Raw genomic sequence first — 288358 nt, 5'->3', positions numbered from 1 at the left:
CATACGACTGCCTCCATGTGCAGGAAAGCCGGTAGCTCACACTTGGAATGAGAGAAATATCCCGTGTGAGAGTCACTCTGAGTGACTCTCCCGTGTGCATTCATATGGAGCCCATTTAAGCTGATGCATCACCGTTCACACAGCTTTTAAAGACAGCATGGGACCAGCAAAGCAAGTACAAACCACTGACAGACATATTTCAACCTTGATGGGTCTCATCAGTGTGAGGTTGGTTTATACTTGCTTTGAAATTATATATATATATATATATATATATATATATATATATATCTGTGAGTGGGTTTATTGGCTTTACATCTCATACCAGGCTATGTTTAAAAGCTGTGTTTAAAGCAGCATGCATTTGGCTTAAGGGTTTTCCATGTAATGTGGACTTGAGACAAAAGGTGGCACTGTGTGCTCATTTGCATGTAATTTCCCAGAATCCCTTGCTGCAGTGGAAACACTATGCTAGGTGATAATTGTGAAAAGCCGTGTTGCAGACCTGTCTAAGACATGTGAATGTGCTCACAAGTAATATTTTTATATGCTATACGGTGGAGGGTTTTTGGTCACCTTTTCACCCACCATAACATATGTCTTTTTAAAATATTAGATTTTTAAGACATCTGAACAGAGGAAATGCAATAACACCACCACTAATAATAGCAATAAGAAGGATATTGCAATTACAGGGAATCTTTTCATTTCAAAGTGCCTTTATGCAGAAACCATGAGCTATTTCTGCTGCTCCGGTCTTACATTTGGAAGAATTTACACTATTACCTAATTAATGGCGGGTAAACACCTGGACAGATGCTGAAGCCGAAATCAAACCCATAAGACCAACATTTTAACTGCTACACCAGTGGTGGGCAACTCCAGTCCTCAAGGACCCCCCCCACAGGTCAGGTTATCCCTGCTTTAGCACAGGTGCTGCAGTCTTCGATTAAGCCAACTATGCTGAAGCAGGCATAGTCTTAAAACCTAACCTGTTGGTGGTCCTTGATGACTGGAGTTGCCCACCCCTGCACTATATATACAGTATATATGTATCAAATATTTTACCAGGAAGTAATACCTCTCGTAACTATATACATACACACACACGTCTGCAGCCCTGCCTTTCCCCATTATATCTTAGCATACAGTGCTTCCACTGCAGCCAGGGATTCTGGGTAATGACATGCAAATGAGCACAGTGTATTCTTTTGCTTCTTGTCCATGTTAACATGGATCCCCTATAAGCAAATGGACATGAAGTAAAAAAAAAAGTGACACACTGTGCTCATTTGCATGTCATTTCCCAGAATCCCTGGCTGCAGTGGAAGCATTATACGCTAAGAGATAATGGGGAAGGGCAGGGTTTCAGACCTGCCTGAGACGTGTAAATGTGCTCACAGGTGATATATTTATTTGCCGTACCGTGGAGGGTTTTTGTCACTTCTTTACTCACCAAAACTTATATAATATGTGGTTAAAACAAATAGAAATACAAGACCTTTTCTGTACATACATTTTACAGAATGCTCTCTGGCTTATTTTCTGGTGCTAATCCCATAGCTTCTCGGCCTTTTGGCTAAGATCAAGTGTAGTGTCTGTCCTGTGAAGGACAGATTCTCCAGACTACACCTGGTCCTCTGGTCATGGCCTGAGAATGCGGATGCAAAGTAGCCCGGGCTTATTTTCTCTGCACCCCAGGAGTGGTCAACCTGGGGCAGTACCACTTGCTGCACCTTCGGGTTGTGGAGGTTGAGGATTTGCAACCTCCACTTCAAGAGCACTTGGCACGAGCACTGATCATTTGCACCCCTATTTTTCCCGCACTTGGCCCCCCTTATTGCCTTCCGCTGAGGGGACAAGCCATTATTTTTGTCACCGCCTGGCCTTGCACGGGGCCGGGCGTGCACTTGTGCACACCTTTTTGTGTTGTACGTCTGAGCACTTCCTGCACTGCATCACACAGAGCACTGGAGCACTTGCACCATGGATTTTGTTTCGGTTACGTGTTGGGTTATCGTCACCCCTCTCTCCGGAGAGCAAAGACTGAGTGCTGGCTAGTAGTCGCCATCCCTTCGGGGGAAGATTGCGGTGGATTAGTAGGCGTCAGCCGAACACCCTAAAGTCTTGGACTCTCCTGCGGCGTCAGCTGCACTAGGAGGGAACGAGAAGGACGTCGGACTCTTCGGGGGAAGACGTCATGTAACAGCAGGACTCCAAGGCCTCGGCTGGAGAGAACTGTCTATGGCACGGACTGGCCTACTCTCCGGAGCGGACTTAGTCACAAGTTTTGAGCACCTGATCTCACTGCGTGGATCACGAGCACGGATACAGAGGTGGATCACTTTTTTTTCACCGCCCGGGCTACAAAAAAAAAAAAAAAAATTATCCCATTTTTTGGCCTTGCACGGGGCCGGGCGTGCACTCGTGCACACCCTTTTTGTGTTGTACGTCTGAGCACCTCCTGCACTGCATCACACAGAGCACCGGAGCACTCGCACCATGGATTTGTTTTGTTTTGGTGTTGGGTTAACGTCACCCCTTTCTTCGGAGAGTAAAGACTGTAGTGCTGGCAAGTGACCGCCAATCCCTCGGGAGAAGATCACGGTGGGTTAGTAGGCGTCAGCCGAACACCCTAAAGACTTGGACCCTCCTGCTGCGCCTGCTGCACGGGGAGGGAACAGGATGGACGTCGGATTCCTCGGATGACGACGTCGATGTAACAGCAGGACTCTTTCTGGCTTCGGCTGAAGAGGACTGTCTCTTGGTACGGACTGGCCTACCCTCCGGAGAAGACTTTGTCACATGTGGAGCGCACCTGGTCTCACTTGACCACGAGCACGGTTTTTGAGGTGGAATCACTTTTTCACCACCCCGGCTACAAAAACAAAAAAAAATCCCATTTTTAAAGCGCCCCTAGAAGCCTATAAAGGTTGAAGTGATACAAACATTTTATCTTGCCTCCGCAGCATGTCCTTCTTGTCTTTGTTTTAACGTTTTCCAGTGCTAACCGTGATTTCCTCCATCTCCAGCTTCTGAGGTTACCTGGGTAATGTTTATCCTGCTCTGGGAATGCTCCATTTTAACCTCCCGGACACAACATGTTTCAAACGCATAATAATAAAAAATAAATGCTTTGAAAATGACAGGAAGATTTCTGAGAGTTAAGTAAAACAAAGAAATACATGGGGATCAGCACGGACTGCTCCTGTGCACAAGGTCTCACTCAAAATTAATTGCACTTTATTTAACCCCTTTCCTACCGAAGTAGCTGGCAGTTCTCAGAAGCTCCGGTACACGAATAAATGTGATCTGCAATGCCTGCCCAGCACGGAAAGGGTTAAAATGTGGAGTAATAGCTCTAGCCCAGAGGTGGCCAACTCCATTTGTCAAGTATCCCTGCTTCATATACAACAAGAAACGAAGAAGTCCAGATCAACATCCAATGTGACAAAAATACACAGTGAAATACATACATATATATATATATATATATATATATATATATATATATATATATATATATATATATATATATATATATAGCCTATAGGGAACCATGTTAAAAATGGTTATTGAGGCAAAAAGTGACACTGTGTGCTCATTTGCATGTCATTTCCCAGAATCCCTTGCTGCAGTGGAAGTGCTGTATAATGGGTGATAATGGGGAAAGGTGGGGTTGCAGACCTGCCTAAGACATGCAGGTGAGCATACAGCTATATTTGCATATATATATATATATTTATATTTATATTGTGGTAAATTTGGGGGGTTTCTAAGAGCTTGCTGGGTATGTGTGTGTTTATCCCTGCTTCATCACAGGTGGGCCAATCAGTGGCTCAATCAATAACTGCATGACCTGTGCTGAAGCAGGGATATCTGGAAAAGCTGACCTGTTGGGGGCCCCTGATGCCTGGAGTTGGCCGCCCCTTATCTAGACTACCTCCCCCCTGAGCACTGGACCATCTGGTTCCATGTTACACATCTGGCTGCCTTCCTCTGTTTAAACCATCTGTGCTGAGCTGCCTGCTCTATAGGGAATTCCAGCTACATGGGAAGATTAACCCTCCTGCTGCCAGGAAGGCTTGCAGGGCAGACCTGGGAGAGTTAACCTTAGAACAACCTTTGTTCTGCCCAGTGTAAAATGTAGTAAGATAAGCAGGTTGCGCACCCCCTAGCAATGATAATGTGATATGGTACTAAAGGTTGCGGAGAGTGTGCGTGTGTATATATATATATGTTCAAACAAAGGGGGGAAAAGGGGAAGGTAGGGAAAAACCTCGCATCTACTTTTACAGTATTAATGCCACCATAAGCCAATAAATAACTTTACATAAGTAAGGATTGGCGGTGCTCACGGGTTGTAAATAGTATGAGTAAAAAGAGAAAAAAGTAACCCGTATGGGAGCACTCAGGTATGCAGAATAACATATAGGATTTTATTAATTGACACAGTGCAAAAAAAGAGATAAACAGTACATGATTAAAAACACTTAATAAAGGCTAGGACCCCTGTCACGGGTACTACCCATAAAAACATGTGGGCAAAGCTAGGGAATGACTCAATAATGTCAACCCTCAACATGAAAATGGATAGTGACTCAAGAGACACATTGATTGACCAAATAAATCACAACAGGTTAATGGGTTCACAGGCACCTATACAATGCTAAAGATAATACGTACTAAGCACCAATAAAGTGACTAGTCAAAATATAGCTGACAATCTCAAACCATCATAAATCTGCTTGAGCATACAAATATGTAAACCAATACCAACAGCACAAATTAATCACTTGAAGGAAAAAGGTGACATGATGGGATAAAGTCACTAGATGTTTAGAACAATGTAGTGTGTAAATAGCATGTATGGAAAATAGCCTGATAATGAACACCTATTGAATAACCTTGTGTGTATTGTCAGTATCTATGATGTAAAAATAGAGTGTCACAGTCCAAAAATTGATTGCACCAGTTACGTTACGTGATGTTCACGTAACTATGCTACCCAGCACTGGTGCAATCAATTTTTGGACTGTGACACTCTATTTTTACATCATAGATACTGACAATACACACAAGGTTATTCAATAGGTGTTCATTATCAGGCTATTTTCCATACATGCTATTTACACACTACATTGTTCTAAACATCCAGTGACTTTATCCCATCATGTCACCTTTTTCCTTCAAGTGATTAATTTGTGCTGTTGGTATTGGTTTACATATTTGTATGCTCAAGCAGATTTGTGATGGTTTGAGATTGTCAGCTATATTTTGACTAGTCACTTTATTGGTGCTTAGTACGTATTATCTTTAGCATTGTATAGGTGCCTGTGAACCCATTAACCTGTTGTGATTTATTTGGTCAATCAATGTGTCTCTTGAGTCACTATCCATTTTCATGTTGAGGGTTGACATTATTGAGTCATTCCCTAGCTTTGCCCACATGTTTTTATGGGTAGTACCCGTGACAGGGGTCCTAGCCTTTATTAAGTGTTTTTAATCATGTACTGTTTATCTCTTTTTTTGCACTGTATCAATTAATAAAATGCTATATGTTATTCTGCATACCTGAGTGCTCCCATACGGGTTACTTTTTTCTCTTTTTACTCATATATATATATATATGGGTAAAAGAGACAAAAACCCTCCATAGTAAAGCGTATAGCAAATATATATATATATATATAGAGTGTGTATATGTGTGTGTATTTATACATATATTATATATATATATATATATATATATATATATATATATATACACACATATAATATATGTATATATACACACACATATACACACTCTATATATATATATTTGCTATACGCTTTACTATGGAGGGTTTTTGTCTCTTACCCACCATAACTTAACTAAGTGTGGTGAAACCTATCCCAAGCTTCATTTTGCAAAGCCAATATAACCAACCCCACACTGATGAGACCCATTAAGGTCGAAACGGCTGTCTGTGAGTGGGTTTACTGGCTATGCATTTTAACCCAGGCTGGGCTGAAAGCTGTGAAATGCAGCAAACATAAGCTTATAGGGGACCATGTTATATGGTTTTGAAGCAAAGGGTGGCACTGTGTGCTCATTTACATGCATTTCCCAGAATCCCTTGCTGCCGTGGAAGCACTGTATGCTGGGTGATAATGGTGAAAGGCGGGGTTGCAGACCTGTCTAAGACATGCAAGTGAGCATACAGTAATATTTCCATTATATATCTATATATAATCACATTTTAAGTTATCGTGGGTGAAAAAGGCAACAAGAAACCTCCACTGTATAGCATGTAAAAAATAAAAAGATCACTTGTGAGCACATTCACATGTCTTAGGCTGCGGCCCCAGTGTGTTCTATAGCGCACGGCTCGGCGTGCGCTGTGCGTTCAAGTACCGCCCCTCAATGGGGCTGGGATTTTCTGAAGCTGGTAAAATTAGATTTTTCAGCGGTTGTCACCACATGTGACAGCCTCTGAACCAATCAAAGACCTGGTCGCCCGCGACGTCACCAGAAAGCGAATTACAACTTTAGCTAGCGGCGACAGGTGACGTCATCCATCGCGCGCACTATAAGCACGAAAAATCTCAGGGTCACGATAAAGGTCAATTAGAGCCTTTTTTTCAGGTGGAGGATAAGATGATGTCATCCATCAAAAAAAAGGCTCTGATCGACCTTTATTGTGACCCTGAGATTTTTCATGCCTAAAACCTGCTTTGGATATTCTGCTACCGACTCTCGGAAAGTCTGAATCTCATTTCTATTTATCCATCTGAACGTTATATGAATGGGAAGAAGCTTGGGTAGAAACCTTTGTGGAATGATGTCCAGAGAGATTTCCCCATACGTTTAGGATATGACCACTACGTTATGTGCACTTTGAGCACTGCAAAAAAAGGTGAAGCCTCGGCTGGTCAAACCAACCATTTACAATGCATTGCAGGCCTATCCAGCAGCAAAGGGGTTAACGTGGAGAAAAAGATGCTACCTGACCCATTCCCAGCTGTAATTGTGTGCCCCAGGCCGCTGCATTTCAGGCGCAGGATTTGTAAGGCTGCGCTTATAGTGCCTGGCGACGGTGCTCCAAAACAAATACATTGACTCCATCGCAAGTGCTTATAGTAAGCGCGACGGCAACAAAGCAACGGAGCGACCAAAAATTTTGAAGCCGGGTAAATGTGATTTTTTAGAGACAGTCGCCACATGTGTTTATTTACCGGCTTCAGTTCACGTATCTCCATGGCAACGTGGCGTCAAATGACGCCCATTACCATGGCAACGCGGCGTCAAATGACCCTGCAGCGTCAAATGACGCTTCATTGAAGGTCAGGGGGGCGAAGCGCAGGAAGTTTGCGTACCCCTGGTTTACATACATGCTAATATTAAACCGCTTCAGCCTTTGTCTGTCACTACTTCCTGGCATTTGTAAGGGTAATGATTACTATTTAAAGTACGCATTGTAAAATATCTCCTTTAATCACGACAAAGCCAAGTTAGAACTGTAAGTGGTTGCTGGGAAGCGTACCAAACCAATACAAACAATTAAAACATATGTACTGTGATAATATTTATTTATAAAATGTGTTACCAGGAAGTAATACAGTGAGAGTTACCACTCGTTTTCATGCATGTCCTGGGCACAGAGTTATAACAATACATGGTTACATTAAAAGAACAGAGTTATACAGTCACACACAGACATTTCATGAACAGATAGAGTTGGAAAATTGGGTGAAGGGGATAAAGGGCTTGTGATTTTCAGATTGAAATAGAGAAGATTTAACATCAGCAAACGGCTCACACCCTTTGGCTGCACCAACAGCTTCCCGCCTTTGAGGTAACGCAGATATACACACTAATATATATATATATATATATATATATATATATATATATATATATATATATATATATATAATATCTTTACTATGATATAATGTAAAGGGGCAGTCCAGGTTAATTCCATTAACCAGCAACTCGTTATCTTCTTGCTTAATTGTGGAGTTATACTGTATATAATCTATTATATATAATATTATTTACAGTTGTAAACGAAGAAGACAAACACTTTCTTAGTAGTCAAAGTTTATACCCTAAATCCAGCAACATTGGTAGTGGGAAATACTGGGCTTACTTAAGTGCAACAAGTACAGTGCTAACACGTGACTAGAACAGCGTAGTGTGGCACTCAGCCAGAACCCACACTGTCTCTGTATTTCACATGAGCTATATGTTTTATCAGATTAACGTAAGTAAACCCATAGTAGTGTTTACTGTATATCACTGTACATGCAATTTAAAGCAATTAATAAAATACAGGTGTACAAAATACAGGAAACATTTGTACAAAATACAGGAAATTGGTCTGGGTGAAAAATATTTGCACCCAGATTGAAAATGGGTTGTAGTACAAGCACATGGTCAGAAATCAAGATACTAATGCCATATAAGTTAAAACAGCAATACTACATTTCACCTTTCTTTTATTATTTGTATATGTAAAGCGTGTGACAATGTATAATTCTACATTCTTATCTAAACCAGCAATCGTTTGGTGCTCCTGTTATGAATCTGTAATAATCCTGCCGAAATGGCCACCTTTAAGTCAAAGTTACTCAGATGCTACAATGTATCCTATTTCTAAGGTAACATTATCTATTTGTTTCAGTTTGCCGCTCAAACTGCTGGGAACAATGGCAACAAATGATCCCAAACAGGAAAGTGTTGCAAAGATCTTGCACTGCTGGGAAAGTGTGCTAAAACCTGCTTCAGAAAGGAAAGGCTGCTTTAAAACTGATTAAAAAAAATATCATTAAGAGTTGAATAATAAAAATGTAAAAATTAAAAAAAAACAAAAAAAAAAAACAGTCACTATGCTCTAATATTACAAAACTGATTAAAAAACAAGATTTCACATGGTTTGCTTCTTTGGGTCCAGGTGCCTTCGCCCGCGCGGAGGCTGTGGAAAGCGGGTGCTTTCCCTGGGCATGGTCGATGGGCCGTTCCGGGGTGTGCTCTGGGGGCGCACCCCCTCCCACATCCACACGCACCCCGCATGGACGCGAACACTGCCCTAAAGCAGTGCATGGTCTGCGGCACTATGGCCCCAGCCTTCATTTCTAGGGAGTTTGCAAATATTTTTGTCAGTACTGCACCCGAGCCACTAGGTGTCAGTCCTGGTCACTGGGTGGATACTGTTGTAAAGTCACAGCTCACCAAAGGGTCTCTTGGTTTTGGGTTACAGTGAGTGAGATGCTTTGTCATTAATTATTTCCACTTGTGTTGACACCAGTGTAAGAGGGAGGATTCCCATGGGGCATGGAGCCCTGTTACTGCATGCCTCGCCCAAGGACATGCTGCAAACAACACATACTGTGTAACAATGACTCTCTCTAACTGCCACTCCTAGAGTTCCCCTAAACCTCACTCACCTGGAGGAGTGTCACTCACTCATCCCATCCTCACAGAGCTCCAAATCTAAACTGACACCTGCTTTGTGCAATGCGGCAACACGACTCGGCCGCTTACAGCTGCACAAATAATTCCTGCTACTTATTTGCACTTACGGTAGTGGCGTCCCGGCTGCCAGCGCTAGAAACAATGAATGGGAATTACAGCTCGGATAAACCTGCTTAACCCTTTCACTGCCAAAGCCGTCTGCCATGTACGTTTCTATTTCAAGATACAAACATCTGGAAGAAGGGACCTCGGTCGTCCTGAGGGCTTGCACTCTTTTTAACCACGCGTTAGCTATTAAATATGTCACTTCTACCTTACTTTTCTTTATCTACAATGAAAGGAGCCGTACGTGAGATAAGGACGGGGCCATGTTTATTGGGTTGTGTGGCCTATTGCCAGTTTTTTTTTTTTTAAACATGCAAATGTAAACATATTTAAATACAAAATAAGAAAAATGTATTATGTTAATACGTGGACACTTTACCACCTCTAATTATGTGATAATTGCAATAAATTCTATATTTGCCTGGTTACATAACACAAATAGGATGAAATTATTTTAATAGATTGCATACAAATGTCACTTTGGGTGCTAGAACCGTAAATGCTGCTTTCAGTAAGCAGTTACAGGACTGACTTAAGAGAAGTTAATTAGGAGAAATAAAATGGATGATTCTTTTATTTCCCATCGCAATTATGCAAGTTGCAAAACAAAGCATAATGCTGCAGAGTGGTAACATTTAAACATTTCACATCTCTGGTCTATTCCAGGCATCTGAATATATCTGTTCAACTCCACATGCAAATACAGCTAAACCCCGTTATAACGCGCCTCGTTATACCGCGATTCGGTTATAACGCGGTTTTCCCGTGGCTCCCGTTTTTTAAAAAAAAAAAAAAAAAAAATTTAAAAAATTTTTTTTTTACATTTTTTTTGCACACTGCACACACTGCACACACTGCACACACTCACTGCACACTGCACACACACTGCACACTGCACACACACTGCTCATTGCTCACACTGCACACACTGACACACTGCACACACACTGCACACACACTGCACACACACTGCACACACACTGCACACTGCACACACACACTGCACACACACTGCACATTGGTCACACTGACACACTGCACACACACTGCACACTGCACACACACTGCACACTGCACACACACTGCTCATTGCTCACACTGCACACACTGACACACTGCACACACACTGCACACACACTGCACACTGCACACACACACTGCACACTGGTCACACTGACACACTGCACACACTGCACTGCACACTGCACACTGCACACTGGACACACACTGCACACTGCACACACACTGCTCATTGCTCACACTGCACACACTGACACACTGCACACACACTGCACACACACTGCACACTGCTCATTGCTCACACTGCACACACTGACACACTGCACACACACTGCTCATTGCTCACACTGCCACACTGCACACACACTGCTCATTGCTCACACTGACACACTGCACACACACTGCACACTGCACACACACTACACACTGCACACTGCACACACACTGCTCATTGCTCACACTGCACACACTGACACACTGCACACACACTGCACACACACTGCACACACACACTGCACACTGCACACACACACTGCACACACACTGCACATTGCTCACACTGACACACTGCACACACTGCACTGCACACTGCACACTGCACACACACTGCACACTGCACACACACTGCTCATTGCTCACACTGCACACACTGACACACACTGCTCATTGCTGACACTGCACACACTGACACACTGCACACTGCACACACACTTACAGACACTCACACACACTTACACACACTTAGACACTCACAGACACTCACAGACACTCACACACACTTACACACACTTACACACACTTACACACACACTTACACACACTCACAGACACTTACACACACTCACACCCACATACACACACCCATATACACACACACACTTTCTCTCCCATATATACATACACACACACACTCTCTCACTCTACACAGATGGGGGGTGGGGTCGGAGCAGAGGAAAGGCCGCGACCAGCACCACCACCCGCTCCCCCCCCTCCTCCCGCGCAGGCAGCGGGAGCACCGGGGACAGCGGTGGGGAGAAGAAACCCCCCGCTACCACCTCCATGCAGGCAGCGGGATCTGAGGTAAGCGGCGACCTGAGGGACATCCCCGCTCCCATCTCCTGCCCCGCGGCCTGTCCCGCGGTGACAGGGGGAAGCGGGGACAGGAGGGACATCCCCGCTCCCATCTCCTGCCCCGCGGGCTGTCCCGCGGTGACAGGGGGAAGCGGGGAGCGGAGGGACATGCCCGCTCCCATCTCCTGTCCCGCGGGATGAATATGCGCTAAAGCGCGGCGGCCATTTTTTTTCTCGCGACCCCGTTAGTAACGCGGTGGTCTCGGGGTGGACCCCGAGACCCGCGTTATAACGGGGTTTAGCTGTATTGTTTCCGTTCTATCATCCTAGATTATTATTACCACTGTCTTGTAAAAATGTAACATTATTACATGGACATATTTTCCTATGGAAGAGTGGGCTGCTGGTTCGGCAGTGAAGGGATTTGTCACGTATGGCACACCCGTGAACACGTGACCAGCATATGGGATAAGGGTTAAAATACAGCTCTCTAGCTGACCCACTTTTCACTTTTGCAAAGGTCCCTCAAATGAACAATATCTCCCCTCAATCCGTCCCAACATAACATATGTTACCAACAGCACACAAGTGAGCATGTGATTTAGATATGCAACCAGGGATAATACACAAGGCTACTCTAGCCAACTCACCTTTCTCCTCTGCAAGGTACTTTCAATTAGTTAATATGAACACCTTACTCAATTGCAATCATATCTATCTGCTGCCACCACCCGAGAAGAATGCAAAATATGTCATTAATATATATCTGGCAGGGTCACAGTTCTCTGTTTATTATAGAAAAAAAAACTATATACACTTAACACACAAAAATCTGTTGTAGCAAAATGTGTCCGAAAATTTAAATACTGTCTACAAAGCGTGCAATAGTTAATTCAGAGCCCCAAAGATTCACTTATTAAATGAGATTATATATATATATATATATATATATATATACATACATGTAGAGGTATCAGTACCGTGTTAACCGAGCTTCAATAATCAAAAAATAAATAGATGATACCGTACTGTGGCTAACGAAATGCTTTTATTTGTGCGAGCTTTCGAGATACACTGATCTCTTCTTCTATACATACACACACAGTGCTTTAGATGACAGAAAAAGATTATTACAAGGACATATAGATACAATAAATGCAGAACAGTTTCTTAAAATAAAAGGATAAAACAAAAAGAAATCCATATACAGTACATTACCATATGATAAAAATGCACGTGTCTGATCCCAAAACACACCTTGTTGAATTCTAACATATAATTAAAAAAGTATGGCTTTTTTATTCTAACCTCCCTTCATTCGTAACACTATAAGCCCATCCCTGTCATAAATCAGCTACCGGGTTGACAAGTTTTACAATTTGGAAATAAAAATAACTCCTCTAAAAGACTTTTAAAATCTGCCTAAATATGTGAAAGACCTCATCTTCATTTCCCTAATACTGAGACACACGAGTCATATCAATAGTCAGGCGAGATTGCTGAATGGAATGAGACTCCTTTTGACAGACTTGCCCCAAAGTTTGAGCGACATGTGGATACCTGTTCCATGTCACCTCCTAGATATGAAAGGTTTTGCCTCGTTTAATTTGTTTAATTGGAACATTTACAAATATCTATCTGCGATACTCCAGAATAGGTGTCATCACATGATATCTGCATTTTTAGTAAAGTCCTCCAACTGCCCTGTTTGTCACCTCTCTCTGGAAGGCACAAGTGATAATTCAAGACGGTCACAGTTTCCTTTGAGGCTGACAGCCTAGGAACTGGCTATCATCCTATTCCACTTTTCGTGGGCCATCAGTGACAACCCCCTCAATTAAACCCTCTTTGTAGATCAGCACACACCCTGGAAGACTCTTGGCCTGTCATAAACCCAATATATTGTATGTAAAGGACAAATGGTAACCACATTAACCCCTGAAGCGCCAGATTGATTAAAATACTTAATATCACATGATATTATCATGATTGAGTTAATCACATTCTGCATTTTTTTAATAATCAGTAATGTATGCAGTCTTTTGGCTGCTTAAAAGGTGTGTGCTTTTCCCTGCAATAGAGGGCTCTGTTTTTCTAATTACCCAACTGCATCTAGACCAGAGGTGGAAACTCCAGTCCTCCACCTACAGGTCTGGCTTCCAAGATATCCCTGCTTCCGTACAAGTGTCTCAATCAGTCTCAGCTTCAGCACAGATAGCTCAATCAGTGACTCAGTCTTCAATTGAGCCACCTGTGCTGAAGCAGGGATATCATGGAAACCTGACCTGTTGGTGGCCCCTGATGACTGGGGTTGCCCATCACTGGTGTGGACAATGCCAAGACAACTCCCAGCTTGAATTTGCAATAAAAGTGTAGAAACATATTGTTATGGAAGTATTTGTTGGAAAAATAAGGAAAATTTCAAAAGATACTAAAAAAAGAAAAGGTAGTAAACATTACAAATACTTCTGAAGCAGAAATATGAGCTGGAAGGTGTGGTTCACACTTCAAATAACAACACTTTCCTAAGGGGAGTGAGAATAATGCTTACGGTAAGTTCTCTTAGAACGCCAGGCTCCTTTGTGCCCTAGTCACTACCTATTTAATCAGATGTATTTGTGTATGTGCTTAAAGCAGCAATACTACTTTTCAACTTTTTTTTTAATTATTATTTTTATATGTAAAGCGTGTGACAATGTATAATTCTACATTCTTACCTAAGCTGGCAATCGTTTGGTGCTCCTGTTATAAATCTGTCAAAATCCTGATTGGATGCATAACATAATTGTCTGTGAGTGTAACTCAGCAGCTACAATGTAACCTTACATTACTAAGGTAACATTCTATATTGTTACAGTTTACAGCTCAAACTGCTGGGAACATTTGCAACAAATGATCTCAAACAGCAAAGTGTTGCAAAGATCTGTCACTGCTGGGGAGGTGGGTTAAACCTGCTATAGAAATCAAAGGACGCTTTAACACTCATTAAAAATGGCATTAAGAGCTGAATAAAAACAATCACTATTATCTAATACTACAGAACTGATTTATTAAAAAAAAAAAAAACAACAAGAAAACCCAATAAGATTTCACGTGGTTTGCTGCTTTAAGGTATTTTGTGAATGGGAGAAGACAATGTAAGGATGCATATAGTATGTGTTACTGCAGAGAGCACATGGTCAGCAGCAACTGCACCACAGCATCCGCTTTAAACAGACATTGGTCAAGTATCAATCTTGTCATTTAAAATTGGGAAACAACCCCAGTGTAATGTGCTGGGAGGTGCACGTCTGGCCAGGAATGATCTCATGCATGTCTATCAGACGGAGCTTCTGTAGCAGGAGGTGCATTAAAGTTGCACCATGGTTGTCACATGGAAACCTTCTCTTGCTCACAATGAGTGTGGCTTCCCTTGCAGGGACTGACACACAACGTGCTTAGTGTGATATTTGTGTCTCTGAGCGATTTCTCTTGAAGATAAGGAGCTGGTAAAATGACATAATTTAACAACTAGTCACTGATAAAGCCGTGCTGATAACAGGCATGCAGAGTACTAGAAATACTTCTTCCAACGTAACAAATCACAGGTAACATGCACAGTGGCTAAGAAACATCTAGCAATGTGCAGCATGCAAATGTAACAATAACCTGTGCTACCGTATCAGAGCAGATCATTCATACACAGCTTATAAAGAAAGCAGCATGGATATAAATGAGCTTATTTTGGTGTGGTCACACAGACTTGTTGCTGACTCAGATGCAGAAGTGAAGAGAAACCAGATCTATTTCAGGGTAACCCCCCCCCCCCTTATTTATAAGAGGTAGTGGGATATGCTTTATTTATCTGGCATTTGCTATTTTCTACTTATAAATCTAGCATGTGCTGCATTATTACTGGGGAACACACACACACACACACACACACACACACACACACACACACACACACACACACACACACACACACACACACACACACACACACACACACACACACACACACACACACACACACACACACACACACACACACACACACACACTTAATGTGGGGGTCACCTAACCACACAAGGTGCCTCAGCTGTAGTAATATTAGGCATTGCAGGCTAGATACTGTAAATAACCTTTATGCAAATAACGGAACATATAGAAGATGGGATATAAATCCGTATTAATGGCAGGCAGTGACAGCACTGCAGGGACCTGGCACCCTGTGTGCAGGACAAGGGTCAGAGACAATAAATAAAGCCCGTGCATGGCAGGCTGACAGACTTTGCACTGTAGCACCCAGTACCCACCCCCCGCAGATAGCCATGCAGAGATAGCCATGCACACTGGCTGATGTGCTGCCACCATCACTACTTGACGCATTGCAGGTACAGCGCGACCAATGGCAACGCTCCACTCTTCCGGTAAACCATTGCAGGGTCCTGACGGCCAATCAGGGAGCTCCTCACAAAAGCTGCCCAAAGACGTCACAGCGCCAACTAAGCAGCGAACCGGTGTGCGGTGTGACACGTATCCGTGCTGTGTAACCCTCCGCCGCGGAAATATAGTCCCGCAGTGATGTGAGGGGGGGAGCAGCCGGTGCGCGCCCCCCGCGGTCATGTGAGGGGTGAGGAGCAGCCGGTCTGTGCCCCCCACAGTGATGTGAGGGGGGGAGCAGCCGGTGCGCGCCCCCCCGCAGTGATGTGAGATGGGAGCAGCCGGTGCGCGCCCCCCCCGCAGTGATGTGAGGGTGGAGCAGCCGGTGCGCGCCCCCCGCAGTGATGTGAGGGTGGGGGATCAGCCGGTGCGCCCCCGCCCCCCCCCCCCGCAGTGATGTGAGGGTGGGGGAGCAGCCGGTACGCCCCCCGCAGTGATGTGAGGGGGGGGAGCAGCCGGTGCGCCCCCCGCAGTGATGTGAGTGTGGGGGAGCAGCCGGTGCTGTGAGGTGGGGTGCAGCCGGTGTGTGCCCCCCGCAGTGATGTGAGGGGGGGGGTGCAGCCGGTGTGTGCCCCCCGCAGTGATGTGAGGGGGGGGGTGCAGCCGGTGTGTGCCCCCTGCAGTGATGTGAGGTGGGGTGCAGCCGGTGTGTGCCCCCTGCAGTGATGTGAGGTGGGGTGCAGCCGGTGTGTGCCCCTGCAGTGATGTGAGGGGGGGAGCAGCCGGTGCGCGCCCCCCCCGCAGTGATGTGAGATGGGAGCAGCCGGTGCGCGCCCCCCCGCAGTGATGTGAGGGGGGAGCAGCCGGTGCGCGCCCCCCGCAGTGATGTGAGGGTGGGGGATCAGCCGGTGTGTGCCCCTGCAGTGATGTGAGGTGGGTGCAGCCGGTGTGAGCCCCCCGCAGTGATGTGAGTGTGGGGTAGCAGCCGGTGCTGTGAGGTGGGGTGCAGCCGGTGCGCCCCCCGCAGTGATGTGAGGGTGGGGGAGCAGCAGGTGCGCCCCCCGCAGTGATGTGAGGGGGGGGAGCAGCCGGTGAGCCCCCCGCAGTGATGTGAGGGTGGGGGAGCAGCCGGTGCGCCCCCCGCAGTGATGTGAGGGGGGGGGTGCAGCCGGTGTGCGCCCCCCGCAGTGATGTGAAGGGGGGGGGGGTGCAGCCGGTGTCCGCCCCCCACAGTGATGTGAGGCGGGGAGCAGCCTGTGTGCGCCCTCCGTAGGAATGTGAGGGTGGGGGTGCAGCCGGTGCACGTCCCCTGCAGTGATGTGAGGGTGGGGGTGCAGCCCGTGCGCGCCCCCCCACAGTGATGTAAGGGGGGGAGCAGCCGGGGTGCTTCCCCCGCAGTGATGTGTTTGTGAGGGTGGGGGTGACACGCACACGCGGCTACTAATGCAATACTTACCGGGCTGGGAACAGATACACTCCCCGCATCCCTGTGTGCAATGCAGGCAGGCACCGCAGTATGCACAGCATTTACCCCCCCTCCCCATGGGAGAGCCTGTATAGGGATTACCCCACCATGGGAGGCCCCTTATGGGAATTATCCCACCATAGGAGGGCCCTTATAGGAATTACCCCACCATGGGAGGCCCCTTATAGGAATTACCCCACCATGGGAGGCCCCTTATAGGAATTATCCAACCATGGGAGGGCCCTTATAGGAATTACCCCACCATGGGAGGCCCCTTATAGGAATTATCCCACCATGGGAGGACCCTTATAGGAATTACCCCACCATGGGAGGCCCCTTATAGGAATTATCCCACCATGGGAGGACCCTTATAGGAATTACCCCACCATGGGAGGCCCCTTATAGGAATTATCCCACCATGGGAGGACCCTTATAGGAATTACCCCACCATGGGAGGCCCCTTATAGGAATTATCCCACCATGGGAGGACCCTTATAGGAATTACCCCACCATGGGAGGGCCCTTATAGGGATTACTGCCACTGGCACAGAAACCGGCCTTGTATTGTAATTAAGCACTGTTACAAGGACAGGTTAGCGCTTGTGTGAGCACCGACATATCTGACACAAATACTAAATAACTACTACATTCATGCAATATGATGATCAGTCTTTGGCTGTGGTTACATGTGGACACTGCTGGAGTAACAATTACTAAACTATATAAAGAGTATACAGCAATAATCATTATCTTAGGGCAGGGGTGCCCAACTCCAATCCTCTACCCCCCCTCCCCAACATGTAAGGTTATCAGGATATCCCTGCTTCAGCACAGGTGGTGCAGTTAAAAACTGAGCCTCTGAGCCACCTGTGCTGAAGCAGGGATATCCTGAAAACCTGACCTGTTTGGGGTCGGGGGGAAGGACTGGAGTTGAGCACCCCTGGATTAGTCTGATATATACAGATGATATACTGTATAAGATACTTACCCATAACACGTTCCTGTTGATATAGAATATAGGTTAGGATAGGACGTACTAATGATAGAATATAACAGTTAGACTAGCATAAGATAACAAATGAACTATTATGAGCAAAGCCTAAATTATACTTATGTGATTATTTATTGCATTACAACCACATGTTTTTTTACTTCATGATCATAATACAAGTTAAAAACAACAATGAAACAGCAATGTATATGCAGCTATGTAAAACCTGTGACTAGATCAATGTTGCTGGACAATACATTGGTCCAGAAGTTCCTATTTTTTTAGATGATAAAAAAGAGTGATACGAGTTGGTTTTATTCCTCTTTGTCACTGTTTGGGACTGGGATCAACTGTATATGACACAGTATATAGTATGTTGTCACTCTTACACACGTCCTTCGGGGACCCTGCTGGACACGAGAGGTTCACCTTCCGACTTTACATACGGATAACTTACTGGCTTTAAAAGACCGGCAGTTTGAAAATGATTATTTTTAGGTTTGCTAATCTGTTATATTCAGGTTTTTCTGATAAGGTTAATAAAATGTCGTTTCCCAAATGTCTCAAACCTTTTATTTGCATTTTCCATAGGCCTAAGCCTACCCATGCACCACATTTAGGGAATGTTAATGAGCCAGGAAGACAAATGACTTTGAATCCACAGCTGCATTCAATCTGAACCCCTTCAGTGTACATCTGCGTCCCCCCAAAGGCGGGGACAGCCTTTGGCGCAATCGAAGGGCAGTTTGCTTGTGTTAAAGGTTTTTCAATCTGAAACTCACCAGCCCTTTTTTTGTCCCCTGTACCTAATTTTTCAACTCTATCTGTCCATGAAATGTCTGTGAATTTACCGTATAACCTCTGTTCATTTAATGTAACCATGTATTGTTATAACAGCGTGAAAACGAGAGGTAACTCAATGTATTACTTCCTGGTAAAACATTTTTATAAATAAAATAATTAATTTCAACCACTTTTTCACCTACGGGGTTAACTGGCAACTATCCTTAGGCCTCGGCCAAGCTCCCCACTGGCGCGCTGAGGCTCAGGGAAAGCGGGTGCTTTCCCTGGCCTTAGACAGCGAACCGTCAAGGGGCGTGTCAGGGGCGGGCCAGTGACGTCACGGAGCTTGTTCGCCCTCATTGGCCGAACCGCTCACGTGACCGGCCCTGCCCTCTGGCGAGCGCTGAAATGTAAAAATCTGCTAAGACCTACGCTTCCGCGCGCTTGCGGAAGCGTAGGCGAGCCCCTACTAAAGCCGCTCTAATTGTGGCTGTAGGGGCTCAGTGCCGAGCAACCCTGGACGAGGCCTTAGGCCTCGGGCATGGTCAGTGCTTAGGCGCTGACCCGTGCTGAGGCGCGCTCTCGCTTACCAGTGAGCCCCTGCAGCCGCAATGAGAGCGGCTTTAGCAGGGGCTCGCGCACGCTTCCGCAAGCATGCGGAAGCGTAGGTCTTAGCAAATTTTTAGTTTCAAGCGCTCACGGGAGCGCAGGGCCGGTCACGTGAGCGGTTCTCCCAATGAGGGCGAACCAGCTCCATGACGTCACTGGCCCGCCCCCGGACGGCACGCTAACCAAGGCCAGGGAAAGCACCCGCTTTCCCTCAGCCTCAGCGCGCCTTCACACGGCTGCTGCAACCCTGGACTCAGCCTTATGTTGAGTTTCACACAGGTGTGTGGGGTCTATTTGTTTTCTGTCAATGTTTAGCAGTCTGAGGATTCCAGTTGGCTCTCCATGTATCCTTTAGCTATACAGGTTAGCAATAGCAACCAGGGACCTTAGGCCTGGTCCTATTCTGATTGGTCAGTAATTGAGGCTAGAGAACCATTAATCAGATAAACACACCCATACAGAAACATTGTTTCCCTAGCTGGGCCATACACATGTACAGTAATTGGATAATTTCTCCATGTTATAGGCAGGGAAAACTTCTGATCAAATAAAATAAAGCCATAGGCAAAAGAAAATACATATTTTATAAAAATTGTATGTTAACTGTGGCTTTCATTTCAAAGAGCTGAACTGTAGAGACTGACCCGCCATATGAGAAGATCTAAGACGGGTCACCAACAGGTTAGGTTTTCAGGATATTCCTGCTTCAGCAAAGGTGGTGCAGTCTTTGACCGAGTCACTGATTGAGCCACCTGTGCTGAAGCAAGGATATGCTGAACATCTGGCCTGTTGGTGGCCCTTGAGGACTGGAGTTGGCTTCCCCTGACCTAAGAACAATTAGATATTATAATGTACAACTAGGTTGTTTATTGCAGCGCTCGATCATTCCTCATACGTCAGCGACGCTGTCCTGTCAAGTCTCACACTTTCAAGCCATCAATGGCCTCATAGACTTTAATGGAGCCTCATTTACGAGTCAGTCATATTATTAGAATGCCATGTTTTGGTCCATATAATGCCGCTCTCACTCATTTGTCTCTTCAGGCCAAGACAGCTTTAATATATCCATATACTATGAGAGATAAAGGAAAAAAACTAATGCTTGTTGGTGCATTTTGTTCTGTGAAATCAGTGTGCCCACTTAACCACTTCACTGCCAGAGGGGCCCACAAAACATTGCTTTGAACCTTTTTGGCAGCAAATAGGTTAAAACTCTGCAAAAATCTTGACATATATTATGACTCAGGTAATGCTTTCTATGCACGTGTGGCCAAGTAATGCCCCATCCTTTTAACTCATACCTTTAAGTAGAGTATTCTGTTCCGACTAGTTACCTTGGAGCTATACCTATGTGAAGGCTCACACCAAGATGTGAAGAATATCTTATGGTTTCCTTCTGGCATCCCATTGAGTGGACTTACCTTCTTAAATAAAATATGTGTTTATACAATATACAATGAACCTGTCTGCAAAGGTTCATAGTATCATTATTTAAGATCATGTCATTTGGCAGTAGTTATTTTGTAGCTATGTTGTCACAAATGTTTAATGTAGATGGGCCATTTTTTAAATGGAGTAATTAGAGGAAATCCGCCCTTCTCCTCTAATATGGGTGTTTTTGAGTTCTTGATTTCCTGAAATTGCAGGGAGTATAGCCAATGAATTCAACAATAACGTGGCTCATGTAAGAGAAACTTAGAACAAAGTCTAATGATCATAATTAGGGTCTAAGTACAGGTGTAATGTGTACTGTGAAACACAAGCTCAAATTTTGACTATATTTAGTATCGGATCTTAACCAGCTATATTTTATACGTAGGTATCCTCACCGTGAGCTCTCCAACGCTTTTCAAATGTAAAGTATTTTATTTCAACAATTATTCCCACTATTATAGCAGAGATAATATATCTAACCAACCCTTGTATGCATAGTCTAACCCAGGAGTGGCCAACTCCAGTCCTCAAGGGCCACCAACAGGTCAGATTTTAAGTCTATCCCTGCATCAGCACAGGTGGCTCAGTCAAGACTGAGCCACCTGTGCTGACGCAGACTGAGCCACCTGTGCTGAAGCAGGGATATCCTTAAAACCTGACCTGTTGGTGGCCGTTGAGGACTGGATTTGGTCACTCCTGGTCTCACCCCTTTAGTGCCTCAGAGATAAGTGCAGTTAGATGGGCAAACATATCCTGTTTTTTAATCAATTCAGTGACAGCGCAAGTGAAACTTCCAAGACTATTCTGCATAAAGCAATATGCATGAAATAAATTAAATATAGCACAGTGCCCTGTCTGTTTATTTGGAATGTGCATCAATATGCCATTTACATCTAACCTTTCAGCCTTATCTTTATTAATAAAACATGTTACATTACTGTAACCCAACACCAATTTATAAACTGCATCTACTGTACCATAGGATCAAACATAATGAGACAGATATAGTGTGTAACATTGCACCCATGCAGATGAAATTCTAGAAGTCTTCAACTAAAGACATGCCCCCACTCCTTCCAAAACCTGACACCTGAGAGTGTGCATTTATAAGCACTACAAATCCTAGTATGTTTCAGGGAAAGAGTATTACGGAAAAGCAAATAGAAGCACATTGAACATGCTTAATGATTTACCCCTAGTATACAAAATCAGATGGCTGCACCATATGGGGGGAGGGTGGGTCAGAAAAAGGATTATATACAGAACCCTGCAACTTGTCATAACTGATGCACCACCCCACACCCCAAAGTTTCTGCAGCCTTTCTCTGCACCAAATTGGACAGAAAACGTCATCCTCCCGCAGCAGCGGTGGAGGAAGAGACATCCCACAGGGGTGTAGTCAGACATGTGTGCAATTAGATTGGGCGAGTTTTTGCCTTGTCCTAGCCTCATAAGGTCAAGTCATTGTTCTATGTGCCTGCCTCAGATTGCAAAGCATAGGTCATTTTTTTAGCTGTTGCAGGAAATACAACTGGGAATAAATGCATAAAAACCCCACTCTGCCCCCCAGGCAGCAGATACACTACACACATGGCTCAGTCCCCCGCCCTGCTGCAAACACAGACATGCAGCATCCCCCCCAGCTGCAAACACAGACATGCAGCATCCCCCCCTGCTGCAAACACAGACATGCAGCATCCCCCCCCTGCTGCAAACACAGACATGCAGCATCCCCCCTGCTGCAAACACAGACATGCAGCATCCCCCTGCTGCAACCACAGACATGCAGCATCCCCCCTGCTGCAATCAAAGACATGCAGCATCCCCCTTGCTGCAACCACAGACATGCAGCATCCCCCCCTGCTGCAACCACAGACATGCAGCATCCCCCCTCTGCTGCAAACACAGGCATGCAGTATCCTCCCCCAGCCTGCTAGCACCCAGGGAGGAGCAAAGCAAGGGACAGGGCGACGGGGCGTGGCTTAGCTGTGGGCGGTGTTTAGGTGCAGCCTGGTGGGCGTGGTTAAGAGCCGCAGTCCCCGCCACTCGGGCCCTGTGTGGCCGTTGGCGGAGGGATACGCGCTTATAAAGCGGTGGCGCGCGGGCTCGCACCTCCAGCACTCTGTGGCGCTGCGCGAGCTGTGCAGGTGTGAGGGAACCGCGCCGGCATCGCTACCGTCCAAACGCTGCTCTATAGCCTGACCAACCCGCCGCTCCGCCATGGTAGGTAGCTACCGCGTGCTGCCCGGTGTGTGTGTGAGAGGGGAGGGGGGATTCCGGACAGGATTTGCCTCCGGTGCGGGGACCCGATGGGCTCGTTGAGTGGGGGACCCGGTCCTGCGCGCCCTTTCTGTGGAGAGTCTGAGGGTCGGCGGCTCCCGGGACAGGTCGCCCCGTCTCCAGGTTCACTGTCTGCTCTCAAAATATGGTACGGTTGGCATAAGGTTATTGCGACGGTTACCCGCCGCCGGGCGTGAGGTGACCCGCCACCTCGCTATACCGCGTGTATTGTATGTAACTACCGGTGGGAGTGTTCGCGGCTTGAGATATATATATTTATTTATCGGCTCCCCACCTTTGCCGGTATTTGTATGTTATTATTTTCCTATTAAGTTTGTTTGCGGGACACGGATTTATTTCTGCGTGCATCCTGTGGGTCACGCCGGGAAGGGCGGCGGTACAGGCGGGTCCCCGCGCCTCTAACGTTAAACGGTTCTAGAGATTTGCACTGTCGCGTTTTAAATCCCAACGGACGCCGCGGGGCCGCGCGGGTGGGAGGGGCCGCGGGGTCGCGCGCCACCTCGCACAAGGTGTTCCCAGCGCGCGCTCCTATCCTCGCGCCAGGTGTCTTCCCTTTCACAACCCCCCCGCGCTCCCTGGTGTGTGCCGAGTGCTGCACCCTGCACAGAGGAAATCGCACAGCTAGCTCCCGGCGGAGATCACTTCCTCGGGGAGGGAGGGATTGTCTGGCCTAGCCGGGGATGCGGTTTCTATATTTAGCCTGTACGCTTTTTAGGGCAGGGACCGCACCAATGTTTGATTCGCAAGTCCCGATTGATCATGGCGCTGCAGTGACAAGTTGCTGAGCGAAGCATTGCGGGCGTTTCATGCCATCACAACACTCCTGCGGGACCTGGAGTCTGTTCTCAGGCGGGAACGCATTGTAGGGGGGTCCAGGTTGCTTATAAGGTAAAGGCAGGCGACTCGCTGTCAGGGTAAATCAAGTGTGACACTTGACCATTCTTGCCCCCTCTTGAAGCAAATCTTTCTCCCCCAATTGTGCCCTGGTTAGTTTGTGTAGCTGTTTCTGTGGTGTAATCCTGCTAATTTATTTGGCATTTGTGTCATGGCAAGAGGTGTGAATGTACTAATCTACACGTGGGTATCAAAGCCATATGGCATTAAGGTGGTTCGTTTAAAACTTTCATAGTGATTAGTCCTTATGGTTTGAGAGCCAGTTAGCATACGTTTAAAGGCAAACAAACCGTTTACCATCCTCGAGTCGGCTGCAAATATCTTACTGCTCTGCAGCAAATAAACTTATCTTGAAACTTTGCACATTTGTGTTAAATCTTGGGAAATATGTTTTTTTTGCATTTGGAGTTATTTGTAATTTGCCTGGGGTTATGTAAATTACAAGACCCTCAAGATTTTTGTGGTCTAAGAAGTGGGATAATGGTGGTAAACGCAGGCGGGTGACAAAGCGTTATACTTGTGCATTGAAACCATGATTGGTAAAATGTCCTGTGTTAAGTGCATGGTGATTGATTACGTGAGTATGTTGGTGCCAAAAATATTGAGCTATGGGATTGAATCTAGTTCAGCCCTTTAGTTCACATGTAATAGACAGAAAGCTTTGAGTTGCATAAGTAGTTGGACATTTTATCATGGACCATAAATCACTTGTGTGACTTTGTAGTTTTGCACTGCTTCCTTTTTAGGACCGCATGCTTCTGGGGGTTTGGGGTATGACTATTTTCAATCTAATAATAATTTTCAATGTCCTATTTGTGTTAACTTAAATTGCAAGGTCTGCTGAAATGAGTCCTATGGCCTTCACTGCAATGTGGAAAGTTGCCCTAATGTAGACAATATTTTTAAGTAAGAAATGGTGTGGTCAGTGACAGTGGAAGTGGGTGTGCTCTGCAGCAGATCTTTCTATAATCTTGTGATGAAAGCTGCATATCTCCATTAATTCTGACAACTGTTAAATTGGGGAAGCTGTTTTGTCAATTTACAGTAGGGGATTTAGGGAAGCTCTCTCATTGGTTCTTTTACACTGCTTTTTTTTTTATTCCAACACCTCAGTATTGTAGGGATTATTGAAGGTAGATTTAATGAAGTTACCTTTAACCTGAAGACCATTTTAGCAACTATTTCCAGGTACATATTTTAAAGAATTCACAACCAGAAGCCCTATTTATGCCTAAAGTATTTGAAAGTCAATCAGTGTTGCTAGGCTGAACCCCTGCCAATGTAGATAGAATGATGCCAATTATGACAAGTTAAATCTGGTTAACAAAATCATTTCCTCGACATTGCTGTACTGCTTCAGCATTTACTTGTTTTCAAAACATTATCTCTGTAGTACAATTGACTAAAAACAGTGTTTTTTTTTTTTTTTTTTTAGGCTGACCAACTGACTGAAGAACAGATTGCTGGTGAGTGTCTTCCGCTTTCTGTAATCATCGGGAAGTTTTTGCTCAATGTGATTTATGAGCTAAATTATTTCCAGCTAACAGGGTATTTGGTTTGTGGTACATACCATTTTTCTCTTCCAGGGTACTTGGCCTTCTTACACTCATTACAAGCTATGAGCTTGCTTTTTTTTTTAATACCAGTGCCTGCCTGCTTAATGTGATTTGAGTATAGTCTTTATCACCGTGTGCAAAAACATTTAGGCCTCGTTCAGGGTGCTGGCTTCGGAGGGAGGGCGTGCTGCCGTGAGAAACAAAGTATTCAATTTGAATACTGGTTTTCAGGGTAGCAACCGCCCTGTCTCCGAAGCCAGGAGTTGAAGCTGACTACAGTGTCAATAAACGAAAATTTCGTTTTTTGGAGCTGCAGCAGCGTCACAGGGACCAAGGCAGAATGATTTCATGACTGCAACTTGGATACTTACCCTGCCGTGTGTAACCCCGCCCCCTCCCCAATGCTGAAAAGTCTGCTGGGGGATAAACACATGTCGCCCAGCAAATTGCAGCACTGCCTCCCTCACGCCCTCCCTCCGAGTCCTGCAGCTGACACCCTGAACGAGGCCTTAGTGGTACAATATTGCATAAGTCGGCACCCGTGGAGCCCTTCAGAAGTTCCTTGAAAGGCATGCAAATGTGCCATTAATAAAACTGATCAGCTTTAATAAGTCCATCTTTAATGCCATTCACATAACTGATCAGTTATGTGACTTCTTCCACTCATAAGTTGGGGAAAGAATCCAGGGATATGAGTAGTCACATATGGCACTAGAATGTCTAGTAACATAGCGTTGCTGCCATTTGAGCAGTGTGTTTGTCAGCAGTTGAGTGCTGGAGTATCTGCGACAAAGGTTTCTGATTTCAGTTTTTCTTTTGAGTACTCTAGGTAATCACTTTTTTTTTTCCTTCTCCCCAAAGCTTAAATGTTTTAACGTTGCTTGATATTCAAGTTCAACTTAGGCCGCGCTTATAGTGCCGGCGACGCAACGTCGCCCGAAAACAAATGCATTGTCGCCGCGTGTGCTTATAGTAAGCGCGATGGTGCGACGGCGCTGTTGTGATGGTGCGACGGCGCTGTTGTGAAAACTGGCAGCCGGCAAAATGTGATTTTTCAAGGGCTGTCGCCTCGTGTGAACCAATCAAATGGCTGGAAACCCGCTGTCCGGCGAAATAGAACTTTCACCGGTGGCGACTGGTGACGTCACCCGTCGTGTTGCCATCGATGGCACTATAGGTAGAGCCTAAGGCCTCGACCATGCTCCCTGCTGGCGCGCTGAGGCGCAGGGAAAGCAGGTGCTTTCCCTGGCCTTGCGGTTGCTTACTGCACGTGCTGTCAGGGGGCGGGCGCATCACTGGCCGGGGGCGGGCCAGTGACGTCACGGAGCTGGTTCGCCCTCATTGGGCGAACTGCTCACGTGACCGGCCTGTCGCGCCGGCAAGCGGGGGAATTTTAAATTCCCCTAAGACCTGCGCTTCCGGAAGCGCAGGTGAGCCCCTACTAAAGCCGCTCTAATTGCGACTGTAGGGGCTCAGTGCTGAGCGGGAGCGCGCGTCAGCACGCTTCAGTCAGCAAGCGCTAAACATGGCCAACGCCTTAGACAATTTCATTGCCTTGGTTTTTAAACCTTCCAAATGTTATTTGGCACTAAATGTAGCATTGAATAGCGAGTGCAAAGATCTTCAAACACAGGGAAGAGAATACAGCAGGCATTTCTATAGAAATGCATCTAGAGAATACTTGCTAATAAGATCTTGCATATTTTAGGAGATATTCAGACAAGGAGTACATAAATACATTTTGTTCTGTGCATAGCAATGTGCCTGATTCAGTATGGGTGCGAAGTTGAATTGTAGGTCAATCAATTTCACCAAGCAAATAGTACTGCTTTTTAGAATGTTTTTTGTTTCCTAAACAGAATTCAAGGAGGCGTTCTCCTTATTTGATAAAGATGGTGACGGTACCATCACAACAAAAGAACTTGGAACAGTTATGCGGTCACTTGGTCAGAACCCAACAGAGGCTGAATTACAGGATATGATCAATGAAGTAGATGCTGATGGTAAGTAGTTTGGAGAGAAGTCCAGATAGGAAGATTCAATCTGTAGTAAATTCTGTTCAAATAGATCTTTAGTTGGAATAATTATACACGTATTAAGTGACACGTTATTTCTGGTTCACAGAAATGTGGTCTGCATTATTATTATTAAATGTGTCTTGGTTACCAAACAAATCTGGTTTACCGATGCCTGCTTGTAGGTTTAAAGGCAATTCATTTTTAAATCCTTTTGTAATTTCAAAGGTACTAGCAATGAATGATTTTTGCACTTATACTACAGCAAGAGATTACCTACATTTTGGGTTATTTATGTATATGTAAAATAAATTAGTGTGGGCAGTCTGTACATTGTCTTGGCAATGGCAATCTGTGCTTTAGCCTTTAATGTAAATTGGAATACATTGAGAATTCTTGTTAAAATGAGTATTCCAAGCACAATGGAGACACTTACACAATTGAGTTTATAACACAAATGGATGCAAAAGTATAAACCTATATGCAGACCCGTTAGTCCAATTGTATGTATATTTCTTAAACCTGTTAGTACATGTTTAGTTTTTCAACAGTCTTTCATTAAAATTCTGTTTGACATTTTTCAGGTAACGGTACCATTGACTTTCCTGAATTCCTTACCATGATGGCAAGAAAAATGAAAGACACAGACAGTGAGGAAGAAATCCGTGAAGCATTCAGAGTTTTTGACAAGGTAAATTGACCAGAGCGTTTACTTTGTGTGCTTTCCAGAATATCTGCAAATGTTGTCCCTGGAGACTTGGAGATCTGCTTGTGCGATTTGAATACAAATCACTCCAGTGCAGTCTCCCAACATCAAATACTGTTGCTGTTTGTAGTCCACAAATATAGAGTATTGCTCTTTTCTCTCATTTAGAGATTACTAATACAAGTTCTAATGCAAGTGAATAGTTCCCAGAGTACAAGGTTTTAACTAAAACAATCATTGCACTCTTCTTGACTCGCAGCAGCTGATAAAATTGTATATGTTGCAACAGGTAGCTGATGTCACTTGTGAATATGCATGAAGGTTTTTTTTTCCCCCTTCTATAGGATGGTAATGGTTACATAAGTGCAGCAGAACTTCGCCATGTAATGACAAATCTAGGAGAAAAACTAACAGATGAAGAAGTAGATGAAATGATCAGGGAAGCAGATATAGATGGAGATGGGCAGGTCAACTATGAAGGTAAAATAGTTTGGTCTTTGCTGCAAACGTCCTATAAAAACTGGTCTAACCTCTTCAATTGTCTTTAAAAAAAAAAGAAAAAAATGTGCGATCTTGTTACTCCGAGAATGTGTAAACAAGTGTTACCCAAACAAGCGCTTAAATCAAATGCTTTCTTCTAAGAAAAATATCCTGCGATAGTTTTAAAGAGAATATAAATCCAAAAATGGACAGTGAAAAATGAAAATACAGTGATATATAATCAAAAAGATACTTCGCAGCTCAAACCCTTGATGGATTGTTTTTCCTCAATCCCACATGAATAGTTGACCAGATAGTTGGGGAGCACAGGTGTATGCAAAATAATAAACATACAAAATATAGTGCAATATGTTAAGATACACTCACATGGTATCAGTGATAAAATCACATTAACAGTAAATTTAGCTGCGACTGGTCAGGATGTCTCTGCGTTCCCTCTGCTCGGCTCGCGGTTGCTTGTTCTCGTCCTGCCCTTCTGAATGTAGTCTCCCTGCTGAATCTCGGGCACGTGCAGGTAACGCGGCGTGCTACACCAACGGATAAGGTGCCACTATACGCGTTTCACCAGAACTACTGGTTCCTGGGGAAGCCAGTAGTTCCGGTGAAACGCATAGTGGCACCTTATCCGTCGGTGTAACATGCTGCCACACCTGCTCGAGATTCCGCAGGGTGACTACATCCGGAAGTGCGGGACAAGAACGAGCAACCGCGAACCGAGCTGAGGGAACGCAGAGACGTCCTGACCAGTCGCAGCTCCATTTACTGTTCTTAATGCGATTTTATCACTGATACCATGTGAGTATTTCTACATTGCTCTATAGATTTGATACAAGTACACACTGTTGGGTTTTTTATTTCATCAAGGAACATGGTAAGATCCCTAGGGCAAAAGATTTCTCCAAGACAGATGAAAAACCAAAAGATACCATATTACCAAATATTATTTGGACACGCTTTTAAAGAATAAAGAATTTGTGAGCACATCACAGGATTTGTGATTTCACATATCACAATATTGTTCTTAACATTGCACTATATTTTGTATGTTTCTTATTTTGCATACACCTGCGGTCTCCAACTATCTGGACAACTTCTCAGAATGACTAAACGCCTTAAGCCTGCAGACAAGCAATATCCTACATGTGTTTTTTTAATATAAATCAGTTCTGTACTATGAAAAAATAATTGTACTTGTTAAAAAATTCTGAATTACCTTTTTGCTGTATTATAATGGAACACTTGTTTCTGTACCAATCATTTACAAAGTTACATCCCCTTCTATATTTATTTTAAATATATATTTAAAAAAAAAAAACAAACCACTGCAGCGTGCATGGTCTGCTTTAAGTGATCCTACACAGAAATTCAGGAAACAAATAGCTCTTTGTAATGCCATGTGTCACCTGACCACAATAGCTCAGCAGAATAGATTGTTCAAATGTGCTACATACTTGGTCATTTCTTTCCTGGGCAACACTATCCAGGCCATGAAGGAGCACTTCTTGATACTAAATGTCATCTTTCAAAGCTGCAGAGCAAGCAATATCATGTGTGGGTCTTTTTAATCTGTTCTGTATTATGAGAAAATGCTAAAGGAATTTTTTTTTTAACTGACATTTTTAGTGTGATAATGTAACAAGCATTTTCTGTTTCTATAGCAAACATTTACAATGTCTCATTCCCTTACTCTTCTGAAACAGGCTCTGGCACTACCCTTTTTTCAGCCCTGCCCTCTAGCAGTGCTCCAGTTGTATCTAGTGACTGCATGGTCACATGATCAGCCCTACGAGCTTTGTCATATTAATATGCAAATGCGTTCCACTAACTGCAGAATACTCCTCCTGCCATTTGGTGAATCTTCGCCGATCGATTGGCAACTTGGCTAATTATTGTATTGGTGCACATATTAAAGGGGGATAAACACAGCAAGCTTTTTTGACTTGTATGTAGAAGTATTAACAAAAAAGTAATATCTAACCTTCAGGGATCGGTACACATTTAAACAGAAAATGTGACTACTGCATAATACCACCGTGGCCAGTGATATCCTGATACATTGCAATCAGTTGCAAGCCCATGTAATAAGTGGTTAAAGTATTTAGAATTACATTTCAAAAGCTGCAGGATGCATACCAGGACAACCTTTTTTCTTTTTGCTTGACGGCTTTAATATTGTAAATGTTTTCTTTACAGAATTCGTACAGATGATGACTGCAAAATGAAGACTTCTTCCACCTTTCCCCCCTAGAAGAATCAAATTGAATCTTTTACTTACCTCTTGCAAAAATGTTCATTTACTCATTCTGTTTCTGTATAGCAAAACTGAATGTCGAGAGATACCTTCTGGCCACAAAAAAATATCTGCATGTAATGGTTGGTGGTCCTGTCCCCAAAAGATCAGTTTAAACATCAGTTCTACAGTATATAAATGTGTACTACCTTAAACAACAAGGAAGCACTTAGTGGACTCCTTAGGTTCCATTTGCTAATGATTACTACACTGTTTGGGCTGGCCAGTTTTTCATGCATGCAGCTTGACAATTGAGCACAGTCAGACCTTTGTATTTAAAAAAAATAAAATTAAAAAAAAAAGTTAAACATTTAAAAAAAAAAAAATCCACTATCTTCTACAGTGGATTCTGTTTCGATTTGTAGTATAAATTGTCATAGCTGGTTTACTTTAAAATTGGTTTATACCTCAGGATGGTATGCAGCAAAATGGTTGAAGGGTGCAAATTGAGGAAACTCCCTGAAGGTTGAATGGTTCTTTTGTACTTGGTGTGCTCCAAAATTTGATCTTAACTGGATGGCATGTCTGTTATAATATTGGGTTTAACATTTTTTGCACTGCACTAAAGTGAAACGGGTGTCAGGCTGTTACCGTTCACACAATTTTTAAGAGAAACCATCACCTTAGGGAGCATCTTTGGACTCTCGTTTTTAAATCTTGTGTACCAGACTTGGAGCTGGAAGAGTAGCCTATATCTACATAGGACTTCAGCACAATGATCAACATGGCTGTTCAAGAAATTACAATATATGTCCATTCCAAGTTGTAAATGCTAGTCTTTTTTTCCAATAAAAGACCATTAACGTAATTTTTTTGTTGTAAAACTTTAATTTATTCATCCATGTACAGATTTATTTTCATTGTTTGGCTAGTTCCATATACTCCTAGTTGCATTTGTAATGTTGGCCTTCCCTTCATATTATACCCGACTTATCTACTAATACATTGCTTTGATCTGCCCTGGCTTAGACATGTAAAAACCAGTTGCTGCTGGGTAGGTTAAAGATGCAGTGCCTCAGTGACCCTTCCAGCAGCAGAGGTTATGCTGGAAATAGCCATATTTTTCACAGAATGCTTTATCGTTTCTTACCAGTGGTGTCTGCTGAATATCGCCTAATGTTTGCATCAATCTTGTTGAGTCCTGTAAATCAAAAATATTTTAGCCAAGGCACATAATGGAAATATTTTTGCATGCTCAAAACAATACAGAAATGTAAAGGTACATTCTAGCTGTAAACTGAACTTTTTGTTTGAGGAATAAAGGTGAATACTAGGTATTACCATGTTAAGCTTAGTCAGTGATGTACCTATAAACTTAATGACTGGAACACTTCAACATTGGTATAACTTAAATGTTCATATTGGTGAATTTGAACTTCAGCCATAAATCAATTGCTACAAGACTAGCCCCTGCATAGATATTATACATCCCAATTACCATGTTTAAGTTTCAGGTTGCTTCTTAGGGTTATGGGTGTTAAAGCAGCACTCCACTTTTTTTTTTTTTTTTTTTTTTAAGCTCAACTGCCCTTCCACCCTCCCATCTCTTCCCCCCACCCTCGCCCCCCCCTCCAGCAATGCTCAGATCAGTGCTGAATCAGCATCTAGTCAATCAAAATGTCTCAACTCCTGCAGGCTAATAGGGAGCTTCCAAATGGCTCTCCCTGGAACTAATGGTGTGGTTCAGCTCTGAAGGGACACATGTTCAAATTCTCTAATTACGTTTGAATATTAATTGACCAAAATGGGTGGGATTGGAGTTTTTAACCTTTTCAGTGCCCGCAATCCAGATTCTCTACTGATGGGCTACATAATAAACCATTAATTTTTCTAGGGGCTGACCTACAAGATTGATGAGCAGTCAGCCTTCTGATTCAGTCAGGTGGTGGTAGTAATGTCCTAGCTAATGACAAGAGGCCCAGTGCTACATTGCCACCAATACACTGCCGACACGAAGAAGGCTAAATAAGTTGATATAGAAGTAAAAGAATGATTGGACTGCTAAAATACATATGCAGCTGGGTGGCAATGAGGCATTTGATGTAAGGGAAGAATCCAGGAGCCCAAAGTTGATTTATTGGTGAGAGTAACATTGACCGTGCATAATGCTGATCCCAGTATATTCTGTGTCAAATTAAGGATAGGAACGAATTCTGTTTAGTGCAGATTAAAATAAATAAATTGCATGCTGTTTCCAGTTGTATTAACAAGTTGTGGTGAATACAATGGTTTTATTGCCACTGGTGTGCAGCTGCTTTAGCTAGTTTTTAACTTGCTTCCCTCTGAAATCAGTTCAGTAAAAGTTTTTTTTGGATTGTATTAACTGAAACAAAATGGCAAAACATCCCAACCATAATAAATGTCCATTTTATTTTGGGTTAATTATTTGTATGCCATGTATGTTTATGACCGCTTTTATGGTACATTTAAGGACTTTAAGAAACGAGTTGCAACAGTTAAAAAAATAAACAGCTGAAAAACTGTCTTCACATTGTGTATGCTGTACAGTCACATGAGTGATGTGCTTTAATAATGGTTAGGATGCATCATTTAGCTGGGCTTGAAAGTTTGAGTCTCGAATGGGGGTTGCTATGTAATTGTCCTAAAATACAAATGCTTTGAAATTGGTATTGTACACTTCTTTAAACATCTTGATTAACCTGAGATTTAGTATACCAGATTTTATGAAGGCCATGCTGGACCCAGCTGTTAAATTGTGAATGCAATGCAGGAACTAATTTAGTGATGTTTTTAGGATGGGAAAATAGTAACTAGGAGCTTTTTGAACCCAAAATATATTTGAAATAGCGGAAGTCCTCCCATGGCGGAGGACACGGTGCACAGCAACAAAAAGGATGGTAGTCTGGATTGCAATAGAAAGTTTAATGCTCCGTGAATAGCATAAAGGCACCATGTCTTCATACCATCAGTATTGTGCCCCTGCACCTACAAAAATGATATTGTTGCAGATAAGGGGCCATATTTATCAAACCGTGATATACTCCAAGCTGTTCCTGGTGCCCAAAACCAACAGGGTTTAGAGCTGACATCAAGCAGTTTCACAAACTGGAATCAACAAAAAGATTAATAAATGCAGTAAACAAGATTTTCTGGGCACTGGATTTGAGGAACGTCAGCGGTTGCGATGTTTTGCAGCAGGTAATTGGCATTTTTGGTACAGAGCGTTAGTGAGATGTTGAAGGAGATAGGCATGTGTACGGTCTTAATTATACCGAGAGCTGCAAAGTGACCTGGTGATGTCATCACTGCTACAAGTGAACATGCCACTGCAGGGAGACATGGCCAGATTGGTTGGTTGATGATGCACTGTGATTGTTATTCACAGGATGGCATCACGTGATTTGCATGGCCAATCTCAAATCGCTTGAGACAAACGCTTTCCAGTATGTCACGCTTGGTATGTGCACTCGTATTGGTTTGTTTTATTTTGTTTTTCAGGCAGCGCTTGATTTTTTGTATAATCAAAGCCTAAGGCTATGCTTATAGTGCCGGTGACACGACGGTCGCTGGAAAATCAAATAGAGATGACTTCCAGCGCTAGGAACCAGTCTGTTGTGTCGCGCTTACTATAAGCACACGCGGCGGCAATGCATTTGCTTTGCTGCAATGTTGCGTCGCCGGCACTATACGCGCAGCCTAAGAGTGTTTGGGAGACTGCCATATATAATTAATTATATTGCCTGAAATCACCACTCTATTATATAAAATATCATACTTTACATTCTACATTACCAAGGCATTAAATACAATTACTCCTAAGGCATATAAAAAGATAAAACCCTTCTCAAGAAGTTTCCAGATTCTTCAGCGGAGGCATAATGCTTACCCCGGAGCCTGAAAATTGTGACGTTTCGGCCGAGGACGCTCATGTGGCATTGGGCACAGCTAGGAACTGAGAAGGATTTAGAGAGATTGTCTAATCTCTAATGACACCAAGAAATCCTTCCAAACAGCAATAAACGGGTTGGCAGAATTCAAATCTGACATTGCGGTGCTGTATAAACGGACTTCAGGCCTGGAACAGAAGGTGGAGGAAGGCCTTCAAATACAGAGTAGAACAGAGGACGAGGTCTATAAACTGAAAGGAAATAAACTCCCTAAAAGATAACTTTGGCGAGTACCCTGCTGCGGGAGAGGGTCCAGAGATACAGATGGGGCTTTCCCTTTTGTTTAATTGCTAAAAAGAAAACTGGCATGCAGCACCTCTTAGGCTTACTGGAGGGAACAGATCATTTCCTCAAAGAACAGGATCAGCACGAGACCGAGGGGACATGGTCTGGGTTCACACGGATTGCCCCCAGCCGGCACAGACCAGACAAAGTTAAGGGGGTTGTCGTTGTCCCCACACAACCTCGCCACCAGGCACGACAAGACTGGAGTTGCCACCACCATCTATGGCTACACCCTGTGGTATCTGAGGACTATATCCCTGAGACTAGAGGGGAATTCTCAGCCTGGTAGAAGCTCAGTTGATGAGGAACTTACTAGAAAATCTGGGGGGGAAGCACGCCTTTGTTGCAGGGAGAGTTGCGGATGGGATCCAGCCTCCGTTTCCTCCCGTATTCCTTAGAAATACTTTTTCCCATGGCCCGGGTCTGGAACAGAAGGTGGAGGAAGCCCTTCAACTACATGCGAGTACAGACTACAAGGTCTATAAACTGAAAGAGTAAATAAACTCCCTAAAAGATAACTTCGAGGAGCTTGAAAACAGGGAGAGGAGACGGAATAGACAGCCCACAAACAAAGATCTTGATAGGACCTAAGCAAGAAAATTAGAGATATGTACCCCCTCCAAACTCATGCTATATGACCAATTAAACTTCTCTCCATGAACGTCAAAGGCCTCATCACTAATTTTAAATGTAGACTGGCTCTATCTGAAGTCAAAAGACTGCAAGGTGACATCTTAATATATTTAAGAGAACATACCCCATGGCGATTTATGCCTCTTGCCAAAGTAAGAAATGAGTGGTTGTTATATTTGTGAAACACGATGTCCCTTTCCAAAGTCGGGAGAGTGAAGAGGTATCCCAGAGGGAGATATGTCATAGTTTATGGCCTGCATTCTGGGATCCCAGTTACCCGTGCAAATATATACACCCCCAATGGTGTTAACCAAGGAGAGTTCTTGAGATGAACCCTTGAATCCATAGATGGCCCCTCCATCAACCTCTATGATAGTCGACGGTTAATATATGGTTAATCACCCAGAAAAAGATAAAACCAATTCACAAGTTAAAGACCACTCGGCCCAATCATAAGGACAGTTTATGGAAGGGAATACTCTTTCATTGACGTCTGGAGATCAGAAAACCGGTGCCAGAGAGATTACACATTTTTCTCCACATAATTCAAATTCAAGAATCAACCATGTTCTGGATGTGGTTATCCACTCAGAAAAAGGTCCAGTAACTTTTTCGGATCATGCCCCGGTGGAGGTAGTGCTAAGAACCTCCTTTACCCGATTGAGAGTTGGCCAGTGGAGACTTAATGAGTCCCTTCTGAATTTTCCAGAAATTGAGGAAAGAATAAAAAAAAACTTGTTTGAGGATTTTTTCAGTTTAAACGAGGGATCAGTTATATCAGGCTCCACTCTGGGAGAACCATAAGGCTGCAATTAGAGGGACCTTCATCTCAATAGCTTCCCACATAAAAGGAAGGAAAGTACAATCCACTAAGGGCATTGGAGAAAAGATCTCAGCCCTGTAATATCACCATAAAAAAAACCCCCACCCAAAAAGCTTTATAACGCCCTTCTGGAAGCTAGGGAGCATTTGAAGCAAGTCCAATTTGAGGATACCGAGAAAGCGAGGAAATGGACAAAACAACTTCTAAGATAAAATAAATAAAGCGTATCGCAGCCATGCCTGCAAATTGCGAGGGATCCAATCCAGAATTCGGATGAATGCAATCCAACTGAGAAATGGGGAAATCACGTGTAATGCATCACATATAATGGCCCTCTGAGTGCCAAAGAGTTCCACGGCTTTTATACCAATCGGTATAATTTAAAAGATCAATCCCATACTGATGTTTTAAATGAAAAGATGGAGAAATTCCTAGATGCCTGCAATTTACTCAAAGTAACAAAAGATGATATACTCAGCTTCAACGCCAAGATAATACATTTGGAACTGATGGCAGTTATAAAATAATTAAAATCTAAGAAAGCGTCAAGCCTTGATGGCTTCTCCAATATTTATAATAAAAAAAATATCCGAATATTATCCCCATATCTACAGGATCTTTTAAATTCCTTTCTAGAAGGCAAACCACTTCCTGAGCACATGGCAAGTGCAAATATTGCTATTACTCATAAAGAATGCAGAGATCCTCTAAACTGGAGCTACCGTCCTATTTCTCTTCTAAATTCGGATCTCAAATTATACCGCAATATTCTAGCGAACAGATTAAACTTGATTTAACCAAAACTCATACATATCTATCAAGTGGGATTTGTGAGTGGAACAGACAACACTAGGAAGATTATCAATATAATTGACCGTAAAATTCTACCAAACACAAAGTGATTCTATTGAGTCTGCATGTGGAAAAGGCATAAGCTGGCCTTTTTAACCCAAATATACAGGGTATACAATACACATTGGCTCTGAATCCTACAAACTTTTCCCTTACGCTGACGATATTATATTAACTATCTCCAACCCATTAATGTCCCTCCCAAAATTATAGGCGGTTCTCTTGGATTTCAGAAATTTATCAGGTTATAAAATAAACTCTGAGACATCTGAGGCCCTGAATTTGACCCTCCCAAAACATGAGGTGAAATGATAACATTTTCATTATACGTGGAGAGATATGCAGATCAAATGCGTGGGTATTTTACTTACCAAGAACTACACAGAGTTGATTGAACAGAATTTTCTAGGGTTCTCCTGAACTAAGAAAGACCTTCAGCAATGGAACCGACACAAGATGCCTCACTCTGGTAGCAATATGGACCCTCAACATCACCAGGAGATGACATCACAACTTTTGTGTGACAGAAACCGGTATAAAAAAACAATTATTTGTGGGACCCACAGGTTCAGCTAAATAAATAAACACATGCTGATTTAATTTGGGCATCCACACCCAAAATGAGCATTGCAAAACCTTTATGTTTGTGCTACATTGTTATAATTACTTCAGTGGAATGCAGTTGGCTGGAGCTGGAATGTAACCAAAAGGATAAATAAAAACCATACATAGTATATTCAATGAATGTCATCCCAGTATTATACTTTAACGTCTCTTATAACTGCTCCTCTTTACCCTTGAGTACACAGATTAACTGTAAAATACCATTTGCAATTAACACAGTACTAAAGAACAGCAATCAACCTAAACACGATCCCAGTGGCTGTAAATATGTTTGAAAATAACTGCTTCGGTCCCAGAGGGGCTGCAACGTTTATATGTGGAAGGACACAGAATTGCTTAAGGAATTAATAATTTTATATTATAAGTAGAATTGGGTCTTCAACTGCAGATTGCTCCAGACAAATTGTCTAACACAGGGACGGCCAACTCCAGTCTTCAAGGGCCACCAACAGGTCAGGTTTCCAGGATATCCCTGTTTCAGCACAGGTGGCTCCATCAGTTACTCAGTCATTGACTGAGTCACTGATGGAGCCACCTGTGCTGAAGCAGGGACATCCTGAAAACCTGACCTGTAGATGGCCCTTGAGGACTGGAGTTGCCCAGCCCTGGTGTAGCAGGTCCCTCACCTAATTGATAAAGAAGATTATTATTATTATCCAAATCATGGTATATAGCCTGGAAAAATAAATCAGAACTGAAGCAAGGTGGGTATGAGATTTGTTCTAGACCAGTCCTGTTACTTGGCAGCTATTAGTTCTATTAGTTACGTTGCTGAGTAGGTGGTAGTGGCTGCAAACAGCCAAATTGAAAGTACCCTTATGGTTCCTCTAATCAGGTCTTTGAAAATGCAGGCTGGGGATATCTTTGCAATCTGCAATTTATGGCTTGTCTTTTACTTCACACTTTGCAATTTCAAAGCACTTTACAACTGTCATTTAGAGGCATTCCACAACCGCCTCTGGGAATAAATGCTGGCGGCAAAATTCTTGCGCTTTGTTCTCCAGCCTGCAGGGATAGAGGAAACAGGGCTATTTTTATTAACCTATGCACTGCCAGAGTGGCCAGTAATGCATCACAGAGCCTGCCTGGCAGTAAAAGAGTAAAATAAAGGCACAGGGAGATACAGGGGTTTGCTGGTAATTACGTAGACTGAGCAAGTGGACAAGGCAAGAGCCACAAGTATACCAGGTTCAGACAATATGGAACCGGGACATTTGTAAACGCATTTTGTGGCCGTAAATCTGGAGGCAAATAAGAAAAACGTTACCGGGTTTATCAAAGAAAAACCTCCCACTGATTTCAGTCTGATCTCTTTTCTTTGATTAATCTGGTGCTGTTTGTTACACCAGTTCGGCAGCAACGCCAACAAAACTGCTACACCAAACCATTGCTGTTTCTGAATACTAGAAAGGAAGCTTTCTAAGCATGCCCTATTATTAACGATGATACGCAAAGGGCTCGAAGCACAGGGATCAGTGTATCCTAATAGTCTAGTGGCTGCACCATGAGCTTGTGTGCAACTAAAGGCAACAGTCTAGTCACAAAGCTATTATGTGGGCCCAAAGTTTCAGAGTAAGCAACCTGCTCATATCCACGTATCACACAGTTCTATGCTGTCAGGGGGTCCCTTTTCCACTGACTTCTTAGACTCGGAGAAGACTATATTGTAGATAATAGGGTTGCCAAGTGTCCGGTATTACACCGGACTGTCCTGTATTTGGACACTGTCCAGTAAAGAATTAGAGGTAATACTTGACATGTATGTGTCTGGTATTACCTCTCTGGACATGTATGTGTATACCGGTTTTGCCTCTCTGGACATAGTGACCTGACCGGCTTGGGGCCCCGCGGGATTTCCCAGAGCAGGGAGAGAGCAGGGCTGTTGCTAGGGGGGCTGTGCAGCTTCCTCCATTCTGATTGGCTGCATTACCCAGCAGCAGCCAATCAGGAAGAGGTGTCAGGGGCCTGAGGGTGGGGCCAAGGAGAGGAGGAAACAGCATGGAGGGGGGGGGGGTGCGTGTCTTTGTCTCGAATGCGTCACACCGTTCACCATTGTGTCCAGTATTTTTGGAGAAGCCACCTGGCAACCCTAATAGTTAATCCATTCAGTGCTAGAGAGACCTTCAATTTCATGTATTTCAGGCCTCGCTGGCAGTAATTACCTTTAATGTCCCAACATCTCATCTAAATAGGATATTAAAAACAGAAATCAAGAGGTACTGCAGTGGGCAGGAATAAAAGAATTGTAGATAAGGTCACCAACATGGTTTTATCTGATGTCAACTATATCCACGGAACTAATTTCCCTAAATGAACGTTGCAGTCCAATGTTTGTGCGCATGTTTCATACATTTTACGCATCAGCAGGGCAAAGCTCCTACATTAGCATCTGGCGTTTTACCTAAAGCAATAATAAATATTTCACATGCAAATTACTCCTTTCACTGGCGGAAGCCGTAGATAAACTATAGTTAGTACAGTAGTCCCAAAACTATTATCAAGCTGTGTAAATGGATCTTTCTGCTCCTAGCCAGAGATCTGCTTTCGGCATGTCTATCATAGGGAGAACAGGGGCGGCCAACTCCAGTCCTCTAACCCACTAACAGGTCAGGTTTTCAGGATATCCCTGCTTCAGCACAGGTGGCTCAATCAGTGGCTCAGTCTCTGAGCCACTGATTGAGCCACCTGTGCTGAAGCAGGGATATCCTGAAAACCTGTCCTGTTGGTAGCGGTTGAGGACTGGAGTTGGTCACCCCTGAACTAGAATGACGTTCTCCAGGGAGGTTCACAAGTAGCCTAACGCTCCAGCATGAAGAGCAAGAGAAACTTCCTAACGAAAGGCAACGAAAACCCGGCTCATGCAACGTGTTACCCCCATGAAACTGGATATGATACTTTGCGTTTGGGGGGACATTGCACTTAAAGTATTCATATTTTAAAGGGAATACTTTTAAGTGCACCTGGAGATAAACAGGAGTTTTATATAAGACAATTTTAATTGTATTTGCTTATTTTACTTTTACATCATGCAAGTGAAGAACGTGGGTCTCTGTGGTATGGAAATAAGTGCATTATTTCCTTACCCCCAGGTATGAACCTCGATGAAATCAGCAGTTAACCCTCATGGAGCTTTGTCTCACACAATAACAGAACAGCGCCCCAAATCAGCAATGTATCTGGCACTCTTGAACGTGTGCGGAAGAAATCTTCCATAAAGTAATCGTTTTGTAATGCTGGTTGTACAAACTCCTTAGGATTCTGTACACATTACGCTTAGCGACTTCTTCAGTACGGAAGCGTCCTGCAACTTATTACATCACAAAGCATTACAAACACTTCCAGTACTCAATGAGGCTAGTATCCCTTTATTCCACTGCTGCTGCTGCTACAGAACGTACATAACAAGGTGAGACAGCAGAGGAGAAATAAGCCAGGCCTCGCGGAGGGTATCGGATATTGTCCAATAACAGGTCTCGGCTGCCTTTTAAGTCCTTGATTCCCCTGTGCTCAATGTAGCATGGTGCATAAACTGCAGCACCATCTGACGCTGGTCCCAGCTGAATACAAGGCTCGGAATTACAACACACAGCATGCAAGAAGGTATCCATTGAACATTAGACAATATAAGGGCATACAGAGGTGTCACTGCTAAAACACCTTATGTATACGTACAGTATTATTTATTATATCTATAGGGAGAAGCAGCGGCTCAGTGAGTAAAGACACTGACTGGCACTGAGTGTGAAGCAGGGGAACCTGGGAGAAGGAGCGGCTCAGTGAGTAAAGACACTGACTGGCACGGAGTGTGAAGCAGGGGAGCCTGGGAGAAGGAGCGGCTCAGTGAGTAAAGACACTGACTGGCACGGAGTGTGAAGCAGGGGAACCTGGGAGAAGCAGCGGCTCAGTGAGTAAAGACACTGACTGGCACTGAGTGTGAAGCAGGGGAGCCTGGGAGAAGGAGCGGCTCAGTGAGTAAAGACACTGACTGGCACTGAGTGTGAAGCAGGGGAACCTGGGAGAAGGAGCGGCTCAGTGAGTAAAGACACTGACTGGCACTGAGTGTGAAGCAGGGGAACCTGGGAGAAGGAGCGGCTCAGTGAGTAAAGACACTGACTGGCACTGAGTGTGAAGCAGGGGAACCTGGGAGAAGGAGCGGCTCAGTGAGTAAAGACACTGACTGGCACTGAGTGTGAAGCAGGGGAACCTGGGAGAAGGAGCGGCTCAGTGAGTAAAGACACTGACTGGCACTGAGTGTGAAGCAGGGGAACCTGGGAGAAGGAGCGGCTCAGTGAGTAAAGACACTGACTGGCACTGAGTGTGAAGCAGGTGAACCTGGGAGAAGGAGCGGCTCAGTGAGTAAAGACACTGACTGGCACGGAGTGTGAAGCAGGGGAACCTGGGAGAAGGAGCGGCTCAGTGAGTAAAGACACTGACTGGCACTGAGTGTGAAGCAGGGGAACCTGGGAGAAGCAGCGGCTCAGTGAGTAAAGACACTGACTGGCACTGAGTGTGAAGCAGGGGAACCTGGGAGAAGGAGCAGCTCAGTGAGTAAAGACACTGACTGGCACTGAGGGTGAAGCAGGGGAACCTGGGAGAAGCAGCGGCTCAGCGAGTAAAGACACTGACTGGCACTGAGTGTGAAGCAGGGGAACCTGGGAGAAGGAGCGGCTCAGTGAGTAAAGACACTGACTGGCACTGAGTGTGAAGCAGGGGAGCCTGGGAGAAGCAGCGGCTCAGCGAGTAAAGACACTGACTGGCACTGAGTGTGAAGCAGGGGAACCTGGGAGTAGCAGCGGCTCAGTGAGTAAAGACACTGACTGGCACTGAGTGTGAAGCAGGGGAACCTGGGAGTAGCAGCGGCTCAGTGAGTAAAGACACTGACTGGCACTGAGTGTGAAGCAGGGGAGCCTGGGAGAAGCAGCGGCTCAGTGAGTAAAGACACTGACTGGCACTGAGTGTGAAGCAGGGGAACCTGGGAGTAGCAGCGGCTCAGTGAGTAAAGACACTGACTGGCACTGAGTGTGAAGCAGGGGAGCCTGGGAGAAGCAGCGGCTCAGTGAGTAAAGACACTGACTGGCACTGAGTGTGAAGCAGGGGAACCTGGGAGAAGGAGCGGCTCAGCGAGTAAAGACACTGACTGGCACTGAGTGTGAAGCAGGGGAACCTGGGAGAAGCAGCGGCTCAGTGAGTAAAGACACTGACTGGCACTGAGTGTGAAGCAGGGGAGCCTGGGAGAAGCAGCGGCTCAGCGAGTAAAGACACTGACTGGCACTGAGTGTGAAGCAGGGGAACCTGGGAGTAGCAGCGGCTCAGTGAGTAAAGACACTGACTGGCACTGAGTGTGAAGCAGGGGAGCCTGGGAGAAGCAGCGGCTCAGTGAGTAAAGACACTGACTGGCACTGAGTGTGAAGCAGGTGAACCTGGGAGAAGGAGCGGCTCAGTGAGTAAAGACACTGACTGGCACGGAGTGTGAAGCAGGGGAACCTGGGAGAAGGAGCGGCTCAGTGAGTAAAGACACTGACTGGGACTGAGTGTGAAGCAGGGGAACCTGGGAGAAGGAGCAGCTCAGTGAGTAAAGACACTGACTGGCACTGAGGGTGAAGCAGGGGAACCTGGGAGAAGCAGCGGCTCAGCGAGTAAAGACACTGACTGGCACTGAGTGTGAAGCAGGGGAACCTGGGAGAAGGAGCGGCTCAGTGAGTAAAGACACTGACTGGCACTGAGTGTGAAGCAGGGGAGCCTGGGAGAAGCAGCGGCTCAGCGAGTAAAGACACTGACTGGCACTGAGTGTGAAGCAGGGGAACCTGGGAGTAGCAGCGGCTCAGTGAGTAAAGACACTGACTGGCACTGAGTGTGAAGCAGGGGAACCTGGGAGAAGCAGCGGCTCAGCGAGTAAAGACACTGACTGGCACTGAGTGTGAGGCAGGGGAACCTGGGAGAAGGAGCGGCTCAGCGAGTAAAGACACTGACTGGCACTGAGTGTGAAGCAGGGGAGCCTGGGAGAAGCAGCGGCTCAGCGAGTAAAGACACTGACTGGCACTGAGTGTGAAGCAGGGGAACCTGGGAGTAGCAGCGGCTCAGTGAGTAAAGACACTGACTGGCACTGAGTGTGAAGCAGGGGAACCTGGGAGTAGCAGCGGCTCAGTGAGTAAAGACACTGACTGGCACTGAGTGTGAAGCAGGGGAGCCTGGGAGAAGCAGCGGCTCAGTGAGTAAAGACACTGACTGTCACTGAGTGTGAAGCAGGGGAGCCTGGGAGAAGCAGCGGCTCAGTGAGTAAAGACACTGACTGGCACTGAGTGTGAAGCAGGGGAACCTGGGAGAAGGAGCGGCTCAGCGAGTAAAGACACTGACTGGCACTGAGTGTGAAGCAGGGGAACCTGGGAGAAGCAGCGGCTCAGTGAGTAAAGACACTGACTGGCACGGAGTTTGCAGCAGGGGAACCTGGTTCAATTCCCGGTGTTGACATGGTGTCTCTTTGCCTCACTCCCTTGCTGATCCTGGTGACCTGGTGTCTCTTTGCCTCATTCCCTTGCTGATCCTGGTGACATGGTGTCTCTTTGCCTCACTCCCTTGTTGATCCTGGTGACATGGTGTCTCTTTGCCTCACTCCCTTGCTGATCCTGGTGACACGGTGTTTTTTTGCCTCACTCCCTTGCTGATCCTGGTGACCTGGTGTCTCTTTGCCTCACTCCCTTGCTGATCCTGGTGACACGGTGTTTTTTTGCCTCACTCCCTTGCTGATCCTGGTGACACGGTGTCTCTTTGCCTCACTCCCTTGCTGATCCTGGTGACCTGGTGTCTCTTTGCCTCATTCCCTTGCTGATCCTGGTGACATGGTGTCTCTTTGCCTCACTCCCTTGCTGATCCTGGTGACACGGTGTCTCCCTGCCACACTCCCTTGCTGATCCTGGTGACATGGTGTCTCTTTGCCTCACTCCCTTGCTGATCCTGGTGACACGGTGTTTTTTTGCCTCACTCCCTTGCTGATCCTGGTGACCTGGTGTCTCTTTGCCTCACTCCCTTGCTGATCCTGGTGACACGGTGTTTTTTTGCCTCACTCCCTTGCTGATCCTGGTGACATGGTGTCTCTTTGCCTCACTCCCTTTCTGATCCTGGTGACACGGTGTCTCCCTGCCACTCTCCCTTGCTGATCCTGGTGACATGGTGTCTATTTGCCTCACTCCCTTGCTGATCCTGGTGACCTGGTGTCTCTTTGCCTCACTCCCTTGCTGATCCTGGTGACATGGTGTCTCTTTGCCGCACTCCCTTGCTGATCCTGGTGACATGGTGTCTCTTTGCATCACTCCCTTGCTGATCCTGGTGACCTGGTGTCTCTTTGCCTCACTCCCTTGCTGATCCTGGTGACATGGTGTCTCTTTGCCGCACTCCCTTGCTGATCCTGGTGACATGGTGTCTCTTTGCCTCACTCCCTTGCTGATCCTGGTGACATGGTGTCTCTTTGCATCACTCCCTTGCTGATCCTGGTGACACGGTGTCTCTTTGCATCACTCCCTTGCTGATCCTGGTGACACGGTGTCTCCCTGCCTCACTCCCTTGCTGATGCTGGTGACACGGTGTCTCTTTGCCGCACTCCCTTGCTGATCCTGGTGACACGGTGTCTCTTTGCCTCACTCCCTTGCTGATCCTGGTGACATGGTGTCTCCCCGCCGCACTCCCTTGCTGATCCTGGTGACACGGTGTCTCTTTGCCTCACTCCCTTGCTGATCCTGGTGACATGGTGTCTCCCCGCCGCACTCCCTTGCTGATCCTGGTGACACGGTGTCTCTTTGCCTCACTCCCTTTGCGGAACCTTATCTTGCCTGTATCTTCATGTAATCCAGTTGGTTTGTGTGGCATTCTCGTAAGTGTTCTTTATAATATCAATGGACATTTCTAAATAAATTAAGAAGACAAAATATTGAAGAACTGCTGAGGTGTGGACAGAAGCAAATGCTTTTTCGTAATCTACGAATCCTAAACTGAGTCTTAGATCGTATTCATTACTTCGGGAAATCACTTCTTGTACGGCTTGGATGTGGTCCATTGTGTTGGTCCCACTGCGAAATCCCGCGTGTTCTCTAAGATGGACGAAGTCCAAGGTCTGTTACAGCTGATTAGTGAGTATCTTCCTAAAGATGTTGCAAGTGATTGGAAGAAGGTTGGTCTGTAGTCTGTGTGGTCTTCTTTGTCTCATTTCGTGTGGATGAGGATAATTATGGCAGAGCTCCACTGTTCTGGAATGTTCTTCAAGCAGCATTTAGAGAGTTTTGCAAGGATTTTCTCTAATTCATCCTCGGCTTCTCTCAAGATTTCAGTTGTAATTCCATCTTCCCCAGGGGCATTCTCATTCTTCATGGATTATTATTGCTTTTGTCACTTCTTCCGGAAGGGCGCTTGGTATATCATTGGTGGTTTCTTCTCACTCACCCTCTGCTAGATTTTGCCGGGTGTTATCTGTGTTCTTGTACAATTTATTATAGAAATCAGCCACTCTCTTTATGATAAATGCATATACTTTTATTGTTGATCCACAGTGTTCTTCCCAATCATAAACCGCTGCTTTGTCTTCTTTGAAAGTCGTCTTCACCATATCACAGCTAAATTGTATTACATCTTCGGTTATACGCCTGTAGATAGTCTCGCACAGCTTCTCCTTACACAGCGGGTTTGTGTTTGGTTCAGAAGAAGCAGACTACAGCGGTGGTAGTGATGTACTGCATACTACTATCATCTATATCCCCTATATCACCCATACGAGTATTTCTAATCTGTAGCCTTACAATACGACAATCTCACCCTCTGCTTTCTTTTAACAGGAACATTTGGAATATTGGTTCCAGCGCTCGCTGCCTGGATCAGGTTCTGCGCTCGCTGCCTGGATCAGGTTCTGCGCTCGCTGCCTGGATCAGGTTCTGCGCTCGCTGCCTGGATCAGGTTCTGCGCTCGCTGCCTGGATCAGGTTCTGCGCTCGCTGCCTGGATCAGGTTCTGCGCTCGCTGCCTGGATCAGGTTCTGCGCTCGCTGCCTGGATCAGGTTCTGCGCTCGCTGCCTGGATCAGGTTCTGCGCTCGCTGCCTGGATCAGGTTCTGTGCTCGCTGCCTGGATCAGGTTCTGCGCTCGCTGCCTGGATCAGGTTCTGCACTAAGGTAGATACTTTTGAGGATGTGTTTTAAAGTTCACGATAGACCAGCAGGTTTGTCCACCGGTCAGTGAATATACAAACTGGCCGCAGGGTCAGAGATTGCTTGGGCAGCCAATAGAAAGTTGCCATCACTTAGAGTGTAAGCTCTTCGTGGCAGGGACTCCTTTTCATATTGTTTGATGTCTGAAGCGCTTATTCCCACTATGTGTTATATTATTATGTCGTGTGTAGTGTAAAGCGCTGTGTACCTGGAGGGCTCTATATAAAGATATACGTACAATGTATCTGAAAACGATGCCGCCGCTTTCTGTCCGTGACGCCGTGACTTTCTGTCCGTGACGCGGCTTTCTGTCCTTGACGCGGCTTTCTGTCCGTGACGCCGTGACTTTCTGTCCGTGACGCCGTGACTTTCTGTCCGTGACGCCGTGACTTTCTGTCCGTGACGCGGCTTTCTGTCCGTGACGCGGCTTTCTGTCCTTGACGCGGCTTTCTGTCCGTGACGCCGTGACTTTCTGTCCGTGACGCGACTTTCTGTCCGTGACGCGGCTTTCTGTCCGTGACGCCGTGACTTTCTGTCCGTGACGCGACTTTCTGTCCGTGACGCGGCTTTCTGTCCGTGACGCGGCTTTCTGTCCGTGACGCGGCTTTCTGTCCTTGACGCGGCTTTCTGTCCGTGATGCCGTGACTTTCTGTCCGTGACGCGGCTTTCTGTCCGTGACGCGGCTTTCTGTCCTTGACGCGGCTTTCTGTCCGTGATGCCGTGACTTTCTGTCCGTGACGCGGCTTTCTGTCCGTGACGCGGCTTTCTGTCCTTGACGCGGCTTTCTGTCCGTGACGCCGTGACTTTCTGTCCGTGACGCCGTGACTTTCTGTCCGTGACGCGGCTTTCTGTCCGTGACGCGGCTTTCTGTCCGTGACGCGGCTTTCTGTCCTTGACGCGGCTTTCTGTCCGTGATGCCGTGACTTTCTGTCCGTGACGCGGCTTTCTGTCCGTGACGCGGCTTTCTGTCCTTGACGCGGCTTTCTGTCCGTGACGCCGTGACTTTCTGTCCGTGACGCGACTTTCTGTCCGTGACGCGGATTTCTGTCCGTGACGCCGTGACTTTCTGTCCGTGACGCGACTTTCTGTCCGTGACGCGGCTTTCTGTCCGTGACGCGGCTTTCTGTCCGTGACGCGGCTTTCTGTCCGTGACGCGGCTTTCTGTCCTTGACGCGGCTTTCTGTCCGTGATGCCGTGACTTTCTGTCCGTGACGCGGCTTTCTGTCCGTGACGCGGCTTTCTGTCCTTGACGCGGCTTTCTGTCCGTGATGCCGTGACTTTCTGTCCGTGACGCGGCTTTCTGTCCGTGACGCGGCTTTCTGTCCTTGACGCGGCTTTCTGTCCGTGACGCCGTGACTTTCTGTCCGTGACGCCGTGACTTTCTGTCCGTGACGCGGCTTTCTGTCCGTGACGCGGCTTTCTGTCCGTGACGCGGCTTTCTGTCCTTGACGCGGCTTTCTGTCCGTGATGCCGTGACTTTCTGTCCGTGACGCGGCTTTCTGTCCGTGACGCGGCTTTCTGTCCTTGACGCGGCTTTTTGTCCGTGATGCCGTGACTTTCTGTCCGTGACGCGGCTTTCTGTCCGTGACGCGGCTTTCTGTCCTTGACGCGGCTTTCTGTCCGTGACGCCGTGACTTTCTGTCCGTGATGCCGTGACTTTCTGTCCGTGACGCGGCTTTCTGTCCGTGACGCGGCTTTCTGTCCTTGACGCGGCTTTCTGTCCGTGATGCCGTGACTTTCTGTCCGTGACGCGGCTTTCTGTCCGTGACGCGGCTTTCTGTCCTTGACGCGGCTTTCTGTCCGTGACGCCGTGACTTTCTGTCCGTGACGCCGTGACTTTCTGTCCGTGACGCGGCTTTCTGTCCGTGACGCCACAGCTTTCTGTTGGTGACGCTGCAGCTTTCTGTCGGTGACGCCGCGGCTTTCTGTGCGCGACACCGTGACTTTCTCTTTGTGACATGTACGGCTTTCTGTCCGTGATGCCGCGGCTTTCTATGCGTGACGCCGTGACTTTCTGTGCGTGACGCCGTGACTTTCTGTGCGTGACGCCGTGACTTTCTGTGCGTGACGCCGCGGGTTTCTGTTTGTGATGCCGTGGCTTTCTGTCGGTGACGCCGTGGCTTTCTGTCAGTGATGCCGTGGCTTTCTGTTTGTGACGACGCCGCGGCTTTCTGTCGGTGACGCCGTGGCTTTCTGTCGGTGATGCCGTGGCTTTCTGTTTGTGACGCCGCGGCTTTCTGTCGGTGACGCCGTGGCTTTCTGTCGGTGATGCCGCGGCTTTCTGTCGGTGACGCCGTGGCTTTCTGTCGGTGACGCCGCGGCTTTCTGTTCGTGATGCTGCAGCTTTCTGTCGGTGACGCCGCGGCTTTCTGTTCGTGACGCTGCAGCTTTCTGTCGGTGACGCTGCGGCTTTCTGTCGGTGATGGCGTGGCTTTCTGTCGGTGACGCCGCGGTTTTATGTCCGTGACGCTGCAGCTTTCTGTCGGTGACGCCGTGGCTTTCTGTGCGTGACACCGTGACTTTCTCTTTGTGACGCGTACGGCTTTCTGTCCGTGCTGCCACGGCTTTCTGTCGGTGACGCCGCGGCTTTCTGTCGGTGACGGCGCAGCTTTCTGTTTGTGACGCCGTGGCTTTCTGTCGGTGACGGCGAGGCTTTCTGTCGGTGACGCCGTGGCTTTCTGTTCGTGACACCGTGACTTTCTCTTTGTGACGCCGCGGCTTTCTGTCCAACGCCGTGGCTTTCTGCGGTGATGCCGTGGCCACATTTGTAGTTTTATTGCTGTCAAAGCCAACAGGAAACAACTTGATAAATATCTCAGGAATCGGGAGGAGACCGCAGATCAGCGCAGGGAGACCGCAGATCGGCGCAGGGAGACCGCAGATCAGCGCAGGGAGACCCAGATCAGCGCAGGGAGACCACAGATCGGCGCAGGGAGACCACAGATCGGCGCAGGGAGACCGCAGATCGGCGCAGGGAGACCGCAGATCAGCGCAGGGAGACCGCAGATCAGCGCAGGGAGACCCCAGATCAGCGCAGGGAGACCCCAGATCAGCGCAGGGAGACCCCAGAACAGCGCAGGGAGCCCGCAGATCAGCGCAGGGAGACCGCAGATCAGCGCAGGGAGACCGCAGAACAGCGCAGGGAGACCGCAGATCGGCGCAGGAAGACCGCAGATCGGCGCAGGGAGACCGCAGATCAGCGCAGGGAGACCGCAGATCAGCGCAGGGAGACCGCAGATCAGCGCAGGGAGACCGTAGATCAGCGCAGGGAGACCCCAGATCGGCGCAGGGAGACCGCAGATCGGCGCAGGAAGACCGCAGATCGGCGCAGGGAGACCGCTGATCGGCGCAGATAGACCCCAGATCGGCGCAGGGAGACCCCAGATCGGCGCAGGGAGACCTCAGATCGGCGCAGGGAGACCCCAGATCGGCACAGGGAGACCGCAGATCAGCGCAGGGAGACCTCAGATCGGCGCAGGGAGACCCCAGATCGGCGCAGGGAGACCTCAGATCGGCGCAGGGAGACCCCAGATCGGCGCAGGGAGACCGCAGATCGGCGCAGGGAGACCTCAGATCGGCGCAGGGAGACCCCAGATCGGCGCAGGGAGACCTCAGATCGGCGCAGGGAGACCCCAGATCGGCGCAGGGAGACCGCAGATCGGCGCAGGGAGACCCCAGATCGGTGCAGGGAGACCCCAAATCGGCGCAGGGAGACCCCAGATCGGCGCAGGGAGACCGCAGATCGGCGCAGGGAGACCCCAGATCGGCGCAGGGAGACCCCAGATCGGCGCAGGGAGACCGCAGATCGGCGCAGGGAGACCGCAGATCGGCGCAGGGAGACCGCAGATCGGCACAGGGAGACCGCAGATCAGCGCAGGGAGACCCCAGATCAGCGCAGGGAGACCCCAGATCAGCGCAGGGAGACCGCAGATCGGAGACTTAGTTATTAAGAAGACTTAATACTTAGAAGATACAAGTAGGGCGGGTGAGCCAACTCCAAACGTCAAGGGCCACCAGCAGGTCAGGAATGAGGGATATCCCTGCTTCAGCACAGAGGGCTCAATCAGTGGCTCAGTAATAATGACTGAGCCATTGATTGAGCCCCCTGTGCTGCAGCAGGGATATCCTGAAAACCTGACCTGTTGGTGTAATACAAATGGCGGGGAATATTAAGTATTTGAATCAATCTGGTGCTTCAGGAGTTAATGTGGTTACAGTTTGTCTTTAAAATACAAGATGTTGTGTGTCTGACAGGTCAAGACCCTTCCTCTGTCTGTGCTGATCTTCAAAGAGGGCTTAATTGGGGGTGGGGGAGGGGCTATCACTGCTGGCCACTAAGAGTGATATATGAGTAGTTTAGAAGGCTGGGGACAATAGCCAGATCCTACTCTCTCAGCCTCAAAGAAAACTGTAGGGCTACAGCCCCAGTCACTGCGCGCACGCACACGTCGGAGCGCCTGGCAGCGCGTGCACCAGTAAAAGCCGTGATCTGCAGTATAGGGGTTGTGATGGTATGCACAGGGGTGCACAGCCATGAAAGGGGGGGGCGTCCATGAAAAAGCTCTCGGGATAGATATCTGCACTACCATTGGTTGCCACTCAACCATGTGACTGCGTCATCGCACGGAAAGGCAAAATTCTTGTCTTCCCTTCCAGCGGCCACGCCATTGCGCTTTGTGCCCGCGCACACACACTGACTGGGGCCTGTTCCATAGAGGGCTGTACTTTGTGTACGTCGCGCACGCAGCCGCCGGGGACGAAGCCTAACTTCTTGATACCCCCTGTGCGTCACAGGGAGAGGTGGCAAACAAGGTACCACTTATTTGGAAGGAAAAGGAGCTATCATGTGATGACATCTATTCTTTATAATAACAGGTACATATTTGGTATTAACCCTTGTTGCATATCTAAGTCACATGCTTATTTGCGTGCTGTTCATGACAGGTGGTGTATGGGTGCAGGGGAGATTTAGGATTTCGGGGAGATATTGTTCATTTGAGGGACATTTGCGACAGGTGAAAAGGGGTCCAGCTTGCGAGCGGAGTATTAACCCTTGTCCCGTATGAAGGTCACCTGCTCACAGGTGTGCCGACGCCGTGCGTGACAGAGCGTACAAAGGGGGCATTTTTCAGAGAAGCGGATATGCGACGTGGAAACTGCTGGATTAAATGGTAAATGCAGATACCATCGCGATGGGGAAACTGGAACAAAGTGTGAGACGAGGACTTCCTGTTCTTGTCCGGTATTCACTTAATGTTAACCCTGCGTGCTGCAATCTGCTGCTCTCTTTATACCGTGTACGCCGGAACGCCCGGAGCTGTGCTATACAATATACTATTTACACCAATATGCTGCCGTGTGACGCAGTTGTGATACAGTATGTCTTGTGCTTGCACTATTCTTTGTCTTTTTGGAGTTTAACCCCTTCTTGTGCTTTGCCACGTCTTGCTGACTGCTAGGCTCTGGCGCTGAACGGGTTAAGTCAGCAGCAGAATGTTGCTGCTCGGTGATAGCACCATGATGGGTTTATGTTCACACGAAGATATATGCAGGTAGCGAGTATATATGCAGGTAGCGAGTATATATGCAGGTAACGAGTATGTTCACAGGTAGCGAGTATACATGCAGGTAGCGACTATATATGCAGCTAGGCACTTTCAATGCTCCGTTAAGGAACACGCTTGAGGAACCCATGTAAGCATCTAGATGCACTTCATTTGTAGATCTAGCATTTTAACCCCCGACAGGGGAGAGCGAGGCGTTGCAGGCCTGTGTGAAAGATTGAGTCCAGGGGCAGCCAACTCCAGTCCTCAAGAGCCACAAACAAGCCAGGTATTAGGGATATCCCTGCTTCAGCACAGGTGGCTGAATCAGTGGCTCGGTCAAAGACTGCATCACCTGTGCTGAAGCAGGGATATCCTGAAAACCTGGCCTGTTGGTGGCCCTTGAGGACTGGAGTTGGCCGCCCTGGATTAGGAAGTGACTTCATATTTCCCAGTGATGGCGGGCGCTGCTTCAGACTGTTTCCTATCTCTGCCAACCCCCCATTTCTGTTCTTATTTCCTTTCCACCCCCAGGTTCAGCCTCATCCTGATTTCATTTCCATTTTTTGTTAAAGAAATCATTTTCTAACCGGCTGAGGACAATTGAGTGATAAACCTTACACTATAACAACAATGGCTTAGACATACAGCAATTAAGTAACTAGAAATCCCCCTCTGGGGTTTAACATCTCTTCTTGCGGGGGGGGGGGGGGGGGTGATGTCATTAACATGTCATTAGAAGCCTTTGATGGATTCAAATTTCCATAAAAGTTAATTGCCTATATATCATACCTTACGTAGTAATGCCTTGAAGGACTTACCTGTGATATAGCGTCAGTAAGTGTTTGCTATAGGGCACAAGATGCACATTTAGCACTTTTCTCCAAGGACAAACTCCACGTATGCCGCGGGGACAATCACTCCCCCCCCCCCCCCCCCCCATGATTGTTGTCATACCCTCTTATTTGTAAGATCCCTGCGCAGTATGTTGCTAGACATTCTGGCAGTGAAGAGGTTAAGACATTTTTGTTCCCTGAACACTTTTGACTGGGAATCTTTTTTTTTTGTGGTAGTAGGATTCCTGCTTTTGGCAAAGTCTCAGCAGCCTGTAACCGTATATGATTAACATGTCCATATATGGTATAAAAAGGACCTTTTCTATGCACACGATGTCTCCATGTATAGACTGATCAGAGACGTGTAGCATTGCTGTTACATGGTCACCAGCTGCCCTCTCTATAGAGGACAGAAGTGCACGAGTGGCAGTGACATGTTTAAAGGGTCACATCTGAGGCACTGATGCTTTTTTTGGGCCCAAATCTGACACCCATATATATTTTAAAATAATATTTTAAAATGAGTTTGTAGGCCGGGTGAGCTGAGACTTGGGAGCGGAGGGATTTCCTCTGGCTCTTTTGTGTGATATCATTCTGTGTTCAGCAAGAGTTTGCACAGCAAAGCCCCCCTCTCCTTATCTTTATCGGCTCTCTGATAAGGGCACAGTGTGCAAAGGACAAAGAAAACCCTTGATTATTGAAGATAAAGGTTCAGGGACAGGACCAAAACATTGAGCAATGTGTTAAAGAAATACAACTGTGTAATAAGTCAGGCAGAGTGCTGAGTTAATTCTATTTGCAAATAGCTTCCTTACACCATACGTAAACATGCTATAAGCAGAGATTTGCATGCGTTTGTTTCTTTCATCATTAATTACCCATTCTTGCTCATAGGGCCCTCTTAACGAGGGTGCTTGTTAATCAAGTGTTTTCTTTACCATTAGTCCACGAGAGTGCCGTGATACTTCTATTTGTGATCCTATAGGGACTGTTCGGGCTCTTGAAGCACTGTGGCAGTGCTATTAAGACTTGGCTGAGTGCTCCCTTCTGACTCATGTAAGGAAGCTAATTGGACATTTAAGTTCTTTACATAAGGTTGGGTTTTTTGCCGGCTATGAGGGATTGCACCTTTAAATGCACCGGCATCATACACAATGTTGTGTTACTGTGTTAATCCAGGCTCAGCGGATCACTGTTCTGCCAAACTCACCTCCTCAGCACAGGAATACATCCAGGACCACCCATTCTCACAAGCTGAGACCCCTATTGTGTGGGACGTACAATGTTAGCGATGGGATGTATCTATCTTGGAGTGCGGCAGCTGCTGCTATATCTGATATAAAGGGATATAGACAAGCCCCTAGCAGTACAAGCTCCTTCATTGCAATACTCTTTATATTTGATATTTTTTGTTTACTCTTTAAAGCACCAGTTTATCACAAATTCACAGTCTGTACATATGTGAGGAATGTATATATATTTTACATGTACAGTAACAATTTGTTTTCCTTATATAGAGCTGACAGTGTACGCACCGCTGTACATAGAATGCTGCAGGCACAATAAGTTCCTGCCCAGATGAGCTTGTAATCTAATTTTGGTGCCTGAGGCACAGGTAAGTAATGCAGCCGCACGCCGCCCTAGGTCCCAAGGAGCTGACACCGGGATTTGAACCAGTGACATTACCACGGAGTGCCTCCGGCAGCCGTAATAACGCCGCACTAATACATTGCTTTGTGATTTGAGTGAAACTGGTTCAAATCCCCGGTAAAGCTGACTCTATTATTAAGCTTTGACTCGTCGCAATGTATTGCAAGTACAGGGATTGGCCGGATGGATAGAAGGTCACACAGATACAGAGCTGCATCCCACCCCACACTGCGGACCATGCAGTGTTGCCTGCACCTATTGACTGGCCCAAGCACATATGACTGTGTGCTGCAGTCCCTGCTGCATTGCAGAGCTTACTGGCAAGAGATGAGCTGAGAAGTAATTGCAGTTACAAGCTGGGGTCATTCAGTCATCCAAGCTGCAGATAAGGCCTGGAACCACCAGTACTCCAGTGCACAGCTCTCACGGCATTACACCACTAGCCCACAGTTTGAACGTATCTATGCCTGCGTTATTAATTAATACATAAAGGAAAATATTTGGGTGGCTGCCAGATCTGTGCCTCTAACCATAGAGCAAAGTTCACCTGATACATAAACCGGTCATTGCCAAACTGCGCTCCTTGCGTTCACAATCACGGTGTGTATCCTAGCAACGTGAAAGGGCAATGTCTGTCCGTGGCACCATAACACTGTGGTGATGGGAGCAGCCCCAGTATGCGGCCTGGAAGCTCCTCACCTCCAGCTCATACATTTAACCTTCAAAGACTCATCTTCCTAATCAAGAAGGATTTGGAAAGGAAACAGCTTAATAGGTAACTTTGCAAAGCTTTGTGGTCCCTGTGGCGTGAATTGAGATGGCAGTTCTCTTCCATTGCAGTACAGTATCACTAAAAGTATCTCTTCAGACTTGTTTAGCCATGCTGGCAAGGATTTTTAGATACCTATTTGATGCTGATGTAGCCGGGATTCCTTTGCGCGCATGTGTTGTATTGCAGCAGAGCAGGGAACGCTCCGGTTATCGGAAGTTCCGCGTTGAGGGCGTCGCCATTGTTGGGAGTTGGCGCAGGCGCAGAAGGTGTGCCGAAGGAGGTTGCGCATGCGCGGGCATGGCAGCAAAGCCCGCGAAGGAGGAGCAGCTCTCATTGGGTGAAGGGGAGGGAACTACGAGTCCCAGCAGCCCCGCGGGGACATGTGACGTGAGGGGACCAATCGGGTGAGAGGAAAGGAGAGTGGATAGGGGGAGAGGGCGCGCACGTTGGGCAGAGCGAGCGGGAGGAGGAAGGAGACGGAGCTCCAGGTGTAGGGAGGCCATCAGCCCCTACATAGGCCCTATGCCCCAGGCCCAGTTAGGCCCTGAGCCCCAGTAGTGTGCAGCAGAGATAGGGATTGGCCCTAGATAGGTTCCGGTTTCCTTATTGTGCTGCCGAGTGATCGCGTGAGAGACAGTGTGTATTCTGCAGGAGGTCTGGGCTCAGACCCTGCCGTTGTTGCTACCGTCCGTCTGGGTGGGATCGCCCCGGACATCTATTGCTGGAAGTCACCGCGCATCTGACCCTTTGTGAAGATCCGTGGCAGGCCCGGGCACTGGAGTGCCCGGCAGGTAATCAACAAGTGCACCAACTATACCATCATTACACAGGACACAGTGGCTGCGCAGTCACCCATACATATTCTTTACCTCACTGGAGGGTGGGGACATAAGGTGTTGGGGAACTGGACACGGGGTGGGATCACCCGGTGAAGGAGGGGAATAAGCGTCCTGCGAGACGCAGAAGGTAGTGTCACCTCTAGGGAGGGACACCCGTAAATATATATCTGCTTTTGCCAACAAGTAAAGTCATTCGGTTGTATATGCTGTGTGTGTGTGTATTGTTATACATATTGTCCTGCGAGGAACCACTCCCCCTCTGGCGGGAGCCATCGCAGGTGGAGGCGCTGCAGCAAGTATCAGGTATCATTAGTATTACGTGTGCCCCAGGCTCTCCGTGGCAGAGGCTTAGGCCCTGTGAGCCTACAGGTTATACAGCATATGGTAGCGGTCTGTGTTCACTAGGAAACAGGGCTACACTATTATTTATTTTTATTTATTTATACAAATGTGTTACCATGATGTAATACACTGAGAGTTACCGCTCGTTTTTGTCCTGGGCACAGAGTTATGGTGACAATACATGGTTACATTAAGTGATCAGGTTTATACGTTATATTTACAGACATTTGATGAACAGTTAAAGATATGTTATAGGAGTATGTAACAGTTACAGACACGATTAACATGTGAGAGCTGAAGTCTTAAAACAGCATCCTGAAGGCGGCTGTGAGAGTCTCCGGTAGACTGTTCCAGTTTTGGGGTGCACGGTAAGAGGAGGAGCGGCCGGATACTTTGTTGAGCCTTGGGCCATGAACAGTGTTTTGGAGTCAGATCTCAGGGGATAAGTGTTGCATGTGATAGGGGTGAGGAGCTTGTACAGGTAGATGGGTAGCTTACCCAGAAAGTATTTGAAGGCAAGACCGGAAAGGTGAACTTTGCTCCTAGACTCAGGTGATGACCAATCTAGTTCTTTGAGCATTTCGCAGTGATGTGTGTTGTAGTTGCATTGTAGGACAAAGCGGCATATTGACTTGTAGAGGGTATCAAGTTTGCTAAAGTGGGTTTGGGGTGATGTACCATATACCGCTTACTATAAGCGCATGTGATGGCGGCAATGCATTTGTTTTGATGCGGCGTCAGTGTCGCCGTCACTATAAGCGCAGCCTTGGCCCCAAATACCATCGTTACAGTTTTATCTGTTTACAGTTTGTTTCAAGTCTTGAAAAATCAGATTGAAGTACGTGTCGAAGGTCACAGAGGCTAGGGCTGCGCGCTTATAACATTGTGTCATCTGCATACATGTGTGTGTCGTTATTTATATAGCGCCATCCAGGTACACAGCGCTTTACAATACACGTGACATAATATTATAACACATAATAGGAATAAGCGCTTCAGAAATAAAACAATAGAAAAAAGGAGTTCCCTCCCCGAAGAGCTTACAATCTAAGTGGTGCATTGAAGCTCCCTTACAAGCTGTGGGAAGATCATTAATGAACACTGAGAAGAGTAGGGGCCCCAGAACAGAGCCTTGCGGGACACCACAGGTGATATCCAAGGGGTTGGAGTTAGAGCCTGAGATGGACACATGTTGGGATCTACCTAATAGACCAGTTTAAAGCATGCTTCCCTGTACCAGAGCTCTGGAGTTTGTTAAGCAGGATAGCATGATCAACAGTATCAAAAGGCTCTGCAAAATCTAGGAATACTGCCCCAGTGAGTTGTCCCCATTCCATTCCACACTGGATCTCATTGTAAACTTTTAGGAGGGTAGTTACCGTGGAGTGTTTGGGGCAAAAAGGTCTATTTTGGCACATAAAAATTATTTTGCTTAAGTCCGTGTGTCTGCCTCTCACTGCTCATCCATGCATCTTCTGGGACCCTTGACTCCCTTTGACCCAGAGCACCAGCAGCTAAGTACCTCTCTATTACCCTCATTATTGAGTGCCTGCATTCCTCCTTGTATCTGTGTTTGGGGTAAAAGCAAGATTGGCTGAGGAAATTTGTCTTGGTATAGTTATCCATGTATGAGTCTCACTGGATGTGCTAAAAACTGAGCTTTGTCTGTGTTTTATGTTCTGTCTCTGGTTTTAAAAACTTGGTATAGTTATCGCCTAATTGAGAGTGGACACATTTTCCATGCCGTTGGATAGTATTGGGAGAAGAGAGATTGACCTGTAGTCGAAGACAGTGTTTTGAAGACTGGGACAACTCTTACTTCAACAAATAGGAATACGATTAAAGGAGCCCTTTTTAAAATGGCCATATACCTTTTAAATAATACGTGGAATATCCTCAAATGGTTTTTTTCTTAGATGGGTTTGTTACGATGGCGCTGCGGTTTTGAAGTATAAAAGTCCAGGCCTTGCAGACAGATACAGTATCTCTGTGCAGTTACAAACTTGAACTTTGTGCTGGAGATAAAGGTTCCTGAGACCATTCATCCATGTGCCGCTACTCTTCAGTTACTGAACATGGCATGGATTGGATGAACATGTCCTTTCTGACCTCCGGCGAAGGTCAATGAAGCATGTACTGAACAAACGAGTCTTGTTTGTATGCACCAAGGGATTTAGCACTTTGCTCCTGCACTGTCATTCTTTTCCAGTGCTTAGCACTTTTGTATTGAACAATAAACTGATTGCATCAGTTGAAGATAATCAATTTTCCATTGCTTCTATCATCTGAAATATGTTAAGGACAGCACAGGGTGGTTTCCTCACATGTGACAGGTTAATGCCGCTTCTCTGCTGGATGTGCCTGCAAGGTATTCTTTAACTATTTCATGCATGATGGTTTCGAAATAATTTGCTGCCAGGAGAGCTTTCAATGCGTTGCTTTGCCATAAGATAGCGGCCCCTGCTAGTGCAAAGGTGTATGTGTGTATGTGTGTATGCGTGTATGCGTGTATGTGTGTATGCGTGTATGCGTGTATGCGTGTACGTATATCTTTATTTATAGAGTACCATCCAGGTACACGGCGCTTTACAATACCCGTGACATAATATTATAACACATAACGGGAAAAGCGCTTCAGAGATAAAATAATAAGAAAAGGAGCCCCTGCCCCGAAGAGCTCACAATCTAAGTGGACAAAGCGTCACATGCTGAGCACACGACGAAGTCCTGCATATGTCTGTACATTGGGGGGGGGGGCTTGAGGAGTGGCCTTGGGCCCCCTTTATAGATAAGGCGCTGTATGATTGTACCTCGCGCTATTGATATGGGCAGTGGAAGCTGCGTGCCGGCAGGGGAAGGGTGCAGATAACACGTACAGCCGACATCACATTCCATCACCGGGGCGCACTTCTATGCCTGGCACAGATGGCACCAGCCAACCGTTGTAATTGGCGAGAAGCAGAAGCTCGGCGTTATACACAGAGACATCTCCGCGCGGCCTCACGTTGGACTGCAATCAATAACACGAACTTAACATCGCGGCAGTGAATACAGCAGATTAGCTTAAATCCCTATAGCGTTAAAGTAAATGCCGGCGCACAGAGACACGCGGCAGCCTGGCCCGCTGTGTGCTCAGGGTAATATGTAGGCCACGCGTATGTACTTTAGGTCTAATAGAATTATAATGACTCCGGAGCACTTCAGTTTTAGCCAAGGGCAATTTTCTATTATATGTGGGCACATTTCAATTGTTGCTTTGGCAGCGACAGGATCCTGTTTCATAATACTATGGGATGAGAGAAATAGGCTTTTCTTTGGAGAGGTTGATTATTGATTCAGTAGCAGCTGCTCAGTATAATCCAGGCTCTCTCCCTGCTATAAAGGCATCGCTCATCCATCAGCTCGTCTTTCATTTATCCCTTTGTATGTTTAATAAAGGTGGGAGGGCAGGCCAGGTCTGGAGAAGCACAAACAGCAGCGCGTGGAAAAACTGCACGTGGACACGCTGCCGACCGCAGAGAGGACTCTGGGCCTCATGCAGAGAGCATAGAATTTTAAAAATGGCGAATTTCATAAAAAGTAGCTTTTTTGGAGAGTTTTATTCTCCATATGCAGAAAAGTGCGAATTCTGCTATGTTTAACATGGATGCGTGTGGCGAGTTTAAATTGGCGAGATGCGCGCTTCAGAAACGTGTAAAAACAAATTTGCGCCTTTTTTTTCCCCTTTACTATAGGCGGCGAGCGCCATCTTGCCATATTTTCGTGGCGCGGCAAAAATGCGAGAATCGCGCCTTTTTTTGGCGCGAACAGCCGCTACTTGCCGTTCGCACCTCTCTGCATTCGGAGAGTTTTAAAAATGGCGCGATTGAGGTTCTCGCCAGCCGCGAGGCGAGTTTTAAACATAGAAATAAAAAAATGGCGCGTTTTTCGCAACTCGCCATTTTATGCCGTTTTCTGAGGGAAATTGAACAAAAAATGGCGAGTTTTGAAATAACGATGCTCTCTGCATGAGGCCCTCTATTCTGTACACACAATGTTACTAATGAGTAACAAACAACAACGCATAATACACACAGCAAGTTATACAAATGTAAAACACTTCATATTAATAGTAAAAAAAAAAGTATAACTTCCAGTTCAAGTGATAAATAAGCATTTAATCACAATCCTATTCATTCCATGGGCCTTATTGGCACTGTGCTAATTTGCATGTCATTACCCAGAATCCCTGGCTGCAATGGCTGCGCTGTGTGCTAGGAGGTAATGGGGAATAGCAGCCTGTCGGAGACACGTGAACGTGCTCACACGTGGTATTTGTGTTTGCTGTCCCATGTAATAATGTCTGTCCCTTATTCAAATGACTGCAAATATTTTAGTCCTTTATTGGAGCGGAGCTGACGTTTTCTCCAGGTCTGGAATAGAGGTATACGGGAGATAACGGAGACTATTCTAATCACGAACAGTCTGCACATTTATAGCTGGGTATATAGTCAGAGTGAAGGTAGCTTGGACTGTAAGCTCTTCGGAGCAGGGACTCCTTTCCCTAATATTACTTTTATGTCTGAAGCGCTTCTTCCCTTGTTATGTATGTTATATTATTATGTCCTGTGTATTACTGCTGTGACGCGCTGTGTATATAAAGATATATATAGCATAAAAAGAGCGGAAAGAATCACTGCAGGGACCGTGATTTGTTTTTTTAGAACAAACATTACCAAATAAGAGGTAGAAAGTAGAGGAAAATAAACCTTTAACTCTTCGGTACTGGACGATCCAGCAGTGTATGAAAGAGCACAAGGGTAACTGGTCTTTCAAGCACTCAATGGGTTAATATAAACTCCTCCCCACGCCAGATATGCAGGGGACATGGGGTTCACTTTGTGAGTCTTCCACGTTACTGGTAACAACTGTGGGACATGGCTGTATGTCTGACTCATGCCACGTAAAAGGCCTGCCATATATGTATGTATGTCTTTATTGTATGTATGTCTTTATTTGTATAGCGCCATAAAATGTACATAGCGCTTCACAGTAGTAATACATGTCTGTCATATAAATAACAAATATAAATAACAGATCATGGGAATAAGTGCTTCAGACATACTGTAAAAGTAACATTAAGGAAGGAGTCCCTGCTCCGAGGAGCTTACAATCTAATTGGTAGGTAGGGAGAACGTACAGAGACAGTAGGAGGGAATACTAGTAAGTGCGTCTGCAGGGGGCCAAGCTTTGTGTCATGTGTCCATGATTATCCAGTGCTACTCATATGCTTCTTTAAGCAGATGTGTCTTAAGGTGGGTCTTAAAGGTGGATAGCGAGGGTATACGGTATATACCTATACCCTTCCAAACATTCTGCATCTTATAGAGTGGGGATCCGAGCACACTATTACATAGGTGTAACTGTGTCACTTTATTGTGTCAAATATTCAGCTTGGCTGGGCTTTCATCTGGTTAATTGTACGGCTTCAATTATCCACTCTCCATTCTAACTGTGTCTACATCTGTCTGTGACCCTTACCCACACTAATTATATATATATATATATATATATATATATATATATATTCCTTATTATTATTATTATTATTATATTAATGTCCGGTCGCTGAGGTGTGTGCAGGGATACAGAGCAATAATTGCTAAGATAATGGAGTAGTTGTTTTTGGAAATCTGTTTATCTTCATATAACGACAGTGAATGTATACGCAGAAATAAAAACGCAGGGAATGAAACACAGAGAATTTAGGAATAGGCATAAAATAAGTTAGCTATTTTATTTCTGACAAATGGATCCTGTATTTTAAACAGAAGGGCTTTTCAGAGAACTCTTTATGAAGGAGAGCATTGTCTAGTCATTTATTATATCTCATTTTAAATCAAGAAGACTTGTGTAGAAATGTTCTGATTGGGATACAAAGCCGCCGCGCGCGCGTTTCATGTCGCTGTCTATATATAGCCAGCTATGCATGTTGATCTGGTAACCCTTACATTGCCATTGGTGCAAGCAATGCATTGTACATATCCCTTGCTCTTTATTCCGTTAACGTTGCGTAGCGCACGCATCCAGCACGCGACTGTTAAACTGTATGATGGCTGGTATCTTTTCACTGGTTGTATTACCCTTATGTAAAGATTGCAGTATAATGATATTCGTGTTGTATTGTTATAATTAATGGGACTTGTGCATCCCTCGCGTGTTACATGCTGCAGCGTAGAGCTGTCATAATGATATCTACATTCTATGGATTCACATTTATAAACATCTCCTTACAACAGAGGCCCGAAACATGGAGGCCCAACGCGCTCTGACATCTGAAATCAAAGATGGCCGCTGCCAGTCAAGAATTAAGGACATTGCCAATTTTTTAATTTTCTTTAAGATTTTGTTTTGCAGTTCTCCTCGACAGTAATCTAAGGCTGTGACTTTGTGATGGAAACTGTATTTAGAGCCACAATCAATATTAATAGGCAGGACTGGGCTGGTTACATATTGTAATCTCTCTGCAGTACCTTTTTTATTTAGGCTTGTTCATGCTATCTGCAAAGAGCAAAGGAATTAAGGAGAAGATGCCCATATTGTGTCATTTCAATAGGAATTAATTATTTTTTTGTTATTTATATGATTGTCGTGTGTATTACTGCTGTGAAGCGTTATGTACATTGATGGCGCTACATATATAAAGACATATATACATACAATTTGATTCAGTACATGCAAAAAAAGTTCCAGGAAATAGAATGTGTGTGTGTGTACACACACACACACACACACACACACACACACACACACACACACACACACACACACACACACACACACACACACACACACACACACACACTCGCTCTCCTCCTGAAACATTAACAAAATTATCCAGTTCCATTGCCAGCAGGAGAACTTTGAACAGATTGCAAATCATTTTTAAGGCCACAGAGATAATTCTCTCCGTAAGTAATATCCGTGATTTTTTTTTATAGCCCTGATTAAATTCAGATGGAAGCCAGGAGAGCGCGGGGACTTGTGCCGTTCTGGGAGAGATCTCACACACACAGTAGATAAGAATATTCCATAACTTGAATTTCAAGTTAGCCGGCTCATACAGTTCAATTAATTAGCACCAGTGCATGTCACCACCTCAGGGTTGGAAGATGTGCAACACATTGAAATGAAACTTGCACAAGACATCTGTGACGGTCGTGAGGATTTGGCCCGGGATTAAAGGGGTTACACCTCAATTGGCCACCCTCTACTCTCACCTGGGAAGCAAGGGGTTAACTGGACTGCGGTCCAGAAATGTGTTTTTACCTCGCTACAATATCCAAATGCTTATTCCCCTGTAAAAAATGTATTGTTTCTGGGCCAGTGTCTGCACCACACACACTGGGGCTTAAGGGGTTAATAAGCTACAGTTTAAGAAAATAGAACTGTATTGTGTCTTTTCAGAAAATCTGGACTTCAAAAGGCTTGATTGAAGTTGGGTGTGAAAAGCAGAAGGGGTTTTTAGTGTGCAGTATGTTAATACCTGTTTGCAGGAAGCTAGAGTGGGTTGTGAGCATTATAACTTACAAATGCCTCTGCTTCAAGAGGTCTGGAACATTGAGTGTGTAATCTAAAACCAGGTGACAAATGTCCACTACCCAGGGGTCCCTGCTTCAAAGGATTCCTTTGATGGGGGCCAGGGGGTGCGGTTACCAAGGGGATATCAGAATGGGTGACCTTATTAAATATAAGAATATTATGAGATGTCCTCGGCTGAACGTGCTAAAAATTACATATGTGTATTCGTGGGACCAAGCCCCAACTAATGATTCTAAACACTTGATATCTAACAGATACTAAGAGTCAGATATTAATATCTCTCTTAATTTTAGTACTACACGGTAATATTTCGTTTCATTGGGAGCGTCATGTGTGACGGAATGTATTAATATGTCTCGCGTGCCAGTAAGTAATACTGAACTGAAGTTATGAAGTTATTTACAGTGAATATGGAATTTTGGTTGTTCTGGAAACTGCAGACTCCCTCTGTTATGATAATGAGCAGGAAGAACATCTTGCTAGAATTTACATAGCCTGGTGATCAAAGGCTAAATTGCCTAATTGTTTATGCGGGACCCAGGAACTGTTTGGGTTTTAAATGTGATACTTCACACTTCAATGGAAGCCAAAAGCGGCTTCAAAAAGCTTCAAAGAGATGTTTGCTAGACACCTCGGTGCCTGGAATGTAAGAGAAGGGTGGAAATTGTATATAAACCAGAGTCCTCCCTTACTCAGGGCTTCATGTCTGAATGTCCTGCATGTGTCTTCATGACCTGCCTGTCTTGCTGTGATGTCAACTGAAATATGGAAGAGATGACCCATCCTGTATCCTGATGGCTTTCTTGTCCTAATCTTTAAGTAAGTGTCTATATTTTGCCAGTTATTTGTATAATCTGTTGTGTTCACCTTTATCAAGGAATAAATTATATTTTATCATATCTAAGTCTCGTCCCAGTTCAACCCAGTTATATATATATATAGTATATATCTTTTTTGGTGTATTATTAATAGCCTGTCACAAAGCTCCCGTCACAACATCCAAGGAGATATTTACTAATCGGAGTGAAGACATAAGCATGTTACAGTCAGTAGACTCTCCGGTGTCTTACATTTCCACCATTTAGTAAATCAAGTGTTTTGTGACCAAATGAAGTGTTATTTACCATTGTTTGACCACATGAAGTCTTACAGTGTAATTGGTAGATCTCATCGCCTTGTCTGCCCAGAAACTTCCAAAAGAGAAACCCCAGTGTTGTTGTCGTACTATGATTGGATTAGCTATTGCATATTATCGGAAATTACGTGCAGATTTATCTATTCAACAGAAAAAACAGGTTTTTGTCTCCACATTAATGAAGCATTTCCAGAGCTCTGTAAAGCAACCGCAGAGCACGGACTGCAGATTACACACCAATGCTTGTGACCACAACTCCTCAATTGTGCACTTGTGTGTGTCTGAATGCACACCTCTTGTGTGTGTCGGAATGCACACCTCTTGTGTGTGTCGGAATGCACACCTCTTGTGTGAGTCGGAATGTACACCTCTTGTGTGAGTCGGAATGCACACCTCTTGTGTGAGTCGGAATGCACAACTCTTGTGTGAGTCGGAATGCACACCTCTTGTGTGAGTCGGAATGCACAGCTCTTGTGTGAGTCGGAATGCACACCTCTTGTGTGTGTCGGAATGCACACCTCTTGTGTGAGTCGGAATGCACACCTCTTGTGTGAGTCGGAATGCACACCTCTTGTGTGAGTCGGAATGCACACCTCTTGTGTGAGTCGGAATGCACACCTCTTGTGTGAGTCGGAATGCACACCTCTTGTGTGAGTCGGAATGCACACCTCTTGTGTGTGTCGGAATGCACACCTCTTGTGTGTGTCGGAATGCACACCTCTTGTGTGTGTCGGAATGCACACCTCTTGACATATTGCATACATCTCGACATATTGCAAACTCTGACAAGGCCGTTACATTTGTTCTCCGGTAAAAAAAGGCAAACTTTGTGTGGTTCTCAAACATGTAGCATTGTGCGGCCTATCAGTAACACTCACCGGGAGCTTGGAACGGCTTTGCTATTTGCACCTTGTAATATCGCTGCATTTTGAATACATAAAACAATAAGGAACTTTTTTAACTTCAGTTACTTTACAGGAACAAATCCTCCCTAAGTCTCCTGGTCAGAAAGTGTATCGCACAGCAGATGCTAATGACAATTATTGACTATGGAGACATAGTATATGGCTCGGCACCCCAAATTCACCTTAGCAAACTTGACACCCTCTACAACTCAATTTGTCGTTTTGTTCTCCAATGCAACTACAACACATATCACTGCGAAATGCTCAAAGAACTAGATTGGTCATCACATGAGTCTAGATGCAAAGTTCACCTTTCCTGTCTCGCCTTCAAATACTTTCTGGACAAGCTACCCGTCTACCTGAACAAGCTCCTCACCCCTACCACATGCAGCACCTATCACCTGAGATCTGACTTCAAAAGACTTCATGGTCACAAGGCTCAACAAAGTATCCGGCCGCTCCTCCTTCTCTTACCGTGCACCCCAAAACTGGAACAACCTACCAGAGACTCTCACATCCACCACCAGTTTAAGTTCTTTCAAATCTAAGGCTGTCACACATTTTAATCTGGTCTGTAACTGTTTCATTCGCCTATAATACAAATTATCTTTAACTGTGCATGCAATGTCTTGTATATAATGTATACCCTGCTCATTTTTGTAACTGTATTTGTAACCATGTATTATTTGTCCTAACTCTGTGCCCAGGACATACGTGAAAACGAGAGGTAACTCTCAATGTATTACTTCCTGGTAAAATATTTTATAAATAAATAAATAATTTGCTACAATTTCCCCTTCTGGAGACAACAAACATTAGGAGAAGCGATAGAATAAATTGAGGAATGAAGAGGTGACATATTACAATGAGATGTGGCTCTCGTTCCGGTATATTTCTCATATATCCGGCAGGTCCGAGAGATTGGAGTAGGGCGTTAGAGAGGTGCTATTCTGTGTACAAAGCTGCCTGAACCATGTCAAGTAGCAAGCGGTTCTTGGAGCGTCTCCTGATCCATGTGGACATTCTTGGGCAGGCCGCATTTCATTGGCTTTGCGATACTATTTTAGTCCGTCATTCATGCAACTCGCAGCTCAGCGATGAACTGTCAGGCTGAGCCCAGATCAGACCGTGCTGGGGCTGTGTAAAGGATCCGACTGGGATAGCTATCCAGCGCAACCCACATCACGCTGCGAGATCACGTGCCGCCCACCACGTACCGCCCGCCACGTGCTCCCCACCACGTGCCGCCCACCACGTGCTGCCCGCCACGTGCTCCCCACCACGTGCCGCTCGCCGCGTGCCCCCGCCACGTGTCACCTACCACGTGCTCCCCACCACGTGCCGCCCACCACGTGCCGCCCACCACGTGCTGCCCGTCCCGTGCTGCCCGCCCCGTGCCGCCCGCCTCGTGCCGCTCGCCCCGTGCCGCCTGCCCCATGCCGCTCACCCCGTGCCGCCCGCCCCGTGCCCCCCACCACGTGCCACCCGCCACGTGCTCCCCACCACGTGCCCCCACCACGTGCCGCCCACCACGTGCCGCCTACCACGTGCTCCCCACCACGTGCCGCTGATATCCTTTCTAGTGACTGCAAATAAACTCAGGTCATATTAACCCTGTAAAAGCCAGAATTAGACATGTAACTCGTATCATTGACCCCTTCACTGCCAGCGGAGCCTGCAAGACAATGTGGCGATCTATCAAACATGGCGCCGTTCTTGCGCAAAAGAAACCGCATCTGATGTATTCAAGAAAAATCCTATTGATTTGAACCCCAGAATGTCTCCACTTTTGCCTTGATACATATACACAGACAGTATACACCGATGTACACAGACAGTATACACCGATGTACACAGACAATATACTCAGATGTACACAGACAGTATACACCGATGTACACAGACAGTATACACCGATGTACACAGGCAGTATACACCGATGTACATAGACAGTATACACCGATGTACACAGACAGTATACACCGATGTACACAGGCAGTATACACCGATGTACACAGACAGTATACACCGATGTACACAGGCAGTATACACCGATGTACACATACAGTATACACCGATGTACACAGACAGTATACACCGATGTACACATACAGTATACACCGATGTACACAGACAGCATACACCGATGTACACAGACAGCATACACTGATGTACACAGACAGTATACACCGATGTACACAGACAGTATACACCGATGTACACAGACAGTATACACCGATGTACACAGACAGTATACACCGATGTACACAGACAGTATACACCGATGTACACAGACAGTATACACCGATGTACACAGACAGTATACACCGATGTACACAGACCGTATACACCGATGTACACATACAGCATACACCGATGTACACAGACAGCATACACCGATGTACACAGACAGCATACACCGATGTACACAGACAGTATACACCGATGTACACAGACAGCATACACCGATGTACACACACAGTATACACCGATGTACACAGACAGTATACACCGATGTACACACACAGTATACACCGATGTACACAGAAAGTATACACCGATGTACACAGAAAGTATACACCGATGTACACATACAGTATACACCGATGTACACAGACAGTATACACCGATGTACACAGGCAGTATACACCGATGTACACAGGCAGTATACACCGATGTACACAGACAGTATACACCGATGTACACAGGCAGTATACACCGATGTACACATACAATATACACCGATGTACACATACAGTATACACCGATGTACACATACAGTATACACCGATGTACACATACAGTATACACCGATGTACACATACAGTATACACCGATGTACACAGACAGTATACACCGATGTACACAGACAGTATACACCGATGTACACATACAGCATACACCGATGTACACAGACAGTATACACCGATGTACACAGACAGTATACACCGATGTACACAGACAGTATACACCGATGTACACAGACAGTATACACCGATGTACACAGACAGTATACACCGATGTACACAGACAGTATACACCGATGTACACATACAGTATACACCGATGTACACAGACAGTATACACCGATGTACACAGACAGTATACACCGATGTACACAGACAGTATACACCGATGTACACATACAGTATACACCGATGTACACAGACAGTATACACCGATGTACACAGACAGTATACACCGATGTACACAGACAGTATACACCGATGTACACAGGCAGTATACACCGATGTACACAGACAGTATACACCGATGTACACAGACAGTATACACCGATGTACACAGACAGTATACACCGATGTACACAGACAGTATACACCGATCGATGTATCCCAGGGACCTCTGGTTGTTATGGGAATTCTCCAGTATTCTTATTGTGAAGATTTGTTTATTTCCCCTTAGAAATCATGTGACTTCCAGCAATTGAATTGAAAGACAACCCTGATTTTACTATGAGCAAATACAGCGACCACGTGATACCCTCCCACAGATACTGAGTAATACAGCGACCACGTGATACCCTCCCACAGATACTGAGTAATACAGCGACCACGTGATACCCTCCCACAGATACTGAGTAATACAGCGACCACGTGACACCCTCCCACAAATACTGAGTAATACAGCGACCACGTGACACCCTCCCACAGATACTGAGTAATACAGCGACCACGTGACACCCTCCCACAGATACTGAGTAATACAGCGACCACGTAACACCCTCCCACAGATACTGAGTAATACAGCGACCACGTGACACCCTCCCACAAATACTGAGTAATACAGCGACCACGTGACACCCTCCCACAAATACTGAGTAATACAGCGACCACGTGACACCCTCCCACTAATACTGAGTAATACAGCGACCACGTGACACCCTCCCACAAATACTGAGTAATACAGCGACCACGTGACACCCTCCCACAGATACTGAGTAATACAGCGACCACGTGACACCCTCCCACAGATACTGAGTAATACACGTGGGGGTCTGTGGAATGTGCAGCGTAGGGAAGTACTGGAGCAGGAAAGGCCTTGGAAATGTGTGTATTGTGTGACAGATTGTGTGTCCCACACACCCCGTGCCCGCTGGGAGCCCCCTTTCTGAAGTAACGTGGGAATGGGACGTGCTATTTTTGGAGAGGAAGAGGCAGCGAGTCCCACACACACGGGATGGAGCGTCTGTTCTTAGAGTTTGAGAAACAATGATCACCGTTCATTCAATGCAGACGTTATTCGTGCCCAGCAATGCGGTCCGGCATGGACGGGGCTCAGAACGAAGGGGTCTGCTATGAATGGGTACAGTAATCTGTGGGACACCCCCTTAGTGTCGGAGAGATGCAGCCTGACAGCCACAGATACTTGTCACTGGAGATGGGACGGTGTCAATTGTGTTGTTATATTGAGTGATAACTCTTAATGGACCAACATGAGACTTCTTCAGTAGTGACATGTCCCAGCCCCCCCAGGCTAATGCCCCGCTGCACGCACCCTCCCAGCCCCCCCAGGCTAATGCCCCGCTGCACGCGCCATCCCAGCCCCCCCAGGCTAATGCCCCGCTGCACGCGCCCTCCCAGCCCCCCCAGGCTAAAGCCTGCTGCACGCGCCCTCCCAGCCCCCCCAGGCTAAAGCCTGCTGCACGCGCCCTCCCAGCCCCCCCCCAGGCTAAAGCCCTCTGCAAGCGCCCTCCCAGCCCCCCCCAGGCTAAAGCCCGCTGCACGCGCCCTCCCAGCCCCCCCCAGGCTAAAGCCCGCTGCACGCGCCCTCCCAGCCCCCCCCAGGCTAAAGCCCGCTGCACGCGCCCTCCCAGCCCCCCCCAGGCTAAAGCCCCGCTGCACGCGCCCTCCCAGCCCCCCCCAGGCTAAAGCCCCGCTGCACGTGCCCTCCCAGCCCCCCCCAGGCTAAAGCCCCGCTGGTTACTGCAGCGCCCGCTGTGGTGGACGCTGCAGGGACAAGAGCCGCCCCACAATGGCGCCGGGCCCGCTGCGAGGGGGGGCGGCAGGGCTGTGGCAAGAGTTGCTCCTGCTCTCAATAGAATTGAGAGCAGGACTCGCGACGGAGCCCCCGGCGGTTCAGCCAATAAGGGCAAACCTGCCGGGTGACATCATGGTCACTCCCTCGCCACCCCCCCCCCCCCCGGTCTCTCTTCCTGCAGCTCACTGCAGACCGGGGAATCGGCTGCACGTGCCGCAAGTCTCACGGGCGCGCGTGCAGCGGAGGCACTGGGGCCTGAGCCTTAGGCTAAGGCCCCGCTGCACGCGCCCTCCCAGCCGCCACCAGGCTAAGTTCTTTCAAATCTAAGTCTGTCTCACACGTGAACCTGGTCTGTAACTGTTACATACGCCCATAATATATATTATCTCTAACTGTGCATGCAATGTCTTGTATATAATGTACTAGCTGAGAGACCCGGCGTTGCCCGGGATGTAATGTTCCCGTTCCTCTCTCCCTCCTCCCCCTCTCTCTGTTTGTCCCCCATTCACATCAATCCAGTCCCCCCCCTCCCTCCCTCCTTTACAGCTTCATGTAGCGTGTGTGCGTCAGTCACTGTGTGTTTGCGCGCGCGTCAGTGAGTCTGAGGCAGAAACACAAACACACACAGACTGACTGACGCACACACAGTCAGTGTGTGCGTGTGTGTGTGCCTCAGTCAGTGTGTGTGTGCGTCAGTCAGGGTTTGTGTGCGCGTCAGTCAGTGTGTGCGTGCGGCAGTCAGTCAGTGTGTGTGCACGTGCGGCAGTCAGTCAGTGTGTGTGTGTGGGGGGGTGTGTGCGCGTGCGGCAGTCAGTGTGCGCGCGTCAGTCGGTGTGTGTGTGTGTGTCAGTCTGTGTGTGTGTGTCAGTCAGTGTGTGTGTCAGTCAGTGTGTGTGTCAGTCAGTGTGTGTGTCAGTCAGTGTGTGTGTCAGTCAGTGTGTGTGTCAGTCAGTGTGTGTGTCAGTCAGTGTGTGCGCGCGTCAGTTAGTGTGTGTGTGTGAGCCAGTGTGTGTGTGTGAGTCAGTGTGTGTGTCAGTCAGTGTGTGTGTCAGTCAGTGTGTGTGTCAGTCAGTGTGTGTGTCAGTCAGTGTGTGTGTCAGTCAGTGTGTGTGTCAGTCAGTGTGTGCGCGCGTCAGTTAGTGTGTGTGTGTGAGCCAGTGTGTGTGTGTGAGTCAGTGTCAGTGTGTCAGTCAGTGTGTGTGTCAGTCAGTGTGTGTGTCAGTCAGTGTGTGTGTGTCAGTCAGTGTGTGTGTGTCAGTCAGTGTGCGTGCGTCAGTCAGCGTGTGTGTCAGTAAGTTGTGTGTGTCAGTCAGTGTGTGGGAGGTGATGTGAGTGGAGCGCTGGGGAGGGGAGCACCAGGGAGGGGAGTCAGGGGAGGGGAGGCGTCAAAGGCAGGGGGGGGCGTCAAAGGCAGGGGGGGGCAAAGGCAGGGGGGGGCATCAAAGGGAGAGGGGAGGGTGGCGTCAAAGGCAGGAAGGGGGGCGTCGCCTCAAAGGCATGGATTCCTCCCCCTGCATTTCCTCACCTAGCAGCATTAAGTCCCTGCCGCCCTCCTCCTGCTCCTCGGGGATGTTGAGCCGTAGAGAGCGTGCTCTGGGAGGTGGGGGGGAGGGGGGGAGGGGAGGGGAGGGGGGGGAGGGGGGGGGAGGGAGTGGGGGGGAAGAAGTGGGGGGGAAGAAGTGGGGGGGGGAAGTGGGGGGGGGAAGTGGGGGAGCGACACACGCGACACGTACCTGTAGTTCCGGGCGCCGCCATCTTCTCACTGGGCGCCGCGAGGGAGGAAGGGGGTCCTTCCGGGCGCCGCCATCTGTTCCAGTTGGAGCGGCGGCGGGGAGGGAGAGAGGTGAGTTGTAGCGGCGAGGGGGAGAGAGACCTGGCGTTGCCCGTGAGTAAAATTTCCTGCTCCCTTCTCTCTCCGTGTTCCCCAGGGGGGAGGGACGATCAGTGAACAAGAGGGGGGGGGGATGAACAGTGGACAGGAGGGTGTGGGGACAGACAGTGGACAGGAGGGGGGGGACGGACAGTGGACAGGATGGGGGGATAGTGGACAGGAGGGACGGACAGTGGACAGGAGGGGGGGGGCAGGAGGGGGGGGGGACAGTGGACAGGGGGGGGGCAGGAGGGACGGACAGTGGACAGGAGGGACGGACAGTGGACAGGAGGGGGGGCAGTGGACAGGAGAGGGGGAGGGGGGAGGGGGGGAGGTGGACAGGAGGGGGAGGTGGACAGGAGGGGGCAGTGGACAGGAAAGGGGGGCAGTGGACAGGAGAGGGGGGGGCAGTGGACAGGAGAGGGGGGGAGGTGGACAGGAGGGGGGGCGGTGGACAGGAGGGGGGGGAGGTGGACAGGAGGGGGGCGGTGGACAGGAGGGGGGGGCGGTGGACAGGAGGGGGGGGGCGGTGGACAGAAGGGGGGGCAGTGGACAGGAGGGGGGGGGCAGTGGACAGGAGGGGGGGGCAGTGGACAGGAGGGGGGGCAGTGGACAGGAGGGGGGGGGCAGTGGACAGGAGGGGGGGCAGTGGACAGGAGGGGGGGGCAGTGGACAGGAGGGGGGGCAGTGGACAGGAGGGGGGGGCAGTGGACAGGAGTGGGGGGCAGTGGACAGGAGGGGGGGGCAGTGGACAGGAGGGGGGGGGCAGTGGACAGGGGCAGTGGTCAGGAGGGGGGGGGGCAGTGGACAGGGGCAGTGGTCAGGAGGGGGGGGTCAGTGGACAGGAGGGGGGGGCAGTGGACAGGAGGGGGGGGCAGTGGACAGTGAGACACACACACACACACACACACACGTGTCTCAGTTGATGCGCCCTTTCTCAGTTCCGTTTGGCGCCGGAGGTGGGGGAGCGACACCTACCTGTACTTCCGGGCACCGCCATCGTCTGACTCGGCGCCGCGAGGGAGGAAGGGGGTCCGCCATCTTACGCGCCGCGTGGCCGCTGCCTGTTCCCCCGCCGGGGGGGGGGGGAGAGGTGATGCCGCTGGGGAGGGGGAGAGGTGATTTGGAGCGGGGAGGGGGGAGAGGTGATGCCGCTGGGGAGGGGGAGAGGTGATTTGGAGCGGGGAGGGGGAGAGGTGATTTGGAGCGGGGAGGGGGGAGAGGTGATTTGGAGCGGGGAGTGGGGAGAGGTGATTTGGAGTGGGGAGGGGGGAGAGGTGATTTGGAGCGGGGAGGGGGGAGAGGTGATTTGGAGCGGGGAGGGGGGAGAGGTGATTTGGAGCGGGGAGAGGTGATTTGGAGCGGGGAGGGGGAGAGTTGAGTTTGAGCGCCGCTGGGGAGGGGGAGAGGTGATGCCGCTGGGGAGGGGGAGAGGTGATTTGGAGCGGGGAGGGGGGAGAGGTGATTTGGAGTGGGGAGGGGGGAGAGGTGATTTGGAGCGGGGAGGGGGGAGAGGTGATTTGGGGAGGGGGAGAGGTGATGCCGCTGGGGAGGGGGAGAGGTGATGCCGCTGGGGAGGGGGAGAGGCCAATGAGAGGTGTGGGGGGCGGGCCAAGGGGGTGGTGTGAGTGTGTGAGGCCAATGAGAGGTGTGCGGGGGTGGGCGGGCCAAGGGACCAATGAGATTGCCCCTAGGGACACCGGACATCCAGGCAGGCAAACATACAGTGCTTTCACTAATATAGTATATAAGATACCCTGCTCATCATGTAACTATGTATTTGTAACCATGTATTTGTCACCATAACTCTGTGCCCAGGCCATACGAGAAAACGAGCGGTAACTCTCAATGTATTACTTCCTGGTAACACATCTTATAAATAAATAAATTAATAAATAATTAAAGTGTACAGAACTTCCAAAACCTTAACGGACTCTTCTTTTTAATCTTCTTTTTGCATGAGCAGCACAGACCGGGCACTCCGAGCAGTTTACAAATGTCCCATATTTTCTTAGCTAAAATGTATTTTGCGTGTCAGTTATAACTCGGTGATAATTAAAAGAACAGTTTGAGAGACAGGGAGATAGAGCGGAAACATGCACCTGTGCAAAGGTGTTACCACTGAGGCCTCGTCCTTGGCAATGAGTCCTTTGTGTTGTGCAGAGGCGGCCAACTCCAAACCTCAAGGGCCACCAACAGGTCAGGAATTCAGGATATCCCTGCTTCAGCACAGGTGATGCAGTTATTGACTGAACCTCTGATTGAGCCACTTGTGCTGAAGCAGGGATATCCTTAAAACTTGTCCTGTTGGTGGCCCTTGAGAACTGGAGTTGGCCGCCCCACGTGTAGTGTGTAAATGGTTCATGTTATTCAGCAAGAGCAAACTATGTTACATGCAGTAATTAATATATGACCATGGCACAGTCGCATGCGAGGGATAGACTGCGCTCTCAGATTCACCGCGGAATGTCATGAACTTGATAGAGATCTCGGAGAGCAGGAAGCGTTCGGATTTTAGAAGCTGTGAATCGCATTGGAGACCAAGTTCCAGTGTTGGCAAAACAAAGAGAATTGTTGCTGCTGGACGTGCAGTGCAAGATGTGCATATTGCTTCCTCCCTCTCGTGGGGTTCTGTATGCTTTGTTGGCTTGTTGTTGCTGCTGGACGTGCAGTGCAAGATGTGCATATTGCTTCCTCCCTCTCGTGGGGTTCTGTATGCTTTGTTGGCTTGTTGTTGCTGCTGGACGTGCAGTGCAAGATGTGCATATTGCTTCCTCCCTCTCGTGGGGTTCTGTATGCTTTGTTGCCTTGTTGTTGTAAAAACATAAAAACAGGTTTCAACAGAAATTGAGCATTTAGCAGGAAATGATATCGGGCAAAAAAACAACACAATTCCTTAGAAAGCAACGAAGGGTGGGGGGCCGTGTGGGTTCTTTCTTCCATGTGGTAACAGGGGAGGGAGAGGGAAGAAGGGGTATGATACCTTTTACTGGACTAACAAGTGGTTGAAATGTTACAAGCTTCCCAATCTCCCCGGGGAACCTGATGAAGGAGCCGCGAGGTTAGAAAGCTTGTGACATTTCAACTACTTGCTCGTCCAATAAAAGGTCTCATATGTTTTCGGCAAACATAACGTTTCTCATTGAGGCCAAAACGTTCTACCTTTGACTTGTCTGTCCAGAGAACATTGTTCCAGAACTCTTGTGGATCATCTATGTGCTCTTTGGCAAACTTCAGACGGCAGCAATGTTCTTTTTAGAGGGCAGTGGTTTCCTCCTGGCTATCCCTCCTTGAACACCATTCTTGTTCAGTCTTTTTCTGATAGTTGAGTCACGAACACTCACATTAGCCAAGCTGATAGTGACCTGCAGATCCTTGGGTGTTACTCTGGGGTTCTTTGTGACTTCCCGGATGATTTGCCAGTTTGTTCTTTGAGAGATTTTGGTTGGACGACGCTCCTCGGTAGAGTGACTGTGGTCTTGAACATTCTCGATCTGTCTGTGGACAGTGGATGGGTGGAGCCCCAAATTCTTAGAAATGACTTTGTTACCCTTTCTAGACTGGTCCAATAACTGCTTTTCTGAGGTCCTCAGAGATTTCTTTTGATCGTGGCATGAGGTGTTTCTACACACCTATATGGTGAAGACTAAACTCACCACATTTCTGATCTTTATATACTAGAGTGGGGACCTCCCAAACGCACACCTGAAGATCTATCTAATTATTTACACACCTGATTCAAATTATTCCCTTTAATTTAGCTGATAAAACCAGGGTTTCGCTTACTTTTGCACATACCCTGACTCTTAATTACTCATAGTTTGTCTAATTTATATATCATTTTGTTTCAGAAGACATGGAATTGGTTAATATAAACCCCATTGGATATTTAAGTAAAGATTGGTTTTGATTCAAGAAAATTATCATGGAAAAACTATGGAATTTCTGTAATTATCATTGCGGTTCACAAACTTTTTCTCGCCGCTGTACCTGTTACTCCAACTACAGGTTTCATACCGCCTAGTCCCTACTCCTTACCCCCTACTCCTCACTCCCACTCCCCACTCCTCACCCCCTACTCCTCACTCCTCACTCCCTACTCCCTCTCCCTCATTTGCTACACAATTCTCTCCCACTCCCTACTCCTCACCCCCTACTCCTCACTCCCACTCCCCACTCCTCACCCCTATTCCTCACTCCCTACTCCTCACTCCCACTCCCTACTCCCTCTCCCTCATTTGCTACACAATTCTCTCCCACTCCCTACTCCTCACTCCCTATTCCTCACTCCCTACTCCCCACTCCCTATTCCTCACTCCCTACTCCCCACTCCTCACTCCCTACTCCTCACTCCCTCTCCCTCATTTGCTACACAATTCTCTCCCACTCCTTACTCTTCACTCCCTACTCCTCACCCCCTACTCCTCACTCCCACTCCACACTCCTCACCCCCTACTCCTCACTCCTCACTCCCTACTCCTCACTCCCACTCCCTACTCCCTCTCCCTCATTTGCTACACAATTCTCTCCCACTCCCTACTCCTCACTCCCTACTCCTCACTCCCTACTCCTCACTCCCTACTCCTCACTCACTACTCCCCACTCCCTACTCTCCACTCCCTCCTTTGTTACAAACAATTCCTGTCTCTCCCAGCGATGGAATATCAAGTCTGGAATCTGATCTCCTTCGATCTCTCTAAGTAAGAAATATGCACTTATTGCTGTTGGCAAATTTTTCACCAATTGCGAGTTTCCAAAATCTGCTAAATTCACGTACTTGTGCGAAGATATCGACCAACGCTCATACCCCGGACCCCAGGAATGTAGCCAGGCCATTAAACCAGGTGTAGTTTTGTCAAGAGTGGTTTTTTTTTTTTAAATCAACATATATGTGTGAAAACTGTTATTACTGGATTACTGGGAGGTGGATGACATATGACGGTATTACAAGGTATGGAGTAAAACTACTTTTTTTTACTTTTTATTCACACACACAGTATTACTACCTTTCTGACGAACATACAGTTTCACCCTCATGTTAAAAAAAATGTATTTGTTTTAATAATACCTGCTCACTTTGAGTTTTTAGATCTTAAAGGAGGTGTGTGTGTGTGTGTGTGTGTGTGTGTGTGTGTGTGTGTGTGTGTGTGTGTGTGTGTGTGTGTGTGTGTGTGTGTGTGTGTGTGTGTGTGTGTGTGTGTGTGTGTGTGTGTGTGTGTGTGTGTGTGTGTGTCTGCCAGTCCTGTACTATTAGATAACACTTACTACATTTTTCTTTTTAAATTCAACTCAATGCCGTTTTAATATACTGAGCATCCTGTGATTTCTATAGCAGGTTTAGCCCACCTCCAAAGCAGTGCAAGATCTTTGCAACACTTTCCTATTTGGGATAATTTGTTGCCAATATTCCCAGTAGTTTGAGCTGCAAACTGTAACAATAGATAATCTTACCTTAGTAATATAAGAATAGATTGTAGCTGCTGAGTTACACTGACTGAAGGATTGATTGAAACTGAAAAGCAGCCATTTTGTGAACCCAGGGAAGCATGATCTTTGCTGATCGATTACGGGAGAACAAATCGATTAGCTAAGCTGCCCATTAGTTTTCAATAAAGGTAATCAAAGGCTGCCTATATTAAAACAAATTAATTATTTAGTTTGTTTTTTAAGTGCTGCTTGGATTGCCTATGTAAGGAATTCCATGTGTGAGGTGCAGGGAGACCTGTGTTTAACAGGCTCCGAGTAGCATGAAATCAAGCACATTGTAACTAGTTATTTCTAAAGCACCAGGTGCTGTCTGATACAATAACCTGAAGATAAAGGGTTAACAGGTGATTAGGTGCAGGGGTGGGGGGACAGGGTACAGGTTAGGTGCAGGGGAGGGGGGCAGGGAACAGGTTAGGTGCAGGGGGAAGGGGGGACAAGGGACAGATTAGGTGCAGGGGTGGGGGGACAGGGAACAGGTTAGGTGCAGGGGAGGGGGGCAGGGTACAGGTTAGGTGCAGGGGGAAGGGGGGACAAGGGACAGATTAGGTGCAGGGAAGGGGGGACAGGGAACAATTTAGGTGCAGGGAACGGGGGACAGGGAACAGGTTAGGTGCAGGGAAGGGGGGACAGGGAACAGGTTAGGTGCGGGGAAGGGGGGACAGAGAACAGGTTAGGTGCAGGGAACGGGGGACAGGGAACAGGTTAGGTGCGGGGGGAGGGAGGGATTGAGTCATCATTTAAACCTCCAGTTGAGTGACTTGATAACTCTGACCCCGGTGGCAAATAAAAACTCAGAGATATAACAATGGCGGGTATAAAAGCAATTAAATAAGTGATGAGTTGATGGAGGGTTATTCAGCGTGTTATCCAGGCAGAGTTTGTGTGAATAAAAATATAGCCATTGTTAGCACTGCTGTTTCCTACTAGATCAGGGGGTTACGATGTGTGTCTAGGCAAGGTCGTTTAACATGTCTGAATTATCTGTAATATATCTATTAATATATACTCATATCTTTCACCAGACCCTCTCATAACTCCATTTAATATAACATCCAATTACGTTGCAATTATTTTAACAGTGTGAGGCTCAGGCAGTGTGAGCGGCTCTGTACGATACGGAATGAGTATGTGTGACTGGCAGTGTGAGCGGCTCGGTACGATACGGAATGAGTATGTGTGACTGGCAGTGTGAGCGGCTCTGTACGATACGGAATGAGTATGTGTGACTGGTAGTGTGAGCGGCTCTGTACGATACGGAATGAGTATGTGTGACTGGTAGTGTGAGCGGCTCTGTACGATAGGGAATGAGTATGTGTGACTGGCAGTGTGAGCGGCTCTCTACGATAGGGAATGAGTATGTGTGACTGGCAGTGTGAGCGGCTCTGTACGATAGGGAATGAGTATGTGTGACTGGCAGTGTGAGCGGCTCTGTACGATAGGGAATGAGTATGTGTGACTGGCAGTGTAGCGGCTCTGTACGATAGGGAACGAGTATGTGTGACTGGTAGTGTGAGCGGCTCTGTACGATAGGGAATGAGTATGTGTGACTGGTAGTGTGAGCGGCTCTGTACGATACGGAATGAGTATGTGTGACTGGCAGTGTGAGCGGCTCTGTACGATACAACATGAGTATGTGTGACTGGCAGTGTGAGCGGCTCTGTACGATAGGGAATGAGTATGTGTGACTGGCAGTGTGAGCGGCTCTGTACGATACGGAATGAGTATGTGTGACTGGTAGTGTGAGCGGCTCTGTACGATAGGGAATGAGTATGTGTGACTGGCAGTGTGAGCGGCTCTGTACGATACGGAATGAGTATGTGTGACTGGTAGTGTGAGCGGCTCTGTACGATACGGAATGAGTATGTGTGACTGGTAGTGTGAGCGGCTCTGTACGATAGGGAATGAGTATGTGTGACTGGCAGTGTGAGCGGCTCTGTACGATACGGAATGAGTATGTGTGACTGGCAGTGTGAGCGGCTCTGTACGATACGGAATGAGTATGTGTGACTGGTAGTGTGAGCGGCTCTGTACGATAGGGAATGAGTATGTGTGACTGGCAGTGTGAGCGGCTCTGTACGATAGGGAATGAGTATGTGTGACTGGTAGTGTGAGCGGCTCTGTACGATACGGAATGAGTATGTGTGACTGGTAGTGTGAGCGGCTCTGTACGATAGGGAATGAGTATGTGTGACTGGCAGTGTGAGCGGCTCTGTACGATAGGGAATGAGTATGTGTGACTGGTAGTGTGAGCGGCTCTGTACGATACGGAATGAGTATGTGTGACTGGTAGTGTGAGCGGCTCTGTACGATAGGGAATGAGTATGTGTGACTGGCAGGTTGAGCGGCTCTGTACGATAGGGAATGAGTATGTGTGACTGGCAGTGTGAGCGGCTCTGTACGATAGGGAATGAGTATGTGTGACTGGTAGTGTGAGCGGCTCTGTACGATACGGAATGAGTATGTGTGACTGGTAGTGTGAGCGGCTCTGTACGATAGGGAATGAGTATGTGTGACTGGCAGTGTGAGCGGCTCTGTACGATACGGAATGAGTATGTGTGACTGGTAGTGTGAGCGGCTCTGTACGATACGGAATGAGTATGTGTGACTGGCAGTGTGAGCGACTCTGTACGATAGGGAATGAGTATGTGTGACTGGTAGTGTGAGCGGCTCTGTACGATACGGAATGAGTATGTGTGACTGGTAGTGTGAGCAGCTCTGTACGATAGGGAATGAGTATGTGTGACTGGCAGGTTGAGCGGCTCTGTACGATAGGGAATGAGTATGTGTGACTGGCAGTGTGAGTGGCTCTGTACGATACGGAATGAGTATGTGTGACTGACAGTGTGAGCGGCTCTGTACGATACGGAATGAGTATGTGTGACTGGTAGTGTGAGCGGCTCTGTACAATACGGAATGAGTATGTGTGACTGGTAGTGTGAGCGGCTCTGTACGATAGGGAATGAGTATGTGTGACTGGCAGTGTGAGCGGCTCTGTACGATAGGGAATGAGTATGTGTGACTGGCAGGTTGAGCGGCTCTGTACGATACGGAATGAGTATGTGTGACTGGTAGTGTGAGCGGCTCTGTACGATAGGGAATGAGTATGTGTGACTGGTAGTGTGAGCGGCTCTGTACGATAGGGAATGAGTATGTGTGACTGGCAGTGTGAGTGGCTCTGTACGATAGGGAATGAGTATGTGTGACTGGCAGTGTGAGCGGCTCTGTACAATATATAATGGTAACATGGGCACAGGCAGAATATAAGCAGCCAATAGATGCTACGAGCTGGAATTTGGTTCCTAAATCATATTTGGAAGTATGATGGTACAAAGTATCACTAGCTTTTAATTCGCACACCAGAGGTAGCGCTACTTTGTGTGATTACCTGGCTTAGAAGACTTAATCACCCTTAAATAATTGCCTTATATAAATCGGTTCTGGTCGGGAACATTGAGAATCAGAGATCTGTAGAGATGAGCACATTTTGGGGGCAAATTTGGATTGTTCGGTTCCTTTGGTCCGCGGATTTCAGTGGATCAGTCTTAAAAATGGCGATTCGCCTTTTGCGGATTTTGTTTTATTTACACTAAGAAATCCATCGGCGGATTGTATCCGATGGCGGTTATGGATCAATCCGCGCGGATTGAAACTGTAACAATCCGTTGGCGTATTTTACACCACGGAACGGGTTTGGACTGGCAAATTCGGGAAAATCCGGGACAGGGATTTCGCCATCTTTGTTGTTTAGATTTAATAGGAACTCTGGGACTTGTTTTGCCTTCGAGCACCGATAGCAGACGTTTTCTTTCATTCTTACTGGTGCTGTCTGATCCAATGTTCTGTTGCCCTTTAATATACAAACATACTGTACATACTTCCGTATTTTGTTTAATGGTTTTATTTAAAAAATGTTTTTTTAGAACATGAATATTGTAAAATTAGGTGGGAAACAACTTGTGTCATGTTTAACAGGTTTAGGATAACGTAAGGCGGGCAGAGTCACGCTGCATGGCGCACGCTCAGGCCGGAGGATCTCGGTACCGCCGTGAGTTTATATTTCTGTACAGTTCCAGGATTATGAGCAAACTCTTTACAGTGAGCTAATGACACGAGCAATCAGCGGTAACCACTTTAATGCAATTACACTAATCATTAAACAAGTCTGCCGTGATTACAGTTATTATAACAAATTCAGGTATTACAGCGGAAACGGATCCACGAGGGGTTTATTCTTGGTAATATCGCAGAGATTTCTGCGGATCTTTACATTCCCTGCGTCAGAGCTTTAAACACAATATAATGTGTGGCGGAAAATGAGAGGCAGGAGACATACTGAAAGCAGTAGTGGATGCAGGGAGCAGATCCCCAGCAGATAGGTGGAACCTATTATATGAGTTGGCGTTCATGGAGTAAAAGTCAGAGAGTTTGAGGGCGAGTAGGAGAAATTGGAGTGTTAAAAGTGCAATCCCACATAGCTGCAGCAGCAGCAGCAATCCCCCTTACCTAGTCCCCAGAACAGAGCAAAGATACCCCGCACACACTGCATTCTGGGTGCGGCCGCACAGAGCGGCTCTAATGGGAACATCCATTGTTCCTCTCCGAGCATCGCTGACCCAATCACACCAAATGCTGAGATACTACTGACTGAAGCATACAATACCCCACAGGTTTCTGTATAGGATCACATACTGACTGAAGCATACAATACCCCACAGATCTCTGTAAAGGATCACATACTGACTGAAGCATACAATACCCCACAGATCTATGTATAGGATCACATACTGACTGAAGCATACAATACCCCACAGGTTTCTGTATAGGATCACATACTGACTGAAGCATACAATACCCCACAGATCTCTGTAAAGGATCACATACTGACTGAAGCATACAATACCCCACAGATCTCTGTAAAGGATCACATACTGACTGAAGCATACAATACCCCACAGATCTATGTATAGGATCACATACTGACTGAAGCATACAATACCCCACAGATCTCTGTATAGGATCACATACTGACTGAAGCATACAATACCCCACAGATCTCTGTAGAGGATCACACATATACTGACTGAAACATACAATACCCCACAGATCTCTGTATAGGATCACACACATACTAACTGAAGCATACAATACCCCACAGATCTCTGTAGAGGATCACACACATACTGACTGAAGCATACAATACCCCACAGATCTCTGTATAGGATCACACATATACAGGACTGAAGCATATAATACCCCACAGATCTCTGTATAGGATCACACACATACTGACTGAAGCATACAATACCCCACAGATCTCTGTATAGGATCACACACATACTGACTGAAGCATACAATACCCCACAAATCTCTGTATAGGATCACTTACTGACTGAAGCATACAATACCCCACAGATCTCTGTAAAGGATCACACACATACTGACTGAAGCATACAATACCCCACAGATCTATGTATAGGATCACATACTGACTGAAGCATACAATACCCCACTGATCTCTGTATAGGATCACACACATACTGACTGAAGCATACAATACCCCACAGATCTATGTATAGGATCACATACTGACTGAAGCATACAATACCCCACAGATCTCTGTAAAGGATCACACACATACTGACTGAAGCATACAATACCCCACAGATCTATGTATAGGATCACATACTGACTGAAGCATACAATACCCCACAGATCTCTGTAAAGGATCACACACATACTGACTGAAGCATACAATACCCCACAGATCTCTGTAGAGGATCACATACTGACTGAAGCATACAATACCCCACAGATCTCTGTAGAGGATCACACACATACTGACTGAAGCATACAATACCCCACAGATCTCTGTATAGGATCACACACATACTGACTGAAGCATAAAATACCCCACAGAGCTCTGTATAGGATCACACAAATACAAAACTGAAGTATACAATACCTCACAGATCTCTGTATAGGATCACACACATACAGGACTGACGCATACAATACCCCACAGATCTCTGTATAGGATCACACACATATAGGATTGAAGCATACAATACCCCACAGATCTCTGTATAGGATCACATACTGACTGAAGCATACAATACCCCACAGATCTCTGTAGAGGATCACACACATACAGGACTGAAACATACAATACCCCACAGATCTCTGTATAGGATCACATACTGACTGAAGCATACAATACCCCACAGATCTCTGTATAGGATCACACACATACTGACTGAAGCATACAATACCCCACAGATCTCTGTAGAGGATCACACACATACTGACTGAAGCATACAATACCCCACAGATCTCTGTAGAGGATCACACACATACTGACTGAAGCATACAATACCCCACAGATCTCTGTATAGGATCACACATATACTGGACTGAAGCATATATTACCCCATAGATCTCTGTATAGGATCACACACATACTGACTGAAGCATACAATACCCCACAGATCTCTGTATAGGATCACACACATACTGACTGAAGCATAAAATACCCCACAGAGCTCTGTATAGGATCACACAAATACAAAACTGAAGCATACAATACCCCACAGATCTCTGTATAGGACACACACATACGGGACTGAAGCATAAAATACCCCACAGACCTCTGTATAGGATCACACACATACAGGACTGAAGCATACAATACCCCACAGATCTCTGTATAGGATCACACACATACAGGACTGAAGCATACAATACCCCGCAGATCTCTGTATAGGATCACACACATACTGACTGAAGCATACAATACCCCACAGATCTCTGTATAAGATCACATACTGACTGAAGCATACAATACCTCACAGATCTCTGTATAGGATCACACACATACAGGACTGAAGCATAAAATACCCCACAGACCTCTGTATAGGATCACACACATACAGGACTGACGCATACAATACCCCACAGATCTCTGTATAGGATCACACACATATAGGATTGAAGCATACAATACCCCACAGATCTCTGTATAGGATCACATACTGACTGAAGCATACAATACCCCACAGATCTCTGTAGAGGATCACACACATACAGGACTGAAACATACAATACCCCACAGATCTCTGTATAGGATCACACACATACAGGATTGAAGCATACAATACCTCACAGATCTCTGTATAGGATCACTTACTGACTGAAGCATACAATACCCCACAGATCTCTGTATAGGATCACACACATACTGACTGAAGCATACAATACCCCACAGATCTCTGTATAGGATCACACACATACTGACTGATTTGTTAACATCGTTAGGAGATGAGATTGAAAAAATGTATATTTCCACCGAGTTCAACCTGTGCCAAATTTAGACGACAGATACTTATCTTATATTTGTATTTACAGTATATTGATCCTGAGGAAGGCAAACAGAAAACCCCAGTGACACATTATCCAATGATATCTCATAAGGGGAAAAATAAATTCCTTCCTGACTCCAAGAATTGACAATCAGATTACTCCCTGGATCAACATCCTTCCCATGTATACTTATTTGGTATATCCCTGTATACCTTTCCCATCTAAAAAGATGTCCAACCTTTTTTTGAACAAATCTATTGTATCTGCCATCACAGTCTCCATGGGTAATGAATCCCACACTGTAACTGCCCTTACTGTAAGAACCCTTTCCTTTGTTGCTGGTGAAATTTCCTTTCCTCCAACCTTAAGGGATGTCCCGAGTCCTTTGTACTGCCCGTGGGATGAATAGTTCTTTTCAAATCTCCTTCTGTTGTCCCCGAATATATTTGTATATAGTTATCCTATCCCCTCTCAGGCTGCGCTTATAGTGCCGGCGACGTCAGGCTACGGTCACTGGAAAAATCAAAGAGAGATGACTTCCAGCGATCGCGACCAAGCCGTCGCTCCGTCGCGTCACGCTTACTATAAGCGACGGCAGAAATGCATTTGTTTTGACGCGATGTCGCGTCGCTGTCGCCGGCACTATAAGCGCAGCCTTAGACGCCTCTTTTCCAATGTAAATAAATGTAATTTAGCCTCTCCTCATAAATCAGACTATCCCTCCCTATTATTCATTTGGTGGCTCTTCTCTGCACTTTTCCTCGTTCCATAATGTATTTTCTAAGGAGTGTTGCCCAAAACTGTACTCCATAAAATAAATTAAAACCATGCAATGTATATCTCTAAAGGAGATCCATGAAATATATGTATAGTATCATCATTTAACAGCACAATCAATTTAATTCACAAAAGGGGAGGGGGGGGGGGTTCTCAATGTTTTAATGTATTTATTTTCTAATAAAAAAACAACATTATAACAAAGAATTAACTGATAGGAATAAAATTAATTGTATAACATGCATGAAGGCTAATAGAACATATTAGAGAAAACAATAATAAAAGGTACAATTAAATAATTTCAATCATAATTCCAGGATGATCTTTGCCCTATAATGAGGGTATCCGATTTACCCCTCTATATCAAATAGCCACTGTAATCATGGAGCAGGATAAGGGAGAGATAAGGCAGATGTCAGGACAGGAATATACACTGTACAATTCAATTGACAACATTTAACACAGTTGTTTGAGCTAATCTCATCCTGCCCTTCCCAAGGCTGCTTTTATTTAACAAATCTAATGCTCAATTTGTAAGTGTTTGAAATATTAAGTGTCGGGGAAGTTAAAATGGAGCTCTCCCCAGAGCATAAAGGTTACCATGGTAACTTCAGGAGCTAGAGAAAATCCTGATTTGTAACACAAATTATTATTCTGTTTTTTTGCGAGCAGGACATGCTGAAATAAAGCCCTGCAGCTGAGGGCTGTCCAGTCATCAGGACCCCCCAACAGGTCAGGTTCGGACTCTTCCCTTTCGTTCTTCCTCTCAAAGCGATGCTATTGCTAAATCTTGCTTCTTCTTTCTCCCTAACATTGCTAAAACACAACCTACTAAACTGTTAATGCATGCCCTCATCCTCTCCCATCTGAACTACTGCAACCTTCTCCGTACCGGCTTCCCTTCCTCACCGCGTTCTACCCTTTATTCAATGCACAATGCAGCAGCACGGACACTCTGTCTGACAATGAGCAGCCACTGGTTTCAACATTGCCCCTTATTCTCTCTGGAGTGCAAGCTCTCAGGATCAGGGCCCCAGTTCCTCCTGTATCAGTTTGCGCCTATCTGTCCTTATATGTAATTTACATCCCTCTGTACCCCGCTGCGGAGTATGTTGCTGCTTTACAGATATATATTATTATTATTGGTTAAGTGGTGTACATCAGGCACACACAGGAGACTTCCATCTGACAGGTGGAGCTGGTATCGGTCCTGAAATAATGGTTGTTGTGTCCTCCTCCCTTGTGGCATTCTCTTACTTTACAAAGCGAGACGTGTAACTTGAGTTTCAGCCACGTAGATACATGTAATAGGCGATAACATTGCCATATGAAGGCAAACAGTGACTATAAATCCATTTGTCCCTTCAGGGCCACCCCAGGCAAGACAAAGCAGCACATCTCAGCAGGAACGCGATCTGTGACAGGAATGTAGCATACACCCTGTGCTCTGCCCAAGCACGCCTCCTCTCTGCTTCACCTAATACCACGGCGTGGTCACTTCTAAACGTGGCCTGTGTGCTTTATCTAGTGTCAGCTATAAACAGCACTCTTAGTCGCCCTACAGACACAAGGCGCCCCTCCAGTGTCCCTCTGAATCTCGGATACACCTTTACTTAATTGCTTTAGAAGATTATTGTATTGTCACACACCCAGAGGGAGCCTCTTACACGCCTGGAACATGCACCAGCGCACCGTGTGTAGCAAGCGCCGCCCGTGCAGCGCTAGCGGGCATGCATGTGTAGCAAGCGCCTCTGCTATCAAAGGAATACGTGCAAAGTGATCTAAGGTCAGGGGTATTATTAGTATGGTGTGGGATGCAAGAGGGTAACAAGGCAATGTACGCAGGCCAATAAGGAAAGAGAACAGGATAAGGGAAGATATAAAGGTCAGAAAATGTACTTTAAACTTTATCTGGCAATGGTTGGAAACATTGTAATACAAAATGTCACAGATTTAAAGCAGCAATCTGGCCCAGACTTCTCAGGTCTTAAACTTTGTATTTTTTTTACAGGATTTGAACTCGGAGTCCTCCCAGGTTCCAGAGATACCCAGTTTCAGCTGCCGGTGTTTTCCTGCGGGCCAATAACACCGGTATCTCCGCGGGGGGGTGGGGGGTGATGTGGTGGATTCCTACTGGCCAACTTCAAATATCCGGGAAGCAGCAGCATCTCAGGAACTGGGGAGGGTCCCCAGGAGCGTGCAATGAGCGCAGAGTGAGGGTCCCCAGGAGCGTGCAATGAGCGCAGAGGGAGGGTCCCCAGGAACGAGCAATGAGCGCTGAGGGAGGGTCCCCAGGAGCGAGCAATGAGCGCGGAGGGAGTGTCCCCAGGAGCGAGCAATGAGCGCAGAGGGAGGGTCCCCAGGAACGAGCAATGAGCGCAGAGGGAGAGTCCCCAGGAGCGAGCAATGAGCACTGAGGGAGGGTCCCCAGGAGCGAGCAATGAGCGCAGGAGGACCCCCAGCTCGAAGTATGTAACAAAATAAATAAATTGGGCATGATTGTTTCTTTACAGCAGCGACACTACATCCCGCTATCTGTTCTTCTTTCTATATGTAAAGCGTGTGACAAATGTATAATTCTACATTCTTACCTAAGCTGTCAACACGCGGGCTCTCTCTCACAGCACACGCGGGCTCTCTCTCACAGCACACGCGGGCTCTCTCTCACAGCACACGCGGGCTCTCTCTCACAGCACACGCGGGCTCTCTCACACAGCACACGCGGGCTCTCTCTCACAGCACACGCGGGCTCTCTCACAGCACACGCGGGCTCTCTCACAGCACACGCGGGCTCTCTCTCACAGCACACGCGGGCTCTCTCTCACAGCACACGCGGGCTCTCTCACAGCACACGCGGGCTCTCTCTCACAGCAGCACACGCGGGCTCTCTCTCACAGCACATGCAGGCTCTCTCTCCCAGCACATGCAGGCTCTCTCTCACAGCACATGCAGGCTCTCTCTCACAGCACACGCAGGCTCTCTCTCACAGCACACGCAGGCTCTCTCTCACAGCAGCACATGCAGGCTCTCTCACAGCAGCACATGCAGGCTCTCTCACAGCACATGCAGGCTCTCTCACACCACATGCAGACTCTCTCACAACAGCACATGCAGGCTCTCTCACAGCACATGCAGGCTATCTCTCACAGCACATGCAGGTTCTCTCCCACAGCACATGCAGGCTCTCTCACAGCACATGTAGGCTCTCTCACACAGCACATGCAGGGTCTCTCACAGCACATGCAGGCTCTCTCACAGCACATGCGGGCTCTCTCTCACAGCACATGCGGGCTCTGTCTCACAGCACATGTGGGCTCTGTCTCACAGCACATGCAGGCTCACACAGCACATGCAGGCTCTCTCACAGCACACGCGGGCTCTCTCTCACAGCACACACGGGCTCTCTCTCACAGCACACGCGGGCTCTCTCACAGCACACGCGGGCTCTCTCTCACAGCACACGCGGGCTCTCTCTCACAGCACACGCGGGCTCTCTCTCACAGCACACGCAGGCTCTCTCTCACAGCACACGCGGGCTCTCTCTCACAGCACACGCGGGCTCTCACAGCAGCACACGTGGGCTCTCTCTCACAGCACATGCAGGCTCTCTCTCCCAGCACATGCAGGCTCTCTCTCCCAGCACATGCAGGCTCTCTCCCAGCACATGCAGGCTCTCTCTCACAGCACACGCAGACTCTCTCTCACAGCACACGCAGGCTCTCTCACAGCAGCACATGCAGGCTCTCTCACAGCAGCACATGCAGGCTCTCTCACACCACATGCAGACTCTCTCACAACAGCACATGCAGACTCTCTCACAACAGCACATGCAGGCTCTCTCACAGCACATGCAGGTTCTCTCTCACAGCACATGCAGGCTCTCTCACAGCACATGTAGGCTCTCTCACACAGCACATGCAGGGTCTCTCACAGCACATGCAGGCTCTCTCTCACAGCACATGCGGGCTCTCTCACAGCACATGTGGGCTCTCTCTCACAGCACATGCGGGCTCTCTCTCACAGCACATGCGGGCTCTGTCTCACAGCACATGTGGGCTCTGTCTCACAGCACATGCAGGCTCTCACAGCACAGGCGGGCTCTCTCTCACAGCACATGCGGGCTCTCTCACAGCAGCACATGCGGGCTCTGTCTCACAGCACATGCAGGCTCTCTCACAGCACATTCAGACTCTCACAGCACATGTGGGCTCTCTCACACAGCACATGCAGACTCTCTCTCACAGCACATGCAGGCTCTCTCTCACAGCACATGCAGGCTCTCTCACAGCACATGCAGGCTCTCTCTCACAGCACATGCAGGCTCTCTCACAGCACATGCAGGCTCTCTCACAGCACATGCAGGCTTTCTCACAGCACATGCAGGCTCTCTCACACAGCTGCTAGTGTTGCTGGCGGGTCCCAAATAGTAACTTGCAACAAAGTAATATTTCTTCCACCACTTGTATAGCTTCTACTAAGGTCATTTGTATCTGGTTTTTTTTTTAGTTTGTAGTTAAAATCACTGTCCCCCCAACTTCTCTTCCCATTTTCGCCTTCACCCACCTCACCCCTTTCCCCCTCAACACCTCCCCCTACCCTCACCTCTTTCTCTCCCCCACCTCACCTCTCTCTCTCCCCCACCTCACCTCTCTCTCTCCCCCACCTCACCTTTCCCCCCACCTCCCCTCTCCCCCACCTCACCTCACCTCCCCTTTCCCCCCCACCTCCCCTCTCTCTCACCTTCTCTCCCCCACCTCCCCTTTCCCCCCCACCTCCCCTCTCTCTCCCCCACCTCCCCTCACCTCACCTCTCTCTCACCTTCTCTCCCCCACCTCCCCTTTCCCCCCCACCTCCTCTCTCTCCCCCACCTCCCCTCTCTCCCCCACCTCCCCTTTCCCCCCCACCTCCCCTCTCTCTCCCCCCTCCCCTTTCCCCCCCACCTCCCCTCTCTCCTCCCCTCCCCCCTCTCTCCCCCCCCACCTCCCCTCTCTCCTCCCCTCCCCCCCCACCTCCCCTCTCTCTCACCCTCTCTCCCCCACCTCCCCTTTCCCCCCCACCTCCCCCCTCTCACCTCATTCCCCCCCCCTCACCTCATTCCCCCCCCCCCCTCACCTCATTCCCCCCCCCCACCTCGTTCCCCCCCTCACCTCGTTCCTATTAAACATATCACGCCAGCGCCGGTGTGGAATTTTGCCGCCCATAGGCACTTACCTCCTTGCCGCCCGGGCCTCCTCTCGGCAGCGTCCTGATGCGTTTTCATGATACCGGCCGTGACGTGATGTTGCGACGCTGCAGGGGGGGGGAGGGGTAAGAGACACTACAGAGGCCCCGCGCTCTCGCCGGCAATCAGTTCATTGTTGTGGGGAAGAGAGCGGGGTCTCTGTAACCGCGGCATGTCACCCCCGATTTTGCCGCCTAGGCCCGGCTATGCCTAAATCACGGGCCTGAGTTCCCATGGTACTCTGCAGCATTAGTTACCCTGTTACTCTGCAGCATTAGTTACCATATTGCTAAAAGGGTCTGAAACTACATATTTAATGAGCCCTACACCAGATATTATTGCTTTGTAAATTGATACCCCTCTTCATGCCTTTTTGGTTTGTTTTCTAGTTGCCCTCGAGCGTCTGCTTTTAATTTAAAGGTGTTTTAAACCTATGTAAAATGTCAATGATTTTCAGCAAAATAAAAGCAAAGTGCTAAACAATTGTATGTAACTTTTCGAATATAACAACCTTTTCTGTGTGAGATTTACCCGGCCGTGTATAAATATATCCCTGTAAGATCCCACACTATATCATTGTGCTCCAATAACTTGTGCGACACACCTTCTCGTTCCATGTAAAGCGGGCAGCCATTGTGATAAAGAATCCTCTGAAGCCCAGACCTATATATATATGAAAATGCAGCTGTTTATTAAACCTTTGAGGTTTCACCGTATGTTCCTAAATATAAAGCAGTGTGCAGGACAGGTAGCTCAGTGACGCTTGATGCCACAACATTGCAAGTCATATTCTGCGTCAAAATTAACTTTTTTTTTTAAATAACAACCGAAGAGAGATACGCCGAATGGAGCAGAGACACTACCGCCCGGATACACCCCTGTATAATGCACTCAATGTCTGTAAGGAGAGGGAGACCTTACTCAATAGCAATGAATGCAGTCAGAAACAATAATCTGGTCCTATATGCAGTGTAAAGTGAGTAACTTAAAATCCATTAATTAGATATATGTTAAAATAAGTTGGAACGAATAAAATGATCCATATTTATATGGGTAGTTCTTTCCCGCTCCTTGTCCTCTCCCTGTAGAGTCATTGGGTGGGGTAATAACTGGGCAATGAACACAAGGATGGTAGGTCGGTATCGATAGCACATTTACAGTACGCTGAGGGCCCGTCCAGAATCAAAGAATGAAAAATGTCTACTTTTAAAAATCCTTTTTTATTGGCATCAGCATATGTAAATTACACATTCATAGAGCACAAGGAATGTCAGAACATAACTTGAGATTGTTTTTACATATTGTCATTGATAAATAAACTCTGAATTCACATAAAAAAAACTTAAATACAACAATTAATATCTCCTTAATTGTGGCTTGTAACAGGCATACATTTGCAAAATATAAATATGTCTATCTTCTCCTGTCTTTTGTTCTATGTAAAGAGGATAAAGGTTTTCACTGCGTAGTTACAGACAGACACAAACATGCCCAGTGTTAGCTCTGAAACACCATTGTGACACAGAAATACGGCATGCCCACATGTTTGGGCGACATTACAGCTTTTGTTGCAATTCAGTTTCCTGTGTGTGTTTGTGTGTGTGTGTGTGTGTGTGTGTGTGTGTGTGTGTGTGTGTGTGTGTGTGTGTGTGTCACAGGCGGATATAACAAGAGCAGGTCTAGTTTCCTAGAAAGTCATAGCACATTATAATCACTGGAGATGAGAAGTAATTAAATATACTACAGGCCCCTCAACAAGCTGTACGGAGCGGTTTGGCCTGTCCCCCCCTTGTAATGTGCTGTGAAATCGTCCTGTCCTTGTCACCCAAACGGGAAGAACAATTCTAAGTGAATGGGGCTTCGACGTTCCACGACAAGGCCGATACGTGGTATATTACGTGGGGGTCTTGGTGAGAATGGCAAGATTAGAGACTTTGTCACACCGTGGTGATTTAAAAGGTCTAATTACTAATATTTCCCGGCTGCAAAAAAAGATGTTGCATAACTGGAGAAAAAATTGCATCAGATTTATCAAAGCAAAAACTATGCTGATTGAGAGCGGTGCATTTCTATTCATTGATGAATGTGCGGTGATTTTGCGGCGGTTTTACAGCCGGGAGAGCTGCTTCGGAGTTCTGCGCAGCTGATCAGGGCTGGTATGAATAGATGTACAATTGTCACCCATTCCAAGGTAAGCTGGAGCTATCCTGCGGCATTGCAATGGTTTTTTTCCCTTGGGTGAGTTTGGCTGCTATATAATCCTGTCTTTAATGGCAAAGAAAGTGGTGGTAAGCAAAGCCCTGCAGGGCCTTACTGCTCACAATATGTAAGAAGGTGAGAAAGTGAGAAACTGCCACTCAATATGTGAAATAACACCTTCCTTTTCTGGTCCTTAAATACAGATTACCGCGCTGCACCCCACCTTAACTTCCCGATCACTCACAGTGGGGTGAAAGCTTCCCGTATCCTCACCTGAGGTTTTGGTACAACCACTCCCATGTCCTTTAAAACCATTAATGCCACATATACCCCTCTACTAATACCCAGCCCCATCATGTGCTAAGCCACGGGTGCTTAACTCCTGTCCTCAAGCTCCCCAACAAGTCAGAGTTTCAGGATATCCCTGCTTCAGCATAGGTGGCTCAATCAGTGGCTGTCTTTGACTGAGCCTATGATTGAGCCACCTGTGCTGAAGCAGGATATCCTGAAAACCTGACCAGTTGTTGGCCATTAAGGACTGGAGTTGCCCACCCCTGAGGTAACAGGATTCTTCCCAGAGTGCTTTTTAGTTATGATTGTAAGGTGAATGCAAATTTACATTGGGCTGACCATTGTCTTGCAGAATTGCTGGCACTAGCCCTACTGCCCCCCAGCTGGACATGCACTGTCTCTCTGTGCGGTGCTCAAGGTCCGCACCTCCCCCTTCACAGGACCCTGGGAATGATGGTGAAAGGTACGATGGGGCTGCTGGCCTCCAGCTCCAGTGCGGTCAGAAAGCACTCTGTAGCTGCGTCATCGTTACCCTGAGCTTGTAGCACCTCCCCAAGGCTGTTCCAGACCTCATGGGCTGTCGAGTTCACCTGTACCGCGTCTCGAAGGATCTTTTCTGCCAAGCTGTACCGGCCAAGGTGGTGAAGTATCAGACTCTGAGGGGACGGGGGGACAAGAGAACAAGATTAAACCTTTGGAATCCTGATGAAGGCCCAATGAAGAGTGGAACCGTTGGTTCCACTTATGGCTCTATAATAAAGATCCCCTGACTTGCCTGGTCAGTGCTGGGAATTGCAAACTCATGCATTTGGGCCATAAAAACCTAAGGACAGATTATTACACGATCAATAGTACAATACCGACATCAACCCGTTTTATCCTGTCTGAATATCTTCAGGTGTGACTTTAAGATATTGATAGCTTGTGTAGAAATATTATATAATATATAATATTCAGGTTTGCTCACTAACATGGATCCCAGCGTGAAACAAACCTGGTAGTAACAACATGGTAAATCAGGGGTTCTCAACATCCCCCAACAGGTCAGTTTTTAAGGATATCCCAGCTTCAGCACAGGTGGCTCAGTCAAAGACTGAGCTGGGATATCCTTAAAACCCGACCTGTTGGGGGATCTTGAAGATTGGAGTAGCGAACCCCTGTGGCAAAGAGTAAGCAGGATGGTTTAGCAAGTATACGGGAAGAGGTTGTGATACCGTTATACAGAGCAATGTACTCACTTCCAGAACACAACTAAACGGGAGCCATAAATAAACCAAACATGTACTCAAAGAAAAGACAGATAATGTCGTTCATTTTTAGGAAAAAAGAAACCCCAGAGCAAGAGGACACAACTAACTGGTATTCTGAATGGCAGAGGATCACAAGAATTGTAACCATGGAAAATAGGAGCACCCTCACCCCCCCCAAATAAACTCTTACACACTCCTGCAGCGCCCCTCAATCGGCGATCAGAATGATTGTGGAAGCCTATCTGTGCTAGCTCAATACTTCTAGTAACGTGTGTCTTCGAGCTTGGAAAGGTGCACAGAGCAGCAGCGAATGCTGTGGCAGGAGGGGCGACATTATTGTATCTTTGTGGCAGAAAAGTGTTTTTCTGCCAAAGTATAATGAGAGAAAATGCACATTACAGTATTCAGGGCTGACAAAAGTCTGGGAATGCCACGCAGAAGAGACGGGAATATCGGTCTCATTTTGTTTCAATCCTATATTTTTGGTGGGAAGGTCACGGTTTTTGGAGTAAGTCAAATTGGCTGGTAACCTTGGGGAAAAGCCATTTTTTCACCCTGTGCCTCACAACCTAGCACAGGAGCGGTGAACTCCAGTCCTCAAGGGCTACCAACAGGACAGGTATTAGGGATATCCCTGCTTCAGCACAGGTGGCTCAATCAGTGATTCAGTCGAAGACCAAGCTGTGCTGAAGCTGCAGGCATGGCCCACTCCAGTCCTCAAGGGCCACTAACAGGCCAGCAATTAGAGATATCACTGCTTCAGCACAAGTGGCTTAATCAGTGTCTCAGTCTTCAACTGCATCACATGTGCTGAAGTTGGAATATCCTTTAAACCTGGCCTGTTGGTAGGACTGGAGTTGGCCACTTCTGCACTGGATAATCTAAAGATAGTAAGATTTTCAGGTCAGGGAACATTACATCTGTTACTATTTATTATACTGGTTAACACTTACAGTGCTGGATATACTCAAAGCAGTTTCTGTGTTAAAAGAAGAGGGCTTTTTTCCCCTTCTAAATAAGGTCACTCTTCTACCCAATTAACTTTGTTGGTGAACGGGCACAAGACCAGCGGTACCTTTAAAATTGAAGAGTTAGCTACAAAATAACGGCAAAGAAAAATAAATAAAGCACATGGGGTGTGTTGAATGCATTCACTTCTGTATCGGTGAGAAGTATTTTAAGGTGGGGCAGAGAAGGAATGTCTTGTAGACTACAGGAAACAAACCCACATGCCATCCTCCTCCCGTCCTGAAAACGCACACTTCTGGCTAATAGCTGCGTTTCAGCACTTTCATGCAAACACACCACTTGTGCATGGCCAGAGTTAAATGCCTGCCTATTAGCAATAATCAATCAATTGCTAATCTGGGTACCGACTCACCTAGGCCATTAGGGGGTTAATTAAAAAGCAAATGTAATCAAAGGCTTGTGGGTAAAAGAAGCTGGGTTTAAAGCTTTATTACTGCACTATGGCACAGATTACAGTCTAGATCAGGGTTGTTCAACAGGGGTTGCTAGGAGTCCTTGGGTTCCCCCGGCGTCCCTAAAGGGTTCCCTGCAATTATCTGGAAATTCGCAAATTGTACCAAATACAGAAGACTTTACAATGCATCTGATCTCAGACGCGCTATTAGAGAGGGTTGGGGTTCCTTACAATGCATCTGATCTCAGACGCACTATTGGGGAGGGTTGGGGTTCCTTACAATGCATCTGATCTCAGACGTGCTATTAGAGAGAGTTGGGGTTCCTTACAATGTATCTGATCTCAGACACGCTATAAGAGAGGGTTGGGGTTCCTTACAATGCATCTGATCTCAGACGCGCTATTAGAGAGGGTTGGGGTTCCTTACAATGCATCTGATCTCAGACACGCTATTAGAGAGGGTTGGGGTTCCTTACAATGCATCTAATCTCAGATGCGCTATTAGTGAGGGTTGGGGTTCCTTACATGCATCTGATCGCAGACGCGCTATTAGAGAGGGTTGGGGTTCCTTACAATGCATCTGATCTCAGACACGCTATTAGAGAGGGTTGGGGTTCCTTACAATGCATCTGATCTCAGACGCGCTATTAGTGAGGGTCGGGGTTCCTTACATGCATCTGATCTCAGACGCGCTATTAGAAGGGGTCAGGGTTCCTCAGAATTTCACAACAGAATTATAGGGTTGCTTAACCAAAAAAATGGAAAAACACTGTACTTGAGAGAGATATGCTCAGCGCACACAGAATGTGCAGAGATTAAGGTGTGGCGTAGTGGTTAGGGTGTTGGCCTTGGATACATAAACGTGTGGGTTTGAATCTATTCTCAACCACTTACACTGTGATCTCAAGCAGTGACCTGTGTCTTACTTTTCACTGACCTCCCATTGCTCCCAAGCAAACATGTGAAGCCGATTGAGAGAGGTTATCATGCGTTTATGGTGAGCTTCTCATCCAGCTTTCTTTAAGGAGGAAACTCTCTGCCAGCAATCTAGTAAATACATTACTATAATCTGATTAAAAGTGGCTCTAATTTGATCTGCCTCCATCAGTTTACATCCTTAATGCACTTTACAGGGATTTGAACCCGTGAGCTTCTGGTCGCTAAAGTTATATAGTAACAAGAGTCATAGGATTGTAAATCATACCATCACACCTATTGTGCTGCCGCATATGGTGGGCTTATAAAAGACAGAATGGGAAGAATAATACTGAAGCAGATGGGGAACTGGCCCAATAATCATTAAGTTAAAGTAGTAGGACTTCTTATATGTAGTAAGTGGCATTGCCAAATTAAACGTCTTAGTGCCACATGGCAGGACTAATACGTTGCTGGCACTCATGGAATTAAGTGAGGAGTGAGGCTGCCCAAGAAACCACTTCGTCTTCACAATGTTAATTATTCGGTACCTTATACAATTTCAATGCTCCCTATGAAGTAAAGATGACCTTTAAGACCCACCTTAAATATACCTGCTTAAAAAAAGCACACGCCCAAACCTTTGGCCCCTTGCAGATGCACTTACCAGAATGCCCTCCTACTGTCTATGTACGTTCCTCCTACCTACCAATTAGATTGTAAGCTCTTCTGAGCAGGGACTCCTTTTCGTAAATGTTACTTTTATGTCTGAAGCACTTCTTCCCATTATGTGTTATTTGTTATTTATATGATTGTCACGTGTATTACTACTGTAAAGCGCTAAGTACATTAATGGCGCTATATAAATAAAGATATACACTTACTGGACCCACACTATGTACGTGGCAGCATCTAGCATCACTGTAAAGACCATCACCAGGAACATTACAATGGGAGTACACGTCTTCTATTGAAGGTCAGTGGAAATAAACTATGGTGCAAAACAAACAGTCGGAACTATGCTTCCCTGAATGATGTATGTTTAATCACTAATGTATTGCAGTGATATACCTTGAGAAGTGCGGAAAAAAGAAATCTAACCTACTTATTCTTTTTACTGATAAAATAGCGCGTGCGCATACATTATACCCATGTACATTATATCCATGCGTAGCAATATGCGCGCTAAGGGTTAACATCGGCTTTTGCTTGTACTATGTGGAACATCAGCCCACCCACTGGAATGTTAATGAGCCAAGAGGAGGAAGGACCTTGAATCCACAGCTACATGCAATCTGAGCCCCTTCAGTGTACATCTGCGTCACCCCAAAGGTGGACAGGGTTTGGCGCAATCGAAGGGCAGCTAAAGGGTGTGAGCCGTTTGCTGATGTTAAAGCTTCTCTATTTCAATCTGAAACTCACAAGCCCTTTATCCCCTGTACTCAGTTTTCCAACTATATCTGTCCATGAAATGTCTGTGAATTGACTGTATAAACTCTGTTCTTTTAATACAGCCATGTATTGTTATAACTCTGTGCTCAGGACATACGTGAAAACGAGAGGTAACTCTCAAAGTATTACTTCCTGGTAACACATTTTATAAATAAATATTTTTTAAGATTACTGTTGAATAATTGCTTCAAAATTAAAATACAAAGCAAAAAATAAAATGATGCAATACACAATTTATATATACGGGTAAGTGTTGGATGCACTGCACACGAGCCAGCGGAGGAGTTATGTACCAGCGGAGGAGTTATGTACCAGCGGAGGAGTTATGTACCAGCGGAGGAGTTATGTACCAGATACATCAGCATATAATGGGCTCAGAGTTGTAATACTGTTCCTTCAATGGTTTGCAGGCTGTACCTGCCCTGTCCTACTGCTGCTGGCGTTGTGCGGTTACTAACCAGTGAACCAGGTAAACTGGAATAGCCAGACCTTTGTCAGCTGCGAGCTATTTGCAGTAATACATGGCATGGGAATCACTAGGTCTCCTGGTTGTTGAACAAAGCTTCACAGTCATATAGAGACGAAAACTCCCCCAGCTTAGCAACAAATGTCTTTACTTTCAAACAAAGCCGAGGCTGGTGCTGCATTTCTGGAATAACTCGAATGATTAGCCATAAACCAGCGACATAGCAGAGGAGTGGAGGAATGCAGTCACTAGATTGTAAGCTCCCGGAGCTAGAATTCTGCTATCTGCTTTTCTATTTCTTGCACTTATTGTACAATAATTCTCTTACACTATTGTTTTTGCAAAGCACTGCTCAGTGCTGGTACGGTACATACATGCGACACTGGATGTCTCTCCTAGGACCAGAGAACCGATGGCAGTGGCATATATTATGAGTTGAATATAGGTGACACACAATGAATAAAAATCAGATTAGGAAAATAACAGCCTTATGGGCAGACTAAAGGCCAAGTGACATTTCTTTACAAAGCTGGGTTAATAGAGAAAACTCCCAATGTGTAAATGACCCCCCCCCCCCCCCCCGGGCACAGGAACAGAAGAAAAAGGCTCAGTCTGCAACACTTAATAAAACGTTTGAATTGATGCACTTAATAAAAGAATCGCGGGGCCATTAAACTAGCTGCGACTTCCTGCGCAATCCAAGCAATATCCTGCGTGTGTGGCTTTAAATAAATCAGTTCTGTAGTATTAGATAATACTTACTACTTTTATTTAATTCAATTCCTGAAAGCTGCAGGCCGAGCAATATCCTACATGTTTGTTTTAATAAATCAGTTCTGTACTATGAGAAAATACTTGTAGCATTTTTTTAAAAACAACTTTGAATGTCCTTTTTAATGTATTATAATGTAACAAGCATTTTTGTTTCTATAGCAACCATTTACAAAGCCACACACCCTTCCTCTTCTGAAAGTTTCTGGCACGTCCCTTTTTGAGCCCTGTCCTCTCTCTAGCAGTGCACCAATTGTATCTAGTGACTGCACAGATCAATCGGCAACTTTGCTAATGATTTATCATTGTGTGGATTGTATTAATGCGCAAATCAAAGGGGAAAAATAATAATAAAAATGAAAAAAAAACGGCAGCTTGGAACGCTGCTTTAATATACTGAGCACCCTGTGATTTGTATAGCAGGTTTAGCCCACCTCCCAAGCAGTGCAAAATCTTTGTAACACTTTCCTGTTTAGTTATAATTTGTTGCCAATATTCCTAGTAGATTGAGCTGCAAACTGTAACAATAGATAATGTTACCTTAGCAGTATAAGGATACATTGTAACTGCTGAGTTACACTGACTGAAGGATTGATTTGAAAAGGAAAGGAAGGCAGCCATTTAGTGAACCCTGGGAAGCAGGATCTTGCTGACCCCGAGAGAATGAAACGATCAGCAGCTTAAGTTATTCTTTTTCAATAAAGGTAATCAAAGGCTGCATATAGTAAAACAATATATATATATATATATATATATATATATATATATATATATATATATATATATATATATATATATATATATATATATATATATATATATATATATTAAGCTGCTCGGATCGTCTCCTTAAGCGCATTCTTCCCAAATAATCAAACACATGAACCAACAGGGGGGGGGGGGGATTTCCCTCTGAATAAAACGTTCAAATAAAAAAATATATAGAAAATCCAGATTTGTAACACCAGGAGGCCCCAAGTCCAGTCCTTCAGAAACCAACAGGTCAGGCTTTAAGGATAAACCTGCTTCAGCACAGGTGATGCAGTCGGAGACTGAGACACACTGATTCAACCGCCTGTGCTGAAGCACAGACTTCCTTAAAACCTGGCCTGTTGGCAGCCCTTGAGGACTGGCGTTGGCTGTCCCGGTGCGACACACATATATTTGATTAATATACCAAGCGTGTCAGGACAGACACAGCTGCACTAAATACTTAAAGGCGAGCGCCAACCTCCAGCTCTGAAGAGCACGTGACAGGCGCCACCAGCGAGACTCCGAAACAAAGAGAACCTGTGGTCTTTAAGGGTGTTAGTCATTTAGTTTTAACCTATTCATATCACTGGTATTGGCGCTAGGTGAGATACCACATTTAACCTCTTGGCTGCCAGAAGTGGCGTCTCTGGCAGTGCTGAAAAGGTTCATGCCGGTGCCCCTGCTCGGCACAGTTAGAGAAGCACACCGGGTATGTGACATGTCTTTCTCATCCGGCAATTAGCAATACAGCTTATCGAATAAGGTTTTTCATTCAGACTATATTTTTTGTTAAAATGAATTACAGAGTAACAAAGTAACAGAGTAACAAAGTAACAGTGACGCAGCTAGAAATGATTTGATGGCAGATGTAGCCCCTGGAGAGCAGGCAGGGACGTGGCATTGCGTGGCTTTGCATGGAATACGTGAGGGAGCTTTCATCTGTGAGCTCCAGCTAGGAAGTAATAAAGGCTTAGTACCTTAGTACCTTAGTACCTTCACCGAGCACAGACATGCTGCAGCAGGGTGGGCAACTCCAGTTCTCATTGGCCACCAACAGGTCAGGGTTTCAGAATATCCCTGCTTCAGCACAGGTTGCTCAATCAGTGGCTCACTCGAAGACTGCACTACCTGTGCTGAAGCAGAGACTGATTGAGCCACCTGTGCTGATGTAGGGATATCCTGAAAACCTGACCTGTTGGTGGCCCTTGAGGGCAAGAATTGGCCACCCCTGGGCTAGACGAAGCAAAGTATCATTCATTATCCCACGGCACAGCGTGCAGCATCATTATCCCGCGGCACAGCGCGCAGCATCATCCCGCGGCACAGCGCGCAGCATCATTATCCCGCGGCACAGCATCATCCCGCGGGACAGCGCGCAGCATCATTATCCCGCGGCACAGCGCGCAGCATCATTATCCCGCGGCACAGCGCGCAGCATCATCCCGCAGCACAGCGCGCAGCATCATTATCCCGCGGCACAGCGCGCAGCATCATTATCCTGGGAAGAAGCGCTTCTGGGTGCTAAAGCTTCAATTACAAATGCAAAAAAAGAGGAAATACTGGGCACCAATTTATTTTGTGTGTTTGCTCTGGGACCTCTACTCAATATATTCAAGAGAACAAAAACTAGAAAGAGAGATAAAGCCTGTATGTTAGGCTTAATCCGGGGACACACAGCCTAGGCGTCAGTCCCAACTCCTGCTGTTAATAAACATAGAAACATAAAGCACGGCAGATCAGAACCCGCACGGCGCACCGTGTCCGCCATTTTGCGATCTGCTGTAAAACTTCAGCCCTTATTTGCCCCTTGGCCAACCAGCGCATGTATTGCGTGTATACCGCCTCTGCATAAGAGGTTTTTCTATGTTAACGCATGGCGTAGCCCCCTGGCAGCGATAGGGTTAAGCATCCTGTTCCTTTACTCCGTGTTTCTCTTCACTGCTCTGAGACCGAAAGGTCTGATCTTGGATCTCTGTATTTGTTTCCAGCCCTGCAGCTTTCTGGCATTCCTCTGTGCTCTTGGGTATCCTGAAACACAAGCCTTTCCCGGGGAGATTTTCCTATGCCATCTCTCGTCTCCTTTGTCCCTTTAGGGATGCATGAGTAAAGAAAAACCCTGGCTGAATTATTTATCCGCGCCTGGACGGGAACCATCTTGTCCTTGTGATTAAAAGGTGACGAGAGGATGGATTTTTCTGCTGCTGGATTCAGTGACTTTGCCTTAAAACCTTGTTTTTTATACGGGAGAGGTAAGGACAGAAGCATTTGTAAACAGGGCCCTTCCCATTGCAATGCTGTGACGATGGCAGAAATGCAGAGCAGTGTCACCTCGTCCTCTGTCACTTACAGATAAGGACCAACCACGTTTAGTCTGCCACGGACAATGAAACAACTGGCATAAACAATTTAATCTACACGACCATAACAAGCACCTAATGTGTACATACCAAGTCTCATACACAGACATGAACACATCTATCGCACTAAGGGGGCTTCTGCGTTTATATTTAGAGCAACAGTCCCTGGTTCCCCATCCCTAGGATGCATCCTGGAGAGCCTCAGGAGCTATTTTGGGACATTGTAACAATGTTGACCCTAATTATTGGACCTTTAACCAAAAGCCATTTTTATGCCAAAACAGTTAGATATTTCCTGATGCAGACAGGACTGGGTGGGATTAAGTGATCCAGTTTTGGGGCACCGCATCCGCTTTAGGTAAGGATATATTGGCCTTAAGTAGTACTGTATAAAGAAACAAGTGACCTGCTGTTCTGGAATTGCAAGAATCTAATACCACATGATGGAACAAGTGTCCGCAGTGCCTGCACAGAGGGATCTGTGATTTGTAGTAATGGGGGGGGGGGGGGGAGGGGTTACATACTCAGCAGGTTAAAACAAGTGGGTTAAGTGCTACACAGTACGGCTGTCTGTCTGTAATCAGCTCTCATCACTACACGGCCACATAAGCAAGAGGCTTGGGGACATTCCACTCTGAGCGTGCAGTTAAGAGGCGTAATCATGTGGGCTGCCAGCCCCACGGTGCTGAACATGTGCTGAACATGTGCGACAAAGTGCGGTGATAAAAGAAGGACCTTTCAATAACAAAATCCTGCTGGGAAAGCAGGATGTGAAGCCGGGAGCACACGGCAAACGGCCTGGGGAGCGTACGGATGTGAGAACGTTACAAGAAAAGCCAAGAAAAGGAAAACAGAGTCGGAAAATCTGAAAAATATCATTAATAAACATTAAAAAGGCTGATGTTAAAAAGATAAATAAAAAGCACTGCCACATAATTGGGACAGTGTATATGTCCGCATGCATCACCGTAATGTGCCTTTTAGTGTGTGCTGTGGGGTTGATGTTAAACACTGTGGCAAACATACTATGTAAGAAGGTGCAAAGTTCTGACAACTTGGCAAGACAGGAGCTGGTTAAAGGTGCAATGCCACAGAACCGGCCAGTTCAATGTCTTAGGGGGCTCGGAATGGGGAAGAAGAAACACTCCCCTAATCCCTCCCCGTCCTCCTCAGAGACCCTATGAGGAGGTGGGGAGGGGGTTCTCTGGCTGAATAAGCGCTCGCTGATCACACAGTGACATCCCACACAAGGGAGCAGCCAGGGGAAAGCAAAGGGAAAGCAAACCCCCCGCCCAAGCCTCACTTACAAAATACATGTTAAATTCTTCTAGGTATCAGATAAAATGCATCACACACGTGACTGGAATGAGTTCCCTTCGGTCCGAAGAGGGATTCCTCCTATCTCATCGCAAGATATAGGGACGAGGGACAAGGGGCTGCGGCCGGCCAGCTCCACAGACTTATTCCATGGAGATTTATGTCAGAGAACAGAAAAGGACTTGTTTTACATCCACAATTGATCTGGCAGCTGATGGTGGTACTTACACATCCACCTACTCCATGGGGTATCTTACACATCCACCTACTCCATGGGGTATCTTACACATCCACCTACTCCATGGGGTATCTTAAACATACACTTACTGCACATGGGGTATCTTACACATCCACTTACTGCACATAGGGTATCTTAAACATACACTTACTGCACATGGGGTATCTTACACATCCACTTACTGCACGGGGTGTCTTACACATCCACTTACTGCACATGGGGCATCTTACACATCCACTTACTGCACATGGGGTATCTACACATCCACTTACTGCACAGGGTATCTACACATCCACTTACTGCACGGGGTGTCTTACACATCCACTTACTGCACATGGGGTATCTACACATCCACTTACTGCACATGGGGTATCTACACATCCACTTACTGCACAGGGTATCTACACATCCACTTACTGCACAGGGTATCTACACATCCACTTACTGCACAGGGTATCTACACATCCACTTACTGCACGGGGTATCTTACACATCCACTTACTACATGGGGTATCTTACACATCCAATTACTGCACAGGGTATCTTACACATCCACTTACTGCACAGGGTATCTACACATCCACTTACTGCACAGGGTATCTACACATCCACTTACTGCACAGGGTATCTACACATCCACTTACTGCACAGGGTATCTACACATCCACTTACTGCACAGGGTATCTACACATCCACTTACTGCACAGGGTATCTACACATCCACTTACTGCACATGGGGCATCTTACACATCCACTTACTGCACATGGGGTATCTACACATCCACTTACTGCACAGGGTATCTACACATCCACTTACTGCACGGGGTGTCTTACACATCCACTTACTGCACATGGGGCATCTTACACATCCACTTACTGCACATGGGGTATCTACACATCCACTTACTGCACAGGGTATCTACACATCCACTTACTGCACAGGGTATCTACACATCCACTTACTGCACAGGGTATCTACACATCCACTTACTGCACGGGGTATCTTACACATCCACTTACTACATGGGGTATCTTACACATCCAATTACTGCACAGGGTATCTTACACATCCACTTACTGCACAGGGTATCTACACATCCACTTACTGCACAGGGTATCTACACATCCACTTACTGCACAGGGTATCTACACATCCACTTACTGCACAGGGTATCTACACATCCACTTACTGCACAGGGTATCTACACATCCACTTACTGCACAGGGTATCTACACATCCACTTACTGCACGGGGTATCTTACACATCCACTTACTACATGGGGTATCTTACACATCCACTTACTGCACAGGGTATCTTACACATCCACTTACTGCACAGGGTATCTACACATCCACTTACTGCACAGGGTATCTACACATCCACTTACTGCACGGGGTATCTTACACATCCACTTACTACATGGGGTATCTTACACATCCACTTACTACACAGGGTATCTGTGGAATGTTTAAACACTATGAAGTGTATTGGCGGCTAGACAGCAGATAATTATACTGTGTGCCTCAGGCCAGCTTGTAGCCAAATGTAAAGTTGTGCAATAATGGACATATAACCCACAGTGTGCTCGCTTGGCAGTGAAGGGATTAAAACCGTTGCAGCGTCAAGCAGCTCAGAGTTGGGACTGAGAGCTTGTTGGCGTTCTACGAAATGTGAGCTGGTTTTGGGAGCTCAGAAGCTGAACGCCTGTAAGTAATACAACCTCTGTATGACCTGTGGATGTATGCTCGGTATTTCATGCTCTCCGTTTCCTTCTTAGGGCTCCGATTATACCAGCGCACTGCAATGCGCGCATCTGTGACGTCACAGAGCGACATGTGCACAAGCACAGTCTTCTGCGCGCGCGACTGCAGGGGAGACAAAACCGAAATCTGTTCTTCGATTGGACGGCTCCGTCACGTGACGCGGCCATCGCAACCAGAAAAACAAATTTGGAAAACGCTACAACGGTCGCCTGCATTGCAGTAGCAAGCGGCGCGCCAGTCGCGGTAGGTGTAAGCGCTTTGCGGGGATGCATACTAATTCTTTTGGCGGAGTGATGCTGCGCAGGTTTTTGGTATAATCACGGCCTTAATGTTGAGCACTTTAATATCTCACAGAGGGGCCAGCAAGGTAAGCGCCTCTCAGGAGATCCCTCCTCTCTCTTGTATTACTTTATTGGCACATTTTATGAGTGTAATAAGTCCTGCTACCTTATAGTACTGGCCCGTGAGGCCTTGCATTAGGGCCCTGCCCTCCCTGTGACTTACCAGTCTCTGCATGCTCTTCACATGGGTGGGACTGATAGATAGGGCCTCTTCATACCAGCGTTTGGCTTCGTCGATATTCCCACGTAGCTCAGACACTTGGCCTCTCATGTACAGAACGTTATGAGACATCGGGAACAGGTTCGCTGCCTCTTGGCTGCAGGCTGTCGCTTCAGCGGGCTTCCCTATTCCGATATACACTTCAGCTGTGGGGGAACGCAGAAAGTGGTCAGGAGGAACAGTAACGCATGAAGTAATAAGAAATAGAGTAAGAAAAGCATGGTGGGCCATGTCTAAGTGGTGCTGTGTCGCAAGACACCTTCCAGTCCATGCATTGGTCTTGTGGCAGAGCACGGCTAACTAAATATGGGCCTGTGTCCTTCACAACCTGCGGCAAATACAACAAAGGGTTGTTACAAAGTACCAGTCTTTATAAATGTGTTTCTCGGGATAAAGCAGCAAAAAAAACACCTCCCCCCAAATAAAATATTTGTTTTCTTTTTCTTCAGCTTACTTGAACCAGTGGGTTCCCAGATCTTATTTAGGGTCCTCTAACTTCCAAGGCGCTCGCCCAGCACCGAGATATGTTGTGCTGTTAATCCATAGCTCAGGAACCAGAGTGTCCCAGACATTGGGGTATCACAGACCAGCTCCGTGGGACTCCCCAGTTCAGACAAGCCCCGGTAAGACGTGGCAGTATGTTTAGCCCACGTGAAGTGCAGAACAACGATAGCTGTAGCTACAGCAAACTTCAGTCCTCAAGGGCCACCAACAGGACAGGGTTTTACTCACCTCGCCGCCAACCATGTCGCGGCCAAGGTAAGTCCCTAACCTTACCCTAAAAACCTTAACCGCTTACTGCTAAATTAACCCTTTCATTAACTTACCTTGGCGAAGCGTGCGGCGGCGGCAGGTCCCTCTGTGTCCGAACGCTGGCGGAGACTTGGCTGTGACCAAATTTCCGATACCGTTCATGATATCCCTGCTTCAGCAGAGGTGGCTCAAACAGTGGCTCAGCCCCCGTGCTTAAGAAGGGATATACTAAAAACCTGACCTGTTGGTGGCCCTCGAGGACTGGAGTTGGCCGCCCCTGCTGTAGCAGAATAAGCCAATACGTTAAAACCCCCCAGTTGGCCTGAATGGTGCACAGTTTATAGAAGCTGTAATGAGGTATATGAGCGCTGCCTCCTAGTGGAAAGCCTCGCCCATTACACGGCATGATAAAAGGAATGGCACGCTAGTTATACTGCGGGAGACCCAGGCACCATCGATGGGTACAGCCGTCGTCTCCTTTTATAGCTCGGTTTGCACATCACACGGGAGACACCTGAGGTTTGCTGGAAGGTAATTGGCTGAGCTGCAACTTCCACTTACAAAATAAGACACTTCCTCGCGTAGAGGTAACCTAGAGGCAAAATAATAGGGCCTACTTGCACAAATCCATGCACACAAGCCCCCCACCCCCCCTCACCGCAAATCATTAGCATGCAGAACATATAGAAGTACTGAAGGATGTGATGTGCGTGTTTGAACTGAACAGTGCTGACACCTGGGTTGGCAGGTTTTGTGTATCCATAGCAACGGTCTGAGGCAGAGACACCCATCAGTAGCGTCTCATTGGAGAGCCCTCAATGGGTTAATGGGTTAATAACTACGCTTGTAAGTGTGCTGCATCCAGGGGTGGATTTCCCAGGGGGCTGACAGGGCTGTAGCGGGGGGCAGTGTGTGTGTCTTACCATGTCCCTAGCGGACCCCTTCAGTAGCGCTGCGTCGTCACAGGACGCTGTATCGCCACGACAACCCGGCGTCACATGCCGCTGTGACGTCACGTGGAAGAGGGCCACCCCCGCAGAAAGGTAAGTCCGCCACTGAGTGCAACTACTAACACTCATTTATTTGTGGCTGCTGCCACGTACATTGTGGTAACGCGGATTATAACGTTACGGTGATGCACTGCCCCAAAGAGCTTACAATCTATGTTCTTGTACGTCACTGAAAAATGATGCTACTTGACAAAGTTAGCACAAACCAGTCTCTCTCAATTAAGGGGCCAGGTTTCGAGTCCTCCACAATATGCAACCAGTTTAAGACAGATCATCTAACCCAGTGTGACACGACTCTCCCCCCGATGACCTCAGCTGCACAAGTGACATTTCAGGGAACATCACTTATCTCTGTGCCTATAATGATAACAATCAGCACTCCTCCCGGACATGAAGGCCGTCACCATGGATCATGATAATCAAGTTCAGCACAGCCGGTCACTGCCATGTATCAGGCAGCAGACACACTAATTGGGTAGAACAGAGAAGGATGGGAGCTTCTGCAGCATTTGATGAATAGGGTTGTACTGTGTATGCAGCTGAGCCTTTAAACAGGCTGGCGAGTCTCACCTGCATGCACAATGAGGGAATGGGCAGCAGTGTGTGGGAACACGGAATGAGGAGTAATAGCACTGGAAAGAGATGATTAAATAGGCAGCTGCCCTACATTTAGATGGACGTAGGGAGGGAATATTCTTTTAGTAGCATACCATTCTGATTCATTATTTTGTGTTTTTTAATCAAATCTGTGTTCCTGGCATAGGTGATAATGGCTGTGGGCATCTTTCCTGCCAGGGACCCAGCCTACAGCAGAGCAAGATGGTGTCACTGTTGATTGGATAGCGGGCAGCAAGTTGTTTTGTAGCTATGTTTTCTAATAGCAAACCCATAATAAAGCGAAGCCTTCTTAATCCCACTGCTGTGCAATGTGTGGTTCGTCCCCCTGGCAGTGAGGGGGTTAAGTAAACATCTTTCCTGAATTATTAAAATTGTTGCCATATCAACATTGCTCAATTTAGTTACTCCAAGAAAAAATAACTCCTGAGGTGACATAGTAACCGATGCTCTGAGATCTGGGCATGGAGCCTAAATGTTTGAGCAACTTGACACTTTGTATTGTCCCCTAGTTCTATGCAACAGTCATAAGTGTCCGGTCCTGCAAGAAATAATGTTCAATGCGGGTTCCACCTGAGTAGGCATGTTGCTGGGCATGTTTACACATGTTTTTTCATGGTAAACATTCAAAATATTTCCTACGAATTCACACTCTGGATCTTACACTAATCATTCACAATCAGCACTAAATATCCAGAAGAAACAGTTCAGTAAGCAAGAAGATGAGTAACAGGAGATAGAGCGCGTTGGTGCTGTCTCTTATACTGTATTTCTCATTTATTAACCAGACATTCTTCTGATGGAAACTAAAAGGTCAGACACCCAAATAACAGGAACATCAGACGAAATGTTAAGGGAAACACTGATTCAGTCAGCAGAAATGTAATCAGAAATGTATCTTTATGGTCTTAATACACAACATAATTCCTCTTTGTAAGCTGACCCCTCTTTTGAATGACATACAGATGCAGCGGCCGTTATTTTAAGGAATCACAGCGCCGTTTTCGTGTGCGCTGCTGTAATCCACGTGGCATGAACGCGGCTAATCACCCCAGGCACACGTGTTTATCGCGGTTGCTTTGTTTGAATTTCATGGATTGTGTGCAATTAAACGCAATGAAATGAAGGAATTGTAATGTGTTCAGTACTGTGCTTCTGTGTCACTTTCAGGTGTTTAAAAGCCAGAACACTAAAATGCCGTTTTCTGCACTCGCGTCTTAAGGCGGTACGGTTGGAAGAAATTCCGCACCATGACATGGGTTTTCCGCCGTACACACCGCGTGATTTGTTAAAATAATGGCCGCTGCATCTGTAACACCCGTTGCTGCTTCCTATTGGATGGACGTTGAAATGTCCATTGGAGGATGCCAGAAACGACCCTCGTAAATACCTTGGGGGTCTGCAGAGCTGAAAATAATGTGCCCCAGCTCCGGAGGACTCCTGGTTTCAATGCCAACATATAAATATTTTACATGGGATTGCCGATTTGACACAGGCCTTGTTACAATTATAAATGAATGCAGTAGTCTCCACCAGAAGTAAGTGTGATGATAATCATTCTTGCATATAAATAGTTATCCAAGTTTGTGACTGTTAACGAGCGATACATAGTTACATACATATTCACTTTAATCAATATACCACATTCGGTTATTTCTAGGTAAAAGCGAAGACAATAATGTGTTTAATATTTGTAACGATTTTTTTTCCTGCATTCTCCTAAAAAAAATAAAAAGAAGTTGCAGCTGCTGCTTTCTTCCCATGGGAAGAAGGTAGAATCCATCTGCAGCCAACGGTTTAATGATCTCCACTACACAGAGTAAAGGCCTAGCGCTGCACAGATATGATCAGGACAGAGACACACTGATACGGTAACAGTTCAGACTGCCGCCTGTAATCTGCTCGGCGTGATCACTCGTTAGATGTTGCTCTGGTATTTGTAGATATTTAAGTGCAGGCAGAATCTCTTTGATCATTTGGAACGCTCCTGCCAGCACTTTGAGCTTTCTCAGTTTTGTTCTGTTATCTGTTAATGTTATCAGACCTTGGGGTCACATGAAGCGGTTAATAATGCACGCTCACTAACCAGTGGTAAGCAGACAGAAAGAAGATACATTGCAGCTACTCATTAAACCAATGGTGTCACAGCCACGGCCTTTAAAAGCTGCAATCCCTCCTAAAGGCAGGTCCATACTGCCGCAGACCGCGCAGAGGCGTCCGTGCGAGGCCTGATCACATTGCGCAAACTGATTTCTCAGTGCGACAGGCAAGTAATGTGAGCGGGTCGCCCAATGAGGGCGAACCAGCTCCGTGACGCCCCTAGGCACGCCCCCCCCACGGCACGTCTAGCATGGACAAAGAAAACGCAACCGCTTCACGCGGGTGATGTCACACCCTTTGCACGCCTCCGTGCGGGTAAAGGCTGTATGGCCTTAGCCTTAAACACAATGGCAGCGACAGGATTCCCATATAGGAATACAAACAACTATAAGCGTCTTATACAATGTTAGTTTGTAAACATAGCAACCTGAAGCCTGTTATTTCCCACAGCTCCTCACTTCTGTGCGATGGTCTCTCCTTACAGACACATCCTCTCACTCCTCCCCTACTAGATCTCAAATAGTAAAAGGGGCGTGCTGCATCTATCATGCGAGTGGGGCCAAACTATTCAAATTCCTGGGTGCATTTCTGCTTTAAGGATGATTACATTTGTATAAAGGAAGCTAATCATATTGGAACATTTTTGTATTAAAGCTGCAGATCAAGCAATATCCTACGTGTGTTTTTTTTTTAAATAAATCAGTTCTGTACTATGAGAAAATACTTGTAGCATTTAATTTTTTTTTAAAATGTAAAGACTTTTCAATGTATTATAATGTAACAAGCATTTTTTGTTCCTATAGCAACCAGTTACAAAGTCACATTCCCTTCCTCTTCTGAAACAGCCTCTGGCACACCCCTTTTTGAGCCCTGCCCTCTCTCTAGCAGCGCACCAATTGTATCTAGTGACTGCCTGGTCACATGACCTTGCCCACAGAACTTTGCATCTTGGGTCCTCTTCTGCTTCACAGCCATTTAGTGAACCCCCCCGAGACGATTCTTCGCCGATCGATCACAGGAAAACGGATCAATCGGCAACTTAGCTAATTACTTATCATTGTGCGGATTGTATTGATGCGCATATTAAAGGGAATTTTTTTTTAATTTATTTTTTTAAACGGCAGCGTGAGCTGCTGGTATAAAATGATTTTCTTTTGGGTGTTAAGATGAGCAGTCCCTTGTTTCTACAGCACGTGCAAACCAGTATCCAGGAATGTGCAATGACAAAGAGCATGTCATTAAGAACAGATTCATTTAACTATGTAATTCTGCCGCTCAATCTGAAAATTCTGCGATTCTGATGTCCTGCGAGCTTCAAACAAGGAACTATAAAAAAACCCCATTAGAACTGCTGTTAGAACCCCCGAGTCCCAGTGTTCCAATGACTTTGGCCCAACCCCATTCCACCACCAAGAGAAGAGGAAGTCCTCCGGTTCAGATTACGTCACAGCAGTGATCAGCCAATGGGACGGCAGAAAATGGGCCACAAAAATGAAGATCTCAAGAAGCGGGTGACCCAGAGTCAGTTACCTGTGACCTTTGGGCCATGATTACCAATGGCCCTACTATTTATTGGTGCTAAGCCGTAAGTCACTTTACAGCACTTGAATCGACAATGTGATTGTAAACTACTTAAATATAGAAACATTACATTTGGTGGCGGATCAGAACCACTTGGCCCGCACCAGTTTGCCCATTCTCTTATCTTTTGGGACACCTCAGACCCCATCAGATCCATTGGTTTCTTTCATATGTTGGATTGGCTTATGTCTACCCAAAGTATTTTTGAATTCCCTTACTGCATCAGCCTCAACCACCTCCGCTGGGAGACGGTTCCACAGACCCACCACCCTTTCCGCGGTGACGTACTTGACCAGCACTTGTGTCTGAAAATCTCTCCGCACAGCGCAGCACTGAGTAAGAAACATAGTGTTCTGCTTGGTGTGGAATGAAGATAAACGCATTAAGAGGGTTATTTTCAGGTTCTCTTCCCTGAAGCGGATAGTAATAAACATGATCATCGAGCGCACACACCTGAGGAAGAATTGCCCTGAAACCCTCGATCGCTACATCTTGTGAAGCCAGTTGCAAAACCAGATGCTTCAGGTACGAAGAATTGCTTCTAGTTTTGACTGTGAAAGGTGCCAAAGTGCAAGCTATAATCAGGGGCAAATATTAACCAGGTACAAGTAATATTTAGCTGCCAGCCGGCCATCACAATGAAATCAAGAGTGAAAGGCATGTAAACAGTTGGTAAACTTGTTCTGTGCGAGGCCAGGATTGGCAACTCCAGTACATAAGGGCCACCAACAGGTCAGGTTTTAAGGATATTCCTGCTTCATTCAGTACAGGTGGCTGAACCAGTGGCCCAGTCTTTGACTGAACCACTTCTGCTGAGGCAGGGATATCCTTAAAACCCGACCTTTCGTGACCCTTGAGGACTGGAGTTGGCCATTCCTGCCTTAGGCTAGGGCCATGGTCAAAAAGACCGTGCTGACCTGCGCTGAGCCGCGCTGAGGGGAAACATCATCCCCATTGAGCACGGCTTTAGATGGCGCTTCCGCAGGCGTGTGGAAATGCAGCCGACAGCACAATTTAATTTTTCCCGCTGAGGGAAGCGCAGGACCGGTCACGTGACCGCCAAAAGCCAATGGCAGTCCGTAACGTCGGCGCCGTGACTTGGTGCGCAAGCCCCACCTCCCGCCCGGCTCACAAGAGCGCACGCTGACGCTCATGCAGGGACACAAAAAAGCTCCTGCTTGAGCAGGAGAGCATGAACGTCAGCACTGCTCAGCGCTGTGAATGTCACCATGTCCGAGGCCTTAGTCTATGCAAACATCAAAGCAGCAGCTGCAGGCATTTGCTTAATAATACAACACAAATGATGAATGTTGAGGTACAAATTGGGCAGCACTTTTCCCTTTAATCCATATAATTGTGTATATGTATGTATGTATGTATATATATGTGTTGTAGCTGAAAATCATCCTTAAATGTCCATCTGAAAGCAGCATTTCTTCTTCGCAGCTCTCCAGGAATATAAAGCTGGTGCATTAAGAAACCCCTTGTAAGTATGAGTCCTTCACGAACAATTAAGGGATTTGAAGGACTATTGGATTTAAATGAAAAGGCACACTTGTGTAGGAGCAGTGCAGTTACTACAGCACTATAACAAAGGATAGATCATGAAAAATAAGGCGGAGAGTTAGAGCAAACTGCTCATTACTCGGATTTCAAAACATTCACCTTGGTAAACAGCTGTGGAATATTACATTGCCAGCTATGAAAAATCAGGCTGTAATTCCATCACGTTTGGGAGACATCATAAACCTGAGAACGAAAGGTCAGGCGGGTTTGATGTCCTCAGAGTCAGAAGGTGAAATTTCAGCCAGCATGGGGCATGCTGTCAGAACATATCTATCGCCTTCATATAAAGTGACCACACCACCCAGCAGCGCTCCGCAGGGCCAGGCTGAATGTGCGGCTCTCCTGCATCCTACCTTATAGATGTTTCATTAGGGAAACAGTGTAACCAATTAATACAAACTGAGACAATATTAGTAACGCACACACTATTTAATGCCAACCCAGAGCACAATGACCCCCGGACATTATGGGACGTATTTACTAAATGATACAATACTTCTAGGCTACAGAAGGCACCTGTTTACTTGACTGAGCAAGAAGAGGTTTTCTGGCTTTAGAAAGTGTCTTAAGGCATAGCACCACTTAGCAAACATGGCCAATAAGCGGTAATCCAGGTTCATATAAATATATTCAGAATATAGTTCAGATGGTTCTTTAGTGTTGGTTCATCTATTATATATAATTTCCTCCACTGGATTTGTGTGTATTTTAAGTGTCTTAAGTTTCAGACAGAAGAGCAGTGAGGTCTGTGACGAAATGTATTTCAAGTTTTCTAGGGGAAACTCTAAAGAAAATGTCCCTCCTCCACCAGTCGGGACAATAGGAAGACGCAACACCATCAATTGCAGCACGGCCATTGAAATTCCCCCTAAAAACCATGAACTAATGATGGTATCTTCCCCGTTATGCATCAAAGGAACCGTTGTGTCCCCAGAGCTGAACATCGCTTGCTTAAGTCTGGAAGACCCCTGGTTCCAATCCTATAAAGGGGGCTAGTTAGGGGGAGGAGAGGGGGGGGGGGGATTGCTGCTTTAATAATGGTAAGACTTCTGTTTTCTGTGTAGTTCCAGATCACTGTTTAGGACGAATGTCACTTCGCAAAGCTGTGTCACAGTTTAGTGGAAGGAACCCAGCAAATACTGCTCACTTCCCGAGTAATTACTGTGTGGCTCCTTGAGAACACGGCGTGACGCTTCACGTGGGACGGGAAACAATGTGTTCCAGCTCAGCTCAGTGTTCAGTTGGGGGTTTAATTTGGAAGGAAAGGCTGTGTTTGTGGAGCTGCAGACACATGAGCAGCAGGATGTCTTATTAAGGCCCACATGAAAAGCAGCCCGCGTCTCCGTGTACTGCCACCCATATTTGGTTAGAACCTCAATCAGCTGCCAGGGGGTGTGCAATGCATTGTGTATATGAAACATACAGTCCAACACGCATAGAACTTATAAGCATATAATGAAATATGTTGTTAGTCCTGATGCCACCTGTGCTGCAATCTTTAAATGGTTATTCAAATCACACTGGAATTTGTAATAGTATTTTTCCATTGAACAGAATTTTTGGACAGGCTAAGTTGACCTGCTGAACCTTTACATAAATGGTGAGTTGAAAGCCCCTAGAATACCCCCCAAATAGCCAGTTTACCTGCATGAAGCCAGATCTGCGCCAGAGTCATCCACGGGTGAAGCGGCCCTTGTTTTGGAGCGCTGCTGTGCAGAGATGATGCAACCTCAGACAGCGCCTGCTCCACACGTGACGCAGCTATGGAGGTTGCGTGGATAGAACCTGGGAAGGCAAAGCGATGTCAGAGGATCCATGTGGGAAAACCGAGACAAACAGTTCACATAAACCCAACCGCAAGCAATGCTGGCCGCTTAGAAAGGTACTGGTGTTATTTGTTACCATTCATCATGTGAGCCAAGAATCCTGTACTGTGGCGTGGGCAAGACTTGTACAGGAGCAGCACGGACAAGTCAAGCTTTAAAGCAGGGGCGGCCAACTCAGCCCTCAAGGGCCAACAGGCCAGGTTTCCTATCCCTGCTTCAGCACAGGTGGCTCAGTCAAAATGGCTGAGCCACTGATTGAGTCACCTGTGCTGAAGCAAGGATATCCTTACAACCTGGCCTCGTGTTGGCCCTTGAGGACTGAGTTGGCCGCTGCTTTAAACCAGCATTCAGATGCGCAGGTAAATATATGGACATTCACTATAAGTAGCACATTAAACAGGCCAGGGGAAGAGGGCTCGTGATGTTAGCATCTTGTAACCATTCTTTTTCCTGCATAGCATGCTGGTAATTGTAATGTCTCTGCTGACTGTATAATTATGTGACTAACTGTCTCCAAGAGAATATTAAAGCAGGCGGAAAAGAATAAGAAAGATGCGCTCTCTGTTTGGTCAAATCAGTGGCCTGCAGAATCTCTGCAGTGTCGGAAGAGTCTTGGGCAAGGCCCGGGTTAAGAGAGACCGTGACTATGGAAACCCCGACTATGGAGACCCCGACTATGGAGGTACAGCATCATTTCTGATTATAAACTATCCATTTAATGGACTGATCAAAGAATGAAGCAAAAGATTGTACTTCGAGTCAGCTTCCGTATGAAAGAATACTGACCATACTTGTGATTTTCAGGTGACACGTATGAGGTGCAGTAATCCTGCAGCATCGAGCACAGTCATTCTGAGCAGACCCTATAGCAATACAACGTACTAGTAAAGGCCGTACTCATGCTTCAAGCTTAGGCGTCAGCAAAGTATCCCTGCACCTCTAATCACTGACTGCTATGCAGAGTTTGGGCTTCTGCTTGAAGGACAGCGGAAGAGCCTAAATACTGATCTACAGGGACCTGGAGTCTCCACTCAATATGTTCTTTTTCTATGTCAAGGTTCAAGGACAAAGGTACATCATGGGGCCAAAATGTTGGAGGATTGAGCAATAAACCAACGTTTTCATAGCAACCCTGAGTTGCATACTCCTGTGCATACTCCTTTTGAATATTTGATATATACCGTTTAATCAGCGGCGGCAAATTTCTCTTTGCACCCAACAAATATTTGGTACTGATCTATTTTTGCTCTTAATGGAGCATTCCAAGCAATATCTTACATGTGGTTTTTTTTTTGGTTTTTTTAGACAAATCCGTTCTGTAATATTAAATAATACTCACTACCTCTTTTTATATTAAAATTCAACTCAATGCCATTTTTAAGGAGCTTTAATATACTGAGCATCTTTTATTTCTATAGCAGGTTTTAGCCCACCTCCCCAGCAGTGCAAGATCTTTACAACACTTTCCTATTTGTGATAATTTGTTGCCAATATTCTCAACAGTTGGAGCTGTAAACTGTAACAATAATGTTACCGTAGTAATATAAGAATACATTGTAGCTGTTGAGTTACACTGACTGATATTGATTTGACACGGAAAGGCAGCCATTTAGTGAACCCTGGGAAGCAGGATCTTTGCTGATCAATCACGAGAGAACAAATCGATTAGCAACTTAGCTCATTAGTTCTCAATAAAGGTCACCAAATACTGCATATATTAAAGAAAAAATGATTTTTTCCCCCAGCTGTTTGGATTACCTCCTTAAGTGAGCCTATATTTGTCTTGTTACCTATAGTTCTATGGGTGTACATATCACAGGACCTGTTACAATCATCATTTGGATTTTTTTTTCACCCCAAAGTTGTTGTTTTTTTTGTCCACAGATGAATGAGATTGGCAGGCTAAATTAATAAACCGTATAAAAAAAGAAATCTTCAGACTGGCTAATATCTAATTATTTTTAGTGTAATAAAGAAAAAACAAAAGAGACCCCTTTGAGAATTCTGGGGCCGGGTGCATTTAAAAGCACAATTCTGCAGCGTTCAATTATTTATGTAACTATTGTGTTTGTAGGATTCGTTCTTCTTCAACAATAGCATTTCTTTCTAGTAGCAGGCTCCGCTTTCACTCAGCCTCTGACTCACATCTTCACAGCCTAATTATTAGGTTGGGGGCCTCATCCCCAAGATAGCACAATTAGGAACATTCAGGCCCCATCACAGGAACAGTTTACTTATTAGTATCTTGTTAAAAAAGGAATGTTTCTCTGTTGTCCTGGTTCACTGAATTCAAGCATATCAGCTACTTACATGTATCCGTTTAATGCTGGCTTTATCATTACTTTGCAGAAGCTCAGAGGGGTCCATGTTAAAATGGATTTGAAGTAAATGTGTGCTCATTTGCATGTCATTACCCAGAATTTCTGGCAGTGGAAGCAGTGTATGCCAAGAGATAATGGGGAAAGGCAGGGTTGCAGACCTGTCTGAGACTGCTGGAGGGTGGAGGGATTTTGTCACTTTTTTAACCCACCATAAGTTATTTAACGTGTAGCTACTTTGCAAACAATGAGCAAAAATAAGAAACCATTCACCTTTTATGATTGAAAAGGTAAAAAAATGGTAACATTATCTAAAATATTTATACTTTGGAGTCAATCGGCTGCATTTAACATATTAAACATGCATTTGTCCACTTGCATGCTAGCAGGGACTGCCTGTAAGTTAATGCACGGGTGGCCAACTCCAATCCTCAAAGGCCCCCAACAGGTCAGGTTTTCAGGAAATCCCTGCTTCAGCACAGGTGGCTCAATCAGTGGCTCAGTCTGTGACTGAGCCCCAGATTGTTACCTGTGCTGAAGCAGGGATATCCTGAAAACCTGACCTGTTGGTGGCCCTTGAGGACTGGAGTTGCCCGCCCCTGGGTTAGTGGTTTCCCCGTTCTGAGGCTCCTCATTGCTCCGAGCGTATCCTCACTTCACCCACACCCTGGCTTCTCTCGGAACCTGCAGCGAAGTGATGAATCGCTGAGAATGTTTGTTGAGACACAGGCAGATTGTTGCCGGGGAGATCAGACGTGATGCGGAAAACTGAAGCGTCCTCCCCGCTCGGAATAAAGCCGGCACATCAAAGGCTGGATCATTCCAGTAAATGGCCTGGTTTCATGACAAATATCAATGTTATTAGGTAAATGTCAGCAGGCCCAGGTGAATAATGGATCTCCCGCCAATGTTTATGATCGGACATATTAGCCTTTGTTTAATGGAAGGCTTTCCTATTTTTCCGGTGTGTTAACCAGTTCCGTGCCAGCACAGCACATTGCTCTGTAATAACGTATGTGGGCTTATCGGAGATGAAACACGCAAACATAAAGCGGACAATGTGTGTGTTTTACACTTTGTTTTGACACAAATCTCCACGGAGGCCTTTTGCACACCTATTATTTTAGTGGAAAGAGACTCGCTCGTTTTGCCGCAGACTTTTAGCCGTTGAGGAAAGCGTTGCCGCCATTTCGGCCCCAAAGCAGGTAACTAGCGTTGGGGTGAGAGGGTTTTTGGGGTGAGGGTTTTTTTGGGGGGGTGAGTGGGCTTCTAGGGTCAGGGTTTTTTTGGGACAGAGTTTTTTGGGGTCAGGGGTTTTTAGGGTGACGGTTTTTTTGGGTAAGGGGATTTTAGGGTGAGGGGCTTACCTTGGCAGAGAAGAGGCCGGTGGCGAGATGTCCCTGCGGCGAGGTGAGTGGCGGCTAACTGTCCTAGATCGTTATTTTATACCCTACTATCCCGGCTGACAGTGTGCTCACTGCCTTGCAATACATTATTGGCACCTCTAGTGATGAAGATGTTAAACAAAAATGGCGTGCTGAAATTAGCACAGAGCACCTATACTGCAGCAGCATGAAGCTACCACTTTGTATTTGTAGTTATTTGGGGGGATTTCTCAGCAATCTGGTTTTAGGGAGAAATTGCAATATAAAATAAAAGCAGAGAAGAGCAGCGTTTTTATCAGGGATCGTTTCCTTTCCCAGGTTTCTTCTCCAAATGCTTTTTTTAATAAAACATTTTTTTTTTGTAATATAGTCTCCTTTTCACAGGCCCTTATTCAATAGACTGTGAAGACGCCTCCCCGTGCTAGGGAAGATTTTAATCCCATTAATCTGACCGGAGCGGATCTCTTCTCCAGCATCGGGAAGCAGCTTCACAGCCTCAGAGAGATTAACTGAATACAGATTATTCTCCATCATTGTCCCTACCTGCTCCGAGATCTTTCCATGGACAGAATCCAACATCCACATCATGGAAAGGTTCATGCTGATTACGTCAGGCACCTGACACATCTTCATTTAACCCCTCCAGTGCCACAGGGTTCAGACGCTGAAGGGGTTAAGTTATGTTGTTTTTTGCCGAAGGGCGGCTAATGGTTTCCAAATTGCACAAGCACTGGAGCCCAGATTCTGCTGCAGGCGCTGGGCTCGGTGCCAGGAAACCTTTTCTGTGTCAGGGAGTTATGCAAATTATCCTCCGTTTGCTAGAATCTATAATTATGCCTTCTGCTTCTTCTGATTTAAGGAATAATAACCTGTCCACACTGTGGCTCCTGTAAGCGTACAATGAATGCAGGGAGGGGTCTGTCTATGTAGCAAAGTCAGAGCAATTCTGGGGACATGGAGCGGCATACATGTTTCTTTAACCCCCAAATTGCTGCACTGCAGGTTTTTCACGCAGTGGAGGGGTGTAAAGACACCACGCTCTTGCCGTGTTTCTATAGCAAATAAAACAACCCATTTCAGACGTTCATGCAGGAAAATGCGACCACCCGTAACCCCTCCAGCGCCTGCTGCACATTGGCGAGAGCGCAATGCTCCGCACGCACCGTCAACAATACAGGCAAACGCAAGTGAGCACACTCCCTAAGAGAGAGTATCTTTCCCCGTCAGGCTCATTAATGTCAATCCAGTCTGATGTCCCACCACATTCTGTAGCTGTTATTCAGTAGAATGCTCATTTCAAAGCCACGCCAGTCTCTTTGGACCATCTAGCCTGGATTCGGTTGCAGGTTGTGATACCTTTTATTGGGCTAAATGGCCATTCTACCTAGATGCTGTGAAATGAGCTTTTTGGACCTAAAGAGGACTCTATTTATTTATAAACCCAAGACTCCACTTTGCTTCAATGAAAGAGGATGTATTTTAAATGTAGTTAAAAGCTATGGATAAAATAAACCGAGGGTTGTCAAGTCTCACTCACTGGAAGATAATATCACTTCAAGCAAGGGTCTCAAACTCAGTCCTCAAGGGCCACCCACAGGCCAGCTTCTATGGATATCCCTGCTTCAGCACAAGTGGCTCAATCAGTGGATCGGTCAAAGACTGAGCCACCTGTGCTGAAGCAGGGATATCCATAAAAGCTGGCCTTTTGGGGGCCCTTAAGGACTGAGTTTGTGACCCCTGACTTAAAGAGCCCTCTTACAAATTACTGTCGTCATCGTCAGCTGGACTTTAACTGTGCAACTTAACGTCATTTTGCCGCCTGGGATCAGGCTACCATGCGAATACCGCGAATAACCGGCACAGTAACATGTAACCAGGGAATTCATAAGGAATTCTTGGGCTGGGGTCCCGGTGGCTGCGGCTGCTCGCGCGATGGCAGCACAGCCTCTATGGGGCAGACCGCAGGGTGCGCGCGCACAAGCCGCGATGCGCGTCCGCCTTGGCCACAAGACAAGATTTTTGTCTTTTGGCGCGGTGGCCGGGCATTGGCCACATCGTGGCCGTTCAGCCAATGAGAGCGAACAAGCTGCGCGACGTTGCGATCTCCTGCAGCTCAACCACAGACCGCGGCTTCCACCCGTGCACGCGTTGCCAGGCCGCCTGGCGCACGTGAAGCCGTGAACACTGGGGCTGCAGCCGGTCTGTATGAGGAGGGTCTTTATCGACCAGCACCTGCCTCGTTTAACCAGCTGCGTGGGATAACTATCCCATTAGTTGTTGTAAGGTTCAAGTTACCACATTTCATGAAGGCTCAAACTGGGACAGGTTTAGGTCCGCCTGAAATAATGTGGGAATGTGATCTAGCCGGGCTGAATAACCTCATTACTCACCTATTTGTGCCATTTGACAGATCTTTGCATGCTGGGTAACCAGGACATTTGGTTAGAAGCACTTGTTAGAAGTCCATAGCTAGGTGGGGACATGATTCTGCAGCAGCCACACCATGCTAACCGTGACCAGGGCAGACTTACAGAGCTGATCCCTATGGGGTCCTCTCTAAGTGTGACTGGAGGTATGTAAAACAAAGTACTACAGTGTGTGTGATTAGGTGAGAATAGGGAAAGAACCGTCCTATAATCCAGGTCAAATCATGGAAACAAATGACCACAATGTAATAAAGAACCCTCTGTATATTGTGGCCCTGCAGAAATGAATACTGTCCCTTTAATAATTAATATGGACGGCTGGCTAGTGTAGATCTTGTAATATTACAGGCCTAGTTGTGAGTGATTGGCCACAAAATTAACCCTTTCACTCCTGGGCTGGCCTGTGACACAATGTGGTTCAGGCTGGCGTGGCAGCGAGAGGTTAAATTAGACTTCCAACAGGGATTGTGTGAAGAAACGATACAGAATATCTGCTCCTTGTACAGCAAAGAAAGTGCCTACCTAACAGGAACTACTTCCAGAAAACATGGCGTGAAGAGCGTGAGTGCAAGCTTTTGGGGCGCGACCTTCAAACAGTGCATTTAATCACAAAATAAAACTGTATTTTAAAATAAAGGAAAACAAAATGCAAAGATCACACACTGCAAATACAAGAAAAGCCACGATAGCTCTGAGAATCTACAGACACAGAGTAACAAGTCTCTTCTTAATAATGTTATTTTTATGTGCTGGTGCTACACTTAAAATTCACATCAGACAACAGGTTGTGAATGTATATATATATCAGGGGTCTCAAACTCAGTCCTCACGGCCACCAACAGGTTTTGTGGTTATCCCTGCTTCAGCACAGGTAGCTCAATCTGAGGACTGTAGGCAGCCCTTGAGGACTGAGTTTGAGACCCCTGATATAGATATACAGTATATCTATATATGTGCGCATTGGTCTTTCAGGCAATTAAAGGGTTAAGGGACAGCCCTGCCAGGCAGAAGCTGTAATCTTAAAGAGTTACAAAAATATTAATTTGGTTCTCAACTCTTTGCTTAGAAAACAAGCATCAGATGGGCTGGTGGCAGGTTTAATCAGTAATATACCTGAACTCAAGGAATGTCTTCTGCACACGTAACATCGCTGCTTCATGTTTGCAGTACAGGTCAACATTCACCATGACCGATGGGCAATCAGAAATGGCGAGTCCCAACTGAGACCCCATAACCACGGCTAAAGGACACGCTATATATATATTTCGTTCTTCGATATGAAAGCACTACTTATTAAAAACTTGACTCTTTCAGTCTGGAGATTGTCAGAAAACTAGTCACACGGGAACACCCATTCCATGCAGAAAACCAGTTTACAGATAGGAGGATCACAGGGTCCGTGGGAGAGGTCGCAGGTTGCTGGGGCCCTTATTAAGGGATCAGGTTTGGGAGGACAGTGAGGAAGATGAGAGGAGACAAACAGGTGGAGAGGAGACTCTGGTCTTGAAAGGGAAGAGGAATCTGATGCTAAAAGGAAAAAAAAGCAAAAGAGAAAAATAATGAAAGCAAAAAAAAACCCCAAACATAATCAGGGACAGAGGTAACTCCGGTAAAAATGGCAGCTGGGAGCGGCAGTGGTGTGTGCCGACACACCACTCACCGAAATCACAGCAGGTGGTCTGAACTAGCAACAATTAACCCCTTCATGTCCACATGAGGGGCATTTCCATGTGAGCAGATACGTGCGAGTGTGCAGATACGTGTGAGTGTGCAGATACGTGTGAGTGTGCAGATACGTGTGTGTGTGCAGATACATGCGAGTGTGCAGATAGGTGTGTGTGTGTGTGTGTGCAGATAGGTGTGTGTTGTGTGTGCAGATAGGTGTTTGTGTGTGTGTGTGCAGATACGTGTGTGTGTGTGTGCAGATACGCGAGTGTGCGCAGATACGTGCGAGTGTGCAGATAGGTGTGTGTGTGCACATACGTGTGTGTGTGTGTGTGCAGATACGTGTGTGCGCAGAACTGCAGATACATGGGTTACTCTCACCCCCTGCTGTATTCGGAAAGCAGGGCCCCCCGTACAATGCAAATTGATGTTTGTCGGGCCTCTGGCAGAGATGGGGTGCGTTGAATGAAACAGGTTTACTTAATTATACCCTTTGCTGCTGGATGAGGCTCAAGTGTGACAAACGCGCTTTAACATTGAATATGAGCCACAACAAGAGAGATGATGAAATGTACATTATTCTACATCTATAAATATAACAGCAGCAACCAAGAAATCGATAGGAGCGAATAGATGAGAAAATAAATTGGAAGGTCGCCGTTCTTGCCGGGTGGAAATCAGCGTAGTGACTAATTGGCAAAACAGCTTTAGAACAGGGGTGCTCAACTTCAGTCCTCACCCCCCCCCCCTCCCCAGGTTTTCAGGATATCCCTGCTTCAGCACAGGTGGCTCCACCAGTCCCTGCTTCAACACAGGTGGCTCAATCAGAGGCTCAGTCGCCTGTGCCAAAGCTGGGATATCCTGAAAACCTGACTAGTTGGGGGGGGGCTTGAGGGCTGGAGTTGAGCACAATTTGCCAGAGATTTCCTAGAACTCCCCACCAGCAATTCTCCGAAATGTGCACAGGTGTTTCAGACTGTACTAAGCCCCATTGTATAAATTACGTGCAATTTGGCAGCGGCGCCTGTCACTATTTTGAGTTTGGAAGCTGCACTTACTCATACATCTTACGTAATATTACTATGGTGCCAGCCCCTTGTAATTACTGTCAGGATTGCTCCTCTCTGCACTGGTAAGGACTTCAGGATTACCCATTAAGGTAGGGATGGCCAACGCCTGTCTTCAAAGTCCACCAACAGGTCAGGTTTTTATTTTCATAATGATAGCCACTGATTGAGCCACCTGTGCTGAAGCAGGGATATCCTGAAAACCTGGCCTATTGGTGACCCTTGAGGACTGGAGTTGCCCACCCCTGGACAATAGGGACAGATGGATGGAAACCTTAATTTTCCTTCTGTGTTGTTGGAGCTCCCATCTCGGCAGTGGGAGACATATCTGACCAGAGGTCTCTTCACTACAGCCACGATCGTTCCCTAAGCCCAATAAGGGCCTTATTCTCTAGCCATTTACTTTATTTGGAATTTTTGACCAAAAACAACCGTTTCAGTCCATATATAATTATCCTCTAAGGCCACGAAGGGTCTAACATCCATTAAACGAAGAACCATCAGTGGCTGTATAATGACTTCTCCCGTTCGGAGCGGACACTCACTTTGCTGCGAAAGGTCACAGATTACTGGAAGAAATCAATGCAGATCCCTGGCACCCGCAGGTAAGGAGGTCACAGATTACTATATCAGATCTGTGATCTTCAGCAGCAGCAGAAGAGCACTCCAGTGTTTAGAGTTGGGGTGTCCATCCCTTGACGTTGCACATCCAGACACCCCACTCAGAGTGTGTAAAACACATGCAGTTGAGGGAAGCCAGAGTGAGCGAGCGCAGCATACGTGGGGGGCCCGTGGTGTAAACGCTGGAACGGAGCTTGGGGTCGCCAAGTTATTAGCACAGAGAGAAGACCCTTAGGAATAACTCATAAACTGTTAATAAACACACCAGACAGGAAGCTAAAAACAAATACACCTGTGAAAAAGTAAAACAAGAACCACAGGGGCAGACGCAGAGGGCAGAAACAGGGCAGAGGGAAACAGGGCAGACGCAGAGGGCAGTAGAGCAGATATAGAGAGGGCAGCAGGGCAGAGGGCTGCAGGGCAGACACAGAGGGCAGCAGGGCAGACGGCAGACAGGGCAGATATAGAGGGCAGCAGGGAAGAGTGCTGCAGGGCAGATATAGAGGGCAGCAGGGCAGACGGCAGAGACAGGGCAGATATAGAGGGTAGCAGGGCAGAGGGCAGAGACGTACAGACGGTTAATGGAAAGCTGCTCTCTACTCGCTGTGTGGACACAGCAGCTTCATGCCTCTGAAAGCCACATAATGTAACCCTCTGGCAGAGAAATGGTTAAGTAGCAGAAGCTCCTGCTCATGGCCTCACAAGCCCATCACCCAGGCCTCTTCTTCACATGTACTCCATGCTAAATACATTTCCTTTATAATGGGGCACTGGATAAGGGGTTAGGGTGATTGCGGCTCCCTAATGATAAAGTAAATAGATTTACGTACACTCCCGGCTTTCTGGTTCCTAAGGTAAGGGGGGCACGAGGAAGACATTAGGGCCGTGATTTCCCCGCTAAACTCCAGGTAACAACGCTGACAAACACTGACAATAAAATCTGGTTTCAAATAATTTAAAGATACTTTTCTGATTTTATAGGCATCAACCTTCTATTAATCTATTAACCATATCATGGTGATGGGCTCAGTTCGGTCTTACGAGGGGCAGCATAGGGAACATGAGGACATTGGTTCACACAAAATTTCTCATCTTGCAGGGCTCCCTTAAGCCAGGGGGCCAACCCCAGTCCTCAAGACCCCCAACAGGTCAGGGTTTCAGGATATCCCAGCTTCAGCAACGGTGGCTCAATCAGTCCCTGCTTCAGCACAGGTGGCTCAGTCTTTGACTGAGCCACCTTCAGGGATATCCTAAAAACCTGACCTGTTGGGGGGTCTTGAGGGCTGGAGTTGAGCCCCCCTAAGCAGCGAGTGACCTCTGCTGAAATGATTCCCTTTGCTTTGTTTGATTGATTTGTTGCAATGTGTCTGTACAGACAAGCTCGCTCCTGCAAGGGAGAGAGGGCGGCATGGGACAGATCAAAGGTTCCCTTTGCCTCCGATTCAACGTATTTACATTCCGCTAACGCTCGCGTTGTGTTTGGACCTCATCGTGCGGAGACGGTGTTACCCAGAAAGTCCAATCTCACCTGTCTCGGGATCGCTGAAGTCTGGCAGGGTAATTGTGTTAAGCTGTCGTCTGTCAGCGATCGCTCTGTCCAACAAGCTGCTACCGCGTCCTGAGTCACTGTCATGCAAAAGACGACAGAGGCCGCTCAATGGAAATGACCATGAAGGATAAAAATGTCCCACTCAACGTATCCTAAAACAACCTCCATTTCCATCTCTAACATCTAGCTCACACTTAGCATTGAGCTGCGGTTACCTCCAGCATTGAACAGGTTCAAATAGAACACACACACACACACAGTGACACACACACACACAGTGACACACACACACACACAGTGACACACACACAGTGACACACACACAGTGACACACACACGCACACAGTGACACACACACACAGTGACACACACACAGTGACGCACACACACACACACAGTGACACGCACACACACACAGTGACACACACACACACACACACACAGTGACACACACACACAGTGACACACACGCACACAGTGACACACACGCACAGTGACACACACGCGCACACAGTGACACACACACACAGTGACACACGCACACACACACACAGTGACACAGTGACACACGCACACACACAAGATGCTTTCTATGAAAAGGCCTTTTGTTTTATACAATCTTATTATATATCAGTGAAAGCACTGTATGCCTGTCTGCATCTTCCTGTGTCGGCGGCGGCCTGAAGGACCCCCTTCCTCCCTCGCGGCGCCAAGTGCCTAAGATGGCGGCGGCCGGAAGTAGAGGTAGGGGGGGGGCGGGTGTCACTGCCGCGGAGTTGCGCTGTCCCCGATCACGGTGGCTGCCTCCCTGCCACTGGGCGCCGACACTGCTCCCTGTACCTCACAGACCTCAGGGGCGCCACAGCCGCACCACCCTCTCCCGCCTGAAACACACCTCGGTCCACCCTTAACATGCCGGCGGGGGAGCAGAGCAGTGGCGGCCGCAGCGGGGCTGACTGTCCTCACTCCCTCTCCCCGTACCTCCCTGTCGCCCTCCCCAAAGGTTCCTCTCCGCGTGAGGTGGGGGGGATGCCTAACCGCTATCTTCATGCCGCCTGAGGTGTGGGGGATGCCGGGACGCTAACTATTTGCATGCCGCTGCCACGTGAGGTATGGGGGTGCGGGGGGGATGCCGGCCTGCCCTCAAGCTTCATGCCGCCGCCTCCGGTATGGGGGGGGGGGGGGGCGGGGGAAATGTCACCCAGTCACTCACCCAGTCACTCACTCACCCACCCACCCAGTCACTAACGCACTCACCCACCCAGTCACTAACTCCCACCCAGTCACTAACTCACCCACCCACTAACTAACTCACCCACCCACACAGTCACTCACCCGCCCACCCACCCAGTCACTAACTCATCCGCCCACCCACCCAGTCACTAACTCACCCGCCCACCCACCCAGTCACTAACTCACCCACCCAGTCACTAACTCACCCACCCACCCAGTCACTAACTCACCCACCCACCCAGTCACTAACTCAACCACCCACCCAGTCACTAACTCAACCACCCACCCAGTCACTAACTCACTCACCCATCCAGTCACTAACTCACTCACCCATCCAATCACTAACTCACTCACACACTCACTAACTCACTCACCCACCCAGTCACTAACTCACTCACCCACCCAGTCACTAACTCACTCACTCACTAACTCACCCACCCAGTCACTAACTCACCCACCCAGTCACTAACTCACCCACCCAGTCACTAACTCACCCAACCACCCAGTCACTAACTCACCCACCCACACAGTCACCAACTCACCCAGTCACTAACTCACCCACCCACCCAGTCACTAACTCACTCACCCACCCAGTCACTAACTCAACCCAGTCACTAGCTGAGACACCGCTCACTAACTCACTTACCCGCCCTCACTAACTCACCCGCCCGCTCACAAACTCACCCACCCAATCACTAACTGACTAACTCACCCACCCAGTCACTAACTCACCCAGTCACTAACTCGCCCACCCACAGAGAGAGGGTAATGGGGAGCAGAGATAGGGGGTGAGTGGACAGAGAGGGGGAGTGGGACCATTCAATCCCGGGCAACGCCGGGTATATCAGCTAGTTTTAAATAAAACAGAACCTCTAATAATTCATTTGAAACCTTTTAATAAATGACAGGGTGTTATGCAGATGTACTGTCCCCTGAGTTTCAATGCAAGATGTCCGTGTTTAAGGCGTGTTTAAGGATGTTCCTCTCTTTATAGCTAGACACAAATAATTAAGATGCACAGATTTTCTTGCCGAGTATAGTAGAAACATTGGTTTCATAGAAAAGTTGATAATTAACTAAGTTGCGTTTTACACTATACAAATCCCCTAATAGGTGATAAAAGAGCCTGACTGTTAATTATGAAGTAATTTGACCAGCAGATTCTATCAGAAAACTGTTTTCAATCTCTTTTGAATTCTCCGTTTTCTTCGCTGCTTCACAGCTATGAAACGGTGCACTAATTGAGATTCTGCGGGAAGGACCAGTGGGATCAATACTTATTTATACAGTGATGACAGCACATATACAGCTGGGAAGAAGATTCACTGCTACAGTAGAACACTTTTGATGATTTTTTTTTTAATGCCCGTTTGCCCAACTCCAGTCCTCAAAGGCCACCAACAGGTCAGGTTTTCAGGATATCCCTGCTTCAGCACAGGTGGCCCAATCAAACACTGCATCACCTGTGCTGAAGCAGGGATATCCTTGAAACCAGACCTGTTGGTGGTCCTTGAGGACTGGAGTTGCCCCTCCCTGTACTAGGGAAATGGAATAACTTGCCTATGAAAAAGTGTTATACTGGGCGATCCCACAATACTGCCCCTTCAGTGCCATTAGGTGTCCCCTGCTCCCGATGTATGGGAACTCCCTGCTCCCCATGTATGGGAACTCCCTGCTCCCCATGTATGGGAACTCCCTGCTCCCCATGTATGGGAACTCCCTGCCCCCGATGTATGGGAACTCCCTGCTCCCGATGTATGGGAACTCCCTGCTCCCCATGTATGGGAACTCCCTGCTCCCCATGTATGGGAACTCCCTGCTCCCCATGTATGGGAACTCCCTGCTCCCCATGTATGGGAACTCCCTGCTCCCCATGTATGGGAACTCCCTGCTCCCGATGTATGGGAAATCCCTGCTCCTCATGTATGGGAACTCCCTGCTCCCGATGTATGGGAACTCCCTGCTCCCCATGTATGGGAACTCCCTGCTCCCCATGTATGGGAACTCCCTGCTCCAGATGTATGGGAACTCCCTGCTCCCCATGTATGGGAACTCCCTGCTCCCCATGTATGGGAACTCCCTGCTCCCGATGTATGGGAACTCCCTGCTCCCGATGTATGGGAACTCCCTGCTCCCGATGCATGGGAACTCCCTGCCCCCGATGTATGGGAACTCCCTGCTCCCCATGTATGGGAACTCCCTGCCCCCGATGTATGGGAACTCCCTGCTCCTCATGTATGGGAACTCCCTGCTCCCCATGTATGGGAACTCCCTGCTCCCCATGTATGGGAACTCCCTGCTCCCCATGTATGGGAACTCCCTGCTCCCGATGTATGGGAACTCCCTGCTCCCGATGTATGGGAACTCCCTGCTCCCGATGTATGGGAACTCCCTGCTCCCGATGTATGGGAACTCCCTGCTCCCCATGTATGGGAACTCCCTGCTCCCCATGTATGGGAACTCCCTGCCCCCGATGTATGGGAACTCCCTGCTCCTCATGTATGGGAACTCCCTGCTCCCCATGTATGGGAACTCCCTGCTCCCCATATGGGAACTCCCTGCTCCTCATGTATGGGAACTCCCTGCTCCCCATGTATGGGAACTCCCTGCTCCCCATGTATGGGAACTCCCTGCTCCCCATGTATGGGAACTCCCTGCTCCCGATGTATGGGAACTCCCTGCTCCCGATGTATGGGAACTCCCTGCTCCCCATGCATGGGAACTCCCTGCTCCTCATGTATGGGAACTCCCTGCCCCCGATGTATGGGAACTCCCTGCTCCCCATGTATGGGAACTCCCTGCTCCCCATGTATGGGAACTCCCTGCTCCCCATGTATGGGAACTCCCTGCTCCCCATGTATGGGAACTCCCTGCTCCCCATGTATGGGAACTCCCTGCTCCCGATGTATGGGAACTCCCTGCTCCCCATGTATGGGAACTCCCTGCTCCCCATGTATGGGAACTCCCTGCTCCCCATGTATGGGAACTCCCTGCTCCCCATGTATGGGAACTCCCTGCTCCCGATGTATGGGAACTCCCTGCTCCCCATGTATGGGAACTCCCTGCTCCCCATGTATGGGAACTCCCTGCTCCCCATGTATGGGAACTCCCTGCTCCCGATGTATGGGAACTCCCTGCTCCCGATGTATGGGAACTCCCTGCTCCCCATGTATGGGAACTCCCTGCTCCCGATGTATGGGAACTCCCTGCTCCCCATGTATGGGAACTCCCTGCTCCCCATGTATGGGAACTCCCTGCTCCCCATGTATGGGAACTCCCTGCTCCCCATGTATGGGAACTCCCTGCTCCCGATGTATGGGAACTCCCTGCTCCCGATGTATGGGAACTCCCTGCTCCCCATGTATGGGAACTCCCTGCTCCCGATGTATGGGAACTCCCTGCTCCCGATGTATGGGAACTCCCTGCTCCCGATGTATGGGAACTCCCTGCTCCTCATGTATGGGAACTCCCTGCTCCCGATGTATGGGAACTCCCTGCTCCCGATGTATGGGAACTCCCTGCTCCCCATGTATGGGAACTCCCTGCTCCTCATGTATGGGAACTCCCTGCTCCCCATGTATGGGAACTCCCTGCTCCCGATGTATGGGAACTCCCTGCTCCCGATGTATGGGAACTCCCTGCTCCCCATGTATGGGAACTCCCTGCTCCCGATGTATGGGAACTCCCTGCCCCCGATGTATGGGAACTCCCTGCTTCCCATGTATGGGAACTCCCTGCCCCCGATGTATGGGAACTCCCTGCTCCCCATGTATGGGAACTCCCTGCTCCCCATGTATGGGAACTCCCTGCTCCCCATGTATGGGAACTCCCTGCTCCCCATGTATGGGAACTCCCTGCTCCCCATGTATGGGAACTCCCTGCTCCCCATGTATGGGAACTCCCTGCTCCCCATGTATGGGAACTCCCTGCCCCCGATGTATGGGAACTCCCTGCTCCCATGTATGGGAACTCCCTGCTCCCCATGTATGGGAACTCCCTGCTCCCCATGTATGGGAACTCCCTGCTCCCCATGTATGGGAACTCCCTGCCCCCGATGTATGGGAACTCCCTGCTCCCGATGTATGGGAACTCCCTGCTCCCGATGTATGGGAACTCCCTGCTCCCCATGTATGGGAACTCCCTGCTCCCGATGTATGGGAACTCCCTGCCCCCGATGTATGGGAACTCCCTGCTCCCCATGTATGGGAACTCCCTGCTCCCCATGTATGGGAACTCCCTGCTCCCGATGTATGGGAACTCCCTGCTCCCCATGTATGGGAACTCCCTGCTCCTCATGTATGGGAACTCCCTGCCCCCGATGTATGGGAACTCCCTGCTCCCCATGTATGGGAACTCCCTGCTCCCCATGTATGGGAACTCCCTGCTCCTCATGTATGGGAACTCCCTGCTCCCCATGTATGGGAACTCCCTGCTCCCCATGTATGGGAACTCCCTGCTCCCGATGTATGGGAACTCCCTGCTCCCCATGTATGGGAACTCCCTGCTCCTCATGTATGGGAACTCCCTGCCCCCGATGTATGGGAACTCCCTGCTCCCCATGTATGGGAACTCCCTGCTCCCCATGTATGGGAACTCCCTGCTCCCGATGTATGGGAACTCCCTGCCCCCGATGTATGGGAACTCCCTGCTCCCGATGTATGGGAACTCCCTGCTCCTCATGTATGGGAACTCCCTGCTCCCCATGTATGGGAACTCCCTGCTCCCGATGTATGGGAACTCCCTGCTCCTCATGTATGGGAACTCCCTGCCCCCGATGTATGGGAACTCCCTGCTCCCGATGTATGGGAACTCCCTGCTCCCCATGTATGGGAACTCCCTGCTCCCGATGTATGGGAACTCCCTGCCCCCGATGTATGGGAACTCCCTGCTCCCGATGTATGGGAACTCCCTGCCCCCGATGTATGGGAACTCCCTGCTCCCGATGTATGGGAACTCCCTGCTCCTCATGTATGGGAACTCCCTGCTCCCGATGTATGGGAACTCCCTGCTCCCCATGTATGGGAACTCCCTGCTCCCGATGTATGGGAACTCCCTGCTCCCGATGTATGGGAACTCCCTGCTCCCCATGTATGGGAACTCCCTGCTCCCCATGTATGGGAACTCCCTGCTCCCGATGTATGGGAACTCACTGTCCCCGATGTATGGGAACTCACTGCTCCTCATGTATGGGAACTCCCTGCTCCCGATGTATGGGAACTCCCTGCTCCCCATGTATGGGAACTCAATGCTCCCGATGTATGGGAACTCCCTGCTCCCGATGTATGGGAACTCCCTGCTCCCCATGTATGGGAACTCCCTGCTCCCCATGTATGGGAACTCCCTGCTCCCCATGTATGGGAACTCCCTGCTCCCCATGTATGGGAACTCCCTGCTCCTCATGTATGGGAACTCCCTGCTCCCGATGTATGGGAACTCCCTGCTCCCGATGTATGGGAACTCCCTGCTCCCGATGTATGGGAACTCCCTGCTCCCGATGTATGGGAACTCCCTGCTCCCCATGTATGGGAACCCCCTGCCCCCGATGTATGGGAACTCCCTGCTCCTCATGTATGGGAACTCCCTGCTCCTCATGTATGGGAACTCCCTGCTCCCGATGTATGGGAACTCCCTGCTCCCCATGTATGGGAACTCCCTGCTCCCCATGTATGGGAACTCCCTGCTCCCCATGTATGGGAACTCCCTGCTCCCCATGTATGGGAACTCCCTGCTCCCGATGTATGGGAACTCCCTGCTCCCGATGTATGGGAACTCCCTGCTCCCGATGTATGGGAACTCCCTGCTCCCTATGTATGGGAACTCCCTGCCCCCGATGTATGGGAACTCCCTGCTCCCCATGTATGGGAACTCCCTGCCCCCCATGTATGGGAACTCCCTGCTCCCCATGTATGGGAACTCCCTGCTCCCCATGTATGGGAACTCCCTGCTCCCGATGTATGGGAACTCCCTGCTCCCCATGTATGGGAACTCCCTGCTCCCCATGTATGGGAACTCCCTGCCCCCGATGTATGGGAACTCCCTGCTCCCGATGTATGGGAACTCCCTGCTCCCCATGTATGGGAACTCCCTGCTCCCCATGTATGGGAACTCCCTGCCCCCGATGTATGGGAACTCCCTGCTCCCCATGTATGGGAACTCCCTGCTCCCGATGTATGGGAACTCCCTGCTCCCGATGTATGGGAACTCCCTGCTCCCCATGTATGGGAACTCCCTGCTCCCGATGTATGGGAACTCCCTGCTCCCGATGTATGGGAACTCCCTGCTCCTCATGTATGGGAACTCCCTGCTCCCGATGTATGGGAACTCCCTGCTCCCCATGTATGGGAACTCCCTGCTCCCGATGTATGGGAACTCCCTGCTCCCCATGTATGGGAACTCCCTGCTCCCGATGTATGGGAACTCCCTGCTCCCCATGTATGGGAACTCCCTGCTCCCCATGTATGGGAACTCCCTGCTCCCGATGTATGGGAACTCCCTGCTCCCCATGTATGGGAACTCCCTGCCTCCGATGTATGGGAACTCCCTGCTCCCCATGTATGGGAACTCCCTGCCCCCGATGTATGGGAACTCCCTGCTCCCGATGTATGGGAACTCCCTGCTCCCCATGTATGGGAACTCCCTGCTCCCCATGTATGGGAACTCCCTGCTCCCCATGTATGGGAACTCCCTGCTCCCTATGTATGGGAACTCCCTACTCCCCATGTATGGGAACTCCCTGCTCCCCATGTATGGGAACTCCCTGCTCCCCATGTATGGGAACTCCCTGCTCCCCATGTATGGGAACTCCCTGCTCCCGATGTATGGGAACTCCCTGCTCCCCATGTATGGGAACTCCCTGCTCCCCATGTATGGGAACTCCCTGCTCCCATGTATGGGAACTCCCTGCTCCCGATGTATGGGAACTCCCTGCTCCCGATGTATGGGAACTCCCTGCTCCCGATGTATGGGAACTCCCTGCCCCCCATGTATGGGAACTCCCTGCTCCCCATGTATGGGAACTCCCTGCTCCCCATGTATGGGAACTCCCTGCTCCCCATGTATGGGAACTCCCTGCTCCCGATGTATGGGAACTCCCTGCTCCCGATGTATGGGAACTCCCTGCTCCCCATGTATGGGAACTCCCTGCTCCCGATTTATGGGAACTCCCTGCTCCCCATGTATGGGAACTCCCTGCTCCCCATGTATGGGAACTCCCTGCTCCCGATGTATGGGAACTCCCTGCTCCCCATGTATGGGAACTCCCTGCTCCCCATGTATGGGAACTCCCTGCTCCCCATGTATGGGAACTCCCTGCTCCCCATGTATGGGAACTCCCTGCTCCCCATGTATGGGAACTCCCTGCTCCCCATGTATGGGAACTCCCTGCTCCCCATGTATGGGAACTCCCTGCCCCCGATGTATGGGAACTCCCTGCTCCCCATGTATGGGAACTCCCTGCTCCCCATGTATGGGAACTCCCTGCCCCCGATGTATGGGAACTCCCTGCTCCCCATGTATGGGAACTCCCTGCTCCCCATGTATGGGAACTCCCTGCTCCCGATGTATGGGAAAGTTCTAGAGAGTGTCTGACCATGCAAATAAGCAGAAATAAGGAGGTTATTATAACTAATCTAGAAAGTGGTAAATGCCGACAGAATCTCTGCGGCTTAAATTCTGGTTAGCTTTTTATTTTTTACTCCAAACCTTAGACATCCCCTGTCCCCTGACATCATGATCTGAAGACATCAGATCTAGCGGGATCTCCCATGAGTTAGAACATCAGATCTAGCGGGATCTCCCATGAGTTAGAACATCAGATCTACTGGGGATCTCCCATGAATTAGGACATCAGATCTAGCGGGGATCACCCATGAGTTAGGATAAGTGGATGCCATTGCAGTAAACACGGCAGGACGGCAGGCCTGATTCTTGCTTTACCTGGGATTAGTCAGGTTATAACAGGACTTCCAGATCTGAAGCATATGTTTACAGGTGAGGAGGGCTTCATCAGGACCTCGACACAATGATTCCAGTTTCACTTTGGAAAATAATAATCTAAAAAAAAGAGAAGACGACAAATGTCATACTAAAGCAACATGGGAGTCCTGTGTAACAAATAAACATATGTACTGCACATGTGAGTCCTGTGTAACAAAAACATATGTACTGCACATGTGAGTCCTGTGTAACAAAAACATATGTACACGTGAGTCCTGTGTAACAAATAAACATATGTACTGCACATGTGAGTCCTGTGTAACAAATAAACATATGTACTGCACATGTGAGTCCTGTGTAACAAAAACATATGTACACGTGAGTCCTGTGTAACAAATAAACATATGTACACCCCAACCCTCTCTAATAGCGCGTCTGCGATCAGATGCATTGTAAGGAACCCCAACCCTCTCTAATAGCGCGTCTGAGATCAGATGCATTGTAAGGAACCCCAACCCTCTCTAATAGCGCGTCTGAGATCAGATGCATTGTAAGGAACCCCAACCCTCTCTAATAGCGCGTCTGAGATCAGATGCATTGTAAGGAACCCCTACCCTCTCTAATAGCGCGTCTGAGATCAGATGCATTGTAAGGAACCCCAACCCTCTCTAATAGCGCGTCTGAGATCAGATGCATTTTAAGGAACCCCAACCCTCTCTAATAGCGCGTCTGAGATCAGATGCATTTTAAGGAACCCCAACCCTCTCTAATAGCGCGTCTGAGATCAGATGCATTTTAAGGAACCCCAACCCTATCTAATAGTGCGTCTGAGATCAGGTGCATTTTAAGGAACCCCAACCCACCCTGTGAAAGGGGAAGGCTTGCAAGGCCGCCGATAGTGGGGTGGGGGGAGGGGTGGGCCGAGTGAAACTCGGTTCTTGGGCCCGGGGGCCTGCAATCTATGCTTTTTCCTTTGTGCTTACAGCTTAATATTAAAATACAGTACTATGCTTTCACTGCTCAAATATCCCTGCAACTGCGCCGCCTCTGCCGCCCCTCCAGCTTCTCAGCTGTTACATTCTAACAGTCATCAGCTAACTGCATGAAGCTAGCAGTTATCATTCATTTGTCTAAGTGTTTTTTTGGTTTGTTTATTAACCGCTCTGGTCTCAGGTAACATAAGGTTTCTGGTCTATCGATACTGTAACGTAACTCTATGATTTAAAAAGGCAAAAAGCAGCCCAATAAATATTTCAGTGAGGAACACAACTCCACAGCAGCAGGTGATCACTTACCGATGGTTGAACATCCACGTCAGTATGTAAAAGGGTACTTAAAGATGCCTGGGCAGATAACTTTGGGTCATGCAGAATTACGCACACAAGGGAATGAAGGCAGCGCTGCTCGGCTACCAACGTTAAAAGCAACATCTCTTTATTGTACTAAAGTGTATATCTGAAGCATAGTGTTCACCTGTGAGAAATTAACCAGGAAGGTAAGTGACCATGTACAGCCAGGGGAGGCCAACTCCAGTCCTCAAAGGCCACCAACAGGTCAGGTTTTCATGATATCCCTGTTTCAGCACAAGTGGCTCAAAGACAGGTAGTCAAAGACTGAGTCACTGATTAAACCACCTGTGCTGAAGCAGACTGATTGAGCCACCTGTGCTGAAGCAGGGATATCCTGAAAAACCTGACCTGCTGGTGGCAATGGGGGGGACTTGAGGACTGGAGTTGGCCACCCCTGATGTACACCAGGGGTGCGCAAACTGGGGGCGCTAGATTTTCGGGGGGGACAGGGGCGCGGCAGTTATAGAGGTCCCATGCTCTCCCCCAGGCATTTAAATTAAATGCCGGGGGGCCGCGCAAGGCCTCTATAATACACTTAACATCCCGCGACGTGTCGTCATGGTAACCCGGCGGCAAATGACGTTGTGGGGTCACTTGGCGTTACATGACCCCACACGTCATTTGACGCCGGGGCTGAGATGGGAGGGGTGCGAGGCGCAGAGGAGAGAGCAGGCAGGTGTGCGCACAGGGAAAGGTTTGCGCACCCCTGATGTGACATTTAGAAGACAGAGGCAGGCCTGATGCGCGTGTGCAGGCCGCGGACGTCTCTTTCACTCACATAAAGTTTTCTGGGTATTCACTCAGTGCCATGTCAATGATATTCAAGGCATCGTGGTGATGTTTCTGGGCAGACAGCAGGAGCGCCAGCAAATGCAAAGAATTGGAGTCGTCTCCTTGGAGCTGAAGCGCCTGCCTCACATAGCCCAAAGCTTCCGGGATCTAGTAACAACAGAAATACGACCCGTGGTCAAATACCTGAGGGACAGCAAAACATAACTCACATGGACCTGCAAACACCGCTTCCTGCTTCCTGGCTGTATGCCAGGGAGAAAAGCATTAATAACATTAATACCGTATACCGAACACAGGAAAAAAAGCTAAAAACAGATCACTTCTTTCTAGCAGTCAATTTGTTCCTCTAATGCAGGGGTCTCAAACGTAGTCCGCAAGGGCCACCAACAGGTCAGTGTTTATGGATATCCCTGCTTCAGCACAGGTCGCTCAATCAGTGGCTCAGTCTTTGACTGAGCCACCTGTGCTGAAGCAGGGATATCCATAAAAGTTGGCCTGTTGGTGGCCCTTGAGGACTGAGTTTGAGACCCCTGCTCTAATGTTTAAGATATGGGAGATTTTCAGTTCAATAAAACATAACTTGTATGAAACACACATTCCTTTCTAGGATACTTGTATTAGATGTAATCATGGAGGGTGGGGCTATAAATGGCAAGACGCACACAGTACTAACCGCTATGATCTAAGTCTAATACTGGCAGCAGGGTTTGGAGTACAGGACTTATCCTGCTATACAGAGGCCTGCTCTCCCCAGAGCGCTCATTGCTGCGGCTGCTGCTGCGGTTACAGGCACGGGTTGGATGGACCATTTGCTTTTACGGCGTTTTGAGGAGGCGTACTGATGCAGCCACCAATATTAGAACACTTACCGGAGAAATTCCTGGGAGATTCTGGGGCAGTCTCACAGTAAATGCCTCAACATTTCTGTAAAATTTTTAATGGCCCATCGGATTAACACAGACTGAGGATGAGACACGCACTCAATATCAATGGTAATAGAGGTGGGGTACTTAGCTGCCGGTGCGCTGGTCCTGGGGAGCTCCTTTTTTCCATCGGATTAACACAGCAGGGGGTCCCTGCAGTCCCATTCAGTTTGCAGGGACCCCCTGCTGTGTAATTCCTATGGGCCATTAAGAATCTCACAGAAATGTTGCAGCAATGTTGAGGCATTTACTGTGAGACCGCCCCAGAATCTACCCAGGCAGAGTTCTAATACTCGTTGCTGCATCTGTATCTCCTTATAAAAATGCCCTACTGTTATATGTGACAAATCTTCCACTTGTCCTGTAAGAAGTGTCCCAGGACACATTACAGCTGTCATTCCTTAGCATGCCATTGCTGGTACGTGCGGGTCGCTGGCCCCTTTGGCAGTAAATAGGTTGATATTCACTTGGTCTGTCAGTTCCTCTAATTTACTGAGCAGGTGTAATAACCCGTTAGCTACCCCTTTGATGTTTTCCAGCACAAACAAACCTTACAGAAACGTGGGAGTGCTTTGTCTGCATTTCGTCTTTTATACGGTCTGCCAGCTGGACAGAGCGAGCACACACACGCACACTCACACACAATCACGCACAGGTGCGCACACACACAGGACAGCAACAGGTGCTTAATGCGGAGCCCGACCAGCAATGCTCTGAGAGAGATGATCGCTGTCAAATCATCAAGCCCTGAATAAAGTGCAGTTGGGTTAATTAACGAGACTCGTACACATGTCGGCAGTGGCACGGAGGTCATTAACGCCCTTGCCAACAGGAGCAGACGTGCTGTAGTGCGTGGATGCAGGATCGCGGAGTAATTGCACAGCTTCCACCCTAGCATGCAAACAGACGGGCTTTATCTGACTCCAAACCAGTGGTCATTTCCAGCAAAGATGCTAAACTCACTGCTGGGCTAATACTCTAACCCAGGGGTGGCCGACTCCAGTACTCAAGGGCCACCAACAGGTCAGGTTTGAAGGATATCCCTGCACAGGTGGCTCAATCAGAATGACAGCCTCCTGTGCTGAAGCAGGGATATCCTGACCTGTTGGTGGCCATTGAGGACTGGAGTTTGCTACCCCTGCACTAGCCCCTTCACTGCTGCACGGGTCTGCAATGCGTCAGAAAAACAATTCAATGCAAGTTCTGCGGGCCGTGAACGGGGCATAATTCAAAGCGGACATGTATTCACACTCAGCAAGATTTCACATAATTGCCACTGGTTTCTGATTATTAATCACCATCAGGTAATTAGCCTCTGGATTTTTAACGGCAGATTGACACAGCTACGCCTTGCTATTAACGCCTTCACTCCCGGAATGGCCGTTCTGTAATGGGAATTTGAGAACGAAGCGTGGGATTGAGATAGGAAAGACAACGTATAATAACCCGCAATAAGTGACCTTACTCCATTCCTTCAACGTTTGGAGGGCGATAGAGCGCTTTAGGGTGATAAGTGGAGTAATAGTACCCACCTTGTTTGACCCTCTGCTCATAGTCACCCGCTTTACACTGTATATTCCAGCATAGTTAACCCTGTCAGTGCTGGGAAGGCCAGAAATACACTGTTATGTAGAACACCGCAAATCCTTCCAGCACCCACAAGGTTAACATAAGATGGCAAAGTATAATACACAATTAACCCCTTTGCTGCCAAAAATGGCAGCAAACAATGCCTGGCTCTATTAACCTGTATAAAAAAAGTTGCAAAGTAGAGTTGTTGGCCTGAAAGCCAAACACTGGGCAGATGTCATATGTACAATAATGAAAGAAAGACAATGTGTATCTCTTGTTGACTGTTCAGACTATGCAAACTCGCCTTGTCAAAACAGCTCTAGCTTAGAGGGGAGAAAGACAAGCCTAGACATGACATATGCAAAGCAGCTCAACTGAGCAGAGCCCCAAACGCCTTACACAGGGGCAGCCTGCGGTACTAGTAGGAAGCAGTAGTGTTACACAGGGGCAGCCTGCGGTACTAGTAGGAAGCAGTAGTGTTACACAGGGGCAGCATGCGGTACTAGTAGGAAGCAGTAGTGTTACACAGGGGCAGCCTGCGGTACTAGTAGGAAGCAGTAGTGTTACACAGGGACAGCCTGCGGTACTAGTAGGAAGCAGTAGTGTTACAAGGGGGCAGCATGCGGTACTAGTAGGAAGCAGTAGTGTTACACAGGGGCAGCCTGCGGTACTAGTAGGAAGCAGTAGTGTTACACAGGGGCAGCATGCGGTACTAGTAGGAAGCAGTAGTGTTACACAGGGGCAGCCTGCGGTACTAGTAGGAAGCAGTAGTGTTACACGGGGGCAGCCTGCGGTACTAGTAGGAAGCAGTAGTGTTACACGGGGGCAGCCTGCGGTACTAGTAGGAAGCAGTAGTGTTACATGGGGGCAGCCTGCGGTACTAGTAGGAAGCAGTAGTGTTACACAGGGGCAGCATGCGGTACTAGTAGGAAGCAGTAGTGTTACACAGGGGCAGCCTGCGGTACTAGTAGGAAGCAGTAGTGTTACACAGGGGCAGACTGCGGTACTAGTAGGAAGCAGTAGTGTTACACAGGGGCAGCCTGCGGTACTAGTAGGAAGCAGTAGTGTTACACAGGGGCAGCCTGCGGTACTAGTAGGAAGCAGTAGTGTTACACAGGGGCAGCCTGCGGTACTAGTAGGAAGCAGTAGTGTTACACAGGGGCAGCCTGCGGTACTAGTAGGAAGCAGTAGTGTTACACAGGGGCAGACTGCGGTACTAGTAGGAAGCAGTAGTGTTACACGGGGGCAGCCTGCGGTACTAGTAGGAAGCAGTAGTGTTACACGGGGACAGCCTGCTGTACTAGTAGGAAGCAGTAGTGTTATACAGGGGCAGCCTGCGGTACTAGTAGGAAGCAGTAGTGTTATACAGGGGCAGCCTGCGGTACTAGTAGGAAGCAGTAGTGTTACACAGGGGCAGCCTGCGGTACTAGTAGGAAGCAGTAGTGTTACACAGGGGCAGACTGCGGTACTAGTAGGAAGCAGTAGTGTTACACAGGGGCAGCCTGCGGTACTAGTAGGAAGCAGTAGTGTTACACAGGGGCAGCCTGCGGTACTAGTAGGAAGCAGTAGTGTTACACAGGGGCAGCCTGCGGTACTAGTAGGAAGCAGTAGTGTTATACAGGGGCAGCCTGCGGTACTAGTAGGAAGCAGTAGTGTTACACAGGGGCAGCCTGCGGTACTAGTAGGAAGCAGTAGTGTTACACGGGGGCAGCCTGCGGTACTAGTAGGAAGCAGTAGTGTTACACGGGGGCAGCCTGCGGTACTAGTAGGAAGCAGTAGTGTTACACAGGGGCAGCCTGCGGTACTAGTAGGAAGCAGTAGTGTTACACAGGGGCAGCCTGCAGTACTAGTAGGAAGCAGTAGTGTTACACAGGGGCAGCCTGCGGTACTAGTAGGAAGCAGTAGTGTTACACGGGGGCAGCCTGCGGTACTAGTAGGATGCAGTAGTGTTACACAGGGGCAGCCTGCGGTACTAGTAGGAAGCAGTAGTGTTACACGGGCAGCCTGCGGTACTAGTAGGAAGCAGTAGTGTTACACAGGGGCAGCCTGCGGTACTAGTAGGAAGCAGTAGTGTTACACAGGGGCAGCCTGCGGTACTAGTAGGAAGCAGTAGTGTTACACAGGGGCAGCCTGCGGTACTAGTAGGAAGCAGTAGTGTTACACGGGGGCAGCCTGCGGTACTAGTAGGAAGCAGTAGTGTTACACGGGGGCAGCCTGCGGTACTAGTAGGAAGCAGTAGTGTTACACAGGGGCAGCCTGCGGTACTAGTAGGAAGCAGTAGTGTTACACAGGGGCAGCCTGCGGTACTAGTAGGAAGCAGTAGTGTTACACGGGGGCAGCCTGCGGTACTAGTAGGAAGCAGTAGTGTTACACAGGGGCAGCCTGCGGTACTAGTAGGAAGCAGTAGTGTTACACGGGGGCAGCCTGCGGTACTAGTAGGAAGCAGTAGTGTTACACGGGGGCAGCCTGCGGTACTAGTAGGAAGCAGTAGTGTTACACAGGGGCAGCCTGCTGTACTAGTAGGAAGCAGTAGTGTTACACGGGGGCAGCCTGCGGTACTAGTAGGAAGCAGTAGTGTTACACAGGGGCAGCCTGCGGTACTAGTAGGAAGCAGTAGTGTTACACAGGGGCAGCCTGCGGTACTAGTAGGAAGCAGTAGTGTTACACAGGGGCAGCCTGCGGTACTAGTAGGAAGCAGTAGTGTTACACGGGGGCAGCCTGCGGTACTAGTAGGAAGCAGTAGTGTTACACGGGGGCAGCCTGCGGTACTAGTAGGAAGCAGTAGTGTTACACGGGGGCAGCCTGCGGTACTAGTAGGAAGCAGTAGTGTTACACAGGGGCAGCCTGCGGTACTAGTAGGAAGCAGTAGTGTTACACGGGCAGCCTGCGGTACTAGTAGGAAGCAGTAGTGTTACACAGGGGCAGCCTGCGGTACTAGTAGGAAGCAGTAGTGTTACACAGGGGCAGCCTGCGGTACTAGTAGGAAGCAGTAGTGTTACACGGGGACAGCCTGCTGTACTAGTAGGAAGCAGTAGTGTTATACAGGGGCAGCCTGCGGTACTAGTAGGAAGCAGTAGTGTTACACTGGGGCAGCCTGCGGTACTAGTAGGAAGCAGCAGTGTTACACAGGGGCAGCATGCGGTACTAGTAGGAAGCAGTAGTGTTATACAGGGGCAGCCTGCTGTACTAGTAGGAAGCAGTAGTGTTACACGGGGACAGCCTGCTGTACTAGTAGGAAGCAGTAGTGTTACACAGGGGCAGCCTGCGTTACTAGTAGGAAGCAGTAGTGTTACACGGGGACAGCCTGCTGTACTAGTAGGAAGCAGTAGTGTTATACAGGGGCAGCCTGCGGTACTAGTAGGAAGCAGTAGTGTTACACAGGGGCAGCCTGCTGTACTAGTAGGAAGCAGTAGTGTTATACAGGGGCAGCCTGCGGTACTAGTAGGAAGCAGTAGTGTTACACAGGGGCAGCCTGCGTTACTAGTAGGAAGCAGTAGTGTTACACGGGGACAGCCTGCTGTACTAGTAGGAAGCAGTAGTGTTACACAGGGGCAGCCTGCGTTACTAGTAGGAAGCAGTAGTGTTACACGGGGACAGCCTGCTGTACTAGTAGGAAGCAGTAGTGTTATACAGGGGCAGCCTGCGGTACTAGTAGGAAGCAGTAGTGTTACACAGGGGCAGCCTGCGGTACTAGTAGGAAGCAGTAGTGCAAGCTGCCATTGGCTACGCTGAATGCTGGGCTGTTTCAGCACAGCTCATCCTGATACATATAATTAGGAAAATCTTTTCTATCCACACATTCTTGAGGGTGATATAAAATGGAATGTGCTGCCTTTCAGTAGGGTCCTTATCCCGGAGAGCTTACAATCTAATTCTGGTGCGTGGGGCATAAGACCCCTCTGGCAACTACCTGCCGCCAGTGATGCAGTGGGTGCAAGACCAGTGTTTCCCCAAAGTATTAATTGCCTTTCAGGTTAATCCTCTTTTTAAATGCACTAAACTTCTATTCTTTAAAGCCGTGGCCAGCTGCCTCATGTGGAGTATTTTGAGGCATCGAGCGTTTTTGTGCGTTTGAGGGAGATTATTAATGAGCCAGTGTGGCCTGGATACGTAATAATGGAGAAGACGTTGGATGTGATCACCTCTTTATTATTAGGGGCATTTTGACTGTAGGGATTTAATTGCTAGCCATCCATCACCCCCGTCACCTTCAGTAAGAAGCAGGTTTGCAGCTGACCAATCAATATCAGTAAGCACCAGTGCCCCCAGATTCCTGTGTTTGAAACCTGGTAATCCTACTCTGAGTTTATATGTTGCACAGTAAATTGTGTAATACAGCATTTTTTTGTCGATCTGCCAATTAAAAACAGATACTGTAACTGAAACCCCAAAACAATATAAAATTCCTAACAAAATGTGATTGTGGAGACTTTTTATTTGCAGTATTCACCGTGCTATCTTCTTTATTATATATTTGTGAAAGCACTGTATGCCTGTCTGCATCTTCCTGTGTCCCTAGGGGAAATCTCATTGGTCCCTTGGGCTGCCCGCCCCCACACCTCTCATTGGCCTGAGGCGGAGTGACGACACACACACACACACACACACACACACACACACACACACACACACACACACACACACACACACACACACACACACACACACACACACACACACACACACACACACACACACACACACACACACACACACACTCTGTTGCTTGGCCTGACTCTCCCCCGTCAGTTGGACCGCAGCTCACCTTCCACACCCACATCCCCAGCCGCACCATCACCCTCACCGTGCGCCGCTCCCGGAGAGGGGAAGCGCGGCCCTCCTGCTCAGCAGCAAACTCCAGGCTCCTCCCCCCTCGCTCACAACGAGGAAAAGCGCGGCGCAGCCCGGGCCTCCTGCCCTCCCCCTCACGTGCGCCGGCTCCCGGAGAGGGGAAGCGTGGCCCTCCTGCTCAGCAGCAAACTCCAGGCTCCTCCCCCCTCGCTCACAACGAGGAAAAGCACGGCGCGGCCCGGGCCTCCTGCACTCCCCCTCACGTGCGCCGGCTCCCGGAGAGGGGAAGCGCGGCCCTCCTGCTCAGCAGCAAACTCCAGGCTCCTCCCCCCTCGCTCACAACGAGGAACGGAGGGGAAGCGTGGCGCGGCCCGGGCCTCCTGCACTCCCCCTCACGTGCGCCGGCTCCCGGACGGAGGGGAAGCGCGGCGCGGGCCTCCTCCTCATGTGCACCGGCTCCCAGACGGAGGGTAAGCGCGGCGCGGGCCTCCTGCCACTCTTGCCCCCCTCCGCCAGCTTCCCGAACTCACCTCCTGCCCCAGCCAGATGCCACGGGGTCAAGGTAAGTCACCCACCGTCTCCCACCCACCCACGCACTGTCACCCAGTCACCCACACACCCACCCAGTCACCCACACACCCACCCAGTCACCCACACACCCACCCAGTCACTTTCACCCAGTCACCCACCCACTCAGTCACCCACCCACCCACTCACTCACTCAGTCACCCACCCACTCAGTCACCCACCCACCCACCCACTCACTTACCCCACCCACCCACTCACTTAGTCACCCACCCACACACCCACCCAGTCACCCACACACCCACCCACCCAGTCACCCACTTTCACCCAGTCACCCACCCACTCACTCAGTCACCCACCCACTCACTCAGTCACCCACTCACTTACCCACCCACCCACTCACTTAGTCACCCACCCACACACCCACCCAGTCACCCACACACCCACCCACTCAGTCACCCACCCACTCACTCAGTCACCCACCCACTCACTCAGTCACCCACTCACTTACCCACCCACCCACTCACTTAGTCACCCACCCACACACCCACCCAGTCACCCACACACCCACCCACACAGTCACCCACTTTCACCCAGTCACCCACCCACTCACTCAGTCACCCACCCACTCACTCAGTCACCCACTCAGTCACCCACCCACCCACCCACTCACTCAGTCACCCACCCACTCAGTCACCCACCCACTCAGTCACCCACCCATTCAGTCAGTCACCCACCCATTCAGTCACCCACCCATTCAGTCAGTCACCCAGTCACCCACCCATTCAGTCAGTCACCCAGTCACCCGGGGGAAGCCCAACCCTGTCGTCCGCCCCCCCAAAATTACATCCCGGGCAACGCCGGGTCTCTCAGCTAGTTCTTAATATATATGAATAATGGCTTCACTCTTACATTAAAATTGGCATTTTTTTTCTTTTCAGATATATGACGTTAAACCTCTGCCTCCAATGTTCCTAAATAAAACAAATCACAAGAATGGTGCTTACTACATCGTCTCTTCATCATATTTAATAGGAGCCTCACAATCAATACATACAGTACAATGTATTTCCTGAGGGTCGTGATAAAGATGTGTCCTGCCATGGTTTGGGTCTTCTCTCTGTTACCTTATACAGCCCCTGGTTTCCTGCATGCTTTGTAAGAACGAAAGTGTTTGACAGCTGAACTCACCTGTCTGGATATTGCAAACTGCAGAGCCAGGTAAAAAGCTGCCAAGTGATCCGTGGGAGACAGGCTGTGAGCCCTAAGGAAAAGACACCGCCAATTAGTTAGGGCAGAATATGCAACCAAACAAAGATGCATTGAAGGCCTTAGTGCGTGTGTTAAATCTCGGATGCCTCTGCTTTCAGTGCTGACAGACAGACCCTTGAGAGATCGTTCCCCATAACCCTGAAGCTGCTGCTCTTCTTAGTTAAAACGTGGGTGAGTGCCTAGTAATACTATTTTTTACTAGTACTCTGGAACGGTCGGGGGAATTAGGAAAGGAAGTAGGTATGAGTAACTGGCCGCATCAAATAATGTTCTGGGGTTTTTCTTTTATAAACAGAAAACAGTCTACATTGTTGCAAATGTGCAGTAGTGTTCAGTATTGCTTCATATTGCTGCATGTTCATCTTCGGGTAGTTCCTCAAACATTAAATGCCTCTTTAAATGTGCATTTCAGCCAAGTATGACCTATTTTGTAAGTGACCTCAGTGTGATATCCTTTAATGCAGCAATCCCCTCCAAATTGGCTATTTTTAAAAATGTAATGTAATGTAATTAAATACAATAATGTTGCAGCTTTCTACTGGCCGACCCCGGAGCCAGCATGGCCAGGACGGTATTTTTTATCCCGGAGGAAATAATCTTCCCTCTAGGACAAAGTGATATCTTGGGAACCCCAAATCAGCGGGTGAGCTCATTTAAACCTAAAGTAACCCTATTAATTTAATTTGTATGTTCCTTTTTATGAAAAAAATCAGCTAGGAGGGAAAAAACTACAGGTGCGGTAATAGAAACCCCACTACAGGAGTGACCAACTCCAGCCCTCAAGGGCCACGTTTTAAGGATATCCCTGCTTCAGCACAGATGGTGCAGTTGTTGACTGAGCCACTGAGTGAGCTACATGTGCTGAAGCAGGGATATTCTTAAACCTGACCTGTTGGTGGCTCTTGAGGACTGTAGCTGGCCGCCCTGCCCTGGTGTATAGTATTGAGAATATGCCTGTACCCCGAATAGCCGGGGAGCTGTATATGCAAAGACCAGTGTTTATATAAAAACCTGTCTCCAAGGTGTTCAGCAACAACTGAAACGATACAGTAGTTTCTCCATACAAATTACAGATGCAGAACGCCACTCCGCTTGGATGTATAATTTACATGTCAAAATAAACTGAAAAGGTCACATTTAAACTGCTATCAACAAAAAAAACATCTGATTCATATATATGCGAAGTAAACCTGTAATAAAGAGAACACCAAGAAACACAACTCCAAAGCAGACAAGGAAAAAAAGAGATCGGTTCCAAATCCTCCATTTAATGTGTGTGTTTAGTTAGCGATGCTTTATAAAACCGCAAGCTTCTCCCTCCAGGGATTTTATCTCCTCTTATTTCTAAACAGCGGATCTTTGGCTGCAAATCATAGCTCTATTAGGAGACACCAGATTTCAGATATAATTGAATCTTAAATTATTAGTGTCCGCCCCAATATTTTTCACTGGTGAACTAATGAAAACTTGTGACGTCACCGGATACATTCATGCATTGGGTTGCATGTGCATTCCATCTTAGGCCTCGGCCATGCTCCCTGCTGGCGTGCTGAGGCGCAGGGAAAACGGTTGCTTTCCCTGGCCTTGCAGTTGCTTACCGCACGCGCTGTCAGCGGGCCATCAGGGGGCGGGCGCGTCACTATCCGGGGGCGGGCCAGTGACGTCACGGAGCTGGTTCGCCCTCATTGGGCAAACCGCTCACGTGACCGGCCTGTCTCGCCGGCAAGCGGGGGAATTTTAAATTCCCTAAGACCTGATGAGCCCCTACTAAAGCCGATGAGCGCAGATGAGCCCCTACTAAAGCCGCTCTAATTGCGGCTGTAGGGGCTCAGTGGAGAGTGGGAGCGTGCGTCAGTGCGCTTCCTTCAGCAAGCAAGGAACATGGCCGAGGCCTTATCTACCGATGCTGCCTAACTTCTAAGCAAGAAACCTTGCAAGCGGCCATTTTAACCTCCCAAGCTCACCAATGATTATCATTTAATGTTCACATAATTATCTCCAGGACTTGCTGTCTCTGCTAGCAATAACCAGCGCGGTCGTGCAACAGGAGAAATCCGAATTTGGAAAAGAAAAGTGGGGTCAGAAAACCAACAAAACCCTTTAAAGTCTGCGGAGATTACTGCTTTGAAGACCAATGGGAAAAGCTTTCTATTGTCTTTGGAAATTACGTTCTATCTTTTTGCTGCCAGACTGGCCAGCAAAGCATTTCAAAGATCTGTGCTAATGTCCTCTCTGGCAGCAAAAGTTTTAGCATCATAAAAGGTTTCATTTTTGTTTATCCTTTTTCTGCTGAAACTTAGTATCTTGAATATGTGCCATTTTTAAAAAATATATGTAAATTAGTGATTAGCTAAGCTGCAGATCAATCCATTCTCCTGTAATCGATCGCTTGTTTGGGTTATTTAATTCAGTTCTTGCACAGCATTGTGGGCAATGTAGTCCAGCAATATTATGTGCCTGGGCAGTTACTAGATACAATTGGTGCACTGCAAGAGAGAGAAGGGGAAGGGACTGTCACTTTGGAAATGCTTCCTACATTAGAAACATATATTTTTTTAAATGCTACAAGTATTTTCTCATAGTACAGAACTGATTTATTAAAAAAAAAAACACACACATGTAGGATATTGCTTGAACTGCAGCTTTAACCTAGGGGAGGCCAACTCCAGTCCCCAAGTCAAAACCAGGTCTGGTTTTCAGGCTATCCCTGCTTCAGCACAGGTGGCTCAATCAAAGACCGAGCCACCTATGCTGTAGCAGGGATATCCTGAAAACCTGACCTGTTGATATCCATGGAGGACTGGCGTTTTCCACCTCTGCTCTACCCCATATAAAACTCCCCCTAAATTATCGCCATGTCTGCAGAAGGATCTGCGCGGGCCAGGAAAAGCTCACTTCTCAAGATATCAGAAAGGAAACCTCTTCCCCGCACTACAGTTTTTCTGCTACTATTGCAGAACGCTCGTCCCCATCCTGAAGTAATAAGCACTTTCAGGAAGCTGGCAACCCCTCCGGCGGTGCACGTTGCATACATGCTAGGCTGTGATCGGAAAGAAATGTGTCTCATATCGTGTTCAGAGATACAGTAACACGAGCGCTGGGTGGTTTGATTAAAGTGCCCTGTAGCTGGCGAGGCAGAGAGAGATGAGTAGCAGTCTGCAGCATCTCAGATTTTCCGTGCGCAGAACACACAGTCGCCACTCAGCGCAGTCGCAAGATGGAAATAAGGCTCCCCCACCTGTCCACTCACCTCTGAAACGCAAGAAGAGCTTTTCTCTGCAGGTCCTCCTGCTTCCCTCTCAATGAAGCTATAACATACATATTAATCCGTTAGTGTGGTTAAGGCTTCTCCGTGTGCAGGCAATGCTTTGATAACTGATAACAATGAGCGGTGATAACATTAATACATAAGGCAACATGTGACATTGTGCAGTGTTTTACGATGATGTCAGACTTTTGTGCCGTCATAACTTGGGAACTACCGTGCTCGTACATTCCGGACGCATTGCCGTCCCCACGGGTAAAAGTAACAATGGTATTATAATGATACAAAAACAGATACAATTGGACAGTTCTGCACATCCAACACATTAGGCTATTGTGTGTGTGTGTGTGTGTGTGTGTGTGTGTGTGTGTCTGTGTCAGATGTCCTGGGATAAATCAACATGTCAGACACAATCGGATAAAGTGTTAATGCCAATCTGGTGATATCACTTGGGAGAGAGCCAAAAAGTAAGGGATTCAAAGTGAAACCACAGAGGATATCATACTGTGGCAACTGATATATATATATATATATATATATAATTTTTTTTTTTTTTTTAAACAATTAAGACAATAGTAACTACAGGTCGCACTTTCATACCGCCAATCAATAAAACAAAACTCTCTTTATATATATATATATATATATATATATATATATATATATATATATATATATATATATATATATATATATATATATATATATATATATATATTACAGTGGTTGACAAATCACCAAAAAAATCTACTCGCCACACAAAAAAATCTACTCGCCACCTAGTACCAAAGTGTGCTGCTGGGGCCAATATTTACTCGGCCGGGGGTTAAATCCACTCGCCCGGGGCGAGCAAATGTATAGGTTTGTCGAACACTATATATATATATATATATATATATATATATATATATATATATATATATATATATGTATAATCTACTTCCCCTATATGTGACATGCAGGATAAATCACACTTAAAGGGAAAGTCCCTCCTAGGACCAGTGACATGTGACATGTTTAAGCAGTCCCATCTGGGTGATTGATTTCCCATTTTACACAAATCTGGCACGATAAGTATTTTTTAATCACGTTAGTTTGTAAACACGCGAAGCTAAAACTTGGGAGGGATTGGATTTATTCTGACGTTACGGTTTAACAAGTGCTATGCGAGATTGCACCTTTAACAATACCAGCTCATATTCACTGAGACTACTTCATAGACAGAGTTAGAAAACAAACACGAGTGGTGGGGCTCTCCAAATGCCAACCATGCCACCTACTGCCTCATACTGCAACCAACCACGCCACCTACTGCAGTCAACCATGCCACCTACTGCCTCATACTGCAACCAACCACGCCACCTACTGCAGTCAACCATGCCACCTACTGCCTCATACTGCAACCAACCACGCCACCTACTGCAGTCAACCATGCCACCTACTGCCTCATACTGCAACCAACCACGCCACCTACTGCAACCAACCTCGCCACCTACTGCAGTCAACCATTCCACCTACTGCCTCATACTGCAACCAACCACGCCACCTACTGCAGCCAACCACGCCACCTACTGCAACCAACCACGCCACCTACTGCAACCAACCACGCCACCTACTGAAACCAACCACGCCACCTACTGCAACCAACCACGCCACCTACTGCAACCAACCACGCCAACTACTGCAGCCAACCATGCCACCTACTGCCTCATACTGCAACCAACCACGCCACCTACTGCAGCCAACCATGCCACCTACTTCCTAATACTGCAACCAACCACGCCTCCTACTGCAGCCAACCATGCCACCTACTGCCTCATACTGCAACCAACCACACACCTACTGCAGCCAACCATGCCACCTACTGCCTCATACTGCAACCAACCACGCCACCTACTGCCTCATACTGCAACCAACCATGCCACCTACTGCCTCATACTGCAACCAACCACGCCACCTACTGCAACCAACCACACCAATAACTGCCTCACACTGCAGCCACAAGACCCCTTCCTCCTTGCACCAGCAACTTCAGGCAGGATTAGTTCTTACCATCAGTAGCTTGTAAACTGTATGTAAGTCCTAATGCCAGGTAGCCTTTGGCTTTAAATTCTGAGCTCTTGTCTCCAACATCAACAACCATTTTTGCAAATCTCTCTGCTTCCTCCATCTGAAAATGTTAAACATGGAGTCATCTTAATAACGACAGATCTTTGTGATTGGTACAAAGATCTAAAATAGACATCAAGGAAGGAAATGCTCATGCACCCACTGGAATCCCAATTACTATTCACCCCATTATTGCATTTCTACCTAGGTTTCTACCCATCAGACACTGCAATAAGAGGCAACAATACAGTTGTGTGGTGATATAATTCAAAGGCCATTAGGTTTACTATGGTGAACAATTTCTGAAGTGTTAACCATTAGGATTATATACACACACACACACACACACACACACACACACACACACACACACACACACACACACACACACACACACACACACACACACACACACACACACACACACACACACACAAAGCCCTAAAGTAGTACATGTAAAATGACTCCTATGTATTGTACATATTTATTTTAAGGGTCATATTGCCTAATACAGGATGAGGATGTTTTGATGCAAGACAAATGGACACACAGCAAGCAATGCCCGACTTCTCATGCAAACAGCAACTTCCGCGTATTGTACGTAAGTGTTGCGTTCTGCTACCAGAAAAACAGGACACCACATTTTAGTTGTTAATAACAAATAATTATGTGCCATAAAATAATCACCCAACATATCTCTGTGTACAGATCATCTTGAGACCTCGTCGATCCACTGCTGGATGAAGTCTCCCCAAAGATGTTCTAGGTTCTGCGGTTCCAGCCTCTCTATTCCACGCTGCCCCAACACATTTTCTGATCTCATCCTCCCATCTTACTTTTGGTTGTCGTCTTGGTCTTTTAGTTTCCCTTGGAATCCAGTTGAATAACTTCCTGACATGTCCGGCACACTTAATATCTTCACCCTTGTGATGATGCAAGTCATTCTTTTTCCTGTCTCTTGCGGTAATACCCAGCATGCATCCCTCCATACTTCCAGTTGTCTGACGTTTCTGCATTATCTTCACATTTAGGGTCCGTGTTTCACATCCATACGTGAGCCCGGACCGAATAGACTGGCCGAAAACTTTCCTCTTGAGGCGCAGAGCCTGGTTCCTTTGAAAGATTGTCTTGTTTCTGCCAAATGCCTCCAGCCCATCTTCATTCTGTTGATTTCATTCACAGTTCCCATCCATTGTTACTCGCCGGCCATGGTAGACATAGTCTTTGATTTCTTCTAGTTCTATTCCATTTATTTCGGTGTTTGCAGAGGTGACACATTTGTTGAACATCCCGTTGGTCTCACTGAGAGTCACATGGAGGCGACATTCTTACGCGCTTCAGCAGGTTCTCCCATTTGTTGCTGGGGGTCTTCTGGACTTGAGGCAAAAATAACAATGTCACCTGCAAATCGTAGGTGCCAAATATTCTCCGTTGATTTTGATTCCTTTTTCTTCCTAATCCAATGTCTCGAACAATTCTTCAAGCGCTGCTGTGAAAAGCTTTGGTGACACGGTGTCTCCCTGCCGCACTCCCTTGCTGATCCTGGTGACACGGTGTCTCCCTGCCGCACTCCCTTGCTGATCCTGGTGACATGGGCTCCCTGCCGCACTCCCTTGCTGATCCTGGTGACATGGGCTCCCTGCCGCACTCCCTTGCTGATCCTGGTGACATGGTGTCTCCCTGCCGCACTCCCTTGCTGATCCTGGTGACACGGTGTCTCCCTGCCGCACTCCCTTGCTGATCCTGGTGACACGGTGCCTCCCTGCCGCACTCCCTTGCTGATCCTGGTGACACAGTGTCTTCCCTTGCTGATCCTGGTGACATGGGCTCCCTGCCGCACTCCCTTGCTGATCCTGGTGACACGGTGTCTCCCTGCCGCACTCCCTTGCTGATCCTGGTGACACGGTGTCTCCCTTGCTGATCCTGGTGGCATGGTGTCTACCTGCCGCACTCCCTTGCTGATCCTGGTGACACGGTGTCTCCCTGCTGCACTCCCTTGCTGATCCTGGTGACACGGTGTCTCCCTGCTGCACTCCCTTGCTGATCCTGGTGACACGGTGTCTCCCTTGCTGATCCTGGTGGCATGGTGTCTCCCTGCCGCACTCCCTTGCTGATCCTGGTGACACGGTGTCTCCCTGCCGCACTCCCTTGCTGATCCTGGTGACACGGTGTCTCCCTGCTGCACTCCCTTGCTGATCCTGGTGACACGGTGTCTCCCTGCTGCACTCCCTTGCTGATCCTGGTGACACGGTGTCTCCCTTGCTGATCCTGGTGGCATGGTGCCTCCCTGCCGCACTCCCTTGCTGATCCTGGTGACACGGTGTCTCCCTGCTGCACTCCCTTGCTGATCCTGGTGACACGGTGTCTCCCTGCTGCACTCCCTTGCTGATCCTGGGAACACGGTGTCTCCCTTGCTGATCCTGGTGACACGGTGTCTCCCTTGCTGATCCTGGTGGCATGGTGTCTCCCTGCCGCACTCCCTTGCTGATCCTTGTGACACGGTGTCTCCCTGCTGCACTCCCTTGCTGATCCTGGTGACACGGTGTCTCCCTGCTGCACTCCCTTGCTGATCCTGGTGACACGGTGTCTCCCTGCCACACTCCCTTGTTGATCCTTATCTTGCTTGTATCTTCATGTAATCTAATGGCATATATATCCGTATATGTACATTTCACAGTACACCCGCCCCCTATATGCTATTGTACATACCAGTTTCTCTATTAGTTCTAGTTGAACTTACCCAGTGTAAGGATCCCATGCATAACTTGGCAGCAAGAAGTGCAATAGTGGCATCCTCTGGTTTTAACCGTATACATTCTCTTAAAACCTTTACAGCTCGAGCAGACTGCATGGGTAAAAAAAAGGTGTCTAATATGAGCCACGTATAACCCTGCACATTCTGTCTGAGGTGTACGTTCTGTACGTGTGTGTTACGTTCTATGCAATTTAACTGGCTTGTTTCAAAGCAAAACAGCACATATAACACATATCAAAATTCTTAGCAGCAGAAAACAGTTTACATGAACTTTAAGATCAACACAGGCAGAAAATCATTCTAAATAACTAATAGCCAGAAGCCTGTGCATATTCAAAAGACAAACAATCGCATGCAGTGATGAAAACTACCCGCACTTTGGCCCTTTTTAGGATGTACTGAATGTCCTTCATCACTATTTCTGCTTAGCACCCTATTCCTGTTCTGCCGGTGGGCTCTGAACAGTTATCAATTGTGTCTTAAATAATTACGTAGTTTGACCGTTATAAAATGTCTCAAATGCTCCAACGCAGGGGGGCGCGGCCAATGCAGGGGGCGCTCCAATGCAGGGGGCGCTCCAATGCAGGGGGGCGCTCCAATGCAGAGGGGCGCTCCAATGCAGAGGGGCGCTCCAATGCAGGGGGGCTCTCCATTGCAGGGGGGCGCTCCAATGCAGGGGGGCGCTCCATTGCAGGGGGGCGCAAGATTTTTCAGGCGGGCGCGGTGGTTGCCCCGGCCCTGCACTCTTTCCCCAGGGCATTTAAACTAATGCCGGGGGATCGCGTGAGGCCTCTGCAACTTCACTTACCTTGTCTACGGCTCACGTGACCCCGCGGCGTCATTTGACGCCGGAGACAAGGTAAGGGAGGGGGGTACAGGCGCGAGCAGGCAGGGAAGCAGGCATGGAGGCGCAGCAGGGAAAGGTTGCGCAGCCCTGCTCTAATGTGAGGAGTTGAATGCTAAACTGTAACTATGTAACTATGAATGCTAAACTGTAACTATGTAACTATGAATGCTAAACTGTAACTATGTAACTATGAATGCTAAACTGTAACTATGTAACTATGAATGCTAACCTGTAACTATGTAACTATGAATGCTAAACTGTAACTATGTAACTATGAATGCTAAACTGTAACTATGTAACTATGTAACTATGAATGCTAAACTGATGCGGCTGTAACAAGTTCAGTGAAAGAAAATGAGGGAAGTGAGTATCAGCGAGATGAAAAGAATCACCTTTCCTGCGGCCATCAGAGACAGGGCGAACTGGTACCAAAGGTGGAACTCCTCGAAAGCAAACTTCATGGCTCTCTCCAAGCACTGGTGCAAAGACAAAGGAAACAGGGATCTTTAGAAATGCGACCGTACTCCATCTCTGACATTCATTGCAATCTCTAGACCAACGATTCCAAACGGGGGGCTCGGAACCCCTCAGTGCTAGGGAGGCGTCTGCAAGGGGTTTATTTTCTAGTAGGGGGTGTTCAATGTAATAAAGATTGGGAACCATTGCTCTAGACTAAACATTGACAGCCTGCTGTCCCTCACCGAGACTCTCAAGGCCTCTCCCGGTCTAAGTTCTTTCAAAACTAAAGTGGTCTCACATTTTAATCTGGTCTGTAACTGCTACATACGCCCATAATATATATTATCTCTTACTGTGCATGCAATGTCTATATACATAATGTATTGTCACCATAACTCTGTGCCCAGGACATACGAGAAAACGGGAAGTAACGCTCAATGTATTACTTCCTGGTAACACATTTTGTAAATAAATACATAGTTATTCTCTTTTATAGTTGGCTGAGGTTAGTCAGCCTTTCTATAATGGTGCCGCATATTAATTCCTATGGAAGCAGTAAGGGGGTACTTAGATTTTCACACATGGCTTCTCCATTTTGGCTTTATTTTTGTTAAATAAATCATGACACGGTGTAATATGTCATGTGTTGTTGCTCATCTGAGGTTGTATTTACCAAACTTTAAGACCTGCTAAGGAACAGATGATTGTTATATGTCCTGAAATGTAAAACCATAGAATTCAAAGAGGGTGTACTTTCCTTTTCACACAATTGTATATACATATATACACATACATACATATGTATGTAGGGCTTATTTCCCAAATGTTTAAAATTATGAGTGGAATTGAAACGCACACAAGGTTACGTTCACAAAGGAATACAGAAAACCTTAATTTTGCCATTTTGTTCTGACTTTTTCTCGTTACATGGGAAGAATTTGATGGAGAGGGAATATGGGAATATTTCCCTCTGTTCTGTAACAGTGAACACAGCTCTTAAACCTCGGTCATTAAAATTCCACAGCAATGCATGCCAGTACCCTCTAGGGCAAAGCGAACAGCTGTGAAATTCATGCCAAAACACAATATATTATTAAAGAAAACTAAAGTTAATTGTAGCTCCTGCTTGATGTGTTTTGTCTTCACCCCTTTAGGATTAAAATTGGAGTTAAATGTAATCTGTAGCTTTGAGCAAGCATGACACATTGGCATCAAATCTGCCCTTTTATTTCCTTCCATAAACTAAACGTGTGTGTAATTAGCAAGTCCCATCTTATCACTTTGCCTATATGCAAAATAAAGTTGCAGGATCACTTAACTATCTGTTTCCATTGCAGATCTGCCCGTGAATGTACCGTCCTGTTAGAAAGAACATGGCAAGATGTATGCCCCACTTGCACCTCTGGGGTGAGCACAGGTCCTTGGGACTCCATTAAGTACCAAAACAGAGAGGAGGAGACTGGTCTGCTCGGACATGCCACTTTCTCTGCCCGAATCGGACTATTTGTGCATGTTTTGCACTCTGGCAGCAGGGCGATGCGGACGCTGAAACCGTTACATAAAAACAACTCAGAAATACTTTCCCAGCAAAACTGTGAAACGGACACATTCTGCCCCGGCCTCTGCTCGATTTCATTCGCTGGGGCAGACGTAGAACGCTGCAGCGTCTCTTTTACCACTTTCCGTTTCAAAAAGTCATGCCAACCAGATGTTAAACACCTCTTACTATTGTATGTATGTCTATTTATATAGCGCCATTAATGTACATAGCGCTTCACAGCAGTAATACACGTGACAATCATACACATAACATAATACAAATAACAGATCATGGGAAGACATCAAAATTAACATTTAGGAAGAGGAGTCCCTGCTCCGAAGAGCTTACAATCTAATTGGTAGGTAGGAAGAACGTACAGAGACAGTGGGAGGGCGTTCTGGTAAGTGCGTCTGAGGGAGCCAAGCTTTATGTATCAGGTGTATAGTATTAGCCATGGAGCTGCTCATATGCTTCTTTAAGCAAGTGTGTCTTAAGGTGGGTCTTAAAGGTGGATAGAGAGGTCGCTAGTCGGGTAATGAGGGGAAGGGCATTCCAGAGGTGTGGGCAGTCAGTGAGAAAGGTTTAAGGCGAGAGAGGGCTTTAGATACAAAAGGGGGTAGAGAGAAGACATCCTTGAGCGGAACACAAGAGTCGGGATGGTGCATTGCGAGAAATTAGGGCTGAGAGGTAAGGAGGAGCAGAAGAGTGTAAAGCTTTAAAAGTGAGGAGGAGAATTGAGTGTGAGATGCGGGATTTGATAGGAAGCCAGGAGAGGGATTTCAGCAGGGGAGACGTTGAGACAAATTTAGGAAAGAGCTGAGTGATTCTGGCAGCATCGTTTAGGATAGGTTGTAGGGGAGACAGGTGAGAGGCAGGAAGGCCGGACAGCAGGAGGTTACTGTAATCAAGACGGGGGAGAATTGTATTTATTTGATTTATAAAATGTTTTATCAGTTTTCAAGTATGTCCTGGGCATACAGTTAAGATGAGAAACAATACATGGTTACAAATACAGTTACATAAGTGAACAGGGTATACATTTTGTACAAGACATAGCTGGCACAGTTAGAGATAATACATGTTATAGGCGTATATAACTGTTAGAGACCAGATTAAAATGTGAGACAGCTTTAGTTTTGAAAGAACTGAGACTGGTGGCGGCTGTGAGAGTCTCCGGGAGATTGTTCCAGTTTTGGGGTGCACGGTAAGAGGAGGAGGAGCGGCCGGATACTTTGCTGGACCATGAACAGTTTTTTGGAGTCAGATATCAGATGATAAGTGCTGTATGTGGTAGGGGTGAGGAGCTTGTTCAGATAGATGGGTAGCTTGCCCAGAAACTATTTGAAGGTAAGACAGGAAAGATGAACTTTGCGCCTAGACTCGAGTGATGACCAGTCTAGTTCTTTGAGCATTTCGCATTGATGTGTGTTGCATTGGAGGATAAAACGGCATATTGAATTGTAGAGGGCATCAAGTTTGCCAGGAGTGTTTGGGGTGTCGCGCTGTATACTATGTCAGGACATACTTGAAAACGAGAGGTAACTCTCAATGTATTACTTCCTGGTAAAATATTTTATAAATAAAATAAATAAATAAATGTCCCCATAGTCGATAATTGGTATTAGCATCTGCTGTGCGATACGCTTTCTGACCAGCAGACCTAGGGAGGATTTGATCCTGTAAAATACACCTATACACATAGGTTTTGGATGTCAGGGTATCAATGTGCATCCCGAATGTTAAATGGGAGTCAAACCATATGCCCAAGTATTTAAAACTAGTAACAGGAGTTAGGGTGGTGTTAGTGTTGGTTCTGATCTGGAGCTCAGTCACTGGAAGCTTTAAAAATTTAGCCTTGGTCCCAAATACCGTTGTTACAGTCTTGGCAGTGTTTAAAAACAGTTTGTTTTGGGAAATCCAATTTTCAAGTCTCGAAAAGTCAGATTGAAGTATGTGTTCAAGGTTGGAGAGGCTATGGCTGTGTGCATATGATTGTGTCATCTGCATATATGTGTATTGAAGCTCCCTTACAAGCTGTAGGAAGATCATTGATGAACACTGAGAAGAGTAGGGGCCCCAGAACAGAGCCTTGCAGGACACCACTAGGTGATATCCAAGGGGTTGGAGTTGGAGACTTAGATAGAGAATGAGGGCCTGTGTCAGAGTTTTAGCAGTCGAGCAACAGAGGAAAGGGCGTATCTTTGTTATATTGCGGAGGAAAAAGCATCAGGTTTTAGATACGTTTTGAATGTGAGAGGAGAATGTATTCTTCTGTAGGTGCGGAAATAAAGGGATCACCCTTTTCTTTGTAATCAGGAATGCCACAGAAAATGCCACTTCTCTAAAAGCATGTCAGAAGTACTGAAAAATATATACCCAAGTTACATTTTGCATGATAGTACAAATTACTTTTTACTTTCAACAACAAAAAATACACTCATTTGTATGGTATCATTTAGAGAGTAAAAAACAAAACAAAAGGCCTCTGTAACCCACATTAATTCCATCAGATAATCCTCCTGGCGTGGAGAGAATCACCATGTAAACAGCGAGGTTTGAGCAACATCACAGGTTCCTTTAATGTGCTTGCCACGTTCCTTTAATGTGCTTGCCACGTTCCTTTAATGTGCTTGCCACGTTCCTTTAATGTGCTTGCCACGTTCCTTTAATGTGCTTGCCACGTTCCTTAATTAGCTGCGCACACCAACTTGTTACCATTATTACATGCCAGTTGGACTCATTGTTAAAGAGGGCTTGGTTAATATCCACTCAATGAGGATGACCGTTTAGGGACAACGTGGTTAATTAAACTGTCTTCTTTTACAACTTGGGGGTCACCACAAAATCAATCTAAGTAAAGGGCTGACAGCCAGTCCCGAAATCCGGTGCATCAAAATACCACACTCTGAATATCAGCAATAAGTCCACAAAGCACTTACGCCGTGCGAAAAGCGTTAGAGGATTTGCAAGTACCCTAACTGTATGGATTTTATTCAATAAACGGCTATTTTGGTCACTTTGTCCACCGTTGGTATTTTGCTGTGCACCGGCTTATCCTATTTGAATATTTCCCTTCACCACAAAATCAAAGCTGCACCCCCGACCTCACAAATTAAACTGAAATCACCAAGTAAACGACTTATCCGTGCTATGATAGGTGAGGAAATGTTGACGCGCTATTCGTGTGAGCAGCACACCCACGCTACGCTTCTTTTAATCATGGCACAAATCTTCGAGGGGAAGGATTTCCCATCCTATGGCAGGGGTGCTCAAGTCCTCAAGACCCCCAAACAGGTCAGGTTTTCAGGCTATTCCTGCTTCAGCACAGGTGGCTCAATCAGTGTTTCAGTCTTTGACTGAGCCACTGATTGAACCACCTGTGCTGAAGCAGGGATATCCTTAAAACCTGACCTGTTACGGAAGCTTGAAAACCGGAGTTGAGAACCGCTGTCCTATAGAATGAAGACGCGATGCCCTCTCTGTGCTGGTATATGGGACGTTACAGCTGACGCAACATTTCACATGGGATGCATTGTTTCTGCTCATTAGCAGATCATAAGGTTTCGTGGCAAATAAACTTTTAATGGCTCTATCAATATGAGCAGAGCTTCCGGAGATACAAGACATCCAAATGGACCTCAAAACCATCTCCAGAGCCACGATAGGGGTACAAAGGGGCGAGTACCTGTGAGGTCACCCACAACTTTAATCTCATTCCTTGTCTGCTGTCAGCGTCTATGTACCCATGTTACCCATGCTAATCAGAAGCTGCATGCTCTCTTATTTGGCGTCAGGCGACACGCGGTGGGGATGTCTCCAAACCAGGTCTTTCCACCACCAACCGCAGGTGGAATGAACGCTCTGCATTCTTGTTACTGAGTCATTGTGTGAGATCAGCTTCAAACCAACATGTCTCTGTTACCTTAATGATATCACTGATAACAAGGCGAGCCGTTAAGGTCATACCTCTTTAGTGGGACATGCAGAAGTGTCCACCCTACAAGCTGACAGATATAACTGGGCCCTACATCAGCTAACAGAACTGTAAGGGTCTAAGTGATTGGAAATTAGAGACGATGTGACGTTGCAATGCACTAATACAATGTAACACAGAATCGGCCCCGTTTTCCTGATACTGTTCTCCAGATATTGGTGACACTTTCCCCCCGCCTCCCCCTACCGCCCCCCCAGCAAATTGTTCCGAACCAATGGTGTCACTAAGATGTCAAAACAAGCCATGGAAAACTTTTGTTCTCCACCCCTGTGAATACTGCGCTCTGTACCGCCACACTAACCCCACGGGGACTCAGCACGCTGACTCACTGCAAGTATTTTCAGCAACAGATAAAGGTCCCGGGAGGTCGGGCTCCAATGCGGTTTGCTTTATGTCTGAGGCCGAAAGCTCCAGAGTTAGCAATGTATACATGTTATACTGCTTAAGAGTGAGAGATCGTGGGAGAGTAAGAGTGATCGGGCGAGAGAGATGGAGAGACCAGTACATGCAAACATCATGAAATGAAAAAGAAAAACAATAAAATCAACAATGTCTGTCATATGGCAAACATTAAAAAAATCTGTGCTACCAAGGGACGCGTGTACAGTCAGACTAGGAGACCCCAGTAAAGACGCACGTACAGTCAGACTAGAAGACCCCAGTACAGACGCATGTACAGTCAGACTAGGAGACCCAGTACAGACGCATGTACAGTCAGACTAGAAGACCCCAGTACAGACGCATGTACAGTCAGACTAGGAGACCCAGTACAGACGCATGTACAGTCAGAGACAGGGAGACCCCAGTACAGACGCATGTACAGTCAGACTAGGAGACCCCAGTACAGACACATGTACAGTCAGACTAGGAGACCCCAGTACAGACACATGTACAGTCAGACTAGGAGACCCCAGTACAGACACATGTACAGTCAGACTAGAAGACCCCAGTACAGACGCATGTACAGTCAGACTAGGAGACCCCAGTACAGACACATGTACAGTCAGACTAGGAGACCCCAGTACAGACACATGTACAGTCAGAGAATGGGAGACCCCAGTACAGACGCATGTACAGTCAGAGACAGGGAGACCCCAGTACAGACGCATGTACAGTCAGAGACAGGGAGACCCCAGTACAGACACATGTCACAACGGGACACATCTATATTGTTGTAAAAACTGCTGGATTCCTGACATACCTCAGAGAGCATCTCATACTGTCCTCTTCTCCCCAGGGCGATGGTCAGCAGGTCATACACCACAGAAGCGCTCTGCAGGCTGATAATACGATCGTTTTTGTGTTCTGGGATTCTGCTTAGGACTGCATCCCTATTGGCCTAAAACAAAATCCAACAGATAAGAAGAAGTGCCCACCCAAGGTTAGCTCCCCTTTACTGAACTCATAGGCAAGCCCCTCAGACATAGCCCTGAACTAGCTGGGTTTTTAAGTTAAAAGCCTTTCAAGCTCTGTTCCAGAATAAACCCGCCCTGTAACTATTCCAGCGCGCAACACAAGAGATACCCCGCTACAGCTAATTAAGCCTGGAGATGCAGGAGTGTGCTAGTGTATGAATTGGGTCCTAGTCCTAATTTTACCATCCTGGGCTGTACCTATTACTTCACCCACTGGGCTATCTGTATGCACCTCTACACTGGCATCGGCACTGATATTACACTAATGATCAGTACAGACGCAGGAGTGTGCGATCAATTTATCAAGACATTTGTTTAAATAGCTATCTTAGCCTGTTTTGAGCACTTCTCCACTGCCATCAGCGCTGATATGACCAACACGATCAGCACTGATGCAGGAGCGTGCCACCTATCAAGCCTTCAATTGGATTCTCACTCTGACTCAAACTAGCTACTCTGCTATCTTGATGTACCTCTGCACTAGCATCGGCACTATCATAGTAGACATTAGTAGAGCAGATGCAGGAGTGTGCCAGTGTATGAGCCTGATCCATATATAAGAGAAGCTATCTTGGACTGTTTTAAGCACTTTTCCATTGACATCAGCATTGATATCACATTATATGATCAACTCAGATGCAGGAAAGTACCATCTACTATACTCATATATCAGATAGCAATATTCGACTATTTATCTATTGTGCTGCCCGAGTACAACTGTGTACTCACATCTGCATTCAGGGACTTGGATGATCATTGCAGATGTCAAATATATGGGCTGCAGTTTCAATGTGGACTGCGAATAAAATGGATGCTCCAGATTAATTGCAGTGATCTCATAGACGCACCTCCCTACACACATCCACGCTGATAGAGTGCTACTGATCAGCGCAGATGTAGGAGCCATGCTGTCCCTCTGTACAGTCCGTGCATTATTGGTTAAGATAAATCATTGTTTTGTGTCCACATGCACTACTATTTATATTAGCTCTGATATTATTTACCAGACCAGTGTGGACGCAGGTGTGTGCTTCTATATATACTGATAGTCAACTACTATAGTCCACAGTGCTGCGACCTGTGGGGTCTGTCTTGTACAGTGCGTTTCAAGCAGGGAGAACAGAGATATCTGTACTATATTTCTCCTAAATAAACCCACTAGGGGTTGCTTTCTGTATCATTAGAACCTGTTTTTGATAGACTTACAGTCATCAAATTCATACCATTGCATGATCGTGAGCACTTATATTGCACTCAAACTACGATCATAGTCACTACACCAGTGTAGTCTTTTAATACCCTTTATTGTATATTCATTGGTTGACATTAAAAATATTTTCCTGTTTCCTGTTCTTGTGTATCCAGCTATTCCAGCTCCTCGGCACTGCCAGGGGTCTCCCAACGCTTCCTGTTACCTGCTGGCTGGAAGGAAAGCTGGACAAAGGGCTTACATTTCTTTTAGTCTGACTTTGCCAACATTGTGACGTGAGAATGCACTGCTAGAGCAACATGTAGCTTGGGCTAAATACAGAGTTCCTGCTATGGTTTCCAGCCCGCAAATCCGTACGCTTCAATTGGTTCCCATCAAGGTTCCTACAAACTATAGGAGTCTGCAACGTTACAACCTGAAATAATTTCCAAGTTATGTGAAACTTGAGGACATGAGATGGAAGTATGACGGGGATGCATTAAAACCAGTCCTTCTCACCCACTCAGAACGCTCACTTTTTGTCGTTAAGTGTAGAAGCAGATCTCAGAGAAGTAAGAAACAGGAGGAGTTTAGTCCAAAAATATATTCTTACTAACATTTAGACCTTTTAGCTCTAGTGGGAAACCCAAGACAGCAAACATTCACAGAACTGAAGTTCTCGTTTTGTAGATGTATAGAATATGAAGATCTCGTTTTGTAAATGTATAGAATACGGATTAATAAGAATAGGAAAAGATGCTGTTTGTCACGTTTTCCACAAGACCATTTCTTCCAGTGAGGCATAAAGCAGCAAGATCGCCAAGTGAACACATGGGGTTATTTTTAGACACAAAAACACAAAAGAGAAACACCTACGCAGCAGGAATTGAGCGAGAATTGTTTTTAGAATTAATCCCCTTTTTACATACATGGCTAAAGTCGCCAAGCACAGTGTGAAAAACAGCCAAAATCCCATCACAACGACAAAAATAGAGACCCAGGTGTTATTATTAGGTAATACCATAACACATATTTCTTATACGACGGAATATCTCAAATGTTGTAGTTATACATACAAGCACTTGCTTGTGTGTGTGTGTGTATGTATGTGAGTATGTGTGTGTGTGTGTGTGTGTGCGTATGTGTGTATATATATGTGTGCGTGTGCGTATGTATGTGAGTATGTATGTGAGTATGTGTGTGTGTATGTATGTGTGTGCGTATGTATGTTTGTGTATATATGTGTATATGTATATGTATGTGTGCGCGTATGTATGTGTATGTGTGTATATGTATGTGTGCATGTGCGTATGTATGTGAGTATGTGTGTGTGTATGTGTGTGCGTATGTATGTATGTGTATGTGTGTGTATATATATATATATATATATATATATATATATATATATATATATATATATATATATATATATATATATACACAGTGGTTGACAAATCACCAAAAAATCTACTCGCCACCTAGTACCAAACGTGTGCTGCTTGGGCCAATATTTACTCGCCCGGGGGTTAAATCCACTCGCCCGGGGCGAGCAAATGTATAGGTTTGTCGAACACTGTATATATATATGTATATGTTGTATATGTATGTGATACCATTGACCTAGAACCTCTGTTGCTTGGGAACTTGGGAGAGACCTGTAATCCCCTCCCGGCAATAGAACGAGACTGTAAGCGCCATGCAGTGGGGACTCCTACCTGCAAATGTTATATACAGCGCTACATACAATAGTGGTGTTATACAAGGAGAGGTATATTATTACTTACCATCGACTCACTGATGAGCAGCAGTAAGAGCGCCTCTTCTGTATTCTCATGTGGACAGAAAATACTGTGCAGAAAGAAAATGAAGCTGAAGTTACGGTCCCTCCCAGAAAAGCTCACACAATGACTCCAGGACACGGGCTTCTCTCACTGATCATACTGCTGGTACCGAGACGCAGCGACATGGTAACGATTACCTCTCTCTCATGCTAGCGGGCAACTGTGGGGTATTAGAGCATACAGAAGAAAGGTGAGTCAATGTTTAAAGCCCAGAAAGGGATCCAGATCCAGTCTTTAATGCAGCAATCGCCCCCGAAGCCTGTATAAGCTTAACTTACTAGCCATAGGATTTATTTTAAAACAATAAAAAAACACAACAAGATGCCATTAGTTTTCAGAGCATTTTGTTTGTAATAAGTGTGTTCTTGCCCCTAAAAAAAGGTTTGTTTTGCGGTAATTGCAAATCAATGACAATTTCATGACTATGAATAGAGATGAGGATAAATGAAATGACTTCTGTCTCTGGGAGCGAGGGGATACACACACAGACAGGAATGCCGTGTCTGGATTAGTAAGATTAAACGCCCCGCCACGCTGGGAAATGGGCCCTGTTTGGGAAGTGCTGGAAATGCTCCTGCATTCTGTCAGTGCCACGAAATAGATCTCTGCCGGTGGCGGGGGCACCAGTCACTTCGGACCTGTGCGTGTGTATCTTTCATGCATCGATACGACCAATACCTCTGCATTTCATAGTATCCAAATGTATCTGCAACTCGGAAATCACTAAATGTGTAGGTCTATTCATTCTTCTAAGGCCGAGGCCATGCTCGGCGCGCGACGGAGCGCCTTAACGCACGCCTGCGGCAGAGGCGATTTGTGGCCGAGGGGGAGACGCGATGGTGAGGCGTGGCCGGGACCGCCCTCATTGACTGAACCATTCACGTGACTAAACTGTCACGCGACAAAATCCAATAATTTTGACACGCACGCTCCACGGCCGTCCTCATTGTGGCACAGCCTTTTGTTCGCACCGCGAGCGCCGTCGTGCCAAACATTTACGCGGCCTAAGTCAGGGGCGGCCAACTTCAGTCCTCAAGGGCCACCAACAGCTCAGGTTTTAAGGATATCCCTGCTTCAGCACAGGTGGCTCAATCAGTGGCTCAGTCAACGGCTTGTGTTTACATGATAAGTAACTTTCCTTCTATTGTTGCATGAATTTTTAAACGTATATGAATACCTGTCCATGTATTTTGTAATAGCTAAACCTTACACACGTAGCGGTGTGTGTGCTGGGAATAAAGTATTCAATAGATGTCGCTTATTTTGTGTTCCCGTTCTTATAATTGGTTCCTTTCAAAATTGTATATAAAAAGGAGTCCTGTTTCAGCAGCAAGTCTGACACCTACTGGACAAGAAGCACAGTGCGGCCCTAGAAAAGTAACCTTCGTGCGATGTCACTGGTGACATCATGAAGGCTGAAAAAGATACATTTTTACCCAATTTTGCCGATGTTCCATGTTTGTGGACTGTTAGGGTACACATTGTGCCCTCCCCCGTCAGTTGCAATCAGCCCCTGTCTAAAATAGTAAGGGGTCATACATTCCCCGGGAGGTCTCAGTTAATTTAGCATGTATTATTGGTTCCCCTCAGAAAGTGGGTGCTACAGACAATGGATTAACCCACACGCAGACACGCGCGCACGCACACACACACGCGCGCACACGCACACACGGAGCTCAGAAAAAACACAGGTTTGAAGATAGTATTTCGCAGTCATGTACAGTATAATTATTTTTAAACATCTGTTTTCTTTTACTTCTGTTTTCTCCTCTTCTGAGACCAACAAGTAATCAGAATCTCAGAGGCTCGGTTCAAAAAAGGAAAACAACATTGACATTGTTAAAGAAACCCCCAAAATGTTTTGTTTTCATGATGATTAAATTGAAAGAATAGCATATGGGGACAGGGGAACACCTTTAATCTAAGGACTTCTAGGTATAAAAAGGCCTGGGAAACTGGCCCCAAATAAATTCTAAGCATTAAGTATGAAATTGGCTCTCTATAATGCAAAGCCCGGCACTGCTATACCTCCCTCACAAAGGGGAGTGATCCTATTAGGGCCAAATTATTATTACCCCGAAGCAAAACAAAGCTTTTCTCTGCCCCCCAAATCAGGCCTTGAAATATGAAATGAAAAAATACAGAGACTTTATTACTGCATACATAGGGGATACGTACTTTTCACCTATGTAAACCCTGGGCCTCCGGCTGAGTGTATAGCTTTTGGTGTTAAGTCCTTGACGTAGGGGGTCGTCTAAAGGGGACATGTTGGGGGGCTCTTCCAGTGGGTTCCAGTAACTTTGCTCACACATACCCCGCAGTAATATCTCCGCCAACTGCCTGGCTATGGTCTGAGAAAGAAGAAAATATCAGAGAGATTCATTTAGGGGTTTAATGAGTCTGCATTGTCTCTTTAATGATCTGTGTTCTAATTACAAACTGAATTGGGAAATTCTTAGATAAAAACAATGTACTGGAGAATAAGACACAAATACATCACTCCACGGAGGTAACAAAGGGCTGTAAACATCAGAGCAGGCCCTTCAACATACTGATAATCAAGCTCTCTATTCCACAATTGTGTACTGTTTACTTACTTTCTTTCCGGTACCAATTACCATATGTATGGTGCTAGAAATAATGTGTGGTTTACCCAGGATGAGTAATTGGTACTGCCTGTGCCCTGAAACAGGATGACTAATTACTCAAGCCCCGTTTAAAAGAGCAGAATAAACTATAAACAAACAGTCTTTCCAAGCACATAGCCCCCCACAATCCAGGAGACAGCCCGGAGACAGGCCGAGTGGGCCCCAAGAGACAGCCCGAGCGGGCCCCAAGAGACAGCTCGAGCGGGCCCCAAGAGACAGCCCGAGCGGGCCCCAAGAGACAGCCCGAGCGGGCCCCAAGAGACAGCCCGAGCGGGCCCCAGGAGGCAGCCCGAGCGGGCCCCAGGAGACAGCCCGAGCGGGCCCCAGGAGACAGCCCGAGCGGGCCCCAGGAGACAGCCCGAGCGGGCCCCAGGAGACAGCCCGAGCGGGCCCCAGGAGACAGCCCGAGCGGGCCCCAGGAGACAGCTTGAGAGGGCCCCAGGAGACAGCCCGAGCGGGCCCCAGGAGACAGCTTGAGAGGGCCCCAGGAGACAGCCCGAGCGGGCCCCAAGAGACAGCCCGAGCGGGCCCTAAGAGACAGCTCGAGCGGGCCCCAAGAGACAGCTCGAGCGGGCCCCAAGAGACAGCTCGAGCGGGCCCCAAGAGACAGCTCGAGCGGGCCCCAAGAGACAGCTCGAGCGGGCCCCAGGAGACAGCCCGAGCGGGCCCCAAGAGACAGCTCGAGCGGGCCCCAGGAGACAGCCCGAGCGGGCCCCAGGAGACAGCCCGAGCGGGCCCCAAGAGACAGCTCGAGCGGGCCCCAGGAGACAGCCCGAGCGGGCCCCAGGAGACAGCCCGATCGGGCCCCAAGAGACAGCCCGAGCGGGCCCCAAGAGACAGCTCGAGCGGGCCCCAGGAGACAGCCCGAGCGGGCCCCAGGAGACAGCCCGAGCGGGCCCCAAGAGACAGCCCGAGCGGGCCCCAAGAGACAGCTCGAGCGGGCCCCAAGAGACAGCCCGAGCGGGCCCCAAGAGACAGCCCGAGCGGGCCCCAAGAGACAGCCCGAGCGGGCCCCAAGAGACAGCCCGAGCGGGCCCCAGGAGGCAGCCCGAGCGGGCCCCAGGAGACAGCCCGAGCGGGCCCCAAGAGACAGCCCGAGCGGGCCCCAGGAGGCAGCCCGAGCGGGCCCCAGGAGACAGCCCGAGCGGGCCCCAGGAGACAGCCTGAGCGGGCCCCAGGAGACAGCCCGAGCGGGCACCAGGAGACAGCCCAGAGACAGGCCGAGCCAAGACAGGAGACAGGCCGAGCCGAGCCGAGACAGGAGACAGGCCGAGCCGAGCCGAGATAGGAGACAGGCCGAGCCGAGACAGGAGACAGGCCGAGCCGAGACAGGAGACAGGCCGAGCCGAGACAGGAGACAGGCCGAGCCGAGACAGGAGACAGGCTGAGCCGAGTCAGGAGACAGGCCGAGCCGAGACAGGAGACAGGCTGAGCGGGCCCCAGGAGACAGGCCGAGCGGGCCCCAGGAGACAGCCCGAGCGGGCCCCAGAAGACAGCCCGAGCGGGCCCCAGAAGACAGCCCGAGCGGGCCCCAGGAGACAGCCCGAGCGGGCCCCAGGAGACAGCCCGAGCGGGCCCCAGGAGACAGCCCGAGCGGGCACCAGGAGACAGCCCAGAGACAGGCCGAGCCAAGACAGGAGACAGGCCGAGCCGAGACAGGAGACAGGCCGAGCCGAGACAGGCCGAGCCGAGACAGGAGACAGGCCGAGCCGAGACAGGAGACAGGCCGAGCCGAGACAGGAGACAGGCTGAGCGGGCCCCAGGAGACAGGCCGAGCGGGCCCCAGGAGACAGCCCGAGCGGGCCCCAGGAGACAGACTGAGCGGGCCCCAGGAGACAGACTGAGCGGGCCCCAGGAGACAGACCGAGCTGGCCACAGGAGACAGGCCGAGCGGGCCCCAGGAGACAGGCCGAGCGGGCCCCAGGAGACAGGCCGAGCGGGCCCCAGGAGACAGGCCGAGCGGGCCCCAGGAGACAGACCGAGCGGGCCCCAGGAGACAGACCGAGCGGGCCCCAGGAGACAGACCGAGCGGGCCCCAGGAGACAGGCCGAGCGGGCCCCAGGAGACAGGCCGAGCGGGCCCCAGGAGACAGGCCGAGCGGGCCCCAGGAGACAGCCCGAGCGGGCCCCAGGAGACAGCCCGAGCGGGCCCCAGGAGACAGCCCGAGCGGGCCCCAGGAGACAGCCCGAGCGGGCCCCAGGAGACAGCCCGAGCGGGCCCCAGGAGACAGCCCGAGCGGGCACCAGGAGACAGCCCAGAGACAGGCCAAGACAGGAGACAGGAGACAGGCCGAGCCGAGACAGGAGACAGGCCGAGCCGAGACAGGCCGAGCCGAGACAGGAGACAGGCCGAGCCGAGACAGGAGACAGGCCGAGCCGAGACAGGAGACAGGCTGAGCGGGCCCCAGGAGACAGGCCGAGCGGGCCCCAGGAGACAGCCTGAGCGGGCCCCAGGAGACAGCCCGAGCGGGCCCCATGAGACAGACCGAGCTGGCCACAGGAGACAGGCCGAGCGGGCCCCAGGAGACAGGCCGAGCGGGCCCCAGGAGACAGGCCGAGCGGGCCCCAGGAGACAGGCCGAGCGGGCCCCAGGAGACAGGCCGAGCGGGCCCCAGGAGACAGGCCGAGCGGGCCCCAGGAGACAGACCGAGCGGGCCCCAGGAGACAGACCGAGCGGGCCCCAGGAGACAGACCGAGCGGGCCCCAGGAGACAGGCCGAGCGGGCCCCAGGAGACAGGCCGAGCGGGCCCCAGGAGACAGGCCGAGCGGGCCCCAGGAGACAGGCCGAGCGGGCCCCAGGAGACAGGCCGAGCGGGCCCCAGGAGACAGCCCGAGCGGGCCCCAGGAGACAGCCCGAGCGGGCCCCAGGAGACAGCCCGAGCGGGCACCAGGAGACAGGCCGAGCGGGCCCCAGGAGACAGGCCGAGCGGGCCCCAGGAGACAGCCCGAGCGGGCCCCAGGAGACAGCCCGAGCGGGCCCCAGGAGACAGCCCGAGCGGGCACCAGGAGACAGCCCAGAGACAGGTCGAGCCGAGACAGGAGACAGGCCGAGCCGAGACAGGAGACAGGTCGAGCCGAGCCGAGATAGGAGACAGGCCGAGCGGGCCCCAGGAGACAGCCTGAGCGGGCCCCAAGAGACAGCCCGAGCGGGCCCCAAGAGACAGCTCGAGCGGGCCCCAAGAGACAGCTCGAGCGGGCCCCAAGAGACAGCCCGAGCGGGCCCCAAGAGACAGCCCGAGCGGGCCCCAAGAGACAGCCCGAGCGGGCCCCAGGAGGCAGCCCGAGCGGGCCCCAGGAGACAGCCCGAGCGGGCCTCAGGAGACAGCCCGAGCGGGCCCCAGGAGACAGCCCGAGCGGGCCCCAGGAGACAGCCCGAGCGGGCCCCAGGAGACAGCCCGAGCGGGCCCCAGGAGACAACCCGAGCGGGCCCCAAGAGACAGCCCGAGCGGGCCCCAGGAGACAGCCCAGAGACAGGCCGAGCTGAGACAGGAGACAGGCCGAGCCGAGACAGGAGACGAGCCGAGACAGGAGACAGGCCGAGCCGAGACAGGAGACAGGCCGAGCCGAGTCAGGAGACAGGCCGAGCCGAGACAGGAGACAGGCCGAGCGGGCCCCAGGAGACAGGCCAAGCGGGCCCCAGGAGACAGCCCGAGCGGGCCCCAGGAGACAGCCCGAGCGGGCCCCAGGAGACAGCCCGAGCGGGCCCCAGGAGACAGCCCGAGCGGGCCCCAGGAGACAGGCCGAGCGGGCCCCAGGAGACAGGCCGAGCGGGCCCCAGGAGACAGGCCGAGCGGGCCCCAGGAGACAGCCCGAGCGGGCCCCAGGAGACAGGCCGAGCGGGCCCCAGGAGACAGGCCGAGCGGGCCCCAGGAGACAGGCCGAGCGGGCCCCAGGAGACAGGCCCAGCGGGCCCCAGGAGACAGGCCGAGCGGGCCCCAGGAGACAGCCCGAGCGGGCCCCAGGAGACAGCCCGAGCGGGCACCAGGAGACAGCCCAGAGACAGGTCGAGCCGAGACAGGAGACAGGCCGAGCCGAGCCGAGACAGGAGACAGGTCGAGCCGAGCCGAGATAGGAGACAGGCCGAGCGGGCCCCAGGAGACAGCCTGAGCGGGCCCCAAGAGACAGCCCGAGCGGGCCCCAAGAGACAGCTCGAGCGGGCCCCAAGAGACAGCTCGAGCGGGCCCCAAGAGACAGCCCGAGCGGGCCCCAAGAGACAGCCCGAGCGGGCCCCAAGAGACAGCCCGAGCGGGCCCCAAGAGACAGCCCGAGCGGGCCCCAAGAGACAGCCCGAGCGGGCCCCAGGATGCAGCCCGAGCGGGCCCCAGGAGACAGCCCGAGCGGGCCTCAGGAGACAGCCCGAGCGGGCCCCAGGAGACAGCCCGAGCGGGCCCCAGGAGACAGCCCGAGCGGGCCCCAGGAGACAGCCCGAGCGGGCCCCAGGAGACAACCCGAGCGGGCCCCAAGAGACAGCCCGAGCGGGCCCCAGGAGACAGCCCAGAGACAGGCCGAGCTGAGACAGGAGACAGGCCGAGCCGAGACAGGAGACGAGCCGAGACAGGAGACAGGCCGAGCCGAAACAGGAGACAGGCCGAGCCGAGTCAGGAGACAGGCCGAGCCGAGACAGGAGACAGGCCGAGCGGGCCCCAGGAGACAGGCCGAGCGGGCCCCAGAAGACAGCCCGAGCGGGCCCCAGGAGACAGCCCGAGCGGGCCCCAGGAGACAGCCCGAGCGGGCCCCAGGAGACAGCCCGAGCGGGCACCAGGAGACAGGTCGAGAGGGCCCCAGGAGACAAGCGGGCCCCAGGAGACAGCCCGAGAGGGCCCCAGGAGACAGGCCGAGCGGGCACCAGGAGACAGGCCGAGCGGGAGAGTGGGGAGGGTGGCAGAGAAAAGGGGGAGGGCGGCAGAGAGAGGGGGAGGGCGGCAGAGAGAGGGGGAGGGCGGCAGAGGGAGGGGGGAGGGCGGCAGAGGGAGGGGGGAGGGCGGTAGAGAAAAGGGGGAGGGCGGCAGAGAGAGGGGGAGGGCGGCAGAGAGAGGGGGAGGGCGGCAGAGGGAGGGGGGAGGGCGGCAGAGAGAGGGGGGAGGGCGGTAGAGAGAGGGGGGAGGGCAGCAGAGAGAGGGGGGAGGGCGGCAGAGAGAGGGGGGAGGGCGGCAGAGAGATGGAGTTGGGGGACGGGAGAGAGAGGGGGTGGCAGGAGAGGGGGAAGGGCAGGAGAGGGGGGGAGAGGGCAGGAGAGGGAACAGAGAGTATCAAAGAATCTGTTGTAAAAAATTGGAATATCACCACTGTATTAATATACAATTTATTAATGAAGGATTACAAGAAAAAAATCTATAAATATTAAACAATATTTTACATTATTTAAAATATAGATTTATCCTATTTTATATTCAGCCATAGTCCAAAACTGGAACCCAAACATTTTTCGGAGGCAAAAGCAAAACACCCGGTGAGACGAAAACCTGTAAACCGCCTAGAAATGGGCCGCTTACCATTCTCAGGTTCTGTGTGGTTCTTGTTTCCACGGCCCGTAAGATCTCTCGGAATCTTCCAACTCCCCGGGTCAGGTTCCTGAACGCACAAAAAGGCCACACTTATCTCTGTTTCAGCTAACCATCCATCTGCTATAATGATTCAGACATGCCTGGGCCCAAGAGCAGCCAATATAGATCGCAGCTCCCCCCACGTTCGGTCATTGAGAGCGTCCAACAGGTCAGGAGGTCAGCAACACAAGCTTACCTAAGCTAGCGCTAATCATCACAAATGCAAGTTGCCCTGAAAACCTGGCCTGTTGATTGGTCTTGAGCTTTGAACTTGGGGAGCCATACCTACTATATACTTGATATAGATGCACAAAAGGTATATTTTCCTGCATCTTTCCCGATTTTTCAGTCAACAGATTCCAACGGCTGAAACAGGAGCCGCAGGGACGGGCAATATTCTACTTTCTTGCACCTAATGCTCGATGCACTAATCTGTCTCCATGGATCTCAGCCCCTGGTTACGGGTTTGGAGCTTGTTCCCCCCTAGGTAATTATTAGGAGAGATTAGGATCAGTTTGGGAGAGGGGCTTTGGAGGGGGAATGCCAGGGTTTGAACTTCACCACCATGTTACCTTGAATGTTGGCATGTACCCCGATACGCCCACAAGGTTTGTGCCAATTGTCAAAATACCTCACACATTTGCCATGTAGTTCAATGGTAAAGCTTTCTTATTATCGCTGAATTAATCCACAACAAATATTACAAGGAAGGCCGGACACACACACACACACACACACACACCACACATCACACACACAATCAGGGAAAGGGCCATTCTGTGACTTGAAGGTGGATAATTAAAACGACCCATTACTGTAAACAACACTACATCAAAATAAAATATAATTTATCAGAAAGGAACAGCATGTTTTAAAGAAATCCCCGCAGGTCCAGTTCGGACACCCAGACCACTAAAAAGGCAGCAATTTAATTACAGGAATGTCAAACCCATCCCAGCAGCAATCACTCTATTTATTCCTATTTGTTCCCTTTTGTATACTGAGAATGTAACCATGATGATATTCTTGCATTATCACATTCTTCTGATAGAGAAACATTAGGGGTAAGTAAGCACAGGATAGCACACGTTACAGAATCACTTGCACAGCTCCAATGCTGAAATCCTGAAAACTGCAGTCTGCTTCTCACATGAAACGCTGTCCCCGCCTTACATCTGCAAAGGGGAGGCGCTGCAAAGGGGAGGCGCTGCAAAGGGGAGGCGCTGCAAAGGGGAGGCGCTGCAAAGTGATGATGCGGTTTCTAATGAGGCCCGTTTCTATGAAACCCATGTGGTACCGGGAAAAACTGTCTGCAATTCCTAAAAGTGCCCAGCAGCTTCTCGTACATGCACAACATTTATTAAGGGAGCCGTCCAACAGAGATGGGAAATACATGGGAATGAACTCAAGAATGCAACACCTTCTGTTCCATGGTTAACACGTAAGGATATGTTCTACCCTTGCTTAGCAATACATTGCCGGTTGTCTGGCAGGGAACAGCTGGATATCTACAATGTAGTCGCAGTGTCCCATCGCCAAATAGCAAAGCAACATTCAGAGTCAAAGTAGGCGGTTTGGACCAAGAAACTGCGTAATGCGAACTCTAAACATAACGTCACAAAAGTCTCTGATGAAAGACGTGCTGTGCTGACCCGAGAGTTGGGCGTCATGCCGATATGATGACAATGCGCGATAATTACAGATGATGATAAGTCGGTATTTACATTTTTGATTATTATCACTAGACATGGGAGCAATTGAGGGTTTCGGGGCAGCTGGCGAAATGCCGATAAAGACAAAGATGCGGGGGGGGGGGGGGGGGGGGGTTAAGCAGTCAATGCCCGGTGTGGCCTTACCCCTTAACCAGAAGTGGCCAACTCCAGTGTTCATGAGCCCCAACAGGTCAGGTTTTCAGGATATCCCTGCTTTAGCACAGGTGGTGCACTTGTTGGCTGAGCCACTGATTGAGCCACTTTTGCTGAAGCAGGGATATCCTTAACTTCACCTGTTGGCGGCCCTTGAGGACTGGAGTTGGCCGCCCCTGCCTAAGCCATTCCCCACCCCTGATGTTCTGGGGGAAGTAGGGGTGTTTGCGTTTTTATTTACAAATGTAACATTTAAAAACGTGATCAAAGTTAAAACGTAGCACCTTTTAAATTCCCATTTTATTTTCACAGTACATTTATGAATATCGTCACTGTGGGAATTAGTTTGTTTTTGCCGAACCCTTTCACTGCCGATCTGCATTATGCAATCACTTCCCTGTCCGTTAGCCCGATCCACAGCAAGGAAAGGGTTAAATCTCCATTGATGTCCCAGCTTTGTAATGCAGTACCTGGCAGTACCTGGTTGTACCTCTGAACCCGGAAATGTCTTCTTTTTTTTCCCCCAAACTTTTTTATTAGGCAGGTTATATAATTTACATACATTGAAATGCAACAGTGGCCTAATACAACATGGGTTTTTCTTTATTAGAGAGTATTAAGGAAAGAAAAGAGCTTCGCCAGAGTAGGCGAGACCTCAGGCCCACGGAAATGTATTTTCTAATGATGTAATTAAGAGTCTGTGAGCCATCCTGTGAAATCACAGCGCTGCGCTGGTTTGCAAACAGCAAATTAAATATTGAAAGCAAGTTAAGAAAATTGCAACAACAAAAAAAGTTAAATAAAAATTTGTGTTTGCAAAAAAAAAAAAATAAAAAAAAAAAAGGTGCATGGTACAAAATTGGAAGGACACGTTATTTCTGTACAACCCCCTTCAGATTGCAATTTTTCGTATTGCTTTCTTGTGCTTGAGGTTATTGGTCTTTAGGGGGAAGAGATTGTGCCATTTACTCTGTGTACATAACATTTTGCTTTGGAGGGATGCATTGCAGAGTCCCACGGCAGTGAACGAGTTAATAACGCTTCTAAATAAACCTGCAATAGCCCACTGGCAGCCGGTCAGATCTCAGGCTGGAAGGGAAACTCGGGCGTGCTTATTCAAGGCTTTATCAGACTGCCTAATGCTGTTCCTGACAAGATGTCATGCTCATAACCATTAGCCAAAGTATGACTTGGTTACAGAACAAGCATGTGTTTGTTTTAGTCTCATAATAAACTGCCTCCTTGTTGACCTACATTCTTCATCCACACAAATCGTTCCGCATAATAAACGGATGGAAGATTTTCAGCAGCCGGTCATCTGAAACCAGGAGACGTATTTACAGGCTGGGAGCCATGCAGATTCCGCACGGCTGGCGTGCTAACCACCAGTGCAATACTTCAGTATAGCACCGGGTGTCAAGCTCCTGTCCTAAAGGGTCACCAACAGGTCGGGTTTTTAAGATATTCCTGCTTCAGCACAGGTGGCTCATTCGAAGACTGAGCCACTGATTGAGCCACCTGTGCTGAAGCGGGGATTTCCTGAAAACCTGACCTGTTGGTGGCCCTTGAGGACTGGAGTTGGCCACCCCTGGTTTAGCACAACCAAAGCAGAAGATGTGGGACATGTGGGTGAATGTACCACAAGGAAGGGGTGTGGTGTGTGTGTGTGTGTGTGTGTGTGTGTGTGTGTGTGTGTGTGTGTGTGTGTGTGTGTGTGTGTGTGTGTGTGTGTGTGTGTGTGTGTGTGTGTGTGTGTGTGTGTGTGTGTGTGTGTGTGTGTGTGTGTGTTATTTTTTTTTATTATTGGGAAGGGAAAATCCCGGTTCTAGTCTATAAGATGTGGGCGCGCGCCTCATGCGTAATTTGGGGGCCGCCAAATTCACAAAAACTAAAAATTTATATAATACTAGCTGAGAGACCCGGCGTTGCCCGGGATGTAATTTTGGGGGGGCGTACGACAGGGTTAGGCTTCCCACCCCCCCCCTTGACAGCTAGGTGGGTGACTGAGTTGACTGAGTGTGTGGGTGACTGGGTGGGTGTGTGACACTTGACTGAGTGGGTGGGTGGGTTTGACTTTGGGTCGGTGGGTGGGTGACTTTGGGTCGGTGGGTGGGTGACTTTGGGTCGGTGGGTGGGTGACTTTGGGTCGGTTTGACTTTGGGTCGGTGGGTGACTTTGGGTCGGTTTGACTTTGGGTCGGTGGGTGGGTGACTTTGGGTCGGTGGGTGACTTTGGGTCGGTGGTTGGGTGGGTGAGTTGGGTCGGTGGGTGGGTGAGTGGGAGACTGACTGGGTGGGTGAGTGGGAGACTGACTGGGTGGGTGAATGGGTGACTGGGTGGGTGGGTGACTGACACTTGACTGACTGGGTGGGTGAGTGGGTGACTGACTGGGTGGGTGAGTGGGTGACTGACTGGGTGGGTGAGTGGGTGAGTGACTGGGTGGGTGAGTGGGTGACTGACTGGGTGGGTGAGTGGGTGACTGACTGGGTGGGTGAGTGAGTGACTGACTGGGTGGGTGAGTGGGTGACTGACTGGGTGGGTGAGTGGGTGACTGACTGGGTGGGTGAGTGGGTGGGTGACTGACTGGGTGGGTGAGTGGGTGACTGACTGAGTGGGTGACTGACTGGGTGGGTGAGTGGGTGACTGACTGGGTGGGTGACTGGGTGGGTGACTGGGTGACTGACTGAATGGGTGACTGAATGGGTGGGTGACTGGGTGACTGAGTGGGTGGGTGACTGAGTGGGTGGGTGACTTACTGAATGGGTGGGTGACTGACTGAATGGGTGACTGGGTGACTGAATGGGTGGGTGACTGGGTGACTGAGTGGGTGGGTGACTGAGTGGGTGGGTGACTGAGTGGGTGGGTGACTGAGTTGGTGGGTGACTGAGTGGGTGGGTGGGTGACTGGGTGAAAGTGGGTGACTGGGTGAAAGTGACTGGGTGGGTGACTGGGTGGGTGTGTGGGTGGGTGACTGAGTGGGTGACTGGGTGGGTGTGTGGGTGACTGAGTGAGTGAGTGGGTGGGTGACTGAGTGAGTGGGTGGGTGACTGAGTGGGTGGGTGACTGAGTGAGTGGGTGGGTGACTAAGTGAGTGGGTGGGTGACTAAGTGAGTGGGTGACTGAGTGGGTGGGTGACTGAGTGGGTGGGTGACTGAGTGGGTGGGTGACTGAGTGGGTGACTGGGTGGGTGGGTGACTGGGTGGGTGAAAGTGACTGGGTGGGTGTGTGGGTGACTGGGTGACAGTGCGTGGGTGGGAGACGGTGTGTGACTTACCTTGACCCCGTGGCATCTGGCTGGGGCAGGAGGTGAGTTCGGGAAGCTGGGGGGGGGTGGGGGCAAGAGTGGCAGGAGTCCCGCGCCGCGCTTCCCCTCTCCGGTAGCGGCGCACGTGATGGGGAGAGCAGGAGGCCCGGCCCGCGCTTCCCCTCTCCGGTAGCGGCGCACGTGATGGGGAGAGCAGGAGGCCCGGCCCGCGCTTCCCCTCTCCGGTAGCGGCGCACGTGATGGGGAGTCCCGCGCCGCGCTTCCCCTCTCCGGTAGCGTCACACGTGATGGGGAGAGCAGGAGGCCCGGCCCGCGCTTCCCCTCTCCGGTAGCGGCGCACGTGATGGGGAGTCCCGCGCCGCGCTTCCCCTCTCCGGTAGCGGCGCACGTGATGGGGAGTCCCGCACCGCGCTTCCTCTCTCCGGTAGCGGCGCACGTGATGGGGAGAGCAGGAGGCCCGGGCCGCGCCGCGAGGGGGAAGGAGCCTGGAGTTTGCTGCTGAGCAGCAGGGCCGCGCTTCCTCCGCGGCGCACGGTGAGGGTGATGGTGCGGCTGGGGATGTTGCGGAGCGTGGGGATTTGGGTGAGGTGGGGAGGGGGGAGAGAGTGAGGGGCACCGGGAGAGGAGGGGCACCGGGAGAGGAGGGGCACCGGGAGAGATGGGGGGGGGGGGTGTGTGGAAGGTGAGCTGCGGTCCAACTGACGGGGGAGAGTGTGTGTCCCTGTGTGTGTGTGTCCCTGTGTGTGTGTGTCCCTGTGTGTGTGTGTGTGTGTGTGTGTGTCCCTGTGTGTGTGTCCCTGTGTGTGTGTCCTTTGGCCGTCACTCCGCCTCAGGCCAATGAGAGGTGTGCGGGGGCGGCCCAAGGGACCAATGAGATTTCCCCTAGGGACACCGGACATCCAGGCAGGCATGCATGCATGCAGGCAGGCAAACATACAGTGCTTTCACTAATATAGTATAAGATTTAAAGGAAAACCTGAGTTAGCGTGGCGTAGGGGGTGTGTTGCTGTACACGTTTGGGGGGGGTGGGGGGTTGATGTCAAAGGGTGTTTGGTGGTCAGCCGTGTGAATTTAAATTTAATTGAGTGTAGTGTGTCTATGAGCAAGGTGAAGGGGAGGTGTGTTTCCAGTGTTTAGGGTGTTGTTGGGAGTTAGGGGATTGTTGAATAGTTGTTGTGTGTGGCGTATAAGCACAGGAGTGTTGTGTGTGGATGAGGTGGTGTTGTGTGGGTGTGTGTGACTGTTGTGTGTGTGAGGTGAGTTGGGGAGGTGAGGAGCATCCCGCGATGTGGGGGTGGGGGGGGGGGGGTTGATGTGTGCATGGGGGATGTTCGGTGGGAGGGTGGGCGTGGGGGATGTGGGGTGGGAGGGTGGGGGATGTGGGCGTGGGGGATGTGGGGTGGGAGGGTGGGGGATGTGGGGTGGGAGGGTGGGAGGGTGGGGGATGTGGGCGTGGGGGATGTGGGGTGGGAGGGTGGGGGATGTGGGCGTGGGGTGGGAGGGTGGGGGGGTGGGGGATGTGGGGTGGGAGGGGTGGGGGATGTGGGGTGGGGGGGGTGGGGGATGTGGGGTGGGAGGGTGGGGGGCGTGGGGGATGTGGGGTGGGAGGGTGGGCGTGGGGGATGTGGGGTGGGAGGGTGGGGGATGTGGGGTGGGAGGGTGGGGGATGTGGGGGATGTGGGCGTGGGGGAGGGGATGTGTGTGGGCGTGGGGGATGTGGGGTGGGGGATGTGTGTGGGCGTGGGGGATGTGGGGTGGGAGGGTGGGGGATGTGGGCGTGGGGGATGTGGGGTGGGAGGGTGGGGGATGTGGGGGATGTGGGGTGGGAGGGTGGGGGATGTGGGCGTGGGGGATGTGGTGTGGGAGGGTGGGGGATGTGGTGTGGGAGGGTGGGGGATGTGGGCGTGGGGGATGTGGGGTGGGAGGGTGGGGGATGTGGGGGATGTGGGGTGGGAGGGTGGGGGATGTGGGCGTGGGGGATGTGGGGTGGGAGGGTGGGGGTGGGGGATGTGGGGTGGGAGGGTGGGGGATGTGGGCGTGGGGGATGTGGGGTGGGAGGGTGGGGGATGTGGGCGTGGGGGATGTGGGGTGGGAGGGTGGGGGATGTGGGCGTGGGGGATGTGGGGTGGGAGGGTGGGGGATGTGGGCGTGGGGGATGTGGGGTGGGAGGGTGGGGGATGTGGGGTGGGGGATGTGGGGTGGGAGGGTGGGGGATGTGGGCGTGGGGGATGTGGGGTGGGAGGGTGGGGGATGTGGGCGTGGGGGATGTGGGGTGGGAGGGTGGGGGATGTAGGCGTGGGGGATGTGGGGTGGGAGGGTGGGGGATGTGGGCGTGGGGGATGTGGGGTGGGAGGGTGGGGGATGTGGGGTGGGGGATGTGGGGTGGGAGGGTGGGGGATGTGGGATGTGGGGTGGGTGATGTGGGGTGGGAGGGTGGGGGATGGGAGGATGGGAGGGTGGGGGATGGGGGATGTGGGGTGGGAGGGTGGGGGATGGGGGATGTGGGGTGGGAGGGTGGGGGATGGGGGATGTGGGGTGGGAGGGTGGGGGATGGGGGATGTGGGGTGGGAGGGTGGGGGATGTGGGGTGGGAGGGTGGGGGATGTGGGGTGGGGGATGTGGGCATGGGGGATGTGGGCGTGGGAGGGTGGGGGATGTGGCCGTGGGGGATGTGGGGTGGGAGGGTGGGGGTGATGTGGGGGGGTGATGTGTGCTGGGGGGGGGGGGTGGATGTGGTTGTGGGTGATGTGTGGTGGGGGGGTGGGATGATGTGGGCTGGGGGGGGGTGATGTTGTGGGGGGGGTGTGAGGGGGTGGATGGGATGAGGGGGGGGGAGTGGATGAGGAGGGAGGGGGGGAGTGGATGAGGAGGGGGGAGGGGATGAGGATGGAGGGGGGGGAGGGGATGAGGAGGGGGGGAGTGGATGAGGAGGGGGGGAGGGGATGAGGAGGGGGGTAGTGGATGAGGAGTGGGGGGTTAGTGTATGAGGAGGGGGGGGAGTGTATGAGGAGGGGGGAGGGGATGATGAGGGGGGGAGTGGATGAGGAGGGGATGAGGAGGGGGGGTGAGTGGATGAGGAGGGGGGGAAGAGGGGATGAGATGGGGGGAAGAGGGGATGAGATGGGGGGAAGAGGGGATGAGATGGGGGGGGGAGGGGATGAGATGGGGGGAAGAGGGGATGAGATGGGGGGGGAGGGGATGAGATGGGGGGGGAGGGGATGAGGAGGGGGCTGAGTGGATGAGGAGGGGGGTTGAGTGGATGAGGAGGGGGGGAAGAGGGGATGAGATGGGGGGAAGAGGGGATGAGATGGGGGGAAGAGGGGATGAGATGGGGGGGGAGGGGATGAGATGGGGGGAAGAGGGGATGAGATGGGGGGGGAGGGGATGAGATGGGGGGGGAGGGGATGAGGAGGGGGCTGAGTGGATGAGGAGGGGGGTTGAGTGGATGAGGAGGGGGGGAGAGGGGATGAGATGGGGGGTGAGTGGATGAGGAGGGGATGGAGTGGATGAGGAGGGGGGGTGAGTGGTTGAGGGGGGGGGAGGGGATGAGGAGGGGGGGTAGGGGATGAGGAGGGGGGGTGAGTGGATGATGAGGGGGGGGTGAGTGGAGGAGGGGGGGGGTTGAGTGGAGGAGGGGGGGGGGGTGAGTGGAGGAGGGGGGGGTGAGTGGAGGAGGGGGGGGTGAGTGGATGAGGGGGGGGGGTGAGTGGATGAGGGGGGTGGGTGAGTGGATGAGGGGGGTGGGTGAGTGGATGAGTATGGCCCCGGATGAGCACCATGCGGTGGAGGAGAGGAGCGGTGGAGCGGGTGGTGGTAATGTTTTTTTTTCTCCGGATGAGCACCATGCGGTGGAGGAGGGGGGCGGGTGGTGGTAATGGGGTATTTTTTGATCCATGCGGTGGAGGTGAGGAGCGGGGGGGGGGGTGTTAATGGGTTTTTTTTTGATCCGGATGAGCACCATGCGGTGGAGGAGAGGAGCGGGGGGTGTTGTTAATGGCGTGTTTTTTACTCCGGATGAGCAGGATGCGGTGGAGGTGAGGAGCGGGGGTGGTTAATGGCGTCTTTGTGGCTCCGGATGAGCACCATGCGGTGGAGGAGAGGAGGGGGGGGTGTTGTTAATGGCGTGTTTTTTACTCCGGATGAGCAGGATGCGGTGGAGGTGAGGAGCGGGGGGGGGGGGGGGGTTAATGGCGTCTTTGTGGCTCCGGATGAGCACCATGCGGTGGAGGAGAGGAGCGGGGGGTGTTGTTAATGGCGTGTATTTTACTCCGGATGAGCAGGATGCGGTGGAGGTGAGGAGCGGGGGGGGGGGGGGGGGGTTAATGGCGTCTTTCATGCTCCGGATGAGGACCATGCGCTGGGGGGGGTTAATGGTGTCCGTAGTGGAGGTGAGGAGCGGGGGGGGGGGGGTTAATAATGGTGTCCGTGGTGGAGGTGAGGGGGGGGGGGGGGGGTGTTAATGGCAAGTCAGTATGCCTCCGGATGAGCACCATGCGGTGGAGGTGATGAGCGGGGGGGGGGGGGTGGGAGGGGTGTTTAATGGTGGTTAATGCTGAGTCGGTAGCCCTGGAGCAGAGTGTGGGGTGGGGGTGTGCGAGGGTGGTGTTTTGAAGAGGCGGTGTGTGGATGTGGGTGTATTTATAGAGAGAAGAGTATTTATAGAGAGAAGACTCTGTACCTGATTGTTAGAAGGTGGTGAGGTAGCAGGTGGTCAGGGTTGTCCCAAAAAAGTTTCAAATCTGTCAGTTGTGCAAATGTCTCAGAGCAGTTAGGGTTAGGTGCAGCGATTCCCAAAGCTCAGTGAGGGGTGGTAGAGTGTGTCAGTGGTGTAGCTCAGTGAGGGGTGTGACAGTGTGTCAGTGTTGTTGGCCTTAGACCAATGAGAGCTGTGCGGGGGCGGGCATGGTGCGGGGTGCTGGCCGCAGACCAATGACAGGTGTGCGGGGGCGGGCATGGTGCGGGGGGGCGGGCATGGCCGACCAATGACAGGTGTGCGGGGGCGGGCATGGTGCGGGGGCGGGCATGGCCTGAGGCGGAGTGACAGGCCAAAGGTGCAATGGCATTGTCCCTAGGGACACCGGACATCCAGCAGGCAGGCAGGCATGCATGCAGGCAGGCAGGCAAACATACAGTGCTTTCACTAATATAGTATAAGATTAGTACCCGAAGCATTTCACAGCTCGCCCCCTGCTGGAATCTCCAGTGCTACAAACGGTGTTGAAGCTGCAGTCTCTTAGGCCTCGGGCATGATAAGCGCTGATCTGTGCTGAGGCGCGCTGCTGCTCGGCACTGAGCCCCTGCAGCCGCAATGAGAGCGGCTTTAGCAGGGGCTCACGCACGCGTCCGCACGCTTGGGGAAGCGTGTGTCTCACCGACTCTTCAGATTTTCCTGCATGCCGGAGCGCAGGGCCAGTCAGGTGAGCGGTTCGCCCAATGAGGGCGAACCAGCTCCGTGACGTCAATGGCCCGCCCCCAGACCCTCCCCCGACACGCCCACGGACAGCGCGCTGTGTAAGGCCAGGGAAAGCATGCTTTCCCTGAGCCTCAGCGCGCCTCCGCACTCGGCAACCCACTATGTCCCAGGCCTTAGGCCTCGTTCAGGGTGCCTGCTTCGCGACATGCGTGCGCACGTTCTAAACAAAGTATTTAAACTCAATAGCAGTTGTCAGGGTAGCAGCTGCCCTGTCGCCGAAGTACGGAGTTGACGCTTGCTACAGTTTGCATAAACAACCCGTTGTTTTTTGAAGCTGCAGCAGCGTCACTGGGACCTCGGCAGCCAATGAAATCATTCTTGAAAATGATTTCAACACAGCAACACCCATCCCTAAGCTGCTGTCTGTCGCCCCGCCCCCTGAAAGCTTGAAACGGTCTGCTGGGGAGGATGTACACACATCGCCCAGCAGACTGACACGTGCACACGCGGACGCACGCCCTCCACCTCCTGTCTCTGGCACCCTGAACGAGGCCTTATTGGATGTGTTTATGCAATTATAGTGGTGACAATTCATTAATGGAGGGGGGGGGGACACACATCTGAGCCTGTGTGTAAATATATATTCTTTTAGGATGTTATCACAATGTATACATGTAGTACGCTGGTAGCCACCAGCAGCGCTATGCGAAGGCATCCCTTCGGTACTGAAAGGGTTAGCCGCGCATGTACTGGGTGTATAATCTCTTCTCAGAATAGTTTTTAAGGCAAATACTCAGAAGGGAAAATATTGTGTATAACTGAACTATTTTCCATGCATGTCAGCTGCAGGCAGTTTCATTTCCTATGTTCTTATGGAGTTTTGGCTCATTTACAAAAAAGTATGCTCAGCCAAGGACACTTCCCATGCCTTCCTGCTCAGCCTAGGACACTTCCCATGCCTTCCTGCTCAGCCTAAGACACTTCCCATGCCTTCCTGCTCAGCCAAGGACACTTCCCATGCCTTCCTGCTCAGCCAAGGACACTTCCCATGCCTTCATGCTCAGCCAAGGACACTTCCCATGCCTTCCTGCTCAGCCAAGGACACTTCCCATGCCTTCCTGCTCAGCCTAGGACACTTCCCATGCCTTCCTGCTCAGCCAAGGACACTTCCCATGCCTTCCTGCTCAGCCAAGGACACTTCCCATGCCTTCCTGCTCAGCCTAGGACACTTCCCATGCCTTAGTGCTCAGCCTAGGACACTTCCCATGCCTTCCTGCTCAGCCTAGGACACTTCCCATGCCTTCCTGCTCAGCCTAGGACACTTCCCATGCCTTCCTGCTCAGCCTAGGACACTTCCCATGCCTTCCTGCTCAGCCAAGGACACTTCCCATGCCTTCCTGCTCAGCCAAGGACACTTCCCATGCCTTCCTGCTCAGCCAAGGACACTTCCCATGCTTTCCTGCTCAGCCAAGGACACTTCCCATGCCTTCCTGCTCAGCCTAGGACACTTCCCATGCCTTCCTGCTCAGCCTTGGACACTTCCCATGCCTTCCTGCTCAGCCTAGGACACTTCCCATGCCTTCCTGCTCAGCCTAGGACACTTCCCATGCCTTCCTGCTCAGCCTAGGACACTTCCCATTCCTTCCTGCTCAGCCTAGGACATTTCCCATGCCTTCCTGCTCAGCCTTGGACACTTCCCATGCCTTCCTGCTCAGCCTAGGACACTTCCCATGCCTTCCTGCTCAGCCTAGGACACTTCCCATGCCTTCCTGCTCAGCCTTGGACACTTCCCATGCCTTCCTGCTCAGCCTAGGACACTTCCCATGCCTTCCTGCTCAGCCTAGGACACTTCCCATGCCTTCCTGCTCAGCCTAGGACACTTCCCATTCCTTCCTGCTCAGCCAAGGACACTTCCCATGCCTTCCTGCTCAGCCTAGGACACTTCCCATGCCTTCCTGCTCAGCCAAGGACACTTCCCATGCCTTCCTGCTCAGCCAAGGACACTTCCCATGCCTTCATGCTCAGCCAAGGACACTTCCCATGCCTTCCTGCTCAGCCAAGGACACTTCCCATGCCTTCCTGCTCAGCCTAGGACACTTCCCATGCCTTCCTGCTCAGCCAAGGACACTTCCCATGCCTTCCTGCTCAGCCAAGGACACTTCCCATGCCTTCCTGCTCAGCCTAGGACACTTCCCATGCCTTAGTGCTCAGCCTAGGACACTTCCCATGCCTTCCTGCTCAGCCTAGGACACTTCCCATGCCTTCCTGCTCAGCCTAGGACACTTCCCATGCCTTCCTGCTCAGCCTAGGACACTTCCCATGCCTTCCTGCTCAGCCAAGGACACTTCCCATGCCTTCCTGCTCAGCCAAGGACACTTCCCATGCCTTCCTGCTCAGCCAAGGACACTTCCCATGCTTTCCTGCTCAGCCAAGGACACTTCCCATGCCTTCCTGCTCAGCCTAGGACACTTCCCATGCCTTCCTGCTCAGCCTTGGACACTTCCCATGCCTTCCTGCTCAGCCTAGGACACTTCCCATGCCTTCCTGCTCAGCCTAGGACACTTCCCATGCCTTCCTGCTCAGCCTAGGACACTTCCCATTCCTTCCTGCTCAGCCTAGGACATTTCCCATGCCTTCCTGCTCAGCCTAGGGCACTTCCCATGCCTTCCTGCTCAGCCTAGGACACTTCCCATGCCTTCCTGCTCAACCTAGGACACTTCCCATGCCTTCCTGCTCAGCCTAGGACACTTCCCATGCCTCCCTGCTCAGCCTTGGACACTTTCCATGCCTTCCTGCTCAGCCTAGGACACTTCCCATGCCTTCCTGCTCAGCCTAGGACACTTCCCATGCCTTCCTGCTCAGCCTAGGACACTTCCAATGCCTTCCTGCTCAGCCTAGGACACTTCCCATGACTTCCTGCTCAGCCTAGGACACTTCCCATTCCTTCCTGCTCAGCCTAGGACACTTCCCATGCCTTCCTGCTCAGCCTAAGACACTTCCCATTCCTTCCTGCTCAGCCTAGGACACTTCCCATGCCTTCCTGCTCAGCCTAGGACACTTCCCATGCCTTCCTGCTCAGCCTAGGACACTTCCCATTCCTTCCTGCTCAGCCTTGGACACTTCCCATGCCTTCCTGCTCAGCCTAGAACACTTCCCATGCCTTCCTGCTCAGCCTAGGACACTTCCCATGACTTCCTGCTCAGCCTAGGGCACTTCCCATGCCTTCCTGCTCAGTCTAGGACACTTCCCATGCCTTCCTGCTCAGCCTAAGACACTTCCCATGCCTTCCACTTTTGGGACAGGACATGGAAGTGAAAGAAGTCCTTATTCTCCAAGGTCATCGTTCCATTGATCTGGCGAGATGATGCAGTGCAGCTTTTAAAGTTGATCAAAAAAAACTATATTTTATAAAGAATTTAACAATATACAATTGGCTTCACTAAACAAATCAAATCCTGATAAAAGCTGTGGCTTGTTTTGTGTCATTAGAAATTGATTACCTATTGCCTTTTTTAGGGGCCGCTAAATGGGGCTCTGTCCTTATCAGAGAGCCAATAAAGGTAGGGGGATCTGCCTCTGCAAAGTCTTGGTGAAGACACAGAGACATCAGATAACAGGCAGTAGCTGAGGCAATTAAATCCCTCCCAAGTCTCAGCTCACCAGCTTTACAAACTTTAACTTAATATTTAAACATATTTATTGATGTTGGATTTTGGTTAAGAAAAATAAATTTTAAAAAAAATCGCCCATATTAAACAGGTCACTGCCATTAGTACACTTTACTCATAGAAGGGACAGACCCCGTAACCCTGTCAATGCAATTAGTACACATTTGATACTAGGAACATGTCACTGACAGGATAGCATTAACTATTGAGCTTCTTGATACAAGCAGATTTTGACGTATGGTTGGTGATGGGTGAATCAGGATGAGTTGATTATCGGAAGAGATGTTTAGCAAACTTTTCTATTACCTTCACTTATGCAGAATACATCTGAACCAGAGCCACAGCTAATACTCACCACATCTATGGGCAATGCTGGTGTTGGTCTATTTCAAAGTGCTACAACTAGCAATGAACCGTCACTTCTCCATAACCAAGACAGCTACAAAAAAAGGAACGGGTGTGTCAGGTTCTAATTAGGAAAAATGGGATCCAACGCTCTACGGATTTTATATTTAAAGCTAATTTATTTGTGCCACACAACATTTCTACCTAGATAGGTCTTTCTCAAGTGACTAGTCACTAGTCACTTGAGAAAGACCTATCTAGGTAGAAATGTTGTGTGGCACAAATAAATTAGCTTTAAATATAAAATCCGTAGAGCGTTGGATCCCTTTTTTTCCTGAGTATTGCCTTGGAATAACTCTGACACGTATTCCAGGAACCAGCAGCACCGGGGGACTGTATGTATTGATTTTCCTTTGGCGGTGTGCAGCATATTCTATTGTCTCACGTTCTAAAGCAGGGGTTTTCAACCTTTTTTTTTGGTAAAGGAGCCCGAAAATTAGAGTGTGAAATTCTGGGGAACCCCAACCCCTTCCCCCATCTCACACTCCCCTTTATGCTCCCTGTCCCCGTCTCTCTTCTACACACGCGACTTCCGGTACCGAGAGGAACAGAAAGAGGAAGGATCGCAGTGACCGGGCCTCTGCTCAGCTGGAGAGCCAGGTCACAGCTATGTGGGGCCCCGCTGGGCCTGGGACTGCTACGAGTTGTCCCAGATCTCCCCCCGTGGGTTACGCGGAAGGTTGAAAGTCACTGATCTAAAGGTATACTGACCAGGGCAGAGTATTAAAGCATCTCCCAAAAAGTATAACGACATACTGTACAGAGCACATTGCTAACATGGTAACAGAGGTGCAAAGAAAACATCGGCTGCAGCTAACACCGGCCTCATAGTGACCTTTCTTAATCGGAGGCACAACTCATTAATCGAAATAAAAGATGTTTATTGCCTATCTATCCCCACCTGTAGAGTTGTAAAGTCCACAACAAAGCCCGCCGTCCCCAGGAGCACGGCGCACAGTAACGGCGCACAGTTACAGCGCACTGTTTAGCAGCCCTAAGAGCAGCAGTGGTTTTTTCCCTCTATACAACAGTAGTTATTAGTAACCGCAGGTAATTAATTATACATCCGCGTAGCTGAGTGGTAACCATGGCGATTGATCATAGCGAATTTTCTCCACACCGGCTGCCCAGACGTTCTGACCAAAGCCATTTTCTTGCGCAGAGACAGGACAAGGTTTGGCTTACTGAACTTCCTAATGTAATTACTTGGGAATCAATGTCCGCGGCAGAGGAAAGTATTCTTATGTTATTCTGCAAAGTGACAGTCTCACCAGCGCCCTCAAACTAACAACATCTTATATGGAAAGTGTAGGATAGAGACATTTCTTGTTTGGGACCACACCAAAAATGAGCTACCCCTCCTAATTCTACCTACCGCTGCGGAGCAGCTAGCACTTTAACCCTCTAATACAGGGGTGGGCAACTCCAGTCCTCATGGGCCACCAACAGGACAGGGTTTCAGGATATCCCTGCTTCAGCACAGGTGGCTCAATCGACTGAGCCACTGATTGAGCCACCTCTGCTGAAGCAGGGATATCCTGAAACCATGATCTGTTGGTGGCCCATGAGGACTGGAGTTGCACACCTCTGATCCTATGTGTAATATTTTTTATTTAATGTTATATACACGTATCATTAAAATTCTGTGGCTACATTTTAAAGACGGAAAGCACATTTATAACACTGGCTTTTAACGGCAAACAGGTGTCCCTATATAACACCAACGCATTAAGTCAATGTATATATTTAATCCTACTTATTGCTTTATATATATAACACATGGACCAAGTTTAAACATAAATGGTGACACATTTAAAATAGATTTCTCCGATGTCAGCCGAGCTTCCCAGCACATCAAAAGTTAAAATGCTCCTGAGCAGGCTCTGTAATACCTTCCCTGGAGATTAAGAGGAAATTCACACCAATCTGACAAAACAAATAACTTACAATATGTAATGTACTGTCTTAAAGAGGCAATCCAAGCAGTTTTTTCATACAGAATTTGCGCAGGGGTGTGGCGACCTGACGTCCCGCTGTAGCCGGGATACTCCCTTTTTTGGAACTGGTACCGATATTTTTTATTATAAGTCCCGTTTTCTTTGGCTCTTGCCGGTCGCTAGTGTTATCCAAATGCAACAAGTAGAATCCGAAGTACTGCGATGTGTTGTGATTTTGTATTTTGTGCTTTGTGCTTTCATTAGATGAAGGTGATCATCACACACCTAAAATGATGAAGCTTTTTAACTTTTAGACGCCTGAAAGCTGTAAGTGCTCATTTATAGAATTTACAGAATAGCAATTACCTCCAACTAATAGAGCCATACCCCATTACTGAGATTAAAGGTGCTTCATCTCCATTAAACTACGAGAAACTGCATCTGCCGTTCCCCTCCCAGAGTACAGTACAAGTAAAAGGGCAGGTTGGCTGGCTACATGCAAACAAACAGAAGAAAAGAAAAGAGTAGCCTTTTGGTGAAATCACTAGCGACGGTGTTACTTTGTTTTTTTAACAGTTCTGTGCATCGTATGATTCAAAACCTAAATGGTAAAACAATGTCATTAATGCTGGAGATGCCTCTGTTAGGGTCTCAGGGCAGTTTGGTAAAACACTAAGTAGACACACACAACACACACAAAAAGGCAACACAAAGAAGATGACGTGGTTATAGGATGGGAACCCCTTCATAACATAGGAATGATCTTCATTTTGTATGTGGCTGGCACATAATCCTAAGGAGGTTGGACTAGTTTCCCTGATCAGCTCACAGACACCAGTCACGCCTCAGACACGCCTCAGACACGCCTCAGAACTTTACAGCAGCAATCCCAAGAAATACAAATATCAATAAAAACATTGCTTAGTGTGGCAGTGTATGCTGCGCTGTACATAAAATATTGGTGTAGCACTGGCAGTGTATGCAGCGCTGTGCATAAAATATTGGTGTAGCACTGGCAGTGTATGCAGCGCTGTACATAAAATATTGGTGTAGCCCTGGCAGTGTATGCAGCGCTGTGCATAAAATATTGGTGTAGCACTGGCAGTGTATGCAGCGCTGTGCATAAAATATTGGTGTAGCACTGGCAGTGTATGCAGCGCTGTGCATAAAATATTGCAGGCACAAGGGGTCCCTGCCCCGCAGAGCGTACCAGTTGGGATACATCCAAGGATATTAAAATAGCTTAGGGGTGGGGCTGGTAACCCCATTAACAGAACTGTTTATCCTGCCACTATTAACAGGTGTAAATCAAGATGAGTGGAGAAGAGCAAGCACAGCCTCACTTCATACAAGTGAAAGTAGGGAAGAGGCAGGTAACTACCGGCCAGTGAGTCTGCCATCAAATCCAGCAACTTGCAAGATCCCAGGCAGCATGGATTTACTGGGGGGAGATCACGTCAAACAAACCTAGTTGATTGTTTTTTACTGAGTCCCTAAAGTAATAGAGGAGGGTGGATCAGTAGATGTAGCTTAGGATTTGGGGCTTCACAAAGCCGCTGTCAGACAGTATTAGTCTACAAATGGAGAAAGTTCAAGACCACAGTCACTCTATCCAGGAGCGGTCGTCCTACCAAAATCTCTTGAAGAACAAACCAACAAATCAACCGGGAAGTCACAAAGAACCCCAGAGTAACACCCAAGGATCTGCAGGCCACTCTCGCCTTGGCTAATGTGAGTGTTCATGTTTCAACTATCAGATAAACACAGAACAAGAATGGTGTACATGGAAGGATAGCCAGGAGGAAACCACTGCTCTCTAAAAAGAACATTGCTGCCCGTCTGAAGTTCGCCAAAGAGCACATAGATGATCCACAAGACTTCTGGAACAATGTTCCCCTGGACTGACGAGTCAAACGTAGAACTTTTTGGCCTCAATGAGAAATGCTATGTTTGCCGAAAACCAAACACTGCGTTCGAACAGAAAAACCTCATCCCAACTGTCAAGCATGGTGGTGGGAGTGTGATGGTTTGGGGCTGCTTTGCAGCCTCCAATCCTGGACGGTTTGACACAACCATGAATTCTGCATTGTATCAGAGGATTCTAGAGGAAAATGTCAGGCCATCTGCCCGTGAGTTGAAGCGAAAGTGGGTCATGCAGCAAGACAATGATCCTAAACATACAAGCAGATCTACAGAAGAACGGCTGCAGAAGAATAAATTCCGCGTGTTAGAATGGCCAAGTCACAGTCCGAACCTAAACCCCAAGGAAATGTTGTGGCAGGACCTGAAGCGAGCGGTCCATGCAAGGAAGACCTCAAATGTCACTGAGTTGATGAAGTTCTTTGTGGAGGAATGGGCCAAAATTCCAGACCCAATGGGAGACACTGACCGGCAGTTACAGGAAACGCTTAGCTGAAGTCATTGCTGCTCAAGGGGGCGCCACCAGGTACTGAGTCTAAAGGGTCACACACTTTCTCACACCCGGATATTGAATGTTGAATCATTTGTGGATAAATAAATGTTGATAAAGTATCATGTTTTTATGTCATTTGTCTGATCAGGTTATCTTTATCTATTATTAGGACTTAGATTAAGATCTAATAACATTTTAGGTTTCAAATACGTGAAAATACTAAGGGGTTCATAAACGTTTTCTCGCCCCTGTAAATAACTTTAATGTTGGTGCGCTAAAAGCTGGATTATAAAGATAACGTGATCAAACAAATGACACAAAAACATGATACTTTTTCAACATGTATTTATCCACAAATGATTCAACATTCAATATCCATGTGTGAGAAAGTGTGCGACCCTGAGAAAGTGTGCGACCCCTTAGGCTGCGGCCATGGTGGAGCAAACCGCGAGCGCACGCTCATGCTCGGCGCGATCAGAGAGATAAGTCTGAATGCCCTCGTCCAGGGTGTGAGGGCGCGTGTACGTGCGCTTGTTGCTTGGCGAGGCAACTACATTTTATTTGGTTGCTCGCTGATGCGTCACGTGAGCGGTTCACCCAACGAGGGTGAACCAGTGCTGTGACATCATGGCCGCGCCCCCTGCGTGCGCAACTAGCTGCCCAGAAATAGCCCAGTCGAGCAGAGCGCATTACGTCACGGCGCACGAGCGCCAGCTCCCAGCCTGGCCGCAGCCCAAGATTCAATAGCTGGTGGCGCCCACTGAGCAGCAATGAATGACTTCAACTATAGATTTCCTGTAACTGCTGGTCAGTCTCTCACATCGGCTTTGAGTCAATTTGGCCTATTTCTCCTTACAGAACTACTTCAACTCATGACCCACTTTCGGTTCAGTTTCAGCTCACGGACGGGCGGTCTGACATTCTCCTCTAGAATCCTCTGATACAATGCAGAATTAATGGTTGTGTCAATGATAACAAGCCGTTCAGGGCCTGAGGCAGCAAAGCAGCCCCAAACCATCACACTCCCACCACCATGCTTGAAGGTTGGGATGAGGTTCTTCTGTTCGAACGCAGTGTTTGGTTTTCGCCAAACATAACGTTTCTCATTGAGACCAAAAAGTTCTATGTTTGACGCGTCTGTCCAGGGAACATTGTTCCGGAACTCTTGTGGATTATCTATGTGCTCTTTGGCAAACTTCAGACGGCAGCAATGTTCATTTTAGAGAGCAGTGGTTTCCTCCTGGCTATCCTTCCTTGAACACCATTCTTGTTCAGTGTTTTTCTGATAGTTGAGTCATGAACACTCAGATTAGCCAAGCTGATAGTGGCCTGCAGATCCTTGGGTGTTACTCTGGGGTTCTTTGGGACTTCCCGGATGATTTGCCGGTTTGTTCTTGGAGAGATTTTGGTAGGGGAAGAGTGCGGGGCCTGTGTAAGCGCCGCTCCCTCCCAAAAAAATCTCCACTGTTTGCGCACCCCTGCACTATACGATCTAAGAAGAACTCTCTTGTGCAATATTTTAAAGGTATGACAATGTAAACTTCTCCCGGACTAATATAATTACAAACATATAACAGGAATCTAGTTGGAAAACATTTTGCGGTTAGGAAACGTACGACACTGGTTTCGCACTTAATTTTTCTAGAGTTCAATATTTATATTGCAAATGAAAACAAACAGTAACCACTTTACTGCTGGACACACCTTTTAGTTAATGACTTGCAGGCATACCCCTCACTAAACATATTAAATGTGGTTATTGCAATATATTTCACACAGAGTTTCAGACAAGTCTTTGTGCTATAATACAGATCACTCAGCTCCGTGACCATGCATTTATTTATACACAACGTGCCAAGATCTATTCTACATTATCAACTCCAGTCCTCACTTGCCACCAGCAGGTCAGGGTTTCAGGATATCCCTGCGTCAGCACAGGTGGCTCAGTCGACTGAGCCACCTGTGCTGGAGCAGGGATATTCTAAAAACCTGACCTGTTGGTGGCAAGTGAGGACTAGAGTTTGACTCTCCTGATCTACAGATTGAACACAGAGGATATTTTCACTGGGACAATTTCAAAACTTGGAGCATGTTTCTGTTTAAGGAATTTGGTTGTAAGAAGCGAACATTCCTCAAAATAAAAGAGTCTACATATTTTAAGAAGTGTTCAGGTTTCAGATTTGTGCTACACCCCTTTCCAGCACCAAGGGGTGAAAGTGGGGGTCCTCCGTACTGTACCAAGTGCCAGCTCTTTGGGATGTTGGGTAAATCCCTTTTTCTCCTTACGCCTTGTGGATCAAAGTACAGATTTAGCAGAAGTTACTGCCCCCGTTACTGCGCACAATATCGCCCTTTACCAGTGTTTCCCATGGCGCACTGTTAAATAATGCGCCGGGGCTGAGCGAGCGGCAACATCTGCCACGTCTATACATAGATGTCAAGCGCTGTGTTTGGGCGATGTATAAAAATACTCTGCACAAAGCTGCCACTGTTATAATCTGAGTTATAAAATGATCAGTTGTGCTGTAAATTCTTCCAGCAATGAAGGCATTGGCCCACTCACATCGCTCTCTCACTGTCGCTCACGCGCGCTCTCGCCTCTCTCAACGCTCTCGCCTCTCTCATCATAATGTAAATGACAGCATGAGAACCCAAGATGCTACAAGGTTTGAAATTCACTAAAATGAATAAAGAATCCTCTTCCTCTATTCATTTCACTGCCTGGGAAGGATACAGAAGCAGGATTTGTTTTATTTAATGCTGGGGGTTGTGGGGTTGTTGTTTTTTTACACAGGGACAAACAGGTACAAATGGTTTAATGCACAAATCTAAGGTATAGCTACACGGTATACACACATTGTCTACACGGTATACACACATTGTCTACACGGTATACATACTGTTTATCTCCACGGAAATTTATCCTGCAGCAGAATGTTATAAATATACAAACGGATAAATAATAATAATAAAAACACACAGCCACTGAAGACATGTGAGAAATGAAAAACCATAGGAAGCCAAATAATAAACATTCAAAATAAGACAGTGAGTATGTACGTGGGTCACACTGCTCTATTCTGTACTGTGCCCCGTACAATAAAGAAGCAGATTATTTATCCTCTGTACTGAGGATATAGAGAAACATACGAGGGAGAAGTGGGGAGACATGTCCTGGTCTAGTGCAAGGTCCCTGTGACCAGTGCAAGTCAATGTACTTCCTGCAGACACCAAAATATTAGACTGCAAGCTCTATGGTGCAGACAATGTAAGGGTCACACCGCTAATAACAAAAGGATTTCTAAGTAACAGTTCATCTGTTTAACCCAATACCCCAAGCATATGTAAATAGATCCTCAGTGAATTAGGCAAAACAATACCTACATCAAAGTTTCAAATGGATAACTCTTAGCAGCCCCTAATCTGCAGGCATTCACTGTGTCTGTGCGCTCTGTATTACTGTGGGAATACTGCTTTCAGCGATCAGAATATTTGTACAGAGAGAAACCCATTGGACCCCTTCGGCCCGCACCGCTTCCCAGGTGTACACTACAGGTGGCCAGCACTAACTCACCCATTTTTGAAGTATATAACGTGTGCTCTCTGGAGTCCGGTCTCTAAGAAGAAGCCCAGCTCCTGGTCCTGAGCTGCGGGACCCGGCTTCGGACTCCTGTTCTGAACATTAGCGGCTTGTACCTGCACGTGACACACATAATAAGGGAAACCCCTGGAACACGCACTCAATCTATCACATGCTAAAACCGAACGGATATATATGCTAAAGGCCGATCTTCTCATTGAACACGTGCACTTATAGGAGGATGCATTGCACAGGCGCACTTATAGGAGGATGCATTGCACAGGCGCACTTATAGGAGGATGCATTGCACAGGCGCACTTATAGGAGGATGCATTGCACAGGCGCACTTATAGGAGGATGCATTGAACAGGCGCACTTATAGGAGGATGCATTGCACAGGCGCACTTATAGGAGGATGCATTGCACAGGCGCACTTATAGGAGGATGCATTGAACAGGCGCACTTATAGGAGGATGCATTGCACAGGCGCACTTATAGGAGGATGCATTGCACAGGCGCACTTATAGGAGGATGCCTTGAACAAGCGCACTTATAGGTGGATGCATTGCACAGGTGCACTTATAGGAGGATGCATTGCACAGGCGCACTTATAGGTGGATGCATTGCACAGGCGCACTTATAGGTGGATGCATTGCACAGGCGCACTTATAGGAGGATGCATTGCACAGGCGCACTTATAGGTGGATGCATTGCACAGGCGCACTTATAGGAGGATGCATTGCACAGGCGCACTTATAGGTGGATGCATTGCACAGGCGCACTTATAGGAGGATGCCTTGAACAGGCGCACTTATAGGAGGATGCATTGCACAGGCGCACTTATAGGGGGATGCATTGAACAGGCGCACTTATAGGAGGATGCCTTGAATAGATGCAGGGATCCTGCTTTGAGGAAAATGTGGCATTTTTTGCTGGTCAGACTTAAGATGGCTGCTTTCAGCATATTCCCATCTCGCGCTCATTGCCGAGTGTTTATGAAGCCAGAATTCGAGGAGCAGTATTGGTCCTGGTATCACATAAAGCAGGAACTTGTGGGGTTTTCCAAAGCTCTGTACACTACATACAGTCATCTGTGAAGAACTCCCACAGGCCTCACCGCATACAACACACCTGGGTGTTCATGTTATGCTAGAGAAGCAAACTAGAAAAGGTGATATTATAATAACCCCGTCAGCGAAGCAGTGCAGTGCTGGTCACATCGGCAGCGAAGCAGTGCCGTGCTGGTCACATCGCAGCGAAGCAGTGCAGTGCTGGTCACATGGGCAGCGAAGCAGTGCCGTGCTGGTCACATGGGCAGCGAAGCAGTGCCGTGCTGGTCACATCGGCAGCGAAGCAGTGCCGTGCTGGTCACATCGGCAGCGAAGCAGTGCCGTGCTGGTCACATCGGCAGCGAAGCAGTGCCGTGCTGGTCACATGGGCAGCGAAGCAGTGCCGTGCTGGTCACATGGGCAGCGAAGCAGTACCGTGCTGGTCACATCGGCAGCGGAGCAGTGCCGTGCTGGTCACATCGGCAGCGAAGCAGTGCCGTGCTGGTCTCATCGGCAGCGAAGCAGTGCCGTGCTGGTCACATCGGCAGCGAAGCAGTGCCGTGCTGGTCACATGGGCAGCGAAGCAGTGCCGTGCTGGCCACATCGGCAGCGAAGCAGTGCCGTGCTGGTCACATCGGCAGCGAAGCAGTGCCGTGCTGGTCACATCGGCAGCGAAGCAGTGCCGTGCTGGTCACATCGGCAGCGAAGCAGTGCCGTGCTGGTCACATCGGCAGCGAAGCAGTGCCGTGCTGGTCACATGGGCAGCGAAGCAGTGCCGTGCTGGTCACATGGGCAGCGAAGCAGTGCCGTGCTGGTCACATGGGCAGCGAAGCAGTGCCGTGCTGGTCACATGGGCAGCGAAGCAGTGCCGTGCTGGTCACATCGGCAGCGAAGCAGTGCCGTGCTGGTCACATCGGCAGCGAAGCAGTGCCGTGCTGGTCACATCGGCAGCGAAGCAGTGCCGTGCTGGTCACATGGGCAGCGAAGCAGTGCCGTGCTGGTCACATCGGCAGCGAAGCAGTGCCGTGCTGGTCACATCGGCAGCGAAGCAGTGCCGTGCTGGTCACATCGGCAGCGAAGCAGTGCAGTGCTGGTCACATGGGCAGCGAAGCAGTGCCGTGCTGGCCACATCGGCAGCGAAGCAGTGCCGTGCTGGTCACATGGGCAGCGAAGCAGTGCCGTGCTGGCCACATCGGCAGCGAAGCAGTGCCGTGCTGGTCACATGGGCAGCGAAGCAGTGCCGTGCTGGTCACATGGGCAGCGAAGCAGTGCCGTGCTGGCCACATCGGCAGCGAAGCAGTGCCGTGCTGGCCACATCGGCAGCGAAGCAGTGCCGTGCTGGTCACATGGGCAGCGAAGCAGTGCCGTGCTGGTCACATGGGCAGCGAAGCAGTGCCGTGCTGGTCACATCGGCAGCGAAGCAGTGCCGTGCTGGTCACATCGGCAGCGAAGCAGTGCCGTGCTGGTCACATGGGCAGCGAAGCAGTGCCGTGCTGGTCACATGGGCAGCGAAGCAGTGCCGTGCTGGTCACATGGGCAGCGAAGCAGTGCCGTGCTGGTCACATGGGCAGCGAAGCAGTGCCGTGCTGGTCACATCGGCAGCGAAGCAGTGCCGTGCTGGTCACATGGGCAGCGAAGCAGTGCCGTGCTGGCCACATCGGCAGCGAAGCAGTGCCGTGCTGGTCACATGGGCAGCGAAGCAGTGCCGTGCTGGCCACATCGGCAGCGAAGCAGTGCAGTGCTGGTCACATGGGCAGCGAAGCAGTGCCGTGCTGGCCACATCGGCAGCGAAGCAGTGCCGTGCTGGTCACATCGGCAGCGAAGCAGTGCCGTGCTGGTCACATCGGCAGCGAAGCAGTGCCGTGCTGGTCACATCGGCAGCGAAGCAGTGCCGTGCTGGTCACATCGGCAGCGAAGCAGTGCCGTGCTGGTCACATCGGCAGCGAAGCAGTGCCGTGCTGGTCACATCGGCAGCGAAGCAGTGCCGTGCTGGTCACATGGGCAGCGAAGCAGTGCCGTGCTGGTCACATCGGCAGCGAAGCAGTGCCGTGCTGGTCACATCGGCAGCGAAGCAGTGCCGTGCTGGTCACATCGGCAGCGAAGCAGTGCCGTGCTGGTCACATGGGCAGCGAAGCAGTGCCGTGCTGGTCACATGGGCAGCGAAGCAGTGCCGTGCTGGTCACATCGGCAGCGAAGCAGTGCCGTGCTGGTCACATGGGCAGCGAAGCAGTGCCGTGCTGGCCACATCGGCAGCGAAGCAGTGCCGTGCTGGTCACATGGGCAGCGAAGCAGTGCCGTGCTGGCCACATCGGCAGCGAAGCAGTGCAGTGCTGGTCACATGGGCAGCGAAGCAGTGCCGTGCTGGCCACATCGGCAGCGAAGCAGTGCCGTGCTGGTCACATCGGCAGCGAAGCAGTGCCGTGCTGGTCACATCGGCAGCGAAGCAGTGCCGTGCTGGTCACATCGGCAGCGAAGCAGTGCCGTGCTGGTCACATGGGCAGCGAAGCAGTGCCGTGCTGGTCACATCGGCAGCGAAGCAGTGCCGTGCTGGTCACACCGGCAGCGAAGCAGTGCCGTGCTGGTCACATCGGCAGCGAAGCAGTGCCGTGCTGGTCACATCGGCAGCGAAGCAGTGCCGTGCTGGCCACATCGGCAGCGAAGCAGTGCCGTGCTGGTCACATCGGCAGCGAAGCAGTGCCGTGCTGGTCACATCGGCAGCGAAGCAGTGCCGTGCTGGTCACATCGGCAGCGAAGCAGTGCCGTGCTGGTCACATGGGCAGCGAAGCAGTGCAGTGCTGGTCACATGGGCAGCGAAGCAGTGCAGTGCTGGTCACATGGGCAGCGAAGCAGTGCCGTGCTGGTCACATGGGCAGCGAAGCAGTGCCGTGCTGGCCACATCGGCAGCGAAGCAGTGCAGTGCTGGTCACATGGGCAGCGAAGCAGTGCAGTGCTGGTCACATGGGCAGCGAAGCAGTGCCGTGCTGGTCACATGGGCAGCGAAGCAGTGCAGTGCTGGTCACATGGGCAGCGAAGCAGTGCCGTGCTGGTCACATGGGCAGCGAAGCAGTGCCGTGCTGGCCACATCGGCAGCGAAGCAGTGCAGTGCTGGTCACATGGGCAGCGAAGCAGTGCCGTGCTGGTCACATGGGCAGCGAAGCAGTGCCGTGCTGGTCACATCGGCAGCGAAGCAGTGCCGTGCTGGTCACATCGGCAGCGAAGCAGTGCCGTGCTGGTCACATGGGCAGCGAAGCAGTGCCGTGCTGGTCACATGGGCAGCGAAGCAGTGCCGTGCTGGTCACATCGGCAGCGAAGCAGTGCCGTGCTGGTCACATCGGCAGCGAAGCAGTGCCGTGCTGGTCACATCGGCAGCGAAGCAGTGCCGTGCTGGTCACATCGGCAGCGAAGCAGTGCCGTGCTGGTCACATCGGCAGCGAAGCAGTGTCGTGCTGGTCACATGGGCAGCGAAGCAGTGCCGTGCTGGTCACATGGGCAGCGAAGCAGTGTCGTGCTGGTCACATGGGCAGCGAAGCAGTGTCGTGCTGGTCACATGGGCAGCGAAGCAGTGCAGTGCTGGTCACATGGGCAGCGAAGCAGTACCGTGCTGGCCACATCGGCAGCGAAGCAGTGCCGTGCTGGTCACACCGGCAGCGAAGCAGTGCCGTGCTGGTCACATGGGCAGCGAAGCAGTGCCGTGCTGGTCACACGGGTAGCGAAGCAGTGCCGTGCTGGTCACATGGGCAGCGAAGCAGTGCCGTGCTGGCCACATCGGCAGCGAAGCAGTGCCGTGCTGGTCACATCGGCAGCGAAGCAGTGCCGTGCTGGTCACATGGGCAGCGAAGCAGTGCCGTGCTGGTCACATGGGCAGCGAAGCAGTGCCGTGCTGGTCACATCGGCAGCGAAGCAGTGCCGTGCTGGTCACATCGGCAGCGAAGCAGTGCCGTGCTGGTCACATCGGCAGCGAAGCAGTGCCGTGCTGGCCACATCGGCAGCGAAGCAGTGTCGTGCTGGTCACATGGGCAGCGAAGCAGTGCCGTGCTGGTCACATGGGCAGCGAAGCAGTGCCGTGCTGGCCACATCGGCAGCTAAGCAGTGCCGTGCTGGTCACATGGGCAGCGAAGCAGTGCCGTGCTGGTCACATCGGCAGCGAAGCAGTGCCGTGCTGGCCACATCGGCAGCGAAGCATTGCCGTGCTGGTCACATGGGCAGCGAAGCAGTGCCGTGCTGGCCACATCGGCAGCGAAGCAGTGCCGTGCTGGCCACATGGGCAGCGAAGCAGTGCCGTGCTGGTCACATCGGCAGCGAAGCAGTGCCGTGCTGGTCACATCGGCAGCGAAGCAGTGCCGTGCTGGTCACATCGCAGCGAAGCAGTGCCGTGCTGGCCACATCGGCAGCGAAGCAGTGCCGTGCTGGTCACATGGGCAGCGAAGCAGTGCCGTGCTGGTCACATCGGCAGCGAAGCAGTGCCGTGCTGGTCACATGGGCAGCGAAGCAGTGCCGTGCTGGTCACATGGGCAGCGAAGCAGTGCCGTGCTGGTCACATCGGCCGTATACTAGTGACTTATACAAGCAATCATGTATCCATTCAATAATGTTTAGGGGAACACAAGTAGGACTTCCAGTGCCTCTCGGCTTCGGCGGGGCCACCATGCCTGGACTTACTGGGGTTGTGAGTGAGCTGCCCCACTGCGGGTACATCCACTAGGTGAGCGGTATCACACAGTAGTAACTTTCACTATTACTATTTGGGTATACAGTATATGAAAGGGTATTGGGATCAATGGCTGTAATTATCGGGTGCCACTTAATAATGGTTATTGAGTATTAGGGGCCTATTTAATATTGTGAAAAGCAGGATAACGAGACGCTATTAATGCGTTGGCTCTCACACGGTCCCTCAGCCCCCCGCGGCCCTCCATGAGACCCTTTATTTTGGGCGGCTTTTTCTTGCAATCTGTGGCTTTAGTGCAAGTACGGAGTCTGTTATTTGTAATATCTATACAGAAATATATTAATGAGCACAAGTTTGAAGTATAAAGTGGGGTAGTACTCAAATGATGATTAGTTTGGAATGGGGTCCGCGGTAGGGAACGATTTGACAACCCCCTTTAAAATCCACAGAAGTGACTAGAAGTTGATCGGCGGCGTCTCCGGACACGGAATGCTTGTATCAGTGTCACATTGTTACACGTGTGACGTTGGGATTCGCCTGGCTTTATATAGGAGCATGTTCACTTTCAGTCCTAACAGATCGGGGGAAACGGAAATGTGCATTTCATGTTTACGGGGATACGTTTGGCTTTATTTTACGGTCATCACATTAAATGTAATTCAAGACAAAATGCCAACGAGCGTGTTATTACTGGTGTGTTCATGCTACGTACGCCTCTGTCTGTGTGTCTTTGTTCCAGAAGCAACTAACTCATTTCTAAATGAACAAACCTCAATCTAATCTAGGGGTGGTCAACGCAAGTCCTCGAGATTCACCAACAGGCCGGGTATTAGGGATATCCCTGCTTCTTCGACTGAGCCACCTGTGCTGAAGCAGAAATAGCCTGAAAACCAGACCAGTTGGTGGCCCTTGGGAACTTGAGTTGCCCGCCCCTGTACTAAGGGGTATGTTGGGAGAGGTGAGAGACAGAAGGAGTAAGTGCATTGAGTTTATGGTGCAGGGCGAGTAAGTACAGGAGGTCAGGGGGAGTAAGTACAGGAGGGCAGGGGGAGTAAGTACAGGAGGGCAGGGGGAGTAAGTACAGGAGGGCAAGGGGGAGTAAGTACAGGAGGGCAGGGGGAGTAAGTACAGGAGGGCAGGGGGAGTAAGTACAGGAGGGCAGGGGGAGTAAGTACAGGAGGGCAGGGGGAGTAAGTACAGGAGGGCAGGGGGAGTAACTACAGGAGGGCAGGGGGAGTAAGGACAGGAGGGCAGGGGGAGTAAGGACAGGAGGGCAGGGGGAGTAAGGACAAGAGGGCAGGGGGAGTAAGTACAGGAGGGCAGGGGGAGTAAGTACAGGAGGGCAGTGGGAGTAAGTACAGGAGGGCAGGGGGAGTAAGTACAGGAGGGCAGGGGGAGTAAGTACAGGAGGGCAGGGGGAGTAAGCACAGGAAACAGGGGGAGTAAGTACAGGAGGGCAGGGGGAGTAAGTACAGGAGGGCAGTGGGAGTAAGTACAGGAGGGCAGGGGGAGTAAGTACAGGAGGGCAGGGGGAGTAAGTACAGGAGGGCAGGGGGAGTAAGCACAGGAAATAGGGGGAGTAAGTACAGGAGGGCAGGGGGAGTAAGAACAGGAGGGCAGGGGGAGTAAGTACAGGAGGGCAGGGGGAGTAAGTACAGGAGGGCAGGGGGAGTAAGTACAGGCGGGCAGGGGGAGTACGTACAGGAGGGCAGGGGGAGTAAGTACAGGAGGGCAGGGGGAGTAAGTACAGGAGGGCAGGGGGAGTAAGTACAGGAGGGCAGGGGGAGTAAGCACAGGCGGGCAGGGGGAGTACGTACAGGAGGGCAGGGGGAGTAAGTACAGGAGGGCAGGGGGAGTAAGTACAGGAGGGCAGGGGGAGTAAGTACAGGAGGGCAGGGGGAGTAAGCACAGGAGGGCAGGGGGAGTAAGCACAGGAGAGAAGTGGGATCATGCGAGTGCATTGTAAAACTCCGCCTCCTTACCCTCTCAATCTCCTGCAGGTACAGCAGCGCTATATCTCCGGCTTTCTCGTAACAGCTGATGATTTCCTGGTCACGGTCCATGTGAAGGCTGTTAGTAGGAGAGGACCGTGGCAGCTTTTCTAAGCAAAGACCTAGGACAGAGACACAGACATTGAGGTACGTCAGAGTACCGCGCTCTACCCGGGGCGCAGGAACGTTGCCGCGCTCTAACCGGGGCGCAGGTACGTCGCCGCGCTCTACCCGGGGCGCAAGAATGTCGCCGCGCTCTGCCGGGGCGCAGGAACGTCGCCGAGCTCTGCAGGGGTGCAGGAATGTCGCCACGCTCTACCCGGGGCGCAGGAACGTCACCGCGCTCTACCCGGGGCGCAGGAACTGGTCTGATGTGCTCAGTGACGGATGATCTTCAATAACTTGCTCTGGGTCCCTCTGCGAGGGAAGAAGCTGCTAAAAACAGCATTTAACCAGAAGAGTGAGCTGCATTATAAATCAGCATGGAATATGACTTCTAGTTAGAGAACATAGGCTTGAGACACAATATTGGCCTGGCCAAAATATATACAGCTGGTGGTCTGATTTACCGACCCCTCATGTGATAGGATGAGACTCTCCCAATGGTAAGCTGCCGGCGGAAGGAGTAACAATGCACGGGAAAGCAGGGTGCAGCGGGCATTACAGGCGGCACAGGGGGCAGCACGTCCAGCAGGGAATGTTTTATGAAGGATATGAATTGGAATAAACTAAAGATAAACAAGTAATCCCCCCCCCCACCATACACACACCTTTATCTGTATTAAAACCAAACAAACAATGAGAATGAATGGGGCTGCACAGGAGGCGTTGTGATGGGCTAAGCTTCCGATTTCATTCACCTCCTGGCTGGAACATCAGACCGCGGTAACTGGAAGCTTAATACTTAGCGAAAATCATTTGAGCCTTACTAATGCCTGGGATTAGCAGGGTTAGGCAGTTACCGCCCAGGGAATGTCAGGGAGTGGCTTCCTCCGCATTGCTATGTGCCGAGAGGATATGGGCAGTGCTGGATGCAGGACAGTATGTCACGGATAACTACGCGCGCTCTGCGGATAACTACGCGCGCTGCAGATAACTACACGTGTTGATAACCAAGCGCGCACACTGCGGATAACCAAGCGCGCACACTGCGGATAACCAAGCGCGCACACTGCGGATAACTGTGCACCTCTACCACATGTGATTATGTAACAGAAAGAGTTTAAAAAACCAGGGATCAAACGGCACCGAGGGATGCACAGTAACACTATCTCTCTTTGTACTTTCTGTTCTATGGGCTGACACGGAACCTTCTCTCTCTTTGTACTTTCTGTTCTATGGGCTGACACGGAACCTTCTCTCTCTTTGTACTTTCTGTTCTATGGGCTGACACGGAACCTTCTCTCTCTTTGTACTTTCTATTCTACGGGCTGACATGGAACCTTCTCTCTCTTTGCACTTTCTGTTCTATGGGCTGACACGGAACCCTCTCTTTGTACTTTCTGTTCTATGGGCTGACACGGAACCTTCTCTCTCTTTGTACTTTCTATTCTATGGGCTGACACGGAACCTTCTCTCTCTTTGTACTTTCTATTCTATGGGCTGACACGGAACCCTCTCTTTGTACTTTCTATTCTATGGGCTGACACGGAACCCTCTCTTTGTACTTTCTGTTCTATGGGCTGACACGGAACCCTCTCTCTGTTTGTACTTTCTTAGTGTGAGGCCTCGTTCTTACAGCACCTATATACCAAGTCAGATTTTCAAATTGCATCTAAGGCTGGCGCCATGGTGCCTTCAACCGTGCGAAGGCTTGCTCCGCCGTGACGCCACACGTGTGAAGCGGGTGCGTTTTGTGGCCAGTGGAGACACGCTGTGCCGTGCTGTGGGGGGCGTGCCTAGGGGCGTCACGGAGCTGGTTCGCCCTCAATGGGCGAACCGCTCATGAGACCGGCCTGTCGCGCCATAGACATCCCTCATATGTTAAATTAAGTACTCAAGAGTTATATGACTGAGCGCTTTAATTTCACTGCAAATCCATGTGTTGCCAAAAGAACAAAACCATCATTGTATTAGATTAATAATAAGAACTTTATTTCATATAGCACATTTTTCCCAATGGAACACAAAGCGTGTCACACTTACAGCATAGCGCGCGAAACGCAGCTCACAGCAATGTTACCGTCACAGTCCCTGCCCAGAAGAGCTTACACTCTATGTTTTTGGTGCCTGATGCAGAGGGCGATAAAGTGACGTGCCCAAGGGCACAAGGAACCGACACCGGTTCCAATTCAGTATCATAGTGAGTAAAGGCACGGACTCTGATAACAGAGTCACTCCTTCTTATACACAGTACCAAGCCTTCTTATACACAGTACCAAGCCTTCTTATACACAGTACCAGTGCTTGGTTAAATATAGTCAGTCTGAGTATGAAACCAAGAATATTCCAATGACATATATATATAGATATATAGATATATAATATATACACACAGTGATGTAAACAGCAGCAACTGATTTCAGAGATCAGAGGAGCAGAACACCAATGTTTAAATATTCTTTTTCCTTTTAGCTCATGTCCATGCTCTTCTCTTTAAACTATTCTGGACGTCGCAGTTCATAATAATAATTAAAAAAAAAAAAAAGATCTTCTGTGAAAAGAATGAAAAGTTTGCTGAATGACATTGACAAAAAGAATGTTTCTCCGAAGGTAGCGGGGTGTGCACTGTACTTCATGTTCCTGCGTTATTGCATTTGTGTACCTCTAGGTCTGTGTCGGAGATTGAAAGTCGTCTCCTCCTGTCTCATGGACGGATGTGAGTGGGGTGTATGACCTTGGTGTCCCTCTCTTGTTCCAATGACTCAATTAGTCTCACTGGGCTCAGCAAAGCTCAAGGTCAAAGCACAGCAGCCAAGACTCTGCCTGCTCATCCCAAGTGCCACTTTGTATCACATAAGAGAAGCGTGATAAAGGCACAGGAACCAATGTCCCTGCTTGCTCCAAAATCTCCTATCAGATCTCGGACTTTAAGGTGCAATCTCTGTTATCCGACCAAGAAACAACCCTCTGCAAATAATGTAACAATCTAATTGTGTTCCGACTACAAACATGTGGCTTTCTTTAGAAATAAAGCACAATCCTCTTTTCTTTATCCGCCCCCCCCCCCCCCCATGTCGTTATCAGAGACCCAATAAAGATAAGGAGAGGGAGACAGAGAGGGGAGCTTTGCTGTGCGAACTCATTAAAACCACAGCAGCATGAGACAAAAGGGAACCACCGTCAGAGGAAATCAAAACCCTCCAAATCACAGCTCAGCATGTTTACACACTAACTTTAAAGCACAAATCCCCCTTACCAACCTTCACTTTCCTACAGAATGGGTAGTGGGGGTAGTGGGGGTAAAACATGCACCACTGGCATATTAAAATAATATAATCTCAAAATATCAGAAAAAACCTATTAGTGACCCCACTTGGGATAGAAAAATGTGTAAAACAGAACAATATGCCCTCTCTATGCTTCCAAATTCCACCCGCCACCCTTCTCTCTTTATATAAACAGATGGAGATCAAACAAGTAACACAGATAATAACGGTTCATTAGTCATTGCGTTGTATGTAATGTACATATTATATTTATGTTCAGTTAACATTTGCTCGTCGGGAATCCTGCACCACTCTCTTCCCCCCACCCCCTTTTCTTCTTCTGTACCCCACCCCCTTTTCTTCTTCTGTATCCTCCACCCCTCCCCCACAAACGTTGAAAAAACTCTAATAAACTTTAAATTGAAAAAGTAAACAAATAATACAATCTCTGCACCAATGAGTTTATAATCTAATGATGTTCTAATCTCACAATGTTTTGGTACAGGTAACAAACTCATAAAACTGTACTGTATTCCAGGTGTGGCCAACTCCAGTCCTCAAGGGTCACCAACAGGTTAGGCTTTAAGGATATTCCTGCTTCAGTATAGGTGGCTCAATCAGTGGTGCAGTCGAGTGAGTCACCTGTGCTGAAGCAGGGCCTGTTGGTGGCCCTTGAGGCCTCTAGTTGGCCACTCCTGGTGTATTCGATAATAACCATGTTCCACAAGGACAGTGCTATACGGATATGCTATTATACAAACTGCAGAGCAGCTTTCAAATCATTTATTTGCCTTCATTTCTGCTCCGATATATCTCAACAAATGGCATTAATACTCTGAGCTCCAGATAACAGCTCAATTCTATGTTATCAGTTCCAGGCACAATTCCTATATTGATGTATTTTTAATTATTTAAATGGAAGGTATTATATGCACAGCAGCGTTAAGTTAAATTGCAGATTAAGGTTTAAAATCTGACAAATCCCGCCAGCTCATGTGCAGCAAAAAGAAAGAAACAGAACCTACTGGCCATGAAAGAAAGTACAATGTTATCATTAAAGCGAAAAAAGCCCAACTGAAGGTGCGGAGGGGCTGCACCCCTTTGTATCTGCTATAAATATGGTTCAAGCAATGTACGCCGTATTATGTTAAATGTAACCCTTTCACTGCCAGAGGGGTGAATCTCAGGTCACGCTGGCAATGTAAAGGGGCAAGCACGGCACTTCACCGCTATCTGCGGTCTGTAGGGAGACGTTTTTAGGCGCGGGGGGACGTGGCCAAAACGTTTCGGGTGGGCGAGGACATGACATGGGGGGGGGGGCGGGTGATCCGTGTGTGTGTGTGTGTCCAGCATTCAGGGCTGAGCATGGTTGAAGAAGGATCCACCCCCCCGCCGGTGATCTCCCCTCCTCATTGGCTCCCTGCCACACCACGTGACGCGTCACTGCTCGGGATCACAATTCTATTGTAGCCCCTGCTGGCTGACGCGTCACAGTGAGCCGGGGAGCGAGGCGCCACTGAGGACAGCTAGCGAGGAGGTAAGGGGATGGTGAGAGGTGCGCGCATGGCCGTGTGCGCCGCCGGCTGCAGCGGGGACCTAGCCTTATCTTTCCTGGCTCTGAGGGGGACAGCGTGAGCCTTATGAAGGACCCCGTGAGGTTGGAAAGCTTGTCACAGATCAACTACTTGCTGGTCCAATAAAAGGACCACCTCTCCCACCTCTGTTACTACATTTAATGCAGGGGGGGGGGGGGGGCAAACGCCAGTCCTCAAGAGCTACCACGGGTCAGGTTTTCAGGATATCCCTTCTTCAGCATAGATGGCTCAATCAGTCTCTGCTTCAGCACAGGTGGCTCAATCTTTGACTGAGCCACAGATTGAGCCACAGATTGAGCCACCTGTGCTAAAGCAAGGATATCCTGAAAACCTGACCCGTTTGGTAGCCGTTGATGGCTGGAGTTGGCCACCCCTGATTTAAAAGGATTACAATTTACTTGTATTTGTGTTTCCACAATAAATATCAAAGATGTAATCCTCTGTTTTTGTCTCACCGGGGAATCACACATCCGCAGCAACCGTAACTGTCCCAAACGCCAGGAGCGCCCCTAACAGCAGCGCTGCGCAATGTGTCACTGCTGGAAAGGGATCCTAGCACTGCTGGCTAATGAAACAGCGCCCTCTGCTGTCCAGTGCTCGCAATTATATCTTAAGCTCCCAAGAGATTTGCAAAACATTCTCACAAATTTAGCAAAAACGGAACAGTTGCGGCTCACGACAAAGTCACAAAAACGGAACCTTTGCAGAAAGTTGCAGTGTACAAGAAGCGCGCCTTAAATTCTCTTACAAATACTAGTTAGAAAGGCAAAAGGGAGGAATATGTGGGATTTCCCCCACTTTTGGGAACGTCAGCAAAAGAATGTGTGAAACATTACTATTACATTAGTCAAATGTCAAATAAAAACATGTAGGGGCGCTTTCACCAATTTACTACATTTCTAGCAAAATGTATGGTTTACTTTTCTTTCTTTAACACCCCTTCCCGGCCCCCCCCCCCCGCCAACCCCCCCCCCCCCAGGACATCCTTATCCATTTGTACACAGGACACACGGCAGAGCCTTTATTAAAGTGTGGTACATTATCATCATTCATCAGCGCATTTGAATTCTTAAGAAAGATCATATCGCTGGCCCAGGGCTCCCCGACACATTGCTCTGCCCAGAGCTTTAGGATCTTAACATCAATGCAGAAATGATGACATGTTAACCCTTTACGTGCCAGGGGGGGGAGTGGAGCTGAAATCCATCGCAAAGCAGAAAACACAATCTCTGAAAGAGAGTTGCATACTGAAATAGACAGCCGCCTTTATTAGTAGGGCAGAGGAGACGAACCATATTTGGAATGGGCTTGCAAGGCAGCGAGAGGCATACCTCAGAATCATGGGTGCTGGTTATTTAATCTCTCTCGTTTGGACCGTTATTGCGATTGGTAACACCCCGTGTGAGCGTCTGAAAGCAGGTTCTGTGCGAGCTTGGTATGGGCACAGCCAGAAGGCTGAGAGGTTTGGACAGAGCGCTGTAATTTAACAATAATTTCTGGATCCATCTGTCTATGCTGCAAGTATTTGATTCATCTATGCCAGGGGGGCTCAACTCCAGTCCTCAAGATCCCCCCCAACAGCTCAGGTTTTAAGGATAGCCCTGCTTCAGCACATGTGGCTCAATCTGAAGTTGGGGTGGCTTGAGGGCTGGAGTTGAGCACCCCTGATCTATGCAAAGGTCACTTGCAAATCTCCACAACTTCCCCTTTGCTGACCTTTCAGTCGCCTTTAACCCCCTCTCGTTATAACCCCACAGAGGGCCATCGGTAGCTAATTGGAGTGTTGTTCGCAGGGCTTTTTTTGTTCTTTTCTTTCACTTGATACTTTCTCTGCCCCTGACGAGCGTTTGTGCCGTTTCTGGAAATAGAACTAATTAAGAAGCCGATCACTTAGCTCATCGAACGCAACATTAAATTTAAAGAAGGGTCAGCTGCAGTCAGACCGTTCTCGTCTTACCTCCCTTGTGTCTTCTAACTATAAACAGGGACAGGGAGCAGCCCGCAAGCTAAGATGCCAGTCTGGTTACACGTAGACATGTCAGCTCCCAGACAGCTTAACCTTTTATCCCCGCTGACAAAAGGTATAACCCATGTGGTGCCAACATTTCATTTTGTGTGTTGCTATTCTGTACCCATCAGACAAAACAAGCGGTCATACCCAATACCGCTTCCTACTGCGGCTTGTTACTTTCAGTGGGAATACACCTTTACAGTGATTAAATCTGTATGGTAAAAGGAATGAACTGTTGGCAGTGTCGCTGTATTTGAAGCCAGAGAACCTAGAATAGATCGAACAAACTATTTACCTAATCAACTATTTACCTAATCAACTATTTACCTAATCAACTATTTACCTAATAAACCACGGCTGTAAAGAGGCAATCCACGCGGCACTTGGATATATATACCATATATGTACATATATATATATATATATTTTTTTATATATGCAGCCTTTATTACCTTCATTGAAAACTAATTACCTAAGCTGCCGATCGATTTGTTCTCCTGTTATCGATCAGCAAAGATCCTGCTTCCCAGGTTTCACTAAATGGCTGCCGTTCAGTTTCAATCAATCCTTTAGGCAGTGTACTCAGCAGCTACAATGTATCCTTGTATTACTAAGGTAACATTATCTATTGTTACAGTTGCAGCACAAACTGCTGGGAATATGGGCAACAAATTATCACAAACAGGAAAGCGTTAGGCCGGGATTATAATTGTGGCGCGATGGTCGCGTCATGTGAGCAGCTCAGCCAAAGATGGCGAACCGCTCACGTGACGTCCTGGCCACGCCTCCGCCACGCCTCCCGATGCCTCCACTGCAGGTTTCACGTGTGCACAACATCACAAGGGCGTGCGCACAGCCGGAACTACTATACTCGAAGGCCTTACAAAGATCTTGCACTGCTTGGGAGGTGGCTAAACCCTGCTGTAGAAATCAAAGGATGCTCAGTATATTAAAACTCATTAACACCAAGTATTATCTAATACTACAGAACCGATTTATTTACATGTAGTTTATTGCCTGGAAAGTATCTGCCCTCCAATACTTATATCTTCCTCCCAGATCTGGAATACCTTGGTGTGAATGTTTTCTCTTTGTTTCTGTTCTACGTAACAGCAGAGAGGAGAAGTGCGGAGTATGACTGGGGATACCCAGCGTCTGCCATCGTCCTACCTTTGGTGGAGAAGGCTTCAGCGATCATCCTCAGCTTGTACGGGGGTGATGCCACCAGCTGCAGGTCATCCACCCCCACTCGGGCGTAAACGCGGAGAGCCTCAGTGTAATCGCCCTCTGCGTAATTCAGCTTGGCCATTGTTAAGTTGGCTTCTTGCATGAATTCTGGCTGCAAACAGAAGACAGTCTTGGTTGAAGACCTGGTAAATATGGAAAATACCGGCTGCTGCTCTTCTCTCCACATCTATCTGAGGCCATTGGCGACTAGTAAGATTACTTATACCGGAGGGGGGGTGGAGGGGGGGGGGCAACTCCAGTCCTCAAGAACCACAAACGGGACAGGTTTTCAGGATATCCCCGCTTCAGCACAGGTGGCTCAATCAGTGGCTCAGTCGAAGACTGCATCACCTGTGCTGAAGCAGGGAGATTCTGAAGACCTGACCTGTTGGTGGCCCTATCTGATGGAATGTAACAATAATATTAGAATGTGTCATATTTTCCCACACACAGTATACACACAGTGCTGGATTTCCCATACACAGTATACACACAGTGCTGGATTTCCCATACACAGTATACACACAGTGCTGGATTTCCCATACACAGTATATACACAGTGCTGGATTTCCCCATACACAGTATATACACAGTGCTGGATTTCCCATACACAGTATACACACAGTGCTGGATTTCCCATACACAGTATATACACAGTGCTGGATTTCCCCATACACATTATACACACAGTGCTGGATTTCCCATACACAGTATATACACAGTGCTGGATTTCCCCATACACAGTATATACACAGTGCTGGATTTCCCCATACACAGTATATACACAGTGCTGGATTTCCCATACACAGTATATACACAGTGCTGGATTTCCCATACACAGTATACACACAGTGCTGGATTTCCCATACACAGTATATACACAGTGCTGGATTTCCCCACACACAGTATATACACAGTGCTGGATTTCCCCATACACAGTATATACACAGTGCTGGATTTCCCCATACACAGTATATACACAGTGCTGGATTTCCCATACACAGTATATACACAGTGCTGGATTTCCCCACACACAGTATATACACAGTGCTGGATTTCCCCACACACAGTATATACACAGTGCTGGATTTCCCCATACACAGTATATACACAGTGCTGGATTTCCCCATACACAGTATATACACAGTGCTGGATTTCCCCATACACAGTATATACACAGTGCTGGATTTCCCCATACACAGTATACACACAGTGCTGGATTTCCCCACACACAGTATACACACAGTGCTGGATTTCCCCATACACAGTATATACACAGTGCTGGATTCCCCCGTACACAGTATGGGGGATTTCCCCATACACAGTGCTGAATTCCCCCATACACAGTATATACACAGTGCTGGATTTCCCATACACAGTATATACACAGTGCTGGATTTCCCATACACAGTATACACACGGTGCTGGATTTCCCATACACAGTATACACACGGTGCTGGATTTCCCATACACAGTATATACACAGAACTGGATCCCCCCATACACAGTATATACACAGTGCTGGATTCCCCCATACACAGTATATACACAGTGCTGGATTTCCCCATACACAGTATATACACAGTTCTGGATTTCCCCATACACAGTATATACACAGAACTGGATCCCCCCATACACAGTATATGCACAGTGCTGGATTCCCCCATACACAGTATATACAAAGTGCTGAATTTCCCCATACACAGTATATACACAGTGCTGGATTTCCCCATACACAGTATATACACGGTGCTGGATTTCCCATACACAGTATACACAGTGCTGGATTTCCCCATACACAATATACTGCACCGACACACTTTATTCGAGCAAATACCCAGTATGTACCTGGCAGATACCTGGAATGCGCCGCTCCTCACCTCTGACAAGCCCCGTTGCATTTGCCTTCCCAGCCTGGGTTCATGCCTGGCTGACGGGCGGCTGATCTGTTAAATGATAATGATTAGGATTTAATAGGCTGCAATGCTTCGCGTGTCTACCAGATGGCATAAATTCATGAATTGTAATGCAGTATATATATATATACTGTGCAGTATTGCAGCCAGCGGGAATAAAATGCTTCAATCCCTGCTTGGAAAATACCTCAATGCACTCGGGCAGAAAACAGTCACAAACCTCAATACACCCGGGTATACCCGAATTCGTGGGACTAGCCGAGCTCGAATAAAGTGTGTCGCCAGTGTATACACAGTTCTGGATTTCCCCATACACAGTATATACACAGAACTGGATCCCCCCATACACAGTATATGCACAGTGCTGGATTCCCCCATACACAGTGCTGGATTTCCTCACACGCAGTATATACACAGTGCTGGATTTCCCCATACACAGCAGAACCGGTGTTCGGATATCCACACATCACCGGGCCAAGCAGAACCGCCGTGTTTGGCTCTCCGCAGAACCGCCATATTTGGCTCTACATTTTAAGTTAGATTCTCACACCACGGTTCTCCATTGCAGTCTTAACTTCATTTACCAAAACCTGCACGGACTGTAAACAAAAGTGAAAACCCTCCTGATAAAGCCTTTGGTGCCACATGGGAAGCTGCTGCACAGTGTGGTGCAGTGTGGTGCAGTGTGGTGCAGGCGCCTCCGGTAGAGAGGGCGTTAAGCGCAAATATACCACATGTACCAGCTATTCATACACAGTGGGTGATAGTTGATTCCTGTGGTCAAAATAGTTGCTGAGTTAAAATGCTGCGGGGTCGGGCCCCTTTCTGGTCAGGAGAATGCCAGGTATGTCATGCGGTAATCCTCACTACTCCCTTATCAGCCAGCAAGTCATTATTTAACTCCGTGTTAGGAAATATTATACTGTGCATTAATAGGGCTCCGCTAGCCAGACCTCATTCCCAGGCTGGAGGTGGGCCCGGGAAAGCGGATAGCTTTGCATCTGTCTGGAGTCATTATGGTATTAACCAACTGGCCTCATACCAAATCAGACACTCATTAAACTAATTGTATTTTACATTTCAGAGTGGGCAGCTTCAGGCATTAACCCCATCTCTGCTAGAGGTCACTGGGACACATATGGCAACCGCAGATTTGTGGGTCCCCCTGCAAGGGGTTAATAAAAAGGAAATGTGATTCTGAGAAGCAGGAGGCATTGTGCATGTTAATAAAGAGGGGACAAGAACATTAAAACAAGATTGAATTGCAATAATGAGAGGTGCAGTTTTTTGACATGTGGGGGAAAGTAATTTGGAGGTTAGGTTGCACCGCACGTCCCAGCGGGATTTATCCTACCTTCTGAGGACTACAAAATGCAGGGATTTGGGCCAACATATCTTCCCCAGCATGTACAATATATTCATATATATTCATATATATGCGATGTGCTTTGCTCTTCGATTGGAGCCATGACAATACCTAGAGACTTTATTATGTGTATGTGAAAGAGAAGACGATATTATTACCTTGGATATCTCGTTATGAACAAGAAATGCTGAGAAGCTAAAATCTGTATTCTGTTGTAGCTGGAATATGAAACATGAAATCCAGACACCAAAGCTCCTTAATTATACACCAACGTGCTCTGGTATATTTACGATCTTCTGGCTTCACCGCTAATCCTATACTAATTTAATGGCAAGGTGGATGCTATCCACAAGGAGAGTCCTTCTGTCCTTCTCCCTCCTCTCTGCTGCTACGTAACCCTCATTCTTCGACTCCTTTTTTCCTGTTACAGAGTTGGAAGTTTCTAAGCTGATCTTCTCTTCTTCTACCACATGCCCTCTCGATCCCATCCCCTCACACCTTATCAGAACTCTTACTCCTGTCTTAGTCCCCACTCTCACCCATATCTTCAATTTCTCCATGTCTTCTGGCTCTTTCCCCTTTCCTTTAAGCATGCGGTGGTCACACCTATTCTCAAAAAAAACCTAGACCCTGCGTGCCTTACCAACTACCTCCCTGTATCCTTCCTGCCTTTTGCCTCCAAATTGCTAGAACGTCTCGTGTTCTCCCATATGGTGAACTTTCTTCATTCCCATGCCCTCCTGGACCCTTTACAATCTGACTTTCGTACAGTTCACTCAACAGAGACTGTGCTCACTATAGTTGCCAATGATCTACACGAGGTTTAAATCCCGAGGTCACTTTTCCCTACCAATACTACTCAATCTCGCTGCTGCCTTTGTATTGTCGATCATTCTCTTCTCCTTCATGTTCTAAACTCTCTTGGTATCGGCAACAAAACTCTATGCTGGTTCTCATCGTACCTCTTCCATCGAACACTCTGTTTCTGTTGCTAACAGGTCTTTGTCTTCTGTTGATCTGTCTATTTGTGTACCTCAGGGCTCTGTTCTGGGACCTCTCCTGTTCTCTCTCGACACACTATCACCTGGTGACCTCATCAACTCTTTTGGCCTTGGGTATCATCCCGATGCAGATGATACACAGATATATCTATCCGCCCTACCCTCGCTCCTGCTATCCAGTCCGTAGTCTCTGATTGCCTCCTGGCTATATCCTCGTGGATGGTGCGTCACTGCCTTAAACTTAGTGTCTAAAACTGAGCTCCTCATATTCCCCTAAATCTGCCCTAATATCCCCCTTTTTCCACCACAGTAAACGGTACTACCATGTATCCTGTCGCCAAAGCGCGTTGCCTAAGAGTGACATTTGACTCCTCCCTTTCCCTTCTCCATTAACGGCATGGCTAAAATTGATCGTTTCTTCCTATATTGCCAAGATCCGCCATTTCCTCTGTCAATTTACTGCTAAAACTCTAATGCGTGCCCTAATCCTCTCCCGTCTAGATTAGTGTAACACAAGCATGTCAAACTCAAAGGCTAACACGGGCCAAATAAACAAGGTTTACGTTTATGTGGGCCGCAAAAAAAAAAAAAACTTAAATTTTCATAGAAACTTGGGTTTATTTAGAAAAGTACAGTATAAAAAAAAGAACGATAAAAGTAATGTTTTTTCCTGACACTTGGCATCTCTGACTCCCTCCCCTTCTCCGACAGACTCCCTCCCCTTCTCCGACAGACTCCCTCCCCTTCTCCGACAGACTCTCTCCCCCTCTCCGACTCTCCCTCTCTCTCCGACTCTCCCTCTCTGACTCTCTCTCTCTCTGACTGACTCTCTCTCTCTGACTGACTCTCTCTCTCTCTCTCTCTGACTGACTCTCTCTCTCTCTCTGACTGACTCTCTCTCTCTCTCTGACTGACTCTCTCTCTCTCTGACTGTCTCTCTCTCTGACTGACTGTCTCTCTCTCTCTGACTGTCTCTCTCTCTGACTGACTCTCTCTCTCTCTGACTGACTCTCTCTCTCTCTCTGACTGACTCTCTCTCTCTCTCTGACTGACTGTCTCTCTCTCTCTGACTGACTGTCTCTCTCTCTCTGACTGACTATCTCTCTCTCTCTGACTGACTGTCTCTCTCTCTCTGACTGACTGTCTCTCTCTCTCTGACTGACTGTCTCTCTCTCTCTGACTGACTGTCTCTCTCTCTCTGACTGACTCTCTCTCTCTCTCTGACTGACTCTCTCTCTCTCTCTGACTGACTCTCTCTCTCTCTCTGACTGACTCTCTCTCTCTCTCTGACTGTCTCTCCCTCTGACTGACTCTCTCTCTCTCTCTGACTGACTCTCTCTCTCTCTCTGACTGACTCTCTCTCTCTCTCTGACTGACTCTCTCTCTCTCTCTCTGACTGACTCTCTCTCTCTCTCTCTCTGACTGACTCTCTCTCTCTCTCTGACTGACTCTCTCTCTCTCTCTGACTGACTCTCTCTCTCTCTCTCTGACTGACTGACTCTCTCTCTCTCTCTCTCTCTGACTGACTCTCTCTCTCTCTCTGACTGACTCTCTCTCTCTCTCTGACTGACTCTCTCTCTCTCTCTGACTGACTCTCTCTCTCTCTCTGACTGACTCTCTCTCTCTCTCTCTCTCTCTCCCTCTGACTGACCGACTCTCTCTCTCCCTCTGACTGACCGACTCTCTCTCTCTCTCTCTATGACCGACTCTCTCTCTCTCTCTATGACCGACTCTCTTTCTCTCTCTATGACCGACTCTCTCTCTCTCTCTATGACCGACTCTCTCACTCTCTCCGACTCTCTCACTCTCTCCGACTCTCTCACTCTCTCCGACTCTCTCCGACTCTCTCCGACTCTCTCACTCTCTCCGACTCTCTCCGACTCTCTCACTCTCTCCCACTCTCTCCCACTCTCTCCCACTCTCTCCCACTCTCTCCCACTCTCTCCCACTCTCTCACTCTCTCCCACTCTCTCCCACTCTCCCACTCTCTCACTCTCCCACTCTCTCACTCTCTCACTCTCTCACTCTGTCACTCTCCCACTCTCTCCCACTCTCTCCCACTCTCTCCCACTCTCTCCCACTCTCTCCCACTCTCTCCCACTCTCTCCCACTCTCTCCCACTCTCTCCCACTCTCTCACTCTCTCCCACTCTCTCCGAGGCTCTCTCTCCGACTCTCTCCGACTCTCTCCGACTCTCTCCGAGGCTCTCCGAGGCTCTCTCTCCGACTCTCTCCGACTCTCTCCGACTCTCTCCGACTCTCTCCGACTCTCTCCGACTCTCTCCGAGGCTCTCCGAGGCTCTCTCACTCTCTCCGACTCTCTCCGACTCTCTCCGACTCTCTCCGACTCTCTCTCCGGCTCTCTCTCTTCGACCCTCTGACTCTCCCTCTCTCAGACACACTCTCCCTCTCTCAGACACACTCTCCCTCTCTCAGACACACTCTCCCTCTCTCAGACACACTCTCCCTCTCTCAGACACACTCTCCCTCTCTCAGACACACTCTCCCTCTCTCAGACACACTCTCCCTCTCTCAGACACACTCTCCCTCTCTGACACACACACTCTCTCTTCCATACAGACACTCACACAGACACTCACACAGACACTCACACAGACACTCACATTCACACATACACACACACTCACTCACACGCACACACACAGACACTCACATATATAGACATTCACACACACACTCAGACACACTCAGACACGTGAGAAATCGGAACGGGGGGGGGATCGGAGCAGGGGGGGGATCGGAGCGGAATAGGAACGGGGTGGGGGGTCGGAACGGAATCGGAGCAGGGGGTGAAGCAAAGCAGGCATGGAGCAGTACTCACCTGACTTGCTCCATGCAGCAGGAAGAGGCGGGCCTGGCTTTGCAAGCTCAGATAGAGCTTGCTGCGGCCGCAAAAAAAACTGGCAGCGTGCCAACACGCGCCAGCCAATCAGAAGAGGGGGGAGGTTTCCCCCCCCCCCCCCCCCCTTTGTAGACAGCGCGCGTTGCCTTGCACATCGCGAGCTGGGCCGCAAACATAATCGTTGTGGGCCGCTTGCGGCCCGCGAGTTTGACATGCTTGGTGTAACATATTGCTAACAGGCCTCCCTGCCCAACAACTTTCTCACCTGCAATCAATCCAACATTCGTCTGCTTATATAATTTTACTTTCTCCCAAAACAGTTATCTGCTCATCTCCTCCATAAATCCCTCTCCTGGCTTCCCATCAAATGTCAGATCACCTACAAAGTTCCCCTCCTTACTCTCCACTCACCTGCTCCTCCCGACATGTCAGCTCTGATCTCTCACTATGCACCTGCTCATCTCCTGCGCTCTACCCAGAACTGTCTCCTTTCCACCTCTACTGCTCTCTCCCGCCTTAAACCCTTTTCCCCTCACTGCCCCTTACCTGGGGAACTCCCTCACACAAGCACCTGCTCTCCCACCTTCAAGACAAACCCGAAAACCCACCTCTTAAATGAAGCATCCAATAGCCTGGACACCTGGCTACAATCCCACAGTCTCTCCTGCCAAGCACTGCACTTATTCCCTCCCCTGCTGTTAGTTTTCCAACACACCACTTAGATTGTAAGCTCTCCGGGGCAGGGATTTCCTTTCCTATTACCTGACTTTGTTGCACTTATTGTATTATACTTCCCTGTACTGTATTATCATTGTAAAGCACTGAGTACATCTGTGGGTGCTATATAAATACAGATATACATACATACATACAATTAGATTGTAAGTTCTTCGGAGCAGGGACTCCTCTTCCGAAATGTTACTTTTATGTCTGAAGCACTTATTCCCATGATCTGTTATTTGTTATTTGTCATTTATATGATTGTCACGTATATTACTGCTGTGAAGCGCTATGTATATTAATGGCGCTATATAAATAAAGACATCCATACATCCATACACACAATTACAGTAACAATATAATAATGTCCACCCATTCAGTTTCTCATCTCCATGCGTTCCTCCCCATACCTTAAGGTTCCCTCTGTCCAATGCAGCTGTGAGATGCTTGCGGACATCGGTCAGCTTTGGCTTCGGCCCACGGGGACTGGTTCCTTGTTTGAATGGGTTTTCCTTCAGGTACTGTTCTAATTTGGCCTCTCCCATCAGGAGCTCAGCCATGTCATCTGCAGGGTGGAGAAACGCAGATATTGGGGGGGTGGGGAAATAGAGAAACTCAGATATTGGGAGGGCGGTAACGCAGATATTGGGGGGTAGAGAAACGCAGATATTGAGGTGGGGATGGGAACGCAGATTTGGGGGGGGACCGAAACGCAGATATTGGGGGGACAGAAACGCAGATATTGGTGGGGACAGAAACGCAGATATTGGGGGACAGAAACGCAGATATTGGGGGGGACAGAAATGCAGATATTGGGAGGCGGAAACGCAGATATTGGGGGGCAGAAACGCAGATATTGGGGGGGACAGAAACGCAGATATTGGGGGGCGGAAACGCAGATATTGGGGGCGGAAATGCAGATGTTGGGGTGGGGGCGAAAACGCAGATATTGGGGTGGGGGCGGAAACGCAGATATTGGGGTTGGGACGGGAACGCAGATATTGGGGGAACGGAAACGCAGATATTGGGGGGATGGAAATGCAGATATTGGGGGGACGGAAACGCAGATATTGGGGGGACGGAAACGCAGATATTGGGGGGACGGAAACGCAGATATTGGGGGGAAGGAAACGCAGATAATGGGGGCTAGAGAAACGCAGATATTGGGGGCTAGAGAAATGCAGATATTGGGGGTAGAAAAACGCAGATATTGGGGGGGGACGGAAATGCAGGGATTTATTCTTCTTATGTGCACAATACTTTACCCCAAAAACATTCAGACAATGAACAATAACAAAAATTACATATACAATCATGGCAGGAACACTAAATAAACAATCCACGCTGCTCAATGCTTGTACCCTCTCTATCCTGAACCTGCTCTGTGGTCCCCAACATCCGCGGACCCCTCCTTCCCTGTCACTGGGGGTCCCTTAATGTCCCTGTCCTGTCCCAGGGGGTTTCCTTAATGTCCCTGCCATGTCACTGGAGGATCCCCTAATGTCCCTGCCCTGTCACTGGGGGGTGCGGGGGGTCCCCTAATGTCCCTGCCCTGTCACAGTGGGATCCCCTAATGTCCCTGCCCTGTCACAGTGGGATCCCCCAATGTCCCTGCCCTGTCACAGTGGGATCCCCTAATGTCCCTGCCCTGTCACAGTGGGATCCCCTAATGTCCCTGCCCTGTCACAGTGGTATCCCCTAATGTCCCTGCCCTGTCACAGTGGGAGCCCCTAATGACCCTGCCCTGTTACAGTGGGAGCCCCTAATGCCCCTGCCCTGTCACAGTGGGATCCCCTAATGCCCCTGCCCTGTCACAGTGGGATCCCCTAATGTCCCTGCCCTGTCACAGTGGGATCCCCTAATGTCCCTGCCGTCACTGGGGGGATCCCCTAATGTCCCTGCCCTGTCACTGGGGGGATCCCCTAATGCCCCTGCCCTGTCACTGGGGGGATCCCCTATTGTCCCTGCCCTGTCCCAGGGGGCATTCATTTCTCCTTGATCTTGTTTACATATCGGCTCCTTCCAGCTTGCCTCCCCACTCAGGACAGCCCGCGGCCCCAGTAGGCCGCACACGGATCCGGGGCCTGTCCTGCCGGCTCCCCCCGTACCATTGGAGATGAGCTTGGCTGACAGCTGCTTGACGAGCTCGGAGATCCGCTCCCACTGGCAGTCAGAGCGGCAGCGCTCAATCTCCAGCTCCAGGCGGGAGCCCGTCTTCTTAGCGGCCATGTCCCCAGTGAGGGGAGGCCGGACACCGGAGGAGGCCGGACACCGGGGGGAGGCCGGACACGGGACCCGAGGGGGAGGCCGGGCACGGGCCCCGGGAGGGGGGAGGAGGCCGGACACAGGCCCCGGGAGGGAGGAGGAGGCCGGACACAGGCCCCGGAGGGGGGAGGACACAGCCCCGGGAGGGGGGAGGAGGCCGGACACAGGCCCCGGGAAGGTGGAAGAGGAGGCCGGACACAGGCCCCGGGAGGGTGGTGGAGGAGGAGGCCGGACACAGGCCCCGGGAGGGTGGTGGAGGAGGAGGCCGGACACAGGCCCCGGGAGGGTGGTGGAGGAGGAGGCCGGACACAGGCCCCGGGAGGGTGGTGGAGGAGGAGGCCGGACACAGGCCCCGGGAGGGTGGTGGAGGAGGAGGAGGCCGGACACAGGCCCCGGGAGGGTGGAGGAGGAGGCCGGACACAGGCCTCGGGAGGGAGGAGGAGGCCGGACACAGGCCTCGGGAGAGTGGAGGAGGCCCGACACAGGCCTCGGGAGTTGCAGCAGCCACCGGCCGGCAGGACACTTACTGCTGGGACACAAGAGGGCGAGATCGCCACATGGCGGAGAGCAGAGGAACTGCAACCAGAGCTGCCTGAGTCCCCCACACCCCAAATACATGTAGTAATAATAATATATTTTATATATATATAATATATATATTGCAGAATAAATGAGTTCTTCAGTATTAGGTGATACCTTTTTTATTTGACTAACAATTTATGTCATAGGACAAGCTTTCGAGAGTTATCCTCTCTTCTTCAGGTCAGCAATACTGATATACAAAGGATTCAATGGCTAAAACAGTGTAGGGAGAGGGGGGAAAAAACAACAGATATTTACTGTAGATAAGGTAGGGTGTTAAATGTGTTTGAAGCCAGGGGACAGTGTCAAAGAAAGGTGGGGAGGGGAAGGGATGCTGGGGGGGAGAGAAAGTGGATAAAAATAGAGGCAAGCAGGATAATTACAAACAATTTTGATAGGGTGTGAGAAAACCCATGTCCGCATTAAGTCCTTTGGTTTTGGTGTCAAAGAGTCTTATCATTCTGAGTTCAAATGTTTTCCGTTCTTGGGTGTGTTTAAACATTCCATTGAGGATTTTGATTTTTAGATCATTTATGGAATGATCTGGTTGTGAGAAGTGATGTCCCACAGGTGAGCAGTATCTTCCTTCTTCGTGATGGAGTATAGAGTGTCTGTGCATATTCATTCTTCCTTGTAGTTTTTGGCTGGTTTCCCCAATGTAGCATATATATATGTGTATATGTACACAGTGCAGAATAAATGAGTTCTTCAGTATTAGGTGATACCTTTTTTATTTGGACTAACAATGTGTCATAGGACAAGCTTTATAGAATTCTCTCTTCCTCGGGTCAGCAATACTGGTTTACAAAGGAATCTATGGCTAAAACAAGCAGACAAAAAACAGAGATGTTGATAAGGTGGGGTGAGAAAGTGTTTGAAGACATTGGAATAATAATAAAACAGTGACAAGGAACAGCATGGAGGGGGAAGGGGATGCTGTGGGTGGTGGGGGGAGGGGAGTGTGGATAAGAGCATTGTCAGAGAGGCAGGATAATTACAAACAATTGTGAGTGTGAGAAACCCCATATCCGCATTAAATCACCTTATTTTGGTATCAAAGATACATACATACATTTCAAATGCATTAAGAAGTACAAAAGTTAAAGAAGCGAACATTTACCAAACTGTCACATCAACAAATACACTACATGCAGATACAAGGAAAAAGGGAGTGCAACTGAATCATCCCCAGCCCGCGCTTCCCACTGCTGGGTATAGGCCGTCCCAAAGACCCCCCAGGTATTGCGGTTACAGCCTATCTTCTCCACGTCATCCAGTCTAGTAGCATTTTTGTCCAACGATAGTCATTTCTTCTTGCGATATGTCCGGCCCAAATATTTGCAGAAAATGTATTTTATTGGCCCAACGTCTCGGCTTTCCTCTATGAAGGACTGGTCCCGTTTCATTCTGTGATAGTATATAAAGGGTGATATGAATATGTGAAAGGACTTTAAAGGTTGCCCAACACACATGTGCATTTCCCCTCCGGTATATGTTCTTATTGATCTACCTCCTAATCATCCCGCTCGTCTCGCCGCTGGTTGATCGGTATTTCCTTCTGACCGCTGCTGGGTGTAGAGGGAGAGGGTGGTTGGCCCGGTATTAAAGGGGTTGCACCCCATATGGCCACCCCCTGACCTCACCAGGGAGGCAAGGGGTTAACTGCGGTCCAGGAATGTGGCTTACACCATGTCAGGAAAATGTATGTTCCCCTGTTCCATTATAATCCTGTATTTTAATGTTTTAAAGTGCATTTCTGTATCTCCAGTTCTGGAGGTCGCAGAGAGTTGATATTTGGCCAATGTGTGGAGTCACTGTAGGCATTAAAAACTGGCAAATTTCGACCCACTGAGCCCACCGAATGGAACTTATTAATTTGTGTATATATTAAAGTGTATATGTATGGTATTTTGGATCTGCTCTGACAATGCAGACTCCATCTGCTATGCTAATAGGTCATGAAGTGCAGCCGGCTGATTGAGCCTAAGCACTGTGATCAAAAGTTAACTGCCTGACTGTTTACACTAAGTACTAATCAACCGACCAAGTACTAATCAGCAGACTCTGCCACTCTAATTGTTACCTGAGGGTGGAGAATCATCAAACTGGAGTGGTTTGTAAGTGTTATGTTTACACCTACAAACAATGCAGATACTTCATTTGGTAGACTGGTCGTTGCCCCTGATTTAATTATGGGGCTACCCATAGAGTCCCAGTACACATGGGCTAATTAGCTGGGGGGCATGGGTTAATCTGTGTCTCCACGTTAGGGATTGGATACAGATAATTGTTCACCAATAGTCTGTATTCAATGTTAAGAATAGGGTTACACAGGTATATAAACTGTGTCAACCCTAAAGTTTTTAGTTGTGCTTCTGATTCCACCTGGAATGTCACCGGATTGCTGGAGAATTGCTAGCTGATACATCTCCATCCCCCAACCCTAAGTAAGTGTTACCTTCTTGCCTGTTAATTGTACTATATTGCTGTGTTCACCTTTTTTAAGGAATAAATATATTTTATTATATCTAAGCCTCGTTCAGTTCAACCCAGATATTTGGTGTTCATTATATCTTGTCATAAGCTACCGTGACACTGGATTGCTCAGTTTGACGGTTCAGACAATTCCTCAGTTACTGGTATCTACTCATATGACCTCTGGCGTTTATATTGGACTTGTCTCCTTCTCTATTCAATTTTATTTAAGCTATACTGTATTATGAGGCTCTTGGGGGGGGGGGGTATCCTCTTACTCAGTACACAATTATCAGACTCAATGACTATACGCTCGGTATTGGAAGTGCTCAGTGGCATTACTGTAACATTTGCTATACCCACTGATCATTAATAGGATATAATACGATTTGAAATTTTCTCATCAAATGTTTTTTCCCCTATAATATTTAACACATTTTATGATTCATGGATTCAATATAGTTACCTCTGATCTTATCCTGTAGAATGTTATCTGGATATCAGTTTTTAATATGTCCAATTATGCAATTTTTGATGAGATCAATATGCCTTGGTATACATTTAGTGTATGCTATTTTATTATTTATTTTGATTATTTTTTTAATGTGTAACATTTGCATGATTTCCTGGTATGAAGGATTTCTGAGATGGGTGTCTCGATTATTCCCAAACATGAGTCGATGATTATAGATTGATAGTTCTTGGATTATGAGTAACCTTACTCATTCAGGTGGCTATCTACTATTCTACAGCCTTACATTTTTTGCCAAGTAGGGGCAATACCCTACATAGGTATGGCGTTCTCAGCCTCACTAGTGTCAATGCGCGACTAACAATGAATCACCGATAAGACAGTACAAAGCCCAGTACCAAGATGGCGGACGAAACTCCACAGCTCCCAGATGTGATTATGGGCCAATAGACAATTTACATTCTGATCAAGGGCACTTCTGGAAACCATACGCTTCAGACCATGGCACAACACCGTCTTTTGGCACAAAACTGAGTCTCCTTTCTCCTATAAATAAGCAATCGTCTTAGCACAGCATTAGGAGCTTGAAAAAGGACCCTGTGCGATCTGAAACATCGCTATTGGTTTTTGTACTTTCTTTGATCTAAATATTTTCTATTTTTTCTACGCTGGAGTGCTGTGGATTGCTGCTTTCCTCTATTTTATCTTGATCCGGTTTTGGTGAACATGGATTGTCCTACCTGCACCCAATTTATAAGTTACATTTCTTCTCATTTACTATATAGGGAGTGCCTTCATATCATTTTTTTTGTATGGTGTAATCTTACTATATATTTCTGAAAGTGTCCTATGTGTCCGTGTCTGTATGTGTCTCCCTGTGTCCCTCCCCGTGTCCCTAGCGGCAATCTCATTGGACCTTGGGCCAGGCCAATGAGATTGCTCCCTTGGCCCGCCCGCCCCGGCACACCTCTCATTGGCCTGAGGCGGAGTGAAGGAGACACACACACACACACACTAGGGGGGGGGGGTGTTACATACATTAGCGGGGCTCACAGTGTTAGCAGCACATCTCCCGCTCTCTTACCTGCCGGTCCCGGAGGCTCCGCCTCTCCCTGTTTCCCGCGCTTTCACACCCCCCCTCCCCCCCGGTACCGCTACAGTCAGCGGGGGAGCGGAGCGAGCGCCCGGGACACAGCGGGGGAGCGGCCACAACACGCTGCCTCCCGCCTCAGATCCACGTGGGAGCTGCCGGATGGGTGAGGGAGCTGCCAGACAGGTGAGGGAGCGGCCGGACGGGTGAGTGAGCGGCCTTCACCTCCCCTCACCCCCCTTCACCTTCCCTCACTCACTTCCCCTCCACCCCCACCCCCGGCGCCACTACAGTCAGCGGGGGAGCGGAGCGAGCGTGCGCCCGGGACACAGCGGGGGAGCGGCCACAACACGCTGCCACTCGCCTCAGATCCACGTGGGAGCTGCCGGACGGGTGAGGGAGCGGCCGGACGGGTGAGGGAGCGGCCGGATGGGTGAGGGAGCGGCCTTCACCTCCCCTCCACCCCCCACCCCCGGCGCCGCTACAGTCAGCGGGGGAGCGGAGCGAGCGTGCGCCCGGGACACAGCGGGGGAGCGGCCACAACACGCTGCCACTCGCCTCAGATCCACGTGGGAGCTGCCGGACGGGTGAGGGAGCGGCCGGACGGGTGAGGGAGCGGCCGGATGGGTGAGGGAGCGGCCTTCACCTCCCCTCACCCCCCCTCACTCATTTCCCCTCCACCCCCCACCCCCGGCGCCGCTACAGTCAGCGGGGGAGCGGAGCGAGCGCGCGCCCGGGACACAGCGGGGGAGCGGCCACAACACGCTGCCTCCCGCCTCAGATCCACGTGGGAGCTGCCGGACGGGTGAGTGAGCGGCCGGACGGGTGAGTGAGCGGCCGGACGGGTGAGTGAGCGGCCTTCACCTCCCCTCACCCCCCTTCACCCCACCCCCCTTCACCCCACCTCACCCCCCTTCACCCCACCCCCCTTCACCCCACCTCACCCCCCTTCACCCCACCCCCCTTCACCTCCCCTCACCCCCCTTCACCCCACCCCCCTTCACCCCCCTTCACCCCCCTTCACCTCCCTTCACCCCCCTTCACCCCCCTTCACCTCCCCTCACCCCCCTTCACCTCCCCTCACCCCCCTTCACCTCACATCCCCTCCACCCCCCTTCACCTCCCCTCCACCCCCCCTTCACCACCTCCCCTCCGCCCCCCTTCACCTTCCCTCCGCCCCCCCTCACCACCCCTCCGACCTCACCTCCCCTCCTTCAACGCCTTTCGTCCACCCGCACTTCTGCCTTTCACCCGCCCACCGCTCACACCCCTGCGCCACACAGCCGCCGCACGCACTCAACAGACACCCGCCACACTCGACACACACCCGCCGCCTCTTACCCACCCCACACACTCGACACACACCTGCCGCATCCTGCCCCTACGCAACAATATCACTGACCAGCTGTCACCCGCACTCGCCACACACCCGCCGCCTCACACCCTAGCAGGACCCCGACCCACAGCCAGCACTCGCTACTCACGCGCCACCCGTACTGAACACCCACCTGCCGCCTCACACACGCTCACACCCGCCGCCTCACACGCCTCACATTTTCACATCACTTATGTCACCAAAATATACATTGTACTGTGGTGTGTTTACAATAAACCATTTTTATACAACATCGTATTACATTTTCTTCCATCTTTCTTTTCAACATTATTATCCAACCTTTCCAACAAATAGTCACCTATTGTTCCACCATTTATAAATAATACTACCTATTACGGATTTACATCCCGGGCAACGCCGGGTATATCAGCTAGTCTACTATATATGTCAGAGTGTGAGTGTGTGTGTGTGTCATTACGCACGCCCATACTATAACACCTAGAACAACCAAACTTGGATCGATTACTTTATGTATCAAAAGAAGGTGACTGTCATGGTTTGGATCCTCTCAAACACTCCAAAGCGGGTGCTGCTAGGAACGTTAGTTATTAAAATTTCTCAAGCAAGCCAGCCACTGGGTTGTTGTACCTGGTGTGTATCTGGCACGTCACAATGCACATAGCCTGGTGGCAGATAAGGAGTCCGATAGCTATAAAGTTTACACAGAAAGAAGACGGAGAAAGAACGGGAGGAAGTCAGTTGGGGGGCGAGGAGAAAGTAAGAAGGCTGGAGAACGAGAGAGGCGGAAAGAATAGGGGACATTGTAAGATATTAAAGGAACGTGACAGGAGGGAGAGAGATGGGGAGAATCAGCCGATGCTGCAGCTAGGCCCTCCTAAAGATTCAGACCCAAGGTGTCATGCATTAGAAATGCAGTATAGATTCAAAATTGAAGTCCAGCACACTTGGAGTTTTTGCTTAAAGGCGATTTGTGTGAGAAGAAAAATAAAAGGCCCTGCACACCTCGTCTTTAAACAATGGAAGTTTAAGCTTGTACATTTATTTTTAAAAGGAACTTTATAAATTCTATTACATTTTATGCTTAACTGCATCCTATCCACTCCATGTAACCCATTAAATCATCCACTACAGTAAGGTGAGCAAAATATAATTTAAGCTATTCAGAAACCCAGTAACAGGGACTTATCCCTGTTTAAATAAAGCAGCCTCAGAGCTCTGAGAATCCAGCAGAGAGAGAGTTAATTGCAGCCACTCAATTAACTAGTCTCCACCTGGACTAATGAGAGCTCTGTAAAAAGCCTCCTGTGAGACAGAGGAGAGAGATTCCTTAGCTCACATTGGGGCTGACAGAAGGAGAGCAGAGAAGCCTGCACACAGACACTGTCTTGAGCACAAAGGCTGTGCTGAGATCCAGACATCCAGAGACCTATATTTCCTGGACACAGAGCACCCAGGAACCTGCCAGAGACTGACATGGAGGGCCACCTGCTTAAGGTACCCCCTGAGACTTTGGGGTGATAGGCTGGTAATGGGAATATCCCGCCAGCCCTGCAGATAGGGTCTGGGGAAGTAAACCCTTACAAAGGGATAGGGGTTTGTTATTTTGTTCTCTTTGTATGTTTTGCCTGGATAAAGGAACAGGCTCAATAAAGCCAAGATATCATTTCACCCAAATCGGTCTCCAGTATATGTACCTCTGCACACATCTAACACCCACCCTATAAAATATATAGTTATTTGGGAAAATAGGTATTCAGGAAAAAAGGGACCCCTTTCGTAATATATTTAAAACGCTCAATCCCCAGGATAATGTGCACAATTGTAGATCTGTTATGTAGATTAACACTATACAAGAAGCACAATATAGACAATTAACTGACGTTACTAAATTGATGCCACTGTATTACGGTATATCAACAAATACCAGATACACTGCTAGAGGTAGAAGCAAACATTGATCGATTGGACGACCGCTGGCTGTAGAACAAAGTTGGGGAACTCACCAGAGATGGTTAAAAAAAAAAAAAGTCTTTAATGGAAACGACATAAAATCAACAAAACTCCTACCACGCCCACTATGGCGCTTTGTCCTTGACAAAGCGCCATAGTGGGCGTGAAACGCGTGGGAGTTTTATTAATTTTATATCGTTTCCATTAAAGACTTTTTTTTAACCTTCATCTCTGGTGAGTTCGCCAACTTTGTTCTACAGCCAGCGGTCGTCCAATGGATCAATGTTTGCTTGTTACTGCCTGGATCGGAGGACACCACCGGCTCTAAGGGTGTTGCGGGAGGAATGGATTAGTGGCGACACCTCGTGAGCGCGCGGCTCTACACCACATCATTTGGAAGGAGACGGGGGTAAGGTGGAGCCTCATAGTGGGTCACACAGCCTGGTGGGATTTATTTATTTATAAAATATTTTACCAGGAAGTAATACATTGAGAGTTACCTCTCATTTTCAAGTATGTTCTGGGCACAGAGTAAAACAAAATAATACATGGTTACAAGTACAGTTACATAAATGAACAGGGTATACATTATATACAAGACATTGCGTGCACAGTTAAAGAAAATATATATTATGAGCGTATGAAACAGTTACAGACCAGATTAAAGTGTGAGACAGCCTTAGATTTGAAAGAACTTAAACTGGTGCTGGATGTGAGTCTCTCTGGTAGGTTGTTCCAGTTTTGGGGTGCACGGTAGGAGAAGGAGGAACGGCCGGATACTTTGTTGAGCCTTGGGACCATGAACAGTGTTTTGGAGCCTGATCTCAGGTGATAGGTGCTGCATGTGGTAGGGGTGAGGAGCTTGTTCAGATAGCTGGGTAGCTTGCCCATGAAGAATTTAAAGGCAAGACAGGAAAGGTGAACTTTGCACCTAGACTCGAGTGATGACCAATCTAGTTCTTTGAGCATTTCGCAGTGATGTGTGTTGTAGTTGCATTGGAGAACAAAACGACAAATTGAATTGTAGAGGGTGTCAAGTTTGCTAAGGTGGGTTTGAGGTGCCAAGCCATATACTATGACTCCATAGTCAATAATTGGCATTAGCATCTGCTGTGCAATACGCTTTCTGACCAGGAGACTTAGGGAGGATTTGTTCCAGTAAAGTACCCCTAGTTTGGCATAGGTCTTGGTTGTCAGGGTATCAATGTGCATCCCGAATGTTAAGTGGGAGTCAAACCATAAGCCCAGGTATTTAAAACTAGTGACAGGAGTTAGGGTGGTGTTAGCGTTGGTTCTAATCAGGAGCTCAGTCACTGGAAGCTTTACAAATTTAGACTTGGTCCCAAATACCATTGTTACAGTCTTGTCAGTGTTTAAAAACACTTTGTTTTGGGAAATCCAGTTTTCGAGTCTCAAAAAGTCAGACTGAAGTATGTGTTGAAGGTCAGAGAGGCTATGGCTGTGTGCATATAGGATTGTGTCATCTGCATACATGTGTATTGAGGCTTCCTGAAAAGCTATGGGAAGATCATTGATGAACACTGAGAAGAGTAGGGTCCCCAGAACAGAGCCTTGCTGGACAACACAGATGATATCCAGGGGGTTGGAGTTAGAGCCTGAGATGGACACATGTTGGGATCTTCCTGATAGGTAGGACTGAAACCAGTTTAAAGCATGCTTCCCTATTCCAGAGCTCTGGAGTTTGTTGAGCAGGATAGCATGATCAACTGTGTCAAAAGCCTTTGCAAAATCTAGGAATACTGAACCAGTGAGTTGTCCCCGTTCCATTCCACACTGGATTTCATTGCAAACTTTTAGCAGGGTAGTTACGGTGGAGTGTTTGGGACAAAACCCAGATTGGAATTGGCTAGGGAAATTTGTCTTGGTATAGAAATCGCTTAATTGGGAGTGGACACATTTTTCCATGACTTTGGATAGAATTGGGAGAAGTGAGATTGGCCTGTAGTTTGAGACAGTGTTTTTGTCCCCACTTTTGAAGATTGGGACAACTCTGGCAGTTTTCCAGGTCTTAGGGATACGGCCTGCAGACAGCATAGAGTTGACTATGGACGCAATTGGTTTGGCAATGGCTGGGGCACCAAGTCGTAGGAACCTAGATTGTATTAAGTCAGGTCCACATTGGCTGCTTAGTTTTAGTTTGAGGAGCGCTTGTATAATCTCCTCTTCAGATACTGGGCCAAATTGAAATTTGTGGGCAGTGTTAGGAGGGGGTGGGACTATGTGGGTACTCCCAGGATGAGACTCAGATTTGTGGTTTGGGCTGCGTTTCGCTAATAAGTTAGTGGCACACCCCACAAAGTAATCATTGAATGCATTTTTGATTCCAACCTCTCTGTAAGTACCCCGCTTATAATACCTTGCTTAACATGGGTTGTCTCCCCTCTCCCCGCATCTATTTTTATATGTACCGGACATTGCTATTATCAGTCTACAGACTGCTACCTGCTTTCACTCACCTATTTGCTTCATGAGCTGATATTCGGTTTTTGTGCTCTGACACTGCTGGAGGTACGCGTTCATTAAACGAGAAATAGGAGTTTTACCTTCATAGCTTGTAAATGTGTTCAACTGTTGTAATCTAATCTGAAGCACTGAGATTACGGAAAAGCAGGGGTGCACAACATATTCTGGAGGGGGTGCGGCGGTTACAGGGGCCCGACACTCTTCCTGAAGGCATTTAAATTAAATGCCGGGGGCGCGTGAAGCCCCTGTAAGGCCCTTGGCGATGAGGCCACAGAAACACCGGAGACAAAGTAAGAGAGGGGGGGGGGGGGGGGGAGGGGAGGAGACGGGGAGAACTGGCAGGGGGGCGCAGAGGGAAAAACTTTGTGCACCCTTGCTGTAAAGTATGGTTCAAAGGGTGAGTTAAAACATTTCTTGTGCTGAAACGCGCCGAAGACGAGAGCACCAGTCTGCTTGCACAAACCGATAACGCAGAGCTTACAAATCTATTAGATGTTAAGCCCATCGGGGCAGGGGCTCCTTTTCCTAATGCCTACTTTTGTGTCTGAAGCGCTTATTCCCATTGTTATTTGTATTGTTATTTATATAAATGTCACATTATTTATAAAATATTTTTCCAGGAAGTAATACATTGAGAGTTACCTCTCGTTTTCAACATGCATTACTGCTGTGAAGCGCTATGTACATTAATGGCGAATATATATATATACATATACACATATATACATACATATACAGACAATGCGTTGATCCAGCTGCTCCCACTCCTGAATTAGTTTTCAGTGCTCCTAGCAACCATAATTCTTGTTCTGTCTCGGGCACTTCATAACACGCTTATCTTCTGTGCTAAACACCATTTATTTTTTTACTTTGTACTTTGAGGTCATCACGCCGTCACCATTTCCAAAGAATATTATAATTTATTATTATTTATAATTGCTAAAAATGTAATGAACATTTTGATTTTTCTGCAAGATAGGACGAAAAATAAAGGGGTCCCTTTTTTCTGGACACAGGAGATAGGACATCTGGTTTGAGAACTTCCGGTCACTTATATATGTGCGAGAAAGAAACACTTATGAGCATCTTTACATAGCAGTGTGACACACAAACATATACAGTATATATTTATAACATAATAAACATAGAACAAAGTACTTGAGCCATTAGATTTGCACTGTGACAATTTTATTTTATATATATATATATGTATTACATTTGTTCACACAAAGCTTTGCACAATATAATCCCTTCTGTTTACTTTTCCCAGACCCATTAAATTCACATGCAGTTTAAAAGAATTTGAATCAACTACTTTTACCAGTCTCAAAAATTCTTACTTTTTTGTTTCTCTGGGTTTACAAGTTGATGCAACTTATTCGGTAATTCCCTTAACAAAAGGGAAATGAAAGCCTCCAAGTATGGAATAAACACCTCTTATGTGGTTTGTTTTTTAAAAATCAGCAAGTTACCAAAAGTCTTTACATTCTCAATAAATAGTCCTTTGTATAAATTCCCTTATTTAATTCATGCTCCCGTTAGTGACCACCACCCCTAATTGTATACAGCACCCAAACATTCATACAGCTTAGCACAGGGGTGGCAAATGCCAGTCCGAGGGTCACCAACAGGTCATGTTTTCAGGATATCCCTGCTTCAGCACAGGTGGCTCAGAGTGTCTCAGTCTTTGACTGCTTCAGAACAGGTGGCAATCTTCAACTGATCCACTAATTGAGCCACCTGTGCTGAAGCAGGGATATCCCAAAAACCCAACACGACGGTGGCCCTTCTGGTGTTGGCCTCCCCTGGGCCTCAACATATGAACAGCTGAACAAAAAAAAGTACATCAATCTGACATTTCCTTCCCCACGGGAATCCTGGAACATCAGTGATACACCAATAAGTTAATATATATATATATATATATATTTCTTTCTAGCTCAGCTAGGAAGAGAAGAAAGAAAAGAACAGGTCAAAGCATGGCTGAGTAAGTTTAGGCAGCACCTCCATACACATGTAAAATCGTTAGGCTGGTAAAATAACCCTACATACATTCAGGGCATCCGCAGCACCAAAAAAGTGAACCCCCTTTGCTGGGACACATTGCTTTGCATTATATTATACTGCTCTGCAAAGCGCCGCCACCGACTCCTCTGGAAGCCATGGGGTTAAAGATTAAATGCATGCATTTACTTTGAAACGTGACCCGAAAAAGATCACTTTGTGAGAATAAAAACTGCCTGTTACAGCAGCCACACAAAAAACAAATAGATCTGATGTTCTCCAAAAGCAGCTGGCACATTTCAGCAGAGTAAAGAGCCCATAAAAATGTGCAAAGCCTGCAGAGAACGTTCATATTTCGTGTTTCAGAAAGTTTACAACAGCCAGCGATCACAGAAGAAAAAAAAAATATTCTGTAATTAGGAGTCGTAAGAAACACACGGACCTCTTTCTGTCTTGGATACGAAGAGGAAACATTTCGCTGGCCTTGCTAGGCACGTCTGTGATAACATTAAGGCTGTGTGCACCCAATCTCACCAAGAAAAACATATTCTGGCTTTTTAAAAATGTCTCCAAAATAACCGTCACTGTCAATGTTAGCCTAAACATGATCTAATACTAGAATACAGTTACATTCTGCTACATAATCAGCAGCTGGAATTATGTTGACGTTTTTAGGTAAAAAAAAAAAAAATACTGACAACTTGTCAGTAATTACAGCAGACATTCAATATTTTATATTAATTGTTAGTCGCATTGCGAATAAAAAGTATTTATCATCCTGATTACAACTCAACGCTTCCTTAGTAAAAGAACATAGTATGGTAAATGTCGCTTTAACCCCTCTTTTGACGCGAGAGGTGCAGCCAACATATCGCCTGCAACACTTCTAGTACCAGATGCTCACACAATTTTAGCTTTGTGTTGGACACAAAAAGTTTGAACAAAGCAACTGAAACTGCTCGAGTTTGTGTGTTAATTGTGCATTGACTCACACTGCTTAATGTGTTGAATCCATTTTATTTATATTGTTATATACTGTAAATGATTTTATATTTTAGTTATACTCTAGCGGTTTTCCATGAGATAGATATGCTATATGGAAAGTTGCCTCTACATTTGCAGAGCTCATCCCAAGAGGACAGAACAAAGGGATAGGAATAAATGTGTCATTCTATGCACTGGGACCCAGCCGGGCACAGACTTTGCTTTAATATTAACTGAACCATTTCTATTTACTACAAAAATATTCTGGTGGAAATAGGAAAGGAAAGGCGGCCAAATATTTCATTAGGCCGATTTATAGTCTGTTAAAGACCATCACATTCTAGGGAATATATTGAGTCAAAGCACCTTTAAGGTTTAGAAACTGAATTGGAGTAAAGAACGGGACAATGGATGAACTTTACAAGAACTCTGAAAACCTGGAGTTTTCCCACGAGTAAATATGGCAAATTTCAGCTCCGCTAAATAAGAAACGTTTCCGTATTGCAATATTGCATTTGAAATGAAAAAAAAATAAAAACACTTCTACAATGTTTATTGTTGGTAAATATGTTTTGCATTTGTAAATCGGGAACTAATGGTTATTAATCTGTATGTCTCTGGCCTACAGCAGTGCTGCAATGTTCATACTGTATTTATACACTAAATAAAACGGGTTCTATAACAGACCAAAGTGTCTGTTTAATGGGGTATTGCTGATTGTCATTAAAAGCAGGCGACACTATTACTAAAATGAGATGCACAAAAGTAAATTCAACAGAGACGACATAGTCTGAGCTTGTCCTCTGTGGTTTGGGAAGGAACAGTTTGAGACTCATGGTAACAACCCCTAGAGCCGGGGAGGTCATCTCCAGTCCTCAAGGGCCACCAACAGGTCCGGTTCAGATTATCCCTGCTTCAGCACAGGTGGTGCTGTCAAAGACTGAGCCAGCGGTGCTGAAGCAGGGATATCCTGAAAACCTGTCCTGTTGCTGGCCCTTAGGGACTGGAGTTGGCCGCTCCTCTTCTAGCGTCTCCTCCTCCCAATCCTTTAAAGCAGGGAACCTTCAGTTCATGAAACCAGACAGAAAAAGGGGTGGGAAACACAATATCCTTAAATAACTATAACAACCAAACAGCCTTTAAGCAGCTGGTGTGTGCCCCATGGAGCAGGTCACTGTATATACAGCTCAACAAGAACCATGTGTTGGTCCATTATTATCACCTGGTCCATTATTATCACCTCTCCTGTAGTCATGTACCATGAAGCTGTATAAACTTGTATGAAGTCCAGGTTCCATTCCCCCATGCAATGTGTTCAACGCATACATGTGCTTAGAAATTAGAAGTAAAATAACCGGTTTTATTTACAATTGTCAGGAAGATAAATCTCACTGAGAATACATGCACCGTCAAGAGATTTATCTATTTCCCAAGGACAAGGTTTTTAAACAACGCTTATTTCCTAATAAGCGTAATAGTTCTTCTGCCTGAACAAATCCACTTTGCCTTTCATGCATGTATTGCTTTAAAAAAAAAAAAAAACTAACTTTTTACAAATCTCTGAAAAAGATTCTGTATTCACTCATTCCAAACGATTCTGAAACGGCATATCTTCAATATACACAATATAAGAGTGTATTTCAATGAAAACACACAGAAAAGAAACTGAAGCACAGCAGGTGTGTCTTAATGAGTCCAAAGTTTTCCTACAATCAATCAATGACTCTTGGCAAACATAGAAGAGCCCATACATTTATGAAATATATATATTTATTTACAGTAATGCCAAGGTTTTTAAAATAAACTAGAATGCAGAGAAAGGAAAAACAGTCTCCAAATTTTGGAAACCTCCCTACAATAATTCTGCCACTTCGATCACCCATTCCATTAATCTTTAAGTGCCAGGTGAGCCTGTAAGGCATCACAGTCTCTCCTTATACTTAACAGGTTAAAAACATGCCCGTCAAGAACGTCAACATAATCTGCACAAACGTACTCAACCAAACCATACTAGGAGCTGTATACAACCCGCGGCTTCCGGGTAACAACCCTTCGCTGTCACCATAATGTTTTCCCACATTATTCTACTTTACCATATTAGGTTTGACCTATCCTTGAAGGGTTTAAGCACAAGAAGGTACACCCCTTCTGTTTGTACAATTTGGGGGCAGTGACCTAAGCTTGACTAACCCTGACCACTCCAGCCGATGGAGGAGTCACGTAGGAACTGCATTGCCCAGATCGCTTGTTCAGAAAGTCACATGTGCAGACAAACTAAGGGCGCTTGTTCACATTTCTCATTCTTAGAGCCACTATTTATCCTCCCTGCAGCTAGCGGGACAGCAACACACTGCAGCAGGCCACAGGTCTCTCAAAGATGAATGATACATGCTATTTGAAGCCTTGTGTTGCATCTGTTCACCCACAGGTACCAATAGGACCACACAACCTAGTAAATGCATCTTTTCAGTGAATATTCTGTTAGGATGGAGCCGACCACAAGGGCTTTTCCATTGTACAAAATCTGTTTTACAGAGAGACATTATTAAGCTTTGGGAAGTTGTATAGAATGTACATATCAAGTAAAACACTAAAGGCTGCACTACAAAGCATCTGGTAACAAAATTAAACGGGAAATCTGCCGTTACTGCAAATTACCGCTGGCACCAGTCGTGCATGGTCACAATTTAAGGGCTGAACTGCTATCTCATAGGTTAACCAAAAGAGAGACCATACCGCTCAGCCTAATACTAATGACGATTACTGAATAGTAACAGGGTGCTATAGGAAAGACTAAAGCTTATTAACAAGGTGGGTCCCAAGAGAACCCGAAAAAGTTCCTATATCTAGCACTCGCTGTGGCAAAATAGTAGGTGAGTAATTACTCCATGAGATATAAATATCCCCAACAAAATGGTGAAGCTAACCATCAGCTGACATATGTTTTATAATGTGTCCACATAGGACTAAAAGTGATTATTTTTTTTTAAACTAAACATATGAAAATAACTCCTGACCATATAATGTGTGGTGTAATAAAACCCTCATGGGAAGTGGGTGCCACCTATAAGACGGTTGGCATACACAACATGTAACCAGATATGTAATCCCCTATATAGAGATAAGTAAAAACCAAAGATAGATGGTGCAGCCGTGTAAAGCAGATGTGTATATATCATATGAGAAACCTCACTATGCCTGGAGAGATAATAGGGACATATGTTTTATATACTATGTCAGCTGATGGTTAGCCTCACCATTTTGTTGGGGATATTTATATCTCCTGGAGTAATTACTCACCTACTATTTTGCCACAGCGAATGCTAGATATAGGAACTTTTTCGGGTTCTCTTGGGACCCACCTTGTTAATTATTTCATAGGTTGCAATTCCCCAAACAAAATGAAGAAACATGTTTAAAGAGTACCGCTCTCATTCTAAAAACATCATCTAATAAGCATTTAATTATTGGGCAGCAAAATCATGTACTTCCTAAAAGAAATGGTACCTACACCCTGTAATTTCCGTACCCATTCAACACCATAAAACAGACAAATAGAAGTAGTTATCTTCACACTGCTACACAGAAAAGGGCGAGGGTCACGCATGCAGAAAAAAAATGGGATTGTTAAAAAGGTGACAAACAAAAACACAGAGTATCACATCTTTTAAAAAAGCCCTTAGGTGGGATAGCAACATGTTCACTTCCCTTACAGTACTATAATATCGGGAGGTTACACTGGGACTCCGACATACAGACCCCAGAGAGGGAGGTTACACTGGGACTCCGACATACAGACCCCAGAGAGGGAGGTTACACTGGGACTCCGACATACAGACCCCAGAGAGGGAGGTTACACTGGGACTCCGACATACAGACCCCAGAGAGGGAGGTTACACTGGGACTCCGACATACAGACCCCAGAGAGGGAGGTTACACTGGGACTCCGACATATAGAACATCCTCAGAGAATGAACAGTAAGTGCGCCTTCTAAATTCTGCATCTCCCTATCCATTTCCAATTATGCTTCACTCCACGTTAACAGTTCTGAAACTTACCGTTAAGTATTCAAATATAAAAAAATAATTTATATGGGAATATCACACTTTAGGTAGAATCTTAGATATATATATATATTAAAAAAAAAAGAGCACTTACAGCAGAAAAACACTACATTTAAAAAACGTACACATTTATAAAAGTTCTGTATTACTAACAAACGTACTGTATATTATCAAGTACAAGTTATTTTGCAGCCATGAACTCATGTACAGGAGAGGCTTGCATACATTTAGTACTGAAGAACTTCGAGATGCTTTAACCTTAATGGTGAAAAGTCTGCAAAGGACACAAGGGCCGATGGTCAAATGACCAAGATAAACTCATTTCTTCTACTGTTTAAAAGTTGCTTTCTGTACCTTGAAAATGAATGCACCTTGCTGTATGATAATATTACAGAGTAGATCTCAATCTCCAGATCCCAAAAGCTGTGTGATATCTTTATTACTGGACATGGACAATACACAGGCTTGCCATGCAGATTTAGGTCAGCTGCCAACACCCACCTTCTCTTTCTTACCACAGCACTTCTTCTGTATGTTAGAGGGCAATCGATTTGGACAATTGGCAATCTCTGAATATTTGGGCTTTTCTATTTTTTTTTTTATAAGCCTCAAGTAAGGCGAGTATATTTTAGACTTAAAGCCAAGGTTAAGTAGTCTGACTTCGGGCCTATTCTCAGTCCGTGGACTGTTGCGTCTCCAACAGCGGCAAAATAGCCTCAAGTTTCATGGACCAAATCTACACAACTTAAACCCACTGCACTTGAAATGGGTGTAATATTTTGAATGCTTAGTCATACTCAGTATTGCCTTATATTACAGCTGGTTTGTTTTGGGTAGGGATCCTCCAACTACGATAGGCCGCTATTAAAATGATCCATATTAAACAGACGAAACTTTAAACCCGCTCTGCTTTGTTATACAGAACTGCTTGAAATATAGATTCTCTATTTAAATTACTACAAATTGTGACCTGATAAAAATCCAGACAGACAATCTCAAATAGAGATATTATTACAGTTGCAATAAAGCGCTTTGCATAGGCGGCGCATATACTTTACAGTGCAGCAACGCTGGTCAGAGAAGCGGCCTCAGCACTGGCTGGGTTTCTTTCCCCAGTAAGAACCAGAGCCAAAAGTGTCACTTTGCACCCATATACATGGAGCCCAGGAGATCCAAATAAATAAGTGTGTGATGGTATCAATACAAGATTGCTGACACACGTGTGTTGTCGAGCTCACAGTTTGATTGTATAGATATGGTGACTACACATGGGAGACTTGGTACTCTACAGACAGACAATATTTCGTAATAAAGCACAGTGTTCTCATTTTCCCTTTTTTTTCTGACTATAGTACATAAAACTACAATTCAGATGTATTATTATGTACATGAGAAGCAGGGATACAAGTCCAACAAAAAAAAAAGTACCCATTTCCCCTAAAAAGAAAAAGTAGTAATTATATACTTTGGGGGCTCACAGTGCATGGTTGTTTAAAAAATAAAAAAAACAAGTATACATATTGAAAGATCTGTAATGCTGATATAAAGGAGTGTAAATGCACATTGTCTGAGCTCTTACACAGAGCAGGATTTACCCAATTGTACTTCTTATTATAAAGCGAATGCATGAACGAACCTCTGCACTGAATCGCACAAAAACACGCGACAGTTTTTAGACTGCGGCTGGCGCGACTCATTTAAAAACAACGTTATTTAAGTCATTAGTAAAAAGTTCATCCTGATCACATACCAGCCGCCTATTGTACATGGTTTGTGCGTTTAAAAAGCACAAAGGATAAAAAGCATGATACTAACCAACCAGCTGTGCGGTTATATTTACATGAAATGAAAGACTGTTACGTAATGAGGCTTTAGGGGCGAGTTTGGGGGGGGGGGGGGAGGAGGGGGTAGGGGGAGGAGGGAAGGGTAAGATGGGGGGGGGGGGGAAGGGTAAGATGGGGGGAAAAGGGTAAGAGAGGGGGGGAAGGGTAAGATGGGGGGGGAAGGGTAAGAGGGGGGGGAAGGGTAAGAGGGGGGGATGTTCTCGCAAGGCCGCCAACAAGTGTGGGGGGTGGGGGGGCAGTGGAAACTTTAGTCCTGGGCCCTGGGAAAGCGGTCTGCTCTCCTGTACAAAATACTGTAGTATTGACAGGAGTAACAAACTGTACATATAAAGCCAGTACACAGCGCCATTGTCTGCATCAACCTTATTAAGTAGGGCGATCACTCCGTGCTAGAGGCCGCACAGCACTCAAGGGGTCAATTCTTGGATTCGGGATTACCCACTCCATGCCAAAAAAAGCCTGCCAGGCTCCCGCAGCATTGAAGAGGTTCAGAAGAAATGACAGGTTGGTAAAAACCAAAATGGATACAGCAATTCCTTCTGATCCCATAGACACAGAATCCATGCTTCAGCGTGACACGAGGCCACAGAAATGTGATTACAGTGCACCAGAGAACAGGTTATAGCTTTAGTATGAGGGTGGTCCGTCTGCCTTTTAGTTAGCGAACTGGAAGACGGCATCGGGGTTATTGCTCTCCGTGGGGTTAGCCGGCTGTAACGTCTTTGTGGGGGAGGTTTTCCCGTGTGAGTGGGAGGAGTGGGAGCTTTCGCTGGAGCTGCTGCGCGTCTCTGTGCTCGTGCTCGTCTTTTTCATCTTCCTGCGCTTTGCCAAAGGTGCTTTGTCCACATTCTGGAGACGGAAGCCTTCCCGCTTGTACTTGTTAAAGGCCTGGCGAGACAGAACTACGTTAGCTACGAGAAACAAGCTTGTTTAAAGAGGATTTTGCAAAGGAAGGTAACCCTAGAATCCCATTTGAGGCCATAAGATGCACGTGTGAGGTGGAGACCACGCATCAAACACTAACCACTACAGGACTTGTTCAAAGTGAACGACTAGGACAGGAGCGATCAACTCCAGTCCTCAAGGGCCACCAACAGATCATGTTTTAGGGATATCTCTGCTTTACAACTGGTGGCTGAATCAGTGGCTCAGTCAACGACTAAGGCCCGGGCCATAGAGGTGTGGGGAGAGCGGAGGCGCGCTAACGCTGAGGCTCTCCTGCTTCAGTCAGCGCGATTGCACGGACTTGCAGGCGAGCGCGAAGGGAGCCAGGGGGGAGGTGGTTGGAGGCGGGGCAGTGACGTCGCTGGGCCAATCGCCCGCGACGCACTGACGTCAATGTCACGGCGCCGTGACGTTGACGCTGCTGAAGGCTGATTGGATGTTTTCAGCCGACAGCGCGCTGAAAAACAGCTTGGCGCTCGGCTGAAAACTCCAAAGCCTGAACACGCCTGCGGACGCTCGCGTGAGCCCCCTCTCAAGGCATCCTCATTGAGGATGCAGGGGCTCAGCGCTGAGCGTCCGCACGCCTCAGCACGGCTGGTCCATCTATGGACGCAGCCTAAGCCACCTGTGCTGAAGCAGGGATATCCTGAAAACCTGAGCTGTTGGTGGCCAACACACACACACACACACCTTTCAGTAAATCCCTGCCGTTATATCCTTCAGCCTCTGAGCCTTTAGCGTGGCAGGGGGTGCAACATACTGCACTGCGATGCTTTGTAACTGCACTAAGGCCCATACTCACTAACAGATGTTAACTTCCCTTAAAGTGAAGGGGCATTAAGGTGGGCCAAAATATAGGACCCTTTATTGAATCCGGGCCGAAGGCGGCTGATCTTACAATATTCCCTGTTTTGTAGAGCTTTCTTTCCGATGACATCGATTTTATTTCTACAATGCCCTATTATTCTCTACGACCCCACTCTCCCTCCTTGTCTCCAGCGTCATATGACCCCACGGCATTTTGCGTTGCCATAGGAGACAAGATAAGAAGTTACAGAGGCCTCGTGTGATCCCCGGCATTTAATTTAAATGCTTTGGGGAAGAGCGCAGGGCCTCTCTAAACGCCAGCCCCCCACACCCCTGAAAATCTCACGGGCCCGCCAGTTTGCGCACCCCTTCTCTAGAACACCATAGGTATGACGCTGTAACAACTTTGTGAAACGAAAAGGTTACATTTGAAATGGTAAAAATCAGCCTTACATGAAATGTGGCTTTCACATGGGTATGTACAATAGCCCCCGCCGAGCCCAGGATGTCAGGCGTCATGAGCGGGTTGGATGAGAGCTGGCTGCCGTCCTGAAGCCATTCGTTGTATCTCAAAGTGGACATCTTAATTCTTTTATTTGGATCCACTGTAAGAAGTCCTAAGCAGGTGGTAAAAACCCATAAAATCAAAATACACATTATTACACAGCTTTATGTACAAAACAGTAAATACATTAAAAACACAAGTACTTGGCACCCACAGTTTGTCACATAAAACAATGATACCTTGTATCAAATCTTTGGCCTCCTGAGACACATTTTTCCAGGCTTCCCCTTCGAACGAGAAGTCGCCTTGTTTTATTTTCTTCATGATGTCTTCGGCGCTGGCGCACGGCACGGTCTTCTCGTGGAATTGGAATGGCACCTGCCCTGATAGCATGGTATACTATCAGGATAACAAACGCAACACCAAGATCACTTCATTATCATGTAACACAGGGGTGCGCCCCCCCCCCCCCCCACCAACAGGTCAGCGTTTCAGGATATCATCCCTCTCCACGTTACAAGTAGCAGGTATATCCATGTTCCTGCAGGACAGGTCCACTGAGACCATTCTCCCTCCACTGCAGCGGTAAATGAGTACTCACAGGTAGTGTTAGGACCTACATACTGGTCGTGATGTGGCTACATACTGGTCGTGATGAGGCTACATACTGGTCGTGATGTGGCTACATACTGGTCGTGATGAGGCTACATACTGGTCGTGATGAGGCTACATACTGGTCGTGATGTGGCTACATACTGGTCGTGCCGTGACGTGGCTACATACTGGTCGTGCTGTGACGTGGCTACATACTGGTCGTGATGTGGCTACATACTGGTCGTGCCGTGACGTGGCTACATACTGGTCGTGCCGTGACGTGGCTACATACTGGTCGTGCCGTGACGTGGCTACATACTGGTCGTGCCGTGACGTGGCTACATACTGACGTGCCGTGACGTGGCTACATACTGGTCGTGCCGTGACGTGGCTACATACTGGTCGTGCCGTGACGTGGCTACATACTGGTCGTGCCGTGACGTGGCTACATACTGGTCGTGCCGTGACGTGGCTACATACTGGTCGTGCCGTGACGTGGCTACATACTGACGTGCCGTGACGTGGCTACATACTGGTCGTGCCGTGACGTGGCTACATACTGGTCGTGCCGTGACGTGGCTACATACTGGTCGTGCCGTGACGTGGCTACATACTGGTCGTGCCGTGACGTGGCTACATACTGGTCGTGCCGTGACTGCAGGCTTGAAAACACTTTGGCCAAAGGGTTTTACTAAATGACCCTTACTCATGAGGATACCAACACTGAAGTATTTAACCATGTATGTTGTCACATCGGATGTTGCATTGCGTGTTTTTGTCTTGTGTTGTATACGTGTCACCACGCTCCGTAGCGCTCCTTGTGACATACAGAAAGACAGACATGCATATGGTGTGGTGGGTTTTGGGGTTCGAGTTTGCAGGTACCGTCTTTATCAGCAATAAGGGAAGTATTGATGTATAGCACAGCCACGAATTCCAACTCACCAAGAGACAGGAAAGAATGACAAAGGTGAACACTCCAATCTGGCAACAGGTCAGGTTTATTGCATGGTGGTGCAGCAAAAATAGGACTGCACGAACGCACCTACGCGTTTCGTGCACAAGGCACTTGATAAATACTTCCCTTCTTGCTGTTTACTTACCTGGATGAAGAGCACGCCCTGGATGTCTAGGAGTCCTGCAAGCACTAAGGTAAAGGGCCGCAGTGCCCCTTCATATATATGATTACCAGTGCCTCTGTTTATTGCATATTGGTTACTAGGGTGGGCATACATGGTGTCTCAGTTGTGGAGGTTTACCAGACCCCACTAGACACTCAGCCCACACCTGATAATTTGCCATATGGTTCATGGACTCTCTATTGTCATCCAGTTTTATTTGCACACATTGTGGAGGAATTCTAACCAATTTGGATGCATCACACCTATCCTGTTATATACCGTCTTTATCAGCACAGGTGGCTCAATCCGACCCTGCTTCAGCATAGGTGGCTAAATTAGAGGCTCAGTCTTCGACTGGGATATCCTGAAAACCTGACCTGTTGGGGGTTTGAGGATCGGAGTTCACAGCCCCTGTTCAGTAATATGAAACCAAGCCCAACTAGCGCTACATAGAAACACACCCACAGAAGGAGAGAGAAAGAGAGGACAGGATTATAAAGTGATTGTAAAGTACAAAAAAGGGGAAAGAAAACCGTTCCAGAACAAATGTTAATGGAAAGTTGACGACCGATATTTTACGGTGAAAAAATGTCTTCAGATTGGCAAATGGAAATGTTTAGCGTGAAACGCACCAATATAACTCCCAGGCTCCACAGGTCACAGGACTCGTCATAGCCATTGTCATTCAGAAGCTCCGGCGCCGCGTAGTGAAGCGTGAAACATGGCGTTTTTAGGGGCTGGTTATCAGGCGGCTTTAACCGAGCAAAACCAAAATCTATAATTTTTATTTCCGAGTTGTCACTTTCATCTGTGAACAAAAAATTCTGAAAGACAGAAAAAAACACACGACGTCTGCGATTCGGTCAGGATTGTGCATTTAAGTAGTATTAAAAAAAACTCCTTAACCCCTGAGCTGCCAGGCAGGGCCGCATTAATTTACATAATTTTTTTATAGGATTTATTAATATTCTACACTGTATCACTTTATGCAGAACTATGCAGTGCCAAATTCAATCACAGTACTGCAATACATTCCAAAGGCTGAAACTAAAGTGTGTCTAACGCAGTGGTTACCAAACTTATTTTGGTTAAGAAACAAGTAAATTTCTAAGGAACCCCCAACCCTCTCTAATAGCGTGTCTGAGATCAGATGCATTGTAAGGAACCCCAACCCTCTCTAACAGCGCGTCCGAGATCAGATGCATTGTAAATTCTTCTGTATTTAGTACAATTTTCAAATGACCAGAAAATTGCAGGTAACCCTTTAGGGACCCCTGGGGAACCCTGGTTGAAAAACACTGAACCAACGCCATGTTAGACAAGTACATGTATTTTAAAATAATTTTTGAAGGTCTATCATTTATCATTGTTGGACTTTAAAATAGGCACTCTGATTGAAGGGGCGGTTATCAAATTCATGCTCATTCCCTACATGTCAAATGACAAGCAGAAAGATACTGATAACAGAGAAATAAGGCAAATATAAGGCCATTAAACCCCCCCTTAAATTTCAGGTTACAATGTATACCAGCATTCTTTATTAAAACGTAAAAATACTTAATGGTTTTCTAGTTTTTCAATTAAAGATTAAGATTATCCATTAAACATCACTTTAGTAGCTTCATTTGGTCCTAGTTGAGGGTGCACCTTTAAAAAATAATTATTTAACTTGACGATCAAGAAATGAAGCAGAATCCGGTACCTCCGGCTTCAAATCTCTGTGTACCACTCCAACATCATGCATGTGGCTCACCGCCGACACAAGCCTGCGCATGATATAACTGGCTTCGCTCTCACTGAACAGCTTCTTTTTCTTGATGCGTTCAAACAGCTCTCCTCCTTTCAGCAATTCCATCACTAGGAATGTGTGAAGCTACAGAGCAAAACAAACATAAGCAACCGGCCAACTGCAAGCAACTAAATCCGATATTCAAACACATGGGCATCCTATTTAGACATGAATTCTTCACCGCATCTGAATGACTCTCACTCATCTCTAGCTTCAGGGGGTATCCTTTAGACAAGGAGTGCTCAACTCAAGTCCTCAAGCCCCCCATGCGCACCCCCCCCCCCCCGCCGCTCCCCCCGATCAGGTTTTCAAGATATCCCAGCTTCAGCACAGGTGGCTCAGTCGAAGACTGCCACTGATTGAGCCACCTGTGCTGAAGCAGGGACTAAATGAGCCTACAGTGCTGAAGCACTGGGGGAAGAGGGGGCTTGAAGACTGGAGCACTCCTGCTTTAGACTGCAGGGCTCCAGTTTGGCCTCACAGATACAAGCATTTGAAAACTGTAGTAAGAATCTCCTGAAAGGAGCATTAGATTTTAAGAATAAAAACAGCACTCACAGGGACAAGAATAAATCTTTTTAAGTAAACAAAACAAAAAAAAGTGATCACCGTGCACTGATGCTTCAATTTTGTTAACATATTTTCAGCCATTTAAACGAACAGGAAAGGGGGGTACCTGATCGTGGTGAACATCATATAATTTTACTACATTGGGGTGCTCTTCACATAGTTTCAGCGCGGTTATTTCTTTCTGCGTGTTGCTTTCCATTCTGAATTTAAAAAAAAAAAAAAAAAAGGGTACAAAATAATTTCAATGGTCCTTCCAAACAGTTCCCTTTATGATTTAATAATATCGTACAAGTAGCACTCTAATTATCTTACAGATGTTACAAGTGCAAGAAGTCATTCATACATTCAAAACTTCCATCGGTTCCCAAACATGACCCTTTACATGAACATACATGATCATGCAATGTTCTGCTAAGGTAGGATAAACAAGTTAGACATGTCTATGTAGAAAGAGTTCAGTGTATGAATAATCTTTATATAGAACAATGTATTTAACAGAATGACTTTCACTGCCAAAGAACACATGGACCTGCAGATCCCCAAATGTGTACCTCGCCAGATCAAATCCAAAAATTACTGTAATCATGCACAAGCACATACAGACATACAAAGCAGAGCGTGTTTGGGGAGGCACTAAAAAATGTTCTGTAATAGTAAGCTACGCCCTCATACTTTACATACCGCTTACTGATTATTTTTACGGCATACTCCTGATTGGTTTTTTTGTGCAAGCATTTCCGACAGATGGAGAAACTTCCTTCCCCCAGTGGTTTCTCCTTCAGATCCAGTTCATAATGCTGATAAAACGGGGAGTCCTGCCAGGAAAGGTATGCGTTTCAGAAGGAAGCACAGAAACATGCAGGGATGTTTATTTCAGCAGAGAAACTAGTCACAAATTGATGAATATAGAAAAGAAAATCACTTAAAAAATTGAGCAACTTCCATGCTTGTTCCAAGCTTGCTTTATAGTTTGTGATGAGCAACTTTAGTAAGGGGCAGAAACGTCTAAAGATATTCAGTACTTGTGGTCAAAAACAAATCCAAGAAAATTACCTTCATCATTGCACTCCTGGCAATATTCGTAACTCCAGGACGCTCAGTTCCCAGATACTGAACGGGGTCTGCAATCGCAGCATTGCGTTTAAACAAGATCGAAGGCGCAACAAAGGAATAGCCCTGAAACACACGGTCAGAGTGTTCATGTCACGTTATAGTGTGTGACATACAGTAAGAAGGGCCGCAGGGAACAGATCCCTCATACGGTCAGAGTGTTCATGTCACGTTATAGTGTGTGACATACAGTAAGAAGGGCCGCAGGGAACAGATCCCTCATACGGTCAGAGTGTTCATGTCACGTTATAGTGTGTGACATACAGTAAGAAGGGCCGCAGGGAACAGATCCCTCATAAGTTCGAAGAAACCGGCTCTATAGCAGGAGTGGCCAACTCCAGTCCTCAAGGGCCACCAACAGGTCAGGTTTTCAGGATTTTCCTGCTTCAGCACAGGTGGCCCAATCAGTCCCTGCTTCAGCACAGGTGGCTCAAAAAGAGGCTCAGTCTCAAATTGAGTCACCTGTGTGGAAGCAGGGATATCTTGAAAAACCTGACCTGTTGGTGGCCCTTGAGGACTGGAGTTGGCCACCCCTGCACCGCACCAATATGTTACACGCACTCTGATAGCCACTGCTGTATTTTCCAAGGTACGAGTTAGGGCTGCTATATACAGCATGCGGCAGCGCATTACTATGCGAACGCGCGTGCACGTGCCGCATGCTTTTTCTGTAAATAGTGCCGGGTGCTGCAGGTAATATATATGTGTGTATGTGTGTGTATGTGTGTGTGTGTGTGTATATGTGTGAGTGAAAGTAAGTCCTAAATCACACACACACACACACACACAGACAGAATTTCCTCATCTTCGCCGCTGTCTGTCGGCTCCCCTCTCCGTGCCGTGCATGTATAGAAAGGTCAGCCAACTAAAAATCCGCGCCCGGCACTATAGAACGTGCCTTAGAGTCAAAGTTGAACGGTTTCTTTACATTGAAATGAAACGATGTAAAGAAGACAGTAATTTAAAGCCGCAGCACTCGCATATAAAGAAATATCCAGAAACATATCCAGCAATATTATGTTCCGTGGTAATCGCGGCACGTGCACCAGCCCGCTGCGTTTACAGTGTGTGTACATGTCGGAGAGATCCTCTCCCCAGCAGTTACTGCATGGTCTTTAACTCAATAAGACTTTTGAACAGCTGCACAAGGAGTAAACATCCTGCCTGACCTGGACTCAGGGGTTAATAAACAAAGTGAATGCAACATTATATTGTGTGTCAAAAACTCCCCACTACAATATTATACATTAAACAGTTACAGGTGTAGATAAGGGACGGGGGAAAAAAACAAAAGAAAAAAATTACAGCTACTGTACTTTAAAACCGAGACCGTTACCGAAATCCTCAGTGTGGCGGCATCGTGATTTAAATGTGTTTTCCTGGGAAGTTCTGTGTTATTACAACTCAGAAAATATCATTAATTCCAGGAAAGTGGAAGCAAAATATTAACGGCTTTGACCTTTGATTTCCCAGAGAAACTCCGCTGCGGCTTTTCCGTTACCTGAAATATTCTGTCGGCGTTCATAGGCAAAGCAGCGGGGGAATACGTGGGATCCATATCCGTAAACTCCTCCGCAAAATTTCCAACATCCAGCTCGTCCTTAATCACAGGCTTAAACGGGGCAGGTACTATCTTTGCAGCCAAATCGTCCCAGTTATTCGTCTACACACAGAATGGTAAATATGACTTTAACAAAGACTGTACATTCCTGCGACACGAACCATCAACAAGGCCGCAGCACGCACTGCAGGAATCCGGGACTTTCATTAACCCTGCGGGTTATGCGCACTTGAAAACAGACAGGTTATGTTGCCAAACAGAACCAAACCAGGGTTATTAGGGAGGAGTCTTAGGGGTTTATTCTTAAATAGCGATAGTGCCAATCGGGGCATTATCCCATGGAAACACATTGTCACGTGACATTGCAGCATCATTTGATGCCACAAGGAGGGCGGTAACATTTTAAATCTGCCACTGAGTGTCAGGTATAACATCCCAAACCAAAGATGTATGCGACAGATTTTCACAGTGGCTCTTTCATTCCCAGGGTAGATGTTTTCTTCTTTTTACCTGCTGAAAATGTCAAATTGCTCCAAGATCAGCCCTTTCCCCAAAACATCTGTAAGTTACAGTAAAACAATTCATCTTACTATAGGAAGCATCGCCAGATCTCTGCCAGTCAGATTGTGGCGCGAGCCAGACTTCCCGCAGAAAGAACGCGCGGCCACGCAGCACCAAAACGTTTCTCACCGCAAAGAAGGCGTGCTTTTTTATTTCGTCCGAGCCGTCTGGCCCACAGCCAAGTCTCTTCTTTGGATCTTTCATCAGAAGACGGCGAATCAGATCTTTCACCGCTTCACTCATTTCTTGGGGATACGGGGGATCGCTTTTTAATATTCTCCTGCAACAGACACATAGAAATAAGAACGTGCTTGCTCAATGCTTTCCCATGCCAATGTTGATAAAGGAAAATGAAATGAAAGCGCTCACCAATTAAACACGCTCACTAGTCTGCATGCTTCAGGATTACACAGCGATAGAGAGCACGTGAAACATTACAGGGCACTGCAGCATTGAATTGTAATACAGCGCATGTGCTTTCAAAGCAAATTCACGCAGCACCAGACAGACCCTTAACTGTTCTCCTTTACTGCAGACAGACTACAGCTTTATTGGTTAAAAACTAGGTGACAAAATACCAAATAACTGCATCGCTTTCAGAGCATATACAAAGCACAACAAAAAATAAACTTTACAAAACCTGGTGGGATCCAGAATTGTTTTTTTTTTGTGTTTTTAATTTATTCACATTGGATTATTATTTTTCTGGGAAGGTAAAGGATTCGTGGTCCATCCGCTCCAGAGAAAATAAGGTAAGAACTCACCAGCAAAAGGGGTTAAAAACTAATTTATTGGGCTACATAAAAACAAAAAATAGACAGTGACAAACTCTCCCACGCGTGGGAGAGTTTGTCACTGTCTATTTTTTGTTTTTATGTAGCCCAATAAATTAGTTTTTAACCCCTTTTGCTGGTGAGTTCTTACCTTATTTTCTCTGGAGCGGATGGACCACGAATCCTTTACCTTCTCAGTCACTGCTGCGAGGATCAGCGTTCACCACCGGAAGCGGAAGCAGCCGCAAACACAGAGGGAGACGCATCTATGCAGGACTGGAGCTGGAAGGAGGAAAGCAGAGCGGTGATCTTGTGAGTCGCGTGGACTCCACACCGGGCGGCCAGCCAGGGTCAGGGATTGAGTGAGTACCTTTCCATTCTCCCGTTAACAGCCCTCTCTTGCGTTATTAGTCACTTACCTTGCTCCTTATCACAGTCCTACCCGACTTTATATACCCGGTGTCAACTCCATTTAAATGCTTTCATATTGACTTTGCCCTGCCTGGCACCTTTGTCTACACTCTTTTGAGCTCCTACACGGTTAATTTTTTCTATTATTTTTCTGGTGCAGCTTACCTAGAAATTTCAGCCTGGGAATTCTTCTCCCCGTCGACAGTAAACGGTGATGCTCCAGTTAGCAGCTCATACATCAGAACGCCTAAACTCCACCAATCCACGGCCTGCAATGGGAGAGCGGCCTGTAATCACTCATTCAGCAGCTGGACAATGAGTGGACGTGTTAATGCACGCACCTAATGAAAGTACTGTATACTGGAAAGCTGAAACCAGCAAAGCCTCCTCCTAACAGGCATTTGTTTTTATATACAAGGTTCATCCAGTGGTTGATGTAGCTTAAGAATGAGTGGTACAGTGCCCAAATAAACTGCATTTTATCAAGTATTGGGAAAAGCCATGCTGCTGTAGGAAGGGGTTACTGTATTTATGCTTGAACAGAAAACAAAGGCTTCCTAATGAAATAAAACATTTTTTAAATATAAAGTGGAAGTGTGTGAAAATAACAGGGGCCTGGTACCCGGGGGTTGTACATAGAGTAGCAGTGATACGCTGGATACCCTAGTACACATGGCTCTCCGGCGGCTGGGAGCCCGTGAAGAGCTGTAATGGGGCCGTCTGACTCAGCTGGCCAAGCAACTGGTATGAAACTAGCAGGAATAAAGTGCAATGTTTCACGTGAAACGCACTTGTAAGATGCGGCAATGGAAATATATATGGCACAGATGTTACACAAGCTTGTAAAATGCTGCAATATTATCGTTTTCAAGCTTTTAAATGCATCTAAAATGACATAATAAGCTTGTGACCCTTTTACCCCTCAATGTTTTCGGATGTGGCCCCTTCAGAGCACTGGTGAAGAGCCCTGTCCCAACACAATCACAGGTCAACAATTGGGTTCATTTAATTCATGTTTTAATATTTTAATTATTAGTCATAATGGGTTTTTTTTTTAAATATGGGCGCAGATTTTGCCTCACAATATGTCATTATTGCTCACTATAAGGGGGGGGCCCGCACGGGCCCTCAGACAATGGCTCCAATGGTTGTAGCTGGTTACAATAGTGAGAAAAACAAAGATTGTACCTTGTCATGTCCCTTATCTCCTCCTCGGACAATCTCTGGTGCCATATACTCTATGGTCCCACAAAAGGAATAAGCCCTTTCGTTCTAAAAGGAAGAAAATGGTTCATTTAAACTGGACTGCGTGCATTTTTAAAGGTACCAAAATTGTACTTTATCCACCAGAAGTGGCGAATAGTAATTACTTCCCTTAATCATGTCCTTTATAAAGTACAAAGTCAGTCAGTCTGTCTCACCGGTTACGAATCCGGCTTTTTATTTAGTGCTCTGACTTTCTACACAACTACAGCTAGTGAGCTGCAAATATACGACATAAACCCAGAAATTTGTACAATACAGCTCTGCTATACACAGACCAACGGATTAGAAGATCTGTGCGTCTCTGCAGGTCAAGCCAGGAAGAAAGAGAAATAAGGACCAACACTACACAAAAGTGAAACAAAAACATGACTCGGACTAGGCTGGTGGTGAAAAGCCGGACATCACCCTTAAAAAAAGGCTTTAGGCAGATGAAAGCCGGATGGACAGAACCAAATGGAAGTGGGGGGCTGGACTGACACAAAGGCTATGGTTTGACCTTCTCAAGCGGAAGAAGCTGGCTTGAGAGAATGCAAGACGGCCTCCAACACAACAACAAATACAGGAGCGTAGTTATTTATAAGATGTGTTACCAGGAAGTAATACACCGAGAGTTACCGCTCGTTTTCATGCATGTCCTGGGCACAGAGTTATGAGGACAAATTCATGGTTACATTAAGTGAGCAGGGTTATACATTCTATCCAAGATATTGCACGCAGTCAAAGATAATATATTATAGCCGTACGCAACAGTGTAGTGTTTGTGAGATGTGACTAGCAACAGAATGTAACAAACTGCATAGAGCTAAACTGTAACACACACACACACACACACACACACACACACACAGACTAAAAGTCAAGGTTTATCTTATACTATATTAGTGAAAGCACTGTATGTTTGCCTGCCTGCCTGGATGTCCGGTGTCCCTAGGGGAAATCTCATTGGTCCCTTGGCCCGCCCGCCCCCGCACACCTCTCATTGGCCTGAGGCGGAGTGACGGGCCAAAGGACACACAGGGACACACACACACACAGGGACACACACACACACACACAGGGACACACACACAGGGGGACACACAAACACAGACACACACGGACACACACACACACACACACACAGGGACACACACACACACACACAGGGACACACACACACACAGACACACGGACACAGGGACACACACACACAGTGACAGACACACACACAGTGACACACACACACAGTGACACACACACACTGTTACATACATTAGCGGGGCTCACAGTGTTAGCAGCACCCGCGCGCACCTCCTCCTCTCCCCGTGTCTCCCGCGCTTTCACCCCGACCCCCCCCTCCCCCGGCGCCGCTACAGTCAGCGGGACACACACACTATTATTACCCCTTCAGCGCCCCCCCCCCACCCAGTGTCAGCGGCCGTGCGAGACCCCCCTCTATATCTCCCACCTCTCCCCCCCTCACACATATACATGCCCCCCCCTCCCCGGCGCTACAACTCACCCCTCCCCGGCGGGGGAACAGCCAGTGGCCAGGCAGGCTGCCTCGCGGCGCCGAGTGCCCAAGATGGCGGCGCCCGGGACACAGCGGGGGAGCGGCCACAACACGCTGCCTCCCGCCTCAGATCCACGTGGGACCTGCCGGATGGGTGAGTGAGCGGCCTTCACCTCCCCTCCACCCCCCCTTCACCTCCCTCCACCCCCCCTTCACCTCCCCTCCACCCCCCCCCCCTCCCCTCCAGTGTCAGTGTCTCCCCGATACCCACCCCCCCCCGGCGCTACAACTCACCCCTCCCCGGCGGGGGAACAGCCAGTGGCCAGGCAGGCTGCCTCGCGGCGCCGAGTGCCCAAGATGGCGGCGCCCGGGACACAGCGGGGGAGCGGCCACAACACGCTGCCTCCCGCCTCAGATCCACGTGGGACCTGCCGGATGGGTGAGTGAGCGGCCTTCACCTCCCCTCCACCCCCCCCTTCACCTCCCCTCCACCCCAGTGTCAGTGTCTCCCCGATACCCCCCCCCCGGCGCCGCTACAGTCAGCGGGGGAGCGAGCGAGCGCCCGGGACACAGCGGGGGAGCGGCCACAACACGCTGCCTCCCGCCTCAGATCCACGTGGGACCTGCCGGACGGGTGAGTGAGCGGCCTTCACCTCCCCTCACCCCCCATCACCTCCCCTCACCCCCTTTCACCTCCCCTCACTCCACTTCTCCCTTCCACCCCCTCCACCCCCCTTCACCACCCCCCCTTCACCTCCCCTCCACCCCCCCCCTTAACCTCCCCTCCACCCCCCCCCCCCTTCACCTCCCCTCCACCCCCCCCCCTTCACCTCCCTCCACCCCCCCCTTCACCTCCCTTCCACCCCCCCCTTCACCTCCCTTCCACCCCCCCCTTCACCTCCCTTCCACCCCCCCTTCCACTCCCCTCCACCCCCCCTTCACCTCCCCTCCACCCTCCCTCCTCCCCCCCACCTTCACCTCCCCTCCACCCCCCCCTTCACCTCCCTCCACCCCCCCTTCCCACAGCCTCCCCCCCTTCCCACCGCCTCCCCCCCCTTCCCACCGCCTCCCCCCCCTTCCCACCGCCTCATCCCGCCTCCCCCCCCCTTCCCTCCACCTTCCCACCGCCTCCCCCCCCCTTCCCACCGCCTCCCCCCCCTTCCCCCCCTTCCACCGCCTCCCCCCCTCTTCCCACCGCCTCCCCCCCCCTTCCCACCGCCTCCCAGCCCCCCTTCCCACCGCCTCCCAGCCCCCCTTCCCACCGCCTCCCCCCACCCCTTCCCACCGCCTCCCCCCACCCCTTCCCACCGCCTCCCCCACCCCCTTCCACCGCCTCCCACCCCCCTTCCCACCGCCTCCCACCCCCCCTTCCCACCGCCTCCCACCCCCCCTTCCCACCGCCTCCCTCCCCCCCTTCCCACCGCCTCCCCCCCTTCCCACCGCCTCCCCCCCCCTTCCCACCGCCTCCCCCCCCTTCCCACCGCCTCCCACCCCCCTTCCCACCACCCCCCGCCATCCCACCCCCCGCCTTCCCACCGCCTCCCACCCCCCGCCTTCCCTCCGCCTACCCTTCCCACCACCTCACCCTCCCCCCCATCCCACCACCTCCCCCCCCTTTCCACCACCTCCCCCCCTTCCCACCACCTCCCCCCCCCTTCCCACCCCCTTCCCACCACCTCCACCCTCCCCCCCTTCCCACCACCTCCCCCCTCCTCCCCACCACCTCCCCCCTCCTCCCCCTTCCCCCTCCTCCTCCCCCTTCCCACCACCTTCCCCCTCCTCCCCCTTCCCACCACCTTCCCCCTCCTCCCACTTCCCACCACATCCCCCCTTCTCTCCCTTTCCACCACCTTCCCCCTCCTCCTCCTTCCCACCACCTCCCCCTCCTCCTCCTTCCCACCACCTCCCCCTCCTCCTCCTTCCCACCACCTCCCCCCTTCCCACCACCTCCCCCCTTCTCCCCCTTCCCACCACCTCCCCCCTTCTCCCCCTTTCCACCACCTCCCCCCTTCTCCCCTTTCCACCACCTCCCCCCTCCTCCCCCTTCCCACCACTTCTCCCCTTCCCCCCCCCCGCTCCCCTTCCCCCCTCCGCTCCCCTTCCCCCCTCCGCTCCCCTTCCCTCCCTCCGCTCCCCTTCACCCCCCCCCTCCGCTCCCCTTTCCACCCCCCCCCCCTCCGCTCCTCTTCCCCCCCCTCCACCTCTTTTTCCCCTTTCCCCTCCCACCCTCTCCCACACTTCCACCCCCTCCCACACTTCCACCCCCTCCTCTAACCCTTCCCCCCCTCCTCTAACCCTTCCCCCCCCTCCTCTAACCCTTCCCCCCCTCCTCTAACCCTTCCCCCCCCTCCTCTAACCCTTCCCCCCCCCTCCTCTAACCCTTCCCCCCCTCCTCTAACCCTTCCCCCCCTCCTCTAACCCTTCCCCCCCTCCTCTAACCCTTCCCCCCCCTCCTCTAACCCTTCCCCCCCCTCCTCTAACCCTTCCCCCCCCTCCTCTAACCCTTCCCCCCCCTCCTCTAACCCTTCCCCCCTCTCCTCTAACCCTTCCCCCCTCTCCTCTAACCCTTCCCCCCTCTCCTCTAACCCTTCCCCCCTCTCCTCTAACCCTTCCCCCCTCTCCTCTAACCCTTCCCCCCTCCTCCACCCCTTGCCCCCCTCCTCCACCCCCTCCTCCCCTTCCCGCCGCCCTTCGCCTTCATGCCCGCCTTACCGCCTCCCCACCCCCGCCTCTGCCTTTCACCCGCCCTTACTCCGGCCGCCTCTGCCTTTCACCCACCGCCTCACAGCCGCTGCACGCACTCAACAGACACCCGCCACACTCGACACATACCTGCCGCCACACACACCTGCTGCCTCCCGCCCCTACGCACCGACATCACTGACCCACCGCCTCACACCCTAGCAGGACCCCCACTCACAGACAGCACTCACAACCCACGCGCCAGCCGCCGCCTCACACCCTTGCAGGACCCCCACTCACAGACAGCACTCACAACCCACGCACCAGCCGCCGCCTCACACCCTAGCAGGACCCCCACTCGCACACAGCACTCACAACCCACGCGCCACCCGCCGCCTCACACCCTAGCAGGACCCACACTCACAGACAGCACTCACAACCCACGCGCCACCCGCCGCCTCACACCCTAGCAGGACACACGACTCAGATTTTTACATCACTTATGCCACCAAAATATACATTGTACTGTGGTGTGGTTACAATAAACCATTTTTATACAACATCGTATTACATTTTCTTCCATCTTTCTTTTCAATATTATTATCCAACCTTTACAACAAACAGTCACCTATTGTTCCACGATTTATAAATAATACTACCTATTACGCATTTACATCCCGGGCAACGCCGGGTCTCTCAGCTAGTTATTCTATATAACATTTCAACGCACAAGCTGACAAAACAGAGGCACCGAGACATTCAAATGGACGATTAGTATTTTTACTAGCAATAATGTAATATATTCCAATAAATCCACAAAACAGGTTTGCGCTGGCAGTGTGGGTGGCAGGTGCTGACCTATACACCTTTTATGATTGATGGTTGGATGGACGGGCCCGTGACCCTGTGACCGCTGCCCGGGCATGTATCAGCACACGGCTCTGATCAACGAGCTCACCTCATCAGACAGAAACTCTTTACTAAGTCCAAAGTCTGTTAGCACCACGTGGCCGCTGGAATCCAGGAGAATGTTCTCCAGTTTTATATCCCGATAGATAATCCCCAGCTGGAAAACACAACGCAGCATTTATCTTTCCCACATGTGTCAGTTTACAGGATTATGTCTCTATTTAGTGTGTAACCGTAAATTACTACTTTAAAAAGAGAACAATTTATAGTAAACCAAGGACAATGAAGTAAAGTAATGGCGGATATTCACGCATTACAAACACTGACCGTGGGGCATCGCCTCTGAGAAATAAACATGCTGCAATATAAAGCAAAACAGGTTATACCCACGCCAGGGGCGGGCAACTCTAGTCCTCAAGGGCCACCAACAGGTCTGGTTTTCAGGATATCCCTGCTTCAGAACAGGTGGCTCAGTCAAAGAATGAGCCACCTGTGCTGAAGCAGGGATATCCTGAAAACCTGGCACGACGGTGGATCTTGGAGACTGGAGTTGCCCGACCCTGGCCTAAGCTTACGCAACAATCTTCTCCTTCTTATTAAACAGAGAAGTACAATGAGCATAGCCCCCCTCTGATCACGTGCCGTGACCCCACTGCATGTCCACATCCATTCCCTAAAGGGTTTTTTTACAAGCTCTGAAGCAACCAAAGAATGGAGTTTTCAGCCAATCACAGTGTGTTCCGGCCGCTCCGGAGCTTGTACAATAACCCCTTTAGTTGGTGCTTAAACATCAGACTTTAAGACATGAAGGCCTCTATTTACTAAAGCGTGCTATTCTATTGGACACTTTTTGATGCCCCTAAAGCGACGAGGCCTTATTCAATACGCTGTGAAGCCGCTACTTCAGGTCATTTGAATTGAGCTCCGAGCTTCCCTGATATCACAGAATATGGAGTAAGGGGCTTGAAGTGTTTTTGCTTTTTAGTCCATCACAGGGGTCATTCAAAGCCCTCACTTTTAACATTAGCCTTTCCATGCTAGAAAAATGCATGAAACTGAGACAGTGGCGCATTAAATGTATTCTCTCTTGGAAGGTTTCACAGACTTGCATATACTTTGATAGCCATTCAAGAGCCTTATAATTGTAAGCAAGCACCCAACACGCACGCATGAACAGCGATACATACAATGGTTATCCGACTGCAAAGTCATGCTGCTTTGTGGGAAAACATATTACCTTGTGTAGATGCTCAATTGCTAGTACAATTTCCCCAATGTATATCCGTACTTCATTTTCAGTGAACTTTTCTCGCTGGGAGAGATGTGTAAATAACTCCCCTCCGTTAATATAATCTACAAAGGAAATCAAAGATTTACAGTTGCACATACAATTGTGTACACACAAGGCAGCCTTACTCCTACCCGTTGTGGAGGGGATAAGATGTAATGCAACACTAACGCTATAAAACGATAGCAGCCCCTTTCACCGAAAGCACAAACACAATATATAAAGAATCCTAAAAAAAACACAACATCTGTTCTATTTTTTGCCTCTAACAAAAAAGAAAGTGGAAATGAGGCCTAAGAGAATAAGAAAAATATAACTCCACTGCCATGTTACCCACATTTGTGTGAGCTTAGATAGTGTGGTGTGTGTGTGTGTGTGTTACAATAATCTTGAAATGTGTCATAATATTATAATAAAAATACTAATAGTATGTTCTTGTATAGCGCTGCTAGTATTACATAGCGCGTTACAGAGACAATTTGCAGGCACAGGTCCCTTCCCCGTGGAGCTTACAATCTGTTTTTGGTGCCCAAGGTCACAAGGAGCCGACACCGCAAATTGAACCAGGTTCAGTCAGTGTCTTTACTCACTGAGCCGCTCCTTCTCCTTAATTTGAAATGTTGCATCATGTTAGAGGAGCTACAATGGGCTCTGCATTAGATAGGAGCGCGGGGCGCATTAGATAAGAGCGCGGGGCGCATTAGATAAGAGCGCGGGGCGCATTAGATAAGAGCGCGGGGCGCATTAGATAAGAGCGCGGGGCGCATTAGATAAGAGCGCGGGGCGCATTAGATAAGAGCGCGGGGCGCATTAGACAGAGCGCGGGGCGCATTAGACAGAGCGCGGGGCGCATTAGACAGAGCGCGGGGCGCATTAGACAGAGCGCGGGGCGCATTAGACAGAGCGCGGGGCGCATTAGACAGAGCGCGGGGCGCATTAGACAGAGCGCGGGGCGCATTAGACAGAGCACGGACGCATTAGATAGAGCGCATTAGATAGAGCGCGGACGCATTAGATAGAGCGCGGGGCGCATTAGACAGAGCGCGGGGCGCATTAGACAGAGCACGGACGCATTAGATAGAGCGCATTAGATAGAGCGCGGACGCATTAGATAGAGCGCGGGGCGCATTAGATAGAGCGCGGGGCGCATTAGATAGAGCGCGGACGCATTAGATAGAGCGCGGACGCATTAGATAGAGCGCATTAGATAGAGTGCGGACGCATTAGATAGAGCGCATTAGATAGAGCGCGGACGCATTAGATAGAGCGCATTAGATAGAGCGCGGGGCGCATTAGATAGAGCGCGGGGCGCATTAGATAGAGCGCGGGGCGCATTAGATAGAGCGCGGGGCGCATTAGATAGAGCGCGGGGCGCATTAGATAGAGCGCGGGGCGCATTAGATAGAGCGCGGGGCGCATTAGATAGAGCGCGGGGCGCATTAGATAGAGCGCGGGGCGCATTAGATAGAGGGCGGGGCGCATTAGATAGAGCGCGGGTGCATTAGATAGAGCGCGGGGCGCATTAGATAGAGCGCGGGGCGCATTAGATAGAGCGCGGGGCGCATTAGATAGAGCGCGGGGCGCATTAGATAGAGCGCGGGGCGCATTAGATAGAGCGCGGGGCGCATTAGATAGAGCGCGGGGCGCATTAGATAGAGCGCGGGGCGCATTAGACAGAGCGCGGGGCGCATTAGACAGAGCGCGGGGCGCATTAGATAGAGCGCGGGGCGCATTAGATAGAGCGCGGGTGCATTAGATAGAGCGCGGGTGCATTAGATAGAGCGCGGGTGCATTAGATAGAGCGCGGGTGCATTAGATAGAGCGCGGGGCGCATTAGATAGAGCGCGGGGCGCATTAGATAGAGCGCGGGGCGCATTAGATAGAGCGCGGGCGCATTAGATCGAGCGCGGGGCGCATTAGATCGAGCGCGGGGCGCATTAGATCGAGCGCGGGGCGCATTAGATCGAGCGCGGGGCGCATTAGATCGAGCGCGGGGCGCATTAGATCGAGCGCGGGGCGCATTAGATCGAGCGCGGGGCGCATTAGATAGAGCGCGGGGCGCATTAGATAGAGCGCGGGGCGCATTAGATAGAGCGCGGGGCGCATTAGATAGAGCGCGGGTGCATTAGATAGAGCGCGGGTGCATTAGATAGAGCGCGGGTGCATTAGATAGAGCGCGGGTGCATTAGATAGAGCGCGGGTGCATTAGATAGAGCGCGGGTGCATTAGATAGAGCGCGGGTGCATTAGATAGAGCGCGGGGCGCATTAGATAGAGCGCGGGGCGCATTAGATAGAGCGCGGGGCGCATTAGATAGAGCGCGGGGCGCATTAGATAGAGCGCGGGGCGCATTAGATAGAGCGCGGGGCGCATTAGATAGAGCGCGGGTGCATTAGATAGAGCGCGGGTGCATTAGATAGAGCGCGGGTGCATTAGATAGAGCGCGGGTGCATTAGATAGAGCGCGGGTGCATTAGATAGAGCGCGGGTGCATTAGATAGAGCGCGGGTGCATTAGATAGAGCGCGGGTGCATTAGATAGAGCGCGGGTGCATTAGATAGAGCGCGGGTGCATTAGATAGAGCGCGGGTGCATTAGATAGAGCGCGGGGCGCATTAGATAGAGCGCGGGGCGCATTAGATAGAGCGCGGGCGCATTAGATCGAGCGCGGGGCGCATTAGATCGAGCGCGGGGCGCATTAGATCGAGCGCGGGGCGCATTAGATCGAGCGCGGGGCGCATTAGATCGAGCGCGGGCGCATTAGATCGAGCGCGGGGCGCATTAGATCGAGCGCGGGGCGCATTAGATCGAGCGCGGGGCGCATTAGATAGAGCGCGGGGCGCATTAGATAGAGCGCGGGGCGCATTAGATAGAGCGCGGGTGCATTAGATAGAGCGCGGGTGCATTAGATAGAGCGCGGGTGCATTAGATAGAGCGCGGGTGCATTAGATAGAGCGCGGGTGCATTAGATAGAGCGCGGGTGCATTAGATAGAGCGCGGGGCGCATTAGATAGAGCGCGGGGCGCATTAGATAGAGCGCGGGGCGCATTAGATAGAGCGCGGGCGCATTAGATAGAGCGCGGGGCGCATTAGATAGAGCGCGGGGCGCATTAGATAGAGCGCGGGGCGCATTAGATAGAGCGCGGGTGCATTAGATAGAGCGCGGGTGCATTAGATAGAGCGCGGGTGCATTAGATAGAGCGGGGGTGCATTAGATAGAGCGCGGGTGCATTAGATAGAGCGCGGGTGCATTAGATAGAGCGCGGGTGCATTAGATAGAGCGCGGGTGCATTTCTGGAGTGTTTTTCCCAATATACAGTGAAGGTTTTATTTTTGTTTCAAATAATTTGTATTTTTTTTTTAGTAAAATAAAGGTAGGGGGGAGATACAGAATAAGACAAGGATCGGGTGTGGGGGGGGGGGTTGAACAAAACTAAATCAAAATCATCAATAACACTTCCGAAATAATAAGTTTAACAATACGAATAATCAAGAGATATAGGGGGGGGGGGAGGGGGGGAGGGAGGTCGGGAAGAGAGACACTGATGATAATAACCTTAATAATGTTCCTGATTCTTTGGTGTAGTATGGCTTGTAATTTTTGGACAAATTTTCCCATTATAGAAACCTCTTTTTTCATTTTTACTTTTTAATATTTTCACATTTGTTTAAATTTGTATATACTGTATCGACGCTATATCTTCTGGAAAGGCATTTAACCAGGGATTCCAGATTTTTCAAATTGCAGTTTTTATTTTTTAAAGACAATCTTTATTTACCAGGTAACCTTCAGCCGTTCGCCGTGCAATGGTCCCTGCCAAGTTACAAAAAGATACTACGGAATTATTTTCTGACATTTAAGCAACAGATCTTGACAGACAAATAACCAGATGTTTTTTTGCTGCCAAGACCTACTTACCATCTGGGTTACTCCCACTCTTCATGGACTAATCCTACATCTAACTCACCCCGAGTGCTCATTTACACGGATGTTGCTTTTATAACATTTGTTTTTGCGACTGTCATGATTTCCCCAAAAATTTAAACAGACATCGATCGGGTGGCTCGCTGCATTATACTTTTGTCCAATCCCCAATACAGTATGTGTTAGTGTATTTATTAACCTATTTAGAATATGTACATAAAACTCCCCTGCTGTCTGTCTGTTCCCTCTGTTTCAGGAATGTCACACTGCTTGGGTCAACAAGACAAGTTAGTAAATTAAGTCATTAATTGGCAAGTGCTCTGCTGCTTTTCCTCTGAGTAAACACAGCGACAGTAGTACTGCATGTGGGACTGTTCCAGGCTGCTCCAAACACAGAAACAAAACTGGAAGTATCTGATCATTATTTACATTGCACATGAGGTTGAAAAAAAAAAAAAAAAAAAATACATGCTCATCAAGTTCAACTTATGCTAAATGTATCAATTTAGACAAGATACTTATCCTACAGTATATTATGGCACGAAGAGTGGCTTAAAGCTGCAGTTCAGTCAATATCCTGCATGTGTGTTTTTTTTTTATAAATCAGTTCTGTAGTAAGAAAAAATACTTTTAGCATTTTCTGTTTCTAAAAAAACAACTTTGAAAGACCAATTTTCTTGTATTCTATTTTAACAAGCATTTGCTAAGGCACTGCCCCTTCATGTCCTGTCACAAGCCCTGGCACACCCCTTTGTCAGCCCTGCCCTCCCTCTAGCACATGTCAGTGCAGGAGTGCTCATGAATATCTTCCACTGAGACAGAAGCAGAAGAAAAACATATGCCAGCTCTAATTATGTCACCAAATTTCGCCTATGAATACATGGAGAACGAATTGACCTGCAGCTATACAGTTCTTTAGGTAATTAGAGATTGCACACATGAAACTATTGAAGTAAAAAAATAAATAAATTAAAAAAAAGACTGAACTGCAGCTTTAAATCTTCACTCTTATTAACATGCTACAGAATTACTGATTCATTTTCCCCCTTTAAAGCAGAAATTCCACCAAAAAACAAAATACAGGCATACCCCGTTTTAAGTACACTCACTTTAAGTACACTCGCGAGTAAGTACATATCGCCCAATAGGCAAATGGCAGCTCACGCATGCGCCTGTCATCACGTTCTGAACAGCAATACCGGCTCCCTTCCTGTACCGAAGCTGTGCGCAAGCAGGGAGACTATAGAGCCTGTTACAAATGCGTTATTTACATCAGTTATGCACTTATATAACGATTGCAGTACAGTACATGCATCGATAAGTGGGAAAAGGTAGTGCTTCACTTTAAGTACATTTTCGCTTTACATACATGCTCCGGTCCCATTGCGTACGTTAATGCGGGGTATGCCTGTAATAGTTTTTAATCCTTGAGCAAGGCCCCTGGAACACTATGCAACTTTGAAGTATTGAATTAGAATTAGTTATTTTAAAATCCTCAGATTTACACATTTTAGCTAAGATTATTTTATGATGTGACGACACTTACAATATGGATGCAACTAAACTTCGAACGATTTTAGCATTTGGCTAATCCTACCCAACCCAGCAACGTCCCCCAAATGACTTCCCCGGCCCCCACGCGCCATGGTTACTGTCAGGAACTTGCTCTTGAAGCATGATTATCTTCATGTTCCCCTGCAATGTTCTCGTTATCGATTATTTTATGTGCAATGTGTGAATGGGTCACAAGGAGCACTAAGAATTAGCATCATTTAGTAAATCTAGATCCTAAATCCCTAATTAGAGGTACCAGTAACCATAATGTATACAAGACAGGCATTTAATTAGTGTTATTAGTACATTCCGTTATAGGGGACGGTCTAGGGTCACCCAATTTGGTTTTGTAACTTTTTTAGGGAAGTGTATCACCCGTCCTTTCAGGTTCTGAGCTCCTCGCCAATTCTCCAATTAGCAAACAGGTATAACACACCCCAGGGTCACCCTGAACATCACGCTCTCCTGAAGAGCTGAGTGCCTGACTGACGGGAAGAGGAGAGATGTCTGGGTGTATTATTACTTTTCATGAAGGAACTTGTGCACGCAGTTTCCCTTCCAAACGCCAAGGGAACTTTGTTGCTGGTTTTTAATTGCACTGAATCACAGCTAGCATTATGCTACATTCACTTAACCCTTTAGGCACTATCACACAGGACAATAAGAAATATTATGTATTCAGTGCCGGTACCTGCTATAATGGCGTTTATCTTGAGGTTAGCAGGTGTAATAATTTTTTGATCAAAAGATGCAATGATACGGCTCCTTTGTTATAAGACTCAGGATCAAAATGTAGAATCTCACTAATGAATTGCCAACCAATTTGGGAGAAGTGCTGGGTTTTTGGATTTATTTGCCATAAATGTGTGGCCAATTCTATGTACCCAACAGCATAATCCAAAAAAGGTATTGAATTATAGTGTTATTAATACATTTCGTCATTGGGGTAGGTTTGAGCTCATTTACTTCAGTTTCGTTAAATAATATTATATATTTGTGTGTGACACACACACACACACACACACACACACACACACACACACACACACTTACCCAGAATGAGATGAAGTTTCGTGTCGGTCTGGAAGGCATAGTGTAGCGTAACTAAGAACGGAGACTGCCTTATATGTTCCAGCACTTGGCGCTCTGTCCTTGTGTGCTCTGCGGTCTTGGATTTCTGAATAATAGTCGCCTTCTTTAATACTTTCATTGCATAGAGCTTCCCAGAGTCATGGCCGCTGACTTTCCTCACCAGGAACACTTTACCATACGCTAGACGCAGGACAAAAAGGAGTATTGTCGTCATTTACTCGCTGTAAGAAATTCGCCACCGACATGTTCATCTTCTACAAGTTTCCGTCAAAGATTACGCCTTTACCTGCTGTATAGAATAACGTTTATGCTTTTACATTTTTCAACAGAATAGGTCACGTGTCTTGGACTAATGTGGTAATATGTAATTGGATGTAGTAAAATCGAGACAAAATCAAAAGTCCTTCCTTTAGCGATCCTTAAGCATGCAAAGTATTTGAGAGCGGTTTGTACACACACTGCAGATCCCAGGCAGCATGTGTGACAGCAACAAGAGAAGGATGCTAGTACTACTGGTACCCAAGTTTAATACCCAGAAGTAGAGGTGATTTAGCCACAATCACACAGACTGCCAGTAGCACAAGCAGGAAGTTAACCCACAGTCTTGTGCAAGAGTCCTACGCCTTAACCACAATGACACACCTTTTCTTTTCATGTTCTCCCATGAAACTATTCTCTGATCAACACAAACCCTTTATACCACTGTTTACAGAGCCATTGTTAAGCTCGCTGGACACATTTTCCCCCAGTATGTACATGTACTACACAGCATGCTAGCATCCTATCCACCAGCACTACATAAAACACTTTCACATAGCTGCCCCGAGGACAGCAGCTGCTGATAGCTGGGTGGGCACAGGCAGCTTGCTGGCCACATGCTAGTAGTCAGAGGTCACAAACGCATGTATACGTGTCATTCAAATTAGTCCCAAGCACATTCGTACACATTGGGGATAATCTGTGTGGCTGACAAGAGATAACAAGCTTATACCCCTCAACCCCCCAGTTCAGTGACTACGAGTTCTGCCTCTATGGGGGGCGGTCTGTTGTGTGGTGGAGCCTCTCCAGCGTTGTGTATGTGTGTGTGTGTGTGTGTGTGTGTGTGCGTACACACACACACACACACACACACACACACACACACACACACACACACACACACACACACACACACACACACACACACACACACACAATAAAAATACTCTTCAAATTATGGAGAGGAGTATTTTTACCCCAGAGGGAAAAAAACAAGCTAGCGCATCCTCTGGTATTAGCAGAGCTGCTGCGTGACCTATGCTACTTAGAAAGAGCTACAGCTGTAAACAGCCGTTTCACCAATTTTCTGTCAGAATGAAATTGCCACGTGCAAATAATTGAATGCAAATTGTTTCCAGTGCTTCAAAGGGCATCCATTCATGCAGAAGCACGACAGCTATGCAAACACCGCAACTGCAGGAGGTGTTATTTACAATGCCGTCTGCAGGAAAATGCTTTCACCAACAGTATTCGTGCAACTTTCAATTCCCTTATTTTGGTGGGGAGGTAAAAATGATCCAGGTTAGCATAATTTACAGCAGTAATTAGCAGGGCAGAAACACACAGAGGTGCAGGCAGAGTAATAAATGCTGTTCAGGAGGGGAGATGCAGCACCTCAAATGTGTGAGGGTAGGGGAGACGATGGGTGGGGGTACTGGTATTATAAGAGGCTTACTCCCTGAAATGATACGTGAATGTATTGGGGGAAAAAAAAAAATCAGAGATCTTACCTCCTGTCCCAAGGACTTTTAAGAGTTCAAAATTTTCAATTCCCACTTTCTCTGCATGCCCGGTCAAATTAGCTAAAGAAAATAAAAAGGAGGATCAAATAACGCACAGTATGTATGCATGTAGCGCTATTTAGGTACACAGCGCTTCACAGCCGTAATACACGACGGGAATATGCGCTTCCGACAGAAAAGTAACCTTGGGAAAAAGAGTCCCTGCCCCGAAGAGCTTACAATCCAAATCAAAATTAAAACAGTGAAACACCCCAATTAAATACACAAGCTTCAGTGTTTATTATCTTTATCCCATTTCAGATTATTGATCTACAATTTATAAATTATGTTTTCTATTACGTTTCAAATCAAATCAAACCAATTGACCACAGTAATTCTGAACTAAACAAAAACACAAAAAAAAAGTAATTGATTGAACTAGTACAGCCCTTTCAAAAGACATCGTTATTGCGTCTCCCACTGGCTATTTGCGCAATTTTTCAGCCCTTGTGCCATAATTTAAGAATAAACTGACCACCATTTGATGAAAAACATTCTGTTTTACGGATTTGTCTGTTTGATTTGGATTCAGCTGAAATAATGGCAATATTAAGTGGGCATGTGCCAAATTAAATGTATTAAGCCCCTTTACTGCCAAAGGTGTCTGCAATGGAAGGGTTAATAATGCATTGCGGCCCTCTGCATACCCGGTAAGGGGTTCATTTCAGAATGTGAAATATTTAAATGGGGAAACCACCAGTGCCGATATTTTGGTTTCTTATAGCTCCTCCATGACAGCCATTACACTTGGGGTAACACCTCACTATTTAGCTGGAGAAGGACGAGACATCTCCCCGAAGCTATAACCAAGACAAATTAAGAAAAAAAAAATTTTTTTTATAATAAATGGGTGGGGAAACTATGCCATCATGGAGGGAGTAGAAGAAATAGACATCTTGACAGGTACATTCCTCATTTTCTTCTGCGCCACTTCACTACGGAACATCCCAAACAGTAAAATAAGAACGAGAGGAGATGGTCTTGAGGTGAAGTGAAGACTACCTGCAGCACATTCCTGCCAATGTTTTACATCTGCAGATGCTAGAAGGTTTCGTGCTTGATATAGCTATGAAGAGAAGACCAGTTGGTGGCTTTGCACGTGCCTTAGGCCGTGTCCATAGATGGACAGGCCGTGCTGAGGCGTGCGGACGCTCCGCGCTGAGCCCCTGCATCCTCAATGAGGATGCCTTGAGAGGGGGCTCACGCGAGCGTCCGCAGGCGTGCGGAGGAGTTGGAGGTTTCAGCCGAGCGCCAAGCTGTTTTTCAGGGCGCTGTCGGCTCAAACCCTCCAATGAGAGTGGGGCTGCGTCAACGTCACGGCGCCGTGACGTCGACGTCAGTGCGTCGCGGGCGATTGGCCCAGCGACGTCACTGCCCCGCCTCCCTACAGTCTCCCCCCACCTCCGATCGCGGACGCTGGCTCGCCTGTATGGGCATGAAATCGCCCAGCTTCTGCAGGCTCGCCTCAGCGTCCGCTCGCCTCAGCACGGCTCCCCCCCTCTATGGCCCGGACCTTAAGGAGATACTGAAGCTCTCTGCCCAGGACACTGCAGTGGCTCTCATGGAATGGTCCTTGATTCCACAAGGGGCAATAAGATCCGATTTAAAGATACACTTGAGAAATACGAGAACTAATCCGTCCAGCGATAGAAGCCGTTTTTTCCTTTATCTGATCATACATACAAGATAAGAATCTTGAAAATGCGCTTCCCATCCTTGCAGACTTTAGTCTGCGGTTAAAGTGAACGCATTTTTGTAATCCCAGAGAACTCCCTCTCTCTGGGTTTTCCTACCTTATGCTAGTTCTGGGTTGTCTTAAAAGCCTACATTTTTGATTAAAGTATTTTGGAATTCGCTCCAAAATGCTAACAGATTTCTTTGGAGAGGCTAAATGTGGCACCTCGTCCTGGGCACCATTTCTATAGTGGAGATAAAAATCTCAATATAAAATGGAGGTGCAAGTACCTGTGCATTCTTTATGGAAAATAAATCAATTGTAGTCATTACTGGTGATGCTGGCTGTGCAGGGACCCTTCAGCTACACAAATAAATCAGGTCAATATGACCCATCACACAATAACATCCATACTACAGCTTCAGAATTCTGAACTTTAATATATAGCAGATATTAAAGATGGCACGTGAGAGGTAGACTATAATTTAGAACTTGCAGACGAATATTTCCCGTCGGGCAAAAGTAGCACTCCTTTCTGGGTATTTAAAATCAGACTTGGAAAACATGCTTGCGTAAAGGGGAGCACATTTGTAATTCAACCATAGTTCATTAAAATCTCCAGGACCACCTGTCAGCTCTGGTTTCTTCTTCTTTTGAAGAATCTAATAGAAGCAAATCCGGATCGCTTTCTGACGAATGCTTGCTGCAATTACCGTGAACTCTTTGGGGGCAGAGGCCATTCCGAAGGTTATTGCGCTGAACTAGAAGTGCATGTTTCCCAGACAGAATTGCAGGAACGCCTGATACAAATCGTATTTGCATGTAAAAGTAGGCATCCTTGAGGTCTATGGAGGCTAAGAAGTCTCCAGCCCCACTGCAATCATCACCGATCTTAATGACGATCTTGACGTGCCGCACCCTTAGAAACTTGTTGACAGGTATTATGACCAGTGGCTCTGGACCCTCTGGTGGATTTTGGTATGAGAAACAGAATGGAGTAAATTCCTTGATGGTTCTGCTGACTTGGTACAGCTTCTATTGCAGCATTGATCAACAAATCGCTGACTGACTTTGGTAAGGTTTTGGCTCTGGCCAGCTGTACTGGAAATCTTGATCTTTTTAACATATCCATAGGAGGATACACTACGAATTCTAGAAAACAGTGCAGTGAGATTACCTACAACATGCAGGCATCTGTCGCTGTGTGGGCACATTGTTCCCAAAGCTTTTGCAGCCTTCCCTCAACTGGAATGGTCCCGGATAACCGTCCAAACAACAATCTTCAGAAGTGCTGCTTCCTGAAAGAGGTTAGAAGATGCTTCAGCAGCCCACGGTTGTAACCAGAGATTGAGCAGATGCTCGGGGTAGAAGTCAAATGATGTCTGGATGTGTCACATACAAAAATCTAGAGCATCTTTGTGATTGTTGAAATCCATCAATAAAACAATGTCTGCAAACTCCTGCATCAATGCCTTCCTGCAGGTTTGTGGCCCGAATTCTGATGGGTTGGGTGATGACGGTCACCGAGAATGGTCAGATTTGGTCTGATGGTGACATACTACTTGTGTAGTGGTCCGTCCATGTGTCTGTCTACAGCAGCGATTCCCAACTCCAGGCCTCAAGAACCCCAAAAAGCCACAAATTTAAGGATATCCCTGCTTGAGCACAGGTAATTTGGTCAGAATGATTGGCACAGGTGGCTCAATGTGAGGATAACCTTAAAACCTGGACTGTTCGGGGTACTTGAAGACTGGAATAGGGAATCACTCATCTATAGGATCCTTCAGTGAAAATCAACCCATTAATGGGACTGTCGCCTTTCTGGCAATGCATGGAAGGGCCGTGTTGATCTTAGATAGAGTTACCATACATGCTGCTTCTTTCTACATAAACAAATACATTCTTAAGAATTTACTAGGGACTCTACATCTTCTTTCAAAAAACAGTCCACGAGAAGAAATACTTTCCTTTACCGACTTATAAATAGGATAACGACCCCCAGATGTTCAGGATCCTGGGAAGGATTGGTCTATAATACACCAGTTCTGGGGAGCTTTATTGTTCAATACATGTTTTTCATGAGTTTCTCAATATTGAACAATGTTATGGCTTCAACAATTTCCCCTTCTTCCTCAGAGGAAAATACTGCATCATGTCTAGAAAAATGTTCCCTTTCAGAATCGTGCTGAAAACGTTCCAATTCTTCCAGGGATTTCTGTGAATTCACTCCTATCGTGGAGCTTTTCACCCAATCTAAAAATTGGCTGATCTGACAGGGCACTTTATCCGCTGCCGCCTTCTTCAAGCATTTAGATCTCAGAGGCTGTGAGTTTTGCATCATACGCCAGGCAGTGCCTGGACTTGGAAGAGGCCTTTTCACGCTTGCATGGTGGAGGCTCTATAGGATGGGGGGCACCTAAAGCCCTGGAGAAGCAGCTCGAGTGGGAGAGAGCAATCATTTTGAGGCAAAAACAAACACCCCCCCCGCCCCCCCCAACAACAAAAAGCTCAACCTCCCAAATACCTCAAAGAAAGAGGGCATTATGGGCACGGGAACATTCTTCCGAGTTCCAGCAAGTGTTGTGCCACCTTCCGGGTGACATAAGTGACTGCAACCCCGGTGCGGGAGCCACCTCCACGTTTCAGCACAAAAAGCAGGCCGCCTGGTTCCTTACTGCAGTGAGTAATGGAGCTTCCCCGGGATGCAAAAGGCACTCGCCATGGAAGAAAACATAGCAGCACCGCCGCAAGTGACTACAGGGTGCCATGATCCCAGAAGAATGACAAGAGAGCAGGAACTAGGCACGGCACAGGGACAGAGACATTCCCCCAGAGCTTGCTCCTGGCTATTATGCATACATGCACGGTGTTGCAGGGTACATGCAACTACACACGCGGGTTTCTTGACAAGGCTTATTTAGCCTCAAAAGATATACAGCACACAAAACAAAAATAGCTTTTCATCAGCAAACAAAAGGAAAAATGGCTTTTTCTTCAGCAGACCAAACCAAAACAGTTCTCTTTAGCAGACAGCCTAAAAATAAGGTAGCTACCCTTTTCTATGCAGGGGACAGACAGTTCATAATTCATCTACTTAGCTCACAGACCTTGTATCAGTAATCTCTTCAACAGCCAGCACCATGTGTCTACAGCCTGGGGTTTTTAACACACCTTGATTAGGCAGCTGGGATCCAACTAATTGTCCTGAGGTTCCCAGCTGAAGTTAACCTAGTCACTGCTGCATTGCAGGCTAAACATATGTCTGCCAGGCATATAGCTGGTGGCTTTTATTTACCCTGTCACACACGGCCAAGGGGAATTTAATCAGAAGTCCCCAGGGTCCTGGAAGGGTGGCCCGTACCCAAAACCAATGACAACTGTGAACATAGCTACCTTCAGCTAAGGTAGAACAAGGAAAACAGACCTTGGGGTGAGACTTCTCTGCTTCAAAAACCCTTATGTCAGAAGAAGTCTTACCCAAGCTGGAAGGAGCCGGCGTTGGCCGAAGTATAATGGCTGTCATGAAGGGACACAGAAGAAAATTAGTTATTAGCAGAAAATGACAGAACTATTCTCTGATCCAGCCTGTAGACAAATGGGAACTTTCGCAATTACTGGTACTTTCCCCTAATTTCAGGCTACTAGGCCTCCCATCACCTAAATTGGAAATGGCAGTGCAGGCAAAGGTTTCTGTCGTTTAGTTCAGATATGTAGCTCAAAGGAAAAGCAAGAGAATCTGCAGCAGGATTAATAGTGTAGTGGATAAATGCTTTAAGTATGGTAGCAAATAAACACCTTTATCCTTCAGATCAGCGGTTCCCAAACTTTTTTATATTATGCATGCCGCTAAAAAAAACATTTGTTCCACAAAGCCCTAACTAATAACCATATTGCCTACTCGTCACGCTATTGCCAACAAAGCCGTGTGACCGATCCCATGCAGAATAGCGTCCCGAGTGGAACACAAGCTTAATAAGACCCCAAACTGCCCCTTAGTGTGTTAGTGTGTGTGCAGGCAGCATGGGGGGGGGGGGGGGGAGGAGATAGCTGTCAATCACTGCGGAAGCTTCCATAGTCACGTCTCACAATGCCTTGCTGCTGTGGATGCAAAGCATTGGGGGAGCAACTTTGGAAGCTCCTGCAGTAATTGACGGCTATACCTCACAAACTAAGGTGCAGTTTGGGGCCATACTAAGTGCGCAGCCCCCACACGGGCTCAGGGACCCCCTTATACTGCCTGGGATCTGTGATTACATTTTTTTTTGGCAAACACTTTAGAGAATCCCTAGGGGTTAAAGAGGCCCCCTGTTAGAAATCACTGCTTTAGACAAAGGAAACAGATCCCAATGAAGACAGTTTCAGATGTTTATATAATGTTAGAAGTATGGTTCTATTCAATTAATTTTCAGGTAGCCAAAGTCAGATTGTTCTGTGGTTTGTCGGTGTTAAATACATCATTCAAAAAGTATCACAAACCTCTTCTTTCTTACTAATATTCCTCAATAGCTTGTTATGCTGCAAAGCTCAAACATCTTGATAATTTGATCTTTCGCCTACACGAGCCTGAGAATGGAAGTGGGATGAATGCCCTTTCACAGCTGCAAAGGAAAGCTAATGGCACAAGTCTCCTAACTACATGCGTTTAACTGCATTCTTCTGACATTATTTCATGACCAATCAATGTCTTTCCAGTGCAGCTTCCTTCCCACCTGCTACAAACATCATTTTGTACCTCACTCCAGAGCTACGGCACTACAAGAATAATTGTACACGCCATGCGAGGGGGAAAACAAAACAGGGATGTGTGCCTCCATCCAATTCATAATGTACACATGAACACCACCTGAGAGAAATTGCTTCCTATAATTATCTTAAATAATGGGATGAAAAGGAGAATACATTTAGGAGGAGGTGTAGCCCAACCATATGTTTTTAGCCTAATAATGTACTTTAGAAAAATTTGCCAGATTAATACCTGAAAACATTTTCAAAAATGGTTTATTCTTTGTCTTAGGCTCTATGGGCTAAAGAACCGGTTTGCTAAATGACATTAAGAACTCTTTTCAGTCCACAAGGCGGGCTACGATTTATATGACTGACATACCTACACAAATGTCATTTTATATTACAGATCTCTAGCTGGAGAGACATAATTGCAGATTTGTTATGCAAAACTCTGAAACAAATATATTCTGAATTCCATACGTTCCTACTCGACAATCATTTTAGGCAAGTATTCAAAGTTTGATTATGTGGCAAGCCTTGAATTCCCCACATACATTTATAAATGTAACACATCATAATAAATATGATTATATCGGGTTTTATCATCTTTCTAGATTTTAAATCCAAGAAGGGTATATAAAAATGTCTATTTAAAACATTGTACAAAAGGCAACAGCCAATAGAATACAGGAAGACCCCTTACACCGCAGTCACTAGAATGAGGTGTAAGGGGGTCTCTTCCAGCGACAGAAGACTGCTTCCTATATATGGCCCATAATCTCTCCTACTGGTCCAGCGATACAAAGGAAGTATAATTCTCCAAAGCTTGCCTTAGAAATACAGTCCGTTAAGAATTACTGTGTGGAAAAGCATACAGTCATACCCCGCTTTAAGTACACTCGCGAGTAAGTACACATCGCCCAATAGGCAAACAGCAGCTCACGCATGCGCCTGTCAGCACGTCCTGAACAGCTATACCGGCTCTCTACCTGTACCGAAGCTGTGCACAAGCGGGGAGACTATAGAGCCTGTTACACATGCGTTATTTACATCAGTTATGCCCGTATATGACGATTGCCATACAGTACATGCATCGATAAGTGGAAAAAAGGTAGTGCTTCACTTTAAGTACATTTTCACTTTACATACATGCTCCGGTCCCATTGCGTACGTTAATGCGGGGTATGCCTGTACTTATTTTTGCACAACTATGTGAAGATTTGCTGAGCTGAAACAACCTAATCCATGGTTTGGGATAACAATTTACGAACAAAAAGGTATTGAAATCACTTGGACTGGGTAAAGAATAACGCAACTCGAATGAGAAAACATGCCGTGCACAATAGCTGCAGTCACAGAAACCCACCCGCTCAGATACTTCATACAATTCATTCCTCACTTGTGCCGGAGGAAAATCACTTGCCAACACATTTTCCAAAAAAGCGTATCCATTTCAGTCATGTTACGGCCACTTCTGGATCCTTGGGTCATTATGGGTGGGAGCGTTAGAGCCGTAAGAAAGGTCAAGGTGACGACGACCTCACATAGGCCCAGACTCGCTAAACTCCCTGTGATCAGGGCACTAACACCGCGTTACTGAAATCAGGAATGGGCGTTATCTGCCCTCAGTTTTACAGCGTACTCACAAAGTAGATTATATGCAAAAATAAAATACGTATTCGCACTTATTAGCATAGGGTGAACATTGTAAAAAAAAAAATATTTATATATATATGCTCTCATCAAAACAATCGGGTAAAAGTAATACCGGTAGTCAAAAAGCCCCATATATATATATACCATTTTCAAATTATTTTAGTTGTTCCTCTGACAGAAACAGTAATGGGGCTTTTTGACTACCGGTATTACTTTTACCCGATTGTTTTGATGAGAGCAACGTCAGGTATAGGTACGACTTCGTTATTTTTTCATTAAATGGAGCTTCGTTAGTAGGGTTACACTCACGTTAGCAGCTTATTTGCATATTTCCCAAAGGTCCGTTTGGTAGAAAGCAAGGCTCACATTAAACACGAGTTAATGTCACGCTCCTTTCTTTAGCTAGTACAGTTGTACGATTAATGTTATGTTAACCGAAGGTAACGTTCGGTTACAAGGCCATACAGAGTTTAATAGTCTGGGCTTTAAAATTTAAATTAAGTGAAGTGCCAAGGAGACTTTCAATGCATTTGATTTCATTTGTATGTATGTCTTTATTTATATAGCACCCAGAGTACTGAGCACTTTACAAAGAGACAATACAACACAGGGAAGTATAGTACAATAAGTGCAACGAACACAATCAGACAATAGGAAAGGAAATCCCTGCCCCGGAGAGCTTACAATCTAAGTGGTATGATGGGAGAGTTATAGAGACAGCAGGTAAGGGAATACGCGCTGTAGGTGGCAGTGCTTGGCCACAATGGGTGGTAGGAGTGACAGGGGGTGTGGGACAGTAACCATGAGTTCTGGCTATTAACACGCTTCATTTAGGAATCGAGTTTTAAGGTTTGACTTAAAGGTGGGGAGAGAAGGTGCTTGGTGTATAGGGAGTGTGATGGAGTTCCACAAGTAAGGGGCAGTGAGGGGAAAGGGTTGAAGGTGAGAGAGCTCAGTATTCAGAGATTGGGGAGTGCAGAGGTTTTCCTAAACACAGCCCACCATAATTTTGGAATTTATTACACTATACAGTAGTGTGTTTTATTTCTTTCCCCATGTATGATGTGAAATCTGCGATCCCCAATCTCTGAATATCGTTCTATAAGGCGATCTTCTGACCGTTCTGCAAAGGGGTCTGAGCAGCATTTTTGGACTTACACTTTAGCTAGCACATCAGCCCAGGCTGACTTATATTTAATTATATTCACTTTGACTTAGTTTAATCACTTTCATCTGGATAGCTTGTATTGCTTTTAACAATTCACTGTTTCACGTATTCAGCTTGTGCACAGTGGCATTAATATTCATTGCTAGTCACTATTCACTCTATATAGGAGCGCCCTTTACATTTCTGCTCTCTGGCTTCGGCGGCGTCATACGACGTCCCAATGTCATGTAACGCGTTGCCATTTGACCCTGCGTTGTCATGGCGACGCGGCGCTGAAGAGTCGGCTAAGAGCAGGTAAGACGATTTAATGAGGCCTCACACCCCCCGGCATTTAATTTAAATGCCTTGGGGAAGTGTGCGGGGCCTCTGTAACCGCCGCACCCCCCCCCTTAGAAAATCCAGCACGCCCCCCCCCCCCAGTTTGTGCACCCGTGGGATAGATGGTATCATTTAATGTGATGGAAAAGTGGGATATTAGGCCAGATTTTAGGATGGGGCAGGGAAATATGAGGAACTCAGTTTTAGACATTAAGTTTAAGGCAGCAGAGCATCATTCACAAGAATATAGCCAGCAGGCAATCAGAGACCTGGGAATGGATAGCAGGAGCGAGGGTAGGGTGGGTAGATATATCTGTGTATTATCTGCATAGAGTTGATACCCAAGGCCAAAAGAGTTGATGAGGTCACCAGGTGATAGTGTGTAGAGAGAGAACAGGAGAGGTCTCAGAACAGAGTCCCTGAGGTACACAAACAAACAGATCGACAGAAGACAAAGACCAAAAATGTGCGATGGAAGAGGTATAATGAGCTGTGTTGCGGATACCAAGAGAGTTTAGAATATGAAGGAGAATTGACTGACCGAAGGCAGCAGAGATTTTATGGTTACACCACCACTTGTGGTGCATTTGCATGTCTCAGGTCTGCAACCCCATCTTTCCCAATCATCACGTAGCAAACAGTGCTTCCGGGTAATGACATGTGGAGGGTGTGTGTCACTTTTTTATTTTTTTTATTTTACACACACACCATAATGTTAAATGTTTGTTAAGCTACAAATCCCACTGGCATTAAAAACAGTGCTGCTGAAGTGACAACAGCCTCAAAAAAACATAAAACAAATAGAAAATCAATAAAAAATATTTGAGCCAGGAAGTGAATAGCAATTTCAACCCATTGTTATTGCTATGAAAAGTCATACCACTAGGCAGCAAACATCTTGTTATTAATATAGTGTTGGGCCAATAAGCAAGATCCCATTCTGTTCAGTCTCTAGCCCGTCAGAAACACCACGTGCCTAGAACCAACACTTCTGAGAAAAGGAACTACAAAAAGGTGTCTAATTAGAAATCTTCTCCACGCATGAAGAACACATTCCTATTTATAAATAAAATGAATATGCATCTTTCACACCAAGGTAAACATTACAAAAAAAAGCATTCATTTAAGGAGAGCTTTTCAATGTGTTGCCGCACTCTGGCAGCAGTTATGTACCTGTCAAATTCAAAACATTAGGGATAAGGAGACAGGATAGTTAGGGGGGGGGGGCAGAGAACATAAAACTTGGCAATCCAATAACCACATGGGAGGGAAAGGTGATATGTCCTAACTTGCCAAAGTAATGTACTGATGTAAAGATTCAGAGATGGAGTGGAATTACCTGGGATGTGCTAACAGCATTTCATATTGAGACCAAGAAGTCTCCGTAAACAGCAGATTATAATGTACACACTTCTGTAGTTAAGAGGCCTATAAACTGAGGCAACAATGCTGCAATGATCTCAAAACGGCAGTGACACTGGCTTTTGTTGGCACAACTTTCTCATTATTACTGTACGTCTTCAAAATACAACATCAGTGGATGAGCTCACAACAAAGAATGTGACCAGGGCTGAAAGAAACCGTAACTGCAATTACAAAACAAAATATAGGATTATGGACCAACCCTGCACTATTATCTTCTTCCTGCTGTAAGTAATGAAAATGACGTGTTCTGGATCGGTGAGGAGATGGGGAAAAGACATGACAGACCTCCTTTTAACCCCTTCACTGCCGTGGCATATAAAAAGCACTAAGCCCTCGATTGCCAGATGGATCGGCAACCGATGCAAGCCTCTCAGGCACTGGTTTTAGACCATCTGACTGTGAAAGCGTAAATAAAAACAACATCAATTAGCTTGGGCAGGAGAATGGGAACATTGGAAAAGTACATGTCTATTAAAACCGTGGGAACTCGTATCAGCACCGGGAGAAGAAAAAGCACGATCAACATATAAATAAAAATGATAGCATTTGGCTCAATTGATAAGAGGAGGGACAAGACATGGGTACAAACACACATGGGTAGTGCAAAGGCAGGTGCAGAGAGATAACCAATAAGCATTACAGTGGCACCCAGTGTCAGGCAGAAAATGTGAGGGGTGGACCTGACAGAGAAACTTTATAAACATTAAGGTCATATGTCAGCGACAGTGTCCCTACAAATATATCATTGTGGGGGGGGGGGGGGGGGGGTACGACAGCAATAATGACTTTCTGGGACTGTTAGCAAGAAAGTGCAGAAAACCATATGATAGATTATATATAATGAATATATCTTGAAAAAGGTCCCACTCGCGGACCGAAACGTTGGTATTGTGTGTCTTAGTTTCAATATAATTCTTTGGGGATAATTTCTGGTGTGCTGCCTTTTGATTTCGTCTTCAAAAACGGTATCGTATTGATATATAGATATATAGATATTATTCACACTGTAATAATTTATATACTTACTATTACAAGCAATAAAGCTTATCTTCTGAATAAGTGAAACATACAGGACACCTGCAAGCTCATATTGAACCCCCAAAATAACCACAACATATATATATAAGCAGTGGTTGACAAATCACCAAAAAATCTACTCGCCACCTAGTACCAAACGTGTGCTGCTTAGGCCAATATTTACTCGCCCGGGGGTTAAATCCACTTGCCTGGGGCGAGCAAATGTATAGGTTTGTCGAACACTGTATATAAGCATATAGGTGTCACAGAGGAGTGCTACTGAGCATGGCGATATATATATTTAAAACCAGAGACAGAACATGAAACACAGACAGAGCTCAGTGCACATCCAGTGAAACCTATACACGGTTAAGTGCCTAAATATATATGTATAGGTATCTATTAAATAAAATGGTCTTTTAGTTTAACATTTTGGCCAAAGTGTTGTAAGCCCTTGAGCTACTACACGGCAGACCACATCTCAAGGGTCCCTAACACTAATATAAATTCTTAATAACCTGTGCATTACCAGGAAGAATGATTTATAATAAATCTGTCAAAATTAGTTGCATAGTTCTAAGTCTGATTGAAGCTTTTAATAACCTGTACATTACCAGGAAAAGCACTCTGTATTAGATTTGTCACAATCATACTGCAAGCAAGCAAGTTCCCCTGAGTGGGAGATGCAATGGAGTGAGATTTTAACCATTTAAATGTGGGAGATGTGGTCTGCCTTGTAGTGGCTCAGGGGCTTACAACACTTTGGCCAAAATGTTAAACTAAAAGACCCTTTATTTAATAGATATCTATACATATATATTTAGGCACTGTACCGTGTATAGGTTTCACTGGATGTGCACTGAGCTCCGTGTTTCATGTTCTGTCTCTGGTTTTAAATATATATCTTCTGTATAAGTGCCATGTATTATTGGCAGAGAGTAGATATGAAGGGGTACAATATTAGACATTAGGGAAAGAGGCGACTATTTTACTGTGATTGGGGGGGAAAGGGGTTGTCTGTGATTGGGGGGGGGGAAGGGGGTGTCTGATTGGGGGGGAAAGGGGGGTCTTTGATTGGGGGAAGGTCTGTGATTGGGGAAAAGGGGGGGTCTGTGATTGGGGGGAGGGCACAGGAGAGGTACTGATAATAATGCTGTTTATACTGGTGTCTGCCACAGAGGAAACACCACAGGATACAATGTAAACACCACTAATAAAAAACATGACAGGTGGCTGGGCCAGGAGGGGATCCCGGAGGCGCCACGGGGAGGATCCCGGAGGGGTCAGGGGGGGGATCCCGGAGGGGGATCCCGGAGGGGCCAGGGGGGGGGATCCCAGAGGGGCCAGGGGGGGGATCCCAGAGGGGCCAGGGGGGGGGATCCCAGAGGGGCCAGGGGGGGGGGATCCCAGAGGGGCCAGGGGGGGGGGGATCCCGGAGGGGCCAGGGGGGGGGATCCTGGAGGGGCATGGGGGGGGGATCCCGGAGGGGCATGGGGGGGGGATCCCGGAGGGGCCAGGGGGGGGGGATCCCGGAGGGGCCAGGGGGGGGGGATCCCGGAGGGGCCAGGAGGGGGTTCCCGGCGTCGCACCTCGCAGGAACACAGGGGCACCTCAATAACAACAACGAGTACTATCACCCCCTCCCTGTGCGGACAGCACCCTACTCACCGCTCCTCAGCTCGTGCTTCACAGTGAGCAGGTCACCTTCCCGGGAGGGGCCCTCCATATCCCGCGGATTTCGCGATATACACGATATATATATATATCAGGACTCCGCAGCCCTCCCACTCTGTGCCAGCCGCGGGCTATGTGCTTGGGAAGTACGGCCCCGCAGCCACGGGCTCGCCTGCCTCCCTGCCCCGAGCTCCGCTCACTTCTCCGCTCACCCCTCCCACCCCGAGCCGCTACGGCACGGCGCAACCCATCTCCCCGTCAGCAGAGACTACCTAACCTGCCAGCGGGGAGGCGGGCGCTGGCCATTCATTGGCTAGTATGGTGGCGGAGGGGGGAGGAGCAACACGCACCCGCGCTCTGGGAAGGGAACCTCCAATGTAGCTCCGCCCCCTCCCGCCCGGCACTAGCCAATGAATGTGCAGCGCCTTCCTCACCATTGGCAGGTAGGTGGAGGCAGGAGCGGAGGGGCGGGGTGATGGAAACGTCAACACTGCTCCGCGCGATCTTATTGGTCAGAACTAGGTGTATACTCCCCCCCAACTGTCCTCTTTTGATTGGTGTATTGAAGCTGGGACGGGAAGATGATTGGCTCACAGGAGCTGTCAGTTTATGATATGCGTTCCCGCCTTTTTTTACAGCCTTCAGTGCCTGAGGCGCAGTCGTGTTATTACCCCCTGTGCGCGCGCATTGATATGCGAATTATAACGTGTTATCTATTTTCTTTCAACATACCCGTTATCAATGTGTCTTTCATACAGTCACATTTGTAAACTGCTACATTTTGACAATAAATGGTATTTTCTCTCACTCAGAGAAATGAGGGAGTGCGCGCACTCAGTCACACTGGTTAATAGGTGGGGTACTTAGCTGCCGGTGCGCTGGGTCCAGGGAAATCCTGAGGTCCCACTGCTTGAGAAAGGCAGTATTGCACGGCCGAAACGTCGGGTTCTTATGCACATTAAATTTCTGATTAAGACTGTGTGCCTGCCTCCTATCTACCTATTTTCTCTCACTCCACAGTGATTACTTTACCCTCTCTCCCCTTCCCCCTCTCCCCCTCCTCCTCTCTCCCCCCTTCCTCTCTTACTATCCCCCCCTTTCTCCCCCACCCCCCCTTACCCCCCCTCTCCTTCCCTCTCCCCCCTTACTCTCCTCACCCCCTCGCCCTCTCTCCCCCCCCTTTCCCCCTCTCAACCCCTCCTCCCCCTTACTCTCTCTCCCTCACTCGAGCTGTACAGAACACCTTTTCAGAAATATAAAGAAAATGTGATTCACAGAGTACTAGAAATACAAAAAATTACCCTAATCTGGAAACCTAGAGCAATGGTGGGTAACAGACAGACTCTCCCCTGCAGGGGCTTCCCCTGTGGCCCCCAGCCTTCTCTCCCTGCGGCCCCTAGCGTCCTCTTCCTATCGGGACTACCCCTGCGGCCCCTTGCGTCCTCTTCCTATGGGGACTACCCATACGGCCCGCAGCCTCCTCTCCCTGCAGGGGCTTCCCCTGTGGCCCCCAGCCTTTCCCTTTGGGGACTTCCCCTGCGACCCCGAGCCTCCTCTCTCCCCGCAGGGACTTCCCCTGCAACCCCCAGCCTTCTCTCCCTGTGGGTACTTCCCCTGCGTCCCCCAGCCTCCTCCATGCAGGGACTTCCCCTGCGTCCCCCAGCCTCCTCTCCCTGCAGGGACTTCCCCTGCGTCCCCCAGCCTCCTCTCCCTGCAGGGACTTCCCCTTCGTCCCCCAGCCTCCTCTCTCCTTGTCGGGACTTCCCCTGCGGCCCCCAGCCTCCTCTCTCCCTGCAGGGACTTCCCTGCGTCCCCCAGCCTCCTCTCTCCCCCGCGGGGGCTTCCCCTGCGGCCCCCTCTCTCCCTGCCTAGACTTCCAATGTGGCCCCCAGCCTCCTCTCTCCCTGCCGGTATTTCCCCTGCGTCCCCCTCTCTCCCTGCCTGGACTTCCCCTGTGTCCCCCAGCCTTCTCTCTCCCTGCCGGGACTTCCCCTTCGTCCCCCAGCCTCCTCTCTCCCTGCCGGGACTTCCCCTGCGGCCCCCAGCCTCCTCTCTCCCTGCCGGGACTTCCCTGCGGCCCCCAGCCTCCTCTCTCCCTGCAGGGACATCCCCTGTGGCCCCCAGCCTCCTCTCTCCCTGCAGGGACTTCCCCTGCATCCCCCAGCCTCCTCTCTCCCTGCATTGACTTCCCCGGCGTCCCCCAGCCTCCTCTCTCCCCCACGGGGGCTTCCCCTGCGGCCCCCAGCCTCCTCTCCCTGCAGGGTCTTCCACTGCGGCCCCCAGCCTCCTCTCTCCCTGCAGGGACGTCCCTAGCGGTCCCCAGCCTCCTCTCTCCCCCGCGGGGGCTTCCCCTGCGGCCCCCAGCCTCCTCTCCCTGCAGGGACTTCCCCTGCGGCCCTCAGCCTCCTCTTCCTGCAGGGTCTTCCACTGCGGCCCCCAGCCTCCTCTCTCCCTGCAGGGAAGTCCCTAGTGGCCCCCAGCCTCCTCTCTCCCCCGCGGGGCTTCCCCTGCGGCCCCTAGCCTCCTCTCTCCCCTGTGGGGACTTCCCCTGCGACACCCAGGCTCATTCCCCTGGGGGATTGACAGTTACCGCCAGATTCGTGCATTA

The 288358-nt window shown here is 48.3% G+C and overlaps 3 protein-coding genes and 1 pseudogene across 9 annotated transcripts; 2 read left to right on the top strand and 2 right to left on the bottom strand.

The window, feature by feature from the left end:
* The first annotated feature begins 1559 nt into the window (after window positions 1-1559).
* Window positions 1560-1690, top strand: LOC142503299 (U2 spliceosomal RNA; annotated as a pseudogene).
* Window positions 1691-23370: 21680 nt separating this feature from the next.
* CALM1 (calmodulin 1) lies at window positions 23371-32377 on the top strand. 3 transcript variants are annotated; one of them, XM_075614556.1, is made up of 6 exons: window positions 23371-23529; window positions 25937-25967; window positions 27917-28060; window positions 28657-28763; window positions 29123-29258; window positions 31473-32377. In XM_075614556.1, the coding sequence occupies exons 1-6, from the start codon at window positions 23527-23529 to the stop codon at window positions 31499-31501; spliced, it is 450 nt and encodes a 149-aa protein (XP_075470671.1). In that variant the 5' UTR covers window positions 23371-23526; the 3' UTR covers window positions 31502-32377. The 3 variants fall into 3 exon arrangements, with proteins under 3 accessions (XP_075470671.1, XP_075470672.1, XP_075470673.1); XM_075614557.1 differs by lacking the exon at window positions 23371-23529 and adding an exon at window positions 23710-23734; XM_075614558.1 differs by lacking the exon at window positions 23371-23529 and adding an exon at window positions 24472-24495.
* Window positions 32378-94393: 62016 nt separating this feature from the next.
* TTC7B (tetratricopeptide repeat domain 7B) lies at window positions 94394-226570 on the bottom strand. 5 transcript variants are annotated; one of them, XM_075614550.1, is made up of 22 exons: window positions 225857-226570; window positions 224159-224313; window positions 215827-215995; window positions 207674-207804; window positions 199968-200089; window positions 199294-199317; window positions 177378-177456; window positions 171417-171589; window positions 169182-169245; window positions 165995-166132; window positions 159193-159276; window positions 157939-158043; window positions 155142-155259; window positions 153075-153132; window positions 149744-149816; window positions 140728-140888; window positions 138601-138717; window positions 129412-129509; window positions 125908-126057; window positions 118220-118360; window positions 108894-109096; window positions 94394-96338 (listed from the first exon to the last, which is right to left on the bottom strand). In XM_075614550.1, exons 1-22 carry the CDS (start codon window positions 225975-225977, stop codon window positions 96117-96119), a joined length of 2706 nt encoding a protein of 901 aa, XP_075470665.1. In that variant the 5' UTR covers window positions 225978-226570; the 3' UTR covers window positions 94394-96116. The 5 variants fall into 5 exon arrangements, with proteins under 5 accessions (XP_075470665.1, XP_075470667.1, XP_075470669.1 ...); XM_075614552.1 differs by lacking the exon at window positions 157939-158043; XM_075614554.1 differs by lacking the exon at window positions 125908-126057 and having other exon boundaries at window positions 225857-226569.
* A 19266-nt stretch (window positions 226571-245836) lies between these two features.
* Window positions 245837-286017, bottom strand: RPS6KA5 (ribosomal protein S6 kinase A5). Its single transcript, XM_075614549.1, has 17 exons — window positions 285745-286017; window positions 272042-272113; window positions 270234-270452; window positions 263654-263769; window positions 262466-262573; window positions 257256-257339; window positions 256233-256336; window positions 255013-255163; window positions 254263-254424; window positions 252705-252827; window positions 252333-252466; window positions 251758-251851; window positions 250995-251165; window positions 249925-250116; window positions 247817-247976; window positions 247526-247689; window positions 245837-246208 (listed from the first exon to the last, which is right to left on the bottom strand). The coding sequence occupies exons 1-17, from the start codon at window positions 285800-285802 to the stop codon at window positions 245975-245977; spliced, it is 2346 nt and encodes a 781-aa protein (XP_075470664.1). The 5' UTR covers window positions 285803-286017; the 3' UTR covers window positions 245837-245974.
* Window positions 286018-288358: the final 2341 nt, after the last annotated feature.

Source organism: Ascaphus truei, chromosome 9, assembly GCF_040206685.1.
Source record: "Ascaphus truei isolate aAscTru1 chromosome 9, aAscTru1.hap1, whole genome shotgun sequence".
Taxonomy (NCBI): domain Eukaryota; kingdom Metazoa; phylum Chordata; class Amphibia; order Anura; family Ascaphidae; genus Ascaphus; species Ascaphus truei.
Note: the sequence above shows the minus strand (reverse complement) of the source record. Positions and strands in the feature narration are given on the sequence as shown.

Excerpts from the sequence above, each read along its gene's own strand:
- CALM1 (XM_075614556.1), top strand. Across the intron at positions 25,968-27,916 it reads GACTGAAGAACAGATTGCTG|AATTCAAGGAGGCGTTCTCC; the intron begins GTGAGTGTCTTC and ends TTTCCTAAACAG. Across the intron at positions 28,764-29,122 it reads CATTCAGAGTTTTTGACAAG|GATGGTAATGGTTACATAAG; the intron begins GTAAATTGACCA and ends CCCCTTCTATAG.
- TTC7B (XM_075614550.1), bottom strand. The coding sequence starts at position 225,977 with ATGGCCGCTAAGAAGACGGGCTCCCGCCTGGAGCTGGAGATTGAGCGC. Across the intron at positions 153,133-155,141 it reads CAGTTTACAAGCTACTGATG|CTTCATTGAGAGGGAAGCAG; the intron begins GTAAGAACTAAT and ends TGTATGTTATAG. Across the intron at positions 129,510-138,600 it reads TATAACCTGACTAATCCCAG|TGACTCAGGACGCGGTAGCA; the intron begins GTAAAGCAAGAA and ends TTTGCATGACAG.
- RPS6KA5 (XM_075614549.1), bottom strand. The coding sequence starts at position 285,802 with ATGGAGGGCCCCTCCCGGGAAGGTGACCTGCTCACTGTGAAGCACGAG. Across the intron at positions 256,337-257,255 it reads GAGATAAGGGACATGACAAG|GCCGTGGATTGGTGGAGTTT; the intron begins GTACAATCTTTG and ends CTCCCATTGCAG. Across the intron at positions 246,209-247,525 it reads ATGTGAAAGCCACATTTCAT|GCCTTTAACAAGTACAAGCG; the intron begins GTAAGGCTGATT and ends CTGTCTCGCCAG.